This window comes from Athene noctua, chromosome 16 (genome assembly GCF_965140245.1).
Source record: "Athene noctua chromosome 16, bAthNoc1.hap1.1, whole genome shotgun sequence".
NCBI classification, from domain to species: Eukaryota; Metazoa; Chordata; class Aves; order Strigiformes; family Strigidae; genus Athene; species Athene noctua.
Window position 1 is genome coordinate 6,991,740 of NC_134052.1, and position 288,358 is coordinate 7,280,097.

At 39.3% G+C, this 288,358-nt stretch overlaps 3 protein-coding genes across 13 annotated transcripts; 2 read left to right on the forward strand and 1 right to left on the reverse strand.

Moving 5' to 3' along the window:
• The first annotated feature begins 11,414 nt into the window (after positions 1–11,414).
• LOC141966842 (translocating chain-associated membrane protein 1-like 1) lies at positions 11,415–32,590 on the forward strand. 9 transcript variants are annotated; one of them, XM_074920010.1, is made up of 14 exons: positions 11,511–11,600; positions 13,947–15,050; positions 16,669–16,729; positions 17,366–17,398; positions 18,384–18,510; positions 19,088–19,206; positions 20,130–20,246; positions 20,332–20,390; positions 21,169–21,253; positions 21,556–21,626; positions 21,711–21,815; positions 23,893–24,036; positions 24,845–25,005; positions 27,973–32,590. In XM_074920010.1, the coding sequence occupies exons 5-14, from the start codon at positions 18,486–18,488 to the stop codon at positions 28,044–28,046; spliced, it is 960 nt and encodes a 319-aa protein (XP_074776111.1). In that variant the 5' UTR covers positions 11,511–11,600; positions 13,947–15,050; positions 16,669–16,729; positions 17,366–17,398; positions 18,384–18,485; the 3' UTR covers positions 28,047–32,590. The 9 variants fall into 9 exon arrangements, 8 of the variants coding, with proteins under 8 accessions (XP_074776107.1, XP_074776108.1, XP_074776115.1 ...); XM_074920014.1 differs by lacking the exons at positions 13,947–15,050; positions 17,366–17,398 and adding an exon at positions 15,372–16,500 and having other exon boundaries at positions 11,498–11,600; XM_074920011.1 differs by lacking the exon at positions 17,366–17,398 and having other exon boundaries at positions 11,504–11,600; positions 14,899–16,500.
• A 3,807-nt stretch (positions 32,591–36,397) lies between these two features.
• NCOA3 (nuclear receptor coactivator 3) lies at positions 36,398–126,067 on the forward strand. Of its 3 annotated transcripts, none has more exons than XM_074920404.1 (24): positions 36,398–36,516; positions 55,652–55,693; positions 89,482–89,557; positions 97,542–97,649; positions 98,203–98,375; positions 99,872–99,972; positions 100,958–101,132; positions 101,666–101,854; positions 102,106–102,207; positions 103,037–103,177; positions 104,429–104,576; positions 105,481–105,869; positions 106,113–106,993; positions 108,501–108,636; positions 109,762–109,953; positions 110,477–110,716; positions 114,828–114,954; positions 115,418–115,589; positions 116,355–116,651; positions 117,775–117,879; positions 118,352–118,577; positions 118,800–118,974; positions 119,540–119,681; positions 120,668–126,067. In XM_074920404.1, exons 4-24 carry the CDS (start codon positions 97,552–97,554, stop codon positions 120,677–120,679), a joined length of 4,221 nt encoding a protein of 1,406 aa, XP_074776505.1. In that variant the 5' UTR covers positions 36,398–36,516; positions 55,652–55,693; positions 89,482–89,557; positions 97,542–97,551; the 3' UTR covers positions 120,680–126,067. The 3 variants fall into 3 exon arrangements, with proteins under 3 accessions (XP_074776505.1, XP_074776507.1, XP_074776508.1); XM_074920406.1 differs by having other exon boundaries at positions 118,355–118,577; XM_074920407.1 differs by having other exon boundaries at positions 109,765–109,953; positions 118,355–118,577.
• An 84-nt stretch (positions 126,068–126,151) lies between these two features.
• Positions 126,152–195,006, reverse strand: SULF2 (sulfatase 2). The gene is made up of 21 exons (XM_074920408.1): positions 194,807–195,006; positions 188,404–188,651; positions 182,583–182,822; positions 169,435–169,586; positions 165,787–165,956; positions 160,380–160,530; positions 158,330–158,505; positions 155,148–155,276; positions 154,143–154,199; positions 153,325–153,454; positions 143,052–143,259; positions 136,489–136,732; positions 134,583–134,679; positions 132,778–132,872; positions 130,602–130,661; positions 130,005–130,174; positions 129,384–129,526; positions 129,068–129,191; positions 127,713–127,743; positions 127,364–127,420; positions 126,152–126,321 (listed from the first exon to the last, which is right to left on the reverse strand). Exons 1-21 carry the CDS (start codon positions 194,890–194,892, stop codon positions 126,291–126,293), a joined length of 2,799 nt encoding a protein of 932 aa, XP_074776509.1. The 5' UTR covers positions 194,893–195,006; the 3' UTR covers positions 126,152–126,290.
• Positions 195,007–288,358: the final 93,352 nt, after the last annotated feature.

The following is a 288,358-nucleotide window of genomic DNA, read 5'->3' on the forward strand; positions in this document are numbered from 1 at the left end:
TTTGCCATAAGATTCAATATTCATTTTCACGTCAAGATTTTAGCAGAGAGACTTCATTGTTCTGCCTGATAACCATAACAAGGCCTGAGGGTGAAGTTTTCCTCAAGGGACACATCTCCCTACTCTAACAGCATGAACAGAGGCAATCAAAGAGCATATTTAAACCCATATACTGGTTACCGTCAACACCAAGACTATGGACAAGCCGTCCTATACCGAGCTCTGTGGCTCTTATATGAGCAGTCACCATTCTGGGCCTGCACAAGAACCCTAGCCACCAGTGTTCGATGCTTTCTTAGTAAGGCAACCATGGCCCAATCTGTCCTACCTTTGATGGAAAAGAAGAGCTCACACACCTCTCTTTACGCTAGGGCATAATCTTCCTCTAGCCACATCAAATGCCTCATGTGTAAATTTAATTCTAGGAAGGAAAACCAAGGAAATGGAAAGCATTTGAAATGATTGCTAAATCTCAGTCCAGACATATTTTTGCCATATAAATTACAGTTAGATATCTACTACTATGCAAACAAATCTTAGTAAAGATGGATATAAAAACAAAGGCTAGAAGCAAATCAGTTCTTGTATGGTGCAGCAGCAAACAGAAAATTCTGAGGCATAAGGCAACTACCACAGGGGACACTCATATAAAATATAAAAATTATACATTCAAAAGAGCTAAAAATACCCATGACAACCCTTTGTAGAGGAAAGAAAGGCATACTGGCCCTCAAAACACACCTCTAATTTCACCACAAATTATGACCAGATTTCTTTAAAGTTCTGTCAACAGTGGATGACATTCAGAATTCATAGTTTTGCACAAAGCACATGTGATTTTTTTGAGCTTTGATATGTCAGATTTAAATTCAGGTTTTCTCTAAAGCTAAAAAAAAGCAAAAAACAGGCAGATGCATCTCAGGTTTTGGATCTACAATTTTATTTACATTAAAAGTGAGCAATTCCAACCAGAATGTCATTTATTCTGAACTGAATATATTCCCATATATCTTAGAAAACAGAAAAAAATGTATTTCTTTCAAAGGGTACGACAATCACACTATTATAGTTTTACAAGTTAATCAGGAAAGAACACAATGGCTTAGTTGAGAATATCTCTGTTCTCTGTAGTAACCCAATAGACTTAGAGATCTAATTTACCTAAAAATGCCAAGCACAGTGTGGCTTGAACTTAGAGAAGGAATAATTTTCAGTCACAAACATATCTTTCTGTAACTCTGGCTGGTTTTCTTGACATCTTTTAAAGCATTATTTTCCTGATGATGGGAGGAAGCCACCTCACCTTGATAACATCGAGCATATAAACAAAATAGAAAATGAATCCTCCTCAGGATGGCAAGATGAGACTGTTTCCAGTTAAACAGGTAGAAATTAGCTGCACTATACAAACAGTTCTAATCAACCTTTCTAAATAGAAAGATGTAGTGCTTTAGAAATAAACCTCTTCACCTGTCAGCAGCATAAGAGAACTGCTCAGTTTTGAAATTAAAAAGCCAAAGGACTTCATTTAGCCTCATTTCCCACAAATCTTCCTATGTCAACAGCAGAATTCAGATAAGAGAGACATCTAGCAATATTATAGAGGTTCTAGGATACCTCATGTGGCCTCTAGCTTCTACTCTCCGAGGCCAAGAGTCTCTTATAAATCCCATGTCATATGTGTCAGACCTATGAAGACATTTTAGCTCCCAGAGAGCACTTACACTATTAGATGCCTCTATTTAGGAAGCTAAATCCCACCTTTTGAAAAATTCTTGGACCATATGATGTAGTTGGGGTGCTGGTTAATAGCTACCTGGAACATTGAGGAATCAAGGCTTTCACTCACTCTGGAGAGATGCTATGTTTTTATCACATAGGCTATACAGAACAGTCAGAATAAATATATCCAGGCAGACGGACAAAAATTTATGGAATCCATTACTATCTTACCTGGCTTAAACTACTACAGCTGGTTTGTGAAGTTCTATACAATGCTACTTCTTACAGAGAGATGTCTTTACTGATGCCTCATTGATCTCATTAGCAAAATAGTTTTATGTGGTTACCATGTAACTGGAAAGAATATTTTTCAGAACAGATTAATCTTGTCATAAGTAAATGAAGAGAGATAAAGCAGATGCAGAGCATTTCTTCAAGACTAAAACACTTATAAAATTCCTCAGAAAATTCTAACATATACACAGTGGAAGACATGATGAAGACACCTTGTACCATACTCCACTAACTAATACATCTGAAATACAAAAAAATTAAAATCTACACATCCTTAAATGTACATATCCCTCAGCAAGTTTGCCAGCAACACTGAGCTGTGTGGTGCAGTTAGCATGCTGGAGGGAAGGGATGTGCCGTTCAGAGGGACCTGCACAGGCTCAAGAGTTGGGCCCGTGCAAACCTCATCAAGGTCCTGCCCATGGGTCGGGGCAATCCCAAGCACAGAGGCAGGCTGGGCAAAGAGTGGATTGAGAGCAGCCCTGCGGAGAAGGACTTGGGGGTGTTAGTGGATGGAAAACTGCCTGTGAGGTGGCAATGTGCACTTGCAGCCCAGAAAGCCACAGTGTCCTGGGCTGCATCAAGAGCAGTGTGGGCAGCAGGTCAAGGGAGGGGATTCTCCCCCTCTAGTCCGCTGTTGTGAAACCCCCCTGCAGTGCTGTGTCCAGCTCTGGGGCCCCCAGCATAAGGACCACATGGACCTGCTTGAGTGGGTCTGGAGAAGGCCATGAAGATGATCAAGGGCCTGGAGCACCTCCCCTGTGAGGACAGGCTGAGAGAGTTGGGGCTGTTCAGCTGGAGAAGAGAAGGCTCCGGGGAGACCTCATAACAGGCTTTCCGTGCTTAAAGGGGGCACAGGAAAGATGGGGAGAGACATTGCGGGGGGTGTAGGGATAGGATGACGGATAACTGTTTTAAACTGAAAGAGGGTAGATTTAGATGAGATATAAGGAAGAAATTCTTTACTGTGGGGGTGGTGAGACACTGGCACAGTTTTCCCAGAGAAGCTGTGGCTGCCCCCTCCCTGGCAGTGTTCAAGGCTGGGTTGGATGGGGCTTTGGGCAACCTGGGCTAGTGGAAGGTGTCCCTGCCCAGGGCAGAGGGGTTGGAACTGGGTGATCTTTAAGGTCCCTTCCAACACAAACCATTCTATGATACCATAGACACATAAAGTCACTTAGCAGTACATACAGTAATTTTGCGTCTTACTATCCCAAGCATGCACCTTACATTATTCCAGCCACTAAAATAGTAAAGGCTACACCTTTCACTGTTTTGTATGTGCACATGATCAGGAAACATTTCTTCCCAGCATTAATATCTCACTGGCTGTTTGACAGTGTAAGCGATTAAGCTGGGAGAAGCTAATTTGCTAATAGCTTTTGTGGGGGAAAAAAAAAGGCAACAGAAAAAATAAGACTAAGTTTACACTGTTCAGTCTTGCTCTCTGATACTGTTACAGTGGCAGGAGATCTGGTTTTGGACAGAAATGTGAAGAACATTGATGCTTCAGTATTTTTTCAATATTTGCTTTTGTGGGTTTAGGTTATACAAGTTTTGTTTATAACAACATTAATTCTCTATAGTTTCCACTTACTAATTCTCAATTTTTCTTTCATGCTTAATTGGTATAACCATTGCACAGAAGAGAGACGATGCTATCATGGCAAATAACAGATTCTTATAGAAAATATATTATTGGTAAACAGTGATGGAATATTCCCTGTTATAAAATAAAAACTCACAAGAAAAAAAAAAAAAAAAGGCTCCTGAAAGAAGGATTTCAGGGTTTCTGTGCATCTGCACTTAGCTATTACTATCTGCACTGCCCAGGCTTGAATGGCAAATTGCATTTGTGTAATCTCAGCCTCATACTTCGCAACAGCCTCACATAAACTTTCAATTTGTAATACGAATAGTAGTAAATCAAGACAATAAATGCAGGATTAAGAAAGCTCCTCTCAATTCCTTTCTAGAGTTTGTGTTTTATTGCACTTTTAGGAGTGATAAAGGTTAACAATGGATTAAATATTTTTTTTATTGTTTTATCCCATTTTAAGAGACTTACTGCTAGGTGATTCCACATCTAAGCAATACCAGTGTAATATGTTGACACACTACTACAGAGACACCAGCTCAGCAAATTTCCAAGAAAGCATAATATATATCTATAAATACTGAGTTAGGTAGAACAACTCTTAGAATGCTAAAAAAAATAAGAGAGTTTATTGACCCAGATAAAAGATAAAGAAACATCAGATTTTAAAAAAAAGGTTTATTTTCAGTTTCAGTTATTTCCAGTCATTAGTTTTTCCTTGGCAGACTACTTAACGTATTAATGCATGAATGAAATATTAGTCTTTGCATTGCAGGGTCATCTATTTAAATGTCATTTTAATAGCTTATTACATAAAACCCTAGGGTGAAATCTAGGCCCTATTATCTCCAGTGAGTCCAGAGTTTCACCCAGGACATTCATCTATTTTTTCAATGCATGGGAATAATAGTCTTTCAAGGACAATAAAATCTTTTCTAGCCAAATTAAAAATTATTAATGTATCTAAGCCCTTCTTGTGTGTATTAAGTTGTGAACAATAACAGTTAATAGAAATGTTAAATTGACAGAAAAATTGACAGGAACTGGAAGAGTTTTTCCAACTGCAATCTCTCATTTTATTTTTCATTAGTCTGTTTTCTTCTATTATTGTTACTACTTTGCAACTATCAATACTTCAGGTTTTTTTGCAAAACACTTTATAAAAAGTGTTACTCTGCCCATTTAATAAATGGTAAAAACACAGAAGGGAGAATAAATTACTTTCCCCCCCTGTAAATTACAAGGGGAATATAACAGAAGGGATCACTGGTTTGAAGAAAAGGGTGTGTGTCTTCTGTTCCTTTTGAGTACAAATGTCTGAAAGCCTCTGGAAACTGTCCAGTATTTCTTCAGCTGATTATTGTTTTCATAATTCCTTGGTGAACCATAAGATGAAGGAAAAAGAGTCTTAAAACCCAAGCCTTTTCACTCCTTAGTTAAACTACATGCTACCTTCAAGCCAAAAAAAAAAAAAAAAAAGTTAGACAATATCAATTAATGGGCTTGAGAGAGTCTGGGATAGAACTAGGACTTCAGTTTCAAGGTCCATTCTGTAACAAGTAACGTATGTGGCTTCTGCATAGTGCTATTATCACCGGAGCATACAGGCAAGCACTCTGTAGGCACAAAAATAACACTGCACCAAGATGGGACAAGGCCTTCTTTGAAAATATGACTAACAGTATGGAGTTGAGCAGTCTAAAATCATTCTGGAAGCCCTGCCTATCTGCTTGGCTGGGGGTTGTAACAACACAGTTTCACAAACCAGGCTGGATGACACTTATTTGTGATACTCAGATTTTGCTGCCAAAGTTTCAGTTTAGTCTTAATACAAAGTAACACATGTTTTTTTGTTCTGTTAAAAGCCCCACAGGCTTTCATAGCTTCCAGTCTGGCAAAGGTAGACAGAGATGTCTACTAATAAATGGTCACGGCTCATTGTTCTCATTATAGGAGTTTTATAAAGGCCTAGCCAAACATCATTGCTGGCTTACCTTCTTTTTTTTTGTATAAATAGGATTGGATTGGAGTTTTTCAAAGACTAGACTGGATAAAGTAATGAGCAACCTGGTCTAACCTCATAACTTGATCATGCTTTGAGTAAGAGGTTGGGGTTTTTGTTTGATGTATATTAAAGTAGATTCTATTCAGACAAGAATTTGACAGTATGTGGAGAATCTACTTACTACATTAAACAGCAAAATCCTTTTAATCTCTTAATTTTGTTCAGCTATGTGGACCTCTAAAATACCTCAGAACAGCCCAACTAATACCAACAAACAGAGGCTTTCAGCATAAATATGAAAAAAATTAAGCATTTAGACATCAAAATCATCTTCATGCCATGCTACAATAGTAAGATAACATTTTACAGTTTTTATAAATAGCAATTAACTCAAAGCTTTTACTGAAACATCAATAAGAATAGTGTTTTTCTTGTGATCTGAAGGCTTATTCCAACACCACTTTTTAACTGTACAGTCAATACAGTACTAGAAAATAAACCAGAAAACAATTTTATATTAAAACCATAATATATCTCTTCTAAATAACTATTCACCAAACCAGTTATTCTACTTCTAATTCACTACCCCTCCTTCCCTTCTAGAAAACATTTCATGCCATGACAAAAAAAAAAATCTACATATGATTTTCTAAATATAGTCTTACAAACTAGTTTTTAATCACTTCATTACCAAATAGACATCCTTCAAAACAAAGAAGTGATACTAGACTACAACCAGATTTTCAGCCTGGAAGGAGGAACCAGTCTCAGAATGAAACAAATGGGTTTCATAAAACCAAAGGTTTTTTTCATAAAAACAAAATGTTTCATAAAACCAAAGAGATGTAGGAGCTTGTATTCAGCATATGATCTCTTCAGAATGGACTGCTGCTTTAATGTATGCAGCAGTTGTTCCACCTGCTCTGCAAGTGGAATATTTATTTGCTTAATAGATTCTAAATAAAAACTGCAATCAGCCACCACAGAAATTGCACATCATTACATAACAGCCAGTAATTGATTAGCAGATGCAGACATTGAGCTGGATTTCTACTTTTGTTTTTCACAGAACAGCAAGATAGCTTTTCACTCTTACATTCTACCTAAAAATCTAATAGCTGTTCCTTTCCCGCCTTTCTTAAGGCTCTACAATTATCATTCAGTTACATATTATAGTAAAATTACTTTAACTGCTGTTTAATTGTAAAAGGTTTTTTGAGGTATGGTTCCCATTGAGAATTTTAATTATAGGGCAGAGGCAGAAATCCATACTAGCTTCACTTCCCCTGTCCCAATTATATGACCTACCCTGTATGTTCTTAACACACTTTTTTTCAGAGACAGTAGTGTGTCAAGAAATAGGAAGATTGTTCTCAAACTGTAGTACAGAATCTTCAGAATTCACTTTTGTACATATGATGCTACAAATGTTATCCCTTTTTGCACAGTTCCATTTTTGTAAAACTAGGAACACTTTTATGCAAAGACTAAATCACAAGTTTGAATTCTTACAGAATAGAGGTCTGCTTTGTAGTGGTTTATGAAGAGGAAAGAGAAGCAAGAAATAGCATACAGAAACATATCAATCATTCACCTAGAGTCCCATCTGCGAAAACGACTGGACCATATACTTTAGAGGAAAGATGAAAACTATTTCTTGGTATAAAATATTATAGTGTGACAGAAAACATCCCCTCTTAGCTCACCTGATAATTCTTTTATTCCCAACTGGACAATGATTAATAGGCTTTTGTAATTTTAATCTCTGTTACTACTGTTTAATTAAATATTGTTGGGAGGTGGTGGTGGCCTTTTTTAATATATATTTTGTTGCTACTGGATCTTATTTTGCTTGCAATTAAATGCCAGTTGTTTAACCTGTTGTGTTTAAGTTTTGCTTTTAAGTAAAGAATAAGTGAAAACATCTGAGATACATATCTTGCACTTTGTTTTACTTAATATCTGTTATTATCCTCCTCAAATTAAGGTAGAATCCTTTACACCCCATAAACGGGAATTCAATTAGTTTTAGGAAGATTCTTCCCAGGTAAAATGCTTAGCATAAAGAGAATATTTTACAAACTTACACACTGGAAATCCTGAACTATTTGTACGTTGCCTTGTAAAACCCGTATCCTAAGAACAGACAGACAGCAAAACAGGCTCAAACACCTCAGTCCCTCACCCTCAAGTATTCCTGGGCCCAGAACAAATCAAGGAAGATCATCCTCACTTTGGTCATACCCAGAGAATCCTACTTTTACTGTTGCCATGTGACTGTAGGTGAAGACTGCAGGGAGAAATCACCTATAGATTCTAACCTGTAAGTCAAGAAGAATGCACAGCAAGAACTTCTGGCAGTTCAAAATGTGCCTACGCTCCATCATTCCGGTGGCTGTTTGCCCTAGTCTGACTTTTATAATGCTTTACTGTACACATGTCCTGCTTCTCTTGTTTTTCCCAGTTAATCCTTTCCTAAGTAATCTCTCCTCCCTCATCCCAAAGTCCCAGAACACAATGAATGTGTTTTGCTGCCACTGCACTGCTTAGGTGGTATCATTCGTCCCAACAAGGAATCTACCTTGTCTACTTGATCCTATATTGTTAGATAGAGTCTCTATGCTATTCTGTGTTTATACAACGCCCAGTAAAATAATAATAAATAAATTTAAAAATCCCAATCTTGCATGCCCTTTTAACACACAAAGGGAAATCGTATAGCCAATTTGAATGTATTTGCCTTGTGATTTTTAAACTGGATTTACTTACCCCATGACAATGACTGGATCTTTTTTCTTCTCCGAATTTACTCAAATTCTGAATTAGGTCATCTTGTTTAATTGAAGCATAAAATAAAGGAGTCATTCTTAGCTACCTCCGTATGGTCAAGCAGATCTCTGGTTGATTTCTACAACTCTGCAAAATACAGGAATTTCATTTTCCTTTCTATATAGAACAATCAACAAAACTTAATAGCAGACTAAGTAATAAATCTAATGCAGTTGTTTTTAACCTAGGTGGCTGGTGGGATATAACTTTCTAATTTTCTCTTTAATTCCTTGACTAAATACATAAAATGAAAAACCAACAGAAAATTGGAAATATTTTCTTAACTGGAGGTTATGTTTTTTGGTTTTGTTTACTTTTTTACTAGAAAAGCAGCTATGAAAGTAAGAATAGCTATGTTTGCCAAGTTTGCTTGCTTAAAGGATAGGAATGGAAACTACACAGGGCCCATATATAACACAGAAACTGTGGAATCAGATAAAAAAACCCCTTTGGGCCTTTAAACTTGGGACTTAGAGCTTAAATAACAAAGACAGAATTATAGATGAGGAAGGAAAGTAGGTGGCCAGAAAAGTAAGTGGGTTGGCCTTATGTAGGTCCATCCAGTTATCTGTTTCCAAATATTAGATATTCTAAATTCTGAAGAGATACATGAGAAAAATAAGTCTAAGTAATAGAAGCATGGGGTTTCACATGCCCACTGCTTTAAGAAATAGAGTTTACTTTCCAGAGACAGAGTACAGCACACTAGAGGCTTATCAAAAAATTGTACTGTACAAATGGTAAGTAAAAGGGGACACTTCACTACCTTAATGTGATGCTGTCATCAACTGCCAGAGGAAGAAAAACAGAACCTGACCACAGGTTTCTAAAGAGTAAAACTATAACATCACACTTTTTTTTTTTTTTTTCTCTTGCCTCCTACACACATTTTACTGTAAAAACAGGTTCAAGCCTTTTGTTAATTGAAACAATCGATTTGAACACCTTTGATCTACTCTTGAGCATACAGGCTATGTCTATATTAAAAATTTAAGCTAGTATACATAGAAGAGCATAAGTCACCGGATATCTCTTGAAGTATCACTTGAACACTAGCTTAATATTACTATAAATTATCATACTTGGTTGTCTTGTATCTCGTGGTCTCAATCTTCAAGTCTTACAGCTAACAAATCTGCCTCAAGATTCATTTTTCTAAGATAGAGTAATTACTAGATTAATTATGAATCTTAAATTTGAGTAACGTATTAAATGTTAACTTGTCCTCAAGAAAGCAGACATTTATGTAAGCAAATAAATCACAGACCTTATCTGCTACTAAAGTGCTTTAATTTTGTTTAAAAACAAAACCCCAATGTTCCTTGTTTGGAACTTTATCAAGTATAAGAGTTGAAATTTATACTGAAAGTAAAATTATATACAAAGCTACAAATGTAGAAGGTATACAAATACAGAAAAATTATTAAAGACCTACACTAGGGACCTTCTAGACAAACATATTCCCAGCCAATAAAAATCTAAACTAGCTTGCTCACTCTGATGTGGTACAATAAGAACGGCGTAAATTGTATCAGATTAATATATTCTGGGTTACAAAATGATGTTCCAAGTTCCTGTTTCTTGTTTCCCATCACCATTTAGCATTATTTGCCCCTTTCTCTAATGCGTTCCAGGAAGAGACAAAACTGGTTTGAATCACAATTAATCCTCAGTCACTATTATTTTCATAGCTTAAAAAAAAAAAAGAAAAGAAAAGCAGAAATTATGCTGAACAATTTTGAAATTATATCAATTTTATTGTTTCTTTTTCATGTAAAAAAAGTCAGCTATGATTTATAAACAAATTAATAGTTTAATTCCTCTTTTCAGCTGAGAAAAAGAACGTGCATGGCAGTTGCTTCTCAAATAAATGCACCAAATAGTACCTGTGCTCTGTAGCAATTCCCAGTTTCAAATGTTAAATCCAGTTTCTGAATATATTAGCCTGAAACTCAAAATAGGGGTGTGAAAAGACGTACGAATATAGCCAACTTCAACAACTAAGCAGAACATTTAACAGAAAGCAATTTCAGGCATACTGAAAAATAGTTGCAGTGAGCATTAAATATTTAATGATCAACAGGTAGCAAAACTACTTTACAGCTGAATTTAATTTTAGATCCTATTTGGCAACTGGATCCAGGGGGATGCTCTCCTCACTGGAGTCAGCCGAGGCCACCCTCAGTACAGCAGGATGACGCTCGGTTGCCAGATGGGACCCAATTTTTATTTTCTTCTTCAAGCCTGTTCTCGGGGATGTCATGCCGCCCTTTGGTCTTGGCCCTTCACTGACCTTTTTTGATAAATTGGTATCGTTTCCTCCCTGAATTCCAGCTAATTAGCCAAATGCCCCCATTCTTAAGACTTTAAAGCACTCTGAATCCCCCTTCTCTCCGTTTTTCTCAACAACTTCTCCCCTTTTGTCCAGCCGCAGGTGAGGGAGCACGGCTCAGCTCGGGAGGGGAATGGTGAGGAGCCGCTTCCCGCCACTTAGGCGGGTCGCAACCCTGGGACTCGTGAGGAGAACGGACCGGCAAAGGTGCTTCGCAGGCTTTAAGGGAACGGAGCTACCTGGCCGCCGCTGGAGCTGCAGCGAGCGCAGCCTCCGCAGAGCGCAAACGGCATCGACCCGATCCAAGGGCCCCGCTCCGCGGGCCCTCCGCCGGCGGGAGCGCCCCCAGCGCCCGGCACGTACCAGGCCCCGCCCCCTCGCAGCTCCGCGGCGGCCTTCCGAGCAGGCCCCACCCACCTGCTTATGGGGTTGGCCGGGGTCCGTGTCATTCATATGGGACCCCGTCTCCCGCCGTAAGTGCCCAACCACCTCTTTAGAAACCGCTCTTCCAGACCGCCTAACGATTAGTTGTCAGGACTGCCAATCGCAGGCACTCTTAAGTTTGATTGGCCGGAATTCGGAAGGGGAGGGGCCCTTTGGGCCGGCGGTGTTTACCGTGCGTGAGGTGACGGCTGCCGGGCAGTGGGGAGCGGTGCCGCTCCTCCCGGCGGGCCTGCCCGGCTCTGGGAGCCGTCACCGGCATGGGGCTCCGCAGGAAAAACAAGAGGCTGGTGGTGCTCAGCCATGAGTTCGTCATTCAGAACCATGCGGATACCGCATCCTGCCTGGTGATGGGCTTCCTGCTGGGGCTCATGTTTGAGGTACTGGGCGGGGTGAGGGGGCCGCTGGCTGCTGAGCAGCGCCTGGCCCTGCTGTGGGGCAGCCGCGGCGCCCTTGGCTTCCCGCTCTGGAGCTTCCCCAGTACATCCCCCCGGTCGCTTCAGCCTGGCTGTCAAGCGGCTCTGCCCCACCCCTCTGTCTGCCTTTTCCCTTCTTCCCTGCAGGGTTGTGTCCCTGTTTCTGTTCAACCCCGAGGTCTGGCTCTGTGACACCCTGCTCGGGCGCCCTCCTCTCCGTGTCTTGGCTGTTTTCCGAGTGCAGCAAGTGTCACTTGTCTCTCTGTTCTGCCCCAGCTCACATACTCCCTAGTGCCTTCTCTTACTAACCTGTCTGCCAGTTCCCGCTCTCACTATGCAATCCCCTCTTACCCTCCTCAGTCAGATTGTTTCCCTTTTCTCGTCCCTTTTCCTTCATTTCTGCGTATGTTTCATACCTAGTAGTCTTTTACTCAGTTCCAGTATCCTGAGTTATGAAGCTCCTTAAGCCCCTTTACTTAAAGCAGAGTCGTTTTATGTCTTTGTGTTGTGTCTACTTTTTTCTTTCCCCCCCCTCCTCGCCCAGTTCAGGAGTCCACGTGGTAAAGCATTAGGAACACTGTTACAAAGATGGTTTCAAACGGTCTCTGTTGTTTTGAGCACGCTTAACCAGATGGTAGCTAAAAGCTGCTCGTCACCCTTTTGCACCACTGCTCAGTCTGTTGCTGCTCGTTGGTTCAGCTCCCTAGCGATGGATAATCTGAAGAAAAATGTGGAATTAAGCAGTCTCAGTCTAACTTCTGAATTCCTCTTTGACTTTGTAGTTGAAGATTATTATAAAGTTCATTTCCATGTGCAAGCTGCTTATTAGTTTCTGGGGTGATGGATTAGGCATCTCTCTTCGGCATCTTTTTCCACACTTTTGGAAAAAAAACACGTGTATGTGTTGCTACAGGAATATTTTATGTTGGTGTAGAGTATGAGATAAGCTTGTTAAATAGAGTTTAAATTCTGGATACAAATATTAAATACTTCATTGAAATGTTATTGTTATTACGACTTAAATATTCTACTGAAATATTTCAACATTTCCCATCAATTGGCTGGGTTAAAAATCAGATCATTTAAAATTAAAAGTACTGTTAAATTCTGAGAAAATACTTACATGTAGATGTTGTGCCTTTTTTTTCTTTAATGTATCTTAACCCACTTCTGAAAACATTAAGGATACTGGACAGAAATAGAGAAAGCAGTTGTGATGGTCAGATAATTTATTTCTAAACTGAGGTATAATAAGTTGTGTCATCTATGGAGGAGTATGTCAAAAGTTAATATATTAAATGCAGAACTCAGTTTTGGGTTTTAAAAAAAAAAAAGAAAGCGAAGTTTGACAGCTCAGGTGATAAAAGCTTTAAGAAAGAAAGTAAATGTCTCCACCTGGGATAAAATACATCCCATTTGAGTTCCCAAATGGAAATTTTTATCTATCTTTATAAGTGGTACTTTTAAAAGGATACTGCTCTGTATCTTTTTGCTGTTAAAAACAAGTATGTTTTCAGGAGTTCCATCTCTGAATTCTATTTGTCTTAACTCAGGCTTTGTATGTGCCATGGAAATTACATTTCTGTAACTCTACAGATATTGGAAGGGACTGTGCAGGTCCCCCGGGATGAGCATTATTGTTTTGATGAAGGTGATTTCTTTCAGAGGAAAAAGAATGAATCAATATTATTTACACTCAAGATAACTAGCAAATAATGTCATTTCTAGTCAGCAGAATTCTAAAAGTTCAAAAGCAGACTTAGACTAGTGTTGCTTGTGATATGTTTTTATTGTGCTCATTTGAATATATACTATTATACTTCTTATTGTGGAATTTAAACATCTGCATTTCCTTTTTGATGCAAAAATTACTTTTTTGTTTGAGACACCTTTCACTTATGCTGAGGAACAGTGGTGCCATGTAACAGGTTAGACTTCTGTATTACTCCTCTGCCTCATTCACCACAGAAAGACATACCGAAGTTATTTGAATGAAATCTATATTTCTGTTGCTCACTAAGTTTCATACCATCTTTATAATGGGTAATCCAGTCTGCCAAACAAACAAAACTACTGATGTTTTTCCAGTAAATTTTGGTGACATTTATCATGATTCTATATTGAGTGCTTCATAAGTGGTACTGAACTTGCCTACACAGCTGTTATATCTGTTTTCTTTCAGTCTTGATTTTCTCTCCATATTAAAGTGGAATTATTTTTAGGTTTTAAATTTGAAGCACTGAAGGGCAATTTTTTTTTTTTTTTTATATCTGTTCTTTTCACAGCATTTTATGCTTCCTGTGATTTCAGATGCAACTGTCAATGACAGATTTCCAAATCTAGCCCATGGTACCATAGGTTATACACTAGTGAGCTAAACAATGTGTAAGTGAAACTTTTCACAGTTGACTACCTATTGAATGATTTGCTCGAGCTTACATAATACTATAGAAAATACTGGGGTTTCTTTTCTAGGTGATGTTCAGTTGCCCATATCCAAGAGACCATCCAAAACCCTATACATATGTTAAAATTAGAAATCAACATTGGAATGTCACAAATTCAGTTCTAAGAATTTCAAGGGGAATTATTACATGTAAGGTTGTTTATCCACCTTAATGGTACTTTCCTGTGCCTTAACTGTGCCAATTATTATGAGGTGTGCAGGGAGATTCACTCTGATTATAACATAATGAAAAGTGGAGGTTAAATTTTAGTACTTAACTGTTGTTTTCTTTCTTGTGCTTTTCCAATAATATTTATAGTCCTTTGTGTGCACAAGCCTACTCATTTTCTTGACAACAGAGTGGCCCATGTCATCTAAAGAAACCTTTCTTTTAGTATTTAAGGTTCTTTTCAAGCTTCTAGTGTAATCTCAGAGTTTCATATGATTTCTTTCCTCCTAGAACAATTTATACCATCTTTGTGGCTATCTTACCACAGAATACCGCTTAATGGGCTCCCATACTTCCAGCAGAGTGAAAAGCTTGTAGAATTATGTTGTATGCTTCATGGACAAACAGAAAAGCTAACTTGCTTACCACCCTCTTCTCCCAAAGAGGATAAAAAAAAAAAAAGCTTACTCTACTCTCAGGGAAGTTCCCTAATGAAGGGGTCTGCTTGAAGTTACATGGTGTTGCCTGAAAGCCCTTCGACAAGGGAGAATGTTGCTGTGGGCTCTGAGCGATGACTTACTGAAAGCAAGCATGTTTTCGTTAGGTGCTGACGACATCAACGCCTATGTAACTATCTATATTTTCAGTGTCTTTCCAGGAGCAATGGATTTTTCACACTCATTCTATGAACATTGTAAGTTGGTATTGATGCTCTGGCTGTTTATTCTCCCCATCAAGCACACAAAAGAACTTCTGTAGCTGAGCAGTGAAACGTATTAGGAAATTCATCTGTGTTAAGGTTAATAGAGTTTTCTCCTCCTTTCTGTTTTGCCGGTCAGTTTTAACTTGCATAATTTCTCTGTCCAGTTCACCACACCAGTACTTTTGGTGTCACAAGTGTGGGACAGAGACAAGCAGCAACTGATAGTAAAGAGAAAGGCAGGATTGCTCCTTTTGATGGTAGTGCTGCCTTGCAAAAAGTTAAATTGTTCAGAGAACTGCAGTGTCTGAAAGTCAATTTTATATGCCAGAAAAATTGGTACTTTTGTTTTCCTTAATGAGACATCCTCTTAAAAGCACTCTTCAGTATTATGACTGACTCTACTTCTTAATTTCACAGGTGCGCTCCCAGTGTTCTGAAGCGATTTGCTGCCTTTTTTTTTTTTTTTTTTTTTCTGCTGAGGATCTTTGCGTTGCTGTGCCTCTTGCTTACTTTGTAGCTGGATAAAAATACCTGTTTTATGTAGTTCTGAACGTTCTTAATTACAGTTTCAGAAATTAGATGGTGGAACATCTGAGGAAAACAGCTTTTTTAGTTTTTATTTCTTTGGTTTAAGTCATATCGATGACGATCAGCTTAAAAGGAAGCATAAAAGATACAAGAATGTATTTCTTTTACATCAATTTTCAGATTGTGCCTGTTTCACCTCTCTGATTTATGAACTAGATAGCTGAGTGCTTGCGAACATAATAAATGTATTTGCTATTAGCAGCGTAGGATGTAATTCCATATTGCTTTTTTTTTTTAGCAGAGGAAACAGTGATTTATGTTTATTTTTTTTTCTTTTTCTTCCCTTCCACTTATATCCTGTGTTACAACTTAACCACTTTTTCAGTTATATCACCACAACTGTTTGTGTTTGAAGGTGTGCAAGCCCGATAATGAAGTTTTTTCAAGTAAACTAAGCAAACATTTACCTCTTATCACTTGGTTGGAGGGTCATACAGTAATCCACATTATAAATAGTTCCATTGTGACAGCTAAGGGCTAAATATACTGCAGCATGGGAATGGGAAGATATTTTGTAGAGGTAGGGATAGCTGAAAGTGTTGTTTTGTTTAGGGTTTTTAAATTTTTTTTAAAAAGCAAACCTATTTTTTCCACCTGAGGAAAAAAAGTAATGTAAAAGTATACCATTGGTTACTTTGATTGTACTGTAGTTTTTAGAAAATGCTTGATTTATCACACAAGAAATTGATGAATCTTATAATCTTACTATGATGTTTTGAATACTCTATTTGCTTATATGGACACTTAGCCATAACATCGCTTTTTTTAATATCTTTCAAAGTTAGGTGAAACTTTAATTTAGTGAGTCTTTTAACTTTTGAAATAAATGAAAGCCATTTATTCTTCTAAACACTTTAAAATATTATTTAGTAGAACAGTGACTAATCTGATCCTTAGCTAAAAGGATATAATTCAAGTCCTGACCCTATGCAGCAAATGTTAAAGGATTTGCAACAAGGTGAGCTTCCACATTTGTGGGAGATTAATAACACTTTTGGGACCTCTTTGATTTAAATCATGTGTGGGAGAACGTTTGTTGATGGTGTAATCTTCTAGTTTTGGGTGTTTATTGTCTAGCTTGTTTGAAAAATCGGATACTTTTTCCTTGTTTCTTTTTGAATTCCAGGTCTCAGCCAAGTACGCCATCATCTTTATTGCTGTGCAGTACAATGTCACCTATACCACTGGTGAGATTAAATCTAATCTATTTTTTTTCTTGTAATGCAAGAGCTCAACTATTAAAAATTACTCTTCTTCCCCCTGCCCCCCCCACCCCCCAAGCCTTCGATTCACTTCACTTTTATCATATCATATGTGTCTGTCTGTTTCTGGGTTTACTAATACTATATTCGCTGAAACATTCTAGTGTTTTCTCTGTTGATTGTGAATAATATGGCACTATTTTTCCCGTAGTTAACTCTGCTACAAACTTGCATTTTAATATGAAAAGCATGTATTCTTTTCAGTTTTTGATACAATCAACAGGAGTTATCAAGTAACAGAATATTTTGGTAATCTTCTACATACCTCTTGCTTATTCATGATTTCTGATGTCATTAGTAATGGATTTTGTGGTGTTTATTTCAAAAATATCACATTATCATTCTCAATTAACGGATGTTACTGATTCAATCATGCTTTTAAATAACAAGGGGAGAAAGTACTGTTTTGTGGTTTTTTTCTCACAAAATATTTCCTTTTTTAAATCTTTTGTACCTGCTGTACTACTTACAAGAGACAAGAGTGGTAAGCAGCTAGTGGAACTTCCTTATTTGATAACTTAATTTTTCTTAATAGTATTGATAACTTTCGTTTCTTTTCAGGAATTAATCTGCACAATGTCTTGGAAAAAATAGGTACTGTGGTAGAAGTATTCCAGATGGGGAACTAAGGTCCAGAGAAATTAGCTAAATCTGTGACTTCTGTTCTAATCTTAACTTCCAAACTTGAGACCTCTGTGCTGTGACCGTACCAAATAACGTAACACTCTGACTGCATTGAATATGTTCAAAATAGTGCATTGATCAACTTTTGCTTGCAGTAATGAATATATATAAATTTTTGCAAATGTTTCCTGAGATGTTTAATGTTGGACTTCTGGTGTATTGATATTTGAGCAGCATCAAGTAAAAATCTCCTACAGCAGAGACAAATTAAAATCCACGCTGGTTACGAAGAGGCCTGTGATGTTGCTTCTTCATATTGTTTGGTGTATGTGTGTGTATATATACATGCATACAATGGAATGAACAACATATAGCTTCCTTGAGTTTTAGTAGGAAGTGTGTGTGACTCCTGCACAAGCAATTTTGAGGTGTTAACTCTGGCCTTCTGAAAATATCACATGAATATATTACTAGTGAAGGTCCATTTTAAAAACAGCGCTAGGGACCAGGCAGAAATAGAATTTGCTATGCAGTTACTTGTTCGATGATCATATCACAAGCTGTTTTCAAACACAGAAATAGGACATCTGACAGAGTTATATGGATGTCCTATGCATTAGGGCCTTAATGTACCATTCATCTTACAGGAAGCAGTAATTGCTTCCTTGACACCTAGCCTAGCTTCCTTTAGGGGGGTGGGGAAAGTTGTTTGATGTCAGTATTTCTGCTGTTTTGCATTTGGACAACATAAACAGAGTTTGACAAAGGGTAGAAGTCTTAAAGAGAACAAAATTCCTTGATGTTTATGAAAAGTGGTGGCTGTATAGATAAGAGACATCCAAATTAATGCCCTCTCTTAAGTGAAGAGAGAAGAAGAATGTGTTAGACATGTTAGCCTGTAAATCAGGATGAGCGTGGCTCTTGATTAGTACAAGTTCTTTCTTTTCCATTGCAGTGTCTCAGATGCATAAAGAAAAGTGAGGTTGTTATAGTGGGTGTGGGCCAAAGGAGACACCCCTACAAAATAAGGCTTCCTCAGGTCTACTGCTCCTGATACATGCTTTTTAAATTGAATTTCATTTGTAAGTTCTCCCATACTTAAACATGGTAAATACAAACATTTGAAGTATTTCTGTAACAGTGTGAATATTCTTTTTTTTGGCAATTTTGGTTTTGATTTATAAGAACATATTACTAATTCTGGGGAAGTTGTTACTTACCAATGTGTTGAACTACTAGGGTTTCCAGTATATGGTTTCTTTTTTGCTACATATAGTCATGCTTCTTAAGATGCAGTCTCATTTGATCTCTAACAAACTATAGAGGATAGGGTCTTGGTGTGTGGTTCTTTTCTCTTTTTTTTTTAGGTTTTTTTTTTCCTTTTTTGATGGCTGAGATGACAGAAATGGATTGAAGATACAGCTCAGTGTATAATGCTCTCAATAGTTGGTTCTAGGCTTATAACTATATCATTGTATTGAAGGAAAAGAAGTTCCAAGTTTTCTAATCGGGCATAAAAAGTAATTTTCAACAATGTAAGACTTATAAGTAGTATTCTGTATCAACATAATTTCCAAGAACAATGGTCCCTGCATCCCTTCTTCAGTTGCACAGAGTGCTCCTTCATAAGAATGTAAAAATACACACTTTTTTTTTTAGGTGACAACGGTGAGCAATTTCATTTTTATGACTATGGTCCAAAAGACATTGCCACAGTCGTCTTCTACATGCTTGTAGCTATTAATCTGCATGCTGTAATCCAGGAGTACATATTAGATGTAAGTTTATTACTGGGATTTAATTTACTTTTGTAAATATGTTACTTTTACACATCAGTTGCTAAGAGTTTTTCTTCAGGTGAAGTATAAGCTGTGGTACAAGGAATGGTTTAGCATTTAGAAGCCCTGTTATGATCGATCCTTTTGTTCTTTGACAAAAATGCAAATAGACCTTGGTTTAGTGGTGGACTCAGTAGTGTTAGCTTAAGGGTTGGACTCAATGATCTTAAGGGTCTTTTCCAACCTAAATGATTCTATGATATTTTTATAGTGATATTTCCTCAATTTATTAATGGTATAAACCACTGAATCTTTCTTTCAATTAATATAATTTATATTTTTCTATAAAAACAGACATTAAATATTTATGCCCTACTCAAAATATCTGTAAATGAGGTCCGTTACATTAGATTCATAAGATGATTCAGAAGATCAGAAATGAAAGTTACTCCAGTGGTGGATTTCTGTATGTCAGCTGAGCTTCGCCTCAGAGTGAGCTCAAATTTTACACCAATTCAGGTGCAAAGTAAAATGAATTTGTTAAAGACATTGTGAAGACCATCTATTACTGAATGGTCTTAGAATGCCTTCACAAATAGGTCATCTGAGCCACAGAAGCTCAAATGGTTTCAAGTGTGTAAAGAGATTTGAAAAATTTAGCAATATGACTCTGTTTACAGGGGGGGGGGGGAAATTTGTCTGAATGCATTATCTGAATATTGTCCATGTGAACTTTACCATAGTGGCAAGTCTTGTTGAAGCTAATGGTCATGCAAAGTGCTGATCAAGGTCTTAAATGGTGGGAGTTATGTATTTTGTCTGAGGAATGGGAGATTTGGGAAGAAAAGAGAATTCAACAGCCAACTCCCAAATAGATTTCTTGTTTTAGAAACTACATTTATTAATCTGTTTTTTGTTTCTAGAAAATTAATAGACGTCTGCATTTGTCAAAAACAAAGCACAGCAAATTCAATGAATCGGGACAGCTAGCATTTTTCTACTTGTTTTCATTTATATGGGGAGCAAGTATTTTGAATGCAGTAAGTCACTCTATTTACTGTTTTTATTTAAAAAATAGTCTTAAAGTATTAAGAAGGTCCTTAAATCAATCGCCTTTTTCTTTAGGAAGAATTTGTGATGAACCCAATCTCACTCTGGAAAGACTATCCCCATTCTCGTATGCTGTAAGTGTTCTATTCTCAATGTGAAAAAAATCTGGTACTTCTAATCACTGAATATTTAACCACCCAAATTTTAGGGAACCACTAATAAGGTAGTGACATTGATACCTTACAAGAATGACAACTAGATGAAAATACTTTCTTCTGTTTGAAAACTGTCAGCTGTTTTAGCCAAAGCTAGGTTTTGATTAATTGAATATCTATCCAAAAGATACTTAATGTGTTCTTACCTTCCTTTAATTTAACCATGGTAGCTGGGTTAAAGTGGAAGTGTTTGCAAGGTGGGATATGTAATAGGACTGCTGAACTGTTTCACGCCAAAGAAGCATGTTTGTCAGAGACTGAATTTTCAAATTAGAGGGGATTTATAGCTTGATTTGTTCGTTTGTTTTAAATGAAGATGACTTACAAAGTTGTATTGTTTGTCTGGTCCCCCACCATTTTTTCTCAGGTGCCTGTGATAGAGGGAACAGGGATAATATACAATTTTTAGAAATGGAGTTCTGCTGCTCACAGGATAAAATGTTTCTTTGTTAGTTTTTTTGGTGTTTTTTCTTTCCTGCTGTCTTTAAAGGTGATTCAGAACTTCCTATCAAGAAGGTTATGGATGCTAATTCAAAAAACTGTCACCACAGAGTTGTTTTGTATTTGTGATTTAGGAATCATGAACGGTAATAAATCAGAATGAATTAATTTAAGATAATGAAATAAAAGCTTGTATCTCATGTTGAAAACTTGAAAACGCATCATCCTGTGTTTTCTTAACTGAATTATTGTTTAGTTTTCAGGTAAAATTCTTCTATATTTGCCAGATAGCCTATTGGCTTCATGCACTGCCAGAACTATACTTCCAAAAGATCCGAAAGGTACGGGGAGTAGTTGTCAGTACAGTTAAATATCTGTGCTTTCCAATTATTTGTATTAAAATTTTTGTTTATACTAACTATACAAATATTTACATATTAATATTTTATATTAAGTTATTAATATTTTTAATTGCTTGCATTTCTTATCTAATTTAGTCTAGGTGGTCTGTAGTTTTTTATTCAGATAGTATTTCCAGAAATTTATAAAGTAGTGTGAAAAATAATTAAACCTAATGAATGATATGTTTTGGTTTTTTTATAGTTAAACTGTAACAGCATTATTATAATTTCTCTAATTTTAGGAAGATATTCCAAGGCAGCTATGTTATATTTGCCTTTACATTGCTCATATCTCTGGTGCCTATATATTAAAGTAAGTATTTGCATATTCATTTTGAATAGATAGATCTGTTTTCTTTATAATGTCATTAAAATTTCTAACTTTTCTGTTACACAGTTTGCAGCATTTGGGGCTAATTCTGATGGTACCTCACTATTTAGTGGAACTCATTTTTCATGCCTCACGTCTTTTCTACTTCAGTGATGAAAACAAGCAAAAAGGGTAAATCTTGCATGCATTAATTTAAATTCAGAACTTTGCTTAATAATTGCCTATAAATGGATTTGCATGTATGTAAAGGTACTCAGGTAGCAAACACTATTTGTTCAATGTCCACTATTGCCCGCTTTGAATTCACAAGCAAGTCATTGTCATTACATAGGGTCGAGGCAGCAAATACACTACTTCATGATCATCATCATAAGGTTTTGCTAAAGTCCCGTCTCGGGTATCTGTGTATTGGCTTCAGATTCTGTAAGTTGCCTAGTTGCCTGTTTGCTTGAATGTTCATAAATGTTTGTAATGTAGGAACACTTGCTTTTAAAAACAGTTAATAGAAGAAGTAGTAACAGCAGCATTCCCTGTAAGTTCTTGCAGGTATCTCTCCTTTTGGTAAGGTGAGAAGGGGAAGTCTCTATGCAACAGAGAATGCAGTGTCTCAAAATGTGTAGTTGATGAGATGTCTTTAATGATACATCTCTTAAGTAAGATTCTCAACTGTTCTGAGAATTAATGGTATAAAAGTAATGCATTTCAGAATGGAAGGAGATTGAGGAACTGCGATATTTAACTGTGTGGCATGCTAGGAATCATTTCACCATTTGAATGCAAAGTCTTTTGGAGGTTCTAGTTTAAATAAAGCAGCCTTGTCCCATTTATGTGTTCTTGTCTCTTATTCTTTCTTCCTTTTCTGAGTGACTGCCCAGCTGGAAGAGATTATCACGAACGCCTTGCTTTCTTTCATGCAGTCCCTTTATATAGGCAGCCTCCCTTGAGGCACTGTAATGCCGCTGCTCTTTCTGGTCTTTTCTGAAGATTCATTTGTGTTGCTCCTTAAAGCTAACATTTTAAATAGGTATGCTGAATGTCCTTTGCAAAAAAATCTATGTTTACTGATGCAAACAAGGAAAGCGGGAAAAAGTTAGCTCATCTTTCACTTGTGTGTCATATTTAATTGTGAGAATTTTGGAGCTATGAGTTTATCTGCTTTTCATTATATCCGTCCAAAAGCATGAAGGCTAAATACACTGATCAGAAGAACGTATTTTCCTGTCTTATGAAGACTCTGATGGTCAGATAAATAGCTGTCTGTCTTTGGTTGGAAATCAGTTATCTCATGTGCAATATTACCACAGTTTAAATAACTGGAATGGAAATTGGTTTTCATAGCTGATGAATTGTAGAAGTATTTGGGGCATGTTATTTGTATTACAACATGTAACACTTATAATGTAGACTGTAGAAACAACACAATGACAAATACTAGGTATTTTTCCTAGCTCAGAATTTGTTTCTTCTTACAGTTCTACATCCAGATGTTGTAGCTTTTCTCAAAATCTTTTTTTGGTGGAGGATGTAAAGAGTGCTTTTTAAGCAGTCTTGCTTATACTGTGAGAGATTTGAAGTATGTTTTCTTTAAGTTTGATATTAGTTGAACAAGCTGATTTTTTTTTTCTTTTTCTAATGGAAATTTTTGAGATACTTCTTTCACATCGGTAGTGTCTTTTTTTAATCCATTCATCAGTCACACAATACGAAGTCTTTTTCCTATAGAAATCTTTATGGAATAACAGAAATAATACCAATTTTCTAAATTAATTATTGTCAGCTTATTAAAACTGTTCTTTGGGTTTTTTCCGTAATCTGCAGATTTTCAGCATCTTTCTCTGTTAGCTGTATTGTGAAATAATTGTAATTTCTTACTTTATTAGCTATCTGATTACCTTCTCATCCTATAAACATCTGGCTGTTAAAAATTACATACATCATCCAGCTGTTTAATAAATGTATATTATACCTTTAGCATCAGCTCTCTGGCTTTATAGTATCACCATTATTTATAAATGGCTTACAGCATGAATGCCAACTTGAGATGCATCTTTTTACTTTGTTGTACTTTCTAGTCAAAAGACTGTAATGAGGCAGGACTGGATGTTTGCAGATCACCAGATTTTTTCTGTAATTATTGATCTCCTCCATGGACATTTCCCTATTGTTGCAGTTCTTTGTATGTTTGACTTTATTGCAAAGAAATGGACTAAAAGGAGAAAGCACATTAATTTCATTATTTTGTTTTCAGATTTACCATTTGGGCTTTACTTTTCGTAATGGTGCGTCTTTTGACCTTAACATTATCTGTCCTCACATTTGGATTTGGTCTGGCAAGAGTAGAGAATCCAGGTTTTTCCATAGCAGACGGCAACTTCAATGTACTCCCTGTGAGGTATAACAAGGCTAGTAGACATTCATGTTTGTATAATGTGGCATTTCAAAATATTTTTTAATAAAGCAACCCAGGATGATAATGTATTTTGAAGACTTTCCCTGGGTGATGTTTTCCTCTTGAGTATTTAAGGGAAGGGAAATTTTGTTCTCTTTCCTATTGTCTTTTCACAACAGTGGTAGAACAAAATTTATGGGAAGTAGAAAAGAAGAAAGAAAAAAGAAACTTTAAAAAATTGATTGTTGATAATAATCTAATTAACACCCCCCACCCCCCACCCCCCCCCGTGTCTATAGTATCATTTGGTGATAAATACCCCTAATTTTTTAATTAATCTTCTGTTTGATACTTTCTTAAAATATTTTTTGTCTTTTGTTCATGCTTGTTAAAGTTGTTACTACTTTTTCAGCATAAGCTCATCACTTTAGCATTCACCCTTATAACTTAATGCCCGTAATTAAGCGTGTGGGAGGGATTTTGAATCTACATGATTTCTCATTCATAGATTGCTCGTCAGAAGGGGCCTCAATGACACAATTCCCTGTCAGCCATTGAAAGCTATGGTCATGACTTCTTGATAAACCTGATTGCTTCTAGCAATATTCTTACATACGATTTCCATTCACTTGTGTGACACACCTTGTCTTGGGTAAAGCCTTCTGATACATCTGGTTTGCCATGGTATGAAGATTTTAATTGTTTCAATAGTAGACTTTTGGAGAAAAAAAAAAAATAGGTACAGATTTGCAGTCTATTAATGGTTAACTGAAACTTATCTAACTGTCTCCAAAATCTCAAATCTTATTAGGATTGGCTGCCTGGGTGCTGTTTGTCTAACACAGGCCTGGATGATGTGGAAATTTATAAATTTTCAGCTGAAGAAATGGAGAGAGCATGTTAAGAACCAGATTCCAAAGAAAAAAATAACTAACACAAAGAACAAACGAACAAAAAAGGAACTAAACAGAGGTCAGTGGCAAAATTTTTAAAGTTGTTTCTAGGCCAAATGTTTTTATACCAGATGTATCATCTTATATCTTTCTGTAAAAGAGCAAAAACATCTGTCTTTTGACATGCAGAAAATATAGATAATATAGCTGCTTCAAACATTTGGGCTTGTTCTTCTTTAATTCCATATTGGTAACAGGATAGCACGCAGTGTGCTAACTGTATTAAGTGCTAGTCCTGGGTAGTCTTAAGGATTATTCACTGAACTCTATGTTAACCTAAACACAAGGAATATGTCATGAAACTGGTCTTAATTCCAGGGGTTTCTTAAAATTTTAAATAGGATTTTTACAATGCTGCTAAATTTTTTTTAGATTTAACATCAGAAAAAGAACTATCATATGAAATCCCTCATGTTTTTTATAAATTCTGCTTCTATAACATTTCAGACCATTAAAATTAAGTTTCTTTGTTCTTCTATATAAAGACACATCATGTAAACAACATCAGACCCACTGGAAAAGAACTCAAAAAGGAACATCATAGTAGCTGGAAAAGGACAACTAATGGAGAAATGCTCTTAATTATATGAAACTGTATAATTTTCAAATTCCAATGTTATATCAAATTAGTTAAATGGGAGTTACGAAGATTTGGTATAGCGAAATCTTGTATTCTTGTTAGCCTAGAAACAACTATATATATATGAAACACTGGATAGACTTCTGTATGAAAGATGGGAATCGCTTCTGAGATTTGTGTAGAGTCTTGAAAAATGCGGTTTCTTGGGCCTTTTACCGCAGGCTGGCTCTCTTTCTGAAGTTGATCTTCATGTATTTGTTTCTACTAAGATGGGTTGAAGCTCTTTGCATTCAGAGTTTACTACCTGAGTCAGCATTAGCTGAAACCAATTGGAAGATTCTATACCATAATGGGGTCATAACATTGTTTTTCTTTATCATTCTGGAGCAGCCTTTATGCTCTGAATGTTATCTGTAGATGCTTTTTTCTTTTTTTCTTTCTCCAGTCTTGCAGATACTTCTCTCATTTCCAGATGAGTAACTTCATTGCTTTTTCTGTGTTTTATAAAATTAGTGCAATTCTTAAGTTCCCAAGTTGACTACACTTTGGAATAGCAGAAGTGATGCTATAGTTTGATTTCATGTTTGCTTCAATTTAGTAAAAGAAAGAATAGCACAGGCATTACAGCTCTCTGACTGAATATGTGGAAGGATGTTGTGTGCTGTTCATCTTATTTCTAATGGCAAAAGTATTCGTACTTGTAGAAATTCTCTGAGAGCTTGAGTTCCACTGAAGCTAGTATAGTTGCAGGCATGAGCCATAAGTCCTTAAATAGACTCCTCTTGTCCGCTAGCTCTTAAGATAAGAATTCAGACTCATTTGCAATTAACATGTCTCTACAGTGGTTAGGCATGATTTTCACAGGATCCCAATAGAATAGGAAAAGAATATGTATTTGAGGTTGTTAGTGTGGAGAGTGACATAGCCAAAATAATCAAGTTCAGATTTAATTGGCAAAAGAAGGACTAGAAGTGTACCATAAATCCTTCATGTACTGCTTTGTTCCATCTGTCCTGTTGCAGCTGCTCTTCATGCTGTGGCCTGAGCTGCTTATGCTCATGACAGACAAAGCTAGAAGTGCGAAATGTCAGACTGTCTGGGACAGTGCATGCCTTATGGGAGTAATACTAAGAATGGTGTATAATAGGAAAAAAAATACTAAGGAATCAGTAAAAATTATTTAAAGAATAACGGAGAACAACTAAACTAAGATCACAGTTAAACTAAGATGTCACAGAAGAAGAGACATTGATTAATAATTAGTAATTATTCAGAATATAATCATGGTCAACTGGCACTCAGAAGAAAGTTTACCAATGGGGCCCAACAAGTTTCTGTGCTGACATATTCATTAATAAACTGTTGAGATAACAAAGTCTATGAACATAAGTATTCTGAATTTCTTACAGTAGAGAGTTGCAGAAAGATCTTGCAAACATGCAATAAGTAAAAAATGGCAAATTTCTAAATTTCTATGCTACTCAAAGTAACACATATTATGGAGGGAGGGAAAAGAAAACATTTTATACATATACAACAATGGATTTCAAACTAGCATTTGTCTCATGAAAGATTTTAAATCACTGGGTTTTTTTTCCTGCAAACATCACATCAATTCCTTGTTGCAATAAAAAAACCTAAACCAAAATCCTCAGCTAGAATGTACTATCCATTGTATAAATCTCTGTGTGTATCTACACCCCAAAAATTATGTCATGTTGATGAGCCCATCTGAAAAGACTCAGACCACTGCCAGAAAGAGAGAAAAAGGTGACAGTAAGGGGAGAGACTAATTACCACCTAGCTCAAAAAAATGTCTGATAGGAGACACCATAGAGTTCTAAAACCTTAAGTGATTTTGAGCAGGTAAATAGCAAATTACTGTTTGGTATTTCTCATAACATAAGGATAGACAATTTTAATGTAGTAACATGCTTAAAATGAACACAAGAAGGATATAAAATACAGAGAATTTGAGGAAGTAATTTCTGCAAAAGTATGGATTGAGATTGAATTCCTAGGGTTCAGTCTGTCAGTGGCTAATAAAACAATGGTCTAAATGCAAGTTAGGCCTCAGGAAGTCACCGAGGTTCCCCTGGAACCTGAAAGAACTTTTGTTGGTAGGACCACTCTGTATTTGCCCTGTTTTTAATACTGCTCATGAAGTATCTGTCACTCCTGGAGTTAGGAGACTAGACTTAGAATCAACTTTTGTCTGATTCCTGTTCATATCAATTTTGTATAGTCAAAGTTCTTAAACATTTTACGTACCTAACTCTAAGTTAATTTCCACTGCAGCAAATACTTAATGCTTCTTTTTTTTTTTTAAAAAAAAATCCTGTTCAGTTTGATTTTCACGTGAAGGAAAATTGTGTTTGTTTACTGTATTTTAATTTAAAATTACAGCTAACTTTGTCAATGGAGCAGCAAAAGTTGAAGGTGGAGTATCACCAAGAATAAGAAAATCAAAACCAGTATGAGAATACAAGCAAGTATCAGAAGACAACATTTGATAGAAGACTGTGGCTTAAAAAACTGACACTGCAGAGCTATTACTTGGATGTCTTATTATTTCAACGGACGCTACAGGGTTATATTTTAAAAATATTTTTGTTAATTACCCTACATTATGACAGGGTCATCTTTGATCTATCTTAACCAAGTAGTCATCTCCAAATTTCACTTAGCTTTAACAATGAAAACAGATGAATCAGTTTGAACTCCTGGTTCTGTGATCAGAAGTTACTACGTTGCTCTAATAGTTGCATTGCAGACACTTCAGAAGGCTGCCTAAATCGGTTATCTGTCTATTCATTTGTTTTTATAAAATCAAAATTCTGTACCAAAAAGATCTTACCATGTCTGTTCCTCCTCCCTCTTCCCTCAAGATTTTTTTCTTTATTCATCTTACATGGAGTAAGAAGTTATATCTGAAGTAGCCTGGTAAAAAAGCAGAAATTGTTCTATACCTGACTTCTCTTTAAAAATTACAGATACAGAGAGAGGGCAAATTCTGACAAGACATCACTAATCTTCCAGTATAAAGGGTGAGACCAGTGTTTAGTAAAGATGCAACTTGTATGCCTTGGGAAAAATGCTAGACTGCCTGTTGGATTATTCTGCAGTGGATTGTACTGTCTTGTATGGGGCAGGGATGGGAGGGAGGAAAGTAGCTAATTAATCTGTAGGATAATCTTATCCCTTTTGAAATAAAAGACAAAACTTCTAAATATTTGTGAAGAGCCAGTATTTCATGCTTGCAATCATATATGCCTTGTTTTTTCTCCTCAATTGTGTCATTTGCCTTTAATTTATGACTGATGTGTCTTAAACTTCCAAGTCTACTCAGATGTTCAAGAGGTGCTAAAACAATATTACAATGCATGTTTCACCAAGCATAACCTTTTTTTCTTTCTTAACCTATAGATAATAATTTATTTTAGTCTGACTCAAGGGTTTTATGTCTATGAAGATATTAATTTGCTCCTTATGTGAACACTTTATCTGGATATGATTTTAATATTAATATGATTATAAAAAGATTAATGGTATTTTTGTAAGTAGCCTTCATAGATCTGAGGCTAGTATCTCAATGTTGGATAAGTTTAGTGAACTCACTTTCTTATTTGCCGTAACTTTCTCTCTGTGCAAATAGTTTCAGGAATACTATATTGATTCACATAAGCCTGTACATTTCTACTGAAGAGGTTTACCATGGAACTAGATTACATTTGATAGTATTTTTAATAAACTTGTGTAATAATGAATGCCTCATTCATTAAAAGTATCATCTTTTAAGCAGTTGGGTGAGATTTGCTTAGATTTCAAGTATTAGCATGCTGCTCCTAAGACAATATTTTCTTTGATGTATCCTGCAACTGTAAGTTTACAGTCCCTGTAGATATCAATTTATACACACCTAAGTTACCAGGTTTTCAAAAGTGAATCCAAACAGTGGTTTAGGTGCCAGTATCCAATTCCAGGCACGTAAAACTAGACAATTTCACATTCATTTTTTTGTGCGGATTGCACAGTGTAATTACGTTACAGACACGAATATAGTTTCACTGAATTTACAAATAAAAAAGTGAGCAGGTTGGTGCAACAACTAGTTCATTAACAAAAAAAAAAAAAGCAAGTGTATGTGCTTTTAGAAGTAAACTGAATTAAGGCAGTGATTCTTATGATTTTTGTTTTTCATTGTCTTGCTAATAGCCTGTGAAAGCTGAAAGGCAAAGTGGTTGTTAAATCAGATGAAGATGGTTTGTTTTTCTTTAAATGTCATATTTTTTGCTTCTGGCTGAGTGGGACTGAGGAGTCAGAAAAGTAGAACTCAAGTGAAAACAATGAATTCACAGGAGTACTTGCTTTAGGTGTATTTTAAGCAACTTATTTCTTTTTTAAATTTACAAGACTAATGATTCTGAGTTTATCTCTGCAATTAGTTTTAAAAATCCTTTTACACTTTAAAATTTGTTGGTTAGAAAAAACTGCCACATTCAGGGATTGTTCCATGTGTTTAAGCACAATTTTATTATAGGGAAGGTGTGAGACATGGGAATTCATAGTTGATAACCTAAGTGCTTGACAATTTCTTTTGAACTGCAGTTTTCAGAAACATTGCCAAAAATGTCTAATGTCTTTGAAAATACTTTAACCAAATACTTAAACCAATTCCAAACCTCTCATGTGACAGTAAGATCTGAGGTCAATCCAGGCATCATCTTACAAAGTCAATGAAACAAAATGCACAGTAGAATTTTTGGCTAAGCACTTCTGTATGAAGGAGATCTAATTAAAGCTAAATCTAAGCCAAGGGTAATGAGTACTGCAAAGTCATGTTTATGTTGCAGAGGATCTTCAAATGTCTTAGAAACACATGTCCTAAGTGCCATGAAACAGGGAAGATGGAAAGCCTATGGCTTGAGGTCTAGGGTAAAGACTGCAGTGTTAGGGTTGTGTTTGGGTGGGGTTTGTTTTATGGATTTCTTTTGTTGTTGTTTGGTGCTTTTTTTTTTTTGTTACTTAAATACAGATTTGTCAGTTTTCTTGAGAACTAAGCTGATAGTTTTTCACTTTCTTCATTATTATGAATGCCACATAGAGTAACAATTGAATTAGACACTGATTTATTTTTTCCTGTTTGAAGCATGTAGCCTTTGCTGAAGTTGCATAAAATCTGTCAGCCAATTCACTGTTCCCTAGTGATGTAATATTATAATGAAAGATCCTATTAAGCTCTTTCTACATTTATTTTAAAATTTTAATTTAAGTAAATCAACACTTTCAGAGCAACTGTATATTTTATCTTGTCACTATCTAATTGCAAACTTAATTTGTATGTCAGAGGTACTTAGCAAGTAGTCACATGCCCCTCAAAATATAAAATATTACCGTACATCTGCTTTGTTGGGAAACTGAAATTAGGTCCTCTTATTTCTAACTTTCCTTTCCTCCTAGTGGGTATGTAAGAGTCGTTTTATCTCCTGAATATTGTTTTAAAGATAAAAGGAAGGGCATCTTTTAGGCAGTGCAGAAAAGCTTATGTTACAAATCTGTATCTCTGGTTTTGAACTATATAATAGGAACGAACAGATTGTCTTGGTTTTAAAAGCAGAGTAATAAACTTTCTTTAGCTGATACATTTTACATTCTTGCTGAGGTTTTGAGTTGGCTACATGAAGTGGAACAGAGTGGAGGTTGTATGGTGGCATAGCAGTGTGGACAATAGTGTTGCTCTTGCCTGCACCTGTTCGAGTCCACTAAAAACTAAATAGTTCAGAGTAGGTTTTAAAAATGCAGGATGCTTTCTGGGAGCTGGAGTTTTAAGCAAGTTTGGAAAAATGCTAGTATTTCTATATGCTCAGTCTTGTTGAATGCTATGTAACTGTAAATAATTAGTTGGATGGAGAAGACAAGGTTTTATCTATATTTGCTTCTTAATGTTAAAATGAGCTGTTACATCTACTTAAATTGAAAGCACGTACGTACTGCCTTTCTTAAGCCATCTGAATGTTGACTTTTACCACAAAAAAATTCTAGTAGTTAAAGAAATGGGTAAAACCACACCAGGATTGTAAACCATGAAATTTTAGATACTTAGCTTTAAGACTCAGTAGCTGGAACTGAGCCTACAAATTTACTGACCATGAGCAAGAGAGAAATGTTTACAAACTAATATTGTTGTAACAGCGAAAGCAGCAATGTATTCCAGATTACACTGAGTAATGCATGACTGTCTGACTGCAACAAATATAGTAGTTTGTTTTTAATTCCCCTTAGGATGTATTTTCTTCTTAGTTGACTTGTCTGTCCTTTTTCTGGTTAAACAATTATTGTTGAAATGTGTTGGTTTTAAAAAAAATGCATTACGAAAAATGAATTTGCATAAATCATTGTATAAGGTAAAATTATGGTTTAGTGAAAGGTTGCTGAGAATATGAATTATTTTACTGAAACACTCGTTTGTTTTACGTGTTTTGTTTTACACTATGTTTTACCTCAGGATTTGTTGATTGTTTAATATATAATCAATAATCCATAGCACAAGAGCCAAGTTTTGAGCATATGTAAGATTCCCATTATTCACTTGATAAGATATTGCTAAAGAAAACTTCCTCCATTTAAAAATTAGTTCTCTAAGGATGTATTTCTGATGCATCTAGTTTTACTCTGTAATTTTGTTTATTTGTTGCCATTAAATAATCTGGGTTTTTTATTAAACTAAACCAGTTACTCTTGATAGTCTGGTCAATTAGGCGGATTAGCCACACAAACGGGATTGCTAGTCTAGGAAGAAGTTATGTATGTACTTTGGATTTATTAAAAAAAACAAAAAATTAAAATATACTCCAGTTCTTTGACACTTTCACCCGTTTCCTATAAGTGCTTGTTTTCTTTGCTTCTTATTCCATGCCGAAACAACTTTCTTCTTCAGTCCCTGTGATGTCTATATGGTAATTTCAGGGTCCTTTGTACACCAGATGTTCTCTACTCCAGTCAAGCAGTCTGTAATCAATCTGCTGCAAACTATTAGTGTACAGAAGAAAAAAATCAAAACAATAATAAAGCAAGTTAAAATTTTGCAGTCATCAAAAAGTGCTAGTTTGCAGAAAACATGGTGGTAATGTGACAAACCTTGGTTCTGTTTAACCTAGTTAGGTAGGGAACCCAGAAATAAAGTTTCTTTATAAATATAAAAAAAAAATCTAAACCCAAATATTTGGGGGGGTGGGATTTTAGGTTTGGGGGACCAGAGTGAGTTGTTTTATTTTGTGTTGTCTGTTTCTAATTTGGGAAGGGAAGAAGGGATGGAATGTAACTTCTGTGCCAAAGTATTGGAAAATGTTACAGCCTAGAACTGTTGGTTTGGTTTTTTTGGTTGTTGGGGTGTTTTTTTTGAGGGGGGGGGGGGGGGGAAGAGGTGTGTTAATGTAAATGTTAATACTTCCTTGCAAAACATTTTTTTAAATCTTTTTTTTTTAAAAAAAAAAGTCCTGTTAATAGATGGAATGGAAAGAAATCTAAGCTCATGTAAAACTTGTTTATAATGAGTGATTGTTGATCATTAGTGGGGGTTTTTTTCTGTCTATGAGCAGAGAACAATTAAATGGGCTGAAGAAATGGGATGTTTCTCTTGCACTAATTGTCCAAACAGAAACTGATCTTGGAAAAATCAGGAGGCAAATCAGTCATATAGAGAGATGCCCATGTAGAATAGAAAACATTTTTTGGAGAAGAATAATAGATGATGGAAAATGATGTCTGCCTGGGTTACTGTCACAATAAAAATTAATGGTAGTGACCAAGAAGTGAGCATTGGGTTATGTTTCACTAAGTCTGTGCTTCCATTAGCCTTTTTTTGACTGAGAAAATGTGGGACCAGATTTGATTTGATGAGTCTGTTACCTGACTTTAAGCTCAATTTATGTATGTTCTTGTGTACATCTTTGTCCAAATTTGTAATGTATTTAGGCTTCTAAAGTCTGCTTTTAAAGGAATATGCACCAGCAGGTGGAGCAAATAGATAAAAAAGTTAAATGTTACAATTCTACAGCTACAGTTACTATCAACAGCTTCTAAGACAAGTACAAAAATTTGGGGGATGTCGTCTTAATTTTTGTAGAACATCACATATCAATGAAAAATGAAAGCACTTTATCACTGTATCCCGCACTATATGAAGTCAGAACAAACTTTGAAGTTACCTGTTTATAATTGCTATAACAGAAACCAAAGCTTAAAAGGGGGAAAAAAAATACAGTATTTGTACTCTGACACTTGAAGTTCTCTCAGTCTTGAGTCTAAGGTGTCATAGATGCAATGTAAGTATAATGTGAAGACCTTATGGTAGAAGAAATATGAGCAATGTGCAGTTTGCCCAAATAAAAAACACCACAATACTAAACTCCAGTGTTACCACTGCCTCTCATTATTAACCTGTTCCTCCTTGCAGACTTCCTTTGATTTTTGCACTGATAAATGCTCTGTTATAATTCATAGTGGAAGACGAGAACAACCTGCAGTAACAGAGTACCTGAAATGGAGGAAGTGGAATTGTTAAAACAGCAGACCTCACACTTTCAGGAAATGCATCAGGACCTCATTCCTCTTAAGGTCACCTAACAAGGTGAACTCTTTTCTGTTGTGATAGAATCTGTCTCTACCAGTTAGTTAAATCTGAGTTTGTAAGTAGAAACAGACATTTAGAATTGGTAAGTTCTTGTGTAGTATAACTGCAAGGTAAAACCTAAGGTGGAGCTTGTTATTCTAGAACTTGACATATTCTAATTTCTTTTATCTCTGGATTTTTTTGGTTTTTAATGCTTATTTTGGAGCTAGCTGGAGGCTCATTTTGTACCAGTAACTTGCTCATAGGTGCTCAACACTAGTTTCATGTATTTTTTTTATTTATTTGGAATTACTGGATATGGTTTTGCCTGTCTCATACTAATTGTGGCTATGGTCCAGTAATGAGCTCTGTACGAATAGCTTGGCATGACTTAAGTCCATGCATATTCGGTATTTCACACTCTATAAATTTTCATAATAAAAAGAGCATTTTTATATGGCTGCTTTACGAGTACCTAAAACTGAGGTACACAATGGGTTCTCCACGCACTTAGTTTTAGTCGGCAAAGTTTTAAATAACTGTTCTCAAAAAGTCTATGGAAGTAGTATTTATGGAAGCAAACGGTGGCATAGGAAGGTTATGTTCTAGAAGTCCCCTGTCCTTCACATCCTTGCTTTTTTACAGATGACAAGTCGCGGATGAAAGTATTGACATGGTAATGATCTAGTAAGAAAATCTAGTTTTATTAATAACTAACAACTATTTGTCAATACAAAACAACTCAGAGAAAAACCACTTATTCAGGTTCTAAAATGACAATATTCACTCTAACTTACTTAACAGTACCTTAATTTATACACATCTATACATGTGCATACACAAACCAGACATATACATACAGAAACAAAGGTATTTGGATTCGGTAAAATGAATACGAAAGGGACAAACACACAGGAACAAGGGCAAGGGTACGTACCCCCCCCCCACACACCAATAAACAGGTGAAATAGAAGCTAGCTCAAAGAAAATTTCCCTCTCGAGTTTAGAGCAAATACTCACAATGCCTTGGCATTCCTCAACGGGCGATAATTGAGACTCGAGCGGGGGGACTTCGCCCTGGCCTTCCGTCTGGAGCAGACGACACCTGAGAGGCGTCCCAGCTCAGGGGAGATGCTGGTCACAGGCCGCTGCGATCCAGGAGAGCTCAAAGGGTCTCCCTTGTGGTCGCAGTTTATAAGATCCAAGATAATTGACTTTTGTCAAATACTATCTGGTGCCTTCCGGCAGTTGCACAAGAATTTGAATAACATGCAACCCTGTTATTGTTCCATCTGATCACATCCCAGGCACAGGTGTGTCAGGCCATCAGGAGATGATGGGCCATTATAACCCTTTCCAAGCAATTGGGGGGGCAGGGGCCAGGCTCGTCAAGGTTATCAGTCCTTATCTCCACAGATCGGTGTACGGCTTGGGGGAATATGGATGGAATCACACCTGGCACCAAGCAGCCCAACAAGGAGGGCAGGGAGGGGTAAGGATTGCACCACCACACAAGTGAACTGCTATTATTAGTTTGAAAACATCTTCTACATGTACCTGGAGAATAACTAAAGCTATTTATGTTTTTAGCGTTTAACCCAACCTGTTTGCATCTTATTAAACATTAATTTCAACACTTTTTTTTTTTTTTTTTTTTTTTAATGAAATGGAAAAAATAGCGCTTGGTGTAACAAGCGCTCCACAAAGATGATTCAGCCGTAACTTTCACCTCAGCGTTGTGGTGGAGTGCTGTGTGCAGGGCTGATACCGTGTTGTATCTTAATCATTCGTGCGTATAAACCGCTCTTCATTAAACACGGCCTTGCTGTGACTCCGGGGCGCGCTCGCAGCTTCAAGTCCTCGACCCCAGGCGCGGCGAGTGCCAGCCGCGCGTTTAACCGACGGGCCGCTACGAGCGGCGGGGGCGGGGCCTGCCTGCGGGTGGCAGTCCGCTTGGGACTGCCCCTCCGGGACAGCCCCGGAACGCAGCGGCGCTACCGAGGAGCGGGCGCCGGGCCGAGCCCCGGCCGAGCGCACCCCGGCACCGGCACAGGGGCGGGGCCCCGGCGCGGGCGGCGGCCGCTGGGAGCGCTGGGAGCCGCGGCGCCCGAGCGGGTACTACAAGTACCGTGATGCCCCGCGCGGAGAGGGGGCGGGTCCCGCGGGCGCTCGCGTGGGGCCGTACTACAGGTCCCACAATGCCTCGCGCCGCCTGGTGGCTCCTCTCGCGGAGGCTGGTTCCTATTTAAATCTAGGCAGCGAGGAAAATGGCGGCGAGAGGCTGAGTGTGGGGGAGACGGGGAGAAGGAGACGTAGCTGAGCTTTGGCTCCTTTCCCAGGTGAGTGGGGTTTGGAGGGAGGGAGTAACGAGTGGAGGGAGGAGAGTTCTGGTTCTTGTTCCCCTGCTTCTAGCGCTGGGGTGGGACTGGGATGGGGGAGGGAGGGCTGCCCCTCGCCGGGGAAGGGAGCAGCTTGGGGCTGGCCCTGAGGGGCGGCTCTCTTCTCTCCCTCTCGCCCCCCTCCCCAATATGGATGTGTCTCCCTGAGGGGAGGAGGAAGGGGAGCGTAGACGGGTTGCGTGTGAGGAGTAATCCCAGGGATGGGGATGAGGGGATTCCCGGGGCAGTGTGTAAATGCCTTTACCTCTTTCAAACCATTGTAACTTTAGCGCGGAGTGTAGTTAGAAGGGGGCATTCCTGAGGCAGTGCTGGGAGACTAGTGTGGTGAGCTGATGGCTTCCCGTATCGCGCTGTGATGCATATCTAAGTAGGGTGAGTTTGGGTGGAGGTTCCTCGTGTAACAGTAAGAGACTTGGGGTCGCTATGGATTTGTGTTTAAAATCATCTGACCCTTAGTTTCTCAGCCTGAGTAGAGGGTGTGTGTGTGAAATACCTGGGCTAGAATGGCCCCATCTGCCATTCATCTGGGTGGTTTATCTGATACTGAGGCGGTTCCAAAGACCTTGTTATCTGCATTCTCCTGATCATCCTGTAGCCTCGGTAAGTTTCAGAGGTGACTTTTCTTGTTTCTGGTAATAAGGAAAAGGATGAGAAATACTGCAAATAAAAGGTTGATTTCCATGCCTTTTATCAGTTTCTGCCTCGTAGCTGCAACGAATTTTTTCGTGCTGTTGAGGGATGGAAATTAGATTTTTTTTTTTTTTTTTTTTCCTGAGATCACGTATCACGGTAGATGTTTAGCGATTCTGGGGTATAAAGGGGGTGAATATGGGTGGGGATGTTGTCTGAGGTTGACATAATTCCCAGAGTCCTCTTTGTTTGGTTCTAAAGTTGGTTCTGTTTGTGGTTTCTGCTCCTACTCCTAATCACAGTGAGGTTTTCCTTTAAAAAGAAGCTTCCCACTTTGTCAGCGCATCCTGTGACTATAGTTTTAAATCAGCCTCTTTTATTCAGGTGGTATCTCCTTCCTCTTTAACCTGTTAAGAAGAAAAAAAATCTGATTCTGCCTTTAAATGTTTTATTTAAAAGTTAACAGATTATGTTGGATTCTATCTGGAATAACAAGACAAAACTGAAGCAAATCTTGAAGTGTGAGATCCATATAGTATCTATAATACAGTTAAAACGGACACTTAAGCTTAAAATTCTGTTATTGCTAATATAAAAATAAATATTTTCTCGTGGAAGATTTCTCACTTATAATGAGCTGCTACATTAAATATAAATACAAGATAGTTTCATAGCAACAAATAGTATCTGAGTGAAAGCTCCAGTGTAAGACCTTAGGTTTAGAGGAAACAGACAAAACTGGATTGGGGGTGGTTTTTTGGGTGTTTTTTGTTTTTTAAACTAGGCTGTACATAGTAGTGTACAGTTGTTGTGATGGGCTGTTTAGCAGACTGTTGTTCAGAATTCCATTCAACTCTGTTACTACTACTTTTGTTTTTTATTAATACCAATGGATTTGCTGCTGTGATATGAAGATAGAGTTTGGGGGATAGTGGAAGTGATAGCAGACAGAATGAATCCAGTATTCAGTCTTGCTTTAAGTACCTTTCCTGATGATAGCATGCTGTTTCCATTCTGCTTATATTTGGTATATGAGTTGTGTGGGTTTGTGGGGGGTTTTTTGTTTGTTTTAATTCGTCATTTGAAACCCCTGTTCATCCTGGCTTTGGATTTATTAACTTGGAAGTTTGCATTGTCTGCTTAATAATTTTTTGCATTAGTATCACTGAGGCTCACGTATAGTTGAGACAAAATGCAGTGTAGGAAGGAGAAGGAAATCTGTTTCACAATAGAACATTATCCTTGATCATGGGCTTTTTTCTTTTCATTAATAATGGACGAGAAATCGTAGTCAAAACCTTAAAAATTAATTTATATGTTACAGTTGCATAGAAAAGGGTGGTGTGTGGTTTTTTTTTTTTTTTTTAATTAAAGAACCCTGAGAAGGAAAGGGTGTCTTGGTTATATTTGTCTGCAAAATCAAGCCACTGGTAGCATGTAAAATGATATTGGACACTACAGTCTGACACTGGAGGTTGCTTCAACTCCTGCATTTAAATGAGCCTCCCTCGAAGAGGTGATCTTGAATGACTGTATGATACAAGACATTCTGCATTATGTTCATGGAAGCTTTTTGATTATGAGTATTTAGAAATATCTTAAGTATTCTTCTGACTTGTTTTTATTCTAAAAAAATGGTGGTGAGGGGGAGGGGAGGAATAGTATTCTTTATGCCAAGGATAGGAGAGGGTGGTGAAGAATATCTTAACCTGAATGCTGGGGCAGCATGCCTGTGTGCTTTTTTTCTCTGTCTAGATCTATTGATGTTTCTAAATGTAGCGTATCAGGGAAGAGGCAATTGTGAAATAATTTAACTGCTACTGATTTAAATCTGCTATGGAATATATTTCCACTCGGATTTTTATATGCTGCATTTGATTAAGAGAAAAGGTACATAAAATCTTTTTTTTACCCCTTGTAAATGGGAGGTATACCTCAGATGGACTCTGTTACTTTAATAATACTTTTAATTGGTGACTTTTATTTCTAGTTGACATCAATAAGCTGATTTTCTTTGAAGTGAAACAACATTACCTTGCCTCCAAACTCGACCTCATGAGGGATTTTTAGTCTTTCGTGTGCAGTGTGTGGAATTATTGTTGAAGAGGTTTTATGCTTTTAGATGTAGACACACATTTTTCTTTTATGTTGTCTAGAGCCAGCCCTATGTCTGACATTGTACAGAGGTAAGAAAAAGGCAGTTGTTTAAGACAGCATGCTATTTAAATGAGAGGGACAAGAGGGCAAGGGGGCCACCATTGGTTTTACTGCTCATTTTGCTTATACCCTAGGAATCTAGGCTTGTTACTGCTGCTGCTGATAAGGTTAGGATATGGTGTAAGTCACTTTTGAGGTTGTGACTGCTTTTGCAATATACTAGAAGAGTGGAGGTGATAAGGTCAGCTCTACAGGTATCTTATCTACCTTTAAGTATTCCCTGACTTTGTTTGCTCTGTGTGTGTGTTGGGTTTTTTTGCTTTGGTTTTGGTCATGTGTGTTGTGTGTTTCCCCCCCCGCTTCATCACCTTAATGTTAAATGTGAGCCTGTTCAGGTCAGGTTTAGTTAAACTGTTTGTCAAACATTCTTTGTTAGGTTATGGATCATTGCCCCATTGGAAATTGTATTTTAAAGGCTTTCTTACCACCAAGTTAGGTTATCTTTTTGAAGACTACAAACATGGATAGTGACATGACTTGAAGACTAAAACCATCATAACTGTGTTTTATGGACAAGATTGTTCTAGAAATCTGAAAACACTGTAAAAGTTCTCCAGAAAATGTAATTGTTAGGTCAGGGAGAGCAATTTTTCATCAAAGGTGTTACGCATGTGGCTAAACTATATAGCACTTTTGCTCTGATTTATCAGGTGCACCTGAAAATGGGGGAGGAGGGGGAAGAGGAAGGCTGTGGAACACTATAACTGTTATACTGCTAGCCATAATGACTAGCACCTGCATTAGCCTTGGCTTAGTGTAACATTTTGTCACAAAACCTGAACCCTTTACGGTCTCCACACTTCCATGCATGTCAGGATGTGTCACGGCCATGGAATGAGATAATCTGGTATCATAGGTATACCCAGAAGGCCTTTTAGAGGGAATGTTTTCAAGGTAGGTTTGATATGTAGTAGTATGGAACATTATGTGACTTCTAAGTTACAAAGATTTTTTTCTTCCTTCTCTGCTGCACGGATGCAAGATAATTAGTTGTCTGCTTTTCCAGAGGCAACACCGAAACAGGTTGTGTGGCTAAAAATGTTACCAACATAAAGTGTTTCTCTGGAGTAGTTGTCACCTAACAGTTTTGTTTTTTTTCTTCTCCTTTGGCACTGGTGGGAGAGGGGCTGAGTGGAATAGGGCAGAAAGAAAAGGCAGAAGTACCTTTTATCTCCCTGGTCTCAGAGACTACAAGGCTATTTAATGTATGGATGCAACTTGCTCCTTGGGATTTGCTTTGTTTGCCTAGAATCTCCACAGGGCTACATGTGTGCTTTTTCTCATGAACTTTTAGGTGAGGTGGAATAGAATGAGATACCCTGTCTTTTGTGATTCCAGTAGTGTGCGCTCAGCAAACACAAATGAAATTTTCTGGAGTATTTTATTATTAGGGTGTACAAACATGTTTTTAAACAACACTACAAATATCAAAGAATAAAGAATGGACTGTGTTGCCTTCAACAAATATAACTAGTTCTCAAATTGTTTCTAATGGAAATCCTTTCTGAGGTCCACTTCAGTCTGGGTTTTACTATAGTTAGAAATGCATGCCGAAGAGCAGTTAGTGAATGTGGGAAAGGGAAGAAAAAAATATTCTTGGGGAAACCACCCAGACTAGGAAAAAGCAAGCCAAAATCAGTTGCCTAAAGACTATTTGCCAGTTGTCTTTGAAGCAACAACTGGTAGATTAGGTGTTTGCCTGCCACTTTCAGTGTACCAGTGTAGAATAAAGCAGATAAGCATGTGTGTTCCAAACAGTTGTCAAAGACTTTCCTGAAACCTTACGCAGTTTGCTTAATGTTAAGCATTTCTTTTCAATGCCAGCGTTTGGGTCATGTGTGCAACAAAACTGTAATGTAGTACCTTTTCTTTCCTAAGGCAACTGTGGCAAAACTGTTAATTTGTATATTGTACTCCTAAGTGTCTTAGAACACCCATTTATCTTTGTAGTTGGTCACAAGCTAGACAAGACTTAAGTGTCACTATGCTGTATCCAGGGAAGCATTTCTATTCCTGTGGCTGAACCAAGTCAGGTATAATTGTGATGATACCATGTGATGCTGTATTAAATTAATGTTTTCTTGAAGGTAAGAGAAGATCACCTTTATATGACCATAGGTGTGCTAAATGTTCTTCCTTTTCTATATTCATTAACAGGTAATATTGAACTTTAAAGGAAAAATATCTCTTTATTCCAGATCATATAGTATGCTTTTATAAACAGCTTAAACAGTACAAATGCTTGTTGTCTTTACCTAATGAAGAGGAAGGATAAGAGCTTTAAGTCAAAGGGTCTGTCATAATGCTTAATGGAGAACTTCTTTTAAAAGTGATTATTAGTGGCTTTTCTTCACAATGAAAGCTTTATGTTAAATATGTTGTCTGTATCATAACTTTAATTCAATGGTTTCAGGTAGTGCATTAAAATACAAACTATGCTGTCCATTCTAGGCTTTTGTAATATGAAATTATGAGACATCAAGCCTCTGAGGAGGAATTAGTGGAGATTTAAAAAAAAAACCACCATCCCCTCCCCAATTCTCGATTCTTTTAAAACCAATATGGAGATTTTAAACTCTTGTTTTTCTAGAAACCTGAACTTTCGTAACTGTTGTGACAAACTTGAGAATCTGTGTGTGTGTGTGTGGTTTTTTAAAGCTATAACTTGTTGATAATGTTCCCAGTCTGCCAGATGGTGCAATATTGAAATCTGTTAGCGATGGGCTGCATGGTAAAATCAAGCAGACTGTTTCTTATCCCATGCTTTTCTGAACTGCACAAAGTGAGTAGGTAAATATATACACTTGTTCCGCAAGGACAATGCAAAGCTGGTTCACTAGCACCAGCCACTACAAAACTACTGTTGTAGTTCTCTTATGGTCTGTTTTGAAGACTAGTCTTTTTATTAAAGACTGAAAAGAACAAGAGCCTATTTTTGGGAAGAAATGGGAAAAATAGTTGAAGTGTTTCTTATGTTTCAGTATGCCAAAGAATGACTAAGCAGTGGAAGCTTACAGTAGTGATGTAGGGTTTTGGGTGTTTTTTTTCCATTTTGCTCATCTGAAAGCCTCTGAATTTTTGGTTTTTTTCTAAGTCTTAATCAGGTCTGCTATTGCTCTGAGCTCTAGCTAAAGCATAAGATATGAAGTGTTATAGCATAATAAGATTATGCAGCTACTTACATTGGTAAATGAGTAGTAAGCTCGAAGGGTGCTATTTTACTATTTACTGTGTAAATGGGTGAAATGTAACTTTAAAAATCTTGTGGGAACAAAATCTCTGGTATACAGATGAGCTGCTTTCTTGACTTGCATAAGCAATAGTTCACTTTTTCTTTTAGACCTCATATTGTTCTTTTAAAAGACTTCAATTACTGCTTGTAGGTCTAGAAAGGAACATTTCTAGACTGCATGGGTTTAATGTTCTGTTGTTAGTTCCCATGGCCAAATATTGATGAGCTGAGTCATACATATAATGGTGTGAAGGCAAATCCAACTTGCAGTGATGATTCAGCATGAAAAGCTTGGTTATAAAATCACTTATGAACCGACTTGCTCACAGAACATCAGTCAGCTTCTGGTTAACTCTTATATGAATGATCCTGGAAATCATAAATGTCTTTGAAATGCCTTCTTAATTAGCATGAATCTGAGGAGACTGTTCTTCTGGGAAGTCTGATAAAATGCAGTTAGAAGTTGTTATAGGTGCACACATAGGAAAATATAACTACTTGGTTATGTTGCTCTATATACTTTATTTTCTCTATGGTTACCTTATCTTGAATAACGGAATGCCTCACTGAAACATCTCAAAGTGATAGAACAGGTAATTGGAGCGGGGAGTGGCTTGGGTTGGGTGGCCTTTGTTGCTGTATCTATTAGTGGAAGGGTTAAGCGGAAGGCAGAAGTAAGCAATTTACTTTAAAAAAAAAAGTGAAATGCATGTTCTCTACTCTGGTGTTTTGAGGAAACTTTATTGTTCAGAACAGTCAATGAAGAGGGTGGTTTTGTGTTCTTTCTACTCCAGTCTGAAGAACTAAAACCTAAAGGAAAGGTAGTATTCCCCTGTTTATGCCTTGTGCAATCAAATTGTAATTCTAACACCTCACTGATCACCCTGTGGAGCGTGTTAAGTCTTAATGTTGCTGGTTTTGTCAAATACCCAAGTTGTGTTTTCATCTCATTCTCTGGAGGCTAATGAGTCCCAGGAAAAGGGAAACTGTCCTACATGCCTTATTGCTGCTATATGTGTGTGAGTGGATAGCAGCTAATGTAATCTACTTGGATAAACTTTTTCTAAAACTTTTTAGGCAACTGTTGAGTGTCCAATTATGTGCACCTGTGCACACACAGAGTCAGTATGTGTGGAAGCACTGTATTGTTTCTTGGAAGCTTGTAGAAGAAGTCGTAAAGGTTCAAAAAAGTAACTTCCTCTTATTCACAATGATGACTTTAAAATGGTTATCCATCCTTACCAGCTCGCATCTTGAGATGATTTAAACCAAAAATTTGCAACTTCTTTTTTGCCAGTGACTTGGATAGACTTTTCAGACCTCTTCCCCTATAATAACTTTTCCCCCCCCATAACAGTTGAGCTAAAGAGGTTAGAAATAGGGAATTATGGGTTATGTTGCATTTCCGTTTGTGCTATGTCCATCTTTGCTGCTGCAATGAATTAAAGCAGACATAGCAGCATCTTTTGTTGCAGTACTCTCTCGGTTTTACCTTCTGTGGAAGCCTTCTTGACCTTTAGAGTGGGGATTTCTGGCTCAATGGACAGACCTCAGCATATGGCCTACTAGAGGGCTACACTTGAGGTGTGCATGGATTTTTAAATCCTTTTAATCAGTACTTATAAAATACCATTTGCTTGGCTCACTTCTAACTATTAAGTGCTATAAGAGAAACCTTATGTCTTAACTACTTAAGAAGGAAGTTTAAAAATATTTGCTCAAAGTCCTACTCCACTGTACTTATTTAAGCATGCTTTTGTAGTAGCCTTTCAAACAAGAAAATCTAAAACCAAATGGATTCAAGACCTTTTAAAGGTATCTTTGGTTGTGTACCAGTTCGATGACATGTACTGGTATGTGCATTGTTCTTGCTTTGTAAATAACTTATGCTTCCTTATTTGAAGGTTTTAGTTTCCCATTAAAAACTCTGAAAGGGAAATAACGTTTTTAGGCAGTAATTGATAGAATCCCTTCTTAATCAGTATTTAAATTATTTATCTAGCCATAGACAGCTCTGAATGCAACAAAAGCAAGGGTACTTTATCTGCAAATTGTTCTCTTGATTAAAATGAAACAAAACTAGTACCTCTTAACCTAGAATGTCCATTTGATCCCCCTTTGAGAGGAAGGCAGTTCTACTGAGATCAGTGTACAGAAAACTGAAAAAAACCTTAAAACATCTGTGCTGGGTGGAGTAGCTTTTGAAGACCTCTGTATTGCAGCTGTGGGTTTTCTGTTGAAGGCCCTAATCTTTTGGTGATGTGAATTTGTAGCTCTTAAACAAGACCTGTAGAGGTGAGGTGTAGAACCAGTGCTAGCAAACTTGCCAGATTTGTATTGGTTGTGTTAGAGATCACAAGAAGGTAGTAGGGATGACAAGTAGAATCTGGTGAGATGTAAAATGGGTGGAGATTTGAGGAAGTTCAAGGAGAGCTATCACTTTAATAGGGACAGAATAGTGTGTGTGTTGTCATCCACTGTGTTTTCTCTTCAAATGACAACTACAAGGTAGTGTTATCCTGAACTGCTTCATCTTCTCTTACCCATCTGCCTGTAGCTGGACCTCAGATGACCTCTATCAAGATATTAATATGTCGTACTATAATATTTCAGACTGGTCAAGCAATGCTTTTGGTATATGAGCAGGTTTTTTTTACCTCTCCCATGTTAGAACTGCTTTATATTGATGAAACTTTTGCTTAAACTGAAGATGCAATCTAGTCAAAAGTGTAAGGTTGTTTGAGCTGTGCACTTGAGAAAGCTTTTTAAAAATCTTTTAAAGCAGTGGAAATTTCCAGGCTTCACAAAAAAAAAGAAAAAAAAAAAAAAGAAAAAAAAGATTTGAAGTTCTGGTCTAATAACTGCTTTGCAAGAAGAGAGAAATATGAAAAGGAACCGCAGACATTCTGGATGTCAGCCTGTGAAATTTTCCACTATTTCCTTTAATAACATGCAGGCATGTTTAAAGTGCTGGAATTTCAGTTAGGAGTCTCATTCTGACTGAAACTTCAAGCTACTTGGTGAGCAAATGAGTTGTCAAGAAAAAACTTTGCATAACCCACTCCCATGCTGCATATCAACTATTGATTACATTAATCTTGCCTTCAATTTCTTGTTTTACAGTTTGTGTTAACTGCTACTATTACTAGATGATCACTGCCAGGTGACAGTTAATCTTTTCTTGCTTCCAATAGGTGTTCTGGACTAACATTTCCAGTAAGGACTGTAAGTCGATAAACTAGAAATCTTAATTTTTGTATCTTTGATATACTAAAGGAAGAAATACATTAGGAAACATATCCTGTTCTAATAATATTCTTTTGTGAAACAGTTAACTTTAAAACCTATTTAATAGCTATTTATAAAATTATTATAGCTTCAGATACACTGGTGAAAATCAAACTGAAGGGATCTACAGGTTCAACCTCATTTGTCTACCTTGAAGCTCTTTTCGCTTTAAGTTCTTCTTGTTTACCAAAAGGCTCCCTGACCTTTCTCCAAGATCTAGAGGACTCTGTACTTTGAATGTGCCTTGTCTTTCTGTCACTACAGATATTTATTGTTGACTTATGCTCTTTTGGGTTAGGGCGTAAAGAATCCTTTATATAATGAGTTGAGATTTTTTTACTTAAATGCTGGAGTGGAAGCTAAGCCTGTATATTGTGCAAAAGACAAGCAACATCATAACAATCTGACTTCCTTCCAGTATTAATTGAAAATATAAAACCAGAACCCTTCGAATGCATTCCCATAGCATGCTGTCTTCCCAAGGCAGCGTGGTACACAGCTGTCAAGCCAAGTCAGAGCTATTGTGCTTCCTTTCTGTTACATCTCCTCCCCTTGCTCTGAGACTGAGGCCCTTGCAGTCAGCAAACAGATTTAACTCAAAATTGTCTATTCCCTCCCTCCTGCCAATAAAAAACCCTGAACCCCCAAACCAAACCACCCAGACAACATCTGGTTCTCAATTTGTGGCCAGTTGCACAAACACCGGTACTAGTGCAAGGGAATGGGTGGGGTGGGACTAGAGCAGCCACAGTCCTGTTGAAACGTAGACTGAAGTTGCTGTTAAGACTTTCTCTTCCACAACACATTCGTTTCAGGAACAGACTCAAGTGGTACCTGGGTGTAGGGAGAAATTCAGCACCCTTTATCTACCCTGGGGCTGTAATTAGAAAGAGTTGGGGTTACTGATTATGTGTTATTGCTGGTAGTGCCTTACCTGTTGTATCTGCATTGGAAAACTTAATTTCACTCCAGTCAATAAGGATTAAGTAGATGTATTGAATGCTGTTCTGAAAACTGATGTTGAGAAACCTGCAGACATTTAATATGTGTTTGTTACTAGTATAGCACATATACATACTGCTGATGAGACTAACCTACTGAGAGGGATAAGCACTGCAGTAATTCTGTTTTGGGGTAGAATTAATCTATTGAACGAATAACTTCTGTAGAGACTCAGAAGATCAGCAACCCTGTGCTACTGAATCTAAGGCTGAAGGACTTTTAGCAGGACTGTAGGATTAGAATATATTAGTTTTTATTATGAAAAACTTATTGTTTGTTTCTCCTATGCTGTTGTAATTAGTGGTCATTAATAGGTGGTTAGGGACTTCATGGTCTCTAGGTTGAGGTTAAGGACTAAGAACAGTAGAGATCTTTAAAAGCTGGTGATACATGTTTATAAATGAACTTGCAGAGTAGATTGACATACTTGCAGCATTTTTAGAATCAGTTCTTAATAATCAGTAGTGTCACTTAAATTCCAGCTTTCACTTCCACAAAATCAAGGTTAAATTTCTTTTGTCTGAAAATAAATCTATCTATAATATGGAGATAAAAAAGGGGAGGACAGAACAGAACAAGTTTTGTGTACAGCTATGTCTTGTTTTATACCAAGAGTGCCTTTCATGTCTAAGTGTAGATAGTTTCCAAAGTTAACCTGTACAGCTAGGCCAAAGTAAACAACTCTGCAAAGCTGAAGACAAATTATTGCAGTCTGATAAAAGTATGTTTACTGTAGGAAGCTATTGCTAAATAGAAAAATATTCGATGTTTATATGAACACTTGTTCAAAAGGAGTCTGTCAGTGCCTTACACAGATTGATAGGACACAGGTCAATTTACAATATAGACCTCTTACCTGCAACTTCACAGAAGTGATGAAAGTGGGACGAGTGGCACATAGCACTAAGTGACAGGATCATCAGTCTCAAACTTTTTTGAGCCAAGGTGGCAGGGTTTCCAGACCTCCCAAAGCAACACAGCTGAAACACAGTTGCTAAATAATTGATGGGGGTTTTTTGGATTTAGGGCCATGTTTGCACGTCTCCTTGATATTGTTTGGGAACTCTTTTCCTGTTTTCTGTCTACCTTTAGGTTACAGTTATGGATGCAGGAGCTTCTTAGCCAGGTTCGGGGCAGGTACTCAACTCACTGAATTAACTATGGACCAGACTCTTTAGATGAAGTGTCCAAAAGCCTGTTTTAAAGTGTATGACTTGACTTCTAAGGGAATTGACATAACTAACACTCAGATTCTGCTGGTATGCAGGTTCAGCAAATGTTTTCCTTTATGATAAGGGTAAACCCGTGAAGTGAGCTGCCTTTATCAGAGACAGAGCAGTCTTAGGTCTTGTTTCTCATTAGAATAAACGTTTTACCTATAATAGAATCTTTTGAACATCAGCAAACTATGAAACTTATGTGATTGGCCTTTTCTGCTGGTTTAAGAAAAAGATGGGTCTTGAAACTGCAGTTTAGTTTTAAAGTAAACTTTAATGTATGAGTGCTAGGTTGTTATAATTAACTGGTCGAACCTGTTCATTAATCCTTTGTCTTTAAACAGAAATAGTTCTACTGAACATTCCTGTTAACTAGCACTCTTCAATTCTAGAAGAAAATTTCATTTTTACTGACATATCAATAATGATTTATCTTTCTCTTCCTCTTTCAGAGTTCACAAGAACGAGTAGCATGCTTTGTAGAGAAAAACTCTTTGGGGCAACCCTATTCCCTAGTGGCAAGTTGGTTTGAAAGTTTTGCACAGGTGAGACAGACCATTCTGGCATGCAAAAAATAATATATTGTGTTCACATTTTGCATTAAGTTTGACACAGCAGGCCTCCATGAAGTTTATTTGTATTAGAGAATCTGAGAAAAGAAAACAAACTTTCTTAGTTATGTGCTATTGCAGGCTTTCTTCAGTAGACTCATTTCCTGGACCAAGGACTGCTCTCTGGATTAGCACACTGAGTGGTTTTAATTTCCAGTGGTGCATTATTTTAGGGTACTTTTAACTCTTGCACTGTGTGAACTTGTATAGCCTTAGTCACTCATATTCATACAAAGTATCCAGTGGCAATCGCAGCACGAGGTTTTTGAAATTCTAAAAAAAAAAATTCAACAAAAAACTAGTAACTTTCTCCTTAAATATTGAGACACTAATACAGGGTAGATGTACTTATTATGGATCTGTTGCACCAGATTGGTGGTGTCAGCTGAGGATGTACCACATTTGTGGTGGTGTTACTATGGCAACTGCTTTCTAAGAGCTGTCTCAAGGTCACTCATCAGTTGTAGCCTGGAGTGCTTGCTGCTTAAGCAAAATATCTACACCAAACAATTCAGGAAATGATCATTCTGCTTTGAGACAGCAGCAGTAGGGATGCAAAGCAGTATTTTCTTTTGGGGTTGAGGGAAAGAAGATTCTCTGTATATTTGTCTGTCAGATATTTGAAGAGTATTAGAATTACTGAAGGGCAGATTTTAGTTGAAATGTAAATCATAAGTAATCTAGTATCAATGACATGAAAATTGTCTTATTTAAAAGCAAAGAAAAAAAAAAACCACAAACAAAAAACCTGTAGAAGCTGAAGAACTTGCATAGAAATTGGTGACCAAGCCTGAAGTTTATGGTGCAAAAACGACTGCCTATACTGGCAAAAATTTAGACACGATGGTGAAAACTCATGCTGAGTTGAGAATTCAGAGCTGCTTGTATTGAAGGGCTTCTTTTGAGATGTCCAGATGAATTCTCTTTTATCTAAATCCTTGTGGAAGTAGTTAGCAAATGTCTAATACACCTAGCAGCATTTTCAGTCTAATGCACAGTGATTCAAAGCTAGACTAGAGAAGGGGTTGTTCATGAAGTTGATCTTATGTCAGAGTTTGCAAGAGATGCTATTGTACTACATGTATAAAATTCAATAGACTAAAACTTAGAATGATAAAGTGCTGTTTCCTTGCTTTGGATAGTTACCTGACTAGGAAAAGCTCCATGTTTTATGTGGCTTTTTGTTTGGTTTTCCTTTTTTTGGATTTAGACTTGTTTTTCCTCTTTCCTCTTGCATCATTTCATGGACTAAAATAGTAGTATGATAGCAACAGAAGCAGCCATTAGATTCAGTAGTTGATCTCTCAAACCTCTTTCACAAAGTAGTAACCTTTTGTTTTGAGAACTTAATGTATTCAGGCAGCAGTTTAATCCCTCCTTTTGCTTTTTAGGCTGAACAGACCAAGTTCTTTAGCTTCCTCTCAAAATTATGTATTAACTGGTCTCCCACACACACCTGGTGTTTTTAACTTCTGATTAGTTTTTAGTGTTGGGGAATATTGTTATTTTCCAAGTGCATGATTTGTGTATCGTGTACTAAGAAATGCTTCACAGAGTTGTTGCCAGAATAATTTCTGTTAACATCTCTGGAGCTGTGGACCAGAAGTCACTTCTTACAGTGTGATTTAGACTTGGTGCAATTCTCTAGAACTGGATTTGGAGATGTCTGGTTTAAAATAAACATAACCAAGACTTGAGGCTTGTCTTCGAGAGCTTTAAGAGTTGGGATTGGTTGGAATTTTTATAAAGTAGGTTGAATAGTGGTTGTCCACAGAACCCAAGGAGCTTGGAGTACTACACAGAAATGATAGGTGAGCTGGTACTTGTATTTCTAGATTAACAGGATATACATATATTTAAGGAGGGAATGAAAACACAAGCAGTAAGGATATCAGGTTAGTAATCTAGTCTCCTTCCATCCTCAGTAAAACAAGCCTAGACCATAGAGGTTGGAAAAAAGTTTTACATTCAAACTGCTGGTAAGAGTTAAGAAAAATCTCTACCTTATTAAGCTTGGTCTTTAAGAGGTATTCATATTAAGAGTCTATATCTTTTTCCCCAAAGTAAACAGTCTGTTCAAATTTTACACATTTTAGCATGAAAATCCTAGTGTATCCATTGCCATAGTGTGAAGCCATAGCAAGAGAAGAACAATTTTCACCTGTGCTACAGAACAGAGGTTTCCAGGGCATGATACAGAAGTGATGTGAACTAGTGGCATATACAAGCACTTCCTTGTCTACAAAATAAACAGTCCTATACAGGCAACTAAGAAATTGCATATAGGGAAGTATTTACTGAGAGATAACTTGAGCCACAGGGCTGGTATCTGCATCACTAATTACTAGGAAGATTCTTGCAGTCTGAGGTACAGGCTTATCACCCCAAAGCTGTCAGTGCAGTCCCCTAGCTGTGCGACCACAGGATGGCTATCTTGTTGCACTAGTTCGTGAGCCTGTGTGGTTAAGTTTATCTGGATTGTAAACTAAATTCTTGGTGAATACGTCTTGACTACACTGCTGGGAAAAGGTAACTTTAAAGCTACCTAAGGCATATTCATGCAAATTTCATTGAAAGAAACCATTGTAGAGTAGATATAATAATTATCTGCTTAAGAGAAAAATCAGATTTGTATTTCACTTTATGTGCACTCAGGAGGGTTTTCTGAAAGTGAGAACGCTAGACTTGTGAGTCAGCCTTACACCTGTGTTTTTATGGTATTTTACAGCATATTATTCCTATTTAAGAACTGTCCAAGAGTTCATGAGAGAAACTGTCTGATCTTCCCCAGCTGTTGCAGATTTCTTGGGGATGCAGCTAGTTGATATCTTTTGACAAAAGCAGGTAAGCGAAGATCCTAGATAGTGCCAATATTTTATTCCAAGTATATGTACTGGCTATAGCCAAAACAGACTCAAGTTTAGCTATGCTAATTGCCTCAGCCACTTTAGAAGTCTTTTCTTTGCAGTAGCAAAGCTGTTTAGACTTTCTAATGTAATATTTTGAACAAAAGGTTGGATACTTTCCTATAGTCATACTCACTCCCCTGAAAATTTCTTCTATTACGGAGCCTTGCTATTTAGTAATTTCAATCCAGTCTAGACTTGTTTTTTCTGGAATAATAAGAAACTTGCGAATCTTCCAGGCTGTTCTTCCTCACCAAATAAAGTTAGCAAGGCGCTTCACCACAGATTGATTCATTTAGAAAAGATTTTAATGTGCTGTTATTGTTAAAAACAACAAAAAACCACCCTGCCAACAAAAAAAACCTGTGCATGAAATGGAATGTTTGTCTTCTAGAGTTACACTGGCTCCATAGTATCAACAGTGGAAAAAAATGTGTAACTAACAGCCCTGGAGAGACTCTAGCTCCATCAGTTGAAACAAGGATACAGCTAGAGCTATTGGTTGAACTAAAACAAAAACAAAACCCCACCCACAAAACCCCACAAAAGACTACAGCTGAAAAGTAGCTTGTTCTATCTTGCCTCCTATATAAGGTAGCATTTTTAGCATATTCCTGTGAAATTAAAGGCCTCACCTCCAAACTGGGGATTTCAGAAACTGCTCTGGCTTTTTCTCTGTACACTTGCTTAAGTTCTTAATACAAGATTGGCCACTATCAGTTAGGTCATAGCTGTTGTTTCATAGATGAAGGAATAATAGTAAAATTTGTTACATAAACCAATATTGTAAACATGTAAACATGTTTTGCAGAACAGATGAAGTAGCTTTTAATATTACAACATTATTAACACTTGAGAGGACGTAGTAAGTAGACAGCCAAAATGGCTAGTTTTTCACTGGCACTTTTTTTGAAGCAGGTCTGGAACAAGTCTAAAGTGTAAAGCTCTTTACCTGCATTTCTAATCAAAACAAATTTCTTAATTAGCAGCTACCTTAACAGTTCTTTCTTCATTCTAAGTGCAAGAAGAATTTCTTGACAGAATCTGCTAGAATGTGGCATTATCTTGAATCTGCTTCACTCTGTGCGCTCAACCTTTGCAGTCCTAGATGGTATCTCTGTTGAGAAGTTAGAGAAACAGAAGGACAAAGCACAGATCAAGAATCAGATAAAACAAAGAATACTTAAGTGCTTTAATAACTTTTAGATAAGCAGAAAATACAGCTTCTAGAATGAAGTAGTTTTGGTTGTTTTCTATTTGGGATAATTTGTTTATCTTGGTTTTGTTGCCATGTATACAGATGTGACTAGATTGTCTCCAGGCAAGACTTTACCACAACACTTTTCTATTGCTCTACAGAGATACTGCTGTCATCTTGGAAATGTTAAGTTCCATATTAGTTACTTTTTACTATGACAGAGCAGAAGTTACTGATGTCAGAATTGGCAGAAGTTAGTTTAATCCCCTGAGAGAAAGTAAATTATTGCTCGCGTGCCGTAAAATAATATGGAGATGGCCACTAATTCACTGTTTTGCTAGCAGTCCTCTGAAAGATTTCATTATCTGCCATATGCATATAAATGTGTTGTGGTCTGCTACTGCTAACATTATCTCTAGGAAAAACAGGTAGTTTTTATGCCCTAGACTTGTTGAAAGAGTTTGGCCTCCAAACAAGGCTATCTATCATGTGATATGGGTGCTCACACATCCTGGAGTGCTCAAAATCAGTTTGTTATCACTTAAAGACAAGCAGATGCTCCTGCCTTTTCCCTATTCATAAGCATCCTTGAAATGCAGAAGTACTGGGCATGTTTTTGAAGGCATTGTCTTTCGTTCAGTTCACTATTATGTAAACTCTCAGCTTTTTCCTAGTAAGTCAGTCATGAGGTTGTCCGGGTTGGTTAGATCTTGTGAAATGCTTTAAAAGCTATTTTCAGCAGATCTTACAGCAGCATTTTAAATTTTACTAATAAAAAGATAGGTGAAATAAATTGTTCCTTTAATATTAAACTGTGGATATGAAGCTACATTTCTGTGAGGTAGAGCAATGGGGGAGTCCAGAGTTTGTATGGTATGTTTTTAAAATTTTGGAATGAAATTTATGCTTATGAAGCACACAATGATTATGAAAAAATAATAGCAAGGAATTAATTACTGCTTTCTAAAGCAGTCTGTAAGCCTTGATTTGATATTCTGTGACAATGGGCGATCACATTATTTGGTTAGGTTCAACTAACTTTAACTGAACTATTTGTTGGACTAAACATTTTTTTTTTAATACATAAACAAATTTCTGTATCAAACTACCTAGCTGCTTCTAATCCTTTCTCAAATATTGTTACTACTAATGAGAAGGGACTTGACTAAGGTTAAAAATAGAGCACATTGAACTTAACATGAACCTTAATATCTTTTCCAGCTTTTACAAGGATTGTATTGTGAATTGTGTATTGTTTAATTGGTTTCTCACTGATTAAAAGTATCGAAATAAACTGTCTATTGTGAAATAAAGCTGCTTGTCATTGCAATGTTTACATTTCAGGTATTGTATCTAAATGTTACTTTACAAATTTGATGCAGAGTTCAAGCTTGGAAATGGGATTTTTGAGTCTTACTAAGACTTTTTTTCTAAAAGCAAAATATATTGCTGAATAGATAAGACAACTGAAATGTGTGTGTTGTCAAAGCCTAAACCAAACTTGTTCTGTTTACTTGGGCTTTGGATAAAGCCTGTGTGGCAGATCAGATATTTCACTGTATGGAGTTTGTTACTACAGCCTTACAGAAGTTTCCAGTGTTCTCTGATTTGATTTTACATAGGCCTTCTTTTTTTCTGCTTATTGTAAATTAATTTATTGACTTAACTGATAGGTTTGTGAATTGGTTTATAGACATAAGACTGATCTTGACTAAAACAATTCTTCAATGCTTATTGCATGAAGATTTGGTGACCTCTTAAAGAAAAGACCTTTCTAATACTTCTTGTTCTGGGAGTAGGTCCTAATAGTGGCTTGGTTAACTCTTTTATTCTTCCAAGAATGTAGATTTGGTAACTACAGGTAATAATTACAGTCACTGTCAGGGTAGTCACTGAAGAAGAAACAATGATGATCTAAGGGAGCTTTTCTGAGTGAGTGTTATGTATCCCTAGCACTTGATTTAGGAGACTTGTCCTTACTCCGGGTGATGCTTTTGTCTTTATGCCTAGTGATTGTACATAAGGGAGAAGCAGGTCTGATACAAGTAATAGATTTTTGCCCAATTTTCTTTCACTCAAAAAAAAAAAAAAAAAGAAGAAAAAAATCTAAACTACTGTCAAAATAACAGACCAGTACTAAATAGTGTTCAAGAAGTTGAGTGTTATGAATTGCCAGTGAAGAAAAAGAATACAAAATTGAAAATGTCATATCATTCATTATACGGTTATGTTATGCCTTCCTCTTGAATATAAGTAGTTGTGGTCTGTGCCTTATCAAAAAGAGTATAGTGGACTTTCTTTTCTCTGTTGGTTGTTTTTTTTTTTTTTGTTAAAGATCAAAGCTAACATTTTTTAATGAGAAACAGAATTTGCCATCACTTCTCTCACTTGTGTGGTGTTTTGTTTTGTTTTTTTTTTTTTGGCTTGGGAGTACAAGGCGGATCTATACAAAATAACCACAAGTGTCATGGAAAATCAACAGGAAGAAAGTGTTTTCCTCTTCAGTCATTTCATTTATTCTCCTCCTCCTTATTATCAGATGGCAGAGTTAAAAATAAAAAACCTGATACTTTCACATAGCGTAGAGCTCAACTACAGAACTGACTGCTTAGAATATTTAGCTGCATTAATTTTCATGGGTTCAAAAAGAAATTTATAGAAGAGAAATCCAGCTGCTGGGAAACTCGGTCCTTTTGAACCAGGAAATTCCTGAGCTGTAGATTGTGAGGTTTGAGAGTATGCTGAAACATGTTCATATGCCTTTTTCTTTCTAGGCATTCCTACTGGCTTCTGTTGGAGAGAGAACACTGTGCTAGGTAAGTTTTCTGTTTGACTTAATTGTCCAGGATTGTTTTGATTTATGAGAATTGATCCAGAGAAACCATTGATATTTAGGGGCCTAGGAAAAGGGAGAAAATAATTTAAATTCCCTTAGAAAAATAAAGGTATTTTCTTAGGTTCTGTTGTAATCAATTTGCTCTCCTCCACCTCCCCAAAGTTTGAGGAAATGCATGGTATGACCTGGCCTCAGTATGTATGATAGCATCTAATGCTAATAGGTTTTTAGGGGATGCTTGAGCCATTAAAGTTGTGGGATGTAGCGGTAGCATCCTCCTGTATATAGTTGCCTTTAGATTTTAATTCTCTATCACTAATACTAGAGTCGTCTTCTTTCTGATGTAACTGATGATGTAAATACTGTGCTCAAAACAGTTCTGAAACAATGGTGCTGAAATGGGATTTCTTAGCTGGGGCTGTTTTGGGCCCAGAGTGGGTATGTTGCTTATCACTGGTGCTTTTTGTTTATTTGGGGTTTTTTGTCATAACTTCTGGGGTAACCAATGTAGCCTTCAATACTAAAATAAATAAATGTGTCAAGCTCTATACCTGTTGCTGGAGAGTAGTGAAACTGGTAACTTGTCTGGACATTCCATTCAGTGGGATTTTAGTCTCAAGAAAGGAAGAACCTTCTTCAGAATAATCTCTTGTGATAAGATCAAGCTCTTTGCTCTGTAGTTTAGCAGCTGCCCTGAAATAAAATTCAAGTGAGCTGGCTTGGTTAGAATAAGCAAAATGAAAAAAATTAAATGAGACAGTGGAAGGAAAAACTTTGGAGAATGATTTCTTCAGAGCACAGAAAAGATTGTGTTTTCTTTGATAGCTGTGCTCATTAAAATGTTACAGTTCCTAGGCAGTGATTTGCAGACAGATGACACACAGAGGTAAATAATATACATGGTGGAGAGAAGGGATAAATAACTTCTGCTTTTGACTGGATGGTGACACTTGTCTAAGCATATTGTCTGTTATAGATCATCTTGCAGTGAAAAAAACCTAAATTGCAGCATTTCTGTTCTGTAAGACAGAATTAATGACATCAGACTCAAATTTTGTATGTTCTTGTGTTCCCTCCACGGTATTCAGTGTTTATCCTATTATGTACACATTTACAGGCCTCATCTATATGAGGATCTAAGAAAGTAAGCCTCCTACTGGTGAAAGCTCAAGTAAGGTAGTGTTCTGAACTTTTAATGGACTGTTAAGTACTGAAAATGCTTAGTAGGCCTTAAAAAGAAAATGCTAAAGCTATGCCATGCCTAGAGACAATATTAGTAACTTTTCTCCTAATAATTTTGACAGGGCACAAGAATATAAGATTCTGGCTGCATTGTACCTAAACTTCCCTTTCTTTTAAGAGTTCTGTGTAAGTGTTACGTATTGTAATAGAAGGTCACTTAACTGGACAAATGCAGTGTGGTGTTTAGTGACAAGAAAACACATTGCCTCAACTATGCTGTGTAGCTGATACAGTCCAGTTGTATGACATAAATGCATGACTGGTGCTAATCAGTTAGTTAACATGTTTGATATGCTTACCAGATGCTAATATAAAAACCTCCCAGCACAGAGGTGTAGCTGTATACTAACTTTAAAACTTAGCATTGTTAAACTTTGAATTGAATCGCAGAATGATCTGAAAGTCTGGTAAAAGAGAACACGAGTTTAAATCGTGGTGGATGCATCTTGAATATCTCATTGGCAGACAAATGTTCAAACGATGGTTCCCTAGCTCCAGGTTTTATTGAATGTAAGATACAATTCAGTCAGTCTACCTGTATGGATCTAAAGAAACAATGCATGGAAGAAGCAGTAATAATAAAAAAAATTCAAGAGCTCTATCCTGGTGTTTCCTCCCATGCACTATATAAAAATACATAAAATTTCTTCCTAAAGTTGTGGAACTACACAACTCCTTAGCCATTTATCTACAAACAAGGAAGAGACCGGATCTGAAACAAAACATTACAGACGTTTTGGCACTTGAAGGGGAAGGATGTGGTCCCTTCTTCTGTTTTTGGCAGTCACTGACCTCTTGTACTAACTTCCAGAATGGCTACAAATCTTCCTAAAATTACTTGGAATTCCTATGCTAATTATGGTAATGTCATTTTGGAGAGTTCTGCAGATAAACATCAGTGTTTGAGGAGTATCTTTTGTTATAAAAATGTCTATGAGCAAAACCGATTTTCTGCCTTCAGGAATGTTAGGGAGCTTAGTGTTAGATTTGTTGAAAAATGTCTTTTTAATGAAAGTGAAGGTATTGATTCTTTACTTGAATATTAGGAAAACTAGAAGCATAAGGGGATTATGCAATGGGAATTCTTTGTAAAGAGTAGAAAAATTTGGTCAAAAAAAAAATTCCAGAGGGCATTGAGAGCTTTATTCAGAGGCATGCTGCTTTTTTTCATAAATAGAAAAAAACCCCAGCAACTTTGGTAGGAATTAATGAGTGGTCACGAATACATAGTTTGTGTCCAGTAGAGGTGGGAGTATTGATGGATGCATGAAAAGTGTAAAAGTACATGAGATTACTAAAATACATCTGCTTAAATCAGTACCAAAAAGAATGTGGTAATACATCTTAAATTTAAGGCAAAGTAGGATCAATTGTAAAGTGACTCTCTTGTCTTAGTAGCCCGTTGTTATAATGGTACCAGTTTATCATTGGGCTGCAGTACGTAATTTTCTGACAACAATGTTTCACAGAAAATCATAGTGAAATGATAGCATCAATCCAAACACTGTGAACAAAGTTAGAGCTGGTTGGTTGGGATTTTGTTCAGTCAAATTTTGAAGGTCTCATGATAGAGATTCCATAGGCTGTCTGGAACTGGTTCCTGTGTTCAAACACTATTTGAAAGCTGACATTTAACTTTTCTTTTAGGTAGTATAGCTGGCCTATTGTCCATCTGTTGTAGGCCTGTTGCGATGCTGCAGTCCATAATATCTTTCTAGGTGCTATTTTTCTGTTTTGTATAGCATTGAACAAAGACACCAACCTTTGGGGTTTAACTCCATTTTAGCTTAATTTTTAAATAAATGACCCTTGAAATCTAAGATTTGAGTCTACCAGTGATGTGCAAAATAATGTTACAGCTCTGTTTCATGCAGTAAATTTTAGCAGATGCTCTGTATTATAACCATTGGTACACAGCGGGTGGGCAACACTTGAAATATAACAACATAACCTGACTGTACTGTGGAGAGACAAATTAACCTAATTTGGGAGTGATTCTATTCTGCCTTTTTTTTTCAGTTTAGCTGAAGATGTTGTACTAAGCTCTCATCACTATGAATATGAAATATAGAAAGGTATATGAAAAAAGAGGAAATGGAATTTTTAACTAATGAAATGCTCAGATTTATTGGTATACTATAGGCAGACAACTGTCACTTGAGATTTTGCATGTGAAACATTTGTGTTGAACTAAATGAACACCTCTTGCAGCCATACTAAGTGTACCTGTGTACATTCCAACTTAATCAAATTGTAATTACAGTATTGAGCTAGGAACATTTCCATGTTTCAAGGTCAAATTGTTTTTTAGAAATGTCACCTTTGTATTAAGTAGCTGTACTTAGTCCTTACAATTAAGTAAATTATATATAAGCACTGATACTAGTATGGAAAATGAATTCTTTTGATTTTCTTTCTTCAGTAACTTCCTTTGTTGTTTGTTTCTGATTTTGTGCTCTCAAATTTGAGAGTCTAGTTATGCCAAAACTCAGGAAACTTCATTAACAGGCCTTTTATTAGATCAGAGGATAACAAGATCTAATTTTAAAAGCAAAGGGGATGTGTGTGTTTCAATAAATTAAAAAAAAAATAAATTAGTAGCCTGATGAAAAGAGATAGTAAGTAAAATTCTGAAAAGCACTCTTAACACGCCAGGCGTTTAACTCCCATTGAAATCTGTCTGTGTGTATATAATATGGAAACCCCAATGGATAGCTGCCTTCTTCCTGCCCTCTCCCAATAGCACTCAAATGCTTTTTCAGAATATGAATTCACGTTTTTAAAATGGTAATGTATCCAAAGCTTTGATAAAAATTAGTTCGTGTACAGTGTAAAATAATAAATTTACTGATATTAATTCCATAGCTTAGTTCTTGTGCAAACACATGAGTAAGTGTCCGTAAGTACTGCATCTGCTGACTAGCAAAATGTGCCCGAGGCAAGTCAAGTTATAGACTGTATTTCTTTCTGGCTCATGTGCCCCTCCTTATTGTTGGGTGTGAATATTTCCAACGATTAAATTGGTGATTTAAATGTCAGTTTAAAGTCTGCTCTGAAGGATATTCTTAATCTGAAGTTGCAATGGGTCATAATCAAGACAGTGTTGTTTACTATTCATAGGAAAACACCACTGTGTCCTAATTTGAATGTCCCTGAAACTCCCAGCGTACCCAGGGTAGGATACAGGTCCTTGAGAGACTTCAGGTCTCCATTTATGAGACCATTATCCATCGCTGTATAGTAAAGCAAACTGATGGGTGCCAGTCCCACATACAGTAAGCAGCTGCACAGCGATGTGCTCAATTAAGTATGCAAGGGTTAAAGGAGGAAGTGTTGAGAGTTGAAGCTGACAATATTATTTTAAGTTTTTTGAATGACCTCATAACCTTATTATTTTCAGTGTAACTTTTTGTATGCTTAAAAAAAACATATGGAAAAAAATAGTATAATTTGCCATGAGGAAATTTCTGCTCAGTTTGCCAGCAAGGTTGTCATTCGGGAATCGCACAAAGCAAATCGACGCTACTTTGGTCACTAGCCTGAGCGTGCTTTCTGCATGGACTAGCCACTAGAGGGGCAGGGGCGTAGTTCTTTTAGCACCACTGGCAGAGACCTCCATCTGTGGTTTCAACTGGGATCTTGAATTGGGGGGGGAGGGAAGGGTGGCCTTTGCTAAGCCCTTGATCCAACTGCTGCCTCGTGTTTTGTGGATGCTGTGTAGGGGTGCACTAGCATACCCTAGAAAAAACGCCCCTGTTCACTAGCTACTGTGCTGCCAGGCACTTTAACTGCTTCATAGCTGGCGGGTTTATAGAGAAGCTCCTCTTGGTCTTTATAATGCAGTGATAAAGCATGTTCTGTCCTGTCAGCATGGAGGAGCTGTGCAGTGACGAAGCGAACTTGGTTAGATAAAATACTTGAGGGTCTTGGCAAATGGTTTAAAACAAAACTGAGCATGTTCAGAGACTGTAAAGGCACTTACCATCTGTACAGATTATCTTCATTGGAGCAGCAAGATGATGTTGAGCTTATTCAAAGATTTGATCAGTTTCTCTTCTAGAGCTTTAACCTCTCGGTCTGAATAAAAGGTTGTATTTTGTTGAACTGAATGCTCCACTCTGTTTTTAGATGTCTGAACCAATTTTATACAAGTTGTCCACAAAAAGTAGTTCTGAGGGGTATGTGAGAGACAGTCATTAAAAAATTAGAACTTCTGTCACGGAAAATGTTAGGCATCCTTAACCACAGATGTAGATGTGCCTGCAAAGGTAATGATGTGCTTTGGTGTATTTTTCTATTTCAGGCAAAGATGCCCACCCAAAACCAGTAATGTTCTTTTCTTCTTAGTACACCAGTTTGTCAAAATTAACTTTCATTCACTAGATCCTCCTAACTTTAGCATAGTATGAAAACTTAGTTGCAATGCTGCGTGTTTCAAGACTGTTTTAAAGATGAAGTATATTAAATTGAAGGTGTGTTCATAAATAAGGTCACTGGGGCTCCTTTCCTAGACTGGCAGATGCCCTTGTGGAAATGTCTGTTGGTGTGTGATTTTAAATGTTTTTCAGCAATCCGTGTGTGTTTTTCCCTCCCACATCCCCTGGTTTGGTACTCCAAATTGTAGAATCTTTATTTGTATGCACAAAAAGCAAAAAATAATACTCTTTTGTTTTGTTGTGGGTCTTGCTTTTATGTCCTGTAAGCTTTAACTGTGTCTGGTAATGGAAGAAACTACATCTGTTTGGTCTCATGCATAATGCAAATGTGGCATGTTTTTGAAAAAACTTTAAAAACACCTTTTAAATTACAGGTGAACACAGCTAATTCCTCATTGGTTTTGTAAACAATAGGTATAGTCTTCAGAAACTGAAAAAATGTGTGATCTTGACTTCTGGAAAGAGCTTGCCTGCTTTCCTGAAATATGTTTTTCCTAAATGGCTTCAGAATGGTACACAGTGTAGATTGGGTGGAGCCTCACAGTCTCAGTACGACTGAGACATGCTGTTAATTCAAGGGCAGTCTCTTACTAGCTTCATGAGCTGCATAATAAAACATACATACTTTAAAAAAAAGGACATTTTCAAGGGAATTGCATAAAGTTTAGTAAAGGGTCCTCAGAATTATTCATTTTTTGCAGACATGCTGGTGCACCATTGAATATATTTTACTTGAAAACGTGATTATACAGACTCAGACTTTTAATTAATAGGTTACTTATGTGGTGATCTAGTAAACATTTTAAAATATTACTCAAGTTTTATAATTAGAGTATTTTTGGAGATAGTGTTAGAAATTGCTAGTGTTGTCTTCCCATCCCCCAGCTTTTGAGCTCAGAGGAGTCTAGTTTGCTTGCAGCTGCAGTGGTAGGCATCTTTCAGGAAGTGACCTTGGCTTGTATTAATCAAATTCAGAACACACAGAAAAGCTTCTTGGTAACATGCTGACTTGATGTAAAATTTTATAGCATCCATTTTCTTTTAAAATGAGGCCATCTTATATAAAGGGAATTTATTTATGATATCTCCATTTAAAAGATTTTCTCTAAAATGACATGGTATTTAGAGAAGGTAAAACAGCAAAACCAAACTGCTCTTTTTACTGAGAGGAAAATAGCTTTTCATGTATGTAATTAAGTCTTAAATTACTATTGGCAAAACTGTATTTTAGCCTAGCTAAACTATGAAAATACAGTGTTATTTGATAGCACTTTCATTGGTGTCTTACCATTTTTGAACTAGAGTAGAAAAGCTTGGTAGTAGGGCATGATCTCAATCAGCTAAGATTCTCGTGATGTCTTTAATTTTCTAACTTGATATTTTTTAATCACTTACTGCATCTTTTGTTAGCAGCTCTCAAGGCACTAAACCTCATAGTAGCTGTATTGAGCTGCTCTGCCTATTTGCATAGGTTGAGAAAGGAATCTACCTGTGTCTGTTCAAGAAATCACTGTTTGACCTTCCCACCAGCTGGAAATTGTTTCATTGGCTGCTCTTAAATTGAGTTGTTGACTATTCCTGAAGCAGGTTTTAAGAGTTTTGCATGATTATCTGCTTGCCTAAAACTATTTTGTGAGCTGAGTTACAAAAAAGAAGATTGTTGGCAGTATTTTCAGCTGACATAGCTCTTTGTAAGAGTATCTGTCCTTATCCTTTCCTGGGACCTATACAGAGGGCTGAGTTCAGAATATCTTTCATCATTACAACGTGCTGTGAAAGCCTTTAAGGTTCTGCGGTAAGATAATTTACCAGTTTTCAAACTGCATCTTTCTGGAGAATTATTAGTAGCTGCTGTCTGACTCCCCCCCCCCCCCCCCCCCCCCTTAGATTGCCATGTGCATTACCTTGAACAATCTACTACCTGGTTGGTTTCAGGGTTTGGAAAACAGTTCTGCTTTAACTGGCATCTTCAGCATAAGCCTCTTCTGCATGGCGATGGAATATTTACTCATTTTACCTTGTCACAATTATATTCAGATTCTTTCTGTAGTGTTTTGGAGATCCATGTTCTCAAATGTTTCCTGACTTAGCTGCTGCCTGCTTTAGAATGGTTTATTCCATGTTGTTTACCCTGCAAATGTATGCAATGATTTGCTGTGCTACTTGGTATGAAGTCAGAGTTGGTAATCTTTCACTTCAAGATCTGTATAACCTTACCCCTTTCTACTGTGTTAAACATACCCTTAGGTTACTTGCCTTAACTATGTGCATTATACACTTCATGCTGCCTCATATTATATTGTCTCTTATTGCTCCAAACTGAAAACTCTTCATCCACATCTTCCCTTAGTGCTTTAGTCCTCTTTTCTTGTAGCCTGTAAGGCTAATGGAGTGATAAATGTGTTGCTCTCCATGCTTAAGTGTAGTTGACACTGACTTTCTGAGATCAAGCGAATGTCAAATCACAGTCGTAGGTTGTAACATTCAGTATGTGCAGTTGTCAGCATTTTCTTTCGTCTCCCAGAGAATAAAACTGGTCCTAGCACAGATTTTGGGATACCCCACCATGGATTGATTCACTGAGTCAGTAGTCACCGAGATGAATCTACATTCCTGGTGATGATAGTTTGACTCTGGAAAGCTTGTGTAATAATTCCATTAAACTTTTAAAGCTGAACTACTGATTAGGAGGCAACAAAATCTGGAACCATTGATAGAGGCCAGAAGCATATGTTCTGTTCTTCCACTAGTTCTGTAACCTTAAAATGAGTGGAGACTAAGATGCATCTTTTCTCTCTCTGTGCCAAAGCAAGACAGTTGTCTTGTGTCCAGACCATTTTCTACTCTGTGGCTAGCTATTATTACTTGGTTTTCCAGTGCAAGAGTGTTAAGAGCTGATAATTTTTATACCAAAGAGCCACAAACTCAATGTCCATCCTTCCAAGAGTAGATAGATGATGACTTGAAGTCAGCATCCTGAGGTATTTAGTGATGGTACCGTGGGGACTGGACACTGGGCAGCAGTACTGCTTGGGCTGCCCAGCCTTATGCCAGGCCAAGGCCTATTTCTCGTTTAACAAGAAACAGAGTAAATCCCTGGAGCTCCGCCTGCGCCTTCAGGACTTTTTTTCGGGACAGTGCTGTGCTGGGGTTCTCCTTCCATCCCTTCCTCCCCTTTTGCAAGGTCAGGCTTTCCTGTTTGCCAGCACAACCTCGCCGCTGCCAGCTCCACAGTTCAGTGCTGCTTTGATACTGCCTCGTATCAGCCCTACCCCTTGGATTACTGACCTGCTTTTCAACTAAAATGAGGGTGAGAGGACCCGCTTCTGCGGCTCTTCACTTCTGACTCACTGGCACGCTGCTTCTGCACAGATCCTCTTCCCTCTTACTTCCTTGCTAAAGAAACGCTCCCCTCGCAGGAGGCTGCTGGGCGCTCAGCTCCCCCTACGTTGCTCGAAGGGAAGGGGAGGGAGGACCTGGCCTCGTCAGCCCCGGCCTGCTCCCTGCGCTGGTACCGGGGGGAGCCGCAGCGGCCGCCCCCGCGGCGGGCCCGGCCCGGGCCGCAAGGGGTTAAAGGGCCGCGCTGCCGCCCGCGGTTCTGGCTGGAGCCGCCGCGCGCTCATTGGCTGCGAAAAGGTGAAATTGAAACCAGGGTAAACTTTTGACCCTGTAGCAGGGCTTGTGGAACGCCTTCCCCTTGCCAAGAGCAGAGGGCTTTTTTCCCCCCTTTTCCTGTATTTATTCCCTGTGATCGTGCCGTGCCGCATGCAGCCTCTCCAGGGGAGGGGGAGGACAGGCACAAGCAAGTAGTTTGCGTGTCCAGCTAACGGTGAAGCTGGAATAGGTCTTAACTGCTAGTACCAGCTATCTTCCAAAACTCGGATCAGTAAACATGTAGAAGTCCATTTTTCAACTTCCCAGATGTTTTTTATGTGGTTTAAAAAAAACCCCAAACATACTAAACCCAACAACATACAACTGCCAAATTGATGCTGACTGTCAGGGCTAATTAGAAAGTGGGGAAGGGAGGGTGAGTCACCGGGCGTGCTGGCTGCAGTGAGCGCTGCTGCTCCGTCAACGCTGGGGGGTTTTTAAAGATTGAAGTGGTTTCTCTGTACTGAAATCTGAAGTAGAATGTCTCATTATTACTATTCAGTTACTAAGTTGATGTATAAATAGATATTTACCTAACTCTGTCTATTCTTCTGTATGTTCCTTAAATGAAGGAATATATTGTTCAGTCTGGGAGACAAGCAGGGCGGGCTGAACTTCACTGCCGTCTTGCAAAGTCTAAGAGGCCCTAGGTACCCGATGTTACGAATTTTTATTTGGGTAGAGTGACTAACAAATTCTGGACCTAATTAGAGTGTGTGTCACTTTCATGCTATGCAGAGTTTGTCACCAAAAAATCAAAAATATCTGTGGTCAAGAAAATGCACCTTCCCTCTGTAGCATTGCCAAACCAGACAAATTAAAGCAGCATTACGTTTTCAATTAAGTATGAATAAGAGATTTAGTTAATCCACGTTTCTTTCTCCTTAAACATGTCTGTCTTTTCACTGACAAAAGAATAGCTGACTTGCTTACTTTACTGCATCAGCTGCCATGTTCTCCCTCCCCCACTGTCAGGCACAGGTATCGGCCTGCTGTTCTTGCTGGAACATTAAACTTAGTGAATGTTAAGTGCCACTTAATCAAGGAGTCACTCAGCACCTTACTTAGAGATAACATTCAAAACTCTTCCTCAACAAAGAAACTTGATTCCCGACTACTTCAGGCTGATGTTTTCACCTCTCTCGTGGCTTGTTCTTGCAAATAGTTTCATCAGATTTATACAGTGTGTTCATTTTCCTAATGGGAGATTAGAATGAGGAGGAACCCTCAACTGCTGTGATGGGGATTTTTTTTTTAATAGCAATTCAGTTCAATAAGCAGTTCAGTGGTTAATAAGTGTTTAGTTTACGGCATTGTTAGCATAGTAGGACAAGATTGTGAAGGTTCGGTGTGGGCTGTTCTCGCTGCAGTTTTATCTGGGAATTGAGGGAGTCTCCTGAAGCACTGCCAGCAGCATCAAGGGAACAATGAATATAATATGATTAATAGCAGATCCCCTGCCCCCTCTTGTGTGCAATTCTCCTTGCAACTGCAAAAGAAACATACGCTTGTAATGATAGTTGGTGGCCTCCCTGTTTGTTCCAGCTAGTGTTCCCAAGCAGCAGCTATTATATAGTTTATTTTTCCCCTCTCCCTGTGATCCTTTGTTCTGTCCTCCCCGCGCCTGTGTGCGTCCTGTCTGTTTCGCATTGTCCGTTTCATGGCAGTTCGTCTGTCTTCACAGTGGAGCTGCAGTGAAGCTGCAAATCATCTTGCCTATCACAGTGAAATGGAATAAATGCTCTTCTAAAGGAGAGTGAGTAACAACTGCTCACTTGTGAACTCTATTTCTGAAGCGTCATTTAAATGTCTCTATCTGAAAGGCTTCTCTTGAGCGGTTGCATGATTGCATTGTGGTAACATTGGGTGCACATGCCTTTTAGCGTTAGAAATCGGTGATCTCTAAAAACATTACTGCGTATGCAGTGGTAGGATGGGAAACTGGCAAAAAAATGAACACTGATTCTCCAGCTAAAGGAACACAAACAAACTTCACCAGATTTGTAAATCTTGTAACTTCAAAGTACACTGCTTTGGGGGGGAGAGTTATTGAAGACTATTATTCAGAACTGACTGTTGGTCATGAGAGTGACTAGTGTAACGTTTATTTCTAATGAAAATGACTGGGGAGAGGGGTATCGGCTATACTGTCAATGCATTTTGTAAAAAAGCATTAAATGAACAGTCACAAACTGAAAATAAACTACAGACTTCTATACTGGTTTATTCTTTGTGTTTATTCAGAGTAGGTTTTGAGGTTGGCTGCATCTCTGAAGTTTCCTCGGGGGAGAATTGCCAGCTGCTTTGGAGCTGTCCTTTTAGAATTTTCACCCCCTACCAAGATTTCCAAACTGTGAATGAGAAATTGAAAAGAAGTTCACGCCAAGGTGTTGTAATCTATTCTTTGTTATCTAGAGTAAGCAGTTTCTATTGTCATCTTTTGCTGAAGGATGGAAAGATGATTTAGAGGAAATTCTAGAGCACAACCTCTCAATTTTGAAAATAATCTTATATTCCAAAACTTGTCAGTACTTCTAATTTCTGCTGTCTTATTTTAACCTATCAGTCTCCTGGCTTTGATCACGGAGTTGTACAGTGAGCTGGACTCTAGTATCTAGTATTAAAGCTTGCCACTTCCCACTGCATCTGTCATGCTGGCAAAAATGATGCTGAAAAAGAGTAGACCTGTAGTAGTTGGAACTTAGATTTTTTTGTTTGTTTGTTTTTAAAACATTACCATTGTACCTCTGTCTTCTCTGCTTTTATTTCTATTTCAGTTGTTGATGAAATTTACTGTCTGTAGTCCAAGTGTTTCATCATGGGATGCAATAAGGGGCTTTTTCTTTGCTTCTTCCTCAGTAGGTTCATCCCAAAGCTGTCCTGTATGCATCCTTGTTGCAGATCTCCAGTGACAGTGAACTGTCTTCTGCAACAATAATGGGTTGAGTTTCTGGAATGTAAATCCCCTTTGAAAAACTGTTAGATATGGAGGCATACCTTTACTAAGAAATGTGTTGATCAGATCTAGAGGTCCTCAAAACCCTTTCAACCAACCTTCAGATCTAGTTTTGCTCTAGCTTTGGAGCAGCTTTATAGCAGCAATTTCTTAAAAAACACAGTAAAAAAATAAAATCAACGTATTCATTCTTTCACCTTCTCTTCCAGCATAATAATTTTTGTAGTTTCTCTTGCATGCCATTGGGATGTAGCAAGATGAATAGATGCAAAAAAATTTAAGCTGCAGACATGTTGATTCCTTTAAGCATATGTGTACATACACACAGTCTTGCTTCTCTGGCACTAGAGTTCAGGAATCAGAGTCTAAGAAATCTTTTTTTTTTTTTTTTTTAATATACCAAACAGCGTGTAGAAAGCATAGTGTTTTTCAGATAGAACAAAATGGTGTGATCTCAGTGAAGCAGACCTCCTGCTGCGAGTTGTGTTTTGCCTCCCACACTTTCTTGAAAAATGTGGTAAATACAGAGATTGGCTGCTATAGATGAAAGGACTTTATGCATTTATAATCTCTGTAGGTTGCATTATCTATACAGCTGTCACTCATAAATGTTTTTGGTTTGATGTGCCCTTATAGCCAGGTTGTTCCTAGCTTCTGTTGTAGGCTGAAGTCTTTTCAGGCCACAGGGACAGTAAACAGTAGCTTTCCTTACTGATTTCTACTCAAGTAGCAGACTAGCATATTTGCTCTGCAGTCTTTTTAGAAGAGTCTGCTTTATTTCCAGCACAGTTTAAAACTAGTTTTAAGTTGTTTGTTTGGGGGGGTGGGGTGGGTGTAGGACAGGACAGGATTACTCAAAAAAATTCCACATGCTAATGTAGAACCCTCTCTGCTATTCACATTTAGCTTTTCTTTGGGTGTGTTCTGGAAAGCTCTTATCTCTTCTATTTCATCCTTTAGCTCTGATTTCTCTAAACTATCTTTCTGATGTTTATTGAGCATGTAGTATTTGTCCATTAGGATGATAATCAGTATAACCTATCTGGCTATTTCTCAAAGCAGTATGTGAATTTTTAATAGAGACGCCACATTCCTGAACAGATGGGGGAAGAAAAATGGAAGATTGGCTGAAGTGCTCCCTAACTGTTTCATTCCCTCGTTTGTGGTCCGTGGTGGCCCTTACAGTAGTCTGCTGAAGTCTAGATCTGGAAGGCTAAGACAACAGAAGGGATCACCTTCACAGATTGTGGTGTCAAAAATTCTTCATGATGTATTACTACACCATGCCCATTGTTCAATCCCTCCAATCAGATGGCAGTTAGAAATGCACAGTTTTCCTTAAGTAAATTAAAACTACAGTACAATAATCCTTATGATAATACTGTAATCTTAACAGTAGACAGTTTTAGTTCTCAAGGTACAAATAGGGAATGTCCTGATAAATCAAGGATCTGACAAATACAAATAGATTCAGGGGAAAAATGATATGCAAGCAAAACCGGTATGTCTTTTGTCTCGCTGGCTCCACATGCTGTTGTCATCTTCTGGTAATGATGCTGTGAAAATAGAGGATGAGTATTTTTCATTTTGGATGTTACTACTTAAACATATTCCCATTGCCACTACTAGTACAGACAACTGTAAACATTCTTTCATAATAAAACTCAGGGCTGTGATGTGATAGACAATTGGAAAATCAGAGATGCCTATTTGAATTTTTTCTAGTGTTAAGCTTTGTCTGTCCTAGGGAGGAAAAGGGTCATGTCTACTGAACATGAATAATTATAGAAAGTTTATTTTATTTGAAGGAAGAATTTGTAGTGTCTTACAGGGGGAGAAATAATGTTACTTTTTATTCAATGCCTATTTAATGTAATTATAAATTGAGGGAGCAAAACTGAATTATCCTGGCTATGCAAATGGAGGAGGAGGAAGGGGAATTGCAAGCTCTTTAATGGTCACAGTATCCTTTTTGATTGATCTATGAATGTCATTCGTAAGAAAAATACCCATGTAGATAGTGATGTTTCCAATTAATACTAATTTCAGAAATTTTGAATTAAAACATTTAAATGATACATATTGGATATGTTGATAACTTTAATTAGGCTTCTCTTTCTCTTTTCCAGCTTCTCATATAGAATATTCATTAGGTGATTTGTTATTTCAAAAGCTGTCATTCCCCTTCTTTTCTCTACAGTACTGTTTAAGTAGGAAAAGCAGTTCTGTCTCTCTTTGTTTCAGATTTCTGGATTTCTTTTGTTTTTCACCTTGATTTTCTACCACTTATGTAATGTTGTCCTCCTGGATCCTGTGGCAACATTTTTGGTGTGTTGTTGTGACAGCAATAGAATTCATTATTTCAGTCAGAGGAGCCTTATTTTGAAATATCCTAAAACTGAAAATAAAGAAAATTAAGGTAAATATGAAGCTTGCTATAAGAGGCAGAAGAGAACATTTGTAGAGAGAATAAATGTTTGAGCTTTTCAGAAGCTGAATAATAGAGCATGACGCATAAAACCAGACTGGAGTCTTGTGTGTTTTATGGGGGGATACAATGGGGGCATCCTATTAAATTAAAAGCAAAACCATTTAAAAATAACAAAGGAAAAAAAATTGACACACTTAGCAGGCATGTGATATCAGACAAGTTATTAGTATTCTGAAAAGCATTTTGTATGTTTCATTAGAATATTTATAGTTAGTAGAGTTTATATTTGTAAGGGTATTCGGTGGTATATATTAGTTTCCTCCTGATTCCTGGAAGCTAAGCCTCCCTTTGATGGATTCACCCTTTTGCAGTACTGAATAAGGTGAGGCTCTGATACAATACAGCGTGGTGAATTGTAGGTTTCTGTGGGAAACAGGTATTGGTAATGAATATATCAGTGCTAGAAATGCTGTCTTTATTTGAAGGAAATAATCTCTTTTGCCTTCTTGTTATTTTATGGGTACATAATATAAACGTTAATTGTGTCTTTTCAGGTATACAGAAGACATTTCTGATCTTTCTAGGAGTAAAGCGTTCTAAGTTGTAATTCTCTTTGCTTGCTTTTACAGTCTGTCAGAACAAGATCAATATTGTTTAATGGCACTGTTTTATGAAGTATGCTATTTATGCTGGTTTCATAGTGTTCTTCAGTTAATGGTTTCATAAAGTTTCAGGGTAGCATCTGAGAAACTTTGAAGGCTGCTAGTCTTTCGTTGGCTCAAATGTTAGGATGTTTACTTGTTTGGTTGTAAAAGCAAAATTAGTCTTTTCTTTTAGGAAACTTAATTCAGTTGACTTTGAAGTACAATCATTAAAACCCCAGCTTTTTAAATAGGTATTTTAAAGATTTCTTTTTCAGTCCTACAAACTAGCAGATCTAAGACAATTTTCTACTAGTGTCTTAGGATCTCTGATGAGAAACTGAAGAACTTTACCCCTGCTTGTACTGTGTGACAGTTATTTGTCAATCCTGAACTACTGCAGTTTGCAGAATGAGGTTTTAAGATACCAGTTTCATTTTACTTAAAATGCTCCATTGTGATCTGTGACATCTTAGTGGCTAATAATGAGCAATTTGTCACTGAGAGGCTGGCCAGTAATGGCAAGGCAGTAAGTGGTAACTGCTTCACTTGCCCCAAAATTGTAAGAAGTCCCCACTCATCGTCCAGGGTTCTGCAAAGTTCCTGGAATTTTAAAGGACATCTAGAGGTAGGAAAGATGTATAAAGCGGTGAGAATAACTGTTTGGTGTTTACTGCAAAATTGCAGGATTTGTGGCTCTTCTGCAGTCCAAGGCGGTTATCATTCATGGGTAGTGGCATTTAACTCTTCCATGACAGATGGATGAAGTTTACCTCTCATCCAAGCTAAACTTCACAAGTGACAAATTTCACTTCAGAATGAATGAAATCATCTAGCAGTCTTCCTTTGTGAGAGTGGAAGGAAATATATCATTTAAAGACTAAGAAAAAAATTTAAAATTTCTCAACAAAGTACTATATGTCTTCTGTAATGCTTTAAAATCTAGTTATGACTAACTTGACTGAACTGTTTTTCATTTCACAGGATGTTTTCCCTGGTCAGTAGTGGCTACACTGTGTTCCTTAATCTGACACTTTTTGTCATTCTTAGTACCTCTCCTTCCCTTTTTTTATGTGTCTGTCATGCTAATACGGGATATAGTTACTAATCTATGTCTTTGAAGGTACCCATTTTGAAATGTTGATATGAGGATTATAGCATTATGAAATATGCAATGTTAGATATATATTTTGAAACAGAACATAAAAATGCTACTTTTCAGAACTATGCATCTTCTTGATGGTATTAATAGGCAACTTATTTTAGGTTACAGCCTTTTCATTAGATTTTCTGCCTTGATTGTTCAGCTCTAATTTCATATCACTGTTGTTGGTTTCAGAGCAGATACAATGAATACTGTAAATTAAATGTGCAAGAGGGCTGTTTCATACTTCATATTCTTTCTTAGGCCATAAAAGATATGAAGAGTTTTTGTATTCTGCTGAAACTTGATAGTTTGCTCTGATTAGTGCTTATAATCACTTTTGCAGTTAAAGGGATGTTATTTTGATGTTTACATTGCTACAAATAATGCAATTTTGTGGTAAGTCTAGCAGTTAAGTTGCCGTTGCTTTCCACAGTTCTGCTTTTGCAACACTGGTATTCAGTGTGGTTGATGAAAGATCATTTAAATTGCTTATCATAAGTAGTGGACAGTTGGTGTGTAAAAAGTGTCTCTTTAAAAAAAAAAGAAAAGTGAATGTTGTAGGTTATTATTGTCATTCTTAGAAAACATCACGTAGACTGGAGTAATAACTTAAAATAGGAGTTGCTCCAATTCAGACACCAGTTTTAACACAGATCATAGTACCGGAACATTCCTAAAAGGTGTCTGTTGAACAAACAGAGATGCTTTATTTTCCTTGGCTCCATGTACACTTATGTTTCTGAATAACTTGGGAAATAGTTCTAAATAAAATTTGGGTCTTCTGATAGAAAGATACAGTAGAAGTATTTTTTCCTATTTGCAGTTAATAGAAATATTCAGGGAAAAGGTGTTTGGTTTTGTTTGGTCGTGGTTTTTCGGTTTTATTTTTTTCCTTGCTGAAGATAACATTTTAAAAGAAATATTCCTTTCAGCCTTAGTATTTCTACTGGTAATTGAATTCTCACTGAATTAACAGAAACAGACTTAGACCAATGCTAAGTGCTTCTGAAAATCCCAGTAGTAGTATATAAAATTTCAGTGGATCAAAATACTTATTACTTAAACACAGAAAGGAAATGGCATTGATATGACGTGTGTTTCATGATTTTTCAACACACTGAGCATTTAACCTGCTCAGGAAAACTAACTAATACTTTTAATAAAAATTCACGAAAGAGTATTGGAGTACTTCAGACTTAACATGCAGGTGATTTCTTTTGCAGCTAACATGATAATCACAGTGAAATTTTTAAAGTACATTTCACTGTTTGACATGATAACGGTAGCATAGTAATAATTTTTCATATACACAGAATGATAAATTATACATGGTTTCAAATGGAGGTGCAGGGAAATGACGAGCTTTTACGTGGACTACATTGTAGATAGGGTTGACTGATGTATTTATAACAGATTAAAAAGTAACATGCCAATCGGATCCCTACCCCACCCTTTTATTGTAAAGCTAGTGTTCCAAGACTTTGCTCGCTTTCTTGGGCTAATTCCGCAAGGTACAATCAGAATTTTATAAAGAGTGATTTACTACAGCAGAAAGTGTTCAAGTAAAATTGCGACTGTAAAAATACAGAATTGGTAGTGGATATAAGAACAAGTGTTTCTTCTCTTTGGATTTGGTTTGAAGTTGAATGTGTCTGTTTCGGTAGAATGTGTATGTTACAGTGTTATAAGTAACTATATCAGAGATTTTTTGAAATACTTCCATTAATTTCAGTGTGATGATATTGTCTGTGTGATAATACCCTGCTTTGGAAGTTAAAATTTGAAAACACTGAACTTTTGACCTTGGGTAGATGCTGCCATGTATAATGCATTATATTCAGCCGGTGAACTAAAAATTGCATTTTTCTGGACTCTAGTTTGTGGAAAAAATAGTGTGTATTGGGCTGCAATGCCTGACAGCTGACATTTATCAAGGGTAACATGAGCTTTACTCATTCTCACATTTTTAAGCAGCTTTCAAAGCTTTACATGTATACACATGTTCAGCATATGTCTTGCAGCTCTGAACATTTTGTTCCAAAGATGTTAACTCTCATTAAAATGAGAATCCAAACTATAAACCCATAATGATTTTCGTTTATCAAATTTAGTCACAACGTTAACATTTTGTAAACTGGCACTATAATGTAAAACAGTTAAGAGTAATGTTTAAAGCTTAAAAACACTTTTTCCCTATTAAATGTTTTAGTGAGCTCTAGACCAGACAGTGCACAGGATTGTTTTGAATGTCTGATATACTCTGTCAGAAGCATGCATTTTCTAGAAATCATGAAATTAAATACAGTAAAAATAGTATTTCTTGTTAGAACAAAATGCTAAAGCTTTTCTTTGAAAAAGGAAAAAACAGAAGATGCATTTTCTTTTCAGTGATGAACAAATTGTCTGGTAGCCATTTTGATACCTTTGTAAACAGTTTGTGTGCATTGGCTAAATAATGAGAAACTTGTTATACTTGCTTTAAATGTCATAAAGAATTATGTGATTGTCTTGAAATGTTAAAAACTCTGTAATTATTCTTGCTTAATAATCATCTCAAAGAGAATTGTATGGAGGAAATTATTATTTTCAGATTTGATAAATTTTCTGCTAGTCTATATAATTTGCTTGTCTATTTTTAGACTCAGTTTCCTGTTACTTCAGTAACTCCATGGAGTGCTAAACAGATAACACTGGTCTGATGCCAGGTAACTTGAAACTGTAGGTGACTCCTAAAGATAAAATGGATGGGTATGATTGTGATCGTCATCATTTTAATTGCTGATCAATGGTGTAAGGTACCTACCTTTCTCCTTACTAATGTTCTTACTAAATACTTCATACTAACATTCATACCAAGTACTTTTAGTTTGTCACTTCTGCATGGAAGTAATTTCAGATGAACTAAGAAATAATTTTCTTTCTTCTTTAAATAATACTGCCAAAGTAAAAAGATAAATTAAGGTCTGAAGCCAGTCTGAAATTCAGACTTTGCTGGACCAGTTTGTTATAAATAGGAGATTTGAGATGGGATTTTTTTGCTCCAGGTTGGAAGCAGTAGGGTTTTAAACAAACATTAATTGATAACAAACATTCCTAAGAGGCAGAGGATTCGTTGTATTTAAAGTGTGGAGTTACTTTTGTTAGATCATTTCAAGATATTGTGAGTGCGTAACCAGGTATTGAAAGTCATACAGGCAACAAACAAGTCAAAGATAGGTAACAATAGAAAACATGTGTGTCTCTTAATTTTGTTAGTTTTGAAATAGCTCATAGATTTTAACTACTGTCCTTAAAAGCTTTGCACATTCATTTAGAGAAATAAGTGCACTGATTTATGACATTTTACAATTTCAAAAGAAATGTAACAAGAAAAAAATGTTTAGTATTTTGTTTCAACTCATGAGAACCCTTAACTGATGTCTAGTAAAATTTGGTCTTCCAGACAAAATAAGCTGTATGAATAGCATGAAATATCCTTTTAGAAGCAGGGATAAAAAGTTAGTGTAGTTGTGCTAGGACAGTTGGTTTTAATTACTTGTGAACATTTGTATATTACAGGTAATTCTGAAGATCCGTTTTTCTCTTTAGCAGTATCCCTCATACTTTGTCTGCTGTTAATGAAGTACTGTTAGAATGATGAACAAATGGAACTTCTGTAAATGTTTTTTTCCTCTGTCAGACCGTGTTTATATACTTTTATCCTGTAAAGTCTGTCTTCCCTGCATCCCCCTATGTGCATGTGCTCAAGAAAATGATTATTTTGTATATAGAGGCACCTCTTTTACTGAGGAAACTTGCTCTTATGTGAGTTTTCTTGAGATATTTTTGGTTACTTAGTTGGAAACCCATGTGATTTCTCTTTGCAATGACACACTGATCGTAGTGGTGGTGATGCTTTGGGGCTTTTCTTGTGGTGGTTGGTGTGGTTTTTTCTTTTTTGTTTTTTAAGGTAGCAAATAAGATATTTTGTTGTAATGCCTTGAAGCTTGTCAGTCCTTTCTTAGCCCCAGTTGTAGAATTACAGTCTTTATTTCACAGTTGTAACACATACTGCCGAAGTGGGACTGATGGAGGGGCAAACACATAAAGGTCTTAAGAGTGAGAAGCTTTCTGAGTTAGATTTTGGCATGCTTTCTTAATTTTATAGAAGCTTAAGTATATGGTAAAGTATATGTTGGAGGGGAGTATATTTCTGCTTGTGAAATTTTTGTTGCTTTATTTGTTCTTTTCCTTGAGAAGAAGCTGTAGGCATCATTCTTAGCAGCTATGGTTTTACATAGTGATTAAGGATAATAAATCCTTTGTTTTAAAAAGCATTTTGTAATAATAAAATCCATGAATAGCTTTATTTTTATCAGTGCTGGTCACTGATATTGAACAGCAAATTATAAGAGGGAGTATGGTGAATTTAGCATGCAGTAATGAAATCCATTTTTGTGCTGTACTGTTGCTACAGTGATTGTGGGCAAAACTCATTTTACTATTGTGAGTGAAAGTCTTAAAAGTGTACTGCAGTATAGGTACAGTATTTTTAGTGTATTATTTCAGGGTTTGCTTGATTAAACTTAGCTTTTCTGCTTTCAGATATTTCACAGATATACATTCATTCACTTAGTCAGTCTAGGACAGGAAGCGGATGATTAGCATATACGTAATTTCTCAATATATTGGCCAGACTGTATTACTGTGCCCTAGGTAAGAAACTTTTACTCCTATTGCACAAATGTTTGTGTTTACCTACATGGTAAAATGTATCAGTGTTACTATGCCACTAATTTTAGACTTTTCCATTATAGTGGCTGATCATTTCCAGCTGAACATTTGCTCTTAAGTAGTTTATCTAATATTAGGGTGTTAAGTCCTATTTGTTCTGAGGTAGGTATAATGTAGATATGATGTTTTATTGGTATAAAGATGCTAGTAAGTCTTCCCATGGAGAAGAGCCTTTAGCTTTGAGTTTTATAGAACCTTTCTGTGCATAGTTTCTCACAATGCACTGATGGTCAAGTGCTTCACTCATTTCTTTAAAATACATTTTTCCCCTAAGCTCATCTGCTTATTTTAGTTTATTCATGACTTAATTATAATATGTTTTCTCTTGAAGCAATTTTGACAATTAGAAGTCATGGGTAATGTTGTAGTTTTTAATATTTTTCTTATTAAAATACTTCCTAGTTAATATAGGAAGGAAAACACAATTGCTTTTTCTTCACATTTGTACGTGTCTGTTGCAGGCTGCAGTATTGCCAGGGTTTTTTTAAAATCTCATTATATTTGCTCTTTCTTTTCAAACCCCAACTGTGACAGTGACACGACTAGCAAAGCATCTCATTTTTCATTTAAACAGAAAAACGGATTCCATTCCCCCAGCACTATAAAAGAAAATTTGAAAATATCGACATTGTATCTTGAATTCTGACTGAAGAAAATGGAGAAGGAGCTTAAATCTATAAGCCACCTTTTAAAAAAAAAAAAAAAATTAAAATAAGGAAACATGTATTTTAAGTATAGAGAGCTGTAAAGGGGAAGTAAAAATACAACACCAAAAACCTGAGTTGCAGAATTCAAGGTTTCACTGAACTCTTCACTCCTCTTTCATTAACCTCTAGCTCATAAGTGGTTGAAGCTTTGACTTTTAAAAAATATTATATGTTCAGAGTGGTATTGCCATGCTTATCCCACTAATTTTTCTTTGATATCGCCATGTTTATCCCACTAGTTTTTCTTAGACTCAATCTATTACTAGGGAAGCTTCCTGGTAAAGCTCTGTCAACAAACCTTAGTAAAAATCACATTTCCTACTGGCAAAGAAGTCTCTATACAAGTTCCTGGAATAAAATAGGTTATATGGGACAATATATTTTTGCCACTGCACTAAAGCAACTCATATATTAAAAAAAAAAAAGTTTTAACAAATGTAAAATGACATGAAATACTAGATCACTCTGAGGATCATACAGATTATACAGAGATTCTGTGCAACTTGCTTTTTTTCCTCTAATAAGCTTTCCTTCTTCAGAAGTCATGCCACGTTGGCTGTTTTTCTGCAGACTTTGTTATTCATGCACTCAGTGATATTACTCTCTAGCATAGCTTCTACCATCTTACTATGAATAGAATTTGGTCAAGGCATGAACGTTGGATTCACTGGTCTGTAGTTCCTGAGAGTCCCTCCAGATTCCTCCATGTCAGTAGGTGCTTCCCTGGGCTCCCGCCAGTCCTCTGATACAGTAGCCACTCGTAATGACACATGGTGCAGTTCTGAAGATACACATCTGAATCTCTTCTTGGGTGAAAGTGACTGATCAACACCTCATGTGTCTGGTTTAATTCTTCCTATATAATTCCTTAAAATAATTTTTGCCTCTCCAGCCAGTTTGCTACTAGGAAATGCTGGAAGTGGGAATCTCTCCAGTATGATCAGTGGTGAAGGCCAACATGAAGAGATTTTCAGAGCTATGGCTTTAATCTCTCTGAGTGCCCATTTTATGCCTTTGCCATGAAGAAGTCCACTGTCTCCCTAGCCAGCTTCCTGCTTCTGATATTATTTAAACATTTTTTTTATTATCAGTTGGAGTTTGTTGCAAGACACTCTCCTCATTCTTTTTTTAGTCCTGTATTTCCTGTTTACATTCAATTTACCGTGTTCTATGGGTGTTACAGTTCTTCCTATGTAGACAAGCTTTCTGTTTTTTAAATGCTAACCTTTTTCCTGTGGTATCTCCCTCAACTTTCTTATAGAGCCATATAGGTATTTTTTTAATGTTTTTGTTCTCTGCTCCAAAAGCTGTGTAGGTGTAGCAGCTATTATCCAGAATTCACTTGAGAGCCCGCATCTTTTTTGTCTCTCTCCTTCTCTCAGTATTGTCATCACAGTACAGTCATACAGTGACAGTGTAATCACTTTTCCATCTTGAGGGCTGGGGGTGTGTGTGGTGATGCCCTCACATATCACTAGAGGTGTGTAAATTAATATTCCACACAGGTCCTAAGCTGCATATTGTTTTTTAAACACAACTAACTTTATAGGAGAATAATACCATCTTTGAGAATTTCTTTGATTTGTGTGCACAAGCATTAACTGATTAATGTGCTGACTTCCGTCCCTGCCCCCCCCCTATTTAAGATATTTGCTTTTAATACTTTGAACTGGAACTACAAACGATGTGCTATAATGAAGAAATAAATACAATATTGTAGTGTGCTAGAAAATCTAGAATATGTGTGTCATGGAGCTGTATGTCTTTGTTTAATGTGGAAAGTGTTTTGGCAGAATTCTAAGTAGTTTTGGAAGTGAAATCTTCACTCGATTCATATAGTGTAACTGAAGATTTCTAAGTTTTAAATTTAAATCTTTATTTTAAATTTAGGTTTTAAAGAGCTGGGAATTTGTGGCTATTGTAATAGTCTTTTTAGTGTGCCAAAGTGTGTTCCTAGTAAAAAAAGTCATATTAAAAATTAAGATTTAAAAGGCCTTTTTGAATTTAGAGTAGATATGTTCAAAGCTGATTAATTTTATGTAGTACTGCTGTTGGTCTTCTAAGGATCCCCTAAATACTATGTCAAATTTGGAATGAAATTTAGAAAGGCTTCTATGTTTTAATCTATGAGCATCTGGTGAGTTCTAGTAAGAATTTAATCTTTGTTTCCTACTGTCTTTACTTCAGCATTTCTCTTAAGGTTCTGATGTACTTTCTCTGATGGCCAGGCAGTAATGTTTTTTGAGGTCCATAGAAATGCTATTTGTTCCATGGATTTGCCTTTTCGTTTGATCACTTTTATAAAATGTGTCCATCATACCTAGCTGATTACTTTTTCTTCTTCTGCAAAGACTGGTGTTTTCTTTTCCTGTTTATGCGTGTTTGAGTCTGCTGCTTCTTAAAACTAAATTCAGCTAAGAAATCCAGAAAGAAATAGGCTAGTTATGGCACATAATGCTGCGTAACTGCATTTTACAGAATTATTCACATCTTCATGTTACAAACAAAAAAGGCTTGCTGGCCTTCCTCCCCCACACCCTCCATTATAGCTGTATAAGGCATCTATTGTCTCCATTCATATTGAGATGTCACAGATGTGTACACTCTTCTGGGTTCTTTTCTCTCTTGCAGCTCTAATGACCGCTACTCCTTTGATTCCTTTCTCAAGCAAATTGGCATAGGCTATCAAAAAACAAATTTAGGTCACAAATAACCTTTAAATTATTCTACTTGAGTGAGAGGAAGAATTAGCTGACTGTGTGTTTGTATATACTGGAAATTTATGGTAAAATATGGCAAAATTAGTTCCCTCCAACAAATACTATTTTGTCCTCTCAGAGATGGTTGACTTAGAAATGTCACCAAGGGAGTGTGCAGGTTTAGTGTGAAATATGTGTGCAATTGAAAGAGATCTAAAGGTATATTTATACCTTTTTTTAAAATTCAGGTGTGTTCACCTGTACTGTTAAAACAACTAGGAGAATTAGGGATGACTAATTTTAAGCAAATACTTCTATTTTCATGCATTTCCATTTCAAAAATAATACAGAAATTTTTGTTCTATTTTGAGGTTAGCTACCCTCAATATCATGTTCCCTATCTGTCAGGACAGTGAATTTAGGGTTTAGCTCTAAGCATGGATGTAGCTTTCTTTGAAGTACCCAGAACCCCATGTGTGTTACGACTCTTGGCTCTGTACACTGAGGTGTCATGGTTGGCAATTTGTATTTGCTCATGGACCATATTAGTTGCAATCTGTGCAGATGTTTGAGTTGAGCAGGCAGTAGCAGTGATCTTCTATTCATTAACAGTGATTTTTTTCCCTAAGCAAACAAAATTCCTTTTTTACATGCTCTTCAGGTATGGTAGTTGTGTGTAGAAAAAGCAAGTGCTTACAGAAATAGGAAACTATTTTGTGCTTTGAATTACATCTGAACTGGCTTGTACTAACATCCTTTTATGGTTGCCTACTTTATTTTCCTGTACTAACTTGTTTGAAGTGTACTAGCAGGTCACACTCTTAATCACTTCTGTAGGTTGTTTTGCCTGTTGTTGCTTGTTTTAGGTTAAGAGCACTCAAAAGGTAAAAATCCATAGATACAGCATCGTTTCTAGTTATTTCACAGGATGCTGTGATTAAACATGTCAGCCAAGTTATTTAAGCTGCTTCTCATTATTGTTTGACTTTGTTGTTTTGTAAGAACAGGATACTATTCCCTCAAATATTTGTGCCCTTCAAAGTGTCGTGTAGTTCAGCTGGCTGCAAATTCATGACAGCAGGCCACACCATTTATGACATGCTTTTTTTTAAGAGGGGAACCAGTGCTTCTGTCAAGTACTAGAGACTTGGTAGTGTGGAATAGTATGTTTTGTAGAACTGGACTTGAGTATTCAAGAAGAGGGACGGAAATTACTGTGAGCATGTGGCTTGTATCCCAGCTCATCTTCTGTGGACCCAAAGCACCACTGGCAAGGCTTATTTCTCTCAATTTGTTTGTGTGCAACTCTGCTACTAATGCCAAAATCTGTCTTTGAAGCATTATAAAGACCGGAACCGAAATATTTCATTAAGCATTATATTGTGTTTTCTTGGTATTTGTGCTATGGAAGTCCTGAGAGATTGGAGTTTTTCCAAGGTTAATATCAGAAACTAATTTGTTAATTGTGTAACAAATTGTGTTCTTACAAATGCAGAACAAAAGACTGTTGTTTAGACACATAAAAGATTCTTGAAACTGCAGCACTGCAGCATGCTTTGTAGACCTAATTTTGTGTCGTTCTTAAAAGTGAAAGGTTTGCTTTTTGGTAGTCAGAATCAAAGAGGCTCTTTCTTTTGGTGGCCAGGACATTCCAGTAAATTTTGAAGTTGATCTGATGTATTTAAGAGTTTTCACTTCAGATGTCTTTGAGTGTAAGAACTTGTCTCACTTAGTCAGTTCAGCAGAAAATGGTCTTTTTTGTAGCGTCCACCCAATAAAAGGTTAGCTTTGATAGAATTTTGCAGTAGTTGGCAGGAAACTCTACAAGTACAGAAACAACTATATTTTACTGTTCCCTAGTACTATCACAAAGGCAAGATATGACCAAGTCATGTAGAAATACAAGCATCAGGACTGTTCTTTTCTTGCGGTTTCTAGCTGTTGATAAACTTTTGTGCATCTTAATAACTTGTGATTATTCAAAGTGCTAGGAAATGGCAGATGAAGTGAACGGGCTGATAGGCTAAATATATGGTGGGATGATTAATGACCGTGCTGTTTAAGACACATGAGCATCAGCTAGATCACATCTGATCTCCCAAGATGAACAGTTGCCCAAAGTAGAATGGGGGAAACAAAACTATGATTAGAGCATTGCAAAAATTCTAGATTGCTTATAGTGTTTAGTTGAGAGACTTGCTTTTTAATTGAGAGGCTTGCTTTTTAAAGATGCAAATATAAAAAGAATAGAACATTTTTCTAGCTGTGCAATTCTAATTAAGAAGTATTTTTGCTTTGCTACTTGCCACTTGAAAGTGTTTACTACTTCAAATAAGCTGTTTTCTTAAAAGCCAATCTCCATACCTACTCAGTTGATGAATACTTTCAATTCACATACAAGATTCAAAGACTAAATTGGAAATACTGGGGATGAACATCCATTGCTAATAATAGCTGTAGAAAATGCAACAAATTCATTTCTTTTGAATGCTTTTTCTGAGCATTACTTGTAGAAGTTCAAAAGCTGGCATTAAGCTTGGAATCTACTTGATAGAGATCACGTGTCAGAAACTGATAGTGTGTACAGTACATGTTTCATTCTGTCAAAATCAAGTCAGTTTTTCCCCTTTGTCTGAAGACATTTTGGTATTGTTAGAGATTTTTATCTAAATGTAAAATGACTTCTGTCTCTAAATTTAAGCTTGCAATGGACAGGCTTTTACAACAAAATTGCTGAATCTGTGCCTGGTTTTTAACTGCTGTTTTGGAAAACTGATTTTGAACTGTTCTTATTCTAAACATGTTTTATATAAAATTGTGATGTCTGCAAAATGAGTAAGATTTTGGCATGGTAGTAGAATTTGCTTCAATTATAACAGTGCCATAGCACTAAATGAGTTAATGCTAATTGTAATACTATAGTTGTGTTTAAGTTGTCTCTCTCAAAATCCAGCAAGCAGTCTCTGCTTGCATAAGAAGCTGGTAGGGTAGAATGGCAGAACAAAAAAATTGCATGCATACAATATATAAAAATGCATATGAACCTGTTCAGAGTCTCAGGAAGGAGAATAGACTTGCTGATGGCACATTCCTAGCTTCCGGAAAGGGAATGGACTTGTTGGTGACTTGGAGAGGGATCACGTGTATTTAGTGGAACAAACTCAGTTCAGTGGATTACATTTCCTGTTTTCACCAAGAACTTGGTAAGTACTCTCTGTTCTTGAAGTGTCAGATAGTGTATAGCTACCTCAGAGAAAATGAGAGTTGTTGCTACTGTGAACTTGCAGATTGAATTCTTACTATACTGAAACGATGTTTGGGAAGTTGCTTCCTCTTTTTTAAGGGAAAAGTAATTCCATAGTCATTGTTCAATTAAGGAGAGAGCTCTTGTATCTTTATCACATCATGTAGGAAAAAGTCTCTGTCACTCTGCTATCTTACAGGATTTTCTGTAAGAAAAAAACCCACCCATATTTATGTGTGATTTTGTTCTGTAAAATACAGTTCTCCCATTATTGTAAGTTGTGCCATGAATCCTTGCTAATATCTGATAGTAGTTACCACATTGTATTTGCATTTGATATGATTGTTACTTGGTTTCTGGCAATCATGCCTTTGCATTGGTCTTTTTCTTTACAATGGCAGTCGTTAAAGTTTGTACTAAAAGGTAATTGCATTATTGTAAAGTGTAGTGGTCAAAATTGTGTAAGAACTAAAGTAATAATATCGATAAGGCATGAAAACAAGCTTTCATCAGGTAAGTTAATATATCCACTTAAAAGCAAAACAAAAAGAGTGATTAAAAATAAGTAATGTTTTCAGATTTATATGGTCAAACTGATAATTTCATGTTCTAAGGCTCTTAGTTGATGTCCTTTTCTAATTTAGAGAGATTTTCTACTTTGGACCAATCTTTAAATAATTTAGGATTATGACATCTATTTTAACAAATTATACAAATTATTTCAAATTTAATTCCTAATTAAGATGACATTGTAATATGTAGAGATGCACTGTATAGCTTGCATTCTTCTTATTAACCTGCGGATTATGTTGTGTCAAATGGTATGGAGTCACTTATGAATTAGGTGTGTATATATAGCGAGAAAGTCACTCCGCAATACTGTTATGTTGGTATTCTCTTGTGAGCTCTGGCAAGGGTGTTTTGTCTTGTAAATAGAACACTTTTTGTATAGATTTCCCATTTTTTTAGAACTTTATTGCTGTTACTAATAGAGAGAGGTTTGTTTACTGGTCACAGTAAAATCTCTAAATCTCTTTCCATAGTACCTGCTGTTTTTGGCAAGTATGATGTGAATGTTTTCCACTTTTAGAACTTCATTAAATATTAATATAAACCCGAAGTAGACCATATGTATTTCAGTCAGCTACTAACTTGCCAGAGTTTCTTCTGCTGTTCAAGTGCCTGGATGTACAGAAAATAATGGTGGTGTTCTGTGGTTTCTTACCAGTTAAGTAGTTACTAAGTCCCATTATAGTAATCCAGGCATCACATACTGTTTCTTTCTTTGTGGTATTTGAGCTAGGGATTTTTTCTTTCTCTCTATTAATTTTTTAATTGTTTATTAAATACCTATTTACTAACCCAGACATGTTTGTAAGGACTTACCTATGTTAAAAACATTCTAAATATATTCTAAAAGCACTTGACTGATGCCATCAGCTGTATTGAAAGCCCAAATTACATCTTCCAGTACAGTGGCTTGAAAATAAGTCAAGTTTACAGGCGACCTTCAATATTTTTTAGCCTGCTGTGTTTGAGCATACCAGTTTTGTTGCCAGTGTCATGCAAGTGGGTGGTGTGGCTGCATCACGCCACAACTACGTTTTATGTACAGGGGCTATGTCCTGACAAAGACATTCAGCCAAGTAAGTTCAGTATCTTTTCACAGCTGGGTTATGAGGGCAGCGGTTGTTCAGAGTCTAGAATGTGGCTCACGTGTCTTTGGACCCATGATGAGATGCAGTAACTGCTTTACCACAGTACTTTGTGCAGAACCTGACAGGTGAGAAAGTTTTACAAGTGTTTGGCAGTGTATGGTGAAGACATAAGGATAAAGAGTAGTCTTTTTTTATAACTGAGCTCACTGGAGCTCCCTTTTTTTCTACATTTTGTTGTTGTAACAGGGTTCTGTATCTATTGCTGTGACTAGCAAACAGGGACATATAGGAAGCAAATTAACAAGTAATGACATACCAAAAATAGAGCACACACATTATCTCAGGAACAGGAGATGTTCTCCGAGTGTGCTCCACCTCTGACCATCCTTTAACTGAAAGTGTCCTGTCATTTTAATATATGCAAAGTGAACAAGGCTCAAGTTAATTGTCATGTCTGAAAAATAGCCGAGGAGTGCACAGTGCTTACTAAACACTGCAGGGGAATTGGTAAATGAAACCTGACAAGACCTGAAAAATTATAGTCTCCCTATAATATTAAAAGGATGTGTGCTGAGTTAAGATTATTTAACATGTTGAAGCAAGGTGTGCTTCACTGGCTACCAGATTATAAATGGCTTTTTTTTTTTTTTTTTTTTTTAAAAAAATTGACAGCCCTGATTCAGTGAAGTCTCTTGTCCGAGTCAGTTATTTATTATCTAGTAAATGACCTTTTTGGCTGAGGGGGTGGGGAAAAAAAGAGTGAGAATGATCCAAATGCTTATGTTTTGGAAGAGTATTTTATTCGTTATTGTATTGATGGAAATGCTAGATTAGGATAATGATATATCAGTACAATTAACAATATAATTTGCCGTTTGCTTCATAATGTTATGTATAGCTGCTTTAATCTTAAAAGATAAATTATGACTTTTTAGCAAAAATACAGTACACCAAAACCTCTTTATTAACTCAATGTACTTGAGTCTCATTATCTGTTTCAGTAGTTTGTTACATTGTACTTTCAGGTTCACAAAGCTGAGTGGCATTTTTTATCTGCTGCATTTTTTTTCCTCCCCCAGAACTTAAAAATATGGGGTTTTTTATCTAGTTTAAAAAAGAAATCAAATGCAATATGCTGCCCTTCAAACAGGCACGTTAATTATCTCTAAAACGTTTAAGGAGGATTGCAGGTAGAATCCTTTTTATGTCTTCTTTCAAAAAGCAACCATTGCCTTTACCATATCTGACACATTTGACTGCATATATATGTATATTTTTAGCCTTAAAAATAGTGTAACTTTAGCTCTCTGTCATATTGTTGTTGTCTGTGCCACAGGCAACAATATGGCTTGTCACTTAGCTGTCCCATCCAAACAGTAATGACTTCTATGCGTTTTAAAAATTGGATCGAAAACTGAACTGTGTGTATGCTTAAAGTTGGTAGTCAGGCTGTATTGGATGCCTAGTTTCTATATGGTGTAAACTGAGTATCTCTGTAGCTCATCCTGAAAGTGGAGAAATCAAAGGTCACTATGTTGAGCTCATTGAGATCAAAACATGCCAAATGATGTTTTTGTGCGAGCACTCTTGTTTTTTGGTTGAGCAGTTTTTAGACAGGAAATAGCGTGTTCACGTGTTAAAAGTGGTACTGGTGTGGGAGAGCTGATGGAGAAGCTGACAGTGCAGCCTCAAATGCCAAGCTGCTTAGAGTACTGGCTCTGAGACTGGCAGTTGCTTAGTGCATGACTGTGCCTTGATACAGGCACTCTAATAATCTAAACTAATTCATGTGAAGCAGAACAGAAAACAATGTTGAAATAATATATTTTTTGTATTTAAAAAGTGAGAAGCTGGCTATTATCTCTGTACTCAGAAGAGGAAGCGTGTCGGTTTAGGGCAGGAATAATGGAGTTGAATGGTCAACTTTCAACATGTTAGAGTTAGGGCTTTCATTAGCAGGAAAAGACCAAGTATTATTAAGAGGGATGTATTTTATTTTTTCATTTAAATGTCTAGATGATAATGTAATGACAGATTACAGAATTGTAATATTCTGATTTATTTATAGGAGTAGTAACTTGAGGTCTAATTTATTTTTGATATATGGCAAAATTTTACTGTAGCATATTTGCTGTTAACTTTTTGCTTAACCGGGTGGGGTTTTCATCTCTACGTCAGGTTGGTTTAATTTCATCACAGTCGTAGAACAGAATTTTAGAATATTTGTCTAGGTTGGCCTGCCAGTTGACAGTTCTCATAGGATGGTCCTCTTTGGCCGGACCAAATTATGGCAATTGCTGCTCTTAATGCTTTTTTAACCCTTCAAGAACCTTCATATTATTCAGAAGGTTATGTTTTAGTTACCTCACTGCGGTATACTTTGAGAAGTTGTATTCCATCTTCTGTTTAAACAGTTCAGATATTGACATCCATGTAATGTTATTTACTTGAGAGGAATATAAAGGGAATATTATAAAACTAATTTAAATAGTGTTAAGATTTTTATGTGGTCTTCAATTTATTACATTTTCAAGATTCTTCTCTTTTCCCTTGACTTTTCAGTCATACACAATCCTTTTAATACTTGTGGGTATTGAATCTCCCACTTTTAATTGATTTTGTGCTGTTAATTTCTCCTACATAGGTCAGCTTTTCAGTGAGACTCTTGTTTGTGATTCTGTTTAACTGCTTCTGTTCTTGTACAGGTGTTTTCATCAGTTTACCAAGCTGTTGTAGAAATTTGAGGAAAAAAACCCTGCACCTCAGAGTAGTGAATATAATTATGCTACCTTAATATATATATATATTATATATAATATATCCTACCTATACTAGGCCACGCAAGGTATAGTATGCATAGTATTCATAAATTCTGTCTGAATTTCAGGAGACATCAGAAACAAGCCTTTCTTGGGTGTAAGACCATCCCAGGGAATCTAGATCGCAAGCTATCATTGAGTGTAGTAGGTCAGGTTTAGCATTTTTACGGAAATGAACAGCTGAAGGTTTAATTTTCCATGATGTCCAAATGTTTCTGATAACGCATCTTAAGAATTCTTAGATTTTTTCTATTTTTTGTGTGCTTTTGTTCTCGTTTCTGTGATTAGCAGAGGTTGATTTAGCATAAAATGGTGTTATAAAAGTCTTTAATTAGGAGACAATTTACTCTTGATGCTTACTCTTACGTGACCACATTGTCAATCAACCTTCTAATTGGTAATTCCAGTTCGTATAAATAAAGCTACAATCAGTATTGTCAAAGGGATGGTTAAAACAGCAGATGAATGCATATGCAACCAGTTGATATGAAAAGCTTCAGTTTAATTTCTTAAGAAATGAGCTACTTGAATAAAACTTTACCTGCCTACTAGTGATTACCTATTAAGTAATCTGGGTAGAAGTATCAATTATGAAACTCTTGATTTTGGATAGGACTATGGTGTGTGCTTACATGTGAATGTCTCATAAGTATTTCCCAAGAGCAATTTATTTTTCTAATTAGCTTGAACAGCCTCTGCTTTACGTAGTGCTTTAAGCAGTTTTCAGTAAATCAAGTCAATCACACAGCTGTTGTTTAAAACTTTTCCTAAGTTACTGTAATTCTCTATAGAGACCCAGAATCTCACTAATTAGTGCACTTAATCATACCCTGTATAAAATGCATGATAATATGGATTAATCATTCCTAGAATTTCATAGAAAAAGAGTAACACAAACCTGAGTGTTGATATCTCTGAAAACAGTTTGCTGTAGTAGTTATACCAAGCAGTATGTACAGACTGACAAGAGTGGCTACACAATTTTTACTTGACAGTCCTAACTTTACAAAATAATTAATTTGGGGCTGCAGCTTTTGATATTGATTTAACAGTTACTAAGCACAAACATCTACAACAGTTTCATTATTTCTTTCAAAGTAAAACAAATTTCATTTAAACTAAATGTTTAGTTCTTATGTGAGAGGAAATCTAGCTTACTGGTGGTATTTGTGGTGTTAAGATTCAGACTTTTGGGCTGTTTAGCATATAGCAGAAATGACACAGTTATTTGTGAGTTTTGAACTCATTTAACATTAAAATAGCTCAATGTTGAGTGTTTATTTTTTGGTAAGATTATTAATATTAGATGGAACAGTTGAAAAGCAAGCACTTTTAAAAGTACAGCCTTTTCTGTTTTTCAGGATGTGACTTAAAATGACTTCTGATTCTGAAGGTTTTCTGAAAAATATGCTGTGCTTGAATGTTTGCTAAGGACAAGTAAGTGACTGATTTCATATTTGGATGGTATGTACCTGAATAGTTATTCCCTTACAATTTTTAAAGCTACAATTTACAAATTGTACATGTAAATATATTAAAAAGAAGACAACGGGGGAAGGGAACGAAGAGGAAGGGGTGGAGGGGGGAAGAGGAAAAAACCTTACTTTACTACTGCCGGAAAGTGAGTTTTCTGTTTGTTTTCTTGTGGATTCCTATCTATGTAAATGAGAAAATCAGTTGTTTCTGTGGTCAGTTAAAAAGAATCTTTGCATAGTTTCAAGAATATTTTGAATCAGAAGTTTCACTGGAGAGCTATTATACTTTTTATATCTGTGTGAGGGAACTGTAAGTTTGAAATAACAAATTTTCCCTAGGAATACAGAATTGCTGAATAGAATGTCCTCTAGTTTTATTTATATCAAAATTTAAATATTTGGGTCTTCTCTTAGCATGAACCAGTTAGTTTATTACAATTTGCATCTTAAAAACCAGTGTGACATCCTCCTTTCTAAAAACCAAGACCTTATATTTAATATTCTAGCATTATATACAACTAAAAAAATTCCAGACCATCTTCATGATCCATTGAAAAGGACTGGTTTGATTTAAGCCTTCGTAATTGGCTTATTCTGGGGAATGCAAAGAGCCAATTTATGCTTTTTCCCTAGTGAATTTTTTGAACAAGAAATCAGCTCAGAGAGAAGAGCTTCCTAGTGTTAAAGATACCACGAGTATGTAGATTTAGTATAGGAAAAAGTTGATGGTTTCATGGGACCAAAGAAGTGTTAAAAATGTTTTTACATAAATAAGATTTTTTTTTTTAATAGTGTGCATATGTTTTAATTGGTATTGTATCATTTTGCTTTGTGGGTTTTGTTGGGATTTTGTGAGTGTGATCAACTGTTTTAGCTAAGCAAATACAAAAACTGAATCTGAGGCATCTAATAGATTATATTTTGGGGCCCTGTTCAGACAAAACCTTCCCAGTTGTCATGTCCTATTTGGTGAATAGGTCTTTCATCTACAACTACTGAGAACATGACCATGAGGGAATAATGCTTGAGTTTGAGAAGGAAACCAGTGCACCGAAAGACAAACTAGCAGAAAGTAATCTAATGGAAGTTAGTAGCTTTCCTCTTTGTGTGAGGGTGAGGTAAGACAGACCAGGGAAGTTGAAAACTTTCTGCTTACCGTGCTTAGTACTTCTTGATGTCCTTTTGGTTTGAATGCTCTCTAGAAATGGCTTTAGGAACTTTCCTGATTTCAAACATATTGTATTGTCGACATGTACATCCTTTTGTTGGTAGGCCAGGACAGAATTTTAGAAGTTTTTTTTTGTTTTTTTTTTAGCCTGTCAAATTATTGAAACCCTGGCAGGTTGAAAAATGCCAGTCCTAAATGCTGATGGTTTCTTTAATATAGGGTTTTTTGGAAGGCTGTACATATATAGCAATGGATGGATTAATAATTACTAGAACTTGTTTTATGTCAACGTGCAAACACCGGTGGCTTTTTAACAATCTAACTGTGGTTTTCACTGAAAAATCAAGGGATATGACATGTGAAAAGTATGTATTACACATGCGCCTTATTAATAAGGAAAAATGTTTTTTCAGCGTGCTTACTGATGAGCAAGAAGGTATTTGTGTTTTGACAAAGAACCCTTTCTGATAAGTGAGACAAATTTTGGAAAATTTAGGATGATATCTGAAAAGATAAATCAAATTTAGGATTTGCAAGTAATCATGAAATTTTGGAACTTCTCCAAATATTGCTGGCTTTGGTTCCACTCAACTGGTGGAGTTAGGAACATCAATATATAGTGGTTCGTTACTGCTGCAACCATTGGAGTTAAACAATGTCTTGCTTAGAAGACTTTGAACCATCTCTTACTTCATCTTGTTTTTTCTCAAGTTTGCTTTAACTATCAGCTTTGGAGGCCTCTGGACATACTTGCTTCTATTCAACTTAAACATTCTCTATTTCTTACAAATGCATAACTTTCTACATTATTTGGCAAGAGCTAGCGATTTGTTTTTCCAAATAATTTTCAGAAAATCACATTGGACAGAACAAAGTGTGGCTTTGTGTCATTTGTTTTCAGTAGCTAAATGGACTGTAGCATAAAATGCTTCTATTTTAGAAAATGTTTGATGAAAATGATAAAGTGTGCCAATACAGTGGTGTAACATGGGTAGTTCAATTTAGAAATTAAAAGCAATTGCTGGTGCTGATGACATCAGACTAGCAAACATTTAAATATTATTATATGCATGGGAATTATTGTTCATTAAGTACCTGACTTTAAAATCTGGCAATCCCAAGAAATTCTCTCTATAAATTATATAAACTAGGAACAGATACATTTTAGAAAAATCTAGGTTTTTATCATTGGATAGAATTTACATTCAGCGTTTCTTCATCCTTATATGTAGGATATTACATCTGCTGTAGCTTCTTGCATTTTAAGCAAATACATGCATGCAAATTTCATTAAAAAGTACATAATCGTATGTACTGATAGCTGAAGTTCATAATACAGTCCAACTGTTAGTTATTGTTCTGTGCAGTAGGTTTGCCATCCACGTTTTAGCAGTAAAAATGCTTAGAAGTTTTAACTTTTGGAAGCTATGTTTTGGACCTCTCTTTTGAAATTAATAACTTGCAAAAACTCCCCAAGCCACCCAAAGATTTCTTTTTGGAAAAACTTTTTAGCCCATTAGAAATTACAGGTTCATATTCAGTGAATAACACGATGCTTTTTAACTGGTGATTTCTGTCATTATTAACTCACTGAATAATAGCTGCTTTTATGAATATTTCGTGTAGCAGGGAAATTAGTTTGAGTGTTAACAATTTGTACTGTAAATCCATCTGTATTGGGAAGTAGCTTCTGTGATTTCCTTAGCTAACCAGTTACAAAGTTGGTTTAGGCATTACATGCCTTCCCAGCTTGTAATGATACTCTTAGTGAAAGGAAAATACATGTGCAGGAGTTCTGCAGCTTCAGGCCTGTACTTTGGTGAATAGTAGGGAAACAGGCTATACGAATTAGGAATCTTCCTTCTCAGGGCTTCTATATTTAGACACTGAAAGGTTTTTTTAAATAGAAGATTGATTTATTTATGTATTCTCTGATATGTATCATGTTTCTGAGACAAAATGTAATAATTTTGTTTTTCTGTTTGATCTTATTGCAAGTTACCTGTCAGTACAGGTAGATGTTAAACCAGAAATGACACTGCCATTCTAAATTACTTAATGCAACCCTGTTACGTACAAAATTAAGTTCTGGTGAAATGTCTGTCCTAGCTCCAGTTCAACTATTTAATGTATTTTAAATCTTTCCTTCTCTTAAATAGAATTTATTCTCGGCTTCTGACATACTTGCTGTGCCCACACCCTTCCTGAGCTATCCTTAAGTCTTGTATTTTAAGCTCTTCCTTTCTCTTTCCACAGTAACTCTTAACACTGCAGCTTTATACTCTGCCTGTGAATGCAGTTACAGGGGGTGAAGTGCAAATCCTGGAGTGTGTGCGTGTGTCACCTACAGAATGACTCTCAGGACTCAGCCTTAGCTGTGAGGTCTGTAGGCATAAGACCTTATGAGTCATATGTTCTGCTGAGTGTCAGCCTCAGATAATCAGCTGCTTTTTCATGATCATACCCTTTTTCTATAATATCTTTTTGAAACTGCTTACTTGTTCAGATGTATAGTTTTTTATTCAGCTGCTTAATTGAAAAAATCCCTACAGTTGTTCAGTGCTATACTGTCATCTAGTGGCATAACAGTATATTTTTCTTGAATCATGTAAGGTGGGCCACCATACATGTACTAGAGAGGTTTTTGCCCTGGAGGAATATATGATTGAATGAGTCTTCAGGCTCGATCTTCCATCTCTCTGTATATTGGGTTTTCTCTTGTTCATCCTGTTTTTTTAATCAAATATTTAGATGTAAAAACGACTTCTCTGTGCAGTCCAAGACCATAATTATGGAGTTAAGGCATCTTTTGTAATTGTTTATTTCAAATGCCGGATTATGTTTTACTGTTGTTTTTAATTTTATTGTGATGTACGAAGTGTATTATCCTTCTTCTCCTAATCCCTACCAAATGGGATGAGAATTGGTTATAAATACAATTTTATGTTAAGCATTGTAACATAAAGGAAGACTAGAGAAAATGTGAGCCCTCTCCAGAAGGCAGTGGGAGACCTGGTTACCCGGGATATGGAGAAAGCTGAGGTACTCAATGACTTTTTTGCCTCAGTCTCCACTGGCAAGGGCTCCAGCCACACCACCCAAGATGCGGGAGGCAAAGGCAGGTACTGGAAGAATGAAAAACCATGCACTGTAGGAGAAGATCAAGTTTGAGGCCATCTAAGGAACCTGAAGGTGTACAAGTACATGGGACCTGATGAGATGCATCTCATCAGGTGTGTGTCCTGAGGGAACAGGTTTATGAAGCAGCTTAGCCACTATCCTTCATATTTGAGAAGTCATGGCAGTCTAGTGAAGTTTCCACTGACTGGAAAAGGCGTTACGATGCATCTGTGTGTCCTGAGGGAACAGGTTGATGAAGCGGCTTAGCCACTATCCCTATTTGAGAAGTCATGGCAATCTAGTGAAGATTCCGCTGACTGGAAAAGGGGTTACATAACACCCATTTTTAAAAAGGGGGAAAAAAAGGAAGACTTGGAACTAGAGGCGAGTCAGTCTCACCTCTGTGCCTGGCAAGATCATGGAGCAGATCCTCCTGGAAACTGTTAAGGCACATGGAAAATGAGGTGGTTGGTGACAGCCAGCATGACTTCACTAAGGGCAAATAGTGTCTGACAAATTTGGTGGCCTTCCACGATGGGGTTATAGTGTTGGTGGATAAGGGAAGAGCAACTGATGACATCTACCTGGACTTGTGCAAAGCATCTGGCACTGTCACACACAACATCCTTGTCTCTAAATTGGAGAGACACGGATTTGACAGATGGACCACTCGGTGGATAAGGAATTGGCTGGATGGTCGCACTCAGCGTTGTGGTCAACAGCGTCATGTCTAAGTGGAGAGCAGTGAGGAGTGGCGTTCCTCAGGGGTTAGTGTTGGGACTGGTGCTGTTTGATATCTTTGCTGGTGACAAGGACAGAGGGATTGAGTTGCACCCCCAGCAAGTTCGTTCCAGAGGGACCTGTACAGACTTGAGCCATGAGCCCATGCAAACCTCATCAAGTTCAACAAGGCTAAGTGCAAAGTCCTGCCCATGGGTCGGGGCAATCCACAGAGGCAGGCTGGGCAAAGAGTGGATTGAGAGCAGCCCTGAAGAGAAGGACTTGGGGGTGTTAGTGGATGGAAAACTGCCTGTGAGCTGGCAATGTGCACTCGCAGCCCAGAAAGCCACAGTGTCCTGGGCTGCATCAAGAGCAGTGTGGGCAGCAGGTTGAAGGAGGGGATTCTTCCCTCTGCTCTCATGAGACACTTCCCCCCCCCCCCCCCGCAGTGCTGTCTCCAGCTCTGGGGCCCCCAGCATAAGGAGGATATGGACCTGCTCGAGTGGGTCTGGAGGAGGCTGTGAAGATGATCACAGGCCTGGAGCACCTCCCCTGTGAGGACAGGCTGAGAGAGCTGGGGTGTTTAGCTTGGAGTATAGAAGGCTCCAGGGAGACCTTATAGTAGCCTTAAAGGGGCTACAGGAAAGGTGGGGAGGGACTGCTGGGATAGGATGAGGGGTAATAGTTTTAAACTGAAAGAGGGCAGATTTAGATTAGATATAAGGAAGTTGTTCTTCACTGTGGGGGTGGTGAGGCACTGGCACAGGTTGCCCAGAGAAGCTGTGGCTGCCCCCTCCCTGGCAGTGTTCAAGGCTGGGTTGGACGGGGCTTTGGGCAACCTGGGCTAGTGGAAGGTGTCCCTGCCCAGGGCAGAGGGGTTGGAACTAGATGATCTTTAAGGTCCCTTCCAACTCAAACCATTCTATGGTTCTATGATTTGCTTAGCTGCAAAGAGAACTTGTGCTTTAAAGAGATGCCGTTTTACTTCTGAGCTTTGTACACATGCCAGAGTAATCCAGTGTCTGCTCTTCAGTACAACCAGCAGTCCTCTGTCCTGTCTAGCTTTCAGAGGTTTGTACTGCTGTAAGAAGAATGTCCTTTTAAATTCTCCACCCGTAGCTAATATTCTGCAATAACAATATCAGCTATTAGAAGCAATCCCCATGCTGCTTCATGCAAATGTGATCTTGTGCATCTTTGCCCTTGCAGTTTAGACTTCAGAAAGAAGTATAGCAGTATTATTTTTTTATTAAAACAGAAAGTCACAAAGCAAAAACCCCAATCAGTCAAGGTTGCTATATCAGAAGTAATACACACACTTCTTTTCTTTAGATGTCTTGTGCAGGAAGCACTTCACTGGCTAGGTGCCTTTCTAAGGGGTTGGCTTACTGCAAGGATGCACTGCTGACTTGTGTTTAACTCGCTTTCTGTTTACTAGGGTGTTCAGATCTTGTTCTGCAGAGTTGCTTTGAGTCAGTTGGCTACCATCTTCTCCTATGTTAACATAAACTTAATTTAGATGAAAGTGTGTCTATCAGTTCCTTGTCCTTGTGATATGTGATCACTGACTCCCAGGGATTTGGTAATCCTAAACCAGTTTTTTTAAATAACTGTAGTAGTGGTCGCTTTGCTTGTGGAGATCCTTAAAGAACTTATTTTTCCTGAAAGATGTATTAGTTTCTTGGTTATATGTTATGGAAAAGTTTCTCTCCAACTAACAAGTATAAATGTTTTAGAAGTTTAAAGACCATTTGCTATATGGGGTAGAGAACTGCAGTCTGCACTAGACTGCAGAAAATTAAGTTTACATTTAATTTGGAAGTTTATTTAAAATGGATAAAATAATTATAAACTTCTAACTGCCCAGATGTGTCTTGTCATTGTGGTACAAAAACCCAAATACAAATTATCAGGTTATATTAGAGTTCTAATGATGATCTAAAATAGCCTGGCTGAATAAATGGCATAGATCCATTAAATAGCTTTTTTTTCCTCCCTCAGAATGTCCATTGATTGTAGCATCTGGTATAGGTATCTTCTCTCTTTGGTCACTGTGTTCCATTTTCCTCTTGAGAGTGAGGGGAGAATGAGTGTCATGGATACATAATGTGCAAGGCTTATTTAACATAACTAGATTTTAACAAAAGCAAATTACTATTTTATTAAGTTATGGCCCAATCTTTGCTGTAGAAGAAATAGAGTTGAAAGAGTTCTGAAGTCTTTGCCTCAAAGTTTTAGAAAAGTGTTCATTTTAGAACATTTAGCAGGAGATATGAAACTATATGAATTACTACTACATCTCTTAACAAGTTACTAGAGCCAGGTGGGAAACTCTCATTTAAACCCACTGCTTTACTCCTAAGGATGACAATTATTTGTGGCTGCAGTGGTTAGATTACATGAAGAAAAGAAAGGAGCATACAGAAAAGGAAAATTTATTCAACATTTCTGTATTTTCAGTGCTCTGGTCACCCATCATTCATTGCCTTAGAGTATCACTTGCCTTTAATGGTACCTAACTTTATCCTTAGTATTTAACTACATGTTGGCATAACATATTAGTTTACCACTTTCTTTTGAAGTTATCTGAACTTATTAAAATACTGAAAAGTTTTTATTTTCAGACAAACTGGAGCTATACAGTGGTCCCAGTACTATGGTGCAGAATTTGAAACATCTCTGAATCAAATTAAATGCATTTTTTACATTTATTTTTGCTAACATTAATGTAAAGTTTTAAACCTATGTTTTCCCAAAATACAAAATAAATTTTAAAAAAATGGTAACCAGGAACTGTTTTTTAATAGCAAAAATGTATATGGATTTCCAGTAAAAATACTCATCTGATAAAAATAAAAAACTTGGCTGAATAAGGTCTCTGTATTTTGAATTATTACTTTGAGAGATTCATTCACAATTCTTATTTTATTGCTTTTAGTTACTGATGCATGGTCAAGATGAGTGGATTAGGAGAAAACTCCTTGGATAGCTTGACCAGTGAGTCAAGGAAGCGCAAGCCATTACCCTGTGATACAGCAGGTGCAAGGTAGGTTTATACAGACCACCTTCTTTTTAAAAATGAGTTTTTAAAAAATATTTTTCAAGTTTTCATTGCAATTTAAAGTAATTTCTAACTAATCATTTTGTTCAGCTGGAAAATTATCTAGGCTTCTGTTGTGAAGACACACAACTTTCCTATTATGTGTAGGTATGCCAAAGCTGATGAAATGTGCTCTATAATTGGACTCCTGTGGAAATCTTAATAGAGTTTAAGTTTAAAATATATTTTCTGTATGAGTGTTACAATTTTATACCACGTTATTTTAATTAAATTTGATGATGGAGTAATCACAGGAGGATTTTTATGGATGAATAGCTTTCTCATATCATCTTAAGGTTAAATTTGTACTTAAAATTCTGAAGAAAAACCACGAAACCAGACAACAATGTAACAATAAACATTATGTTTGTTGGAAGAATAACTACTACTTAAGTTTAATAGGTAGGTGTTACATGAAGTACGTTGAAATTCACAGAATGAGCACAGGTTTTGTATATGATGGTATATAAGTATATGGATTTATGTTTTTGGTTCCTAGTCTGACCTGCAGTGGTGAGAAGCGTCGGCGTGAGCAGGAAAGCAAATATATTGAAGAACTGGCTGAACTGATATCTGCTAATCTGAGCGACATTGACAATTTCAATGTCAAACCAGATAAATGCGCTATTTTAAAAGAAACCGTGAGACAGATTCGACAGATAAAAGAGCAAGGTACAGTTCCCTGCTAAGCCAAAATGAATAATTTAATTTTCTTGTGATGCCTTTTCCAAAGTAGTAGCTACTTAGGAAATTTAGTAGTGTTTTTTACAGTAACATGTAACTAGGAAAGTCTTCAGACTTTGACTTGAACCAAACCTTGAATATGCCTTAAATATTTTTCTGTTTAAAAGTAAGCAAGCATTTGCCATCACTTTCTATTAGGAATCAGGAATTAAAAAGTTTGTATGGCCTTTTGTATCAGTTTCCTGAAAATACTAGGAAAGCTTAAGCTAGTTTCCAGACAAGCTAAAAGCAAATGGTACTTGTACCATCTGCTGGTGCAATATACCAAATACCTACTGGTATGAAGAATACAGATGGTTGTCTTTCACTTCAAGGGACTTAATGCTTAAAGGGAGTTGAATGCTTTGAAATCAATTTTGTAAAAAACACCTCCTTATGGGGCACACCTCCAATCAGATATATTTGGTTTCATTGCTGTTTTTTCCTGTTATGGTTTTATGGACTTTGCTTTGTGTTCTTGTGCTGATTAAGACCTGCTTCCTAGATGGTGAGGTATTGGACTCCAGTATATTTAAAATACGTTTAGCTTGAGATCAAATAATTAAATAGCACATTGTCTATACTGAGAATATAGTCAGGTCAACAAAGGAGAAAACAGTGCATCAAATCAAGTGTGCTATGGTGTATGTTTTACCTGTCATGGTAAATTGCCACATGTTTTGAAGACATGTTAAAACAATTCTGAAAATTAATCTTAATGTCTGTTTCAAGGTTTTCTGGTGTGATCTAGTGTATTCTAATGTAATAATTCTGTTTCATTATAGAGTTGAGTATGTGATAATCCCCATGGATGTTGTACTCACTCACCTTGTGGTCTGCTTAACAAGTACCGCAGAACAAAGTTTATAGGTTTTTTTCTGTAATTCCGCTGCCTGGTCTGGATTGCCATTCCAGCTTCCCCTGCAATCAACTTATTTAGGATATTTTGATTTTTAAATTACTGTTTTATTATAGACACACACACATGTATACATACATAAACAGTTTGACCTGAGTCAAAGCCTTTTTATAGAACAATGGTGATGGTGTCTGAAGACTGTGACCAATGATGATGTTCAAAATAAGACCACAAGGAAGAGATATGTATAACCAGTGTGTTTAATGGCAGTTGAAAGGTTCAGCAGGCATTCATCAGACAGATGATCCCAAAAGCAACAGTAAAAATATCGTTCACAAAAGAAGTTGATCTTGTCAACTTTAACTGTCAAGTCAGTTTATGTGAGCAAAGAGTTTGGCATTATGTAGCTGTGACATTTTTTCTAGTCTTAAGCAACTAATGATATGAGACCTTCTCTCTTTCTCATTCGTGCCTTTTTTTTTTTTTTTCCCCTTTATTCACACGCTTCCTAGAATCTGGCTTGTAGTATTTAAATGTGGTCTTCATGTAAAATGTTGCTTTACTGAAATGTATCTTTGGATTTCAGGAAAAGCCGTTTCTAATGATGATGATGTTCAGAAAGCTGATGTGTCTTCTACGGGTCAAGGAGTTATTGATAAAGATTCATTGGGACCTCTTTTATTACAGGCAAGTACAAATCAGGTCCTAGTAAATACCTATGGAAACAAATACTTAAGGCAGGTGAAAATAATAAAGCTAAGCCTGCAATCCTATAGTAATAAATGGTATGCAGGGACTATACAGAAGTATGTTTTAAAGGGTCAGGAATAAACTCTATGATGTCTTCTTAATTTTGCTGAAATCCTCTGTAGAATGAAAGAGAAGAATAGCATTTTGCTTTTTCTCTTATTCTTGTGCTTTACTTTCTCCAGCAGTCATTAGCAAATTACTACTAAAGCAGTGCTTAGTAGTGCAAGGAATCGTTTGCCTTTTTTGGGGGACAGGCATTAAAATAAATGGACAAGGTTTTGCAAAGACTAGAGGTTTGTGATGTATATTAAGGTTTGTGTTTATGAATTGTGAAGTAAAATAACCTAAAAATAATTGGGGAAAAAAAAAAAAGGTAAATAGAAGATACCTTTTCTTTATGCCTAGAAAACCAATCCCCTATTTACAAGTCCATTAAAAACCACTTTGGAATCTTAATTGTTTTACATAGCTATTGATTTTTTTTTTTCTTTCACTTCAGAAAATACAGTATATTAAGATGTGGATAGACCCTCTTTTCACTTGCTGGTGGAAAGGACTTCATGTTCATGTCTTACTACTTGTTTCTAGTGAATGTTGATTTGTTTCAATTTGACAGCTTTGAAATAATGTTACAAATTCATTATCTTGTGTTCAAATAAAGCAAGAATGAAACAAGAAGGCTGGTTATCACTGTGAAAGAGCTCAGATGCAATAACAAATGAACAGATGAATTTTTAATATTGAAATCATTCCTTATGAGACAGAATTTTCCTCAGAGAAAAATTTAAAAATTCAGCTCTACCCTTGAAAATAAATGCATGTATTGTAACTTGACATTTATCACCTTCATACTTTTTAAGCTAAATTACTTTCAGAATTAGGCAGCCTGTCTTATATGATATGTTGTCATGTTAATACTTAGGCATTGGACGGTTTCCTGTTTGTTGTAAATCGAGATGGGAACATAGTATTTGTGTCAGAAAATGTCACACAATATCTGCAATACAAACAAGAAGATTTGGTTAATACGAGTGTCTATGGTATCTTGCATGAAGAGGACCGGAAGGACTTCCTTAAAAACTTACCTAAGTCTTCAGGTAATAAAAGTTGACTTACTACACAGTTACTAGGCTATTTGAAAGCAATCACAAAAGAAAAAAAAACAACCCATAATGGATAATCTTTCAAAACAAATTACTTATAAAAAGAGTTCTTAACTGTAAAAATACATTAATCTAGAAAAATATGACCAGGTTCTTACTAAAGCATACTAGCAGATGTAAATGTGCTGGAAGTACACACTCTGCTTTAGCTTTTGCAATTTGCTGAACTATAACTTAAAACAAGGATGCTAAAGGAACATGTTTCCTAATGCCACAAGACTAGCTTCAGAATAGCTTTGTTTTTAGGTGCGTGAATGATTTCTCAGCTCTCTGTCAAGTGACTGAAAGTGTCAAGTAAGGGAAAGAGCTTTTTATACTTGGTTGTCAATACTACTATTTATACAAACATACAAAACTAATGGTATATTGAGAATCTCTCTAACCTAGGAACAAGGTATCTAAATTAAGAAAAATCAGGGATTTATTTTATGTGAAAATCTTTATAATTCTTGCTGTATTCTTTTAAGTTAATGGAGTGGCTTGGACCAATGAAACACCTAGACAGAAGAGTCATACATTTAATTGCCGGATGATGGTGAAAACCTCTCATGATCTTTTGGAAGATGTAGGCAGCCATCAGGATATACGTCAAAGATATGAAACAATGCAGTGCTTTGCTTTATCTCAACCAAGAGCTATGATGGAAGAGGGGGAAGGTAGGAAATTTTGTGCAGTTTACTGGGCACAAAATAAATCACTGAGTAAAGCTTTTTGATATTTGGTATGTGTTATGAAATCTGTAGTTTCTGCAATCTGTTTTTAAGTAGAAACAGAATGCAAAAACTTCAATTCTTACTATCTGTACTTCCATTTTAATAATGAAAGACACTTAAGCTATTTTATTATATGCTTTAAGTGAATAAAACAGGAGAGAAATGAAAGAAGAAACATTCTTTTTTAAATACAGATTTGCAGTCCTGTATGATTTGTGTGGCACGTCGTATCACAACTGCAGAAAGGGTATTTCCAACAAATCCAGAGAGCTTTATTACAAGACATGATCTTTCAGGTGAGAAATGTACCCAAAATGAAGGTATGAAGGGGTTTTTTTTGTCCATATGTTCTTGTTTTAAATAAATCAAATTTGTAAATAAATTCTATACCTGTAGTGACTACCAGAATTCATACTGAGAATTCCAAGCTGTTTTTTGCAATATACCGTTGTTGGCAGTGGGGTATAAGAACAACTGTGGGATGTATTTTCTGTCTCTGTTAGTATGCTGTTGTTTGGCAGCTTGGTATGGTATAAAGCATTACTTGTGTTTTAACTTGGCAGCATTTCAAATGGTTGTCATTGTGCTTTCCTTTACACATAAGAAGTATTTTAAATCATAACTGAAGCTAATGACAGTTCTTTGGAATACTTGTATTTTTATACAGTATGTAAGGTAATATTTAAGTGTTTTATGCTGTTTAAATTGACATACTTACATAACCTATGTGGGGCTTTTTCAGATGCCAGTTAGTGTTTATGATGATGATTTGTGAACTGCATTGGTCAGTATTTTTGAAAATTTTACTGTGTATGCATCCTTTGGGAGCCTGTAATCAGAGACTAAAGTTAGTTTTCTACAGCTCTGGCATTAACCTGTGTGTGCTTAACTTCCTCTTATTCATTTATCTAAATCCCTTTGAACACTGATGTTTTAACAAGCAGCATCATATTCTCATATGTCAGATAATTCATAAATGTAACTTCTGCATACTCAAAATTTGGTGTTAGGTTGATGAACAATTAAAATGGTGATACTGGAGTCTTCTGGAATGTACCATATTTATACAAAAGGATTGGCATAGTCATAAGGAGTTTAACTTGTGTATTTTCTTTCCTGTTACAGGCAAACTTGTCAACATTGATACAAACTCATTACGGTCTTCCATGAGACCTGGCTTTGAAGATATAATTCGTCGGTGTATTCAGAGGTTCTTATGCCATAATGATGGACAGTCATGGTCAAACAAACGCCACTATCACGAAGGTAAAAATCTGTTTGTAATTTTTGGTTGTACTGCTTCTCCTAGTAGCTGCATTTTTCCTGAAAAACACAAATACTTAATTCTGCTTGTGTTATTTTTTTCATATTTTTTTTGTTAGTGTTGATTGCTGTGACTCATATTTACAAGCTGAAGGAGGATGACCTCTTGAGAAATAGGAATTCTTATGGAAGTTATTTTGTTTTTCTGTGTCTGTTTTGATATTTCTCATGGAAATACCTTGATTTACATGGAAATACCTTTGATCTACATGATCTGGGAGCCTGAAGTAAGCTGTCTTTCCACAGATGGATATAGCCATGACAGTGACAGCTATATTTCTGTAATAACATGTAATCCTTAATTATCATTAGCTTGTTACTTCTGTTTAACATGAGTTTGACTTTCTTTTAATTCATCCTTTCGTTTGTTAAAGGATAGCTCACAAAGAGTGGTAACACAGTTGTTTTGATGCCTTTTTTCTTATTCAAGACACAAGGGTTCAGAATATTTCCAGTGTTCCGGTGTTATGTATTTTGTAATGCAAATTTGATAACCTTGATAAAGTGAAGTACAGCCACTATCTTCAGTAAGAAAGATTACATTTTCTAAGTTTTCTGTGCTCTAGTCTTTTTGAAGGATTCACAAAGTAACTCCAGTAGAGGGGTTATTCAATAAAGAGAAACTCATGCTAGCAGAAAATGTTTCCATTCCATTGGAAGTTCTTCAGCTTAACTGATTAAATAAATCCTAAGTTAACAAGAAATTTAGAGCTCAGAATAAAAGTGATGGTTTCCACATTTTTTTGACTGAAATATACCTTATAAACTTAAAAATACTTCATCTGAAGGCTTCTAAGTTTCATTTCTATTCCATGTTAATTACCTATATATTTTAGTGCAATTAATATTTAAGTGTTGATTAGTCCTTCTCCCCAGAGAGGAGCCATGGAAACCTACTGACTTAGCCTTGGAATTCTGTTAGCAAATATAGAACATTGCCAGCTCGGCATGATGAGCAAAAATACTGCAGCATCAAAATATTCTTGTTTGCTTTTATCTTCATTCTACTGATTTAGGAGAAAATGTGGAATACTTTCTTTTTCTGAATATGTCTTGGATGTGTGTTTGGTTTTTGTTAAATCTTTTTTCTTTGTAAATCTTCAGCGAATGGTATTGTGTTAAAAATATTTAGAGTGCATATTAAGAATTCTTGGGGTTTTAAATATGAACTATATGTGTCTATTTCTTTTACAGCTTATACACAAGGTCATGCTGAAACACCGTTGTATCGGTTTTCTTTAGCGGATGGCACTATAGTGACAGCACAAACAAAGAGTAAACTATTTCGAAATCCTGTAACTAATGACCGCCATGGATTTGTGTCTACCCACTTTCTTCAAAGGTGAAATCAGTGGTATCTGTTTGGCATTTAAGTGTCATAGCTTTTTAAAGTGTATCTGACCTTGTAGATACCTAAAAAAATAGTATACCAAAATACTTTATCTGATTAAAACTCAGAGGGGAATAACTCGGGAAGCAGACGTGAGTAGCATACAAATAAATGTGTCAACCTAACACTGACAATCTCAACTGTGTGGCAGAAAGACAGTCACAAATAGAGGTTTTTCCTCAGTACCTGCATGGAACCTGTATTATGTATTCATTATTCTTTTGGGTTAGTGTTTATAATGATGAAACGCTGAAAATAGAAATGCTGAGTTACATGCTTTATTGTACTCTTCTTAATTGCAGACCAATTAAAAAGACAACAAAACCCACTCAGATGCATCACTGATGACTCAAAGTTAAATGTATCTTAAATAGCATTTCCTGTGACCTGTTCTTGGAGATTGCAAGAATAATTGAAATGCCACTCTTGAGGGAATCTGTCTGCTGCTGGCATTAAAGTGCCTCCAGATGCTGGAAAATGAGTAGCTGAGATTGTTAAGGGAATCATTAGTGGGCACAGTAGAATGGTGTCATGCATTGACTCAGGAAAGGACTAAAAGAAGGAAGACATTTAAACTGATAAAACTGACTAATGACTGTTGATGACAGCATTTTGAAGGGGTGATACTGTATGTACTTACAACTCAAATCACCTAAAGGACCAAGCACTTCTGTAATGAATAAATGAGTGGCATGGCTTAGTTCTACTCTTGTGGAAGCTTGAATTCTCACTGCTCTTTTTGAAAACATATTTGGAAAATTATTTAATAATGTTATTCTGTCTTTGTAGCACTTGATTCCAAATAAGGTTTTAATTTGTTTTCTTGGGATTTCTGGGGATGTTGTTGAACTTACAGAGAACAAAATGGATATCGGCCAAATCCAAATTCAGTTGGACAAAACATCAGAACACCTGTGGCTGGAAACACAAATTCTGTTGGTGGTCTTATGAACATGTCACCTGGTCAAGGCATGGCAATGCAGAACAGGAACTATGGTATGGGAGATCCCAGTGCAGTGGGTCAGCTCAGCAGCACTCGATATGGAGGCCCTGGTAATATGGGGCCAGTGAACTCTGGACCCGGAATGCAGTCCTCTGCTTATCAGAACAACAGTTATGGGTTAAATATAAGTAGCCCACCACATGGTAGTCCTGGTTTAACTTCCAACCAGCAGAATCTAATGATATCTCCTAGGAATCGAGGGAGTCCAAAAATGAGTTCACACCAGTTTTCTCCAGTTACAGGTATTTTATTTTTGCTATAAGCTTTTTTTAAAGCTATCTTTTATCACTTTTATCTGAATTCCATCTTATATCCCTTTTAACAGTTCTATGTGAGCTTGTATGTGTTACTTAAATGTAGTATACCTAATTTCATGGTAAAAAATTATTTTAAATAACTCAGTGTGGCATTTGTACATAATCCAATGGAAAAGTAGGTACAGACAGTACTGTAGTCTAATAAGTTTGATCTCTTGTGTGATACAGGTATGCACTCTCCAATGGGATCTGCCAGCAACACCGGCAACAGCACTTTCTCTAGCAGTTCTCTTAGTGCTCTTCAAGCCATTAGTGAGGGTGTTGGAACTTCCCTTTTATCAACACTTTCTTCACCAGGTCCAAAACTGGATAATTCCCCAAACATGAGTATAGCTCAGCAAAGTAAAACTAGTACCCAGGACTCCAAAAGCCCTTCTGGCTTGTATTGTGAACAAAACCAAGTGGAAAGTTCCATCTGCCAGTCAAACAGCAGGGATCTCCTTAGTGAAAAAGATAATAAAGAGGGAAATCTGGAGTCATCTGAAAGTCAGAGAGGACCATCTGAAAGCAAAGGACATAAAAAACTGCTTCAGCTACTCACATGCTCCTCGGATGAAAGAGGACATTCTACAACATCAAACTCACCTTTGGACTCAAATTGTAAAGAATCTTCTACCAACGTTACCAGTCCTTCAGGAGTTTCCTCATCAACATCTGGAGGGGTATCTTCCTCCTCAAACATGCATGGGTCACTCCTGCAAGAGAAGCACAGGATTTTACATAAATTGTTGCAGAATGGTAATTCTCCTGCAGAGGTAGCCAAGATCACAGCTGAAGCTACTGGTAAAGACACGTATCATGATGCTAGTAATACAGCCCCCTGTGGAGAAGGCACTGTCAAACAGGAACAACTGAGCCCAAAGAAGAAGGAAAACAATGCTTTACTAAGATACCTGTTAGATAAAGATGATGTTAAGGACCCGCTTTCCAAAGAGTTGAAGCCTAAGGTAGAAAGTGTGGATAATAAAATGGGACAATGCAGTAGTTCTACAATTCCTACTTCTAGTCAAGAAAAAGAGATGAAAATAAAAACAGAACCATCAGAGGAGGTACAGTATAATGTAAAGTGATGGTGGTTAACAAATCAGTATTTTCTTATTACAGTGAATGGCTAAATATAGTACACTCCTTTTAGTATCCGTGTGTAAACATATCTAAAAGTTCTGTGCAAATAGTGTGAAACTATATGCTCAGGTTTTATTGTAACTGAAAAAGCACAAGTAAAGAGAACTACAGGATATGCATATAACCAAATGTGCTGTACTGAAGTCCTGGACTGATGTTATCTTTAAGTTATGGTACAATTAAGGTAGTGTATATTTACAAATGATTGCTTAAAATCAAATCTTTAATGTGCTATTTCACATAGCACATATTTATTTTTATAACTTATTAGGAAATGGAACTGTAACTGTCTCTAGTTGCCAATACAATAGCAAAAGGTAAAACATGATTTTGTTTTGAAAATATGAACGATACACAAATATATGTAATATGTAATATAGCTGTAGATTGGTTTTAGTTTGTTTATTGGTTTTAGCACTTTTTTCTTTTTTTTTTCTAAATGAGGGAAAATGTTGTTCCAAATATGTATATATTCAGCATTCAGTGTTTCTGGAGTTGAAATTCCAAGAAAGATCATGATATAGCAAACTATATCACCATGAACAACTCTTCTGACAGCAGCTTGTTAAAGAAAGCTGTTCTTAAAATTATGAAGTGTAGGTAATTATATTTAGTTCCGAAGTCACATTTGGAACCTCTTCAAAGTAAATAATGGTCAGTATGGCAGAGTTTACAGAAAACATGTTGGTGCCTTGGAACTTGGATTTCCCAAGTCAGTAATAACTATGTAAATAAAAAATTACTGCATAATTTTTATATAGGCTAATGGCTGACTATAAATGAAATGCCTTATAACATTTTTTTGAGTACCACTTATGGAAAAGTCAGCGTGTTATAGTACCCAACGTGTAGTGTCAGTACTTGCTTCTGAGATCTAATTAACATATTCAGAGAAGCTTGTTTTGTGAAGATATGAATCCCTTATATATGCAGTTCTTTTTCTGTTAAAACTGCATCTCATTTAAAGACAAATTTTTGAAGAAGGTTAGGGCTCTAATTGTCCAGAAAAATCTGTGAGTACTTATCATGTGTCATGTTTATCAGTGATAAAATTACATTTTTTGTGTATGACAAATTCATTATTTATCACTGAATAGTCCACATTTTTGATGTTTGCTCTCATTAGTGTTTTTATCTTTGTAATTTGTGGTGACTGAAATGTTTATATTGAAGGTGCTTTTTATTTTACTTGTGTGTACCTCCATTTTCTCCTAATTCTCAAACTTAGCAAAGCAGAATACTCTTTAAGAAAATATAGCTAAATGATATCTGAAGTTCTTTGGAAATTTGAGAGATGGCCCAAGGTACTGGCAGTGAACTAAAACTTTTATTTCCCAGTTGTATCTTTTAAGATTAGTGAGGGGCTAAATAAAAGCTGAAAGATAGCCATATGATAGTAAATAACCTTGGTATTTACTGCATCATTTTCAGATGACTGGAGACTTGGATAATTTGGATGCAATTCTAGGTGATCTGACCAGTTCAGAGTTTTACAGTAATGCCATGTCTGCAAATGGAAATAACCTTTCAACAAAGCAAGCATTGTTTCAAGGAAATGCCATATTGGGTAAGGAATTTCATGTAATATCTCTTTGGTTTTAAAATTAGAGTTTTCTTCTTACCTGATGTAAATACAATGCATCCTTAAATCCTTAGAGAGTACGTTCTTGATCTCTCATATCTTCAAGGACAAATGTAATGCAAAATGGCTAATTATGCTTTCACAGGCTATTATGTACACTATTAGCTGTCTTGACAGTGCTCACCTGCTAAATATGCAATGAAAAATGTTAACTTCTGTTCCTTGTTTTATCGTTTCTTCTGGGTTTGTCTAACATAGATTTCTCAGAGACAAGACATCAGAAAAAATATTTTGTGAGTTGTAAATTAAAAGTGAGAATTCTTAATGACTAGGGAAATAACATGGAATTGGTGGCAAGCTTTTGATTTCCCACTTAATCTGTGTGAAAAAATCATATGGCCTGCAAATTCTAATCAGTACTCCTCTTCCACATTCAAAGAAATGCCCTTCCTTAGTAAGAAGCTGAGTAGAAGGGAAGGGTAACCTTGCTAATAGACCAGCATCATTGCAGTTGTCACTTCCTTTTATAATGTTGTCATCTCTTGATTGTAGAGGGCAATAGATTGCTGAGGTAACCTAAGGAGGTGAAACATGGATAATGAGAAATACAAAAACGAGTGCAAGAACATGTAAGGCCACTGTCACTATTGGCTGTGGAGCACAGTGATTTCTGGGTTACTTACTCCACATAGTACACAGTGCTCAGGAAACACACTGTCTGGATTCAACCTGTTCCAGAAGAACCATTTTGACTTGTTTTTATCTCCATGTCAGAGTAATCCAGAGGCTGGGCATTCCACTCTGATATATCAAGGAGTTTGTAATACTAGTGTGTTTTAAAATGTTAAAAACATTGTTCTTTACACAACTCAAATGAAAATGAACCTTGATATGCCTAGGGCCAAAGGGAGCTGCATTTGACTTTTCCTGTGAAAGGTCCTAACTGTGTACTAAAAATGTGATTTGTGTAGTGAGAACATAAGGAAAACAACTATTCCTGGCTTGTTTAAGGTTAAATATATGTATCTGTAAATAAAACAGATTTACTTAAGTCATTAATGATACTTTCTATTTAAAATGTACAATTGTGATTATCTTCTAATTCTTTAGCAGGTATGAGGAGTCCCCAGTCTGTGCAGACTACCCGCCCACCTTTCAGCAGAGCCATGTCTTTAGACAGCCCTGTGGGCTCCAGTGCTCCAGCGAGGAATGTCAATGCGTTCTCCATGTTACAAAAGCAAAACTTGATGGGTGGAAGTCCAAGAATGATTGAAAACCAGGAAAATTTTGGATCAAATCTCGGTTTGTTGAGTCCCTACAAATAGATCTTATTGTAAAAGAAGAGGCTTTTATGTAAAAAATGTTGCAAAATTATAACATGAATTTTGCTTAGAAGAAACCATTAACCTTAAAGAATTTTACCATCAGCATATAAATACTTTAGAATTATTATCCTTAGCTAAACTTATAAGCATGTAACTGTTTACTATTTGTCTATTATTAGTAGTACCTTACTTTGGTTTAGTACTTAAGATATTTTTTATTACTTCAAGTTTTGAATTTAACATGGTTTTGATATATAGAAGCAAGAACAGGTTGTGATGGCAGTTATTAATATTATTAAATATATTTAAATTAATGTAGTTGTTTGCTTTAGACCTTGGCATGGTAAGCTTTAGATCCTTTTGTAGTTCAGAGAATTGCTCTGACATTGGCAGGTGTCCTTGTTGTTAAGAAAACCAAACCCCATCAAAATAATTCTAAAACCGTAATATGTGATGTATTCTAGATGAAAAATTATTGTGTTTTCTTCTCTTCATTATAGCAAGTGCTCCCAACAGAAATGTAGCGATGAATCAGCATCAGTCAGGAGACTGGGGTTTGCCAAACTCAAAGGTGAACAGATTGGAATCTACAAGTTCTGCTTCAATGTTGAGACCAGGACCCGAGTTTAGTGCGTCCCTCCCCAGACCCACGGTTGGAGGCTCTATGGCTGGGCTGCCTGTTCGCTCTAATAGCATACCTGGTGCAAGACCAATGCTACAACAGCAGATGATTCACATGAGTAAGTTCTTTACATTTTATTGTCCTGTTTAGCACAATCTCACTAGTTTCTTAGTAAGCATTCATCATCAGAATCTTTGGTTTTGGTAGTATACTAGCTCTTCATCCAAAAGCTTTTTGAGGTAAAAACTGTTACTGTTCCCTGACTGGGACATTTGATGACTCTTAGGTGTTCATTTTGTTTTCTTCTGGTGATATCTGTGTGTTTCACACACAGCTAATTCATGTTGAGTCTCCAGATTTTTGGGGGGATAATTGCAGTATATTTAGTGCAGTACTCTTCTAAATTCCAGGAACTAAATACCATCTATGATAATATCTGAAGATACTAGTACTCTGATTAATTAATTGTATTTGACATAGATTATTTTTTTGGCTGTTAACTTCTTGGCAGTTAGGGTTTTTTAAAGCTTTTTCTCAAATATTTCAAAACTCTTCTCACATGGAGTATCCAAATTTCATATAAAAACCATTGCAAATACAGGTTCTCTTTTAAGTATTTGTGTTTGCATGGGGTGAACCCCTGCGAGACCCCGCGCCCAGCGCGCACCGACGGCTGCCGAGGGAAGGACACGGTGTGCTGCCGTCAGCACGCGGCCAGCACGGCCTGGCTGAAGCGTGAGCTAAAAAAGCTCGGGGAGGGTTGAACTCAGACATCCCCCTGTGCGGGTGCGGGTGCGCTCACTGCACACAGCAGCATCCCTCCCTCCCCGATGGCATTTTCCTACTGGACACCACCCACTCTGCACCGGAACGGGGAGCAGATGCCTCCATGCAACCCTCCTGCCTCCAACAGCCCTTTAGACACCACTTTCTATCTCAGCCTGCTTCATAGCCGAGGTAGTCAAGGGGAAGCAAGCAAGAGATCGGAGGACTTCAGTAACCTTCTCCTATCCCACCCAGACTTGGCTCCTGACATTTTTGTACTTCCTGGCAGGACTGCTTTGGAGGAGGCAAGTGGCAGCCCATGAACCCGGGGCTGTTTCTGCTTCTCATCCCCAAGGGAAACCCCACTCCCTCGCAGGGAGTCCTGCTCTTTCTGGCACCCTGCTGCCAGCCAGCTCTCGTGCTTTGAGCCCAGAGGGCAACTGAGCGCCACGCAGCCCTTCGCTCCCCTCTTCCCCGCAGGGCTGGGAAGGAGAAAATGAATGAAAAAGCTCAAGAATGGAGAGAAGGACACAGAGGGGTGGCTCTCCCATTACGGTCACAGACAAAAGACAGACCCGTTAGGGTAAGAAAAAACCATCACTTTAATTCAAACACGAACAAAACCCACACATAACAGACAGAGTGGGACAGTGAGGAGCCTTTCCACAGCTCCCAAACAGAATCACAGAATCGTCTAGGTTGGAAAAGACATTGAAGATCATCTAGTCCAACCACTAACCTAACACAACATATTTACAGAAGAACACAACAACAACATATTTACAGAAGAACAAGAAAAAACCCAACAAAACTACAAAACTTATATACAGGTTCCCTTCAGCCCCTCCAACGGGTCCAAGTGCCCTGCAAGAAAAGAAAGCGGCACGGTCATTTCAGGCAGACTGCTGATGGTCATGGTATTTGCCACAGCCCTGGGACACGCTGGGGAGAGCGGGACTCTGCCACCAGCGCTCAGCCCCGGCTGGGCTTAGGGTTAGACTTGGGTTGCCCGGCCCTAAGGAATCGCTCGCTTCCCAAAGCGGACGGGTGCTCAGGGCAGCGCGGCGGTAGCGGTTGTGCCACCAGAACGAGGGGACCGAGCGCCGTGTCCCTGCAGCGGGGCCCACCCGCCCCAGCCCCAGCCCGGCAGCAGGCAGCCCCCCCCCACTGCGGGCAGGGAATGGGGAGCACGTGCCTGGGCTGCTGCTGGAGGGTCGATCTCCATTCCTTGCTCCCTGTCTTCTAGTCCACCTCCATCTCCTCCTCCGCTTCCCCGCTGCTGGCTGGTGTTCCCACAGCCTCCAGCACAAGGTTCCAGACCCTAAGTCGAAAGCCAAGCAGAAAAGTCCATTGGTGGTGCCCCGGCCAGCCGAGCGGAGCTGTGGGACAGGGGGCTCAGCACTCCTGCCCCCTCTCGCCGCCCGGGGAGAGCCGTGGGGCGATGGGGCACAGGGCACAGCCCCAGAGGAGCTGGCTGGAGGCTGGGCGGCTCCTTGGCCACCAGCACTCACATGTCTAGATGAATGAGTGCCTGCAGCCGGCGGAACTTGTGCTGCTGGTGCTTCAGCAGCTTGGGAAGCGGCAGTGGCTTGAGGATCTGCAGGAAGAGAGAGGGCAGGAGTGAGCGGTCCTGCTCCCTGCCCCGTGGGGCACCAGGCACAGACCCCGTCCCTGTGCCTCTCAGCACCCAGAAGCTCCTTACTCTGTGTATGCATGTCTCGCTCTCTGTGCTGCTCTCTGGGCAGGACACAGCTCTCATGGTGTAGCCTGGAAAGGGGCAGAGGAGACAGCGGCTCAGGCTCCAGGCAGAGCCCAGCTGCGCCTGGCGAGCATCCCTCCGGCACAAGCCCCGGGCGGGCGCCCTGGACTGCACCGAGGATGTGTCCCCCCAGGCAGGGAGGCTCAATTTCTGCAGGGGATGAGCAGCCCAGAAGGGCTTCTCCCAGCCCAGGGCCTTGCAGGGTTGGCTGCAGAGTGCGAGCCAAGCTTCCGGCCCCCCGAGCTCCCCAGAGCGGGGTCCCCACCCCGCACCATCCCCGCACTGCCCGGGCAGTGGCAAGGTGCCCACCTCTGTGGAGCGCGCCCGCAGCTCCGGCAGCACAGGTTCCTTCTCTTCTTCGGGTGCCACCAAGATGGCAGCACCCGGGCGGGGATGAGGCTCTGGGAGCAGGGGAGAAGGTCTGGGTTGTGCTTGGAGGTGTTGGGATCAGGGCACAAGGTCTGGGCTGGGAGCAGGGCAGAGGGGCTGCTGGCAGGGCAGAGGGCTGCTTGGGTTGTGCCCGTTGCCAGGCACTGGAACCCGCAGCTGGAACACGGGCCGTGACATCCCACGGCTCTGACATCAGAGCTGCAGGGCCAGCTGTGCAGGGGGGTGAGAACACCTTAAGGGGCTGCAGCTTCACGGGCAATGTGGGGGGATTTTTACGGGAGCCCTCGAGACGAATTAGACACACTTCTGTTCTGAAATATAGAAGCGAATGGCTGAACTATAGGACTGACTGAAGAGGGCGTTGGGCGCAGCCCTGCCGCCATCACGGGTTCTTCAAGGAGTCTGCAGAGCTGCGTCACGAGCAGATCCCTTGTGCCCCCTTGCCCCAGCGCCCATCCCTGAGCGGTTGCGTGGCGGGGCCTCTGGGAATAAATGAACTGCATGTCTAAAATGTGAAAAGAATCTTAAAGCCTTTGGGTTTTTTTCCTGTTCTGTATCTCTAACAAAGTTTTAGCATAGAGCTGACATTGTCCTGTCTAATGTGCCAATCCTGGCATGCCCAAAAAGGGCCAAAATGGCCAGTGTCATTGCCCTTCCTTTTTTATCATGAATGGCTACCAAGGCTGTTACCAGTTCTCTTAAACGCACTTACTGTTCCAGTGTGACATGTGGGTATAAGGCTAAATGAGGAAGAAATTTCTGCTGAGTCAGAGCTCCTCAGTTGAGCTTTCTAGAAACTGTTATTGCTAGGTGATTCCTACAAATATGGGGAAATAATGGGATGACACAAACTCTCCTGTGTAGTGCTGCATGACTCCAAATAGGTAGAAGGAAGGCCGTACTCCCAAAGAGCAAAATGTTGTTGGGTACGTTCTGTTTATTTTGCGTTTCACCTTGTTCTGGAAATTAAAATATATTTGCTAGTACCCAGATTTCATTGGCCAGAAAACTTTTTTGTATGTAAAGTTGCTCTATCTGTCAAGTTCTTATTTTAGGGGTTTAAGGATTAGAAATGGCAATTCTGCTCTAACCAGATAACAGCTTTATATCACTGTCATATTTGCGTCTGTAGTCTGTTATATTTCTGAAATTATTTTGAGTCTAAGTTTATGTATACACTTTAAAACATGCTGATAGAAAGCTGCTGAAGTTGCTTGACAATTTGTGTGATCATACACAATGCTTTATGTAAACACTGGGAAAATAAGATGACACCTTTTGTTTTTAAAAACCACACAAATGTTTTGCCTCACAGGGCCAAATGAGATAAACATTGGCATGGGAGGGAATCCATATGGACAGCCAGGACCATCTAACCAACCGGGATCGTGGCCTGACAACATGCTGTCCATGGAGCAAGCCTCACGGGGTTCACAAAACAGGTAGAACTGGGGAAGATCTTCTGTTTGTCAGAAGAATTTAAGACATGGAGAAAAATTAATGAGACATATACAGCGGGGATAACAGTTTGGAGTCAGAATCTGTTTCCATTGCTGCTGCTGGTACGACACTGGATATCTTTTAACCCAGCTCCACAAAAGGCGTTGCTAACAAAACCAATCAATCCTTGAGTTGGGAGGCATGGAGAAGAGAAGTGGGAAAATGTGAAATCATGTCTCTGTGGCACATGCAGAAGCCAGGAGAAAACAGAATGTATTTATGTGCAGGGATACACAGTAGTTGACTGGACATTTTAGGACCTAAATTTGAGAATTAAGTTCTTAAGTCTTACTTCAGTCTTCTGAGTGATCATAGTACTTGGTCATCTCCAGGTCAATATATTATGTAAAATCTATGTATATGCCTTTATAGTCCATAATGGTTGTAATGTTTTTATATTTATAGACAATTAGTTAGAAACTCTTTAGATGACCTCTTATGTCCGGCACCAAATATGGAAGGCCAGAATGATGAAAGGGCACTTTTGGATCAGCTGCACACGTTGCTGAGTAATACAGATGTCACAGGGCTGGAAGAAATTGACAGAGCATTAGGAATTCCCGATCTTGTAAACCAAGTAAGTAAACAGAGATTTTGGGCATTTATTTTCAAAAAACCTCTATTTTGTTTGAAAAGAAAGTGAAGAGGGCCTCCACACTCACTCTGTCTCCCCACTTCCTTGTTTTGATTTTCCTAAATCTGCCTTTAGAAGCATCTACACTGAGTAGTGATTTTCACTGGAGAGGCTCAGTATTAAGTTTTCTTGTGCATTACAAAAACATAAAATGTTAATATCTAAATTTTTTGTAATATGTCTTGGTATATAGAGAGGTTTTTCGGGTGTAAGTCTTTATAATTCTATAAACAGGGAATTGTGTTGGGTTTCTTTAGTAAATTATTTCAGCTGAGCTTGGGTTGTGAAATATTTGACTGGCAGTGATGTGTTAGTGAGTAGGACACTTCCATCACCTCCAGTTCTGGCTTGAATTTGCTTGGCTAGGAAACAGGAAAAAGAAATTCTATGAATAATGTGAAACTTGCTAAAAAACACAAAATCACACTGTCATTTGTACAAATAGCAGTTTAAAAGTTTGGAAGGGTTTGAATAATGGTACTGGTCTGCCTGTGTGAGCAGTGTGCAGCAGAACTTTTAAAAAAAATTATTACTAATAATAACTTTTGATATTTCATTTGACTGGAGACAAAACTAATAGTAATCTGGCCGTGCTATCTTCTACCCAAGAAACTTGGTTGTTGCATGTTGTGTTAACTTTATTGTTTCTTCAGGAATTCCTGCTTAAAGTATATATTGCTAGTGAAAACACTTTTGTGTCTGTTGAAGGGACAAGCTTTGGAACCCAAACAAGATTCATTTCAAGGTCAGGAATCTTCAGTTATGATTGACCAGAAGCCTTCATTATATGGTCAGCCTTATCAAGGGCAAGGGGCAGCAATGCCAGGAGGTTTTACTAACATTCAGGGACAACAGCCATCCTTTAATTCAGTGATGAATCAGATGAGCCAGCAGAGCAATTTTCCACTTCAAAGTATGCATCCTAGAGCAAGTGTGATGAGACCTCGAACCAACACACCAAAGCAGCTCCGCATGCAGCTCCAGCAGAGGCTTCAGGGGCAGCAGGTAATCTTTTGATCCTGCATTTACACTTTCTTCTTGTTTTGGAATGGAATAAGGTGCACACTGAATTGTGTTGCTTCACAAATATGAAAACTGACATTACAGATGATTGAAAGGATGCATCTTTCATTTTGACAGTGCTGTTCACACTGAGTGCCTAATTGCTGCAGGAGTGAAGGAACATTTATTAGGACAAGTGTTTCTCCATCAACCTCCTTAGCTACAGATTGGATTGGTTCCTGCAGCACACAACATTATTGCTACTTAAAACAGTACTCTTGTATGATGTAGCTCTGGATGATCTCTTCAGACATGTTAAGATTTAGTATTTTTTCTGAATCTTGCTGGTATCATTAAATGGGCAGCCGCATTTCTCCCGTAAATCAAATGTTACTTCTTTTTCACTGTGTTTTCTAACTGATCATTTGGGCTTATTGAAATACAGGTTTGCTTTCGATTTATTGATTTTATGTCATTTTAGGTATTCTGTTAGGATGAAAGGTGAGAGAGTAGATACAGCCATGTAGACCTTAACACTGAGTTGAAAGCACTGCTTAAAAAACTGCTGCATGATTTCAACATTGAAATGCATGTGAAAATGCAGTCCTGATACCAAATACAATGTACAAATAAAGTTTGGAAAACTGAGATAGTGCTGTGTGACATGGAACGGCAATGTTTAATCCTTGGGAAATACTGTGTTCTCTCTTGGTTGTTCTGTGACACTAATTCAATTTCTATGCTTTTGGGGTTTTGTGATGGAGAGGGAATGAGACAGAATTGTATTGTTTTGAGCAAAGCTACTGGTTATACCCTTCTGCCCAAAACATGATTTGGAACAAATAGTCTGCTATATATTTATTGTTAAAAAGTGCTAATTTCAAGGGAGGAAAAAAAATAAAGCCAGTCAGTGCTGCACTGTTTGGAAGGTTTTTCTTTTTGTATGTGTTTGAGCTGCATAACCAAATAGCTTTGTACTTCAGGTACATCAAACAGGTTAAAAATTAACCATTGCACTTGATTAATTTCAAGAGGTCTGTAAAGAGTGTTTTTTGGAGGAGTTGCCGTTATGTTGTTCAGATACCGGTATTCTCAAGCTAATAGTGCTAAAATGTCTTTTTCCAAGTTTATGAATCAGACCCGTCAAGCGCTTGAAATGAAAATGGAAAATCCAGTCAGTGGTAATACCTCAGTGATGAGACCAGTTATGCAGCCACAGGTGGGATCACAGGTAAGTAATTATTACACTAGCCATCTGAAACAGTCATTTTTCAATAGACACATCTTTGACATGTCTGCTTAGAATTTGAACCTTCTTTTGTGGATCCCACAGCATTCCTTTTTTTTTTTTTTTCCCCTTTTCCCCCTGTACAATTAAAAAAAAACAAAGGTGGGTTTTTTACCTCTCTTATTCATGAAATTTCAGAGATTTGTTCATTAGGTCATGCTATCAACAGTGTGCCAATAGTCTTTTTCATGTAGGATGTAACAGCTAATCTACTTTATCATTGTTTAATGACAACTTAATGGTCTGGTATTTTGATGATTTTTGTACTGGCTGTGGGTTTTCTTAACTTTCTGTTTTGGTAATGGATGTGCTGGGTCTTAGAGTCAGAAAGCGTGTAGGTGGTTTGATTGACTCTGACATGATTTCAATTGTAAAAGTGTTTTCTAATATGATTTTTCTTTTCTTTGGGGGATAGCAGCAAGGTTTTCTTAATGCTCAAATGGTGGCTCAGCGTAACAGGGAGCTAATAAGTCATCATTTTAGACAACAGAGGATGGCAATGATGATGCAGCAGCAACAGCAACCTCAGGCCTTCAGTCCACCACCAAATGTGACTGCCTCAGGAAGCATGGATAGTGCTTTGACAGGCCCTCCAATGGCTCAAGTTCCTCCACAGCAATTCCCCTATCCACCTAATTATGGTACTAGTACTAACACGAGGTTTTTTTTGTCTGTCTGGTTTTCTTTTCCCTTTCTTCCTTTACTATTAATCCAAACTACCTAAATACTGATCATTCTGAAAAAATGGAAAATACTTCTACAAAAAAGGATGACTTTTTCCTTTCCTGTCATTGCAAGAAGATAAACTAAAAGGTACTAGGTGATGATAACTGAAGTATATTGTCTGTCCTTTGTCTCTTAAGGATTAAGCCAACAACCTGATCCTGCATTTAGCAGAGTATCAAGCCCTCCCAACCCAATGATGTCATCAAGAATTGGACCCTCCCAGAATCCTATGATGCAGCATCCTCAGACAGCAACAATGTACCAGTCCCCTGAGATGAAGGGCTGGCCGTCGGGAAGCATGGCCAGGAGCAGGTGAACTTCACAGTTATAACTTGTGGCTCAAAAAAATGTCTTCCAATTTGCTGAAATTAGAACCTATGTTAAACAGCTTGTAGTGGGAAAAGGATTTAGAAGAGGTAAAACCAGTTATATCTCCAGTGTCTGTATTAGCCTTGATCCTGCTCTGGTTTAGGAAATAGACTGATTTAATGTATCTTATGCTTAGCTCCACTTATTAGTATTGGATCTCTGCAGTCTTTCTAACTGGAAGCAACGTTCAGTCTTTGAATACTGAAAAAATGACTTGAAGGAAATACAGAAGTTCAGAATAGGATTACAATGGATGGCACAGCCCTAACAGAAGCCCCCAAAAAGGTTACAATAGGAAATGCATATACATACTTCTGTGTGTACCTAGAAATTCAAAATTCCTTTTGGGAGGGAAACGTCTGTTTCAATGTTAAACAGATACTGGGTAGAAAAAAGTAAATGCAAAAATAGTTTTATCTTACACGAGTTGACAGCTGGTTCAGGGAAGGCAATATATCAATGTGTAAACTTCTTGGAAGGTAATTTTAGTTGTCCTTTTGTACTTCAGTTCTTTCCCACAGCAGCAGTTCAGCCATCAAGGGAATCCAGCAGCATACAGTATGATGCACATGAATGGCAGCAGTGGCCATATTGGACAGATGAATATCAATACCATGCCTATGTCAGGGATGCCTATGGGTCCAGACCAGGTAAATTGTACATGAAGATTGATGAAAAGATCTGTTGACTCTTTTTCCCATTGAGTGCAATTTGCTTCAAGCCATTCCTCTGGCACAGTCCTGTTCTCAGTTATCCTGCTTGTATTTACCTCTGTGGACCCACCACTTCTGTGTCCCAAGAGAGACCTTATATTTTTATGCTATTTAAATCAAATCCATGATGAACCCAAGCCTGTATGCTGTGATTAGCTGTTGACTTTGAAGAATCGTAGGTAGGATCAAGGCTTAAACTGCACAAAGGATGCTTAAATACTTCAAAGCCTGGAGAAACCCCCCGAGAGTAAAACACAGATTGTGAAAAGCATCTTCAGCAGATGTAAAAGATTATATATGTGGCTCCCATGAGCCAGACCAAGAATCCTGGTAGTACAGTATCCTGGCAGAAGCTGATGATGATAACTTACCCTTGTACCACCTTAGAATTAACTTGTGTTTGCCTAGCAAGAAACTATGGAAAATTTAGGCCCAGTATTTAAAGCCAAAATGAGCTAATAACGGCAGAGAAGGCTGAAATATTAAATATACTTTTGCTGTAATCTTTTCACAAAATACAAGGGATGAGCAACATACATAATATTGAGATAAGGTAAATTTATTCAAGTAGAAAGTACCTCATGAAATTTTGTCTGAGGTACCTAAGGAAGCAACCAAAATAATCTGAGGACTTCCGGGGAATAAAAGGTATTAGAGGACCTGGATATAACAAGTACCTTTTATAAAGAGAGGAAAATGAAGGTGAAATGTCAGATTTTCCAAACCCATGTGTCATACATATCCAAGTAATGTGTTTAAGAAATTCTGGTACAGCATTTCTTTTCTACAAATTTATCTTCAAAGCAGAGCACTAAAATGCTGTTGTTCTGCTTAGAAATTGGCAGTCAGTACTTTCCTCTTCAAAATGCAGTATGTTAACTAGTTTTTTCAGCAAAGATGTCTTTTATTTTTCTCTTTAACAGAAATACTGCTGACACCTAGATCTGTATCTTCAAACAAGAATACGCTGTATTAATGATGCACTAGTGTTATAAAGGAAAGCTACACATTCTTCACGGCAACTAGTACTGGCCTTACAGAAAGAAGTGATTTTTCCTGTTAATCACCATGATGTCCCAAGTTACTTCATTCAGAGGAGAAAAAAACCAATCAAAAAAAACCCCAACCCAAGAACATTTTAGTAGAAGCAGTCTCTGTATTACTGTATATTGTGGTGTACAAAAAAGGTCATAAATATTTTTAGCACTCTGCCTCTAGAAATGTGAATTTGGCAATGGCATTTTAGTAGATACATGATGGGTAGACTCCTGGCATACCTTATCTATTTACTGTAGCTATCCAAAGCCCTTTAACTACAGGCAGACAAAAGTGCCTGGAGAAGTCATGGTGGTAAGAATTTTCTTATTTCTCTAGTAACAATATCTGACAGAGAATGTAGTTCCTAGCCTTGACTCTTTTATATTAATTCCTGAATATAAATGCTGCTTTTAATCTCTTATCCCCAGGAGTCAGGATTTCCCAAGCAAAGTAGCAGTGCAAAATGAATTGGCACATACTAGTCCAAAATCCTGTCCGTTGAAGCCAAGGGGTAAAAAGAGAGGTTAATAAATTTAAATTATTTAAACACAATTGTGACTAATATTTACATATTGATGTGCAGCTGAGTGCACTTTATAAAAGACTATATAATGGATTAATGCAATATCTTTGATAAGGACTTAATATGAAGGTAGGGTGTACTCATGTTCCTTCTCAAACACAATCGTAAGAATTATTGGAAAAGACTGCATAATGTAATGTTTTCTGTGTATGGAAATTAGAGCAATAATCTTTCATCTTTTAGAAAATAACTTCAGAAAACTCAAGGCAAGGCACTGCAGTCTGAATCAGAATTTTGCAGTCTTTTTGTGAATAAATTTTGTAAATATGATCTTTAAGATAATGTATTATATATATGACTTTTGTAGGTCACTAACTCATTTTTGCAGAGTTTGTGAAGCTAAATATTTAACAAAATTGATTTCTGTAAACTCAGTGTAGTTGAGGTCCAAATAGAATTTTTTTTTTTTTTTTAATTAAATTTAATGACTTTGAAGCTGGGTGACTTTGGCCCACATCTTTCTCTTCTTTGGTCTTCAACACTTCATTTATTTTTACATCTTTAACATATAGCTTTTTATAAAAAAACAGTTGTTAAATGCTTTCTCCACCTGTGAGCACTTTGTTATGTTTCTTTTTACGTAAGACAATTTGATAAAAAGGCTCTGCATTGTAAGATGTTATGACTTGTCATGACGGTCGTGTATTTCTATAATATGTTGCCTTTTCAGTTGATGAATCTGGATTGTGTCTTTTTTGGTCAATTTTAATGAACTCTAAATGTTCTTCAAAAAAGTTTGTCTGTTGCAAAATATTTGTTGTTACATGACATCCAGAAATCTTTAAGGATATTAAGCCACACTTTAACCAAATGTCTGCACCTCATTGGATTGTTCTAATAGTAATGAATGTATTTTCTAAGCAGGTTTCTTTTATATCAGTATTTAAGTCTGGTTACAAATTTATTCCTATTATTTGCTAATAGTTGTTGTTTCCCCTCACCCCCCTTTTCATTCCTTGAAATGAAGATCCCTTTGCAGTTTTTTCAGTTTCAGGCAGTTACGAGTCAAACCTCTAAACTTCCATAAGGGACGACCCAGAAATGTTTAAGACGAGTGGTGCTTTTGTTTGGTTGTTCACTGTGTAATGGAAAACTGACTTCTCCCAAGTGAGTAAACAAAAAAATAATCTGTGTTTTGGATTGCTTCTTCTTGGTACAATAAGCAAGAGGTGGTTTTATTGTTCAGAATATTCAGTGATCTTCCATTTTAATAGAACTAACTTTAGAAATATTCTGAAAGTTCGTTGTTAGTATACAGCCAACTGTGTTCCAAAGGGAATGTAGATTCACTTGATCTACTTTATGCAACCCTGCCTCTGCAATTAGTACTGAGTATATAGATTAGGGGCTAGTATTTATTTGAAACCTTCAGTCCAATTCATGTGTGTTTTTAAATGTAAAACTTTCAAAAGCCTAAAGAACTTTTATCTTTTTTCTTAGAACATATCTGTTGAGTAAGTGCTGCCTACTGAAATTGGCAACAATCCCTTGCTTTTTATCAAATCAGAGTAGAACAATCTTTATATTTTGTAGTTGTTCATTATATTGATGGAAACTACAAACCCTGATTGCTTTCATTAGATGAGCTCTTAGTATATACTCTACTTTATATATCATGGTCTCTTTAATTTTTTAAAAAGGAGTGATTCTCTTAATACATCTATGTTTAACTGATACATGACTGATGTTCTAAAGGATCATCATTTTCTCATCTGTGTTTAGAACATTGGAGCTTTCCAGTACCTACTTTTTGGCTGAATCCAAAGATTTTTAGTTTAAACTTGATTAAGGGGGGGAGGGGGGCATTTTAAAAATGCTTTGATGACATCTTTCATGGCAGCACTGATCCTAAATACTACATCTAGTTTGAAATCTTACTGCAGTAAATAAAACTGACCTTGTAATCTGTTGACATTTAGTATCTCCACCAATTCTGTTCTGGTTCTACAGCAGCAGATTTTTCTGAATGTTTTTAGAAAACCACCTCTGTAAGAGAACAGTTAGCTAGTACAACCACCTCTGATCACTGCTGCGTGAGTGTAGTTTTACTACATGTCTCTGTTTCTCTCTTGATCACAGAAACCATGTTTTTATAAAATTGATATGTAGTATTTTTTTCCAATCTTGGCCTAAAATACTGCTTTTAAAGTTAGAAAATCAGGACCATTTTTCAGTCATAAGGCAAAAACTATTTGAATGTTGTACCAATTAGCACACATTTTATTTTAGAATTTATGTGCAGGCTACCCGATGACAGAATGATACAGCGAATATGAAACCATGTAATTCTGAGAGCAATATTTAAAAAAATTCTCAGGAGAAGGCATACAGTATTGAGAATTGCATTTAAGTTTAGTTTACATTATAAGTATTGCTTGAAATATTTGTATCTTTATTTTGCAAAACAGAAGAATCATGGGACTGATTTATAAAAGAGTTGGTTGTAAGGTATTACTGCTCTTCTGATTTTTGTGTTTGGATGTTAATAATAATGTAAATAAAGGTTTCTATTTAAAAATAGAATGTGGCGACAAGTGTATTAGCTGTCTGATGCTTTAAGGCTGATAACTCTATCCTGGAAAGGTCAGAGAAAATTCAGTGCTATTAGCGAGGAAAGCTAGGTATAGAAAAAGATTTAAATTTTTTCCTAGTCAGCACTAAAAGCTAAGGGAGTCTACCTATGAGACCCATTTAGCAACTAAAGCTGCACTGACACTGAGTGGAATTTATGTCTGTTTCAACTTCAGTATCCCTCTTTAGCAGAGCTGAAAGGAGAAGAGGTGGTAGCTTTCCCCAGAGCATGGCAACCATGTACCTGTCATAAAATAACAGCTGCTGCTTGTGTCACATACAAGTCCCAGAGCCCAGTATTTTATATAAAGGGACATGGTAACTTTTCAAGCTTCTGACTGCTAACAGGAGCAGTACTGCTGGCCACTCAGGATTTTGGTAGTCATGCCCTCATCTTGGCTGAACACACACAAAAAAGGTAAGTGCGTGCCAGCTTTTTTAATCTAATCTAGTATTCTTTCTGCATACTCACTGGGAAGGGTAGATAGCGAACACTTTTCTCAGAAAAGCAGCAAAAATGTTTCTATTGGTGAGTTTAAATTTAGTATTTTTTACCTATTTGTATTGATCCAGATCTCATCTAGCAGACGCTTCTGATTATCCATGAAATCTATGGCTAGATTAAGACAGACAATCATAGATTATTTCTGTAATTAAAAAAACCTTGCAAGAAAATTTTGGGAAGTGTATTTGACTTACTCGTGTGATACAAATACAAGCTCAAGCCTAGTTTTACTATATAGCACATATATGAAAGACCCCTCTGCCACTTTCTGAGCAGGCTATTTTTTTTTTCCTCAGTTCCTAAAATTCAGGTATAGATTTTGAGTATGGCGGTGTGGTACAGGAGAGCTATGGCCCTTGTGAAGTAATTTCTTAATTGCATTTCCTAATGTGTAAAACCAGGAAGGGTATCAAAAGAATTTCTGTAATGTATTTTTACATGGTTTCTAGAAGTACAAATTAAGTTTGCGTTTTGAAAAAAAAGTACCTCTTTGTTAAGAGTGAAGGCCACAGTTGGTCGAGTCTGTCACATAAACTCCCTCCTGCATGTGCCTTTAAAACAGGTAGAAGATTAACATGAAAAAAGATAAATACAAATATCACTGCTAGTGCCTGTACTACAATGTATTTAATAATATCTTTATGAAAATACTCAATAGACTCTGTACACTGTGCTTCCTTAGTAAAATGATGGGGTTTTTTTCCCTTTAAAAGCCTTTAAACAGTAACTGTCATTCAGAACATCTACTTTTTCGTAGACTAAAGGATAACTAGATTATTCTTTATTGGCTACAAGTATTGTACTTCTTGGAGCTGCCTTTTTTAAAAATAAATGTAGAAGTTACACTACTAAGCAAATGCCGATTTCTCAAAGGAATTGTTTTGGTTTTGAACATACAATATAATATTACCACATAAAAAAACTTCATACAAATCTGATTTCATTAAAATTTAAGATGTACATTTACTGAAATTTTTCAGTACTCTAAAAATGGATAAATTCTGAAATGTACTATGCAACATTAAGTAACATTTTGAGAAGTGGTGTGTGGGCATTCCACTCTTTTTTATTAATAAAATTCTTCACAACCTGAAGGAATTTATTTTCAAACAGTATGTTGATCAATATTTACACAACCCCTCCAAAAACCTGGCATCCTGTTAGTCAAGATATTCTCTAATCTTTGTAGAGGTGTCAATAGGATGGACAAGTAGACATGGAACTAAAACACATCCTCAGAGGGAATTTGAGAAACGTGATGGTGTTGAAAATGTTCAATGCTGCTTCACTTCAATTCCTGAATTTCTTAGAAGTTTTTTCCACCGTTGCCTTTACCCCAGTTAGAAGCAAAAGTGTCCATGTTTCCTAAATCTTGCTCTATACTTGGCTTTGAAGTTTTCCTCATGACAACTGCAGAAAGAGTTGCACTGAAAAAGGTTTTAAGTTTACTTCCACTGTATTTGTGTGCACTTTGCCTCCCTGGGATGGCAATCCTCTTTGGGATGTGGCTGTATTTCCTCTTCTGGCATTTCCTGGAGCAGTGTTAGTGGTGGTGTCTTGAAGTAGAACGCCTTGTGAAGCAGGTGAGGTATAATCCAAAGCAAAAAGCAGGTACAATAGTGGATTTCAGAGACCTGTGTTTCTGACAGCATTTCCCATAATTTCACTGCATCTATTTAATTCACTCACCAGTGCAAACATTCTATCTATTTCAGCCTCAAAGTTTATCCAGTCCTCCAGGCTAACATTATAATTCTTTCTGAAGTCATACACATTTTCATTTAGTCTGTACATGGATTCAAGTTCTGGCCACTTTGTATCCTCACGGAGGTGCAGTGGTTGGGGGAGGTTAGCCCTCCCATCCTTCCCACAGTTGTCCTCTTTAAAATAAAACAGAGATGAGTTAGTGTTTAACATTCTAGTAGAAAGTAGTTTGAAATAAATTTTTAATGCTTCCATGCAGGAAAAAACAACTGAAACACTGTGGACTGCCTATAAAAACAGAGTAAGTGGTACATGACAGAAACAATCCGTGTTTGAAACTTTATCCTGTATGAAACGTGTAACTCGTTAATTCTAGCTTTGTTTTGGTTCTATAGCCAGTCAAATATTACCACTCAATGAGCAAATCCTCTTGGGCAAATTCCTTGAGAATGCTAGACCGTGCCTATCCAGGTACTTGCACAATTTGAGAGCACCTTATGATTTTTAATGATCTAAAGCCTCGACCTTTTTAAGGGGAGATTCAGAGAAAGGAACTGGCATGGCAAAGGTAATGATTTTTCATGTCTTTAAGTTTGTATTTCACCTCTGGGCTCTGACAAGTTGAGAACTGAGTATCATCTTCAAGTTTTAAAGGGCAGTTAAGTAAGCAAAAAGCAATCTTAGATTTTAGTATAATGTCAGAGAATAAAACAAAACGTACAGAGCTGTCTTGTATTCTTTCTGTTCTAACCTGCTTTTTTAGCTCACAACACAAGGCTGTGGTTGGATAAATAGCAAGAAAATACATGATACTCTATACTCTTGAGAAATTACAGTCTGCTTTGTTATTTCTGGATGGTGTGTGACACCACTAGGTAGCTGCCACAAGTTTAAATTTAGACAAACCCAATATAATGGTCTCTAATTTTTAGTGGCAGTTGGCCATAACTGTTCTGTTCAACTAAGCATCCACACTTTTGCTCAAGTTTAAAACTCTCTTGACCTTAATGCTCCTAGATTCCCAGAAAACATGCACAGCAGTAGTTGTCTGTAATGATGGCAGTATCATATTTCTTGCATAATTTAGAGAACTTCCCACTTAAGTATTGCATGAGAATAGATGATGATGTTGGAAAAGGTGCTGCATGCACATAGAGAAGTGAAGGAAAGAAAGGTGAGTAAAAGCTAAATGCTTTCTGTGAACTGCTCCCAACTCACAGTGACTTGGCAGATGATGGTCTCTTCACATCTGGCCACTTTCGACGCTGAAACTGCCTAATTTTCAAGCAGCAAAAGGAGAAAAAAGTTAACCATCACCAAGAAAACCACCAGCACTACAGTCTGAAAACGAAGAGGGAGAAGCCTGAATTTTGACTACAAAGATTAGAGCATGCTGTAACATTGAAACAGAAATAGCTCCAGTGTTTCGAAGTAACTGGGATGGAAAGAGCTTGGAAATGCCATTCCAGGCAGTGTCTGTCCGTGTGCTTCCCACTCCCACACTCCTAACTCCTTGAGCATGAAGGTAGTACTTAAGAATAATAATTTAACTTCTTAAAAAATGTACCTGTACTGCTCGTAGCTTCCATCCTTAAGTCCTAGATGAGAAAAAATGAACAATGTTACTAACCATTGCCTGCACCAGAATAAGGTATAAGGTATCAGGTAAGGCACAATGTTAGTATTAACAGATAAACATGTATTGCCATGACAAATATTTTCATATGTGTTAACTAGAGCTTTTATTTTTGTATTTAATTCCTTATTCTGGGTAGAATAGGGTGTAAATTGGGATAGATATCTTTTACAGAAAAGTTTCAGTGTACTTTAGTAGTGTATTTAAATGCCAAAACCTGTTGATTTCAACATGTACAGCTCTGTGTGATGCATGTACTGAATAAGACCTGAGGTAATATTTCAGGCTTTGGAGGGCTCAGGTAGATAACAGTATTTTTGGGGTGGGGGTCTTCAAGCTCTAAAGACTATGATTTTTTTCAAAATACCATTTCTTTTGTCAACTTAATAGTCCTAAGGGGTATAGAAATGCAATTTAAAAAGAAATACAAGTATCTGTGCCTTTTGGTTTGCCACCATCATTAACCATAAAAAAAAAAAAAGTCACAAGCAGTATAAAAACCAGATCTATTGAGTAGACCCAGAGAAAATTTAAGGGATAGAAAAAGATGAAACGCAGAACAAGAGTAAAAGCTGATTTTTGCTTCTTGGAATTTAATCTTTTGGTAGCATAATGCAACCCTTCTTAGACTTGTTATTTCACAGCTACCTTGCAGTAACACAGGTAGGGGAAAACTGATCAGCTTAAGCACCAGTGTCCTTTAACTGAAAAAGTTATTTTTAAGCCAGTTTCCCACAAGGCTGCATGCACTGCATTGTCTTTAGAAACACTTCGAAAAACGGAGCCTTCAGTTGGAATGCTGAAATTCAAGTGCCAAACCAGTTGCCCAGAGGGGTTGTGCAGTCTCCGTCCTTGGAGATTTTAAGATGGGACTGGGTGAAGCCCCCAGTAACCTGGTGTGACCTCAGAGCTGCCCTGGCATTAGGCTGCAGTTTGGACTGATGAAGTCCAGCAGTCCCTTCCAACTTGAGTTGTCCTACGGGTCTGTGAACCTGGAAGTGGCTATTGGGGTATTCTTTCCCTCTTTCATCAGTTTTGTTTCTTCCTCGCCTCCTTCCCCTGCATCTCAGCAATACCCCTCACTATACTATTTAAGCACCATTCTTCATTTAAGAAACACAACATAACTCAAATTGAACAAATACAAAACTGCGGCCATCTGCTGCAGCAGGACATAACTCATGAACAAACACTAGAATTCTTTTGACTGATAGAAGTTTCATAATGGTAAGAAAGAGCCCCATTTCCTTTGGGGAGTGTTTGAGTGTAACAGGGGAAGCACTTACCCAGATCCATGTTCCTGGTTCTTGGGTTGCACTGTTTATACCCTTTGCAGCTTCTCAGTTCCATGAGCTGGACATGCAGTTGATTGAGAACGTCTCTGTCTAACGTATTCACTGCATTAATTAGCTGCAATAAACAGGGATTCTTGTTAGTAACTATTGATCTGTAGTTTGGTAACTTTCACATATGGAATCCATGTGGTTTATTTGTAACAGATGCCAAACCATACTGCACTTCCTGCACCAATGGTGTGCTACTTCAAATTATCATCAATAAGGAATGATGGTGTATTTCTAGAGCTGTTCTATGATCAGGTACCTGATATGGATCAGTATTAAGATCAAAATACTCCAAAAATCCAGTAGCAAATTCACAAAAGAGGAAGTTGTGAGTCTCGTTGATTGTCCTCAAACACCAGTATGTGTTGTTGTTGGCACTGGTACAGGCACAGAAAGGGCCCACTGCAAATTGAAAAGTGATAAAGACATAAGCTACATGCTGCTGGCTTTAGGCACCGTTAATTACTTTTTGTTTATGGTATTGCTTTATTCATAGACAGTTACTCTCTCACGCCTGGGCTCTAAAGCAGAGAATGCCTTCCAGCATCAGCTGCTTGTTCTACACATGACGTGGCTAACTTAAACAACATCTTGGCTAGTTGCTTTCCCCATCTCTGGTTGGGAAACATTCCAGACAGTGAGATACCACACATAATTGTACAGTATCTGTAGGTTTTTTATGTGCAGTTGTTGTTGGGTTTAACTCCTTTGCCTTTTGTGCAAGGATAATGCCAACACTGAAACACAGATTACTTGGTCTGAGGAAGGCTGCGTAGCTTTGGCTACATAACTGATGCTATTGATAACCTGTAGTAACCCAGCATCCTGCCCAGCCTAGCCAGTGCACGCCTACCTCTTACTTAGTTTAAAGTGTCCTTACGTGTCCACAGGGGAGCAGTTTGCCAGTGCTGGTTGTCATGGGTGAAGCAGGTCAGACCAGGCATGCTGCATGTGTCATTATTTTTTATTCTCTTAAGCAGTTTGCGCAGTTTCTTCTTTCGTCTTTGCTCCCGAAGCAGCCAGAGCCTGTCTTTCTCCTGTAGGGCTTTCCTGCACACACGAAACATTAGGGTCATGCAGACTCTGTTATACTTGAGCACACCTAAAAAAAATGAAGCAGCTAATAAAATAAGCTGCTTTGAGGGAAAGAAAGAACCGGTATTTTTGAATTAAATGGCTTCTCTTCCAGATAGCTCTGGATGACTCTGCAATTCAATGGCACTAAAAAAAAAGCCAAAGGAGCTTTTGGCTTGCCTGAAGTTTGTGATGTGACATTTCCCCGACCAGGAACCTTATCTCAGAATTTACAAGCATTTCAACATGGGCTTAGTGCCTTGCCCAGGTGTGTCTGTGTGTTTATTCTTTTTAATACAGGACAAATGAAATACTCCTTCTGCTTAGCTTGTCACTGGTGTGCATGGACCAAATATTAGTGTCTTTTGCACTTCCTCTTTCAAAGGAACAGGCCTTCACTTACTTGAAAGGATGAAGACTAGATCCCTTGTGCCTCAGTTTGCTTTTGTGTTTTGAATGGTAACTGGAAAATAAAAACAGCATTGTTGATGAACAACAGAAAGACAATTGCACCATTCATACCACACTATCACATTGGATTTGAAGCAGATTTAACGCAGTGTTGCTTCCTCTTTCAATTTATTCATGTATGTGATGAATACAAAGCAGCCTTGCTCAGCTGCGTCAGGCACTGAGCCTTGTGCCTCTTTCTTTCCTTAGCTCATCCGAGCACCGTGACACTGGGTGCTCTAACACTGTATTGCAGTATGTAGCCATGCATTCCAGCTACAATTTTCAATTCTAGTTGTCACCTGGTTCTTGTTTCCCTACACAGGACAGATAAAATCGATAGACTTTATTCAATTACAACATTTCTTCAACTCAATACTCACTAATTTATTCAGGTGATGACAAGCTCATACCACCTTTCTGTCATTTTCCTTCTGAATTAAAAAATTTAAATGCCAATTGTATGTTGTAGGGTTGTTCTTTTTCCTCCTGTTGTTACCAGCTAGAGTTTCAGGAAAACTTTAACACGATGCAGGGAACTGCCCCAGCAACAGCAGTGTCTAATATAGTCTGAGATAGGGAGGGTGTAAGCAGTCATACACATCCTAGCAGGGTGGCTGCTGGTCTGGCTCTGTGTCCAGAAATTCTTACAAGTAAGATTTTGCAGAAATTTCCTTTCAGTGTAGTTTGCAAAATTAAAAAAAGACAAAACAGCATTAGTCAGTAGCAGTATTTTCTGTCTTCAGCAAAGACAAACTTAAGTTCAGTACATGTTACATCGGAATTCAGTTGTCAGACTAAAATTCCCTTTAAAACAAAACAACTATTTTAAATTATTAATCCTACTTGGAGCTTTATTAAACATGATCCTTACAGCAAATTAACAAAAGAAGATTTTCAACACTTTCTGCCATGGGTTCCATGGATGGGTTAGCATAACCCAAGCCCTGGTGTTCTCCATGTTTCAGGGATCTGTTGCAGAATCCACATAGGCCACAAGGACTATGTACCTCATGTCTGTAAAGCAGGGTATGTTGCACCCCCAAGGCTCAAAAACTCATTGTGTGATACCAGTGAGACAGAGAAGTATCCATGCCCCTCTTGCAGAGGCTATGTAGTTAAAGCTGCTTTAGCCAGAGGTGACAAAACAGCTGCTTTGTGGTTTTCAGTCCATTCAAGGACAGCTCTTTCTGTGACACCCACACCACCACTGCTGCCACTGTGGCTGCTCTACTGCTGCCACCTGGCTCACAGCAGCCTCAGAGATTGCTCTGTGATCAATATGATGAGGAGCAGCTGCTCCTGGTTTCTTTCTCAACAGCTTTCTCAGGGGCAAATTCTATTTAGGTTAACATTTGTTTTGGAAAGATTTTCTGCTTATTTGCAGAGCAAAAGCTTGCCTGCTCCCCCTTCTTGCTTGAACCATGGGCTGATCCTACAGCCATTTGGCAAATATTCAGCTCTATGAGAAACCAACTATGCAGAGACTTTCATGCATAATCATTATTTAATATTGCCTGGTGCACTTAAAGTTCACTAATTATCTGCACTGGGGATGAAAATATCTTGTGCACTAAGTCAGTGGTGGTTACACAGATACAGTAACTCTGCACCAACTGTTAAATTCCTGCTTCTGCCATAGCTGCTGAATATTGCAGTGATTGTGTTCGATGAGATAATGCATCCAGCCTTGAAAAAATTCAGCCGGAAGAAACTGTGTCATCTCCCCACCCTATTATTCCATACGCTTTACACACTATTTTTTTAAAAACAGATTTGTGTAACACCGCACCATATTGACAGTTTGCCCTTGTGGAAAGTTTTCAGAAAAAGCATGCTGCTTAAAATATTAATCTCTGGTATCTAACAGCAGCATCTTCAGCACAAGAGCGTAACTAACTGGTTTACAAGACATGTTACGCATCCTGTTACATCATCACTTGACAAAGAGGTAATTAAACCCCCCGCCTGGCAGGTGGGCCTTGTACCTCTGCAGTGGTCCAACTCCCCCAGAAGGTGTTACACAGGGGTGAGTAGGCAACCACTTAACAAAATAGATCCTGATCTCTGCTGAAGACACGCATCAGCTACACGCTACAAATAATTACTCTGAAATACACAAGAAATACCTTATCTTGTTACAATCACACTCTTCAGGTCGTTTCTTCTTCAGATGACCTCTCACCTCCCTCAGGTTTTTTATTTTATTTTGCAAAGTTTCAATCTAAAGAAACATAAAGATACAGGTTAAAAGAAATACGGCAGGATTTAGTCTTATTCTAACCTTCTCAAACCCATTCTATTGTCACCACCAAATGCGTCCTTTTCACCACCTCCCATGACTCCCACCACTAATGGGCATTTTCAGATTCTCCACCCTTCCAAAAGGAAACTCGAGCAGGAGGAAGCCTCGCTGGTACAGTTCACCTGCTCTGATTACTGATGTGAAAGCAGTTCATGGTGCTGGGGGAAGGCAGACAATCACTGGTTGCACTGGGGATTTTCCTCTTGTGCTCTACAGCACATTTGCAAGGGGAGCAAGGTTACACGAAGGAAAATGAAGCCCTTAAATTTCAACCTGTTATGAACCTGAGAAGGGGATGGGGAGGGAGTGCTCTCAAGTCCCCTCTTCAGGGCTTCTGAAAATGAAAAGCAGCAAGGCTCTGTCATTCTGCATGGCAGTCTTTAGCAACATCTGGCCACACTGGATATGGATTAGCAGTTAATTGTGCCACCCACACAGTTTATCTGCTTTTTTTTTTCCACCACCCCCCCCCCAGTAAATGAAACTCATGCTTTAGTTCAGCCTAAGCTCACACACAGCATGGCCCAGTTCCACTCTGATGGGTCTTGCAAGGCTTCTACCTTGGTTCTTCACACAGCAGAAAATCCAAAATAATCCAGTGTGGACAAAAATGTCACTGCAAAACTACCATTAGACATCAGTGACTGTAAGTTTAGTGGAAGCACATGGCTGCTGAAGCATAGACAGGACAATGTTCAAGAAAAATACAAAAAATCCAGCCCTGTGAGCCTAAATCAGGAACACAACAGAAGTAAGCTCTCATCTTCTTTGGCACTCCATACAGTTTTCTGAAGAAAAAAGAATCGGAAGAGTATGGTGATCTTGAAATTGCCCTTTTTTTAAACCCAGTCAGTTTTTCAGTATCTAGCTCTGCTATCTGCCTTGCTACGTGTCAATCTGTACCATAAAAGGGAGCCAACATGTTCTCACATCGGACTCTGCTGTGAATTCCTGTCATTTGGTAAGAGATTACAGGACATCCTTTATGCTTCCCTTCGGCATTTGATCCACCATTATCTGTCCTTAGAAGACTGCCTCTTTCATATACAACATGTGTGAAGGGTATGAACTTATATTCTTCAATATTAGTGACAAAATATCAGATTAAGTTTTATAGGCAAATTATCTCCGGATTCTTCAGATACACAAGCCTAAGGAAAATTAATTCAATTCCATAGTGCAAGGGTTAAACACAAGTAAGCAAAATAAATAATTCTAGAAGCACAGAAACTAGTGAAGCTCAATTTTCCTTGGGATTATGTTTGAGAGTTGAAAGCCTGGTTTTGAGAGGTACATTGGGGTGCGGGGCCAGTAAAATGTGAAAATGGTCCAGATGATGAATTTTTTCCCAGGATGAGGACACTTTAAAGTTTCTCATTTATCTCATAACATTTCTCAGCTGTCCCTTCAGTTGGCAGTTCTTTCCTCCAGTCAGCATCTTGTCTTCACAAACTTGTAATAACTTAATTATCTTTGAAATCAGCCAGCAAGTTCAAAGTGTTCCAGGGAGCGACAAATATACCCAGAGGCAGGCAGACAGACACAAACACAGTCAGCATGATCCCATCAGCCACAGAAAACCATGTGAAAAACACACACTGAAAATGTGTGACTGGTAACATCACTGACCTCGTGGTCAATATGAAGTTTATGGTCCTTCCAAGCTTGCAGTGACCTGTACAGATCTGTGTCACACTGAACAGTATCATTCTCCAGGATATAGCACCTTGGCATGGAAAAGCAAACAACACTTATTTTAGTGGATACATATATACAGAGCAACACAAACAGCTGGTTTTAATAACACAGCTCCAGGACAGATGAGAAGCCAGATTGGAAATGACATGCAGAATTCAAAAAAACAATGTTAATTCAAGAGAGTATGAGTGTGCTATGAGCCAGGAAAGAAGTTTGAGTTGTTGCCATGGAAATTTTTCAGCAGAGAAATTAAAGGAGAATATTCCTATCAAGCAGAACCTGTTGACTCCTTAATTTCTGTATGTAAGTTGTGCTGCACAGATTTCTTGCTTATTCATTAGGCTGGCTACATAAATAATCTCTACTAACTAGCAAGCACTGAAAATGTTACTCAGAAGCAATTTCCCAATGCATAATTAAGTAATACAGGGGTAGGGGCAAAGATAAAGCACTTCTTTATAAGATGTATTATGACACCATGAAGAAGCAGGGGGGGGGGGGGGGGGGGGAGCAAATTTTGCTGCTTTCCACAAAATGGTAAATTTTTTTCCAAGATATCACCCTGACTTCAAAAGCAAGATACCCTCTGACATGTTTCTGTTTCATTAACTTCTAATGCAATCCAGGTTTTAAAATTATTTCAAAAACAAACAAACAAATGAACAAAAGCTTGACAAATTTACCTGAGAAGTTTATTGGGGGGTCAGCAAATACCATATAGTAATTTTTGATTGTTTGCTTCAATTAAAGCTGAGTATTTTCTATACTCCTTTATTTTCTGTAAACTATCTCATGCATGTTGTCCCACTGTTTTTTTTTTTCTCCAAGTGTTCTTGGGGACTCCTCATGCATTATGCACAACCTTCTGACAGTTCCTTATATGAATTTGGGATTCACCCAGTAAGGCAGCAAAAAACAATTTAACTTGTTCCAGAAGAAAAGTACAAATAGTGATTTATGGGTCATTTATGGGAACATTGATGAAGCTGGGGTGAGAGGGCACAATTCTCTGATGCCAACCTAGCTATGTCTCCTCGTGTTAGGCAATTCCCTAACCCTGTAAACAGCAGTCAAATGGAAAACCTCGGATTTCAGCAGCAGCTAACTGGCTCACACATGTTTACATGAGCTAGTCATTAAACAATTTAAAGCATGTAATCAATAATGATTGCTGGATTTCCTGATAATTCACAAGCGGAAATGGTGACTAAGCTAATTAAGTACAGTCGAAGATACATCATCAGTCCCTAGACTTGCACGCTGAGGAAAAGATCTTTAGCTATTAGAGTGCCCAGACAATTCCCTCACCTCTCTCTCAATATGTTCCATTTCCCAATGCTCCTGGTCCATCCAACTTCATCCATAATATAGATTTTCCTTTGAGAGGCTGCTTCCTCCCTTAGGACTGATTTGGTGTTTGAGATGCGAATCAACCAATGACATGAAACTAGGTCATACTCCAATTAGAGCCTTTGGCCTTCCGCCAGGCCAGGTTACCCACTGCACACTGACATTTCCATGGGTAGAGCCTTTCCCGGTTTCACAGCCATTGTGGTTCTCCTCACTGGAAGCATACACTCATCAGTGATTGCTGTCTCCCAAGTGCAGAACACAGAAAAGCACTGCTGTACTTCTCCAGCAACTTCATGCCCCACCACACATGACAAAACAAAAACAAACCCAAAAGCTGTTGTACAGATGAGAGTAAGAATTTTAGTGAAGCTAGACTGAGTATCCAGAAGGGACACAATATGCTTATCACAAGTTAACATGCTCATTTAGGTAAAGCAGCCACTTAAGCAGCAAAAGCCTTTAGAAATATACCCCGTGCACTCACCTGTGAGTCACTTTTATTAGGTTAGGGGCTGTGTACTCTGCAAGGCCCCCAGTGCCACTGTATTCCCCCATGTCTTTATCTTCCTCCTCACGAAGAACAGCCCTCTGCACCTTGTGCCGCTTGGTGATGTTCCTTGGTAAGACAGGTTGGTAGCCATCCTCTAAACCCAAGGTATAAACGGCTCCATCCAGCTCAACAGATACAGAACGGATCGAGCGATTCCGGACATAGCTTGGTTTGTATTCTGCAGGGAAGAGGAAGCAAAAGGATTAAGAGGGGAAGAAACGGCATGTTACAATTTGGTCCTTTTTGTGGTTCTTGGGAGGAAAAAGACCAGCCCCTACTGTGACATTTGGAATTAACTGGATGACAAATGGTGTTTGCTGCAGCTGTCCTCTGAGCTGCTGCTTCATTGCCTTTTGCATGGATAGATGGATACCTCAGGGCATGAGAGAGGGGGCAGATATAATGCAGATGCACAAGGATGGCAGGGGAGAAAGAAAATACATTTGTCCAGTATCACTTTGAGAGCAAACACTCTGTGCTCTTCCCTAGAAGAGTCACTAGATGGCAGTAAGACCTTACAAACTAACCGCGGCAGTTCGCGACAGTCTTCGGTCACCCTCACAGAGTTCTCTGTTTTCTACTGTCACCGCACCATGCTCCACTGCCAGGATTCCTGCAGCACTTCCCTGAAGTTGTCCCAAGTATTCCCTGTGTTCAACCTGAGACTTTCCTCAATTCTATGCTCATTCTTCAAGTAAGAGGCTTGAATTTTGGGGGAGGGATTAACATCTGAAACTTTACATTTATCCACATCTAATTATTTTCTTTACAATTACTTTCCTCATGCACAGACCGTTCAGTGAGTTTCTACACAAAGCACCACCCCCCAGTACTATGCACTCCCTTAGACTTTGCTTCTGCATTTGCAGCCAAAAGGCAAAATGAGACATTTGCTACAAATTGTCACTATGCAGTAAGATTCTCATTGATCTTTTCACCATTATAGCTTTCCAAAGTTCTGTCCCAGCTCAAAACCCCAGAGCTCCTTTTCTGTTTGGTCTGGGAGGGCACAAATATATCTTAGTTATAGAGTCTAAATCCATATCTAAACATCCCTACTGTATGATGGGGTCCATCTCTGACCGTATTTCCTGCTCACTGCCAATGGCTGCTGAGTATCATTACATGAAGCAATAATCATCTCATTCCTTGAGAAAAAAGTACAGCCTAAGTCCCATAGTCTCTCATCTCCTCCCTGCCCAGGGCCTGAGTCTTTGCTCTGTATGTGAGGGTTGGAGTCATCCAAGACATTACTGGAAACAATCAAGTCCCCAGCTCCTCTGGTCACCTCTCCCTCACACAGCACTGGAACACCCAGCACATCTCATGAGATGGGACTTCCTTCTGCTATCTGGTAAGGGGAAAACTCAACCAACATACTAAATGAGAAGTCTGATCTTGCAATCCCAAACTCCACAGAAAAGCCAACTTCCTCTATGGGAAAAATCTCCCCAGCAAAAGAAGCAGGAAAAAAAAAAAAAAAAAAAGGAATGGGACATAGAACAACCAAAATTGACAAAAGAAATATTCCTGTCAATTGGCATGCTTTGGCATTAACGCAGAGTGACTTTTTTCAAAAAGCCTTACATTAATTCCAAATGGATTGCAAGGTCTCAAAAGCCATTTTGCAGACTGTGGGAAGAGAAATAAACATCTCCTCCCACCTGAAACTGGTCCAAGCACTATATTCTTGTCAGCGCCACACACAGAAGTAGAATACCAGCTGGATTGTCTGGCTTTGCACATTTTCCACCTGTGGCTCAAAGTTTATTGCTGATATTAAGCCAGGTGAGTCACTGCTGAAGGAAAAAAAAAAAAAAAAACCAACAAAAAAACTCCACCACTGAAAGACCAACCCTATTTCAGGCACCCATTCAGGAAATGTTTGACTAAATGAGAAGGAAACTCCCACCTTTTCAGAAGCAGGAGGAAGTTCCAGAAAGCTACACCCTAACAATTATATTCAAAGTATAAACTCCCATTTCTTTAATTGTTCCCTCATTTCATCTTGTTAAGCTCAGCCAACTAACAATTTACCTTCCTTCCAAGTCTAATACACCAATCCAGCATGTTGGACCTCTGCAGATAGCTGCAGGGAACTGTCGTCTACACACGTCCCTGAAGAAGTAGAAGCCAGGACTTATTCCTCCTTTGCAGCCAAACTAACCCAGCCTTACAGTGAACAAATTGGTCTGGCCTGAGACGGCTCATAAGGGACTACTTGTATCATTTTATCACAATGTGCTGACTCAGCACTGTGATTAGTAACCAAACTCCACTATTTTTGGAGGAAGTGGTTAAAATATTTCGTAAGATCAATATCCATCTGTGCTGTGCTCTCCCACCTGAAAAGTGCACTGCAGGCATAAATACCAATGTCTAATTACTTATTAGCTGATCCTCCCCCAGGTTTAAGCTTTTCTCTCCAATTCATTTACCTGTGTACACAACCCACAAACAAAGTAGATTTAGTGCTGTTAAATATTGGGCCCAAAACACCTATACTCTTTTTCAAGTTAGTAAAGTTTGGCTTTGGGAAGCAATATGAGTCCCAATGCCTCCTCTTCTCCGGTCTTACAGAAGCCAGCTGTCTTATAGATGGTACAGCTCAAAAACTGCGTCAGAACTGGGTCTGGAAATGGAGTCTGAAGAAATTTAAGCCTAAGAAAGGCAGCTGCGTTTCAGAGGCCCACTCATCCAGAGTTGTCTTCCTGGACCACCTGACAAGCATCCTTGTCTTCGTTGGAGCCTGAAAAGAACTAACTACACTGCTCTGGCCCAGATTTCCCCAGGCAGTCTAGAGACTCAAACACACCTGATTTTTTACAACTATCTTTTTGTAGTTTCTTGTAGTTTGTTGTAGAAATCTCAGGTTTCAACACTGCCTAGGAAAGCATGACCTACAGTATCCAGAAATATTACTCAGTTGCATAAAGCAAGGCAATGTTGTATTACAGAACCATAAACTTCATATCTGACATAAACATGCCCAGCCTTTGGGTTTATATTTAACTGTCCCACCCTCAAGCATTATTACTTATTTTGCGGCCACAAAATGCATGATTTAACACTGAGATCATTTGAAAATGATAGTTCTCTCAGGGATAACTGAGAAGACTGTAACCAACTATAACTACACTGTCTGGCATTTCCCCCAAAGCAGGAGCATGACTGCTCAGTGGGAACACTGCAGAAGACAGAGAACTCTTGGTCTCCCCTGGTGACACTCTGTGTAGGTATTTTGGTTCTGATGTACTTTCCAGTATCATAATGACAACAGAATAAAGCAGTACGCAAGGATTCTGCTTCTACACATGCAGTGAGGAAAATACCCACCACTAGCCTCAGGAATTCCTGCCTGACATTTCCCAGTAGCATCTATATATTTTCCAGAATTTTATAGAGAAGAAGCATTTTTTTCTGTAACACCAAAGTAAAATTAGATACTTTGAAGTTAAATTTTTGAAAATATCTGAAGTGTCTAGAAATATGGATAAAGGTTTGGAGGTGCTTTTTCTTGGGTATTATGTACCTAGGGATTTCTAGAAATCTTATTTTGAATCTGAGACCTTAGATACTTCAAAGAGGAAAAACAACCCAACCTGAAAAACTTTCTTATATCCAGCTCCTCAGAACTGCCATTAAAAATTATACTTCAAAACCACTATCTTTAAAGTAACCGATGTTCAAATTTGTTTTGAATTTTGTTGGGTTTTGTTTTCTAATAACCAAAAAGGTCATTTTGCTCCAGTATTGGGACTATCTCAAAAGAAAAATGAATGACAAGAAAATTGGAATAAAAATGCACTAGTCCCTTTGTACACATTTGTTTGCTGTTTACAAATCTGTGGCCTATCATAATTTCTCTACATGCAGCTTAATAACTCCTTTAATCACATGCACTTGGTCATCACAGGAGGAGATCAAATCCACAGCAAGAAAAACATAATAGTCCACAACACAGACAAAGACTGTAAGAGCTCACTATTACTCTAAACTTTTTTTCTACTGCAAAGCTTTGTTTTGTTTTTATTTTTCTAAGAAAGGCATAGTAAAGAAAAAAAAGAGGACACAGAAATGCAAGCATTCCTAACCCAGATACACCAAATAGTAATGCGATGTGTTTCTAGTATGTAAAAGCTTTGCAGGCAAGTTGTGTATTTGTTAAGTGGACCAAATGGCATGTACATGACACGACCCTGTTTCACAACTGAATTTACTCAGTTTAGGAAACTGTTGCCTACTAATTGCTCTGGTACACCTGACAGTGGGTCTAGACCATGTCTACAATAGAAACTAATTATTCTATCAAAACATTTGGTGCTCCAGCCCCTTTGTCAGCAATTTAGACAGGTCTTTTAGACCACATGTTCTTACTACATATTATTGGTTTTAATCTTTCTGAAAAACCAATTCTCATACCCCCATCGGGGTTTGCAGCACACTTGATGCACCCTGGAAGCAGGGCATCTAATTTAGTTTTCTGTAAATGACTGTGGATTAGAATCCATCAAATTTGCTCTCTGCAAATCCATCTCTATTGTGCATGATAGGAGAGAATGATCAGGGTGTTTTCTTCAGAGCTACACTACTGCTGTGAACTAAAGCATTAATGTGGATGTGACTCCAGTCCAGTTTGAAACTTCTGTTTTCTATTTAGCTACTGTTCAGTCTGATGAAGAGCATTTACTGGCACTCAAGTAGATCTACAGTATGATCCCATGCACTCATCAAATTGTGCATAGCACACCCCAAAGATGCTCTCAGAACTATGCAAACCCAAGACAGACTGCACTTTATCCCAAGTCTCACAGGTCATAAAAATCCAAATATGCGAGCATCCAGGTCACGTCCTTACCATTCACAATCCCGTGAGCCAGCTTTCTAGGTAAGCTGTTTAGAGAAACCTTGGGATGTTACCATGACTTGTATTGCTTTGTGCTCATTTGTGTTCAGCATGGGATTTATTAGGTAAGTGCATGTAAAAGAACAGCCAACACAAAATCAAAGAGTCTATGTCAATAAGTCCAAGCTAACCTCTTCCACTGTATGTCACACCCTGGATGTGGGCAGAAGGAAAAACAAAGCATTTGTGGAGTCAATTATTTTACTCAAGACATAAGCAATGGGAACATGATTGACAAGATCATATCTTACACTGCTGAAGTTTACGTCTTATGGTTCAACAAGGCAAGTGAGCTGAAGAATAAAGTATAAACTCTGCCTCTTCTGAGCAGAACATAGGGCAAAACCCATTACTTTGATTCCTCTGCTAGAGAGAAACCTCCACTTTTTTGACTCAACGTCCTCCATACATAAACTAAAGGTAATTATACACTTAACCACCTTCTCTGGATGTTGTGAAAATTAGTTAATGCTTTGGAAGCATGACACTGATGAAAAGTACTTAAGTAAGTGTTAAGTATCATCAGATAGCATTATGTTACCCTCACTTAAATTGTTTTCCTCTTATATAAATGCCTTCAATCTACTCCTGTTATTTAACCCCCCATGACTGAACCTTCTTCTCCGTGACTTCAAGAAAAAAGAAAAAAACAAAGAAAGAGAAGTTAATTGAACTGCAAGTTCTAGTGTTATTTAAAGATTATCTGCTGTGCCACATATTTAAACAGCAAGTATAGTTGAGTAATTTCATCCTGGAACCAATAATTTTTTTCAACTAAAAATTAGCTTAGTAGGTACTAATCAGCTTGCAAGGCAAATATAATGGGAGAAAATCAATTTAAACTCTCTGTTTGAAGCTTGTGCCAGGTCATTATACAGAAAGACTAATCTGCTAAATAATTAAGGCTCTGTATTTGTGGAGTGAGACGAAAGAAACATTACAAGTGAATAATAATTCTGTACTGCCGTTTCCCTCTTTAATCTATAATTAGACTATATACTTCAAATATAGATGTTAGTCTGACTAAGGTTTAACAAAGAGCCAGTGAAATAGGCTTTCTGAAAAAGCACCTCATCTATGCCAAGGAAACTAGAAACAGAGTCATCCCCTTCGGATGTGATCTCTGGTTAAAAGTCAGCCTTGTCTCTGCTGACTGAGCACAAGGAAAGGATGTTAGAAGCAAACAGCTTCTGTAACAAAGCACATGCATCCTTATTAAAAATAAATTACTGCAGTAACGGCTCCAAGCATTCCAGTACCTACTGAAAAATGGAGTATTTGCTGTAAAATACTGTTCATGTTTCATGGCCTATGTAACACGTGCTACTTGCCACTTCAGGGTGTGTACTGCATTTCCCAGTTTTGAAAGACAGAAATATAGGACCCCGTTTTGGATTAAAACACTCCTCTTCCTACAGAGATATTTTCAAATCTGATTGTGCAATATGAGGCATGCCGTTTCACAGTTAGATACACAGTAAAATATGCTGACAGAATTCAATGTCCATAAAAATCAGACAATTATGTGTGTTACTGAACAAACTCATAACGGTTTTCTACAGCAGACAGAAGATACAGTGCATTCGCTTACTTTTCTTGGAGAAAAGTTTCTTTCTTCGTCCAACATGGCTCAGCTTATATTCATTCTCCTCACAATTACAGTCTTCACTATTCCTGTTGTAATACTTGGGCAAAATATTGGAGGTGCCTTTGCTGTTACGTGCAGCTGCCAAGTTCGCCATTCCCTTGCACTTGTGTAGCTTGAGCTTTCCACTGGCATCTTCCACACACTGCCATTTCTGGAAGAAAAATTTAGTCGTTAAAACTCTGCCCCAACTGTGCTTTGTCTAATGGTCAGCTCCAGTGATCTATCAGAGATCCCTTGTTGTAGTAAGCTAGGGCTCATCTATCACCTACTACCAAAACAGATTTTTCGTAATACTCCGTTTCCAGACAAAAAAGGAACTCTTCGGAAAAATCTCTCTTTTTTGTTTTGGTTTTGTTTCCTGGAGGCAGAACAATGGGAATTTCTTAACAAAATCAACACTACGGCTAAAAACATGGAGGCCACAAGTGACAACTTTCAGAAGCATAACTGTGGCATCAACTAAGGATGTTCAAGCCTTATCCACAGGTTTGAAAGCAATCCTTGCCTACCATCAAGTGTGTTTGTCAGGCTGGCAGGAGTACATGCCACTAGTACGCCATTAAGACACCACCAAGCTCCAGGCCTGCATATAATCTCAGCCCCATCCCATACTCTCCAAGAAGGGAACAAACCTTTTCAATCTCCTTCTCTTTCCTAGTTCAAACCCCTGATGGTGGGATGTTTTTATCCAAGTTGTGGACTCTTTTACTGCAAAGATCTGGTCTGAGCTGGTTATCTAGACTCATTCTACAGTTGAAGAGGAACAGTCATTTCCAGGGTATAATTCACTTCATCCTAAAAGAGCCATATAAAAGAGATAAGAAAAAGCATTGCCCTGCAGAAGTGCCTGTTTCGCTTCCCTGACCTTTAAAAGGTCTGGGAACTGGATCAGCCATGGAAGCCGAGTTAGACGAGTTTATCTCCATCTTGAGTGTTTCTCTTAATAGCTTTCCCATTCAACACCCTTGGGCTTGACTAGCAATGGTGAGCTGCACTGGATGCCTGTGAAGTGAGAAGCTCCTCCCTCTTCCATTCAAACTAGGGAAAATCTCATCTCTAATCTCCAATTCCTTCTGTTACTGAAAACCTGAAGTAACTTGTTTATAGCTCCCTTTGTGCTGCTGTCACTGCTGTGCTAAGGGCAAGGGAGTTTAGCCGTCCTCAGTCTGGCATAGAAGTTTTACCCATTTCCCAGATACATCACAAAATAATTTCATCTACTCCTTTATTTACCAACACACCACTAGCTACAGAGCTAGGCTTTGAGATATGTAAAAAACCCCTCACAGTAGCAGTTGCTAACTGCTTTAAACAGAATCTCTCGGAAACACTTCAGCTTTTTGCTGAGTCTTGAGAGGCGTTCCTCTTTTTCCCTCTTACAAAATCCTAAGTCTGTGCCTCCAGGACTCACTGGAATATTGAGAATTTTCCAAATAAAAGAACAGAAGGAAAAACAGCAACAGCTCCCAAGTGAGATGACATTTTATAGCAGCCTGCAGCTCTACAAGGGAGATTCAGTCACTTCAGCTCCCACAGAGAGGTATGCCCAGGCTAGGACAACAAAACCTATATTTTCCATTGAAATTCACTCCATTGTTTGCATGACAGCATAGTAAGAAAACAGTATCACTGTGTTTTATGATACAGAATTTAACAGGAGTCAGAAGTGAACGGGCCAGTTACAGTGGGTTTATCTACATTCACAGGAGATCCTCTGATTTAAAACAATCAGAGTTTTATGGTGTGTCCACTTATTTCCTCAGACAACTGGATGCCAAGTCTCCTGAGCTATAATTACTTCTTAGGTGCAGATACTGCGCCCAGCCTCCTGTACAACCCAAGCCTTGCACTGATGCAGATAAACCTGGCTTAACTTTCAGCACAAGGAATCACAGGAATCAGTGAAAGATACTGACAATAAGACATCTGAAACAGACATCTTTGTATGACTGTCTTGATCTGTAAAGCAGGATGCATTTACCCAGACAAGGTGTAGAACAAAAATAACCTCTGTAGAATAAATTGCTGAGTCTTAATTTTATTCTTATTTTTTATAAATGCCTAACACTAACTGATACACAGACTGAGGTGGAATCAGCAATGGTTTCTTTTCACAATGAAAGAAAAGATGTAAAAATATTTGTTGCTGTCTCCCATTTCAAGTCATCTGAATCTTATTTTTCAAAAATATATGAACAAACTGCATTTTCTGCTCAGTAGAGCTCTGCGCTGTAGGTGTCTGATACAAGAAAAATGAAGATTCAACAGAGGGCAAGTTAAATGCCATGGTGAGAACTACTGTAAATAAGTGCTCTCATGTGTGGCCCAAAAATATTTTTTCTCTATTTCTTTCATCTCCTGTCAAGAAAGTGATGCTCATTTTTCCCCTCCAGGTGAACTGGAAAAAATCCTTTAATTTTTGGTGCCGTTTAAATCCTTCCAAGGCAGTATATATGCTACAGTGAAAACATCTTAAAGGCTTTGCTGGAAGGGCACATTGTATGCATTAACAGGCCCACTGCTGAATGACTGCAGTGCAGAACTACATAAATGACTTCAGAAGCAAACATTGAACATGGAGGGGGGGTGGTGGGGTGTGTGTGGAAAAAAAAGTTTCAACCTTTTTCTTTTTTCCCAAAACAGATATTGGAATGTGTGTGAATGTGTCTGGGATTCAGCAACGTATCCTTGGGTCTGCCTGTAGGTACAAATGTAAATTCCCTAGGTCAGTATCACGGCTATTATCAGTCACAGTCACTTCTACAGGATGCTCTCAAACTTAAGAGAAAAAGGGCAGTAATTGCAAGGAAACTGAAAACGCTTGCTTGACAGTCAAGAAGCTTTAAACACTGTGAATTCTGGCATTTTAAATTGGTTTTTAGTGCACAGCATACCATCATGCAGAAACCTGTGTCAAACCCTGGAAGCAACTAAATTATTTTATAAGAGGTAATCAGCTAAATAATTAAATCCCTCTATGAAGAACTCTAGAGTGCCCCAGAGATACTTTGGCTCACAGGTACAAATGATAACCATCCAGCAGCAAAACATAATTACATATAAATAGTAGATTAACTCAACCAGTCAAGAAAACAAAGTGCCCTTAGTTCATCACCTGCCCCAGAGTTTTCAGATCTTTTCTCCATTAGGCCAAAAGATGTGTTCCTAATTCAAGTTCTATAGCTCATAACATCTCATAAGAGCTAAGTTCTGACATGGAGGGCCGTTTAACACAAGCTACATGTCAGTGAAAAACCCAGACTCCCCCACAACCTTCACCCTAGCTCATATCAAAACTCCAAAGGAAGACCATTTCTTTCCTCCTGGTAAGCCTTGCAGAACAGCTACTGAAGCCATCAGATAAATGGCTTTTGCAATATGTCCTGAAGTCCATCAAGCTCACATTGTGCAAAACTTTCCAGACACCTCATTTAATCATTAAAGCTGTTCCAGCTGGAGACTTCCCACCATCTTGAGGCAGGCCAAGCTAGCTGCTGTGCTTGTGCTTTCTGCCACCTACCGTGCTGGGCTTGTTCTAACACTTCTACTCCAGCCTCTACCCTACCTCCCGCTGCACAACACATGCTGCTGGTTTTGTGCGCAGAGCAGAAGAGTCTGGCCTTTAGTTAACAGCAAAATTAGTGCTACTGAACAGCAATCTTGTTCAAATGTACACTGCAAAGGCAAAAAAAAGGACAAGTTTGTAGCATATATTCTCCCCTCCAGCCCAAACTACCTGCTATACGTATCAACAAGAGTAAATGAGGACTCGAGTATCTATGAAACATGAATCCTAACAGCAGCAGTTGCAGACTGAACAGATGCCCTGTCTCCCTCCAGTAACACCATTCACCTTGAACATGCAAATGACCCTTTGGCAGAAAAAGACATGTATTTTTCTGTGTGTCAAAAACCCATTATTTCCTTCACAACCCCCATCACCATGAAGTGGTTTTTGCATTATTGTGCATCAATGTCTTCTTACCGCTACAGCAATCACAGATGTTAATTCAAAGTCATTATTTGAGGCCCCAATCAGAAATAAATAGCCATGACCTTCCCTGTAGGATTTTTTCCTACAATTCACTAATTTCTCTCAGTGAATCTCTCTCAATGGACATTGTTTTCTTTGGGGGAAAAGGACTGATCACACAAGCCTTGCTAAGAAAAGATTCCAGTTGAAACATTCAGCTTTCAGAGCTGAGCCCTAAATCATCATGCTGTGTCTCATCAGCTCCTCTTTTTGTTAAGCGAAAGAGATTCCATTCCCTTTTACAGAGAAGTGAAAAGTGAAACTGCCTGATCAGTTAGCTGCCAGCAAGGCTCCCTCCCTAACAGTTTTAGGAATATAGGCTCTAGGAATCAAAGTTTTTGCAGGATAATAAAGTCCTCTGTCCCTGCCAGCAACCTGACAAAACCAGCAATATCTGTCATCTTCAGTTTATGCAGATGTTTTCTGAACCCCATCCTTGCTGTCACATTGGATGGCAAGCTAGAAGCAAACTGCTTTAAAGGCTAGAAGTACTGTAAATTCCAGTCTAAACTGATTTATGAGTAGTCTGGATACATTTTTTTGGTATGAAACAGTACAGTTACAGTTTAGCTAGTACGTATGAAACAGTTGAAATCACAGTTTAGTTAGCTCTTCCCCTTCGCTGCAGTTTGCTCCTGGTGTTATCTTTTTATTGGGCTAATGAGGACAAACCAGCAAAATCCAGAGACACACAAGCCCCTTCTCTACAAGAGGCAGTTCTGCTGCTTTTGCTGGCAGCTTGTCCTACTGCTCAGATGTTACAGGTTTTAGGAAATAGTCAACTTGAATTTCCCATTGTCTCATACACATTACTACTTCTCTGTTCTTGTTGACTGAAAATAATTGGCTCATGTCTTCTGTATAACATCTCTTCAATTCATGCAGACTCCTCTCTCCTCAGCTATTTTTTTGACCGAATATGCCCCGTTCCTTAGCTCTTGCCAACAGGCATTATGTTCCTAATGTTTTACTATTTTTGTTGGTTTTTTTCCCCTGCCTCTCTACCTTCTTGCAACTCATCCAGAGGCAATGGATGAGTCTCTTCTATTTCATGTCATCGGTACACAAATAGCAGTGCCCAGTCTTCATTCCAACTGGACATTATTTCATTACACTGACTCATGATTTTTGGAGATTTGGACCTCTGGGCTCTCAGCTCCACTTCAGTTGTCACACACTACATCACTCAAACCTTACAGTTTTAAGATGGATGAACAATTTACTGACAGAAAATTTGGAGGATTTTTTAATGCCACACACTGTAGCTGAAGTGAGGTAGGTGGGACAATTAACTAGCATGCAAATGAAAAATTAGGTATTCAGCTAAATTTAAGATTAAAATTATATAATTCATTTATTATTAATATAATTGGATTGTGGTATCAAATGGTCCCAGCTGCTGTGTAAGGTACTGCAGAAGCTAAGGAGTGCAGCATAAGCAGAAATTACATTAGTGGTGGAAGAAAAAATCAGCAATAGCAAAAGGAGAATTGATTTGTCTGAGGTCCTACATCGAGTACATAAAAGTTCTGAGACTGAAGCCAGTCTTCTGACCTCCATCTTGTTGTCTTTTGAACTCCACTGCTAGTCATATCAGGATATTTAAAAAATTGGGGTTTTTTTATTAAATGTTGGTATTGATTTTGGCAAGCTATTTGCAACAACCACTACTGTAATGACAAAGAGTTTAAAAATCTCAGTTAACGAGAAATGCAAATTTCTTGGTTTTGTGAAGCAACAAGCAAAAAAACCCAAAGTAAAATAGCCTCTGGTAGTCATTATAGGCTATTTCTGGCTAAAGGAGGAAAACAGTTTTGTTAATTGTAATTCCTGATAAGGAATACAATCGTTGAATAACAACCTTAATAAATCATCATGATTTTAATTTTCATGGTTTGCTGCCTCCTAATTTTATCAGTTTGAGGGCTGATAACATTTTTAATGTATGAAGTTATCAGCAAGTCAGTTCTTGTTGCAATCAGAGATTAAGAACCGGATCCCTAAAGTTGCTGAGCACGTGCAACTTGCACTGGAATTCAGGAACTCCAAAGATCTGCCTAAAGAGCTATGAACATTATCTGGACTCTAGCTGGCTTGATATGCTTCACTTATCAACAGAACCTAAATTCTTTAGTAACCTCAGGGTATCTCTGCTAGGTACAAAAGAACCGGACAACCACATGAGACAGACAGACTAAAAACTTTCTTCCCATTTTTAAAAGAAATTCATTACAAAACCTGACTTAGTTTCCTAGGTCAGGAAAAGGAGAAAATGTAAGTAATGTTTTCTACTGCTCCACCCGTGGCACTAAGCAATAGTCAATGATGATTATGGTGGCAGGAACATGATCTAGAGGTACTGCTTGTGACCTGGTGTAGGGAAGCACACATGGATCAGAACAGTTTTTCATCAGTGCTATGCCATGCTGTGTCAGAGAACTGGGGAGACCAACTGAGTAAGTGACATGCTTTTACTTATGGTATCTTCATGCTGGTTACAAAGGAGAATATTCCTTCATGATCCCAGTACAGCACAAAGCAATCAGAGGAAAGACTGCGCATCAAACCTTTCATTTGCAGAACATCTTAAGGAAACAAAGTGCAAATTATTGTATTTTTAATGTTCTCCTACAAAAAACTGTCCTATAAAATGATATTTTTAATGCTATTTAAAGGCAAATTCTATTTGTATCAGATTTGCACATAAATATAGCTTTGAAAATAAAAAAGGATTTGAAAAAGAAATAACAAATTCAGACAACTATTTTTCTTCGTGAGTTAGCAATATTATTGTACTGTGCCAGGTTCTGCTAAAGACAAACTTTAATTTTTTTTTTTTTTCCCACATGTACAGCATAGCTCCCTATAGCAATCAGCAGTGCTGCAGGTATTGCATGTTTAACAAACGTGCACAAAGTTGGCAAATGACTTGAAGGGAGATTTTGTGCAGCTGTTGTTATGATACCGTGGAGTTGCTGGGAATACTCTACAGAGCAATGCTGATATCATAATTGGTTCCACAAAAGCACATTAATGCAGGCCGCCAGATAAAAGTGGGTCAGCTTCCACTTACCAGCCAGTTTAGAATGAAAGGCCAAACTGCACTGAAGAGAAAAAATTTATGTGGAAGCCATTAGGTACTAGGATAAATGTTTTTTATTTCATGTGGGAAGAAAGAGCTCATCTCTTTTAAATCCTTGAATATAAATGCTGAGCTGCTCTTTCATCTGAGCCTACAGTCACCCTTTGTTGGATGCAAATAACTAACACAGACCAAACCCCACTAACTGAAAAAGAAAACATGGCAACACACAGATTCACACTGCACTCAGAAGAATTTACATATATTAGTGTTGCCAAAAATATCCCACATAATGGACTCTGAAACAAGGCTTTAAACAGCATGAATAGCCTCATCTCCATGATCCTGGTGCTCTCTTATCAAAACGATTATAGGTCAAGGAGGGTGACAGAGATTTGCAAAGGAAGAACATTTTGTGGCGACAGAACTGTATTCACAAACTTGCGTGCTCACAAAGCAGGATTTCAAATTCTCCATCTCACATTCAAAGCTTTCTTTACCTCTCCTTTACTCTAAGGTCTGTCCTTGTCTCATTCACTCCCCTTCTGAGTCTTTGTCCTCCATTTGCACTTCTCATCTCCTGCTCACACTTCAGATTCCCTGGCACTGCTCAGACTCCTCTGTGCATGGAATAACAGGTCGCCAAAACTTAAGTCAAAAGAAAAGCGTCCAAATGACTTCAGCCAGCTTTCACCTAATTCTGACCCAGACATCTCTTCATCTTTGCCTTAGCATGTGAAAATGCACCTTTTGCGCTGAACACTCCAGATATGTTAAATGCACAATAACAGAGTGTCCTGCAGGATCAGGAGAGATCTGCTAAATAACCACTCCATCTGTATACCATAAACTCCCCCAAGGCAGCGGTATGTTATTCATTTGGGCTTCATTCTACTTACTATGCAGAGCTGTGAACATCACCAGCAAACAGACAACCCCATTTGTCATTTGAGAAGTTAGTCTTGCTTCACTCTGAAAAGACATTTGGGTGCACCCATATTTAGAGACAATTTATCCTCAAATAAGCACATTCATCTCCCACTATTCCTGCTGTCTAGACAGACTACTAAGACATATTCTCTAGAGCAGGGGTTAGATGGATTGAGATTCCCTTGAGAGCCCTTCCCAGACTCTAATTGACTTGATTGTTAGGCAATTTTTCCTGATGTCCAACTTAAATTTCTTTTTTGCTCAATTTCATCCTATCACTTCCAATTACGTCTGACTGAACTGCTCAAAACAATTCTCCTCCTCTCTGTCTCCTGACAATGAGGACGCAGCACACACATCTCTTATTAGCACACCTTCACTTTGGAATTTATTGGCAATTCTGAGTATGGAGTTGACGTTTTATGCCCACTTGTTTCAGATGTCAAAGATATTTTATTATCCATGGAAGAAAACATTAAGTCTGTGTATGTGTGTAGACAACACAGGGCCTTCCCCCTTTCTTCCATAACTGAGACCTGGTAATTAGAGTAAGAAAGTCTGAATGTAGCGAAGTTACCCTATGCAAAGAGACAGCTTCAATGACAACATGGACTTGGAAAGTCTCTCTTCCCCTCTGTTCTTACAATAATGTTGAAAATAATTGGGAAGATGAAGACAAAAGGAAGAAGTTGAAACATCTCTCAAAGGAAAAATACTGATGAAAAAAGAAAAGCTGTATTTCCCCAAACTATTTACTGGATGATGTTGTAGCAGAAACAATGACTTCTCCCCCAGTTTCTCAAAGAACATTGCAAATTCAAAAAACAATGGCTTGCTCCCACCCATCTAAATTTCAGCTGTAGATATCTGATGACAATAAACTTACTACACAAAATACTTCAAGTTCAGTATTTTTAGGAAGAACAAGACGTTATAATCTCTCTGTATACTAAATCTGACAAAAGTCACAGGAGGAATAGAGCATCTGGAAAATGCTTACACGTATAAATTGGATCCAAACACCTAAGGAACAATAGAATTATTTCACAGGTGCACTGAGCTACATGATCAGTAGAGCCAGAAGCAGGGAGTCTGGCCTTTGGCAGTAGAAAATGAACTACTGCAGCCCCAAGTAGCCCACTGCTGATTATAGCCGTAGTTTGTCTGCAAGCACAGTTATATTCACAGAGTGACTTACCCCGACAGCCTCTGAGCTGCCAGGATATGAGGCAATGCCAGTCTAATAACAGACACGTTATCATGTGGACCCAGATACCACACACACACACACACCCCCCCTCCTTGGTCCCCACGTCCACAGGCAGAATGTGCTAGTCCTTGGAAGGGGGCACTCTGACCAGTACCTGGATGAGAAAGCAGTAGCACAGAGTCAGTTTTGCCATGTTTCCAGAGGATGAAAATTCCCTCAAGATTGGAGGAAATTTTGCCAGGAGCGGAGCTGCTGGAGGTATCTTTGCTCTGTCTTTGCACTGCTCTGGTAAATTTGCAAAACCTCCTCTGCCAAGAACATGTATTGATACTACTGTATTTTTTTTCCCCTGAATTTCTTCTACATAACTTGGATCTAAAGCGAACATATTTTCAGATGTGCCCAGAACAGTTATGTAACAGCAAGAAAAATGGCACACAAAGAGCTTTGTGCCCATATACACACAGACTGCCTGCAGTCATAACTGCATGTGTATTTTCACAGTATATTTTTGTTAAGGAGGGATATATTGAGTTCACAGAATGTTAGTTTTCCATTATTATATGTAATTCCAAATAATAACAAAAGTAGTTAAATTAAGAATTCAAAGCAAAGCAAGCTATATGTATTTGGAGGAGGCCAATCTGTTAGGTTCACTATAGCTTCTCCATCACTCATGAATCCCAAACCACATTCTATTTGGGCAATAAATGTTAAAACAGCCTAAGCAGTTCTCTTAACAGTAGTCAGGAATCAATACAGAGGCACTCGAATCAGCGATTTCCTGACTGACAGTCAATCTCATAAATGCTGTAATATGGTTTTGAACAAAGGCCACAGAATGAGCGATTTGATTTATAAGCTGGCATTGACGACAAGGTGAAGGACACTGTCACGGTTATGGTGTTAAGCTTAGCCCAACTACAACTACTTACTTTCAGTCAGGGGTACAATGCCCTACCTGGCCAAGCTGTTCACAAGCTGTTTGATACTCAGCTCGCTGACAGAGGTCTTTCACACGCTGGTATTTGGGTAGAAAGTTTTCTTCTTGGGCATCTACCTTCTCATTCTCTCTCTTATGCAGCAGTTTACTGGAAACAAAATAAAATTGTTTTTGCATTATTATATATATACACATACAGTTTGCAGACAAGTCTCAGGAGTAGGTTATCTGCCAAGTCCACAGCATCACATGGTGTCCAAAATTTAATAATCCACTAGAAACTAGCACTTATCATCTCTGATAACATACAAATTACTCATATCATGCTCTCAGGGATGTACAAAACCATGAACCACACTGTCTTGTTTTTGCATGTCTGATTGACAGGCAGTTACAACAGTTGATATAAAGAGACCATATCCTCCTCACTCTACAGTGCTGCACTCAAAAACCCTTCAGGCACCGTGTTATGTATTAAGGCAGAGGCACAGAGGGAATGGCCAGCAGATGAACACCCAGAGAGGAAATGTTCATGCTCCCATGATACAAGCAGAAGGGTCAGGGGGCAGCAGCTGAAAGAAAAACGGAATGCCTTTCCACCTCTCAATCCAAGTAAAACTCCCCTTCCCCCACCCAACAGCACATTTATGCAGGCTGCAGGCAAGGCCATACATTCCCTCCTATCACACAACCACTGCCATTAGGCATACTGCAGCCCTGTCCCTGCTGGCACAGCTAAATGGCTTTAGGTCGGAGGCAGAGCTGCTGCTTTGCCTTTAGCTATTCAGTATCTTCTACTTAAAAAGACTGGGCTTTGTGATTAACACTTTCCTTACCCTCTTTCCACTAGGAATGAGTCTCTCCACACCTTCATCTTTTTCTTTAAATGGAACCTAGGAGGAAACAAGGAGAGGAAGAAGCAATTCCCACAAAACCAGTAATCAACTCATGTCCCAGTTTTCTCTCCCACATCTCAATTCAGATAAGAAACACTACACAGAACTGCACAAGGGAACATCCAGCTTTATGAAACAGGCCCATATGCCTCCTCAGTGCAAATCATGAACAAACATAGGACAGATTTGTTCTCACAGGGACAAAATCCACAACAGATTCACACAGTACAACTATTCCAATGTGAGCATGTTTAAGACACAGGGGATTAACTGAATTGTTCTTGATCACAAAGGATCACAAATTAAATCAGGATGTCCTGATTCCAGTTTGGGCTCTTAACCTGCATACTACCCATAACTGTCCTATTCTAAGGCAGCTGCTCCTTTCCCCCTCTCCTCCACCCAACTACTTATAAAGCAAAACTCCCCTTTTTCTGATGATTTTCTCTAGCAAGCATCCAGCCTAATTCTCTTCCTCAGTTGTTTTCCAATGACAGTATTGATGGAAGGTGTCAAATAATAACTGTGTAATTCTAGTGCTAGCCTGTATATATTATCAGACTATATTATAGTCTGATACACAACCAACCCTTTCAACTCAATTATTCTCCAATTTATTCAATATGAAATGCTTTATTACAAATGATGACGCAGAGACATTTAATATCATATAGCCAAGCCCTCTCACTGCTACACAGATTACATTTAGTATATCCAGATGACATATGTGCCATACAGCTAGTATATGAACGTGACAAAATGAAGCTAAGTAATGGAAGTCAGTCACACATTGCCAAATAGGTTTTTAGATTTTCTAGTGAATTATGTACTCATATAGTGGTAATTTTATTATATTTTCTTTTAAATTTTCTGCATGTTGCTGAATAATTGCTCAGTCTTCTGTACAAATACATGCACGTTTCCACACACATTTCCATTTCTTACCTATTCACTGGTCTCTCAGAATCCAGAAGCTTTAGAATGGATTTACCATCCATATCAGACGGAATATCCAGTCCAGCAATATCTAGAATTGTAGGTGCGAGATCAATATTCAACACAATGTGAGGATTCCTGAAAAAATATACGATAACCTGGTTTAACGTCTATGCAGTGTTACCAAACAACTCCAGCTCTTCCACAGAGACCAGGCATCTAAAAAGGCTTATATTGTGACATCTGTGAAGAAGGCAAGAGGACACCATCCAATTCCCTTCCATGGAAGGAATTAAAATGTAAAATATAGGTAAGTTGCATAATCTCAGGAAGGACTAATATGAAGATTTAAAGTTTAGCACAGAGCACTTTTGAGAAAGTGAAGTAGTTCATAAGGCAAAGTTAGTTAATTATTGCAAAAAAGAGTTCAAAATTCTTTCAAAACATGAGAAATCACTGGAAAAACTCCTTGGGTGTCTTACAGAATCAGTGTCTGCCAAATATGCTGATGACTTTATTAAAAAGTAGATTTGGCAGGTAGCACAAGCTTTATCTGTTTCAAAATATGGTATAGAAATAAGTACCTCAGCTCATATCATAGCAAGCATGTTCTGAAGAGAACATGAGAAGTATACTGCTAGACACTACAGTAAAGAACTAAAAGTTGCTGTTAATATAGAGTGTGAGACAGAAAAAAAAAAAAAAGGGATCAGGAAAGAAAAATTAGAGAGGAAATAGTTATGGAGAGAAAAAAAAAAAAAAAGAGAGAAAATAAAAGCACATCGCACATCTTTAATTGAAATAGTATCAGTCTTCCCAAGTGCATGGTTATCCACTCTGCAAACACTTAGCCAAGCCCTGTTGTGTAGCAGTGTATGGCATACGTTCCTCAGCCACCACAGTGAACGTGACAATATCTGAACCCACACTGGCCTCAAATTTGGTTAAAACACTGGCATCAACTCCTGAGTAGTACAGACAACTCCTATCCCCAAATCCCTTGAACTGCCACCGCTAAATATGAGCTAGTTCATGGATCAGAGCATCCCGTTGCACAGCCCAGCAGACAGTAGCTAACAGAATGCCCAAATTTCTAACTGTGTGACTTGGTTTTACTACAGGTCTGGTTTTGCAGAAGTGTCTTCAGTTTATGTTGAACCTTACAAACTCAATTCAAATATGTTGTGTAATTACAATATTACATACATACATACTGTTTATCAGCCGTGTACTATTTCTTTTCCTTATTTAAAAATAAAAAAAAAGAAGGTAGGCACTCAATTTCTTTAAAGTGGGGAAAAAAAAAGAAAGTGAGCATACGGGTATACAGTCTTCTACACTGCACTGAAGATAAAGAAACACCGTGCTATGATTTGCAGGCACAAAGGAAGGATGGGACCAGATGGGCTGCTATGCATGTCAGTGCAGAATTCTAGTTCAAAATACAGGACAGAAGAAAGCTGCTAAATTCACACTAATTAATGAGACACCATTTAAAAATTACTACATTTTTGAGTGAGCGAGCAAACAGGCACTGACAAGAGCATGGATGATGAATTAAATTGATGTACCTAATTTGATTTTAATTACTAATAATTGTGGTGTAGCATATTTGGTAATAGAAATGAAGGCTTAGTAACGACTTGCTACAGTGACTGCTATTAAATCTTCGTTGGTATCAAAAGGGAGTCATGACAATTACTCTGCAGGAAAAACATAAGGTTCACGCAAAACACAGATGATTGATATTTAAAGAAAATTAGGCTGAAAGGGAGGATTAATTTATTATCTGGTATATTCCCCCTCCAAGGTATTTTATCCTGTTCTTCCCATTTGTTGTACTGTGATGGGCTCTGTTCTGTCAGACTCTGTCAGGCTGACTCCCCTAATTCTAACAGAAATATTTTTTCATCTTCAGAAGCCACTGAAAAATAAAATTCACTGGGAAGGTTTCACAAGGTTTTATTATGTCTGGGTGTAAAGATCCTTGAACTAGAGCAGACATGAGGTGGCTGGTCTCTATCATTCCATGTTGTAGAAAAACTAGCTCTGTCCACTTGGGGCATATTAGCATTGCCTCACCAGTAAGACCAAAACCAGCAGTTGAAGAGAAAGAGCATGTTCTTAGAAGACTATCCCAGCTCACTTGAAACTGTCTGCTGCTGCAGACAAACTTCTTTCAGTGCTGAGGTAATATGTTTAATTTCACCTGAGAATCCCTCCTCTGCTCTTTAGAGAAGTAATATTGTTTATTTCACATGTGTAACTGCTGTAAAAATTAGACACACAGTGCAGTATCTACAGAAGTTAACATTTTTGTGCCTACTGATAATGTGCATCAGTGAATTTAACCTGCAAATGGAATGAGATTTTTTTATAATTATTTGCCACTGTATGACATACTAGATCTAATCCTCTGCGGTAAGGAAAAAATTGTGTGGAAGACTCTGTGTGTGTTAATTATGCTAAAACATGCACACTGATATAAATAAAAGGCAGCAAATTATGGCACTCTGTCCAAAATCATTACTTAAGTGCAAATATTTGCTATTGAAATAATTGCTTAGAAAGTGTATTTACATAATTTCTTAGCTGATCAAAGCTACCATTTTAATTAACAGTCATATTCTGCATGCTTGCGTGCATCTGACAAACAGCCCTAACCATGTAATCTCAAAGGATGAACCAAAAAGAATCTTTTGTGGATGATAATATATGAACTATTATGTACATTCTTCTTCATAAACTGAAACAAGTGACTCTGCTTTAATGTTCAGCAATAATGTGGCAGTGAACATTACACAATATATATATTTTTTTACCTTGAAAATGTCAGTTACGTGTATTATTTGCACCCCTCAAAAGGAGGCAAATTAGCATTTCCTAGATTAGACATATTTCAAAGTGGCTTTTTCAACTACATCCACAAAATATAGCGGCTTGTGCTGCACACCTACACAAGCAAAAAAGCAATGGCATAAAACTTTGATTGTTATACCAGCACATGTTATCAGTTCTGCATTTTGAGTAGACACATTTTTCTGCCAAAGATGAGCAGGATGTCAGTCAGGATGGGCAGAACTTTGTGTCTCCCTTTGGATGTCAAGTCAATACAACTAGAGATGTGAACATAAAGGATATTTCTCATCACTAGATACACATACACACACACACACTAGCCAAGAACTTACAAGGACCCAGCCTCCACATTTGGCCCTCGGACATAGAAAGGAACTCTGATATCAAACTCATACGGCATGGACTTCCCTTTCACCAGCCCAAACTGACCAATATGATAACCATGGTCCGCTGTGTATATTATATATGTATTGTCCAGTTCACCTGTTTCAACCAACGTATTGTATATCTGAAAAGAAAGCAAAACAAAATAAGAAACTCATTTCACTGAGTAGTACTATATGTAGAATACTGGTTACAGTTTCTGTCGATGTGTAGTACACTAATAAATAACAACAGTTCAGAATGGCACCAAGTTATCACAATGAACCATTCTGAATAATCCATAACCACGCAGTAGTTTTACCGACTGAATATTGTGGCTATTCCAAGACAAAATTCTGCTTCCTGTTTTAAGGTAAACACATTAGCAGGCCACATTTTCAAAAGTGTTTGAGTTCAGTATTTTACATGAGAGCTGTCAAGATAGTACTAAACACATACAGTAATAGAGATAAAAGTTTAAAGATTATATGCTTTTAAAATTTTCTCTACCTTTATCTTTTTCCTGCAGCAAACAATTTTATTAAAATGACAGCATTTTGAATCTCACACTTATTTAAGCAACACTCAACGAACTTGCCTTCAGACAAACAAGTCCCCACTAGGCAGAGTAATATTTGCAAAATCTTCTCCAGATAAGTATCACTCAGTCATACTCTCTCACTAGCTGGAGAACTAATATGGAGAATTAAGAGGAGTTTTAACTTTGTTCGTGGTTGCTTCTATGGATCTAAATGAGAATCTTTATGTGAAATGTACCAACGAGCACTAGAGATCAATTTTTATGTGACATTTTCACTTGCAAAGGTACGAACACGGTGGGGCACCACCAAAGCAGTGCCTTACACACATCCAGAACACATCAGCACAGAAGAAAACAAACTCAGTTCTTGTTTTACTGTTGTTTTAGTTTGCGGGGTTTTTTTGTTCTTTTTTGGGTTGATTTTTTTTTTGTCTGCTTGCTTTAAATTTTGAAAGACCATTAGATGCATATAATTTAGTAAAAAAATCATGTTAACTTGGCGATTACAACTAAAAAAACCACCCAAATGATTTTGCCTGCAGTCAATCACCCAAAATGAAACCACTTTACTAAATAGAAAATCAAAACAGTGTAGTAAAATAGCTGATCTCCCTAATGCTGGTATCTGATCCATCTAAACAGGTTCATTAATATGAAGTAGAGATCATATTTGCCTGAATCAGTAATTATAAGACATTACTAACAAGTTGATGCAATGCCATCCAGATAATCTCATCTTTGCCTTACAGTACTCCTCTTATTTTTAATGTTCTACCTTTTCTGAATAAGAATGTCAAAAGATAAGCAGTACATTGCAACACCCTTAAATCTGCCTTCCTACAACTAGAAACCCATTATTTTTTAGAATAACTTTTAACTAACTCAGATGCCTCTGTTCAAGACACCCCACTAAGAGATTTCATTGTTACATAATGCAGACTTAGTTTAAAAAAAAAATCAGATCTACCTATATATTTATTTACTTCTAACATTTAACATCCTGGGCCTTGTTTACCATGGGATTATTTCAGTTAGGACTCCTGTAGCATCACTTTTTGCTGCTGCTGTTTCTCTTCTCTCAGAAACTCACAGGATCAGAATAGGCCCACAGTTACGTAGTTATTTCCAACCGGTTATAGGATGACATTTCACTATCAGATGATACATTTTTAGAATTTACGATGTACATTTTTTAGGTGATCCCTCCCTCTTCCCCTTAACCAGTAGTGGCTCTATGGAAACAAATCACATCGCTTACACCACCCAATTCATGGTACCTGTCTTTAGGAGATAAGGATCCTTACACATTGAATAGAGAAACAAAATCCTCAGAAGTGAAAGGATTACACACTATCAAAAAACCTGATACAGTCCTCATCCTCATTCTTTCCCCTTTACTTTCATATACAGCACAAATTGGAGCTTAACTCAAGAAACAAGCATCTGTTTAGCCAAAAAAAAGTGACAGCTAATCTTACCATCTCCATAGACTCGTCCACAGACATGAGTGTTTGAAGGCGCTTTCTCTGCAGCATGTTGGTGAATTCCATGTGTATAGGTTTCATGGGACCTGTATACCTCATTATCCAGTGCTTGTCTGGGTTTGGAGCATAGTTATAACTGGGAGTGCTAAGGAACAGAGAGAATGCCAGAATGTTTTAGCAGTGTAGAAAAAAGCCACAGTAATGTATACCAATGATTTCTATTTGATCAACACTACAGGACTTACTCTCTGAGGTACGTAAGAAAGTATTAAATTTACTTTGGAAAAGTCTTATACTTTCATGTTCTATATGAACAATGGGAGAATGAAAACAACTCTGTGGGGAATAAAAGCTATTAAAAGAGCAAATATACACTGGTTTTGCAGTGTCTTCAGATTAACATGAATACATTTCAAGGCCAAGAAACTAGCCTCAGAAGTCTAACTCTGCAGTATGACCTGGATGAAGCATGTAACTCTAGAGTTCCTATTCATGTAATCGCTCCGCTTTCATTCTGCCCGCATTAGCACCAAGTAATATGGCTTGTGCAAGCTGTTTAACAGTAACTATAGAACTTGCTGAAATGGTACTACTGTGTTCTTTAACACTTTTTGTGTCAACATGACTGGCTACTTGAATACTTTCACGCCTATGTACCCAGAGGAGCACAGGCACACTACCTAGTGGTATCAAATCGCATGTGAGTTTATGGCAAGCAGAAGCAGATACACAGCCCAATTTTCAAGACCTGCCAAGAAAAGCAGGGGTGAGGGGAAATAGGATTGTATTTTGCTGACACCTTCCAGCCACCAACTCCTTTGTGATCATCAGAAACTTCAACTGAAGTCCCTGCAAAATCCCAAGTGTTGGATTCAATGTCCTCCTGGAATCTCACTGCCCCTCCAAGTTCTCATGATCTTGGGACACCATTAAAGTGATGAGGAGAGATACCACTGATTGACCATAATTTCATGTTGTTGGCAGTTTCAGAGATTGCTTTTCTGTGGATAATCACGTTGCTCTAGGTTAGCTGGTTCTAAAGATTTATTTTGATATATCATTACCATGATGTTGACTCTCTGAATGATCAACTCACTAGAAAGCTATATTATAGCTTACATTTGCAAGAAATATTACTTTTACCTACTACATCTATTCCTAAAAAGTTTATTATTTAAAATTGAGAACTACCTTTGTCAATTTCTTCATACCCCTCATACAGATCACTCGCAGAGTTTAAAATATTAAAAATTACTTAAGAGATTTGTTAAGGCTTCCTTTTTTCATTCAAAGCAATACAGTCTACACAAACGCACAAGCTGAGAGGGTAAGGCAGTAACACAGGAAAAAGTAGCAGGTATTCAGTTATATTCTTCTTCCCAACACACAATTTCCTGATAAATTCAGCTCCTATTTGGCACATATCTACTGTTGGTTTTGTGTATGCCACAGCAGGGTAAGTTATTAAGATAAACAATAGTAATATAAGTTGAAACTTCTCCTCAAAATATTGTGTATCTAATACATCTTCGAATATGACAGGTAGTCTTCAGAGTTTTAATATAAATATGAAATTAATAATCTGACAGTGGAATGTTTTATGCCGAAAGCCTCTGTTAGATGCTATCTGAAAAATGTGCGTAGGTGGCAAATGGAGGCTTCTTCATATAGGGAGGAAAGGGCTGGTGTTTATTCTCTCTGTATTGTTAATAGCCTCTTGAATTTCAGAACGTTATTGTGGCTGAAATAATGACATTGCTCCTTTGAAAATGCTGACAGTTATGGAAACTGTTGCTATGTGATGCCCAGAATGAATCAAAAATGCTTGGCAAACTCCTTTTCAGCTTACTTTGTGATTTCCTGGCTGATTTGAAACCTCCCACTGTTTAATCCAACCAAAGCCCATGATTTTCTTTGATTACTACAAATGTAACCCTCTTACACTTAACAGATTTGTCTGTCTTATGGGGAAAATACACAAATATAACATTCCTAGAAGCTGGTTAAGATAACCTCTTCAAATGTACCGAGAAGGTAAGTCCTAGTCTGATTGCATTTGACCTTGGAAAAGATGGGTGGTAAAATGTACCCTCTACAGAAATAACATTTCTGATCACTGTTAAAACTGCCTAGCTGCTGCATTCTCTGCAGCTATCAGTATAGCAGTACAAAAAGAAAACTAGTCATGTAGCCTAGGGATTTGCTATGTGAATGCTGGTTGATGTGAATAATTTTCAAACACGGAAAGACTGCAGATTCACAGGAAAAGGAGCTCCACAGAATGAGGTGGAGAGAGACTGCAGTACAGGGTGGAGTGGTCATACCAGCTAGTACATGTAATAATAGAAGCAAGAGAACAGCAGCATAAATTATCAACAGAAATACATACCAGAGTTCCTGAGCAAAGAAGTACTCTGTCAGTCTATGTTAAAATCCACACCACTAACTTTTAGCTATTATTAGCAACGCTACACAATGCAGTATGTATGTCAACCAGTGTAAGCATTACAGCCGCACCTTCACTTTGCTTTGTGGATACAGCTCAAGAATCTGGTTGCAGACTGGTCAGCGCTGCCGCAAGAGGTACAGACACACACCGCATGTGCTGCCTTCTGATTCTGAGACTAGGCAAGCGCTTTGTTCAGGGTACTGCTTACCGCTCTAGGGCAATTCCTAAGTGTTCTACCGGTGTTCTGATCCTTCCCTACCGTACCCACATGACAAACAAAACAGCAAGCACTGCCTACACCCCTTTATCATTGACAGATTTATCTGACACTGAATGATTTCCTGGAATGTGAGAACAAGGGAAAAAATGGAAAGTAGAACCAGTTTGCATATACAGTGAGGGAATGATGCATGTTCTGCATTTTTACATTTAATCTTAAAACCAGGCCAATTAAAACCCTTACAGATTATTATTACGTAGTGTTGGGAAAATTGTTTACAATAAGATTGGCAGTTTCTTTGCACAAGATATACACAAAATCCTATTTTATGTTCATATCCAAAAAAACCCCACAGTTCCTTAATCACAGAATGGTTTGGGTTGGAAGGGACCTTAAGGATCTTCTGGTTCCAATGACCCTGCCCTGGGCAGGGACACCTTCCACTAGCCCAGGTTGCCCAAAGCCCCGTCCAACCCAGCCTTGAACCCTTCCAGGGAGGGGGCAGCCACAGCTTCTCTGGGCAACCTGTGCCAGTGTCTCACCACACTCACAGTAAAGAATTTTGCTCCCGGATAAAGAGTCCCTCCCAAGCTTTCATGTAGTGCCCTTTAAGTACTGGAAGGCCACTCTAAGGTCTCCCTGGACCCTTCTCTTCTCCAGCTGAACACCCCCAACTCTCTCAGCCTGTCCTCACAGGGGAGGTGCTCCAGGCCCTTGATCATTTTTGTGGCCTTCTCTGGACCTGCTCGAGCAGGTCAGTGTCCTTCTTACGTTGGTGCCCCCAGAGCTGGACACAGCACTGGAGGGGGGGGGTCTAACGAGAGCAGAGGGGGAAGATCCCCTCCCTCAACCTGCTGCCCACACTGCTCTTGATGCAGCCCAGGACATGGTTGCTGGCTCACAGTCAGTTTTCCATCCACTAACACCCCCAAGTATTTCTCCGCAGGGCTGCTCTCAATCCACTCTCTGCCCAGCCTGTATCCGTGCTTGGGATTGCCCCGACCCATGGGCAGGACCTTGCCCTTAGCCTTGTTGAAATTGATGAGGTTTGCATGGGCCCAGCTCTTGAGCCCGTGCAGGTCCCTCTGGATGGCACAGCCCTTCCCTCCAGCTGTCACCACACCACACAGCTCAGCATCATCAGTGAACTTGCAGAGGGTGCACTCAATCCCTCTGGCCATGTCGCCAACAAAGATGTTAAATCTATTAGACACCTACAACATGTTAATCTACTAAAATAATTTGTTTCTTTACAAACAAAACTTGCTTCCACAAAGTGACACTTCCTGTATAATTGTTATAATTTTAAGAAGTCATCTACAATTAAAAATAGTTTTGTGTAACTACTTTATAATCAGGAAGATAAATTTAGTTTGTGTGAAAAATAAAACTATGAGCAAAAGAAAGACAGATGTAGTTTGTATTTTTCATTGGTGGCCTTACTCAAATCCTTCTACTATTTTTTATTCAACTAACATAATTGTTACAGAATGTTGCTTGATAAATGATTATCATCTCTGAGATACAAATGCCTTCCAAAGGAACTTCTAATAAGACTGAGGTCAATACTGGGTATAAGCTATGAGAAGCTGATCATTTGGCATTTCTGTAATTTTCATTTAAAAGAAAATAAATGAGCATAAGACAGCAAACAAACACAAAATACTGCATTGCTGTAGATCTAGGACACAGATTCTCTTTGGTAGCACAGCACAAAATAATGAAATATTTAACTCTAAGTTATGCAATACCTAGACAATAGAACAAAGGAAGTTTTTTCTCTCAGACTTTCTGAAATAAAGTGAAAAAGCTCAAACAGATTTCACTGGACTTTGGACTAGCCCTGAGCAACTTCAGCTACCAATTGCTTGTTACTTCCATCAGTTGTCAGTTGCTTCATAAATCCAAAATAAAACAGAATTCCCCTAAAAAAAGCACATAAGAAGAAATTCACAAATGCCGCATGTCAGTGAAGGCGTGAAGCCAGCAATTAGAAAAATATTGGAATGTTTTTCAGTTGTGCCAAAAGGTGATTTGGAAGAATGTTCATTTTATCAGCCTGTGAGGAGATGCTTGTAATGGAACATTAGAGCGCTGTACCTGTAAAATGCCTCTGTGCTATAAACAAGAACCATCTCTTCACCGAGCTTATGAACATGTTAACTCAGGAACTGGGTGATACTGCTTCTGGGACCCACTCAAGACATTATATTAGGTCATGTACTGACATACCAGCTCATTCAGAAATAGCTTGTCTAATGTGGTGCTGCGGGCCTGTATTTCCTTTCTTTCCATAAACGCAACAGGAATAGTAAGTATTGCATACTATGTGATATTTGGTAATACCCATAATACAATTTATACATGAGGACAGGGAGATAGTTTCTTACCCTGAAGAGATTACAGCCCAAGAACCAGATTTTGATCCCCCTGCTCAAAATAAAACAGTGCTTTACTTCCCAAATAGGTTGTAACAGAGTCCAATGAATTCAACATAAATCTTTTCATTTATCTCCGTGAGCTACAATTCTGAGTTCAAGATGCAATAGCCATTCTCAAGATACTTGTACAAGTCTGAAGAAGCAAACCTCCCAACAATCTCAAAACTCCTCTTATACATTTGTGACAAACTTATGCCAGGTGTATTATAAAGCAAACATTGTTCCCCCAGAGGTACCCAGGACTTCTACACTCCTGAACCTGGAAATGAAAGGGTTTTACTTTTTTCTTACATGTGTTGCGAGGCATTAGGAAAAAGATGTGAGTACTGAGGGGCTGAATCTTCAGGGCCGTGAGGAGCAGCATGGCTTATAACCATCAGTACAGGCCTGTGAGGATACATCTTCTTTGAGATTCTGAAGAAGGTAATACTGTCATTGGTAATCAGATCAGTTAGATAATCCTGCAAGTAGAAGTAAAAGTATAATGAGATACTTGAAAAATAATTTCAAGTTGGGGGGTGAGATAGGAAGGGGAGGTCTGAGGTATTATATGAAATAGAAAAAAAGAAGCTACTTCACTCAGAATGAGAAGAGGAGAAGGAGGGAGTTACAGATGCTGAAACTTCAAAAACTGAAATAAAATAATTCTTTCTTCACTACCTAGAAATATGAAAAGCAAGAGCTTCCTCTCAGAAATGAATGACATTAAAGAAGATCAAAAAGGACTCTCCCCAGTGTGTGTAATTACATTATTAAGATCACAATACTAAATACAGTGACCAGGTATTAATAAAAAAAAAAAAAAAAAAGAAAGAAAATTACAAGTCAATTTCTTTGCTTTTTAGTGTCAATACCCTCAAGGTGTATAGTCCGAGTCTGACCTTTACATCATAAAAGTGCTTTGAAAATCCAAATGGCTTGATGCTAATTTTTCTTAACCTCCCTGTGAACCAGAAGTCACTAAAGCTAGAAGATGCTGGGCTCTTTGAACCAAGAATTTCATTCAATATTACAGACACAATGACAATCTGATAGAGATTATAGCTCTATCAAATAAATTGCTGACAATTTAGAAAACTTCCTTTGGAAGATATGGACTATCTTTCCATTTTCTAAAAATTATCATTATCATTATTCTGATATCTACCAGACCTATATGGATTGAAGACAGTATTTTTAATGACAAGCCATGTTCTCAGGCTGCATCACAGGGAATGCTGCAAATATAAAACACCCCTCAAAAATGAGTAACATATGAAATTGCACCTTTAAAAAACAAAATAACTGTCATGTCACAGCTGAATGTAAAATCAGACATGACATACTCCTCTGGTCAAGTGAACAAGCTGTGGTACATATTGGATTGCATCTCCTTTTGAGTACAGCTTACTGCCTGTGGTTCATATGCTTGCTCCTCTTCACCACTGCCGATGTCCTTGATCCAAGGAGCCAGTTTATCATTCATCAAAGGAAGCCTTTTTCATTGACCGTATTTACTTTCCCCAAGTTATTTCCCGTGCATCCCAGAACAAGGCTGGCAAAATTTCCATTTGTAATTTTACACATTGGTCCCAACATGAGACATGTCTGTTATGAAACTTCCATGGTTATAACTATTACTGATACAATATTTTGACTCATTAAAGCAGGTGGAAATATGCATAATTCCATCACAGTTAACCGAAGGACTTCCATTCATAAGCATATGCAGGGGAAGGGTGAATGTACAATAAGTCAGACCAAAGCAAAACTGACTTCTGAACATACTTTCAATACCCGAGACCATACTCATAGCTGAGAGAATACTGGAGTGCTCTCAAAAATGCACTGACATTTATCTAGAATGTGCCTGTTTTTTAAGTTGGTTGGTCACTTAAGTAAGTGTGTAACTCATCTTTGATTCAGCCATTACAAGAGCATAGTTTTCAAACTTCATTTTGAAGATGAAGGTTTTTACCTGGTCACTGTGAAAATCATTGAAATTTAATGCTGCAAAACCAGTGTTTACCGAGCCAAAAGACAAAACAGATAGATTTCCCTTAACTGATTTCTTTTTTTAAAGCTCCATATTGTAAAGGTTGTAATAGACTCTGCGAGTGTGCATGAAACTAAATTCATCTAAAAAAAGTTGACACAAACTGAAAAAAAGTAGAATATATCCTGTTAGAAAATCTGAAAGAATTTGCAAAGATTTGATTCTGTGAGGATAAATGCTTAGCAGTTGCTTTGGAGGACTGAATCAGTAAGGGTTTTTTTCTAGTCTTCCAGTGGCACATAGTTACCATTAACTACATTTAGACAGGGCTAAAAAAATAATCTGATTATATTGCCCATTGCTGGAAAGTTAATTTTCCAACAAAAATGGCAGGAAAGAAAGAGAAGCAGTCTTGTATTTCAGCTTCTCTTTGTTCATTTGAACTCCCGTGTTAACGTCAAGGGCTGTTGCTGTGCGCACTATCATCTGTTTACTACCATAGCTGTGTTTATGCAAGAATATGCAGATTATTAATACATTTATATTTTCATCAGACTTTTTTTTTTTTAAATTCATTACCAAACTCAGTAAGAAAAACTAAACCAAATGAAAACCTAAACATCTGTAAGTATAGCATACACAAAACAGCTGAGGATACTGGAACATAAAGTTCCATGCTGGCTCCTTGGTACAACAGGGAACAATGCCCAGTGAAATCACTTCCCTGACATTGTACCATGTAAGATATATTTCCATCATAACATTTTTGGTACATGGCTGTAAAGATTAGCGCTCTCATTTTTCATAGATCAGAAACGGAATAAAAGACGAATAATTCTGTACATCAGTTGCCCCTTCGTCTTAGCAGATGGTAATTGAAAAGGAAATCTGAGAAGCCTGTTTTTACCTTTTAACACAAAGTACATTCAATTAAAAATGGCAAATAGGGGAGGGGAATGGCAAAAATCACGCAGACATCAACCTTTTAAAGGAAAAACTGACTGTGAACACACCGGTGATGAAACACAAATATGGAGGCAGGATTTGTGCTCAATAAGAGAAAGAGAACAGAGTCCCTGTTAAGCAAATACACCTTACAGATTAGTATCCTCCAGACTGAGACAACTCATACACTAGTTAAAATACAGCAGTTTATGGATAGATTTATTATCATACTTCAGAGACCATTCAGGCCCTTCCAGGGATTCACAAAAGCTTGTTCCTTTGGAAGGTAACATGTTTGACTCAAATAAACATACTCATGACTGCAAACAGGTAACTTTGAGCTATACCATGTGCTAGATGAGGAAAAAAAATATACTGCATTTGACAATTATTATCAAGCATTTTAGTAAGTTTGGCCAGGGTATAACATCCTTGCAAGGGTATTAGGAAACATATGCACCTGTAACAATGCACAGAGATGTAAATTTAATAGTTAAATTCTCCACTCATTCAGAATTATCAGAAGATATACCATATTACGAATTCTCTATCATATTATGGCTGTGAAACAAGTTCCTTTAACATAAAAAAAGATGGGTCTAGCTGGAAGGAACTGGATTCTTATCTCATTTACGCTTATGTAACTCCAACTGGAGTCAGTTCTATACCAGGGGAATAGATGACAATCAGACTCAGCACACAATAATTACAAAGCGCAGAAATAGTTACCATGCAGCATTTAAATGCATTTTCACATCTTCAGCTCATAATACGTAATACAGTCTCAGGACATTTTGTTTGCTTCCATTGCTGCTAACAATGTTTTCAGTAACATGACCCTTCAGGAATGGGAGATAACGAAAAGTCTAAACACAAGCCTACTGGGTTGTAGCTAATGTTACATGTACCAGCTTTCCAGTATGTAAAGAATTCTTTTGTTAAAGTGAAACCATAAAGCACAGCTTTCTTGCAGTCATGTCCAAATGTTAAAAAAATGAAAATAAATCAGTAGGACCTACCCTGGCATAGTCAGATCCATGCTTCTCCTTCACTCCATTTCTACAGAGTGTGTAGTTGTAAAATCGAGAATTTTTAAGTAATCCAACCCATTCTTTCCAACCAGGAGGTACATAGGAGCCATTGTATTCATTAAGGTACTTTCCAAAGAAAGCTAGGGGTAGAGAAACCAGAAGCATAGTAAGAAGGCGTAACAGAAACACCTCAAAGACACCATATTTAACCATATTCTTTCCTTTCTGTTTCTCCTGAGAGGAGCTTTGTTTTCTTCAGTCTGATACATTTAAGATGAGATAAATTGTGAATTATAGGTTTGACCATGTTTCATTATTTCAGAGCTCCATAAAGCAAATCTTTTGATTTACAACCTGACTACATATGAAACTAGACCAATTACCATTATATTTTCTTTAGTGCCTGATACATTCAGAGTCAGATGAACAAAACAGAGAATGCTTAAAATAGTGCCAGTTGCCACATTATCTCATCCTACTCTGAATCACCTGATTTAGCTACATTTTTCATTTTGGTTACACCCATTTAAGCCATTTCCACCTAAGGAACTGGCAGAAGCAATGAGGTCACTAATAGGAGGCTGGCTTGGGAGAAATAATGACAAATGATGACCATAAATATGATGAGATTTTAAACTTGCTGCACAGAAGAAACGAAGCAGAAGCCTGTTCGGCAGAACAAGTGCAGAATGAATTCAAGCATTCTTACTGAACACAGGGCAGGCATTTGAGCCATCCTCCCAGAAGATCTATGTATATGCTAGCCTTGCTCTGTAAGCCACAAGTATAGACACGAACTATTTTCCAGAAAGTGGTTAAGGAAAATGAAAAGCATCAGATTTCTATGAGAAGAACACAAATTCTCTGAAGTACATGATGTACCCACTGATGCTTTCACACTATTCCAGTAAAAAATAAATAATTTAAATGAACATATTTTTCAGTATTAGTTTGTATGTTTTATCAGCACTGTGCAATTATAGGATACTGGAAGACTCCACTCAGCTATCCAGTTTTTTAAAAGCTTAAAAGCAAAATTCTGCCCTTGGGTCTGCAGACTGCACTGCGATTCAGCATCTGAATTTTCGTGATCAGAGCTCAGATCTCAATTTTTGAATGGTCTGGCAATACAAATTAAGATTACCATAGTTACTAGCACAGAGATCTTTACACTTGTTCCAATTGCCATTACAAATATTTTTAATCCAGAGGCACATAGTGTCTGCAGCATCTCATGCTGGTCATCTATCAGTGAACATCTGTGCTTCTGTAAAGACAACAGAATATCTAAGATTTAGATTAAACCCCACCTCATAATCTATGTGATTTGAGCACAGAATTTACAGTTCCTAGGTTCTTAAAAGAATTTTTGTGTGACTGATTTTAAGTGACTGATGCTACAGAAAAGGATTGGTTTCACTGTCCTTAACTACCTCATGACATCTTTAACCAAGCAAAGTAAACTAGCAGCAAAATCTACCCCACTGTAGATTAAAACTATCACATTACTCAGGGACTGCATTTATATAGTATATATAGTTTTTCAAATGGTTTTGCTTTCTGAACAACTTCTAATTTTTAAAGAATGAAAGGCAACTCAGAGTAGTTAAGGGTAATAACACAATACAGATGCGTCTGTTTTCTTGTCCGAGTAACAATGAACACAGGATTCAAACACCGACCAAGTAGCAGGTATGCACAAGGCAGTCCAAAGCCTTTTGTCCCCCATTCAACAGATTATATCCAAACAGAGATATATTTGGCATTTCTGCTCACGGGAACCAATCCATTCCTAAAACCTTTGGCTGAGCCAGCTGAAGAATTCAGGAAAGAGGTATTCTGTAAAGAATTACTTCATTGTTATTCTGCAGAGGCACTGAAGGAAAGGCTAGCGGAAGTTCCTTCCCACACCTTCTGCATACCCTCCATTGTACATTCAGGATGTCTTTATAATATTTCATGGATGTCAAAGTGCTTTAAATAATTTTCTCTGCTGCTTCCAATCTTCCATTTCACATCTTTTTCTTTTCTTCCTCCTTCTCAGCTGTTTAAAGGCTTGTTATTAAAAAAATTTTAAACGTCACTCCTCTGTAGTATAAAATATTGGGTTACAATAAAGCTCTCTTGACACTGGTGGAAGATTTTGATTTTGAATTGTAAAGATTCTCTCTAACACAATTTTTCCCCTCATCAGATTAGTTCACCACCAGAGACAGCTGCTCACTAGAGTACACACGCCTTTGTACATCCAATTTCAAACTGCTCCAAGATTTCATTAATAAACATTCACAGAGGCTGCTGTTTGATATGCTCAGCCGTGTTCCTATACCCACTCTATGAAACAATCATTAAAAAACATTCAAGTGGTTGCTTTTAATAAGTGCATTAAGAATGTGATTCTCCTTTGCTTTAAATACTATACAATATAGTTTCTCCTAAGACTACATAAAACAGGATATGCAAGAATTGAGTCCCTTGTACACTGTAACTACTTCCGCAGAGGTTCATATCCTTCTAAGGTTCTTTTCTCAGTCTTGTGCCCTTCAATGATAAGCACCTGGAAAATTCTTTGGATAGAGTGGAATTTTTACAAGAGGTTTTGTTTTTTAAACTCTTCCTGTTAAGGAAAAAAAATTGCACACAAGAGAATTTTCCCTGTGCTATCAGTTAATACAAAGGTCTGCTCTGAATGTAACTCAACCACAGATACATCAAGGCCACAGCTCACTGTTTAAAAAGCAGCTCTAGCACATTGTCAAATGTAGTGTAAAAGCACAATCGAATGAATAGTCATCAAGGCATCATTTACCACCATTGGATACGTTCAAGCTAGGTCTGTCATCTATATAAATGTACCAAACTCTACATGTTTGTTGGGGTTTTTTTCCCCCTTTCTTAAAAAACTATTTCTAATACCTACCTAAAAATACTTAACTGAAATTCATCTACAAAGGATATTCAAAAAATGTCACATTAAATTGAAAACAAAGATAATTCAGGATGCATCAATAAAACGATGCAGGGGATCTTTCATCCCTTTTTATTCCATACATACTGTCCAACACTGGGAGTTGGATATAACAGACCTTCTTCAGTTCTCAAACTAGATACAGGAATGCAGTGGAAGTCAACAGTGTAAAACTGCTAGATCAGATTTAGATACAGAATTTCAGTCTTCCATTTAGTTTCTTTGATTTGGCAGCTCTAATTCTGACCATAGTTAGTCATCTGTTTAGACACAGTTTTGTTAACTTCTGGCCAAGATCACTTATCCATTCCTCTAATAACCTGTTTAACAGTATGATCATAGCGTTTATGTAAATTTTAAATAAAGTCAGAAGGAAATCGAGAAAGGAATGTATGAGAGGAGCACTGGTAATAACTTCCTGACATTGGTACGTTACATTCTGTTGAGAAGCAGTGAAAGATAAAGCTCTTGCTATACATAAAGTCAAGTCAGGCTATGCACTAAAAAGAGATACCCCATGCATGCAGCAACCTTAGCCTGGCTTCAGGGGGACCTGATAACCTTTCACCTGCATGGAGAACATAGGATGACAAAGCCAGGCTCTTCATGGCAGTACATGGTGGGAGGACAAGAAAGAACCAGAACAGATTGAAAGAAGTAAGGTTCAGCCTGGATGTAAAGAAAAGCTTTTCACAAGAAGAGTCAAAGAGTGAAACAGGTTGCTCAGAAACACGGTGTGACTCCAATCCTTGGTGTTTTCCAAGATGAGACTGGATAAAGCCCTCAGCAACATGGCCTGGGGCAGGCTTTGAGCAGGTGATGGAAGAGACCACCTGAGGTCCCTTCCAACCTGCATTAGTCTGTGATCCTATGATGGACTAGGTGACTTATGAGGCCCATCTTCAGTTAAATATACACGATTCCAGGATTTTAGAATTTAGGAATATATTCGTAAATATTTATGCTCTCATAATACATCCTGAAGCTGAGAAAAAAATAGAATTCAGCTTTTTGTTACTCCTGGACAGCAAGCTCAGTATTTACACCACACCCTGGAGTCTTCTCTTCACATACCCTTCATGCTACTTTGCTGTATCCACCCATTAGCACCCCATTAAACTGCACTTAGCACCATCACTATGAAGTTAAACTCAAGTTTTAAGCTGTTAAACCTCTACATTTAAACATGAATGTTGTACATTAAATACTTTGAAGATGTATTTAAAGCACTGGTTTTTTGACATTTCCGAAGTCAGCTTTCCAGGTATTAAGTTTTGGGCTGTGAGTCGTAGTTACTCATAGGAATTTGTTTACCCCTTTAAAATATTTTACCTCTATATCTCAAACCAGTTTTCCCCAGCTCAGAGTTGAACAATTAGCTACATTTGAGCAATCCCTTAGTTTTGGACTGGGGGAAGGGATGGCATTTCTGGTCTTATTTCTGCCGTATATCTAGCAAAAATTACCTTCTGTACTTTTTGTCCTCTAAGAGACAATCAGAGGAAAGGAGATGAGAAAGCACTCTCAGCATGGCTAAGTAGGCATGTAACAAGCAGTAAGCCCAAAGGTCAAGTCAGCTTTGCATTCACATCATGGCCAAATACGCTCTTAAACTGACAATGTGCAATGGAATAAACCCAGTGAATTAATGGATTTACAGCAGGGGGTGGGGGTGTGTGTCTTAGATAAAGTCCTGTAATTTAGTATTAAATTTGCTTCCATGGGAAAGATTTTTCAAGAGACATCAGTTCTCATTAGGTATCAAAATAACAGATGAGATTTTCTAAAAATCATAACTCCTGAGTGCTGAAGTCAGCTGAACAGAACAGTCCCAGTTGGCACCTTTAGTAACAACAGGAACTATGACACTACTGCGAAGATCAGAAGATAAGGCATTGTACTATAATACCTCAGTAACTGCAGTAAATCTAATGTGTTGCATTAAACATACTGTAAGGTCCTAAATGTTAGAGTATTTTTAAGGAGGAAAAGAGGGGCTTAAGACCACATTTTGTTCTCAGATCCCTTTAATTCCATCAGTTTCAGGATGCTAAGGAAGACTGGGCTCCAAGTACTTTCTTGCTATTTCTTTTCTTTTTTTATGTCTGCAATGGTCCTTGAAATGATGAATTCATTGAAGTACTTAACCACTTAGACTAAGGGGAGAAGCACAAGTGTATACACACACACACACACATTTTATTTTAGTCTGCTGCACATGATGGCCCAATTTTTCTCTAACCTTCAGTACACTGACAGCACAAAATTTTCTTAAAGATCACATACTTCATCCACCATCACAGGGACATAAAAAGAATAGTACTAAAGGCAAGAGCCTTTACATGCACAGCTTTTTTCTGTAATGGGAATAAAAGTTATCATTACAATTCATGAAACATATTAGTTGTAAAAACCATGTTGTACAGTGACTGGTAACCACTGCAATTAAAATAGCCTACAGGCTTCCTTGTTATGCCAGGGGACTAGTCTGATCTCTAGCAGGACAAAGGCAATGCACAGTAATCTTTATGACACCTTTGTTCCTCTTCCTAAATTTGCATTGCACATTCCTCAGTTGTGGCCAAGGATCAGTGCCAAGCTGTATTTAATGAATCAGGGGAATTGGCTGAAGGGGAACAGATGAAGCCAAATAAAACAAAAGGACTCAAACCAAATATTTTGAAATGGTCAACAAGGAATCAAACTGAGGAATGCTGATGGTGAGCCAAGTCTTGCTTGCCCTTCTCAGGTGAGCAAACTCCCAATGGAACTGGTGGCAAAACTCCCTTTCCCTAATGCCTGTGGCACAGCTTACAAAAGTTTAACACACAGCTAGAACTGTAAGGCATAAATATCTTTCTGAACATCCTTCTCACACACACACTCTGAAAGTTAAAGGAAAAAAAAAAGGAAATCTTCCTATCATTAATCTTTATTATAATTCAGGACAAGATGATTTGGTGTATCACAGCAGCATCGTCTCCTGTACCAGACAGCACAAGAGGAAGCAGGAGTGCTGGCTGGCTCCGTGGTTTAGAACTACTCTAGAACCCAGTTCACTATCACTAGTCAGTCTGCTCATATTCCTTGGTGGCCAATCATGACCATTCAGATTTTCCGCAAAATGTTTCTTAACAAAGCCATCACAAGAAGACATTTTATTAAAACTCTGACATAGGTATCACTCCTCCCTTTTTATGTATCATGGTCACAGAAGAATCTTAACCTTTCTAATCTTCTCTTATCACATGCAATATTTCCTCCTTCACACATAAAAACCAAAAACCTCCCCAACAGTGGATTGTCAGATCCTTTTTTAATAACAAACAGTCCAAGCAAAAGCTTATCTAGCTTAACACTGAATCTTTACTAAAATACCACAGTCTGCACAATGCTATTTGGGCCAACTCCAAAAAAATTTAATTTAGAGCCATTTTGTCTATATGATTTGAAGAAAATCCAATTGCCAAGTTTCCGGGAGCTACTGAGATATGCTGTGCAAGAAGAAATATTTGCTTTATTTTAACCAAGTTGTTTTTTTCCACCTAGCAATAAACTTGGAAGAACAGTACTAAAAGCATTAGTTCATAAATAAAAACAACAAAGTCTTACTCAATCCAATTAAGAGAAAAGTCCAGTCCTGGTTCAATATAACCACAGAATTGCTTTCACAAAATATTTACTGAAAAAGAAGAAATCTAGGTTTTACAGTGGTTTATTGTACCTTTTGCTTTTGACAAAAAAAAAAAAAAATTGACACTTTTTTTTCCCCCCAAATACCCAGTCACCTCTTACAGTCCTGAAATGCATCCATCTCAAATACAGATGGTTCTCCCATGCATAACATATACACAAGGATGGAAAGTGCCATTACCTCTAACTTGGATGACAAGACAAAGGTCTCAGGGCAGTACTCAAGTCAGAGAAATTGGAATTCAACTTCCAGAAACTGGAATTAGAATTTAGTTGCAAAGTTTATACTGTAGGCACTGGCAAGTCTTTGAAATCATCACTGTTATCCTATGCAATTTATTAGATGGCAGCATACAGCCTATTCTTCTATCTTAAACTTCCAGATCACTAACCTTTTCTAGTGCCCACTAAATCGTGTATCACTGCTGTTCAGGGGGTAAGTATATAACTACATGGACCACCCAGAACACTCACACCTTCGGGCACACAGGAAAGACAACTTAGGAAATCTGTATTCAGTAAATTACATTACTAAATTAAATTATATGATTTTGAAAGACTTCTGAAAAAAACGCCAGCATTCTAAAAAAGCAATGAAAAAAAGAATGCAAGAATATATCAGAAGGACTTAAATTTCTAGCTTGATAAAACAAACTATCTCATATTGGAGTGAGGAGGAGGAAGCCTCTTCTCATTTTTGTCTGATAAGCTACTTAGTATTGAACACAAATGGCACTGGAAGATGAAAAACTTAATAAGCCAATATGTTCTTTTACTTTGTAGGTACTGCCATCCCAGAAGATCTAAACTAACAAAGATTTAAAAAATATTTTCACGACATGCAAATACTGTTTAGCTTTTAGCTGGTTTTAATGCTAGGAAATGATAATCCTATTTCTGAAGAAGTACCAAGCTATGAATTACTTATTGCTTGAAAAAATAAATCAGTATGACAAAGCCATTACACCTTAAACGCTAGAATTGGCATCCTATCAGAAGAGTACATCATAGTAGGGGGAAAGAAAAGTTTGAGGTGTTTCTCACAATCTACATTTTATGTTGAAAACAGACAGATTTAGGAGAAGAAATAAGAGTAAGAAGAAAACAAAATATGACTGGAAATAAGGGAGCCACAGACATTGGCTTACTTCTGTAGTCGTGGATGCCTTCATCTCAGACTCCTGGGAAAGCTTTATTGGATTGCAAACTATCTTGTGGATTTTACTCAGTGAGTTATTCACAGAAGTGTTTAAATTCCTCTTGTCAGGATAGTTAAAATGTGCATTAAATAACGTAAAGCTACATGCAGAAGACAGGTGATGAAACAGTAGCTGTATAGATAAGTTTCACTTCTACATCCTCTTCATAATCCTCAGGAGACCACAGCTCTACTTAATGTGTTCTCAAGTTACCACACATTATGATGTTTAAAGTGAAGATAGTGATGCTCATAGAAACAAAGGCAAAGGATGCATGCATGTTTGACTTGAAACCAACGTACAGAAGTGAAGTTAAAGCTGAGAGAAGAAAAAAAGAAAACAGTCTTTAATGCACAAGACAGGATATCCAGAACTGTCTTTTGTGTGAAAGTGTAATTTATCAGAATATTTGGAGGATATTCTGGGCTATATATCAGGACTCTTCTTACATCCTTGCCAGCACAGATCCTGCATTTCCTTTTGCAGAAACAGCTATCATGATATAACCACTATGCTGAATCTCTCTTTCACACCGTTTTCAAATCTAAAGGTCTCAAACCATCTAACAGATAAAATTTGACAGACCTTGCTAAAATAGTATTTCTACATAGAGAGCAAGAGATCTAAAGAAACTAATTTACCTTAATGATAAATCACTCAGAAACCTGATATCCAGAGTTTTGAAAGTCACCTAGATGTCTTGGAGGCGATTATCATAACACTTCAGTTCCTAAATGTGCAAATCACTTCTAAAAATCAAGTCTGACTCTTAAATCACTCGGTTATTGTTTTTAGAAACAGTTCAGTTCTTAATCAGTCACAAGAGCTATCTGTCCTGGACATAGGATGTTACTCTGAGTTGGGACAATCTGTTTTCTTTCTATGCACATAACACGACAGAGAAGAACTGCTCCATGGTATAGTGGCTGGGGCACTGGAGTGTGAATCAAAACTTGCATCTCTTCTTAATATTGCTCTTCACCTGCATGTGACTTTGTAGAAAGTACTTCACAATTCTCTCTCTACTTTTGTCTACCCTTTGACTCTTCAGGTCACCAATTATTCCCTACCAAGCAATTACAGGCAGAGATCAACTTCAGTTAAGCTTTTAAGTATTTCTGTAATAAGAAAGCAACCAACAACTATTGCTGATGGCAAATTCTACAGCAGGGAACTGATAATGTAAGAATTTTTCTCCTGACATGTATCTAGATATTAAAATCTGGTCACATATTTTTCAGGTTCATTCCTCCTTTAATAAACATTTACCAATAGCCTTTCTCCTCGTTCTTACAATTTAATGTTAAAATCACTTTAAAATGTCAAAGGCTCAGACAGTGAAGTGGAAAAATAATTATTTGAATGCAGTCAGCCACTGTATCTTCTTAGTCTAATATTAATGGGAAGAAATGAAAGACTGTCACTGAATTTTAATGAATTCATTAGTTAATTATTGTAAAGCCCCGTGAAAGTGCTAAGAATGATTATTACTTTTATTCCCAAGGAATTTTTTACAATGGCAGAGCTGGACCTCCCACAATGACTTTTCGCTAGGCTCAAAATGCACAACTGGTGCAAAATGGTATTTATTAATTCTTTGCATAATTCAAGTATGGACTTGCCATCAGAGTGAGATACCGACATATTACCATACAAGTGGCAGCTTTTTCCTTTGTTAATAGGTTCATTTAACTGAATAGGGTTAGTTGTACTATAGGGTACTGCTCAACAGGAACAAGGATGACAAGTCAGCCAAAATGTGTACTGCATTTTCTGCATACTGAGCCACATTAAGCCCTCATATAAATTAACAGAACCCTCTCAGAAGATTCACTGAAGCAAAAGTGTCCTTCTGCCAGGCTGAATTTGGCCTACCATCCCTAATTCGGTTGAATTTAGTAAGATAAACATGTCTTTTCATTTCCTAACTGCAGATAAGGCTGAAAAAATATTCTGGAATCAGTCACCAATTTTAAGACCTAATCATTCACCCTGCCAGGCAAATGGAAAAGAGAAGCTTTTCTCATTAAGTAATGTCTAAGGGAAAGTTTAAATTTGTATTCCAATAAAACATCTTGGTATTTGCTGCTGCAGGACCCAAGCATGCAACAATGCATTGTGCATTTAAAAAGCTGTCTCACAGAAAGAGACACATATGTTCACAGAAAACAGAACCATTTCTCTGTAAATGTTTACACAGGAACCTTTGGCAGAGAAACTCCCTGACATTCAGAAATGTTTGTCATAGGATCTCTTTGTTTCTTTTCCATTCTAATCATCTCCTGCTCCAAGCTGAAGTACTAGTGTCCACTATTTTAAGTTAGTGATGATTCAGAAGTTGCTTACACTGACTTTTCTAAAGATTAATTCATCAACTGACTTGGTTTGTTTACATAAATTGTCCTTGCCTGACTTCCCACAATATGTAACAGGACAATGATGTGAGAAGCTCTTCAAAACTGGAACAGTTGCTTAATATACACTGAGATTTGGAACTTGTCTATGTGTAGTGGTAATGCAACAAGAATACAGCCTTTCAGTCGCTGTTCATGACACTGGCATTTTTTAGATTGTGAGACATGTTAATGCAGAAGACAACATACCTGTAACACCTGCTGCCTCAATGGCTTCCACTGCAGAAGGAAAATCCATCCTTTGCATTGTCATATTTATTTCAACTGATCCATAGAAAGTAACTGTGAGCCCTATGCATGATGGTCAAAATTCTGACTTGTTAAAGCCAAAGACAGAAGTTCCCTTGAGCTCAGCCTTCTCCTTTAATCTCTGTTCTGCCAAGTCCAGTGTCTTAAAGTTTGTCAAACTTTTTCAAATTGCCAAGTTGAAAAACATAAAAATGCCAAACAAGGCTGAAACTGAGAAACAATTATAGGAAAGTCATAGCTTTTCCATCTCCCCTCTTTTACTTGCAACTTGTGCAAGAGAAATCTGCACCACACTGCTCCCTCCTGCCTGCATATCACCAGCACGTTTCCCAAAGGTGTCAGCAACAGCACAAGCCTGTATAGATCCAAACCACAAATGCCACCACCACAGGGAAAATACTACAACACAGAAAGAATGGTCCCCAGCAGAATCATCTTTTGCAAAAGAATAAAACACAGAATGATCACAATGAATAGAGAAGAGGGCAAGGAGATGTGAAACGAGCGGCAGGAAAGAAAAACAGAGGGAAGGTTAAGTGGAGTAGGAGAGTACAATTTCTTCCTTCACATTTAAACAAAAGAGAAAAGAGAACAGAAAAACACAGGGAGGCGGCCTGGCTTATGAATGAAGAAAAAAAAAAAAAATCAAACTCCCTTTCAAAATAATAGCTTTCTCAACTCCAAGGTTGTGAACTTAAATATAAAAGCAAGCCTCCAAAGGCTTTATTCCTCATGGCCTCTTCTCCTTCAGAAAAAAAAAAGGATCAAGAAGCTAAACCGTATGTTTGCACAGCAAACCAGTACTACCAGGGACCTCAACAAATAATAAGAAAAAAGCTACAAATGAACTCCTGTGCTTTCCACATCTTCTTTTGTTCACAACAGTCATGTTCAAGGAGGATTCCCCACTTCAGAGAAACTGTATTAATCTCCGAAATACTCTCCTTAGCAGGCTACTTTTGAAACTTGAGAAACTGAGTGAACGTGGTTCTAAAGCACAATTTCCTGCTGTTTCTGAAGCAGGTAAATCTGATCAGATCTTGGGGGGGGTGGAGGGGTGGAGGGAAAGTAGAAAAAATGCCTTCTACTGCTGACATCCTTCATAGTGGATAACTCAAGACTTGAACTGGAGATCAGAAAACAAACTCCAGCCTCCAGTGATGTCAATTTCCATCTAAATTTGTGTAACAATATATCAAATTTAACTACATGAATGAGGATCTCATTTACACCTGAAGATTGCTTTGTACTTGTAAAAGTACTGTTTCTGTATGTTCTAATAAATTTAGTCTGCAAAGAGAGGTAGATCGAAAATGTAATACATATTCACTAAGATCTTGGGTCTAAATTTAAACATTAAGTTAATGTAAAAATATAAGACATATGAATACCAGGACACTTGCAATAGCTCTGCAAGTCGGTAGAAATTGGAGTTACTTGAAATACAGTAATTTAAAAATTGTTGCAACAGACAGACATCAGTAAACACAAAACAAATAATCTATGAAGAATAGAACATTAACCTTGGTGTGGTATTCATATGATCATTGGTACTGGTGCCAGGAGTGGTAAATGGAGGGAAACAGCAACTAATTAATAAGGTACGTTCACTTCCACTAATTTATTTCTTTCTGGATTAATTCAGGTCTTTATTTTAGAAAAACAAACCAAGGAAATTACCTATTTAAGACCAAGACTTTGCAGAAATAACATGTAAAACTCACGTGAATAGTTAGAAAATAATGATCCTGTTATAGTTATTATTCAAGATTTATACTCGTTTCTGGAAGCCTGAAATACTATAAATTCAAAGAAAAAATGTATACTATCAATAACAACTATACTACAATAGTATATATAGTATAAATAACACAAATAGAATCAGGTTTATGCTTGTTTCTCATCCTGACAGAAGACATTAGCAAGAAAGGTGGCAAAACCACCCTTAACAGGCAAGGACCTAAATCTCATGTCTGGAGAATGCAAGAAGGAAACAGGTGTGAAACACATGCTACATATTTTCTGAAATCCTTTCTACAGGATATTTGTTCCTAAGGAGCACTGCATGTGAAGATGATCAGTTGTTTCTCAAGACTACATCTGATCTTGTAGATTATTCCTCAGTCACTATCTGCCCTGAACAGTTTTCTGGGAATGGATTGTCTAGAGAAACCAATCCAGCTGATAGTTCTGCCCCAAAGCACAGAAGGAGCAGTTCCTTCTCTTGTATTCTAGTTTTATGTATGTTATATATTATATATATATATATATATATCTGTTTTATGAAAAATTCAAATCACTAATTCCTTTCCACAGCATTTTTCTTGTTGGTTCTGTGCACCTCAGGTAACTGCAGGGCATATTCTACATGTGCTAGACCTTCAGTTCAAGCATACACATTATTTCATTCTTCCTAGCTTCTGAAAAAAAGTTTTGTTCTATTTTTTTCTGTAACATTTCCTCAAGTAAACGTAGAAGGAAGTTAAACCTACATGCAAGACTGAAGCTCTGGCATTCCGCACTGCTGCAGTCCATTATGAAAACAAATTAAAATATTATATACATTAGTAACTGCACTAAGTCAGCTTCCAGATGGAGCCAGCCTTAACCTACCTGTCCTGTATCCTGTGTTGTTGAGGTACACTGCAAATGTACGTATTTCATGCTGAGCCTGCCAGGACGGAGAAGAACAGTTCTCATTGTTAGTGTAAGTGTTGTGGTTGTGGACGTACTTCCCCGTAAGAATAGAGGAGCGAGACGGGCAGCACATGGGTGTTGTCACAAAGGCATTGATGAAATGAGCACCACCGTGTTCCATGATCCGCCTTGTTTTATTCATCACTTGCATAGAACCTGGAAGAAAATAATCTCAGAATTATTTTCTTGTTTTAGTCACAACAGCTAAGAGCTCACATGTTACATCAGCAACCAGAATGAAGCACTGGTAGTAAGGGCACTGTAATCTCATTGTGAACCTAAATCCAAACAAATTATTCTCCCCCCCTCTATTAAAGTTCTCTCATTGTTTTAAGAAGGTCCAAATACTGAAGTCCCAAGTTGAGATCTGACTCAAACCTGTTGACATAGATCACAGTGCATTTTTAATTTCTCCCTCTCTCTAATCATAGTGCGTTTTTAAATTCTCCCTCTCTCTAAGCTCAATATTTACCACTGTAACTATCTGTACCATCTTTGCAGCCTTTTTGGAAGCATAAGTACTGTTCCAGTAGCTGAAGGCAAGAACCAGCATGAATTAGGCTAAGACAACATGGCCTAAGAGTGAAATTCACTTTGTGCAGCAACCTTGACCAAAGTTTGCATTTAAGCATTATTTAATCCTTGGTTTCAGAAGATACCTGATGCACCACTTTTTGTGCCAACCTTCTGCAAAAGGCCAAGGGTTGTAATCACAGAATAAGAGAACCATTGAGGTTGGAAGGGATGCCTAGCAATTACTTAGTCCAACCCCCTGCTCAAGCAGGTGCTAGAGTTACTATCTAGACAGAATGTTCTTTTCCCTAATGTGAGGTGTTAGCAGGTATGCATTTCTGTAACTTTCACTAACCCAAAGTAAAGCCCTCATAATAATACCCATACCAGTCCACTGAGTTCTGTCTATTCACTTGATCTGTTCTGATAACAGTGATACCTAGAACTCTCTAAATTTTCTTAGGCTTGGTTCTGCAAAATCATATTTTTAGATGACTACTTGGGACAGATAACACCATGTAGTTTATAACCAGTATCTAAAAAACAAGCAAGCAAGTTTAACTGGCAGGGACTTCGATAAATTTGGGTAATGGGAGTAAAAGTCTTTTTGCCAATTATTACTAAAAGCCACACCAATGCCAAATGGTTGTTGTTTTGTATTTAAGACAAGGCTTTGGACAGACTGGATCTTTGCCCTAGATATCCACCTGGCTAAATCTGGATCCATCTCATACTTATTTCTACATGCAGATACTCCAGGGATCAGAAAAAAAGATATTTAGTTTCCCTCATTTTTGGCTGACTGGATAGTTAAAACTGCATCAGAGTGAGTTATACTTGATCTAGGAAGAATTTCGATTTTCCAGAGAACTTGTGATGGTACCTGTCATCAGCATGGCCTTGCAAAGGAGAGTAAACCTTTCTATCACCAACCCTCCCTTCTTGTTATGAGCTGGGAAAGCCAACAGACAACATGGGAGATGAAGGTATGGGTTCATGTTGGAGTAGGTTTGGGGCTAACTTACCCAAGGCTAAGTTGGATTAATAGTTCAGCTTTTAATCAATATTTAATCAATACATCCTGCAACCATCTGGCACAAACTGTATGTTGTTTCTGGCAATAATGGGTTTAGGTTTCTTCTAAGCTCTTTAGGCAGGCATTTCATTATGAAATTGCAACAGTAAGTCGATTTGATACAGGGCACACTGATATAACCAGGAGTCAAAACCTAGACAGAAAATGGTCATAAGCCACATACAAAATCTGACTCTCTCTGGCACCATGAAAGAAGGTTAATTGCTCTTTTCACCTAAAAATTGCCATGGTATTAGTTTTCTTGGGATAATTTTGTTGGAATGAATACCAAAAAAACATTAAAAAAAATCTGCTTGTGCATTCCTCAGGTCAGAGCACATCTCTGCCACATCACTGTGTGACAAGAACCAAGGTGGGTTATTACACTCCCCCTTTAGAACTTGCTAAACTTCACATATCAAAAAGAAGTTTCTGAAGAAAGCAAGATTCTTGGTTTCCATAACTGTGGGATAAGTGCTAGTGCTCAAAGGCACTAACACCACAGTTAACAATTATAAGTCAATTATACTTATGTGAGCCTGAAAACTATGGATGTTTCCTCTGTTGTCTTATGAAGGTAGCCCAAGCATAAATAGGCAGACTGAAAAAATGTTTTGTCATCCCAATATTAAAATACAATTTAACAACCCCTTTAAATGACAGAGGCATCTGTGCATAAATAACAGTACATGTTAAGACTCCCCTTGGGGACAGTAACCTCCTTTAATAAAACTGCTGTAATGACAAGGCCTTATATATCAACAGTCTTTAATACAAAAACATATGATCTAATCTGCTTCCCCAGCCTGAGAACTAATACAGAGTGACAGATCAGTGGAAGGTAAAAATCTAGTATACTCGTCTATACAATCTTAAATAGGCCAGCTTTAAATATTTTAAACAGCATTAAACCAGCCAACCAAAACTTATTTTCTTCAGCTTGCCTCCAATACAAACACAGAATTGTGAGAAAAAGCAGAAATTGGCCTTTCTGTGGCAGAAGGTAAGTTATGTGTTAATCAGCAACTGGAACCTCACCAAATCACCTTTGGAGTTGGAAAACCTTCTGGGGTTTCATTAGTGGATGTACCAAGGGAAGTCATGCTTTGAAGTGGCAATATTTCATTCAGAAAAATCTTCTGTTACATGTCTAAAACCACTGATAATAAATAAAATTATTTAGTAGTTAAATGTGAAATTTCTAAGCTATTTAAAAAAAATAAATCCATTGGACTACTGTGAAAACATGCATTTAAGCTGCTCACTGAACAAAGTGAAACAAAACGTAGGTTGAAATTCCAATTGAAATTTGTGTGGTATCTATAACTTTGCTTAGTGAGTCTTCTCAGTTCACTTTAGGGATAAGGCTGATATTTTGACTAATATTAATGGAGAAAACATACCATTTGTTTATGAAATAATATTGACTTTCCCATTAGTTGTGTTTTGTTGTCAGAGGTCATAATTTACATGAATCTTAGGGAGCTCTAGCTGTTGAAGAACTTGTATTCCAAGTCCCAAGTTACTTAGTGTACTCTAAAGCACAATTTAAGAAGTGGTATCCATACACAGATTAGTTAATTGAACCCCAGAATGTTAATTAACAGTCCCCTGAAGTCTTCTATTTTTATCAGATTCGAACCTCATTAAGCACCCTTTTCACACCTTCATTTCCCTTTTCCCCCCTTATATTTAATTTTAATGAAGCTCTAAGGCCCTAATCTCCATGTATGATAACTAAGAAAAATAATCTTCCATGCCACTTTCATAGTTTTTTAGAGGAAGATGTAGGACATACAAATCACCTCTCATTCAGATTTCTCTAACATGGCTGAAATATCTTCTAAATAATCAGATCTTTCTCCAACTATGAGATAATGAAATAAGCTGGTTTGTTAAACTACATCAATATGGTAGGCAAACCTAATTAAACTGGAGATGCTGAGTCCATCACACAGGGGACATCAGCATTATACTAACTTGGACTTAAATGACTCTAATGGGGAAAAAAAGTCTTAGTTTCTAATTAATTCTTTTTTTCTCATCAGTTTATGCTTCTTCTTTATATTCTGCTTGTCAGTACAACTCTTTTGATTAGACAGCCAACTGAGTGCATATTTCAGTAGTTGTTGCTGCTCTCATTTGTCTTCTCCCATTTGTATCCATTACAGTTTACACCCATCCTCCTCTGACCTGGAGATTCTGCATCCCTTTCATCAGCCCCTCAGTCTTCTTTCTTCGATACAAGGCTGAGGTTTGGTTTTCCAAGTAAAACTCATGATTACCAGTAGTGTAAATAAAAAAAAAAAAAAAAATTGTACTCCTTTCCTGAAAGGATGATGTTCTCTAACCAGTACACTCCACCTGCTACATTGTTTAATCTGTCTTAAATGAAATAAAGGAAAGGCTGTTAAGAGCACTTGAGATTGAGGCAAAAGGGAAGTCAACACAAAAGTAGCCACAAAAGAATGGCGAAAGCTACAACACCCATCATCAATTACTGAATATTCTTAAAACTGATGAAATCTTAGTAACACACAGCTTTCTCTGCTACACTTTCATAGCTTCCAAGTTTTCCTTAGCTTTTATTTGTAATTCACATCTTGTTTTCATCTTTCTTAAATGCATTAACTACAATCCCCACAAATGGCAATTTTGATTAACTTGGACAGCTCACTAGACAATAGACAAGAATAAAAATTAATTCAAACAAATATTTGGTCTCACAAAGCCATTAGTGGCAAATGACAAATATCAAATCTCAGCTTCATCAAATGGATTTTCCTTAGTTAGATCCTAATTTGTGTGGACACATGCCCATTATGCTTGAAATTGGAAAGCATCAGATTATCAGAGAAGAGAAATATACCGCCCAAAGGACTTGGACAATTGCATCAGAAACAAGCAGGCTAGCATAAAATAGAAGATGATAAATTTTTTAGGACCACCTTCTGAGCCTGCAAGATAATGTACTTAGGTTCTTTTGGACATACATTATTGAAACTCCTTTCATTGTGATCCAAATAACCATAAAAAAAAGTAAAAAAATTATTTTCAGATCCTACCAATTTGAATTACATTTGTATTTGGTGAGGTTACTGCCATAACAGGCTTTCTCACCATCTTTGACAAGGAATGTGACATCTGTGATACTGCTGACATGCACTGATAAAAAGGAAGCATCTGTAAAAGAGTTGCCACATTGCTCTAACTTCTCAACTAGATGAGTAAGTGTACAAGTAACACAAGTTAATTAACTTTACTATTGTGTTCCATTTCTTCTGTGAGGGATTTTCCAATTTTTCCCATCCATACTAGAAATGTGATGCAGTAACTGTCAAAAAACCCACTAGACCACGCATATCCAAGCTCTTGTCTTTCAGATGATCCAGGCTTTATACTCACTTAAAAGCATATTTCTAATGCAAAATTATTAATATAAACTGGTTTGCATTAATCACTTCTCCTAACTACAGACATCATTTGGTAAATATAAGCTTGTTCAGGTAACAGAACAAAACCCAAATTCTTGTCAGTTGATTCATTATTCCAAATCATTAGGCAAAGTGTGTGTTTAATCTTCATCTTCTTTCTTCAACAATTAACACAGTGTTGAATAACACAGTAGAACCTTTTCATGCTAAGTGATTTTGGTCAGTAATTAACTACACATCTAAATGGACAATACCAGAAATAGTATGACTATGCTAGGTAGCATTTAAGTAATTAAAATTGTACATGTAATGAATGTCTGAAATTACACAAAAAAAATTTGGGTAATTATATGGTGCAATAATCAGTTATGAATTTAAACCTACTGCTTTGGCATGTAGCTTCCCAGGCTATACTTGCCATTTCCAGAAGCATTAGTTTATGTATCTAGATGAGGACGGATAGGCAGGAATCTCCTACTTCCCCAGAAACAGGAAGTCTGACATTTTAAGTTGAGACTAACTTTTTTTGTCCTTGAATTGCATGCAGCTAGAAAGTATTTTCTACATAAAGGTAGGTTTAAATTTTTGCTATTTGTTCTTCCAATCATTTTTCACACTGAAAGAAAAGATAATTATTTTGGACGGAAGAATCTAGCTTCAAGGAAAAGCAGTGCCATACTCATTAGCTAAAATTCTCTTTATGTTAGGCTCTTACCAAGTTCTACATCCTGATCATCAGTAAGAACAAGGATGATGTTTGGGCGGATGTTTCTACGGTCTCTTTGAAATCTTCCTTTCAGCCGCTGATTTAACAGGAAAGCTGAGCTTCCATCCAACAGTGATAAAACAGCCATCATGAATAATCCAAGGACAATACTATGCTGTGCCATGTTGTGCCGATTTAGTGTTCTCTCTGAACAGGGTAGGTTAACGGCTTCTATTTCTTTTTTGTTTGCAGGTCTCCTATAAGGGAGAGGAAAACAAGTATTTATTTATACCTTGACCCGTCTGCCCCGCCCAAGGAACATCAAGGTTCTCTTCAAAGAAGTAAAAAGCAATATACTTGAAATAATCTTATTCCTAAGGAAAAAAACACAACCAAACAACAACAAAGCAACTGAATGTTCGTTCAGTACCAACAAGAAACAGAAACTTGAAAAATTTACAGTTCATAAGCTGTGACCAACATAGACAATGAAGTTTTATTCTATGCTTAAATTTAGCAACAAGTTCAAGGATTCAGCAGGGTATCAAACTCTTACTTTGACACATATAAAAAGCAATCTTCTTCCTCAAGGTTCTGGGATGTTTTGAGATGACATTTTTGTTTACTGCATCAAAAATGCAAATGTTGAAAAAAAAAAAATCCATGTCTATCTGTATTTTAAACACAACTGGTCAAATTTACTGAGTTAACAACACATTTGCAACTTCACAGAGAATCCTCAGATAGAATACTTGTTATACACTGATTTATCTCACAGATTTCATTACAGCAGAGCTGCCCAGATCTTGGAACTATGGTATGATACTGTTTGAGGTCTACTACAACTTTAGTGTTAGTGTGATATCCCTTTGGTATTTCTGTTGGTTTCCAAGATTATTTAAAAAAAATATCATTATTATTAATGAACACATTTGAAGGCCAATTACTGCACATGTTTGGGAATGAATGCACCAAAATGATGCCTATGACTTCCCTCCATCATAAATACCATGTCCCAAAACTGACTTGTTTGCGAAACCGAGCACTGGTATTCCTGTTAATGAGTCAATGAAAAATTCTTAGTAATTCCTGCAAGGAGATTCCAAAAAATTAATAAGTATGATGAAGAATTTTTGAAGTAATATTTTTTGCCTGGTGATCATCTGGTATAAAGGGATTTTCTCTTGCTTTTGGAAGTCAAAATAACAGCATGAAACTGTACTGAAAATATCAAGCACTAATTATTTCATCAGATCCAGTGATCAATGAGTCAGTTTTTGATGAATTCTCTACTTGCTGCCTGCCTTTTCCTGGACTGGTGCCAGTGATCTCTTGTAATGCACTGAAAAAAATCAATTAAAAATGACACAAGGGAGACTATCTGCTTTTTGTAAAGACCAGAAATGTCTGAGTAGAAAGAACCTAGCACAGTGTGTTTTACCCAAAGAAATGCATTGGCTATTCTGTCCCTAAAGCCACTTGGGAAAACAGTTTTTCCTCCAGCAGATTATTTCATAGCCACATTATTACTTCATCTCTGTCAGCGTCTGTTCTTTGAGATAAACTTTGATTAAGAAAGTTCTCATGCAATAGCAAAACCACTGGTCTGAAAAATTATACTCGGCTTCTATGCTTATTTAAGAAATGTATATTGAATTTTCATCTAAGTCAACAGATACGTAGCTATAGTATGATGCAATATTTATTAAGGCTGCTTTCCAAAAAATGTACACTAATAGGGTTTTGAAGAAATGAAAAATCCTTCTTTCTTACTAGTCTCTCCAGTGAATTTCACTGGCAGGTGAAACTAACTTTTTTCATAGAAACTAAAAATTGATTTTAAATATCCTAGCACTTGTTCCAATGGATAGGGGAAGAGAAAAGTCCAACTTCCTAAGTTTACAGATACAGCTTCAGTACCTCTGCTGCTGCTCAGAGATTTGCCAGGCTATAGCAGAAGGAACACCAACAAGTCCTATCAATTTTCATTCCTTGTACTCAGAATTCCATCTGCAGCAGTACAACTGGGAAGAATCATGCCAGATTCAATGTGTTGCTACTGTCCAGAGTAGTCAAAAGCAGCTTGAGAGGCAAACCTGGATTTGTTTCAAAAGGGGAGAGAAAAAAAAAAAGTTAGTTTAGCAGGCACATATTCCTGGACACTGACTTTCTGGGTAGGGGGTAGAGAAATGGCTTCTGCTTTTCAGGAGTGACTCCATATGTACTTCCGTTTAAAAAAATCCCAAAAAACTGATAACATAGATATTTTAATAACACAAACATTTTTCTGAAGGTCTAAAAATTAATGTGGCTTTTTTTCTGCTCCATCCTAGCCAAGAGTGTCTCAGAATAATAGCATTTGCTGACTTTTCTTGCAGCATTTAGAATGCTGTCCATTCTTGTTTTATCTGCTCATAACTACACTCACTGTAGAACACTGTGCATGTAACAGTCTTCCTTGCATTTTTCTCACGTCTTCTAAACGAATGCATGGAAAGTAACCTCATGACCTCATTGCCACTCTCCCCTCAGCCTGTCTTTTCCTCACAGTTTATTGCCCCTCACTCACTCCATTGTATCTAAAAATAGAAGTTGTTCCTTGCTCGGAGAGTTGCTTATCTATCTGTAAAATACTTAAAGCATTTGGGGATGTACATAAACTGCTATTCCACAGCTATTTTATCCAAACTCGTGTATTTGTGGTTAAAAGAATTAGCTATCTCTGAGAGGAGAGAACTCTGAGAGGTGAAGGAGAGAATTTCATGTCAAGCACAAGAAGCATCTTCTACCAAACCTGCTATCTCTTTCTCAAACCCCTCCTCAATGAAGAATTTTCAACTATTCTGATGTGTTATGTTCCTATTATTATCAGAGTAAGTACTGCTGGGAACCAACTCAAAGTATGTAATTACGTGCAAAACTCATACCAATAACTAGGTAAGAAAATTAAAGCAATTTTAGAAAATAACCTATTTCTTGAAGTATGTATTCATGAAAGACAGACATGCCACAACTAACAGCATTTATGCAGTAAAATCTAAAAGCCAGCTTTAAATAGTTCTCAGAATAGCAACAGAAGAGTCTCTCGCATGGATTGCCACTGGTCAAATACAGATAGATTTTCTTTAACCCTAGTCTTCAGTGAACTTCAGGAAAGAAATATGACAAAGTCTCCATTAACAGTTCTTTCTCCGCTTCTGTCAACAAGTTTAATTTGCAACTCATAGATAAAGCCAGAAGAGTTCCACAGCAGTGCCCCAATCTGCCTTCACTTTTAATATAGCACCCTCTCCAGTGATGCATTTTGATCTGAGTGGTACAGATGGCCCACTGCTTTATGCGCCTCTGCAGGCCATCCTCCAATATTAAAGATGCTTAATCTGTAGTGGCTCTCATGAGAATTAGGTATGCCTCTTATTTTCTCCCAGATTACACATATGAACTTGACGAGTCTGGTCACTCCTGTTTTATATTTAGGAAAGTGCTGTTGGAAATTCATGCAATGTTCTTCAGCTGGGGCATCTAGCTGAGCTTTATTAAACCCACGAAACCTAGCAGGCTGCTTTAGAGAAAGTCAGGTCCTCTTACTTTCTGTGGTTTACGGTTGAGTTTAACAAGTCCCTGACTCCCTTCATAGCCTGAATTAGATACAGCTGCCTCTTTTTGTTCTTAACTCCTGCTAGTATGGGGAATGAGAACAGAGCCAAACTTAATTCTCCTGTGTGCCAACACAGAACATTATACTACGTTACATTATAAATGTTGAAGAGATAAAGCCAGACTTCAATACATTTATTCTATTTATAAAAGAACAGAGCCAAGTTCTGTTCTCAAGTACCATTTGAACCAAGGAAAGACTCCTTCTCAGCACTGCCCTCAGTAATTAATGTCAGTTGTACAGCAGCACAGGGCAGGACACACAGGGATGACCGGTGTCAGTTCTACCCCCAGATGGTATTTTTAACATGCTATTGATTAGTATTGCTTGGCACAGATGTAACAGGCACTGCGTGCAAAACTAGTACTGACAGCAGCTTGCACACAGTGGCGCTCCCAACCTTGCTAATGCAAGTCCGAGCACAACTGTCCCATGCACGAGCCCAGTGCAACTTCACTGAAGTCAAATAATTCAGTCCAATAAAACCAAGAGTAGTATCTGACCCTTCCTGTACAAGAAAAGGTACAAACATGTAACAAATTAATTCTTATATCAAATATGTAAGTTAATCCTGCTTTGAGCCTACTTCTAGAAAACTGTTTCTAGTTATGTTTACATTAACTGATTTTTTTTTTTTTTTTTTTTTTTTTAAGGTAAGCATACTGCAAAACATTAAGTACAGAATTTGTACAGCAAGTTCAACTCGCCCAGCAGCCACCACAGAACAGGTTAGCAGCACGTAACCCGCGCTGTGGAACTGCACAACAAGGGAAAACTAGTTACCAAGAAGCAATGCACACCTGCTCTAGGTTCAGCTGGAGCCCACACCAGGTGTATCATTTAAGGAGACTTAGGTGTGCCATTTGTCCAGTGTTTAAATTCACTGAAATACATGGTGCTGGAGCCATTCCCTAGCAACCAACCCAATTAAAACCACTTCACCAGTTAAATGGATTCAGTGGTGCTGGCGTTCTTTAACTCTTGAGTCTCTCCTATACACCCAAGCTTGGTTATGATAATTCCTTTTTCACTGAAGCTGCCAACCACCCTTTGAAACCATTATATTTTGTTTGTAAGAGATAAACACATTTTTATACATGGATTGGGAAGAATCTTGTTTGCAATCAAACAAGGTACTCAGGGGAAGGCTGGTATCAACATTACTGATGTAATCTAACAACTTGCTAGGCTTTCTTCTAGTTTTATACTTTCTGATTTTTTTTTTTCCCAGGCAGTCAAAAATTTAAGAGAAAGTACAAAATCAAACCTCTAGTGCTAAACTTGCCTCTCAAAGATTACAGCTATGCTGATTTACCTACACAAACTATCACTGAAGTATTTTTACTTGCAAGTATCTACAATTTCTTCAGAAGAAGTCAGGAACAGAAATTCCATACTTTATTAGAGCACTGAATTACTATTCAGATGTGTTCTTCTGACTCGCTTTCCTTATGCTGGTGAACTCTATACCAAAGCTAAATATTTATCACAGGGAAGCTTAGTTGTATTACAGAATGTCTTCCCTATTCTGTAACTTTATTTTAAATAAAGTTGCATTATAGATCAGTTATAAGTTTCCCCAGGACTTGATATTTTAAAAAGTGTTTTAAACAGCACAATATACTTTCCATGAAACTATATGATTCCGTTTTCTGCTTGCACGTTATTATTAGAGCGTCCTAGTAACACACACAAAACTAGTTAGTCCTCAGATAGGTTAAATTGCTGTTTGGATCCCCCAAATCCACAATAATAAACACGGTTTTCTGCACCACATACCACAATAACCCAGTAACAACTTGAAAGAGATTAAGAATTATTCGCCTATTATACTTGTTATCTTCACATATTTATAAATAATAAACGCACACAGTCTCTGACTTTAAAGATAGTTATATTAACTTGTATGAAGTACAGTAATAACTACAGCCCTCTGCTTCTGAAAATACCAGGGGGGAATGAATGCAAGTGCTTTAAGAGCGAAAAACTGGAAGCAGGCAAGCCCAGTGACCACTACACTAATACATTCTACCAAGTAAACAGAATTTTTTGTAGCCACGTACAGAAAAGGCCCCGCTGTGTCTCCGGGTAGGCGACCCCATCCAGCCGTCCGGCCGCACACACTGCCCGGCCCGGGGATGTGCTGAACGAGAAGCCAAGTGCCATGGCATCACTTGTCTTCCCAAACTCTTTTCCGCACAGCCCCCACCCGGCGCGGCCGCCTCTCCCCGACCACGGGGATGCCCCCAGCGGGAGCGGCCCCCCCGCACCCCCCTACCCCCGCAACGGGGGCGCGGCCCGATCCCCCCCTCCAGCAGCGTTAATCGTGAAGCCAGGCCGGGAGGGCCGGAGGGCGGTAGCGCTCGGAGGAGGAGGGGGGGTCCCGGCGGTGCTGGCCGGGGGCAGCGGGGCGCAGCTCCCCCGGCGGCGGACCCGCCCCGCCTCGCCCCCAGCCTCGGCCGGCGCCCCTCACCCGCCCCTGCCGCCCTCGCAGCGCCGAGCCCCCCCGCGCACCACCGCGCTCAACTTCCAGCCCCGCCCGCTACCTCTGCCGCAGGAGCGCGGCCAGCCCCGCCGGCTGCCTGCTGCATTGGACCCTCCCCGCTATGGCAGCCGGGCTCGGCCTCCGGGAGCCCCCGATGCGCGGGCACCACCGCCGCCCGGCCGCTCCCCGGCTCCGCGCCGCCCGCGGCCGGGCTCCAGCCGCCGCCTGAGCCGCCCCCTGCGCGGGCAGCGCAGCCGCCGCGCACTCACCCGCGGAGCCGGCGCCGAGCCGTGCCGTGCGAGGGCCGGTGCTCGCTCAGCCCGCCCGCGGAGCCCGGCGGGGCGGGGAAGCGCATCCTCCGGCCGCGGCGCCGGGCAGCGGCCGAAGCCCGTTTCCCGAACGAGCGTTTAGAGGAAGCGCTCGGGCGGGTGCTGCCCCCGCCTCCTCTTCCTCCTCTCCCTTCTTCTCCTTTCCCCGTTTAAAAAGTTCATTTACCTCGAGGATCCTCCTCCCAGCATTGACGCAACGCCCCGGCGGCGCGCAGAGAGGAAACCTGTTCCTCCAGCCGCCGGCTCGTTCAAAGTCCGGCGGCGGCTCCCGGCGGGACCCCGGCGAGCACCGGTGGGGCCCCCAGAGACACCCCAAATCGCCCTGCCCTCGCGGGGCAGGAGCTACCGCTGAGCTGCCGCCGGGCGCGCCGAGCCCCTCTAACCGAAGGGAGAGTCCCCGCGGGGTGGGGAGAGGCAGCTGCTGCCCCTCACGTTTCCCGCTCCTCCCGGCCCCCGCCTGTGCCCGCTCAGCCCGGCCCGACCCCCCCAGCGCGGCGCGGGGGGCTGGCGCCCCGCACCCAGCCACCTGCGGGGGGCGAGCCGCGGGGCTTCGCAACGGGCGGGTGATACAGCTCCCCTTCCACTGCCGCGGTTGAAATTAAAGGATCCAAGAGTCATTAGTAATCAAGAAAAGCTGACCCAGGCTCTTCGAGGTGGGGAGCGAGTTTCGGGAGGGGCCGTCTGTGCTCTTGGGAACCAGCTACACTCCACTCCTTAACAGTGGCTGGATAAACGGGTATGTAATATCTTCATTGGCTTCTTTAAGGACCTCTTACATACGTATCTGTCAAAGATACTGGCACATGAATATGTTAAATCATATAACATTTTCTTCTAGTATTCCCACACTGATAGTGTCACACATGCAACACAGGGTTACCTCAGAACTTCCTGACACTTAGGACATCTAATACTGAATTATCCATCGAGAAGGCCATAGATCACAAATTCTGGTGTATCCGTAAATCATTATTTTGAATTTTATCTTTAAAATACGCATTAAAAAGCATGCCTCTGAAAACAAAAAGAACTTTAAGCCACCATCATTAAAATGCTATATATCATAAAATGATGCTACAGTGAAAATGGTTTCTGTGGTTGAAAATGGACAGGATATAGTTCTCCAGTGCAAGAACAACAATCAATGAAGAGAAGGAGTAAGAAACAGGTTAGAAACAGAAGATTCTATCATTTTCCTACTCAAACCAAAATACATGCACAGCTGCAGGACCAGCAAGGAAATATGATGGTTCCTGAAACTGCTATATGAAAATACTAGCTGTAGTTTTAAGGAAAAAAAGCCAGAGTTCTAGAAGTAAATATTTTGAAAAGCAATGATATATACAAACTTATGTTCCATCTATGATTTATTTGGACTTTTGCTTAAAACAAGCATTGCCTCCAATGACCTAATTCAGATTTTGCTGGAGAAGGCTAATCGTCTTGAAGATTTTTCATTGTTTGCTACATCCTTGGCTACACAGACTGACCCTAAATTAGCAAAATATGAAATGGCACGACTCCTCCAAATACAGGTATGTCGCTACTAAGGTACCAAGTGTGCTCCTGCACAGACAGGAATAAACGATACAAGTGAAGCACTTTATGTCAGTACAACTGCGTCCACACTAGGGGCTGCAACAGTCTAACTGTATTGATATAAATAAATGGCTCTCTAACAGGGAGTTACACCAATATAAAAGCTGTGTGTAAACCAGGAGCCACATCTTGCTAACATTTTGATAAAATTGTTATATTGCTTTCTGGGATAACATTTGACCTTTTGCTAGAGACTTTCATCTCACAATAAAACAATTTACAGACAATTAATTTTTACAACACACCTGTGAGCTACTACATTCTGATTTTGTACATTTTAGACATCCATTAGTGTCAGCTGAGTCACCCAGAGCCAAACAGACTTTCAGCAACAAGGCCAGCAACAGAACCAGGAACCCAGCACTCCTCTGTCCTAACCACAGGCCAACAGTTTGCCATCTGCAATACACAACCTCTACAAACTATTTCTAAAGGAACTGCAAACACTAACTACCAAGCCAAAAGGAAATATAAAGTTTGTTACACAGTGATCTACATTTTATATTGGAGAAAAAAATGGACAAGCTACCTGTTTAAAATGTAATTTTTCTAGAGCACTGTAAATGGGATTTTCCATTATAAGAAACACGTGACCTAATATAAAGCTACACTGTGGATTTTCATTAATATAAACTACAAGCAACAAAGATACTAAAACTAGTATTAGTGAAATTAGTATAGCAATCTAAATTTGATTTAACATCACTGGAAAATCTGTCGAAACAGATCGCTCATTTCAACAAAAGGGTATATTCACCTCACAGTGAGCACATGTAATTTCCATCAATGTTAATGGGAGTTATGCAAGTGCATTAAGAGGATAATATACCCCCTGGTCTGAGACAACCCTGCAAAGTGAAAGGTGCTTCCTCTTGAAGAGAATGGGGTTTCCATCTCATGCATTTCAAAAGAACTTGTTCTGGCACTGTTACAAAACAGGATGGATAACAACTATTATGTATACTTGGTGAATAGTTTCCAAAGTTAAAGCGGTTTAGCTATTTCAGCTAGTTTTCCTATAGCCAAAAATTCGAGGGATACAGATGTATTTAAAACACTGTGGTTTATTTGAAGTCTAGGGCAACAAAATCATGTGAAATTACTGGGAAAACAAGGTCTGAAGGCCTACCGGTGCAGTGGGGAAGGAACTTTTTAGGTATCCACTTTTTAAATAAAACAAACTCTTTTCATTCACTAACTGGATAGGATTCCATTGGTGTATATGGATCATCACAACTGATCAGGAGTTCAAAAGATAAAAAGAAGCAGCAAGGTCACTCCCTTGCGCTCCCACACCAGAGCTTTTTCACTGTGCATCAACTAAATTTCAGATCTCTCTCATAGTATGCCATTGAACAACTTGGAATTATTTTACTGTACCTCAAATAACAAATGAGGCCTATTATCTAAATAATTTGTCTAAAACATCATTTCTTTAAATGGCATCACATATCTATCTGCATTGTTAGGCGCATAAATCCCTCCAAAAATTTAATCTACAGTTTCTTTGTCCACCTTACTTTCAAGTAGCGTGTCACAGAAAAATATATCGAAAAATGCATGGATTTGCACGTAAAGGGGAACCACTTTGATCCAGTCGACAGGTAGTGGGGATCCACACCGTTATCTCTGAATCAGTTCTGAGACAAAAAGCTGGCACTCAAGGGTGTAACAGGACTCATGGGGAACTGTCGTGTGCCCCCCCCCCCCGCAATGGAGCTCAATAGGAAGAGCAGCATGTCAGCGACAGAGAAACAGCTTCTGGGAAATGAGAAGACAGTCAGAGAGAGTCCAAAGTCATTAAAATAACACCCCTAAAATAGAAGATAGGCAACATGCTGCGCAAGGCATGTCTTTTTCACTGTCACCAACTATATTGTGCTTCCAGAGCTCAAATATTGTTCTTTTCTCATGTTACATGAAATAGAAAAGAAGGGCTGGCTTTCACATTTTTACATGCTTCAGTCAATGCCTTACAACTCTTCTTCAGACTCACTAATCTTTATAGTAACTCATCATATATAAAGCTCTCAAACCATTAGTCATTTTGATTTTTCCTGTTTTCCTATTTTTTAATGTATACACACATGCTCTGAGCCATCTTTAAAGATCTAGAAATAAAGCCTGAAACAGAACATGAGTCTGATCTCCTTTGCTTTTCCTCAGTGTGATTTATTACAGTAATCTGTCCAGAATTATACTAATTACAGTGGTCAGAGCCCTTATGGCAGTACAGAGTTTAATTTTTTACTTCCTTAAACAACTGCATTTCAGCTACATAAATTGTGTAAATACTGCTTCAACAACAAATCAGAACACTATTAGGAAGGCATAAACAGCACAATATGCTCCGGTCATTGATCCCTCACATTGCATGCGTTTTATGTCGCAGACTCCAGCTCAATATGATTTTGTGGGCAATTACGCCACTTTTATCTTTTAAAGTCAAGTTGCACTTTCTATAAATATGCAATCACATTATGGGGGAAAATGGTTTATGTGTTTTGAGGAACTACTAAAATGGAAAAGGGAACACAGCCAAGAAAAGCAAAGGAGAACAGAAAAATTCACCTTGCTTGCTTGATCCAAATGATAAGCAAAGAAACGCATTATACTCTTCCATGTGAACAGAAAGATTAAATATAGTATACTGTATGAATTTAGTTACAACTATGAGTTTACAATCTGTCAAGTCTTAATATAATTCTAATTTAAGATTAATCAAATTAATTTTGATCATAACTCACAACAGTGGATGCAAGTTACTTAGGGAAATACGGAAGTAGCAAAGATGATGGGGAAGTTGTAACAGTACCAAAAGTAGCACCCCAGTACACTGATAAAAGTGATTGCTTATCTAGTTGGACAAGAAACTCAAACCACATCTTTCCTGGAAAGCCAGAGATTCATAAGACAACACTATTAGAATGATTCTGAAGTTCACATACAAAATTAATTTATGTGTTCTGAGCATTAATATTATTATTGATAAGGCTCAAAGATGCATCTGAAGATCTATCCAGAGGATGTAAATTCAATGAACTATCATTGGTCACACAGCCTCTATAAAGAAAAGAGAACAGTAGTGAAAAAAGCAGGCCTCCTTTTTCCCCATTTATAAATTACCCTTAGAATAGCTGCTTGTAAGCCAGCAATGATTTAATAATTTATTTTAATAAAGAATTTTTCTTTTCATAAAGAATTCAGATTTTATTTTTTTTTTTTTTTTTTTTTTACATCGTGATCTGATTTTCGTTAGTAGACTTTCAACACATTTTAGTATGATGCTCAGGCTACCTCCTGGATCCATACCTGGATGTTGAAAATGTATGGATATGGAGCAATGGGACAATAATCAACTGAACACATTGTTTAACCAATCATTAGCTGCAATCTCAGCACAAGTCAGTATGTGATGCAAAATGTGAAAGACTATTATATTTACTTTTACTAAAACTTCTCTTAGAGAAGTCAACAGCCATTGCCCTTATTTAAAGAACATTTCCTAAAAAAATAGTAACGATAAATTACTTTGTGCTTATCTAAAACCAACTATGCTCTGATTTGAAAGTATTAGAGCAGAAAAATGTATAATCAACTGACACAGGATGGGTAGAACAGCAGGCCTCACCTTAATGTAACACTACAATGTCCAGTCTTTTCTGTGGCCCACTGTGCATTTAATATTAGATCGATCCACATAACCACACTATCTCCATCTATCTCTAGTAGAGCACTACTGGCACCCTCAACCGTCACCTTCATGTCCTGCCTCTGAATAGCTCCCCAAGTGGAGCAGGTATCCAGTGTACATTAGGTACTCATCACCACATAAAGGTTTTGGGGTTCAGGTAACTTTGCTGCACCCACAGCAGTACTTTTGCTTACAAAGACCTTTTCCATAGGCACAAATTCCAAAGGGATGCAACTGGACTTCACCTCCATTAGGAAAGCTACAGCTCACTGTTCACTTTTCATCGTGCCTTCTAATTATTACTGTTCAGCAGTTCTCCCTCTCTACCTCAGATACTTTTAATAATATTATAGATACCTGGATCTGACCGAATGTTTATATATGCTAAGCTGGACTTCAAATGCACAATTTTAAGAACTATTAGGAGAACAAATTACACAATTGCCAGGATTTCACACACACAAAGCAAACTAAGTCATTTTCTTGTTCGGTTGCCTCAGTAGCACAAGTGAGGCGAAGCTTATGGTGGGATGTGATACCTGTTATTAGATCGACTGCTACACGTGGGAAGGAACAGACACACCCTCAGGCATATCAAGCACTTCCTCAGGTCTGAAATAGAAGCAGCAATCTTCAAAGCTAAACTGCTCTGAATTTAACTAATGTGTTAATCAAGCCATCTGAAAAAAGAGTAGTTCGTATCTCTGATACAGGAAGGCTTCCTAACGAAGAAAGAGGAGACACAGCTTGATCTGTTAAAACAAAGAAGTAACTCATCTGCTGAAAAATGTAGACTTATTACTGAGGTGGGGATATAGGAGAAGTCAGAAGACAGGTTAAGAAAATTATACCACCTATAAACTCAGGATCTCTAATAAGTCTATCATTTTTACCATTTAACAGAGTCATGAATTTTAATATTGAGGCTTATCTTTTGAAGGTGCTTTGTAGATGTCCCTTGAGGGTCAAGACTGATTCATCAGAGATAGAGTGGTTACTTTATGAGAAACACTCACCTACCAGTCACTGGCATCTCTCATTTATTGATCATCTGCAAGGACCTCGGGGGTTTCTTGACTCACTTTCTGTAAGGTCATTTGGTGCATTTGGTTATGCAGGTTATTTCCTTTGGGGACTACAGAAATATATCAGCAAGTAGATAGGCAGTTTTGATAGTGTTATGGTAGCTTCATTACTCTCAGTACAGGTAATGTGAAGTCATCTGAAAGATTTAATGCATACATTATGTGTTCTTAAAATATAAATTACTATAAATTACTGTATTTTGGAAAAGTTGCTTTTTAATTACCAATCAACAATTTTGTTTTTTCCCTAGGTCACAAGGGCAGAGATTATTTATATAATGTCTAAAGGAGACTAAAGCCAGTCAAATGCTTTCTACTTCATTCAAGGCAACAAGAAAAAGACTGAAACAGAAACATGTCCTATCCCTGCTAAAGAATGCCTTACTTTCATTTCCAGAAAGTTAAAAATAGACTTGAATCTACATGTCAGATTTAGCATCACTCCCCTACCTTTAAAGTTTACAATCTCCTATAAGGAAGTGACAATTAAGATTCCTGTGTGCAAGAAAACCTAGATCATGACTACAATTAACAGCCACTGTACTATTAACAGCCACTGACTCAGTGATGTCTGAAATGTGCCTTGCAACTGTTTCTTCCTCTTCTCATCTTTTGTGTTAAAATTTCTTTAATACATTTGTATAAATAGACCTGATTTTTGTTCATCTTTCAGAAAATTCAGGTTGATTATAGTGTTGTCTAAAGTGCTAAAAATACGTCTTCAGCTACTGTCTGCATACAGAATCCTGTACAATTAAGATTCTTCTTTCATACTTTATATAACAAGATAAAAGAATCCAATTTTGTAATCTGACTACCATCCTGATCTTCTACCTAATTATCTTGGTTTCAACCTTTTATTTTCTTTCCAGCACATAAGTACTCATTTCAGGTGATTTGTACCTGTTTTCTTCATGTGCACAGCATATTACAAGACCCAACTGAGCCCCTTTGCTATTCAATACCATCACTTTGAGTTATTATTTATAATCATGATTTCTCTTTTCCTTTGAGAAAAACACTTAGCTCTATGTCATTTTCTCTAGATTCACAAGCAGCATCCTCTCTATTTGCCATTTAAACCCCTCCCTAACTCATCATCATTGTAGGAACATCACTGGCTACAGCTATATTTGGCAAAGAACGAATTGAGCCTGATTGGTCCCTCTAAACATAGTTTGATTTTTTTTTTTTTTATTTTTAAACATCACAGCTGCCCTTTCTGGCTTAGAATACGTATTATTTCTGATTTCAATCATTCCTTGAAAATTATGTCTGGTCCTGAATTCACAGAGAATTTATTACTAACTTTAGTATAAGCACAGTCTGTATTTCTGTCACTGCAAAGCTTCTGCATTACCAGTGAGCAACAAATTACAGGTCATATATCTTAATAGTAAGTCTCATTTACACACCTAAAATAGAGTGAATTGATTTTTCAGAATTGGTTAGCACCCACAGTAAACCGTTCTGAAAATTTATGTAGCTTTCCTTATGTCCTGAAATTGTAGCTGAACATTCTTGACATATGGCAATGCAACCTTTTTATTTGTACTTTAGTTAGCTTTACTTTATTTGTAGGCCTCATCTCTATCATGGTTGATTACAGCAGTAATTCTTGACAAATTTGCTAGTCCCAAAGTATAACAGAGATCAACTACCTCCCCTGCCAAACAGGAATGTCTGACATGAGAGTATCTAAGTGTATTTCTTCATATTTCTTCATGAATCGAAGAGACTATTTCTAAAGACAAGACTGGATGCTCTTAGTTGGAAAAAGTTGATAAGTAAACTGTAGATACAGAGCAATTTGTTAAAATAAGATTTTAAACTCAAAATCTGTTTTTTCAGATTTGGCTCTTAGGTTTTTCTGAGCAAAAAGCTCCTCAGATTACCTATCAAGTCATCACAAGATTTTTGGTAATAATACTGGTAAAGCAAAAAAATTAAACTACTATCCTTCAGGTATGAAGGATGGTAAAGCACCAATCAATATTTATAGCTCAGTATAAAAATATTTTGAATTTTGTTTACTAGCAAAGAAACAGGTCAAGACCAACTTCAGGCTTAATAATTTCCAGCTGAATGGATTTTAAAAAGGCCAAAATGTTTTATCTGAAGAGCTCTGGATATAGCAGTATGTAATTCCAAGGTGGATTTCCTACTCACCAGCAGATTTTTGGCCTGCATATTTCTAAATGCACACAAGATCACACACCAAATTTTGTTCTGACTTGCATCAGTTTAATGCAAAGTAACTGAAATAACCTAGTATATTTTACCAAGAAGAAAGTATTTTAAGTGAACAAAAAAACATTTCACCAAAAGCACCATGATACACTTGCTAAATGAGAATCTATTCAACACGCCCAGTTTTATGATTAAAACCTCTAAAATGCCTAGGGCAATTTTCATTTTTAAAAAACTATCTTGGGCATAAAATTCTTGCAAAACATGATGGTTCTAATATCCAAGATACGGAAAAAGGAGAAATATATGCAAATAATATCCCAGTCTCAGGCTCATCAAGTCAAAATCAAAATGAGTTATATCAGGTAGCACCTGTTTAGAATGCTTGCTTTTAAATGCTGCATGAATTAGTAGATATTTGAAACTTAAAGCAGTGTGTCATCTGCCAGAATGAAGCTGATAACACTTCAAATGCTAACAACAGTGGAAAACATGTTAATTCTTTATGTACAGCAGTATCTCTTAAAATAGTTTTTAAAAATCTCTTAAAAAACATCTTTATTTGAACCATATTAAAACTGAATGATAAGTTAGAAGTAATATTTCATTTCCTTGTCCAGATCTTTCAACGTATTGTTTATGCCCGCTAAAGAGACTGTGAAAGACTTCTCACTAACAATTAGGACAAAGTATCATCTCAAAAAATAACATGCTAATTTTTACTTTTTTAAAATGTAGAAAAAGCTCTCACCTATTAAAATTCAAAACAGTCAAAAGCAAAAGCACTCAAATATCTTTCAAAATATGGAAACACTTCTGTTTAAAAATAATATAAACAAAGAAAAAAAGGTAGCCTTCTGAAAGTGTTCTTAGATTTCAGTCAGCCATTTGTCAAAACCAGCCTGAAGAGCATAGAGATGAATGATACATATTTGTTTGATATATTCAGCTGTGATTTTTAAAGACAAAAATGTTAAGGTTGGAACCTTCTCCTCCTCCTGTACCTCCCTCCACCTAACAATTCCCCTTTCTTATCCCACTGCTAGAGATATGCCTAAAATAAACTCTTGGATCTGAACTCCAAATAGGCAAGGGCCAGAATTTGTTGCTTGCAGCTTTTCCAAAAAATCAACCAGTTCCATACACCTCAGAAAAAAAAAGTTCCCATTTAGAATTCAAATCACTAAGGTTTGTATTGTTCTAGAGCTGTTTTGGTTTGGTGGTGGTGGGGTTTTTTGTTTGGGGTTTTTCTGCTGTGGAAGGAGAGCTTTTTGATCACAAATAATTAGTTTAGAACAAGATTTTTGGGCTGAGTCTCTTCCTTTGCAGCTCAGTGTAAATTTAACCTGTATCACTATATGAACTGTGCATACCAATCATCCAGAACAAGACCATGAAGAATTGCCTGGATAAATCCAGGTACTTCAAAAGAAATTCTGCAGAGAGAAACAACAGGAAAGCTATTCCAGAGTTACTATTATAGACTGTCAGACCTGAGCATAAGGCATGAACAGCCAGCCATGTCCCATTGTATTTGATCTTTCGCAATCCAAACCCCAAGCCTGCTCTTTGGCTGACACTGCAGAGCAGCAAGATGACATCGGCATCAGGACACTACATTATCAGGGGGCAGTGTAGTTCACATCGGAGGTCATGTTGCAGTTAAATTAAACTTGATTATCTTTGCCTTTTTCTAGATGAAAATATAAAACTTAGAATTCTGTTAGATTTTTAGCTTAACTGGTTTGGCGTATCTTACATTCTCTAATGGTAACTTAAACTGAAAACCTACTGCTTTTCATAATTAGGAGTCACATGGAAAAGACAAGGGGTAATGGGTACAAGTTACTCCTGAGGAGTTTCTGATTGGACACAAGAAGAAAACTTTTCACAAGGAGAAGAGTCAGCCACTGAAATAATCTCCTCAGGGAAGTGGTGGATTCCCCAACACTGGACATTTTTAAGATTCAGCTGAACAAGGTGCTGGGCCATCTTGCCTAGACCATGCTTTTGCCAAGAGTGGTTGGACCAGATGGTCCTTGAGATCCCTTCCAACCTGGTATTCGATGATGACATGTAATCATTGCTTTGTTTACCATAGTTTCTACACAAGCATGAGCACATATTAACTATCCTGTGCTAACAGCTCTCTCCTTGATACTGTAGCACGTGAAAGATCTTTCACATTGCTGTTGCCAACCAAGGTCTCAGAAAATGATGCTCTGAACTGTCACCCACTTACATAACTAGAGCAATAACGTAAGGCTACAGCCAATACACACTCAAGTAATGCTACTGAGGAGCAGCAAGCGTGCAAGAACTGCCCTGTACTCTGGAGGAGCCTAGAGGGCAAACAAGGTACCTACGTGTGTGCACATGCATCTGCTGAGTGTCAGCTAATGTAGACTCCAGCACTTACTGCAGTGGGCAATATGCACATATGATTCTGGGGGGCAGGATTAGGCAGAGGAAGGGGGAGAGGGAGAAGAACAAGTGGAATGGTACGGTATAATGTCCAAGGAGGTAACAACCTTCCCATGCAACACACAGACCTATACACCAACTGGTGTTAAAACAGAAACACTTCTTAATGCAACCTTAGTAAAGCAGTTTATACTTTCCTTGTCTGGTATTCTGGGCTGTCTGAAGACCCAAGTAGACACATCCATATTGATGAAACAATGCCTAAAAGCTCAGCTGCTCAAGAACCATGAAGTAAACAGAACAGGAAGTCTCAAAGAATAAATAAATAAATAGGATTCTGATATAATCACATAACTTCAGGTACTTACAACTTATCCAAGCCCTGTCCAGTTTGTGAGGGAAAAAAGGGAGGTAGGACCAATGTATCTATGATGGAAGTCATGATTCAGCATCTTGCTAAAACAGTCAATAGGCAGTCTGTTCACTGTGATCCCCTAAGGCTCTGTACTGGTTTTGGCTGGGACAGTGCTAATTTTCGTCATAGTAGCTGACACAATGCTATGTTTTAGATGTGTGATGAAAACAAGTGTTGACAACACACTGAAATGTTAGTTATTGCTGTACAGTGCTTACACAGCATCAAGGCCTTTTCTGCTCTCACACTGCCCCACCAGCAAGCAGGCTTGGGGTGCACAAGAAGATGGGAGTAGGGGGACACACAGCGAGTACAGCTGACCCCAACTGACCAAAGGGATATTTCATATGATATGATGTCATGCTCAGCAGTAAAAAACTGTGGGAAGAAGGAGGAAGGGAGGCCATTTCGAATTATGGAGTTTGTCTTCCCAAGTAACAGGTGTGGTGGAGCCCTGCTTTCCTGGAAGTGGCCAAACACCTGCCTGCCAATGGGAAGTACTGAATTAAATCCTTATTTTGCTTTGGTGGTGCACACAGTTTTTGCTTTACCTACTAAATTGTCTTTATCTCAACCCATGAGTTTTTGCTTTTTTACCCTTCCCATTCTCTCCCCCATCCCACTGTGGGGGAGTGAGCAAGAAGCTGTGTGGGGCTTAACTGCCTGCTGGGGATAACCCACAACAGGATCACAGGCACTGAGCCCAAGAACAAAAAAGGCAGAAAAAAATTTGCAGCTGAGTGCTCAAGATCCAGAAGAAAATATCATGTTCCAACTGAGTTCCTTTCATCAGTCCTTAACTGATGTTTCTGCTGTAAGAGATCTTAAGAGACTAAAATGTTTACTAAAACTTAAGCATAATGCAGAGTTGATAACAGGCAATGGTGATAACTCACAAAATTTGCATAGCTATACTAGTTTGTACCTAACTAAAACTGGCTTGAGGATGCTGACGCATATGTGTTGTGCACACTCTCTTCAAATCAAGAAACTCCACTGCTGCTAACAGCATCTGAAGTTAGAAAGCACTGCTCATCAGTTTTTACTCTTGTGATCAGATTTGAACATCAGAGAAACCTCAAGGGCTTGTTTTGACTTTTGAAAACACATCTTTCTTAGACTAGACCCTTTTTCTTCAAGTAGCACATCCTTTCTTTCCTTCCCTTCCCCAGCAATCTCTGCAGGTTCTAGTTTTCCACACACTTTCCTAGTTGTGAGCGTGTGGCTGACAAATCTAGAAGTACAAATCACAAGTTGAGTGATAGAAAACTCCTTGCTGCTGGAACTATGATTAAAAAAAAAATTCCACTGAGTTTTAGGATGGCCTGCATGGATCAAACCAGTAAAAAAAGGGCTGACTTTAAGCCATTCTCTGCTAGTTCTGACATGTTCAAAAATGTTGTTGGGGTAACTTCATCTCAAGAGACTTTGTGCTAGATCAGGTATCACTTATCGTCCCATAGTTCACCAGAATAAATCATGAGCTTGGTTCGATTTGGCAAAAAGACAGACCTAAATCTAGTTTATACTTCCAGATAATCCAGTAGTGCACAGATCTAATCTTAAATGATCACAAATGCAATCTGCAAATGTTATTCTCCTTGCTTTAAAACAGAGCTAGGGAGTGGGAGTGTTAATATTTGCTTATCAGACCTAAACACAGAGCAAAGACTGAAACTCAACTTACAACAGTACTCTCATAGCAAAATTCTCAAAAAGTTTATAGTAGGTGTTTCTCTTGCTTGAGTTTGCAATGTGTTGATCTCCTTATCCTCTCACTATTAAGTCTGACAAAAATTAATTCAGAAGAAAGTTCATTAGGCCTGTCCCAGTGACTGTAACCGTGAACAACTAAGTTAGAAGCTTAAGTTTCTTAGTAGCTTGATCAGTTTAATGGAAAGGAACAATTAAATACTGTGGTGAATAGTTATACCATGGATATAGATATATTAACTGAAGGGAGTCAGTCCCTGACTGTCCCCTTTCCATGTCAGCCTTGTAACATAATCAATCTATTATCGCTGTGCTTCTCCCCACACCACTTTCACTGAAATAAGACAACATGATATAAACGGTCCAACTACACCGCTCTGAGGCAGTTTGTAGTTTGTGTTTAGCAGCACTATTATGTAAGATCAGAATAACCAGTCTCTTATTTTTTACAACAAAGTGTACTGCATTTAAAAATGGTCTTACAGGTCATTCCACATCTGTGTTTATATGATGATGAATCCTTCTGTAATTTAAGCATTGAAATATTTTGTCCCCATTCTGACACATTATCATAAAGTGTAAGGATTACAGTAAGGATGGCTATTCCTAGGGGCATAATATTAGCTGCACAAGATTGATGTTGGTAGCTACAGTGAAGCATAATACCACTATCTCTGCTATAACAGAGCATTAGAAGTTCTCTTGCTGACCCACAGCTCTAAAAATAAATGCTGAGTGACTTGAATAGCTTTGCAGCAGAGTTTCTAAGTTTAAAAGACTGAACTACAATAGACAAATTAAATACAGCATTGCGAATCCTTCAAGTACAATTAAAACGTGTATAATCTGAAGCTTGCATTTTCACATACTTTTGTACATACCAATACTCAGACAATGCTGCAATTCAGTATTAAATGCACATATGAAGCCATGTGACAAACATAGGTAACATTCAGGTCTCATATTATCTTGATCTCAATGAAGAAATGGTTTTCAAAAATTTGGACAATGCTCCCATGCATTTAGCAACTATTAAATTTTAATAGCTCTATAAATCAACAGTGATGCTTCCTCAAAAGCTTGTAAATACTCTCCAGTACCTTCGATACTTAAAACTATTAATATTTCTTTTTATCCTTTCTAACTTAATAATACACATGGGAACAGTCTTACCATGACTTAACACAAAGGTCAAGCAGATTATTTAGTAACTCATTCTGGGGAACTGGATGAAGTCTGAGTGGGTGCCTCAGCGAGCATCTTCAAGCAGGAAGATACGTGTTTGTTTATTACGATTTTAAATTATTGCTTCAGATGTTTATGACCACAAAAGGCACCTTGTTCTTCCAGTACTCATTTAGAATACAGTCAAAAGTAACACAAAGCAACCATCAAATTGAAAAACATAACAATAACATAAAGCAATTTTCAAAGTAGTAATACATAGAATGGATAAAAGTTAAGCTGTTTTCATCTCCCTCTCAGAAAGCTTCCTTTAAAAAATTAGACTTGCAGATGTAAGATATTTTATACCGCTATAATGTGCACTGCCATTCAGCTCACACTTTACCTCCCTGTCACATCTACTTTCCCATAATTCAGACACTCTTTGCAATGCAGTCTGACTATCTGGTACTGGAGACATGCCCTCAGTTGGTCTACAGGCAGTGGGAAAACAGCATGTTCTAACACTGAAGACAAGCAATTGCAACAGGAAAACCAGGCTGTAAAAAGAAATAAATATTCCTAGACAGAGAAGTCAACTAGACCTAGATAAGTAAATACCACTAGGAAGAAGAGACAACTAGATCTAGATAGGTAGGTAGAGGAGGAAGTAGTTAATAGCCTGAGTTTCCTCCCTCCAGTTAGCCATTTTCCTTAATTCAGTCAACTGAAGTAATACATATGATTAAAGATCTTCTGTGCAAAGAAGAGGTTAGGAAATTAGATAGTATCAAATATATACTTGATGTTTTTAGACTACATAGAATACAATTAAAAGAGAATGAATGGAATACTAAAGTGTCATCTCAGTTTACATCTGCCTATATTGCTGCCAGCATTTCCTCACACACAGCAGAAAACACTCAAAATCTTCTCTGCTCACCTGATGTGATCTTGCCAACACAACAGTATTACAGAGTGGCATCTAGAGACTTACACGTTCTTCTGTCAGCAAAGCTTTTAAAGAAGCATTACTATAGATTAGAAGTTCCTAAGTAAGATTCAGTGTCTTTATCAACAGTTTCAGGGGCAAACAGGAAAAAAATAATACGGCAAAAATTCAGAATCTCAAAATTCTGAAGCTCTGATCCCCAAAAAAACAGTTTAAACACAGGGAGTGGAGAGTAACCTGAGGGCTTTCAAGTTTGACAGTTTTTCAAACTCTTTCTCAGAAATTACACAGTTCTGCTCATTTACCTCATTTAGCTAAGAAACCTAGTTGTCAGTCCCAGAATTCTTGTGATTGACCACTGTTACCCTCATTTTTTTCAGTGGGACCCAGCATAAGAAGGTGGTCATCTGTTCAAAATCGGTGTGATTCATTAGAAAGCAACAGTACCCGACCTCTACTTTGAGGAGCTAAGTAATAGGGTGCAAGACATTTGCATATAATGCATCTAATTTTACATACATACCAACATAAATAGCCATAAACATGTAGAGCAACAGGAAAAATGGTTCAAGAATTCCTGATTCCTCTGGTTTTGACAGAACCTTTCTCTGATGAAAAAAATTCAAACCTTACCTCCATTAAGAACAGAGTGCATACAATGTTTCTTTAAACAAAAAACGCCGAATCTACTGAAACCAGCCCGTGCATTGCACATCCACTTCTCTACCTAAACTGAGGATGCACAACAGAATTAAGCTAAAGAACAACTGCTCCTTGTGTGACAGCATACTGCAAGATGCTAAAACATCCTGATCTGAATGGTGTAAGAATCAAAGAGGAACAGAATGGTTTCAACACTGCAAAAAGCCATTCCAAAAGTTGAGACACCTAAGGTCAGCAAACCCAATGGCTACCAGGCTTCCTGTATTCTGGGATAAGACAAATGATCTCATCTTTCCAATGCACTTGCTCCAGATTTCTAGACAAGTCATAAATTTACAGTATACCCAAAATTGGTGCACTGCCTGTTTGCAGCACAAAGCTCATTTAAACTCTACTTCCCCTGATGTTCTCTCATCTTTATCTGTCAAAGTGAAGGCCTTATCAAAATTCCTTGACAAGCATTTATCTGTAGTTAGGTACTTTCACATTCTCCCCTATATTCTTATTCTTCAGTTCTGTTCTCCTTTTATTGTTCTCCAGCCTATGTAGTACACTGGAAATACTCAGAGTATGCTGAACTTTCACCTTAAAAAGATGAATTTAAAAAAAGTATTCTACAGAGCCCACATTGTGTAAGCTCATATTCTTTCAGTCAGACCTTAATTCAGATTACAGCATTTTAGGGAACACTAGCTTACAGTTTCTGAGTAGTAGATTGTTACTCATGTAATACAAACAACTCTGTGCCATCCTGAGTACCTTTGCCCTTTATAAAACGACTTTTCTTTACAGCTATGCATTAATGTAAGCACTTTTAAAATTAACTACATACCTAATTCCTAGAATACAAGATTTCTTCCTCACTCATATGCACTGTACTTCAAAACTAAGCAAATTTCAAGCCTTTGATACTGCTTGCACTTTGCTTGAAAAAAAGCCCAACCACTTAATTTCCAAAAGAAGCGGCACCTGAAAAGGAAAAAACCCCATAATAGAAGGTACTTTTAACATATAACAAAATTCAAGCAGTAAAACTGTAATTAGTATTTTATTCTGAGCTCTGTAGAGCTTAGCACACAAAGTTTGATTGCATGCAGGAATCTGCTCACCTAAATATCTGCCATCCTAACACGACAGCAGCATTTATTCATCACAGCAACAAACTCTCCTTAGCATGACTTTAGAAAGACCAAGTAATGGCTATTGTAATTTCTAACAATGGAAATTTTGAAGTTCTATTTCTGTTTATATATTTTCCACTTATGCACTAAATACAGTAGGGTTTACCCATGCAAGCTCCTTGGACAAACCTAACCAAACAGCATGACCAAGCATATAGGGTTATACTATTATTTTAAATGGTAAGAAAAAACTGGGTTGTATTTGGTAAGCAGTATGCTGCTGTGTCCACTAATGATGCTCAACAGGAGAAGATGCCAGGCATAGTTTTCTGCTATAATGCTAAGAAGCATATTCACTAACATCTGTAGAATTTTTCTTCTGTTTCATATACTACTACTGTTCATTTAGGTCACAAGGTACAACATTGTGTTTTTAGAGCTGAAGGTTATTTCCTGAGGTAGGTGGATAGCTAGATACAAACTCAGGTTGCAAATGCACTTTCTACTTTAGAAGCAACTTAATGTGAGTATATAAGAGTTCATGTGTCTGAACTGATGCAAAACTGGGAATTATACTCTTGAAATCCTGTGCATTTCTTGTGACATTTCAAAAAAAAAAAAAAAAAAAAGTGAATTGTAGCTTGTCCTGTGAACCTTTCCAGTAACAAATATCAGATACTGCACTGTCTGAAGGAAAAATACAGCATCTACAAGACTGTTTTGAGCTTTCAAAGGAAATATGCCCTGACAAGCTCAATAAATGAGCCAAAGTTTATATGCAAGATATTCTGTGAAACTCTAGCTTGGAAAATTCCAGCACAGAAGAAATGAACCCCTTAGAAAAACTGTTCATTTCTAAAACAAATAAATAGAAAAAAAAAAAGACAAGAGGGACAAATCACAAACCAGCCAAGTTTATGTATTTTAAGAAACAGATACTTTTTTTAAAAAAGGATTTTTTTGAGGGTTATCTTTTTCTTAAAGAGTTTAAGGAGGAAAAGCTTATTTCAAAGAAGTGCAGATTAAGTGCCAATGTTTCTTTAAAGAAATGAGCCTGATATTGCATATTTATCAGGCACTCTAGGGATCTGTATGGCAAGTACATGCCAGATATTTTAGAGAAAAGATACTAATCTGTTTATATTTCTATAAACCACGCTGCTGTGAGCCAGCATAAAAGCAGGCATAGTGCATATACTGGCCTTATGAGGCAACTATGAAGCCCTACACTGTAGACTATTGTCCATACTCTGACTTAGATAGCAAAGTAATTTTATATATTGACTGTTTTCTTGTATTTGTGTTATATCTATAATTAGGAGTCTTGTTATCTTAAAAGAAAAAAGAAAAACACACTGGAAGCCTTGTTAAGGGACTGGTTTATGTAGAAAGCCACACAAAGCTGAAAATTCAAACTATATTGTTTGTTCTCCAGCCTCACACTTGTTGTTTGTAATCAAATTAGATGAGAGCAGAGGTTGAATCTTTTTATGCATTTCTGTGGGACTTAGCATCCCCAAGCCTTGATTAAAATATGGTCTCTTTTGATATATAAATTCATCATTTAGAAGTTAAAATACTATGGAAAAACCCTAACAGCTGTAAGGTGTAATGCACCTGCAAACAAAGAAACTCATTCCAAATGCCCTTTGAAATGCACTGGTACTTGTTAGAGTGGAGTCTGATATGCCAGGCTTGCATTTTTGCACGTACCTGTCACTTCCAACAGTATTCGCTGCGGCCCTAACTGAATCAACTCCTTCATTCCTCATCAATGCACACTTTTGTCTGTGAAGTATCAGGCTGTTTTCATTATTTATTTATTTCAAGTCATTTGGTAGTAGCTAGAAAGTCAATAGGTGCATGTTAAAATGATTTTTCTTAATTATTTAAGGCTTCAGAAGATTAAAAAAAAAATCTTAACATGAATTGAGCATTCACTAAATAATGCTCAAAGAATAAGAACTCCTACAGTCTTTTTAAAAATAAATAAGGGACTTGACAAGCTAACTTTGAGAATAACCATCAGCATAACTAAGATTCCTAGGAACAGTCTGCCCCTCCTGATACAGGTTCCTACTGTTGCATATTGAGTAAAAATCATTGATAATGGTGCACTGACACTGACAGATAAGCAACAATGAAGATGTATGGCCACCCTCTTCGAGCCTTTGGCGTTGAAATAACGTCCATTGTGTGATTAATGGACGTTGCATTTGTGAAAAGGTGCTGTTACCATTAAGCATTTCTGAAACAATGTCTGTTTCAACATGTTTTTAATGCAGCTGAGGTCAGCACTGAGAGATACCAGCTGAACACCAGAAACTCCTGAAGCAGCTCCTGAGAGACAAACAGTAGCGAAGAATGCAGTTGACATTCAACAGCAAAAGTAACTCGTTTCCTGGTTTTTGAAGGCGTGTGCAAATCAGTAAAAAATATAATGAACTGAAATGAAGCTGGCTGATAAAGAATACACAGTGTGAGACTCTTCCAGTAAGATGAGATAAATAAATTGGGTTTGAGTGAATGTTATTGCCTAGGAGGGCAGAACAGCATAAAATGATCAAATTTTCATTTGGCTCTACAGAAAAGTATTAAAACAAACCCTTGTCAATCAGAAGTTCCAGGAGTTTTATTCCACATGAGCTGATCAACAATGTTTAAAGAAAGAGAAATTTCTTAGGCAGAAATTTTGTGTTAGAACATTCTCTTGAGTATAGCAATACCTTTCATATTGAACAGAAGTTCAGCCTGCTTAGAATGATGCCAGAACTGATCCAGTAGCAACTTCCCACACAAACAATGCCAGCACAGGCAAATTTTAACTTGTTTTCTACATCATCATGCATCTCATGTTTTTTCCAGGAATGTCAGTAGGGGACTTTGAGGAAGGAAATTTGTTTCATACTTTGTAAGAAATTTCCATGATGTCCTGTATGCCAACTGCTGAGTGATTTTTAATATCTTGCTTGCAGCAGTTTTGAGACCATGAGTCATTTTGAGAGGAGCAAGATGAACAGGGTAGGATTGGCATAGTTACCACGTTGTTTGAGATTTCGTGAAGCCAAGCCTTCCAAATAAGCAGTAAGGGTTCTAACATGATTTAGAAATTATTTCCCAGTATGGACAGAAAATACTTGCTTTGAGGAGACGTGCAGACAACACATAATATAATTTATGTGCACAGGGGAAAGAATCAAGTTCAGCTTTCACAGGTAATGATAACCACAAAGTTTGGTATAGTTTATCTAACATTAAGTCAGTTGACTTACCAACACCTGAGAAATAATTGTGTGTTTGCCCAAGTAACACAAGGAAAATCTATGCCCATGTTTCTAAGATGGTTAACAGTAATCTGCAATTATTAATGACAGGTAAGGTTAGTAGGACCCAATTGTTACTGTTACTATTTACCATAGCTGCTAGATATCAAGACTGACCTCCCTCTAAAATGGTAGTTTCATCACAGTGCTCCTCAGCGTGAGCACAGATAAGGATGTTATCACACGATGCTGCCTTTTATAGCGAAGGCTGAGCTCTGCCTGCATTTTTAGCTAATACTTCCCCGAATTCTCTGTGTCCCTCTGAATTTAGATGCATAAAAAGGGGTAGAAGCAGCCTCAAGATAAAGGTGAAAAAGGTATTTTTCCCTCACAATGCATCATATAATGTAACAAACAGATGCTCCCACAACATGGAGCTGTTGGCAGAGGTGAGCATACTGTCCTTTGTGGAGCATCACAGGCTCTCTCCAGCTCTCCACGCCTGACATTCAGAGTCAGAGGGCTAAAACCAACCTGTGGTACTGTACTAAAACCACAGAAATACCAGCACCACAGAGCAGGAATTAAGAGTTAGAGGATTACAGTCCTCTAACACACTCTCTTTCTCTCCATCTCAACTCTGTAAACTGGTGACTTTTATTCAGTGTCTGTGTGAGAGTTTATACAGAATCAGTATGTGATCTCAGGAAAAGAAAACGCATGTTTTTCCCATTTCTCATGCTTGGAAAGTAAAATATAATGAAGGTTTTTTTATAAAACACTTTTTAAACTATGAATTTTCATTTACCTATTGTAAAAATCATCAAAGGGAGTTTGAATAAGAAACCTTTTCTTTTATAATGCTTGAGGAAAAAGATTCTACATTTTAAGGAGTTCCTTGCAAGGCACTGACAGCCTTTTGAGAAGGAACTGGGCAGGGGTGTAGCCCCTCGTGGCAGTGTGCAGGATTCTTCCTGACTACTTTCAGACAGGAGGTAGAATGCCATCCACCTGAGCCCTGATAAAGCAATCACTTTAAAACATTTTCCTATTTATATGTCTAATCCCTTGATGAATCAAGTTGCACGGGGAATGAAGAGTTCGTATGCATTTCATTTGGTCACAGATTGCCTAAAGCATGGTTTATACTTTCATACAGAGCAAGCCCAATTGAGAGGAAAGACATACTCCCTTTGCCTGGTCAGACCCTAAGCCCTCAAAGTGAGGGTCTGAGGTGTGCAAGTCAGACTGTTCTGTTAGATCCTAGTACTGGGTTTCAGAAGTGGTCCAAGCATTTATGCAAAGTGAGATTTTGTGGCAGAGCCTAATGCAGAACATTGAAAGAGCTGCTGTGGGAAGAAAAGACACAAAAAAACATTCCTCACAACAGGAAGTCAGGATCTGCTGTCCAATTTTCATGTCACTTGCTTGGCAGCATTGGTCTGTCTTTGCAGGGCCCAGTATCACAAGACTTCGCTTTAGGGAAGTCTTCTTTCTGTGAGAATCTTCACATCCAGGTTGCCTCACAGAATGGACCTGCAGCTCTCAGAAAACCTGAGGAATTCCACCTGTGTCCAACTTCAAAGTCCCTAACAGTGCCCACAGGCCTCTGACTTAGCTCCGTGCTTTCCCATCTCCTCTGCTGCTGCAGTGACGCATAGAGGTGATGTACCAAATGGAATGGAGAGCAAGAGTTCTCTAGCCACTATTCACCTCAGAAGAAAAACGTGGTGGAAGCTCATATAAGAAGTCTACTCACTAAAAGACAAAACAGCTGAGAGAAGTTCAGCTGGCAATTCATTCCACTGCTGAAGGTAGAAAATTTGATGGTCGGAGCCGCAGCATGGGCCACAGTCCCAGGGCCTCTAGCAAAGAACACTGGTCCACCTCCAAATTCCACACCTATGAGGAAAGAACAATGAGATACAGTACAGCAAGATACGTATGTTTTGTTTTCTGCAGTTAGAAATCTAAATTTGGTTTTATTTATTTATTTATTTATTTATTTTAGGAAGAACAATGAGATACACTAGAGAAGGACACGCATCTTTTGTTTTCTGAAATTAGAAATCTAAATTTGGTTGCTGTTTTTTTTTTAAATAATCTTACATCAAAAGTATTGCTGGTGTTAGTTCACTGACTGAGAAAAGGTCAACCCAAGAATGTGTCTGCCAGAACATATTTGTCCCAGCTACGCTCAAAACTGGCAGAAAGACAGGAATAATTAAGATGGATCAAATAAATCTAAACTGTCTATATAGACAGTAAATAAATCCATGTGTTTAGATCCCTTCCCCTAAAATAACTCCAAAAGGCAGCAAAAGCCAGAAGAGATGAGAAAGAGAGAATCAGACACAGAATGAAAGCCAACAAGAAACAACAGACTGCATGAAAAAGAATACAGTGCAGTTCCCATTCAAATGGACCTAGGAGTTTAATGATGCAGCCTGACTGATCATATCAAACATAAATGAACTGTCCAAGAACATAGATAACACCCTACTCAGCAGCATTAGGAAGCAAATCAGTCACAGCCTTTGTTTGTGCTGTCTTCCTTCCCTTTTTGGTAGAATACAGTTTCTAACAGTGCTTTTACACGCTCTTCAAGAAAGCTTCTTTTTATTTCTTGCATCATAGTTCAGTCAAGAATGTTAAAGGAACAGGGGTGGATTAACTGCTTGACAGTAATTGGGAAACACCTCAGGATACATGTTCTGTTCTTCCAAGGAAAAAGGGTTAAAATTAAAATAGCTGATTTTAATGGGACTGAAAGATCAATATCAGACCCCATGGCAAATTAATAGTATGTGTAATAAATGAAAAGAGACTGCTGCCAGAATGCTGAGAAGTGTCACTGGGCAAGGGATCTAGGGATCCAAGATGGCTGCAGGCCATTCTGTACCAGCTTCCTGACCTCACTGTGGAAGTGAATTAAATATCAGAACCACTAGATGAAATTAAATGTACAGCATCTCTCAAGTTCCATAGAGAAGACATGAATCCTCCAGAAGAGATGTGCCTAAGATAAGTGGATTCCATATACATACTTGGGGGTGAGGAGAGTACAAAAGAGTAACAGATCAGAGTAGGACTTTCTCTGAAGAACTAATAGGTCATGGGAAACATAAGGAGTAAAGAGATCTCCAATTTAAATTATTTTTTATAAGGAAGAAGCAAGGAAGCATACCCAAGAGACATGATGGTGATAATGAAACCCAGAACAGTGATGATGCATCCCATTAAAAACCACAGGATGAACTTAAGCAGTTGATACTGAAAACTAAGATAATGATGAGTTCCTGAATTCAAAATAGTTGAAGTTACCCAACACTTCTCATACTAATGACAGAACAAGTCCTAACACCAAGTTTTAGTTTATTCAAGGGTAGAAAGAAAAAACAGAGGCTTCACAACTGCTCTATTCTTCCTACTTTAAAAGCCTTCAGTTTGCCAGCGGAGATTTCTTCACAGAAAGAGATGGCTGCAGCCCCACATCTAAGGAGATGCTGCACCACACAGTCCTTAGGGACTTCCTGCTATTATATCTGCCTCAGGAAGATTTCTACACTTCTCTGAGCTTGTTCAGATCCGCATGCTTTTAGCAATGCAGACGTACTTCAGTATGAAGACACCTTAAACATTACTCTTTGCCAGGCTGCAAATATAAAACTCTTAAAATATAACACTTCAACCAAAATCCATAGCACTGTTTCCTGCAGAAGCTGGGCTGTTCTGGAAGGTTTTCTTCTCTGATACGGACTACTAACTCTGTGAGGCTACAGCTACAAACAGCAAGCAAACCTTTTCTAATTATGAAATACTGACACACTCTCCATTTCTGGGTATTTTCCCCTTCCTTGGTGAAGAAGTTAATGAAAACTGCTCTGTCTCTAGCTGTCATCTTTATCAAGAGACAAGCAAAGAATTAACTTAGAGACACTAGGCATTGTTGAATATCTATGATTAAATTATTCCCACTATCCCATAGAAGCTCTAACTTTTACATTATCTTCTTTGCCTTATATCCTCAAAAAGTTTCTTTTTTCACTCTTTAAGCAATATCCCTTTTTTCCTGTTAAGTATAATTACCATCTCAGTCCCATCTTACAAAACTAATCTATGTCCATCATTTGGTACCATTTAAACATCTGAATATTGGCATCCTTGTATACACACTCAGAGTAATTGATACTGGCTGGTTTTTCTTCTCTGCCCAACAGTCTTAACAACTTTAAACTGTACAAGAAGCACCCAATTTTAATCACAAAGTTTACATACCAATTTCCTTATGCAACATGTATTCAATATTACAGAATAACTGGACCACAACAGGCAACGATGAGGAGGTAAGATTTCTGTCACTGCATTTTAAACCGGTTGCAGCAGATGCCTTTTTTAGTCCTTGGAAGATTGATGATTCCATTATTTGTAGTACTCAGCAATAAATCTCTGAGTTTAGGCTAAAGTGAGCACTTTTCCCTACTTTGCGTCTTCCATTACACTGTTATTCATCATGTTTAATCATTCATTTACCTCTGACTGCTACTGCACTTGGGGAGGACTGGCACATTATTGATTTTTGACTTTTACCCTTTAGAAGCTGGGTAAAGGGCTTTGCGACTGCTTAATCAAAAGTGACATGACCAGGGCAGGGAAGCTGCAGACCTTGGGAAATAGCAGCTGAACAACGTGCCAAGTTATGATGAAATGAAATTAAGAGTCAACAAAGAAAACAAATTATAATAAACTGAAAATTAAAGTGGATGCCCCCAGGAGACCACAGAGTACAAAGACTTCTCCACCTCACAAAACACATTTCTGGGAAAGAGGAGACACTAAGATTAAACAGGAAGATTTACAACTTCAAATTCTCACAAAAAGATAAATGCAAAGCCATGTTCTGTTACAGAAGTATTAGATAATGTAATATGGCTGAAGTATATTCTCAGTTGCTATAAACCTTTTTCCTCAGAGCATCACTTCAGCACCCCACTAACAAGCATGCAACAAGAATAGTACACAATGTAATACTTTGATAGCTGGCTTGTTTTCTACTTACCAGAAAACTGAGATTTTTGAGAAAGTCAAAAGAACTCCATTCATACATTTTAAAAAAAGTGCAGATAAACCTTAACGTCTGCTACAATATCTAGCAAATCATGCAATAAACAATAGATGTAAGTACAGTTACTGACTCCGCATCAACAGCATGGTAATGCTGGTTTCACATTTTAGAAGAGAGGTGAAAAAGTAAAAATGCATAAGATAGTGGTTAAAATTGTCCACCATAACCCAATTTTATGTATGTTCTCTCTTTAGAGAGGAAGAACCTAAAGTGAGAGGACTTGGGGACTGACAAATGAAAGAGCTGAAGCTCCTATTGGTCTTTCCTGGAATCCTCAGTAACCTTTTTTTGTTTTGGTTTGGTTTTTTTTGTGGTCTTTGATATCATCATCATCTATTTGTCCTAAATTATGCCACCCCAATTCCACTAATTTCAGTGTAGAGTATTATATCTTATCAAACCAGTGTGCCCTTTTTCAAATATATATCAATTACCATTTTGCCCACCCGTTACATACTCAGAAGAAAAACCATAAATCAAATAAAAATTTCAAGTAGTGGGTATCTCTGGAACTAGTTATCTCAAACATTTTACCCTCTCCTGCTCTGGATTTTACAAATCATCTCAGCAAAGGTATGAAAAGAAGCCTCTGCTTGTTCCACACAGGTCTGTTCCTAATAATGGTCCAGTAGTGCAAGCCATGCTGGCCTCTCTTCTTAATGTTAAAGCCACCCGTTCACATTGTTTCTCTTGAAAGATGTTATCCAGCACATACTAATTCCCATGTAAATGTATGTCACATGTATTAACTCCACATTTTACAATAAGATCCCAACTGATTATCCTGTGTTTCAGATATCCACAGCCATGTAAATGCAATCACATTCTGTAACCTTCACCACAGACAGTTCAGAACTGCTGTGAAAAAGCTGCCATCACAAACAAGCCTGAGTCAATTTCTTATTTTACAGATCTTGGCTCAAATGAGGTACCTGAATGGAATTAAGCCAACTTCTTGAACACAGTTACTCATACTCATATCTATTCTCTGAGCTGTAGCACACACACATTACCTAGGACAAGTTAGCTAACCCTTACTGCACACAGTGGTATCCATGCTCTTACTCTGACATTTCCAAATCACTTCCAATCATTTCCAAATGACTTCAACTCAAAACAATGGATTTAGGTATTTAAGTATTTTCCTTCCTGTTGTAAGCTTTTGAATCTTTGACAACATGAGCTGATCCCATGAGGTACCATTGCCCATACAAAACATAACAGCAAGATGACCACCATAATGAATGAGAAAAATTAAGTATTTGTGAAGTTGAATAATTGTGTTAATAATTGTGGAACTTTTTGTTAAAAGATCTTTGCTTGGAAGCACCATTCAAAATTAATTTTCCACTAACATCAACTTCCTCCTGTTGGTTTGGGGTATTAACACACCAAATTTCAGAAATGCTGAGCACTCCAGTGAACATAACTGTAACCATATATACTGAGCACTTCTGAAAGGCTAGTGTCTTTCACTTATTCCTCTCGGAAAAAGAGAGGGAACTACTATTTAACAATGATTTTTTGGCACTGTACAACATATACAAGATGCTGCCTTAAAACTAAACATTACAACAATAACAGAATGCTATGCCCCACGTCTCTGTCACATGTAGCAACATTACCAAAAGTTAAGGAAGAACAGAGATGTGTGGATGGGAGAAAGAGAGAAAGAAACAGCTAACACCATCCCAAATGGCTGGAATGAACTGTCATTGTTTCAGTGATGTGATTTAAACAAAGTTGTGATGGCCAGAAACACCTGAAGGACTTTAAACATGCACCTGCTCTTTTACAGTAAAGTGCTGCCCCATCTCATTTGTCTTTTGAGATATGATGCTATTTTTCAATTTTTTATCTTTTATATCTATCTTATTTTGTCTTCTCTCAGTTTTGCTTCTGCTCCCTGCTTGCTAAAACAGAGCATAAACACTGAGACTCATTCTTCACTAGGTTATGCCAGTGTGAAAACTAATGAATACAGGAGTTAGAACACACTATAGTTAGTGTGTTCGTAATACACAGGTAAGTATGATATATTGGAAGGCAGTCCATATGCATGTTGTAAGCCAGAAGTTACTGACCCACAAGTTTCTTAAAACCATTTGAAAGAGTCAGGGAACATAGTGATTAAGATGATCTGATTAACAAAGCATATTTGTTTCCCAAAAAGCTCTTGACAAAATTCCTTCAACTATAGGTTTTTAAAGTAACTAAGCTATCATGGGATGAACATAGGAGTCCTAGCATGTGACTTAAGTGGTTAGAACAGGAAAGAAAAGGTCAAAACAGACTGTTAGTTTACATGGTGGAGAAGACTTTTAGAAGGGACTTGTGGGAATGTGTATTGAGACCCACACCATAAAATGCATTAATAGATGTCCAAGAAACAGATGAAAAAGCAGGATGAGAATGTTCTTTCACACAATTATTCAGGGTATGTTAAATTTAACAGAAAATTGCAAAAGAATTTCACAATATTGAGTAATTGGCAATAAAAAAACAGGTGAAATTCAGAGTCAATAATGTAATGTATATGGAGATAAACAAGATTAACTATCCACATATTAATGAAATCTAAAGTAGATACTGATTTTCAAGACAGACTTTCAGTTGTGACAGACAATGTTGTAAAGAAGTAATCTCAGTGCCCAGCAATGATGAACAGGGAAGGCAACAGAAAATACTAACAGGAATGGACTGCAGTACAAAACAAAAAGCATAACTATGTCACCACATTAATCCTTAATTTGCCCACATCCTGAATACTTTATGCCGTTCTGTTCTCCTCCTATCTCAAAACATTGTACTACTAGAAAGAGGATAGAGAAGAACAAAAAAAAGATAACCAAAGATAAGGAATACCTTCTGTATGAGGACATAAACCAGGATTTTGTGAAGATGGGGTAGCAGATAGGAAATATAATGGGATATATGATAAAAATCCATAAAAAGCTTGGAGAAGGTGAAGAGGGAATGATTTTTCACCACTTACAAGAGTCAGAGGAAATTGAATGAAATTATCAAGCAATATGTTTAAGACAAAGTAATTTTTTCCACATATTGCACTATTAAAATGTGTAACACACTGGCAAAAGATATTCTTGAGACCCAAATATGCGGTCAAGTAAAACTCCCCCCTTTGTTGAGGGCCTCACTAGTTCAGATCTCAGATCTTTTATACCTAATTGCCAGAAATGGTGGGGCAGGGAGGAGAAGGGAATGGGACAGTAACCACTACTAGTATATAAAAATACCTATTCTTAAGGCTAAAAAGAAATACTTGTTACGAGCAAGAAGTGAAAATCCTTGCTTTGCACCCATAAAGTGCATGTACCCTACAGCCACACCACTTACCTGTCAATAACTGTTTAAGCTATGGTTAGTCACGTACCAGTGACTCCTCCAACATCTCCAACTGGTGATTAAAATAAAACATTTTGTCAAAGGCCACTGCAAACTTTCTAGTATAACTTATTTTGTCATGTAAAATGGGAATATGCAAGGTGTATCATCCACAGCATGACTATAATATGGCTCAAATAATTCAGGAAAAGTAGTTCTGGTATGGAAGGTGGCACTATTGCAGGGGAACTACTGTTCCCTGGCAATGTTAACTGAAAGAAGATCATAAACCGTTTATGTAAGTGAAGCTGATCTTTTAAAATGTGACAAATGACAAAAAGCTCAAGAAAGAAAAATCAGTAATGACGAATCTTTAAACATAGTAAACATAAGCCTACAATATGTATAAACAGCGTGGGGTAACTTGCCTGGCCAAATCTTCATGTTTGGCAAAATCTTCATGTCTGGCAAAATATGGTCTCAAGAAGCATCTTTTGGAAGAAATCTTCCTTTGGAAGAAATCTGAAATTGAGTCTTTCAAGACTATACTATATACGCATGTTACTAGTGGAATTTCAAAGCCTTACCCAGTTATACGTACAAGTTCTCTGCCAGTTTCTCACAATCTGCTGCATTCACATCACAAGTAACTTTGTAACATAGGAAAATAAAATTACAGTTTTGCTAATACGTGAACAATAAGATTTACAAACTCTTATACCAAAACCCTTTCAAAAGGGGAAGTAAAGATACAAGGTGAAAGCAATCAAATTTAGGAAATATTGTTCATACACTGTAATGTATGTATAGTATGTTCACTGTAATTGTATGATTAAAAAAATATTTTCATGTATGCTTCAGCATAGGGAGTGCAATAACAAAGTACAAGGTATGTATTTTTGAGGGTGTTTGGTGTCTTGGAAAAGAACAACAACTGGTGGAAAGACCTGAACCCTGCTTTGCTGGGATAAATCATGTCCAGTCACTCTAAAGAAAAGCACATGCAAAAACTAATTGGTCAGAAGGTAAAGAAAAGAGAAAATGAAGTTATAAAAGTGATGGGGTTTTTTTGGTTTTGTTTTTGTTTTTTTTTTTTCTCCCAAGAGAGCTGCTAGACATGCAAATGAAACTGCTGATCACATAATCAAAGTTTTTCTTAGTTTTCATGATTGAGAAAGATTATTAAAACAGTAAGGCTTTTCCCACAACCTCCTTAAGCCAAACGGAGTCCCTGGTTCATATGAAAACAGTTTGTAGCACGCTGAAAAAAAAAAAAAAGACAATTTTTTCTTGACTGTGGTTTCTTTTTTTTTTCCTCAGAAAGCAATTGTGTAGTCTTCCCCCAAAATTCAACAATGTCAAACTGCCAGAAAGTCCAAAGTGACCTTAACATATTACAAAGCTCTGACAAGCTCAGGCAGAGTGAGCAATGTAATTATAGGAGATATTACCTGTTCCTTCTGTGACAAGAATGTGTGTTCTATTCCCTGTGGTCTGTCATCAAGAGAACTGTAAGACAGCATCCTATAATTGTTATCAGAATTGTGCTTTCAAAGAACTTTAGAAAGATACATTTAATTTGTAGTACAGACTTTATTTGATATCTCTTTCTTCTAAGTATTATCATTATTTACAGCAATTCTAAGCAGTAGAGCTTCCTGCGATAAACAACTACTCTGATGGGCATAACAGAAGTTCAGCATCACCTTCCAACCTTACTTCAATCAAGTCATTTCATGAGCTCTCTTAATTTGTCTGGATAGTCAGACTAGCTCGTAGTAATGCTGTGACCAGTGCAGGAGTTTTGAGCAAATGGCAGGGAAGTAACAATTGGCTCCACAGCTGTATGCAACCTGATCAAAAGGACTGTTCACCAAATACTCTCAGAAAAGACAAAGTTCTATATGATTTTTTTCATTATTTCTCTCCCGCCCCCCAGTTAAAAAAAAGTTTCTCACTAATCACTATAGCACATTAGTAACATTTATATATTTCATTTTTAAAATAAAAATTTCTTCCTCTTAATAATCCTATCAATTTATGTTCTGCATGATTTTCAGTTCCCCACTAACAGAAGAAACAGCTCTGGAAGCAGACTGAGCCAATGCTTATAATAACTACTTTTCTGATACTATGTGGAAAATACTGCCATTTTATTGCAGTTGCTGTGGAGTACACTATGCTGCCATAACAGAACACAATTATTTCCCTATATTTAATAATTTGAGTAAGTTGAAGCAAAATGTTCAGTGCTCACATGGATCAGAAGCAGTAAGTATCAGTAAAACCAGTTTAATCTGGACTATTTTGTATAAAAATGTTATTTTAAAATCTGTAAATAGTAAAGCCTTTTGGTTAGTTTGGGTTTTCACAAGCGATTTAATTTTATGTTGCACTGTAGAAAATCTAAGCCGAAGGAGCAGGATAAAACATAGCTGAGATTGTGGGCACGAATTTCCTTTTTGAATAGGTGTCTGTTTATTTTTGCAGTAAGACTAGAGCAGTGCTATCCCAGTGACATATAGGTTGGATACATGTGACTCATCCAATGCCAATCAGGAACCTCACGCATGCAAAGCTGTCAATAACCTCCTGAGCACAGCCAAGGTTTCTGGCAATTGCTTTGTGATTACACTTTCAGAACTTGGCTCAGACGACTCAGCACTGATACTGCTGAAACCACTAGCAAGTTACCACTTATGCGTAGCACTGGTTGTCTTCATGAGCCCAAGGTTTCCCCAGATTGGCTCACTACTGCCTACTGGAGGGAAAGGCGGCAAACTCACACACAGGACCAGCAATATGCTGCTATAGGCAAACAAAAGCAGTTAGGTTTACGGTCTGCTCCTTGCTGTCCTTGGGCAAATACCTGTCACCACCACTTTTTCACATCATTATCCTACATTGCTAATCTCTGCACAGTGTCTGAACACACAAGTAGTGCTTCACTGAGTTTCTGGAACTGCTATACTCCAGAAAAACTTTATTCAGAATTGTCTGACTTCATTCTTTGTTTCCCTGTTGCATATCTCCTTAACTTTTCATTCAACATCAAACAGTTTGAACACAAGAGCCAAACCTATTTGCCTATGTGACTTAAAATGAGTATTCACCATGCTGGTTCAATTCTAATGACTGACATGATTATAGCTCCCAGCAATGAGTTCCCCACACAGCCTAAAAGTCTGAAAAGAGCAGCAGCAAAATTAATGGAAGCCAGGAATGGAATAATGGAAGCTTGTTAGTTACTTAGACCCCAGAGACCTTGAATTCCACAGTTCCTGGTTGGCATCGTGCATTGAATCATAGAAGCATCCAGAGAGAACAAAACCAATGATGAAGTACACTGCATCATACGCTACCTGCTCTGACTACTAAGCAGTTAATTCAAACCAGTGCAGAGTTTTGAGAACATAACACATAAGCAAAGTATCTCAAGCCAAAATAATAAAGTGCTGGATATAATAAAGCAGACACATTTCAGTGTGATAGTGCTAAATCATTATACCTGGAACAAGTAAACTCTTCTACCACGCTGAACACAGAGGTAACCTCAGAGACAGCAAGCGAAAGGCTGTCTTACATGATAGTTTTTAACCACTGCTCAAAGACTATATAGCAAGAGTCATGGCAGATCTGGTTCTTGGTGCCCAGAGGATACTACCTGGTCAAAAACATTTATTTAAGCAAAACTGGGCCATATCTAATATAGGCAAAAAGAGACACACACACATACACACCCCCAACTTACTAATGGCACAACTAATGTGTGGGTGGCTGCTCTTAGAGAAGATGTAGCTGTACATTTTTATTGCTTTTTCAGTGGCTATACATACATGCTTTTCTTAAGTCCAGTTGCATGCTGATGCAGACTCTGGCATGCAGCATGGAAAAAGAAAAAAGAAAGCTCATTTTGGCAACAGGAGGCCTTCCTGAAAGCATAGTAACTGAACTCTGACACTACTCAGCTTCTCTGAATCAACAGAGGCCATTCAATTTGGCATCTGCACAGCAAAGCTAATCACATTCAGTGTTTAAACTTTGGGGTAGACAGTGAGATGAATTAGAAATCTGAATTCTTAGCAAGTTGAATAGGAAAGCATTATTAAGTTTTTAAAAGCCAAAACTTTCCAAGGAGCCCTTAGATGAGAAAAAATTGAGATGTTTGTCTTGAAGTTTTAACACTCCACCCAGCAGACATACATTCTTCCATTAGCTGTCAAAACAAATATATTGCTGTTTTAACACCTCCAATATTTAAAGTTTACTTTGCTTTGCGAATCAATTATTAAAACTTCTCTCAGGAAAGACACTTGGTTTTCAGCATTAATTCCTCATTTACAGCACTACAAATGAACTATTTTATAAAACAAGCAGTATTTTGAATAAGGCAAATTATCTGAATAGGTAAATCACTGAACCTCACTGACAAGAAGGTTTATGAATAATTAAGTAGCTGATATACAGCTGCATTACCATGAGCCTCTTATTCAGATTGCCATATTTCTCAGCATGACACAGGCAAGACTTTGTTTCTGTAGTATAAAGAGACTCTTAATTAAATCTTCATTCTTCAGTGTACCAAGATTTATCCTTCTTTGTATGAGCTCAGATTATTATATTTAATGCTGAAAAATGTTCATTTTCTGCTTAAATTCACCAGATTGCTGATAAGATTTCCTTACAATGTTTTGTTGTTTCCAACTTCCTTAAAATAGAGTGCTACACATTCTTTAGGTAAAAATTAATTGCACTACTCCAGTATTCAGAGTAGTCATCTGAATATTATAATTCTTGAAAAATTTCCATTTTAACATATTGTTACTATGTTGGAGTGATCTTAACCTGCAGTCATAAAATTCCACGTAATTGCCTGTGTCTTAATGACCTCAGGCTTTGAATACAATCATTGGTCTTTGCATACTGCCTGTCACTTTTAGTGCTTGAGTATTGACATTGTATCTTTTTTAGGTTCTTTGCAGCCCTTTAATGACTATGCCAATTAATAATGCATCATTCTTTCTCCTCTAGCTAATTTTAATTGCTGTAATTTATGTCCCTAGACAATTCTTGCACTACAGATGTAATCTATACCACTGTGACTGAGTTAGAACACACTCTCAAGGTCCCTAGCAGATAAACAACACAATTTCAAGTTCATAGGCATCGTTTACAATTGACATCAATTACTGTTCAAGGAAACAAGTCATGACATTACAGGTAACAAACAGATCATTTTTATGTTCTGGAGCAGAGTGGACTTCACCAGCAGGGTTTTGATAATTAATTACAGCTTCACAGACAGTGCTTTATGGAGATACTCAGATACTTTGAAAGGGAAAAATCCACCTAAAATTAGCAAAGATAGAGGTTCTGCACTTCTTTGGCATGGGGAGGCCTATACTGCTACACAGCTATGCTCAGAAATATATTAATAGCACTTTTGAGGTGGTATTAGATTGTGTCCTGAAACAATGCATAAGATAGACTTCAGTTCTTTATTAAAACATATTTGCAAAGCTCATGGGCACAAACAAAATCAACCAGGAAAAAAAGATGTTTATAACTAATCCCTATTCAACTTTACAAACAGCCCAAAATAAAGGGTATAACGGTGAATTGTGTTTGTGCCATATTAGATTATTATTCAGTTCATTCCCTTGCCAGTATTAGGGATGCTTCACAAATCATATTCCAGTGTTTCACTTAGTATAGCTTACTTTGATCCACAGCCCTGTAAAGTTCAGTCCCCCTGTTTTTACTGTCATCTCTTATCACCTTCAATCCACCTCAAAGTCATAAAGCTCCTTGCATCAGTTGCTTCCACTTCTCTTCCAAAGCCAAGTATCTTTGTGATCCAGCACATCACACCTCTTCAAGTACATTAGCCTGTTCATGTCTCTCCAAAGGACACAGAAGCATTAAGGCAGCCTGTATCTAGATGCATGTAACTATGCACAGTATAATCTGCTGAATTTACCTGGGAGCATCTCACACTTACTTCTCAGTGAGTCAAAACCCATTAAAGACATAAGAACAAATGTCACTTTTGGACAAAATCCTATTTCCCCTTTTCAAAGATGAAAGGTTCAACATCAACAAGGTTAGAAATCCATGGAAAGAATGTCAAATGTCAGACTTGCCTGCTATCTCAGTAGCAAACTTTATACACTGCATATAATGTATTCAGAGTTCACCAAAACATAATGCTATTATGGATTACTTGAAAACTACTCAACCCTGCCTGGGTTCAGTGTTGTAATCAAATGCGACTAAAGATCCAGAACGTAACTTGGTATTTGTGTTATTGATATAAGTACTATATTTCATAGGCTAGAAAACCATTAAAATGATTGCCCTCGAGCACAGCAATAACCGTAATTCTTACCAACAAATATGCACCCTGTTAAACAATCAAATAAATTTACTTGTACAAGTGTCACAGACGGTGTAATTTGTCCCAGTCATCTTTAATTGATCCTTTCTCTTTAAACACAGTGCTGTTTTTTAATATATGGGATCACTAAATGAAAGGTAGAATGAAAACCAAAACTTATTGTGGCTTGCAATGCATCTATCATCATTCAGCTTCCAAGTGTCTACTAATTAATCTTTGAAATGGTACACATCTTTAACTAGTCTCTAGTGAACTATATTCTTATATTCTATCCTCAGAACTCATCTAAAATGCTCCATAAATTTACTGGCACAAAGCCAATATGTCACATTTCTTTAACCTGTTTCCTCTCTTCTATTAGGGCTGAGGCACCCATTTGCTGTTAATTACTTCCAATACCCAGAAAGGTGAAAGGATGATAGACAGGTAGGGTGGAACAGAATTCGGGGTCCTTTAACTACACCTGCATACCTCCCTCCGGAACTTGAAACCCTGGAAAAACCTAGAAGCCCTCAGCTGCTGAAGTCCCCTTTCTGTTGGCAAAGAGCTATTCAGGCTGTTGGCAAGATGCACCTTTCAGTGCAGCTGGCTCACATGCAGAGGATGACAAGCTGATACTACAGCACTTAACTACATTCATCAAGTAGTACACAACGGCATGAAGCTGAAGGTTCCCATCACTCCTCACAGACCGGCCTGCAGTAGTCTTCAACATCGCAGCAAAAGCAAAGAAAGCAAACCCAAAAAATCCCCATCAGTAACAAAACAACCCTCCACCACAAAAAGGATGTTTGACCATAAATGATTACAATAATATTTAACTATTAATGACTTCTGTTGAATGTCTGAGAAATTACATAAAGCAAGGCTTTTCCACACTTGATAGCTTAGATTACAATGGCCACCATTTCCACAGTGCTTAGCTGGGTGTCTCAGAAACACTGTACATGCTAAACTGCAAATGAAGCCAAAGATAGTTTAAGTATTTAACTACAGCAGATCGTCAGCTGTTAAAACAGTTATGTTCATTCACATTCACACACACACATCAGTGATGCTCATTCACAAGCAGTTCAAATTCAAAACCGCAACTCTCACATAAAGACTTAGCTCTTCCATCAGTCTCTCTTCAGTGACAATCAGTTTTCACTCCCTCACCTCTTTGAGCTTAATCTTCCAGTGAGCAGGGACAGAGTTGAAGGTTTTGAGGACCATACACTGTGCTGTAGCACAGTCAAGGAGCATACACAAGTATAATGAAATCGAACATGTGCATGCAAGAGCAGCACATCTCTCCAGCAGTAACACTTTCTAAGCAACATTACTGGCTGCAGAAAAGTCAAGGATGGGAGCCAAATGCACCACTGCTTTCCATTAAGGCTCCCCATTAAAAAGGGAGACAAAGCCAGATTCCTAGGACACTGGAGGAAATAATCATAATAAAGATGTAATTCTACTGAAAGCCACACACAATAGCAAGGTCAGCAGAGTGGTGTCTCTGCATGATTTAGAATTAAGCTTATAATAGGTTTCTCTAGTAGCTCACAGGTGAACTGCTAAGCAATTTTTTCTACCTCGCTTGCTGTATCATAGTAGGAACACTAGTATGTCAACCAAAGAAAATGCCTAACACTGCTTTTCATAAGAAAAAAAAAATAAATCTAAAAGCCCTTAAATCTACTTTGCTGTATTTCTTTCACTTCTGAAGGACTGAGCATAGCCTCCACATTACTGCCAAAAGCCTGAACTGTAGCGAAGTTAAATCCTACATGCTCCAAATTCCTAAGATTAGAACAGTGCTGAAGTTTGCAGCCACTATAACTAGCAGCTGCTAGTGCTGTAAATAATTTTGATTAGAGAGATTTTGCAGTGTTTCTCATTATCCATATACTTAAGTACAATCAGCTCAACGGCTGTGCAATTACTTCGTCAGGATGAGGCGGTGGGGAGTGGGGGGCGGGCTGGCAGGTCCCCTCTGCCCACCCCGGTGTCCGGGGCTGTCCCCTGACCCCTTCCCTGGGCCCGGCCAGGCACAGGGGGGTGCCCGAAGCTGCCCCCCCGGGACTGCAGGGCTGGGTGCGGGGCTCACGAGGGGGAAGCCCCCTCCCAGCCGAGCCTGGGGCTGTGTCACCCTCCCAGGCTGATCCCTGAAGGGGAAATGCAGACGGGAACTGCTCAGCAGCGGGAATCTGTGACCCAGCAGTGACCAGGCACGGAGGGCAAGAGGGCAGGGCCGCCCGCTGCCACCCGGGGGGCACCGCAGGAGCAGAGATCCGTCTGCGGCCTGTGGGGGAGCCCCGGGACTCTGCGGGAAGAAGCAGCCCCCGCCCTCGCGGCTCGGCGCTGGCAGGACGGCAGCACCAGGGGGGACCCACGCCGCAGCATCTCGAGAAGAATGTGTCCCGTGGGGAGGACTCCCGGCGCGGAGAGTCCGTGGAGGACTGGCTGCCGAGAGAGGGACGCCTCGTGGAGCAGGGCAGTGCTCCCCGCCCCGGGAGGAAAGAGCGGCGCCCCGGCCGAAACCCCCCGTTCCCTGCCCCCCGCAGGCCGCTGGGGAGAGGAGTGTTGCAGAGGCTCTCCGATAAACAAATCACAGCCAAAAGTTACCAGTGTGTTACCAGCACAATTAACTAGCACCCCGCAAGCATTCATCAGCTTGTTGATTCCAGTGTCCGTGAGAGGAGAACAAAACCATCACCGCTCCCTCGGGTTTGACGACAGCCCAAACCGCCCTGTCACTCCCTAACAGATGAGGGCTCCCAACCTCGAGGACCTTCTTAGGGCAGCGTCCCGACCCATGGGAACCCCAAGGAGCTTCCCTGGGCGGCGTCCCGACCCAAGGGGAGAGTCCTTGACCGCAGCGTGCTGCTCCGGGGACCCTTGCTCAAAATGGCTGCCCCGGGGACTCCATTTACGCCCAGGCCGGGTCCGATCTCTGGTCAATACCGGCTCCTGTGGGCCCAGGGCCCCCGGTACCATAAAGCCCTGAGAACAAGGGTGCAGGGAAAGGAAATCAAGAGCCGTCACATGTCAGCAGCCAAGGAGCCCGATTTGCATTGGGCAGGGGCACCTGCCACGAGGAGGTGGAGATATCAGGAACAAAACTGAGCCTGGGAAGAAGGGAGGGCAGGGGGGAGGTGGTTTTGGAGCTGTGGTAAGGCTCCTCACTGTCCCACTCTGTTATGTGTTGGGTTTTTTAGTGTTTGAAATAAAGTGATGGTTTTACTTCCCCTATTGGGTCTGTCTTTTGTTCATGACCATAGCAGGCAAGACACCCCTCTCTGTCCTTCTCTCCATTCTTGAGCTTTTTCATTCATTTTCTCCTTCCCAGCCCTGCGGGGAAGAGGGGAGCGAAGGGCTGCGTGGCGCTCAGTTGCCCTCTGGGCTCAAAGCACGAGAGCTGGCTGGCAGCAGGGTGCCAGAAAGAGCAGGACTCCCTGCGAGGGAGTGGGGTTTCCCTTGGGGGTGAGAAGCAGAAACAGCCCCAGCTTAGTCCTGCAGCCGCCCTGGGCTGGGAGCGCTCAGGGACAACCTTCGGGCAGCAGAGCTGGGCTGGGGGATGGACCCACGGCCGGGCTGAGGCCCCGCCACCCAACCGCTCAGGGATGGGCGCTGGGGCAAGGGGGCACAAGGGATCTGCTCGTGACGCAGCTCTGAGACTCCTTGAAGAACCCGTGATGGCGGCAGGACTGCGCCCAACGCCCTCTTCAGTCAGTCCTATAGTTCAGCCATTCGCTTCTATATTTCAGAACAGAAGCGTGTCTAATTCTTCTCAAGGGCTCACGTAAAAATCCCCCCACATTGCCCGTGAAGCTGCAGCCCCTTAAGGTGTTCTCACCCCCCTGCACAGCTGGCCCTGCAGCTCTGATGTCAGAGCCGTGGGATGTCACGGCCCGTGTTCCAGCTGCGGGTTCCAGTGCCTGGCAACGGGCACAACCCAAGCAGCCCTCTGCCCTGCCAGCAGCCCCTCTGCCCTGCTCCCAGCCCAGACCTTGTGCCCTGATCCCAACACCTCCAAGCACAACCCAGACCTTCTCCCCTGCTCCCAGAGCCTCATCCCCGCCCGGGTGCTGCCATCTTGGTGGCACCCGAAGAAGAGAAGGAACCTGTGCTGCCGGAGCTGCGGGCACGCTCCACAGAGGTGGGCACCTTGCCACTGCCCGGGCAGTGCGGGGATGGTGCGGGGTGGGGACCCCGCTCTGGGGAGCTCAGGGGGCCGGGAGCTTGGCTCGCACTCTGCAGCCAACCCTGCAAAGACCCGGGATGGTAGAAGCCCTTCAGGGCTGCTCATCCCCTGTGGAAATCGAGCCTCCCTGCCTGGGGGGACACATCCTCGGCGCAGTCCAGGGCGCCCGCCCGGGGCTTGTGCCGGAGGGATGCTTGCCAGGCGCAGCTGGGCTCTGCCTGGAGCCTGAGCCGCTGTCTCCTCTGCCCCTTTCCAGGCTACACCATGAGAGCTGTGCCCTGCCCAGAGAGCAGCACAGAGAGCGAGACATGCATACACAGAGTAAGGAGCTTCTGGGTGCTGAGAGGAGTGTGGGGCCAGGGTCTGCACGTGGTGGGGCTGGGGTCTGTGCAGGACCGCTCACTCCTACCCTCTCTCTTCCTGCAGATCCTCAAGCCACTGCCGCTTCCCAAGCTGCTGAAGCATCAGCAGCACAAGTTCCGCCGGCTGCAGGCACTTGTTCGTATGGACATGTGAGTGCTGGTGGCCAAGGAGCCGCCCAGACTCCAGCCAGCTCCTCTGGGGCTGTGCCCTGTGCCCCATCGCCCCACGGCTCTCCCCGGGCGGCGAGAGGGGGCAGGAGTGCTGAGCCCCCTGTCCCACAGCTCCGCTGGGCTGGCCGGGGCACCACCAATGGACTTTTCTGCTTGGCTTTCGACTTAGGGTCTGGAACCTTGTGCTGGAGGCTGTGGGAACACCAGCCAGCAGCGGGGAAGCGGAGGAGGAGATGGAGGTGGACTAGAAGACAGGGAGCAAGGAATGGAGATCGACCCTCCAGCAGCAGCCCAGGCACGTGCTCCCCATTCCCTGCCCGCAGTGGGGGGGGGCTGCCTGCTGCCGGGCTGGGGCGGGTGGGCCCCGCTGCAGGGACACGGCGCTCGGTCCCCTCGTTCTAGTGGCACAACCGCTACCGCCGCGCTGCCCTGAGCACCCGTCCGCTTTGGGAAGCGAGCGATTCCTTAGGGCCGGGCAACCCAAGTCTAACCCTAAGCCCAGCCGGGGCTTAGCGCTGGTGGCAGAGTCCCGCTCTCCCCAGCGTGTCCCAGGGCTGTGGCAAATACCATGACCATCAGCAGTCTGCCTGAAATGACCGTGCCGCTTTCTTTTCTTGCAGGGCACTTGGACCTGTTGGAGGGGCTGATGAGAACCTGTATATAAGTTTTGTAGTTTTGTTGGGTTTTTTCTTGTTCTTCTGTAAATATGTTGTTGTTGTGTTCTTCTGTAAATATGTTGTGTTAGGTTAGTGGTTGGACTAGATGATCTTCAATGTCTTTTCCAACCTAGACGATTCTGTGATTCTGTTTTGGAGCTGTGGAAAGGCTCCTCACTGTCCCACTCTGTCTGTTATGTGTGGGTTTTGTTCGTGTTTGAATTAAAGTGATGGTTTTTTCTTACCCTAACAGGTCTGTCTTTTGTCTGTGACCGTAATGGGAGAGCCACCCCTCTGTGTCCTTCTCTCCATTCTTGAGCTTTTTCATTCATTTTCTCCTTCCCAGCCCTGCGGGGAAGAGGGGAGCGAAGGGCTGCGTGGCGCTCAGTTGCCCTCTGGGCTCAAAGCACGAGAGCTGGCTGGCAGCAGGGTGCCAGAAAGAGCAGGACTCCCAGCGAGGCAGTGGGGTTTCCCTTGGGGGTGAGAAGCAGAAACAGCCCCGGATTCACGGGCTGCCACTTGCCTCCTCCAAAGCAGTCCTGCCAGGAAGTACAAAAATGTCAGGAGCCAAGTCTGGGTGGGATAGGAGAAGGTTACTGAAGTCCTCCGATCTCTTGCTTGCTTCCTCTTGACTACCTCGGCTATGAAGCAGGCTGAGATAGAAAGGGGTTTCTAAAGGGCTGTTGGAGGCAGGAGGGTTGCATGGAGGCATCTGCTCCCCGTTCCGGTGCAGAGTGGGTGGTGTCCAGTAGGAAAATGCCATCGGGGAGGGAGGGATGCTGCTGTGTGCAGTGAGCGCACCCGCACCCGCACAGGGGGATGTCTGAGTTCAACCCTCCCCGAGCTTTTTTAGCTCACGCTTCAGCCAGGCCGTGCTGGCCGCGTGCTGACGGCAGCACACCGTGTCCTTCCCTCGGCAGCCGTCGGTGCGCGCTGGGCGCGGGGTCTCGCAGGGGCTCACCCCGTGGCGTGACGTGCCCAGCTGGAGCACGTGGCAGCGCAGCCATGTCCGACCGCCTCCGGCATCCAGAGGCCAGGCAGGGCTGAATTCCGCCCCCATGGCCGTATCCACGCTGGAGGACACGGGCAGTGCTCGGGTCGGCTCGCCGGCTGCTCGTGGGCCCACGCCAGAGCGCAGGAGATGGTCCTCGACGCCCGGAGCTGGCCCTATGCCCCGGCCCTTGTGCAGCTGGGAGCCGCTCGGAGCATCCGCACGGCCGTCAGGATGAGGCGGTGGGGAGTGGGGGGCGGGCTGGCGGGTCCCCTCTGCCCACCCCGGTGTCCGGGGCTGTCCCCTGACCCCTTCCCTGGGCCCGGCCAGGCACAGGGGGGTGCCCGAAGCTGCCCCCCCGGGACTGCAGGGCTGGGTGCGGGGCTCACGAGGGGGAAGCCCCCTCCCAGCCGAGCCTGAGGCTGTGTCACCCTCCCAGGCTGATCCCTGAAGGGGAAATGCAGACGGGAACTGCTCAGCAGCGGGAATCTGTGACCCAGCAGTGACCAGGCACGGAGGGCAAGAGGGCAGGGCCGCCCGCTGCCACCCGGGGGGCACCGCAGGAGCAGAGATCCGTCTGCGGCCTGTGGGGGAGCCCCGGGACTCTGCGGGAAGAAGCAGCCCCCGCCCTCGCGGCTCGGCGCTGGCAGGACGGCAGCACCAGGGGGGACCCACGCCGCAGCATCTCGAGAAGAATGTGTCCCGTGGGGAGGACTCCCGGCGCGGAGAGTCCGTGGAGGACTGGCTGCCGAGAGAGGGACGCCTCGTGGAGCAGGGCAGTGCTCCCCGCCCCGGGAGGAAAGAGCGGCGCCCCGGCCGAAACCCCCCGTTCCCTGCCCCCCGCAGGCCGCTGGGGAGAGGAGTGTTGCAGAGGCTCTCTGATAAACAAACCACAGCCAAAAGTTACCAGTGTGTTACCAGCACAATTAACTAGCACCCCGCAAGCATTCATCAGCTTGTTGATTCCAGTGTCCGTGAGAGGAGAACAAAACCATCACCGCTCCCTCGGGTTTGACGACAGCCCAAACCGCCCTGTCACTCCCTAACAGATGAGGGCTCCCAACCTCGAGGACCTTCTTAGGGCAGCGTCCCGACCCATGGGAACCCCAAGGAGCTTCCCTGGGCGGCGTCCCGACCCAAGGGGAGAGTCCTTGACCGCAGCGTGCTGCTCCGGGGACCCTTGCTCAAAATGGCTGCCCCGGGGACTCCATTTACGCCCAGGCCGGGTCCGATCTCTGGTCAATACCGGCTCCTGTGGGCCCAGGGCCCCCGGTACCATAAAGCCCTGAGAACAAGGGTGCAGGGAAAGGAAATCAAGAGCCGCCACATGTCAGCAGCCAAGGAGCCCGATTTGCATTGGGCAGGGGCACCTGCCACGAGGAGGTGGAGATATCAGGAACAAAACTGAGCCTGGGAAGAAGGGAGGGCAGGGGGGAGGTGGTTTTGGAGCTGTGGTAAGGCTCCTCACTGTCCCACTCTGTTATGTGTTGGGTTTTTTAGTGTTTGAAATAAAGTGATGGTTTTACTTCCCCTATCGGGTCTGTCTTTTGTTCATGACCATAGCAGGCAAGACACCCCTCTCTGTCCTTCTCTCCATTCTTGAGCTTTTTCATTCATTTTCTCCTTCCCAGCCCTGCGGGGAAGAGGGGAGCGAAGGGCTGCGTGGCGCTCAGTTGCCCTCTGGGCTCAAAGCACGAGAGCTGGCTGGCAGCAGGGTGCCAGAAAGAGCAGGACTCCCTGCGAGGGAGTGCGGTTTCCCTTGGGGGTGAGAAGCAGAAACAGCCCCAGCTTAGTCCTGCAGCCGCCCTGGGCTGGGAGCGCTCAGGGACAACCTTCGGGCAGCAGAGCTGGGCTGGGGGATGGACCCACGGCCGGGCTGAGGCCCCGCCACCCAACCGCTCAGGGATGGGCGCTGGGGCAAGGGGGCACAAGGGATCTGCTCGTGACGCAGCTCTGAGACTCCTTGAAGAACCCGTGATGGCGGCAGGACTGCGCCCAACGCCCTCTTCAGTCAGTCCTATAGTTCAGCCATTCGCTTCTATATTTCAGAACAGAAGCGTGTCTAATTCTTCTCAAGGGCTCATGTAAAAATCCCCCCACATTGCCCGTGAAGCTGCAGCCCCTTAAGGTGTTCTCACCCCCCTGCACAGCTGGCCCTGCAGCTCTGATGTCAGAGCCGTGGGATGTCACGGCCCGTGTTCCAGCTGCGGGTTCCAGTGCCTGGCAACGGGCACAACCCAAGCAGCCCTCTGCCCTGCCAGCAGCCCCTCTGCCCTGCTCCCAGCCCAGACCTTGTGCCCTGATCCCAACACCTCCAAGCACAACCCAGACCTTCTCCCCTGCTCCCAGAGCCTCATCCCCGCCCGGGTGCTGCCATCTTGGTGGCACCCGAAGAAGAGAAGGAACCTGTGCTGCCGGAGCTGCGGGCACGCTCCACAGAGGTGGGCACCTTGCCACTGCCCGGGCAGTGCGGGGATGGTGCGGGGTGGGGACCCCGCTCTGGGGAGCTCAGGGGGCCGGGAGCTTGGCTCGCACTCTGCAGCCAACCCTGCAAAGACCCGGGATGGTAGAAGCCCTTCAGGGCTGCTCATCCCCTGTGGAAATCGAGCCTCCCTGCCTGGGGGGACACATCCTCGGCGCAGTCCAGGGCGCCCGCCCGGGGCTTGTGCCGGAGGGATGCTTGCCAGGCGCAGCTGGGCTCTGCCTGGAGCCTGAGCCGCTGTCTCCTCTGCCCCTTTCCAGGCTACACCATGAGAGCTGTGCCCTGCCCAGAGAGCAGCACAGAGAGCGAGACATGCATACACAGAGTAAGGAGCTTCTGGGTGCTGAGAGGAGTGTGGGGCCAGGGTCTGCACGTGGTGGGGCTGGGGTCTGTGCAGGACCGCTCACTCCTACCCTCTCTCTTCCTGCAGATCCTCAAGCCACTGCCGCTTCCCAAGCTGCTGAAGCATCAGCAGCACAAGTTCCGCCGGCTGCAGGCACTTGTTCGTATGGACATGTGAGTGCTGGTGGCCAAGGAGCCGCCCAGACTCCAGCCAGCTCCTCTGGGGCTGTGCCCTGTGCCCCATCGCCCCACGGCTCTCCCCGGGCGGCGAGAGGGGGCAGGAGTGCTGAGCCCCCTGTCCCACAGCTCCGCTGGGCTGGCCGGGGCACCACCAATGGACTTTTCTGCTTGGCTTTCGACTTAGGGTCTGGAACCTTGTGCTGGAGGCTGTGGGAACACCAGCCAGCAGCGGGGAAGCGGAGGAGGAGATGGAGGTGGACTAGAAGACAGGGAGCAAGGAATGGAGATCGACCCTCCAGCAGCAGCCCAGGCACGTGCTCCCCATTCCCTGCCCGCAGTGGGGGGGGGCTGCCTGCTGCCGGGCTGGGGCGGGTGGGCCCCGCTGCAGGGACACGGCGCTCGGTCCCCTCGTTCTAGTGGCACAACCGCTACCGCCGCGCTGCCCTGAGCACCCGTCCGCTTTGGGAAGCGAGCGATTCCTTAGGGCCGGGCAACCCAAGTCTAACCCTAAGCCCAGCCGGGGCTTAGCGCTGGTGGCAGAGTCCCGCTCTCCCCAGCGTGTCCCAGGGCTGTGGCAAATACCATGACCATCAGCAGTCTGCCTGAAATGACCGTGCCGCTTTCTTTTCTTGCAGGGCACTTGGACCTGTTGGAGGGGCTGATGAGAACCTGTATATAAGTTTTGTAGTTTTGTTGGGTTTTTTCTTGTTCTTCTGTAAATATGTTGTTGTTGTGTTCTTCTGTAAATATGTTGTGTTAGGTTAGTGGTTGGACTAGATGATCTTCAATGTCTTTTCCAACCTAGACGATTCTGTGATTCTGTTTTGGAGCTGTGGAAAGGCTCCTCACTGTCCCACTCTGTCTGTTATGTGTGGGTTTTGTTCGTGTTTGAATTAAAGTGATGGTTTTTTCTTACCCTAACAGGTCTGTCTTTTGTCTGTGACCGTAATGGGAGAGCCACCCCTCTGTGTCCTTCTCTCCATTCTTGAGCTTTTTCATTCATTTTCTCCTTCCCAGCCCTGCGGGGAAGAGGGGAGCGAAGGGCTGCGTGGCGCTCAGTTGCCCTCTGGGCTCAAAGCACGAGAGCTGGCTGGCAGCAGGGTGCCAGAAAGAGCAGGACTCCCAGCGAGGCAGTGGGGTTTCCCTTGGGGGTGAGAAGCAGAAACAGCCCCGGATTCACGGGCTGCCACTTGCCTCCTCCAAAGCAGTCCTGCCAGGAAGTACAAAAATGTCAGGAGCCAAGTCTGGGTGGGATAGGAGAAGGTTACTGAAGTCCTCCGATCTCTTGCTTGCTTCCTCTTGACTACCTCGGCTATGAAGCAGGCTGAGATAGAAAGGGGTTTCTAAAGGGCTGTTGGAGGCAGGAGGGTTGCATGGAGGCATCTGCTCCCCGTTCCGGTGCAGAGTGGGTGGTGTCCAGTAGGAAAATGCCATCGGGGAGGGAGGGATGCTGCTGTGTGCAGTGAGCGCACCCGCACCCGCACAGGGGGATGTCTGAGTTCAACCCTCCCCGAGCTTTTTTAGCTCACGCTTCAGCCAGGCCGTGCTGGCCGCGTGCTGACGGCAGCACACCGTGTCCTTCCCTCGGCAGCCGTCGGTGCGCGCTGGGCGCGGGGTCTCGCAGGGGCTCACCCCGTGGCGTGACGTGCCCAGCTGGAGCACGTGGCAGCGCAGCCATGTCCGACCGCCTCCGGCATCCAGAGGCCAGGCAGGGCTGAATTCCGCCCCCATGGCCGTATCCACGCTGGAGGACACGGGCAGTGCTCGGGTCGGCTCGCCGGCTGCTCGTGGGCCCACGCCAGAGCGCAGGAGATGGTCCTCGACGCCCGGAGCTGGCCCTATGCCCCGGCCCTTGTGCAGCTGGGAGCCGCTCGGAGCATCCGCACGGCCGTCAGGATGAGGCGGTGGGGAGTGGGGGGCGGGCTGGCGGGTCCCCTCTGCCCACCCCGGTGTCCGGGGCTGTCCCCTGACCCCTTCCCTGGGCCCGGCCAGGCACAGGGGGGTGCCCGAAGCTGCCCCCCCGGGACTGCAGGGCTGGGTGCGGGGCTCACGAGGGGGAAGCCCCCTCCCAGCCGAGCCTGGGGCTGTGTCACCCTCCCAGGCTGATCCCTGAAGGGGAAATGCAGACGGGAACTGCTCAGCAGCGGGAATCTGTGACCCAGCAGTGACCAGGCACGGAGGGCAAGAGGGCAGGGCCGCCCGCTGCCACCCGGGGGGCACCGCAGGAGCAGAGATCCGTCTGCGGCCTGTGGGGGAGCCCCGGGACTCTGCGGGAAGAAGCAGCCCCCGCCCTCGCGGCTCGGCGCTGGCAGGACGGCAGCACCAGGGGGGACCCACGCCGCAGCATCTCGAGAAGAATGTGTCCCGTGGGGAGGACTCCCGGCGCGGAGAGTCCGTGGAGGACTGGCTGCCGAGAGAGGGACGCCTCGTGGAGCAGGGCAGTGCTCCCCGCCCCGGGAGGAAAGAGCGGCGCCCCGGCCGAAACCCCCCGTTCCCTGCCCCCCGCAGGCCGCTGGGGAGAGGAGTGTTGCAGAGGCTCTCTGATAAACAAACCACAGCCAAAAGTTACCAGTGTGTTACCAGCACAATTAACTAGCACCCCGCAAGCATTCATCAGCTTGTTGATTCCAGTGTCCGTGAGAGGAGAACAAAACCATCACCGCTCCCTCGGGTTTGACGACAGCCCAAACCGCCCTGTCACTCCCTAACAGATGAGGGCTCCCAACCTCGAGGACCTTCTTAGGGCAGCGTCCCGACCCATGGGAACCCCAAGGAGCTTCCCTGGGCGGCGTCCCGACCCAAGGGGAGAGTCCTTGACCGCAGCGTGCTGCTCCGGGGACCCTTGCTCAAAATGGCTGCCCCGGGGACTCCATTTACGCCCAGGCCGGGTCCGATCTCTGGTCAATACCGGCTCCTGTGGGCCCAGGGCCCCCGGTACCATAAAGCCCTGAGAACAAGGGTGCAGGGAAAGGAAATCAAGAGCCGCCACATGTCAGCAGCCAAGGAGCCCGATTTGCATTGGGCAGGGGCACCTGCCACGAGGAGGTGGAGATATCAGGAACAAAACTGAGCCTGGGAAGAAGGGAGGGCAGGGGGGAGGTGGTTTTGGAGCTGTGGTAAGGCTCCTCACTGTCCCACTCTGTTATGTGTTGGGTTTTTTAGTGTTTGAAATAAAGTGATGGTTTTACTTCCCCTATCGGGTCTGTCTTTTGTTCATGACCATAGCAGGCAAGACACACCTCTCTGTCCTTCTCTCCATTCTTGAGCTTTTTCATTCATTTTCTCCTTCCCAGCGCTTTGGGGAAGAGGGGAGCGAAGGGCTGCGTGGCGCTCAGTTGCCCTCTGGGCTCAAAGCACAAGAGCTGGCTGGCAGCAGGGTGCCAGAAAGAGCAGGACTCCCTGCGAGGGAGTGGGGTTTCCCTTGGGGGTGAGACGCAGAAACAGCCCCAGCTTAGTCCTGCAGCCGCCCTGGGCTGGGAGCGCTCAGGGACAACCTTCGGGCAGCAGAGCTGGGCTGGGGATGGACCCACGGCCGGGCTGAGGCCCCGCCACCCAACCGCTCAGGGATGGGCGCTGGGGCAAGGGGGCACAAGGGATCTGCTCGTGACGCAGCTCTGAGACTCCTTGAAGAACCCGTGATGGCGGCAGGGCTGCGCCCAACGCCCTCTTCAGTCAGTCCTATAGTTCAGCCATTCGCTTCTATATTTCAGAACAGAAGCGTGTCTAATTCTTCTCACGGGCTCACGTAAAAATCCCCCCACATTGCCCGTGAAGCTGCAGCCCCTTAAGGTGTTCTCACCCCCCTGCACAGCTGGCCCTGCAGCTCTGATGTCAGAGCCGTGGGATGTCACGGCCCGTGTTCCAGCTGCGGGTTCCAGTGCCTGGCAACGGGCACAACCCAAGCAGCCCTCTGCCCTGCCAGCAGCCCCTCTGCCCTGCTCCTTGTCCCCTCATCCCAACGCCTCACAGGAACACCCAGCCCTTTTCCACTGTTCCAGAGCCTCATCCCCGCCCAGGTGCTGCCATCTTGGTGGCACCCGAAGAAGAGAAGGAACCTGTGCTGCCGGAGCTGCGGGCGCGCTCCACAGAGGTGGGCACCTTGCCACTGCCCGGGCAGTGCGGGGATGGTGCAGGGTGGGGACCCCGCTCTGGGGAGCTCGGGGGGCCGGGAGCTTGGCTCGCGCTCTGCAGCCAACCCTGCAAAGACCCGGGATGGTAGAAGCCCTTCAGGGCTGCTCATCCCCTGTGGAAATCGAGCCTCCCTGCCTGGGGGGACACATCCTCGGCGCAGTCCAGGGCGCCCGCCCGGGGCTTGTGCTGGAGGGATGCTCGCCAGGCGCAGCTGGGCTCTGCCTGGAGCCTGAGCCGGTGCCTCCTCTGCCCCTTTCCAGGCTACACCATGAGAGCTGTGCCCTGCCCAGAGAGCAGCACAGAGAGCGAGACATGCATACACAGAGTAAGGAGCTTCTGGGTGCTGAGAGGCACAGGGACGGGGTCTGTGCCTGGTGCCCCACGGGGCAGGGAGCAGGACCGCTCACTCCTACCCTCTCTCTTCCTGCAGATCCTCAAGCCACTGCCGCTTCCCAAGCTGCTGAAGCACCAGCAGCACAAGTTCCGCCGGCTGCAGGCGCTCATTCATCTAGACATGTGAGTGCTGGTGGCCAAGGAGCCGCCCAGACTCCAGCCAGCTCCTCTGGGGCTGTGCCCTGTGCCCCATCGCCCCACGGCTCTCCCCGGGCGGCGAGAGGGGGCAGGAGTGCTGAGCCCCCTGTCCCACAGCTCCGCTCGGCTGGCCGGGGCACCACCAATGGACTTTTCTGCTTGGCTTTCGACTTAGGGTCTGGAACCTTGTGCTGGAGGCTGTGGGAACACCAGCCAGCAGCGGGGAAGCGGAGGAGGAGATGGAGGTGGACTAGAAGACAGGGAGCAAGGAATGGAGATCGACCCTCCAGCAGCAGCCCAGGCACGTGCTCCCCATTCCCTGCCCGCAGTGGGGGGGGGCTGCCTGCTGCCGGGCTGGGGCGGGTGGGCCCCGCTGCAGGGACACGGCACTCGGTCCCCTCGTTCTGGTGGCACAACCGCTACCGCCGCGCTGCCCTGAGCACCCGTCCGCTTTGGGAAGCGAGCGATTCCTTAGGGCCGGGCAACCCAAGTCTAACCCTAAGCCCAGCCGGGGCTTAGCGCTGGTGGCAGAGTCCCGCTCTCCCCAGCGTGTCCCAGGGCTGTGGCAAATACTATGACCATCAGCAGTCTGCCTGAAATGACCGTGCCGCTTTCTTTTCTTGCAGGGCACTTGGACCTGTTGGAGGGGCTGATGAGAACCTGTATATAAGTTTTGTAGTTTTGTTGGGTTTTTTCTTGTTCTTCTGTAAATATGTTGTTGTTGTGTTCTTCTGCAAATATGTTGCGTTAGGTTAGTGGTTGGACTAGATGATCTTCAATGTCTTTTCCAACCTAGACGATTCTGTGATTCTGTTTTGGAGCTGTGGAAAGGCTCCTCACTGTCCCACTCTGTCTGTTATGTGTGGGTTTTGTTCGTGTTTGAATTAAAGTGATGGTTTTTTCTTACCCTAACAGGTCTGTCTTTTGTCTGTGACCGTAATGGGAGAGCCACCCCTCTGTGTCCTTCTCTCCATTCTTGAGCTTTTTCATTCATTTTCTCCTTCCCAGCCCTGCGGGGAAGAGGGGAGCGAAGGGCTGCGTGGCGCTCAGTTGCCCTCTGGGCTCAAAGCACGAGAGCTGGCTGGCAGCAGGGTGCCAGAAAGAGCAGGACTCCCAGCGAGGCAGTGGGGTTTCCCTTGGGGGTGAGAAGCAGAAACAGCCCCGGGTTCATGGGCTGCCACTTGCCTCCTCCAAAGCAGTCCTGCCAGGAAGTACAAAAATGTCAGGAGCCAAGTCTGGGTGGGATAGGAGAAGGTTACTGAAGTCCTCCGATCTCTTGCTTGCTTCCCCTTGACTACCTCGGCTATGAAGCAGGCTGAGATAGAAAGTGGTGTCTAAAGGGCTGTTGGAGGCAGGAGGGTTGCATGGAGGCATCTGCTCCCCGTTCCGGTGCAGAGTGGGTGGTGTCCAGTAGGAAAATGCCATCGGGGAGGGAGGGATGCTGCTGTGTGCAGTGAGCGCACCCGCACCCGCACAGGGGGATGTCTGAGTTCAACCCTCCCCGAGCTTTTTTAGCTCACGCTTCAGCCAGGCCGTGCTGGCCGCGTGCTGACGGCAGCACACCGTGTCCTTCCCTCGGCAGCCGTCGGTGCGCGCTGGGCGCGGGGTCTCGCAGGGGCTCACCCCGTGGCGTGACGTGCCCAGCTGGAGCACGTGGCAGCGCAGCCATGTCCGACCGCCTCCGGCATCCAGAGGCCAGGCAGGGCTGAATTCCGCCCCCATGGCCGTATCCACGCTGGAGGACACGGGCAGTGCTCGGGTCGGCTCGCCGGCTGCTCGTGGGCCCACGCCAGAGCGCAGGAGATGGTCCTCGACGCCCGGAGCTGGCCCTATGCCCCGGCCCTTGTGCAGCTGGGAGCCGCTCGGAGCATCCGCACGGCCGTCAGGATGAGGCGGTGGGGAGTGGGGGGCGGGCTGGCAGGTCCCCTCTGCCCACCCCGGTGTCCGGGGCTGTCCCCTGACCCCTTCCCTGGGCCCGGCCAGGCACAGGGGGGTGCCCGAAGCTGCCCCCCCGGGACTGCAGGGCTGGGTGCGGGGCTCACGAGGGGGAAGCCCCCTCCCAGCCGAGCCTGGGGCTGTGTCACCCTCCCAGGCTGATCCCTGAAGGGGAAATGCAGACGGGAACTGCTCAGCAGCGGGAATCTGTGACCCAGCAGTGACCAGGCACGGAGGGCAAGAGGGCAGGGCCGCCCGCTGCCACCCGGGGGGCACCGCAGGAGCAGAGATCCGTCTGCGGCCTGTGGGGGAGCCCCGGGACTCTGCGGGAAGAAGCAGCCCCCGCCCTCGCGGCTCGGCGCTGGCAGGACGGCAGCACCAGGGGGGACCCACGCCGCAGCATCTCGAGAAGAATGTGTCCCGTGGGGAGGACTCCCGGCGCGGAGAGTCCGTGGAGGACTGGCTGCCGAGAGAGGGACGCCTCGTGGAGCAGGGCAGTGCTCCCCGCCCCGGGAGGAAAGAGCGGCGCCCCGGCCGAAACCCCCCGTTCCCTGCCCCCCGCAGGCCGCTGGGGAGAGGAGTGTTGCAGAGGCTCTCCGATAAACAAACCACAGCCAAAAGTTACCAGTGTGTTACCAGCACAATTAACTAGCACCCCGCAAGCATTCATCAGCTTGTTGATTCCAGTGTCCGTGAGAGGAGAACAAAACCATCACCGCTCCCTCGGGTTTGACGACAGCCCAAACCGCCCTGTCACTCCCTAACAGATGAGGGCTCCCAACCTCGAGGACCTTCTTAGGGCAGCGTCCCGACCCATGGGAACCCCAAGGAGCTTCCCTGGGCGGCGTCCCGACCCAAGGGGAGAGTCCTTGACCGCAGCGTGCTGCTCCGGGGACCCTTGCTCAAAATGGCTGCCCCGGGGACTCCATTTACGCCCAGGCCGGGTCCGATCTCTGGTCAATACCGGCTCCTGTGGGCCCAGGGCCCCCGGTACCATAAAGCCCTGAGAACAAGGGTGCAGGGAAAGGAAATCAAGAGCCGCCACATGTCAGCAGCCAAGGAGCCCGATTTGCATTGGGCAGGGGCACCTGCCACGAGGAGGTGGAGATATCAGGAACAAAACTGAGCCTGGGAAGAAGGGAGGGCAGGGGGGAGGTGGTTTTGGAGCTGTGGTAAGGCTCCTCACTGTCCCACTCTGTTATGTGTTGGGTTTTTTAGTGTTTGAAATAAAGTGATGGTTTTACTTCCCCTATCGGGTCTGTCTTTTGTTCATGACCATAGCAGGCAAGACACACCTCTCTGTCCTTCTCTCCATTCTTGAGCTTTTTCATTCATTTTCTCCTTCCCAGCGCTTTGGGGAAGAGGGGAGCGAAGGGCTGCGTGGCGCTCAGTTGCCCTCTGGGCTCAAAGCACAAGAGCTGGCTGGCAGCAGGGTGCCAGAAAGAGCAGGACTCCCTGCGAGGGAGTGGGGTTTCCCTTGGGGGTGAGACGCAGAAACAGCCCCAGCTTAGTCCTGCAGCCGCCCTGGGCTGGGAGCGCTCAGGGACAACCTTCGGGCAGCAGAGCTGGGCTGGGGGATGGACCCACGGCCGGGCTGAGGCCCCGCCACCCAACCGCTCAGGGATGGGCGCTGGGGCAAGGGGGCACAAGGGATCTGCTCGTGACGCAGCTCTGAGACTCCTTGAAGAACCCGTGATGGCGGCAGGGCTGCGCCCAACGCCCTCTTCAGTCAGTCCTATAGTTCAGCCATTCGCTTCTATATTTCAGAACAGAAGCGTGTCTAATTCTTCTCACGGGCTCACGTAAAAATCCCCCCACATTGCCCGTGAAGCTGCAGCCCCTTAAGGTGTTCTCACCCCCCTGCACAGCTGGCCCTGCAGCTCTGATGTCAGAGCCGTGGGATGTCACGGCCCGTGTTCCAGCTGCGGGTTCCAGTGCCTGGCAACGGGCACAACCCAAGCAGCCCTCTGCCCTGCCAGCAGCCCCTCTGCCCTGCTCCTTGTCCCCTCATCCCAACGCCTCACAGGAACACCCAGCCCTTTTCCACTGTTCCAGAGCCTCATCCCCGCCCAGGTGCTGCCATCTTGGTGGCACCCGAAGAAGAGAAGGAACCTGTGCTGCCGGAGCTGCGGGCGCGCTCCACAGAGGTGGGCACCTTGCCACTGCCCGGGCAGTGCGGGGATGGTGCAGGGTGGGGACCCCGCTCTGGGGAGCTCGGGGGGCCGGGAGCTTGGCTCGCGCTCTGCAGCCAACCCTGCAAAGACCCGGGATGGTAGAAGCCCTTCAGGGCTGCTCATCCCCTGTGGAAATCGAGCCTCCCTGCCTGGGGGGACACATCCTCGGCGCAGTCCAGGGCGCCCGCCCGGGGCTTGTGCTGGAGGGATGCTCGCCAGGCGCAGCTGGGCTCTGCCTGGAGCCTGAGCCGGTGCCTCCTCTGCCCCTTTCCAGGCTACACCATGAGAGCTGTGCCCTGCCCAGAGAGCAGCACAGAGAGCGAGACATGCATACACAGAGTAAGGAGCTTCTGGGTGCTGAGAGGCACAGGGACGGGGTCTGTGCCTGGTGCCCCACGGGGCAGGGAGCAGGACCGCTCACTCCTACCCTCTCTCTTCCTGCAGATCCTCAAGCCACTGCCGCTTCCCAAGCTGCTGAAGCACCAGCAGCACAAGTTCCGCCGGCTGCAGGCGCTCATTCATCTAGACATGTGAGTGCTGGTGGCCAAGGAGCCGCCCAGACTCCAGCCAGCTCCTCTGGGGCTGTGCCCTGTGCCCCATCGCCCCACGGCTCTCCCCGGGCGGCGAGAGGGGGCAGGAGTGCTGAGCCCCCTGTCCCACAGCTCCGCTCGGCTGGCCGGGGCACCACCAATGGACTTTTCTGCTTGGCTTTCGACTTAGGGTCTGGAACCTTGTGCTGGAGGCTGTGGGAACACCAGCCAGCAGCGGGGAAGCGGAGGAGGAGATGGAGGTGGACTAGAAGACAGGGAGCAAGGAATGGAGATCGACCCTCCAGCAGCAGCCCAGGCACGTGCTCCCCATTCCCTGCCCGCAGTGGGGGGGGGCTGCCTGCTGCCGGGCTGGGGCGGGTGGGCCCCGCTGCAGGGACACGGCACTCGGTCCCCTCGTTCTGGTGGCACAACCGCTACCGCCGCGCTGCCCTGAGCACCCGTCCGCTTTGGGAAGCGAGCGATTCCTTAGGGCCGGGCAACCCAAGTCTAACCCTAAGCCCAGCCGGGGCTTAGCGCTGGTGGCAGAGTCCCGCTCTCCCCAGCGTGTCCCAGGGCTGTGGCAAATACTATGACCATCAGCAGTCTGCCTGAAATGACCGTGCCGCTTTCTTTTCTTGCAGGGCACTTGGACCTGTTGGAGGGGCTGATGAGAACCTGTATATAAGTTTTGTAGTTTTGTTGGGTTTTTTCTTGTTCTTCTGTAAATATGTTGTTGTTGTGTTCTTCTGCAAATATGTTGCGTTAGGTTAGTGGTTGGACTAGATGATCTTCAATGTCTTTTCCAACCTAGACGATTCTGTGATTCTGTTTGGGAGCTGTGGAAAGGCTCCTCACTGTCCCACTCTGTCTGTTATGTGTGGGTTTTGTTCGTGTTTGAATTAAAGTGATGGTTTTTTCTTACCCTAACAGGTCTGTCTTTTGTCTGTGACCGTAATGGGAGAGCCACCCCTCTGTGTCCTTCTCTCCATTCTTGAGCTTTTTCATTCATTTTCTCCTTCCCAGCCCTGCGGGGAAGAGGGGAGCGAAGGGCTGCGTGGCGCTCAGTTGCCCTCTGGGCTCAAAGCACGAGAGCTGGCTGGCAGCAGGGTGCCAGAAAGAGCAGGACTCCCAGCGAGGCAGTGGGGTTTCCCTTGGGGGTGAGAAGCAGAAACAGCCCCGGATTCACGGGCTGCCACTTGCCTCCTCCAAAGCAGTCCTGCCAGGAAGTACAAAAATGTCAGGAGCCAAGTCTGGGTGGGATAGGAGAAGGTTACTGAAGTCCTCCGATCTCTTGCTTGCTTCCCCTTGACTACCTCGGCTATGAAGCAGGCTGAGATAGAAAGTGGTGTCTAAAGGGCTGTTGGAGGCAGGAGGGTTGCATGGAGGCATCTGCTCCCCGTTCCGGTGCAGAGTGGGTGGTGTCCAGTAGGAAAATGCCATCGGGGAGGGAGGGATGCTGCTGTGTGCAGTGAGCGCACCCGCACCCGCACAGGGGGATGTCTGAGTTCAACCCTCCCCGAGCTTTTTTAGCTCACGCTTCAGCCAGGCCGTGCTGGCCACGTGCTGACGGCAGCACACCGTGTCCTTCCCTCGGCAGCCGTCGGTGCGCGCTGGGCGCGGGGTCTCGCAGGGGCTCACCCCGTGGCGTGACGTGCCCAGCTGGAGCACGTGGCAGCGCAGCCATGTCCGACCGCCTCCGGCATCCAGAGGCCAGGCAGGGCTGAATTCCGCCCCCATGGCCGTATCCACGCTGGAGGACACGGGCAGTGCTCGGGTCGGCTCGCCGGCTGCTCGTGGGCCCACGCCAGAGCGCAGGAGATGGTCCTCGACGCCCGGAGCTGGCCCTATGCCCCGGCCCTTGTGCAGCTGGGAGCCGCTCGGAGCATCCGCACGGCCGTCAGGATGAGGCGGTGGGGAGTGGGGGGCGGGCTGGCGGGTCCCCTCTGCCCACCCCGGTGTCCGGGGCTGTCCCCTGACCCCTTCCCTGGGCCCGGCCAGGCACAGGGGGGTGCCCGAAGCTGCCCCCCCGGGACTGCAGGGCTGGGTGCGGGGCTCACGAGGGGGAAGCCCCCTCCCAGCCGAGCCTAGGGCTGTGTCACCCTCCCAGGCTGATCCCTGAAGGGGAAATGCAGACGGGAACTGCTCAGCAGCGGGAATCTGTGACCCAGCAGTGACCAGGCACGGAGGGCAAGAGGGCAGGGCCGCCCGCTGCCACCCGGGGGGCACCGCAGGAGCAGAGATCCGTCTGCGGCCTGTGGGGGAGCCCCGGGACTCTGCGGGAAGAAGCAGCCCCCGCCCTCGCGGCTCGGCGCTGGCAGGACGGCAGCACCAGGTCCACATCATTAGGCATTTATCATATCTACCTTGGTGTACAACATAACAACTCAGGCTGCGTAGAATCATCTCAGTGAAACCTTAGAGGTTTGAATGGTAGAGTTTATATCTTTATAACACTTCTAGTAGTGGAGAATTAGGGGTTTTTTTAATAGTAGTGGGAGTTGCTAATTTTTTATGACCACATCACTGGGTTTATAAAAAAATATTAATGAAACAAAAAACATGCACACAAACCACCAACACACTCCACAGCTGTTTATAATGAATACTAGGTAAGAGATTTGTTCTTTATAAAATTACATAAAAGACACTCTTCAGAAGATTAGTAAGGATGCTTTGCTTACACCACACATTCAGTTTAAACAAAATTACAGAATCCTGAAACTGACAATAAATCCAAATCAATCATTATGTTAACTAATTTCTCAGTCATTCCCCAAACAGAAGCATAATATGAAACTTTATATTCTAAAAGTCCTTTGTACAAGGGGTAAAGTCACATATAATGGCAACAATGGAAGAATAGAAAAACCTCCTTTCATAACCAATAAAATCAAATTATTAATGACTGGCTGCATTTCATTTGGGGCATATTTTGTCCTTTACAGCTATATGTGACTATGAAGTGAAATCTATATTAAGAGAGCTTTCTCTCCTCCACCTGTGAGGACTATCAATCACAGAACACTTCCAGACATGAAAAAATGGGTGGCCAAATCTTCAGACTGGCAGTGGCACAACCCACCAAGATAGTTACTTCCACCCCCTGGTGGTTACTCCCCTCTACCTCCTTATATGCAGTTCCCCTGCACCGTGTTCTCTTACGTTAGCACTGCAGGAAAATAGTTGGCCCTTGCTTAAAACTGTAATTGTAAAATACCAGGGTGAAAGGTGGAAAGAGTGTGCAAAGGGCAGAAAGACAAAACATACCAAACTGAATTTTAGAGTATTCTGAAAGCAATGGGAAGGGAGTGACAAAGACAAAAGAGATCTCTCAATATGCAAGAGAGAAATTGAGCAGTACAGAAGAGAGGGAATATGAACAGCTTGTCTAAACAGAAACATCAGAGGTAATTAGCAAAAAAGCAGCACAGATGTTTGCTTCCTTGCTCCAATAAAAGGTAAATGAACTGATTTTTAAATAGGATATGCTTTAAAGATTCCAACCTAGTCAAGAGCTCAGCTATAGTATTAATTACATCAATCTGTCATCTAAATTTATTGTGAAGACCAGCATCTAGGACCAATGTACTGCAACCATGTTACGCATAACAGTCATTCTTGTAACATCTTTACATGAGTCAACATTTAACAAGACTAACTCCCAGGGTGAGGTATGTAATAAGAAAAGCATCTAGTGCAAATAATGAAGATCAGAGAAGAGAAAGATGGACTGTATTTCCATTAGATTGTGCTGGTATGTACTACCAGATTCTCACAGCTGTGGTTTCAGATTTGGACCACAGGTCTTAAACTGGTGAGGGATAGGTAATTGTCTGAAAGTCATGAAAAAAGATTCAGTATTCTATGTAGAATACTGGACACAGGACAGGCTTTCTTCAATATAAGGCAAATGTGACATGGTAAAAAAAAATATCAGATTATTTTAGCGACTTAGAACACTGGAACCACAAACCTGATAGTTTCACAGAGTCCAGTGTATATTTTAGTTCTACTTGATTGAGAAGTCACAGTGAACTATGTTCAGAATTTTAAATCCCTCCTGCCCACACTAGATCATCAATTGTCAGAAATCAATACATCTATTAAGCTTAATACAGCTACACTGATTTATAATAATGCTTTTTTTTTTTCCAAGTTTTTTCAGAAAAGCAGCAATTTCTGTAAAGATCAACAACCACCAGAAAAATACCTGACAATTTTTCGACTGTCAGAAAAATACTTGTTTTCCATTATTTGACAAAGACATTTCCTGGAAAGCGAAAATAAAATTATTTTTTGCATACAAAAAGGATTCTTTGAGCTCTATTCCTCAGGCAAAACTACTCATCAGTAAATAAACTTTGAACATGTCCACAAATCTCCTCATGGAATATATAAGTGAATTTTAAGTGCCACAGAGACTAGGCAATTAACATAGTACAAGAGGGTTTTACACTCACAAGGTCAGCAATTGGTCTTCTATAAAGGAACACTGAGGCCAGTCATCAAGCTTTCCAGTATTAGCAGCTGTAAAATATTATAATGAACAAATTGGTGATTCACTAGTGTGCACAGTTTTGCACATATTTACACATACGACTAAAGCAGTCCACTCATTAAAAAATAGACTTTAGGAACACATGGCAAATACCTTAATTTGAGGTTTCCTTCAAAGAAACAGCGTAACAACATTGCTATATTCCCTTTTCTAAGGTACCAATTTATTTGGGACGTGAAAAACTGTACCCATTAAGCTACTAACAGCTCTCTGTACAACAGCTGCATGTGTTGAAGAACTTCCATGGAACAATTAACTAGCATTATGTAAATACCGATCGATTTCTTTGGATGAAGCATCAAGCAAAGATGAGAACACCACCACCACCACTGAAACCACACCATTTTACAAAACTAGCCAGAAGCAGTCTTTTATTTTCCTGTTGTAGAATTAGTTTTAGAAAATGCTGCTCCTAACTTTGGCCTCTCAGGCATTTTCTCCTCCTTCAAAACACCAAAGTGTTTTTTGTTTCCTGCCACGCTTTCCACATAGTTTGTCCTACTAGCAGTGAACAATGGCTGATATGCTACTCCACTCACTTCAATCACTGATGCTGAGGGGGCAATAAATTTAGTAGTGATGGTACTTAGAGATTCAAAAAAACAAGCCCAACCTTCATATCTTGCTGATCTTGTTATTACTAATACAAGTTGAGAAACAAAGATTCTTTGCCAGGACAGCCCGCAGTCTCTGTTGGGCATGTGCAGTCTTGCAGGCTGCCACTGTGACACACGACAGCTGCACAATTTCTCAAGTCAAGAAGTCTGCTCCTAAAACATTTTCTATTTCCTGGGACTCTTTTTCATAGTAGGATAGCCTCCAGAACTGGTATGTAGGTAAAGTTTTCAGTCTCTACTGTTATAAACAAAAATAAAGGGAATTTTATTTCTGATGATACTAGTTCTAGTGCTGCATGCATAAACCTGAGGAAAGCAGAAATAGGCCCCACTAGGGCACTACAGCATCACTACTGCCAGTGGAGCAAGTATACCTGTGTACACAGACACTGCCATTTTAGCAAATTCTCAGAAGTGCTGAAATCTCAAACCTGCAGATAGGGGAAGTAGAGCTATAAATAGTCAGCACAATAGAAAAGCCAGGATCATTAAAAACCTGATCAAAGAAACAACTGTGATTTGTATTATTCACCTGCTGTGGTTTAGCTTTTAAGTCTAAATTAAATTTAAGTCTAAATAAAAGAATACATTACTTATCTGGAGAGGAAGGTTTAAAATTTAGTAACAAATACTAAGAAAAGTTTAAAAAGTTACCTTTCAGCCAATATAATTAATTTGCACACAAGAAACAACAGTTTAATATGAGACAAAACATGCTGCTTGAAGGGAAAGAAGGCTTAAAAATTGGCACCACGTTAAGAAATCAATGCATTACAAAAATAGTTTATTACGATACAAATCCCAGCTTTCAGGCATCTTGAAGCTTGTATCATAAACTTTGGACTTTTAACCAAAAGTTACTTTGTATAAATACATTTTTAAACAAAGTTGACTACATATAAATCTCTTAATTGTAGTCACTCTAGCGTCGATTACAGAAAACATGAAACGTGAGAATCGTTTTTTTCTGAAAAAGAGGGGCAACTACAAGCAGCACACAGTTATTTAACTACTTTCTACTAAAAAGTGATACCTTGTAGTTGAGTACATTATGTAATTGTCAGGGAGCATCAAGATCACTTTCAGGAAGAGTATTGAAAGCTTTTGCCATGAAAAACAGACATATTTTCTGATACATATTGCATTATTTCATAGAAGATTGTAAATTCTCCTTTAAGCTCCTGGCTAGTGCAAATCTTTCAATATCTTATAAATAATATTGGAACCAAGCCATAGTAACCTCTTCACACTTCAGGCTGTTCACGGATCCTATTTCACGGCTCATTCAAAAGGGAGATTAGAAGGACTTTTTCCATTTCACATATTAAATGGTTTAATTCACATGGGATTCATGTCAAAGTAAGTATCCAAAAATAGCGTGCTTCCTGGATAAATCACATTTTTTCATCCCGATTAAGCCATGTTGCACCTGCACAGCCACCCACTATCACTGCTGCTCTGTGTTTCAAAGAATAAACCCTACAAATAGGAAGCTACTCGGCCTGGATTTTAAAACTCAACTTCTGTTTTATAATAAAATAAGAAATACATGATTAACTTATTTTATGTCAATAATAATTTGACTGAGAAAGAAGAAAAACCTCAGAAAAAAATACAAATTTACAAAGAACCTGGATCTTAACCCAAACAATTTGCAGTTGTGTTCTTTCAGTAAGGACTGAAACTAGCATCTACCATTATCATCTGCAGAAAGTAAAACTAAATATTTTAGTAAAGACTAACAAAAATTTCAGTGTGTGTGGGGGTGTATTATATAAAATTTTATTGCGATTTGATGCAATCTGTCCTAGTGACAAATACTAGAGGACCTTAAGTAAGACAAACTTCTGACATACACTTTGTCTCCCAAAAGCAGATCTTCCTGGAGCGCATGACCTCAGCACTATACTGATAAATGTTAGCTCTTGTGTCGTAACAAGATGACAAGCTGAACCAGCATAACTGAAAACCATAAATAATTAAATAGCATGCTAAGTAACTTTCCTCAACAATCCAGGCAAGATGTACACAGTTTAAAGCCAAATTCCAGTTTCCATACTACCTACACTCTTGGGTTTATTATATGTATTTACAGCTTTTTATGAGCAATATGTTAAACGGTACCCAGCTATTCTCTTGCACTATTACAAAATATATCATATATTGATTAGCTCATAAATTCTATTTACAGTTTTTGTCCAGCAGTAATGTATTTCACTATTTACACAGCTGTTGCTACAGTAAATCATTGTAGGAAGGAAACACAAGATACTATACTAGTAGTCTCATACTGAATTGTCCCAAGAGAACAAACCTTCCTGAGACTCACCATCCCCTTGTCAGCAAACATGTGACAGGCTTCATAGCAATATGTGCATTTCACCTTCCTATACTGCTGGTTCTAATAGAGGATGACAACAGTTCTGGCAGCTGGGGTGTTTTTTTTTGTTCAACAGCAAAAATGTCTTAGGAGCTAAGCGACACGTCTACTTCATTGATACAATATGCTACGTCTGATTGGGTTGATGTGTTTAGACAGCAATGCAGCACAGTAATACGCTACCTCCAGAAATGCGAGCAAAATGAGTATGCTAACTCATTGCTTAACACAACGAACCCTGAATCTGAGCAGGGATAATTAATCCAACTGTAAACTTTTCACGACTGGTGACTGTGTGCCCCTAATTTTCTCTACAGAAGCAAAGGGAAGGAGAGGATTGAGCTGGGACTTCTGAAAAGTTGCTGTGAACTTAGAACTGTGGTTGGTGTCAGTGTCTGCAGTGCAGAAAAGGCTGCATGAGAGTAAACTTAACTCCAGCTGAGTGGCCTTCCACCAAAGAAGCAGCAAACAAAATGCATGAAAGATATTGTTGACTTCTATCTTTGTCTCAAATCTTCACTTGTGAAGTGCAACTATAACCTTTTCCATTCAAAAGGTGCACTAGGAATATTATTAATTTTTGTAAAGTGTTACGGGGTTATTTGATGGAAATGATTAAAAATTTCTACAAAGAAATCTGTATTAAGTAATCTGCTCAGACTGAAAGCAGGAATTTTTATTCTGGTACTTTCAACTCTTCAGTGCTGGATTCTGCAACACTGCAAGGGAACTGTTCTAACACGTTAGTGGCAAAGCTCACTAAAGTAAAACTTTAAGCACTTTGGTATAAAGTGTACTAAAAGTTCTAAGAATAAAGTAAGAATCTCATTCTTAGTAGTGATGCTGGCAAACAGAACTCATACTGCTTGAAAACATATTCTGTGCCGACTCTCATATCATGTTTGCTTTTTGGAGCATTGAAAACCCACCAGTTTTAGAAATACAGCCCCTTAAAAAATTACCAGGCATAATGTAGGTCACAGTATTTTAAGCATAAACAGTCTGATAAACTAATTTTCCATTGTCTTGCCCTGTGACACCTACACCTTTAAACTTGGAGCAGAGAGTAGCTCATGATGAGGGTTTGTTTACACGGAAGAATATGGTGCCCAAGAAAAAAAGGGGTGAAAGTTTTACACCTTGACAGTGAAATGACTTATTCATTAATCTGATAATAAAACCACAGTTGCATTAATGTCAGAATAGAATTTAAGTCCAATGGTAAGCACTTACTACATGACAGTGAGGTAAACACCCTGAGTAAATTATGATCTCTTCATCATCCTGAGAGAGAACTGGGCTTGTTACAGGAAGTGAATTCTTTTTCAGTCATAAGCAATTATAAAATCTACAGGGCTTCAGAAATCTGAGTAGCTTTTGCATAGATCCATGTAGCATTCTGAATTTCTGCACACCTGGCAAATAGGGTTAACACGAAGTAAATCATATTGCTGTAACTCTGGATTCCAAATTTCAAATCCAAAAGAGATTTAAAAGGTAACATGCAAAACTGTTCAGCAAAAAAGAATCAGGTAGCAGAGGTCAGCCTTCATCTCTCTGAAGATGACGTTTTGGAAGTAAAGAACAGAAGATAGGTAGGGAAAAAACCCTCCTTTCTCAGAAATATGATAAAACCAAATTAATTTGTTTACAGTTACTCATAGACTCTCACAGACTTGTTAAGTTGCATTTTTATGGGGCAATTATAAATGTTTCATCTTCCTTTCTCCCAGGACATTCTCAAGGCTATCATTAGTCCCTCAGCATTAGAAGAAAAGCTAAGACACCTCAGAGAATCAAGAATCTGACTCAGAGTTAGAATGACACAATGTTTGTAGCTGTCTCCATGCACAGCTGTGGTATCATTTCAGCATCAGGAGGGATGGCTTCATAAACTGGTAAGATTATATCAATGTCCCGCTTCTTACAGATTTGACAGCTCTATTTGCAAATCCAATACTCCCAAAAGTTTTCCTTGAATTACTTTTAGAATGGAATATGACATAGCTCATTTGAGTGCTCCATTTATTAGTGAAGACAGTACATGATCTTTGCCACTGTTTTCTCAGGTTCTATCTGTAGACTCCAGCTCAGGGGTCAAAAGGCTTATTACTCTTTTTATGGAGCTCTGGAATAGCACCATTACCACCACAATGCAGTATCTGAAAGGGTAATGGCAAACAAAACCAGGTGGCTATGCATATTTTCTTTTTTTCCTCATGATGCATATCCTTAACTTATGCACATAATTCATATCTCAATTCAGGGATAAGCATGGCTTTCCAAGTAGATCTTTCTCCCACAACAGATATTATTTCCAAACCTTTCAGTACAGAAACCTAAGGATTTGGACATGGTATCTGAGTTACGACATTTAGAAGACTTTGTATGGAGTATATTTAGTCTTAAGTCTTGAAATTCTAGATTTCCTATAACCATACATATAATGAGAGGGTGTTAGAAAACAAAGAAAGAGGTATACAAACTTCACATCAGGAGAAACACTCAAGTAAGGAATGAAGAGTAAGTATTTTGTGTGGAATTTCAAAATTACTATGAATTACCAAATCCATGTCCAAAACACCCTAAGGAATATAGTACGAAACATGTATATACCCTTTGACTTGGCAGTCTATGTTGAAGAAAATAATTCAGAAGTAAAAACCTAAAAAGAATAGCCATATCTCCTTTCTGATGTTTTATTTCCAAGTAAGACTATGTGGTCATCCCTGCATCTGAGACATCTCTGATAAAAGCAAATATTGCATATGATCCATGAGAGCTAAGATTTTTTTGTACTGCGCATCACTGGTCTTATATACAGAAGCTGCAGCTAGTCTGGGACAAGATGAAAAAACGACACTCTTTGCAGACTAATAACTGTTTTGGGGAAAGGAAAAAACATAGCTGGGAAAACTGCATACAAGATAATGTATAGAAGCCAAGAAGGGTAAATCATTCCAGCAGAAAACAAGAACTCTTCCTCATGATAATTTAGAATTAGATACAAACAAGAATTTTAGTTTATATTGTTTAAGATACAGAAACTAAACAGTTAAAATCTTCAAAAATTAAACAGTTCATAATAAAAATGAGACTTCCTGTGATCTTTATTCTCCAACAGTATTCTTCATCACCGGATAAGGTGAGATTTGAAGATGGCAACTATTAACATTCAAAGAGTGTTAAAGTAATTAAGTTCTAAACCTCTTGTTTCATGGGTCTTTAGAGAGCTGCTTTCTCTTGCATCTTTGAAGATGCATAAAAAGGTGCTTTTGTGTTAAAGTGAAATTTTCCATCTAAGGTTTTAGGCTGTACTTCCAAAAGTTACAGAAGTCACAGCACAGACCTGTGATCAAAACTCAAGCCTGTCATACATAAAATTGATCACAACTAGTATCAATTCATAAACTGAAAAAAGAATTTTGATAAGAAAGCTGAATAACAATGCATCTAATAATAAAGACTAGAGAAACTATTACATAAAAGCTGTATTATTTAAAATATTTAAATGCAAAAGAAGGTCAAATGCATATGAAATGTACTGAGTGGGTATTTCAACACTTTGCTTAGCCAAAATGCAAATTATTTCTTGTCATTCTTTTCCTATCAGCCTTTGAGTAGCAATCTTCAGGCATGTGGTGGCAGAGAAAACACTAGGTCTGTCATTAGCTTCTTTCTGAGGCATCACTGCCAGACTGTTGCTACAGGGGATTTTATACACTAAAACTTCAAAAAGTTATGGGGAATTCGTTGTTACAATATGATCAACTGGAGTTAAACACGCAAACTTCCATATTCAAACCTGTTGTGCGCCTCTTTCACAGTGATTACATGTACCAGAAAATTATATTCTTCGGTGATCTGTCCTTCTTGACTTTGAGGCAAACATTGCACTTTTCACACCTTCACTTGTGCGGAAGCTATGCACTGTAGCACAAGCATTGTAAGTATTTCACTTTTTCTAACTTCAGGGATAGTTACTATAGAATTCCAAAATAAACGTCACTAAATCATTAAATTATTAGTCACTTTTAATGTTCTTTCATGGGTATTTGTCTGTTCTTCCATCCGAGAAAGTTTTTACCTATAAACAGCCATTAAGAACATCACATCTTTAAAAGCAGAAAGCCTAGTTACATTAAACTTCTGGCATGAGAACAGCTATCATGAAATACTTTCCCAGTGCCACATTTACTATTCACATTTACATAAACAATGCAAAGGCACCTTAAGTCTTCAACATCACAGCTCAACCATACAGTATGTTTACAATTAATAAAACTAATTTACTCCTACTAGAGAGAAATATCTCTGTTATCAAGGTGTTATAATGCCAATCTATCTACCATTTGACTAGGAAAGTGTTTTAAATTAAATCTTTACCAAGTCAGTCCATTAAAATATGAACCCTGAGGTAAGGGATCTGCAGCTACATATTTAGCAGAATAGTTGCATAAACGGGAGGAAACTTCTATGACCTTTTTTTTTTAGCATTCAGTTCATTATTTCATTCTGAATGCTATCCCCAGTTCCACTTAACAAGGCAAAGAGATAAAACAATGACAAAATTGAGGATGTGTACTAGAGCATTCAGATTTGTTTACTATACTTCATGAATATCTTGTCTACAAGCAGAGTAAACTCAGCATTTAGTCTCTTCAATTTCAGATTGTGGCATCACCAACATCAGAAATATTTAAAGTATTTCTGCAAGCTATGAAATAACATCAACAGCTGCATGAGAGCATAAAACTTAAGACATATCACCTGTTCAAGATGATGTTACTCAGAATTTGACCATATTGCATCTCAGCTACCAGTACTGCAGATATTCTTGCTCATGAACAGCATATGGTCCCCTCTTAAGTGAAGGTAACTATAGGTGTAAGCATTTTCCCTTTTCATCCAAGGTTCTTGTCTGTGTTGTTTCTAGGGGTAACTTTTTATCATGTTCTTCATGATTTCATAAAATTTCTCCTCTGTTTCCTCTAGGAAAAGACAAATGTGAGTTGAAGGTGTATGTGCATGCAAACAATACACAGTCACTCTGAAATAAAATTTTGATTGCATACGCATGGTACCAGAAAAGTATCAGAAGCTTAAGTTCCTGCTGATGTAGAATAACCGCTGATTTCTAGCACAACTGTAGCAAGAGGGCTGAGAAAGCTAACCAGTTGTATTACTAAGAGACAGAAAGCTTAAAAATTACTAAACGCTTCATCAAGTATTAGAAAGCATTAGAAGGCAGAAATTTGGAACTTAAGTTATTCGGACAAGTCCTGGCTCAGCAAGATAAAGAATAGTATAGGCAATCGAACTCCAGGGCTGGACTCCTAACGACCATCCTTCTGCATAGCATCTTGATGGTAGAGGTTCTTTAAGGCTTGTAGCTAGTTTTTGAGCACTGGAGTATAGTGTATTAAAATGTATACATATATATGTGCATACATTTATATACCTATACATAGATGTATACATTTGTGTGTGTGTGTGTGCAGATATATAGGTATATAATAATAATAACCACACACGCACGTCTTCATCCTTGGAGATTTTCAAGGCCAGACTGGAGGAGCCCTGAGTAAACTTGTCTGACCTCACAGCTGATGCTGCTTTGAGCAGTGAACTCAACGAGATGATGTCCTGAGGTTCTTTCTAACCAGGATTTTCTATGATTGAATACAAATAATATCCTGCTTAAAGACATTTTTAAGTTCAAAATTTATTTAGAATAACCAGAGCTGTAGCAGCTGCAAAATGCACAGACTATCGTTAGTATCTGATGATGATACTATTTGATGACAGTATTGACTATGATCAAATAATCAAATCTGAAGATTATATTCATTACAAACAAGTACATTTCTCCTCATTTTCTCAGAAGTTAAACTAGTCAAAACAGCACAAAACTCAACACATGATATACCACACTTGCTAAAAAAACCCCACCCTCATTATATCACACAACACAGACTAAGTTTTTCAAAACGGGAAGAATAAAAGAAATGGAATGCCTATGTATTATGTGATCAGAATAACATTTTTTGTAATTTACATAGCTACTGACTAAGTTTTTTGGTGGGTTTGGTTCGTGGTTTTTTTTTTGTTTTGTTTTTTTGTTTTTTCTCTCGTGTAAAAGAGGAGTGATAAAAGTACTGTTATTGTTACTGGTATTACCTATTCCAGACAATGAACTTCTCAAATCTTTCTGCCAAAATAAGGATAATTTGGACAAAAAAGCTTTAGGAATCCAATATCAAGAAATCTGAGAACTTACTTGTTATACTACATTAGCCCTCTTTAGATGTCCAAACTATGGTACTGCATTCAGTGTACAGGAAATTAAATAAAGTTGGGTTTCTCCAGAAAGTAATTTAAGACCACTAATTTAGAAACCAAATTGAAATAGAGGAAAAAGCATCATTCCAGCCTGGATATCTAATTTACCTGATGCAACTTTTACCACAAGGATATTCCTTGTGAAGTAATCATGCAGTCTGTGATTTCATTACCTAATAAATTGCTTAGATACCATTGTTAACTCTGTGACTCTGTGTCATTTTTGTTTCTTCAGTGCTAGTCTTTCACACCCTTACATTTTATCATAATTGTTTGTTCCCATAGTCATTGATAAAGTTACCAAGCTGTCACCTTTAAAATCAGGGTTGTTTGACAGTGTAAGTATCTTGATATTTGCATCTGTTTATTTCTGACAGCTTTCTAAAATGCTAAAGAAGAATATTGTTTCACAATTCTCCCTCACCAATGGATTTATCAATATCTGGCAGGAACATTTTAATGACTTTCCAGAACTCCGCTAAGTGGTAGAGTGACTAACTCCCTTTTGAAATTACCTGTATGCCATTTGCTAAGGTTTAAGTTCACCATATGCTTTATTTTTTTAGTCAAGCTTTACAAAAGACAAGTATATTCCGGTTTTGGTAGAGATGATTAAATTAGGCAAGAAATTACCCGAAATGATTACTGGTGAACTGAACCATGGACTCTTCACACACACTGATGGGCACTTTGGACACATGGATAGTTTCATTAAGGATAAACTGCAACAAGTCTTCTGCCTAACGTGATCATACCATAAATGCCAGTTGAATTATGTAACAAGAAGAGTTATCTAAAAAGAGGAAACTTCCCTTGCAATGGTAATTACAAGCAAAATAATGAACTTAATTGCTTAACCAACACAGTCAAGCAAACCAATAAAGTTATGTTAAACAGAGGAAAAAGCATAATTCCAGCCTGGGTATCTAATTTACCTGATGCAACTTTTAGCACAAGAATATTCCTTGTGAAGTAACCATGCAGTCTCTTTACTGTCAGCTTCTTTAAGAAAACAGCTTTCTGGTCAGGGGTGTCTGCCTGCTGTACTTTCTTGTAATCTGTACTTCTCATCTGCCACATATATATTCTTATTAACAACCATGACAAAAGCCATGGATAATTTTAGAGGAAAGTAATTCCAGCCTTGACCTCTGAAGTCCACAACAAGCACACTGAGAAACAGGAACTGTAGGTTAATGGTCCACAAAGTTTAGAAATCATGGGTCAAAATACACACCTTCAGAGTGCTGACAAGGGTAAGAAACATCGCTGAGGAAACGTACCGAGGTTAGAGACTGATTAGACACTGAGAAAGGTGCTGCAGTAGTTATACGTTAACTACAAGTTTTCAGTCTACATCGCAGCCTCGCCTTCCTGGATTACTGTGGTAGTTGAGGATTACACCACCAATTCAGTCAAGAAGCAGCACGGTAACTCAGAATACCAGAAAGCTCGAGTTTACCAAGAGCTAGGAATGAAACTTTTCAGACAGACAGTAAGTGCTTGGATTCTCATCTATTTTGTGGTGGCAGTAGAAAGCAAAAAAGAGCAAGAGAACTCACAGTTCTTACGCTTCAGCTATTAAAAGAGGATGATTTTACTCCGTGCTCCTCGTACACCAAAGAAATGGAGTCCAAGCGCAATACGTGAGGACTGCCCTCTCATTCACAAGGCTGCTTTCTGTCAGCTACTGTTTAGTCATCTTGCATACCTCAACAATACTAAAGAACTTGCTGCTGATTCATCACTCAGGGAGTATGCCAAAACGGCTTGGCTGACATATAGGCAGGCAGAGACATGGATCTTAACTTCCATCCCCAGACTGACAGAGTGCACAGCAGTCCCTGAAAGCATTAACAGAAGAGACCTCTTCTACTAAAGCATGAGAGGATAGGCAAAAATAAATATTTTTAAAAAAATATTTCAACCTATCAATGTGTATGTACATATACATGCACATATGTACACACCCCCCCTGAACACACATTTATCTTATATGTTTATATTGACACGTTTGTGTGTCTATACATATACAGACACACACAATAAAACAAGGCTTACATCCTTTGCATACTTTCTATTTTCCCTGAGTTCAGAAAACTGGTTTCTATTGTGGATTAAGATTCTTGTACATTTTACTGACCACAGCATAGAACCGTTGTAATCTTCGTGAAACAGATTTACCATGCCCTTGAGTAATCACAGGAAATTCAAATTCAAGCATGCTGCTAGAACTCTGTATTCATTCAGCAATATTTTTTTTTTTTATCAGTTTGACAGCCCACACTGACATCAATCTCAAAAAATGTTGCTTTGAGTTATAAATACACAGATCTCCACTTCTGTAGATCTGATAGCACTGAACCATTCTCCTTCCTACCAACCTTCAGATGAGTCTGAGATTAGGCAAACTTAATTAGAATTTACTAACTTTTCTTGACACCTTAGTCTTAAATAGTCATATTAAATATGACACACACACAAAAATAAGCCTAAACAATAAAAAATAAGCCATCTCCTAAGCAATCTGCCAGCATTTCTTTACCTGCCTGCCCTCTGTGATCCCCATGGACCTGGTGAGGAGGAAGGGGAAGCATTACAAATTGGAAGTTCCAAAGAATTGTTTCTTAAATGGCCCTTCATGACATGAAATATGCTGTTGCTAAGGATCATTAATTTAGAGCACTCCTGTCAAAATTACAACATTTATTCAAAACTTCATTGCTGTAGCAGATTGGTGACAAATAGCCCAAATTCAAAACTACCCTATCGGAGTTTCCTTGTGACCTAGAATCAGCATAGCTTTTTGATACTGTATATTAAATAACCAAGATATTTGTCACAAGATTTCTGCCTTCTAGCTGGTTTAAAGAGCACCCCTTTTTTCTGTATGGAAGAAAAGTAGTTTCTACATTCTGCCACACGATCTGAAGTTTGCCAGCCAGGCATCTCAGGAATCCTACTTCTTCCCATCTATGACAACACAGCTAAAAGCTCTGTCTAGTAAAAATACTGTAGCCCAGATTAAGCAGCATATTTTTTTTCTTTAAAAAAACATTTGTACTGGAAATTTATATAACACTGGAAAATCAGGATTCATCTAGCACTGAGAAATACTCACTGTCCTTCACCTTTTTACAATTATGCTGAAAGTAAAAACTTGATGAATCTGAAGGTTATGTGACAACTAAATAGACAAAACCCAAGCTCTACTGAAATACCATGAAGTCTGTGGAATGGTTACTATTTCCACAGCCAAGTCCAACATTGTTCTAAAAACAAGGAAGATGATTAAAGCCTTTCAGATAAAATACCAGTGTCCACTTTTTCCCTTAAGGGAACAGAGTTTTACTGTATTTGTTAGCAAGTTGTTTGGGTTTTTTTAAACAAGGCATCTTTAATTCACATAAAACTGTATATGATTCTGCACACCTACAGTTAAATGTCTTATCTATGGAATTTGAGAAATAAAGTTTACATATATGGCTAAGATTTGAGAAAATATGCAAAATTCAAAAACCAGTAACTGAACTGCTGTAGTTGATTGCCCCAGAGCGACGTTGTATGGCATACTGATTCCAAAGATAGATTCTATATGGCACGCTAGAAATTGTTTATGCAGATCACACTTATGATCAAGAGGAAATATGCTACTAACTTCTATAACTTGGATGAGGTTTGGCTAAATCTCACCAGATTAATGGGTGCAGGACTAGGCAACTCAAATTTTGTTTTTGTGGTAGAACCCTTGATCGTTTTTATTGATTTGTATCAATCACGGATTCTCTGGCAAGTCAGCAAACACCTCCCAGGAACTGGCTGGTAATTCTGAGGTTACAAACTATCTTTAACAAAAGACTTGGCTGAAAAAAATAATTAAATGTGTACTTCCCTTCATATTAGTTTGCATGTAGCTAAAATAGAGATGTGACAAATACTTGTCATTCACATGGCCACAAATGAAAAAAATATTTTCAGATATGAAATCCGATTCTGAATCACCATCTCTACATATTCATCTCAAGATTAAATCTCAGGAGCTTTCACTTGTTACTTTATATAGTTAGTAAGTGTCATCACCCTAGAATTTCATCACAGAATGCTCAGAAGATAAAAGTCACAGCAGTATTATCTACATATTAGAAAAACCTCAGAGAGAAAAGGCATGCGAAAGTTTTTCTTTTTTACGAGACAGGATATACAGCAGCACAATGAAGCCAATTACAAAAATTGTTGTTACAATTATTGTATTCATAATTCATTCTACAATTAGATGTATGGTACACCTGAAGAACTGATAACATCTATGCCCACACTGCTATTTTCTGGTGCTACTGTAATGGATTATTATTTACCATATGATTGGAATGGATGCTCACTGCAATTATGAATGACTGGCTATATCTAGACCACTGCAATTACCAAATACCAGGTTTAGAGTGATTACTTCCTGATGTTTTTAACATTTTTTTTTCTCTGCAGAATGGTAGTTTGATGTATCTGTACATGACTCCACTTTTGCATTATGCCAGACACAGCAGAGGAAATTTGTTAATTCACACTAATGATGAGGGATTCCCTTACAAAGTTAGTCAAAAAATGTGTGATGTGACAGAATTTAACCACATATATTGAATCACGACGTTATATTTGCAAAGCCAGGTTTTGGTTTTAAGTAGTTCTCGTAAGTGCTGTGTACATGTCTAGCACTTAAGCAGCTGAGGTATTATTATATTTGAGAAAGTAGCAAATTTTCAAAAAGATGAGATTTCTCCATGCTATCTGCTGTTTAATCTAGTATGACATTAGAATGACAAAACTGTACCCTTACATTATGGGATTTACATTTTACAGTCTCAAAAGTTCTACTTTTGTAAACCATTAAATTAACTAACTTCATTTACATGTGGATTTGCCTACACATGCCTTACATCCAAACACTACCCCTTTATCTCCTTCCATTCAAAAATGGCCCTCTGCAACATGTCACTCTTCAGCCCCGGTGCCAGCTTCACCTAAGTTTCCTCCAGTTATAACTAGACCAAGAAGTATTACACCTGATTCCAAGCTGTGTTTGCACTAATTGACTAATATACAGAATGACAAAAAACGGCTAACAGAAAATTGTTCAGCTTAAGCTTTTACCTCAAGTCTTTCTTGGAAACAAACCACTTATAAGACCCAACCAACCACCAGTTTCCAAAAATATATATGCTTACAGCCAACACCTCTGTCCCTCTAAAATTATTCTTTTATTAGATAACAAATACTATGGAGAAGCTAGAATCTTGCCTTCATAACCTCCCCAAGGTTTGATACTGTACAGTAATACATTGCCAAAAAGGTACCAACCCTCTGCTTAGGGAAAGAAACACTTATTGGTGGGTTTCATGCATTCTAGCAAAGAAGAGAAACTTAAGATTCTTCAGTTTCTAGATATAAGAATAAAATTCCCTTTAATTTATCCTGATGCAATGTCAGAAGTACTTTTCTTGAAATCGAAACAGTTATACTAGTGAGAGTCAGATCTATATTGTATATAACAAACTTGAAACTATTTACGGAAATATATGTGTTTATATAAACATTATGTGAAATGCAAGACAACCATCATCTGGGAAACAACCCCGTCAACAGATTCCTTTGAAGATCCTTTTTTAAGGATGATCGAAGGGAAGAAAGAAGTTTCCTTTCCCTTCCTAACCTGTCAGTACTGCTGCAAATTTCAAGAACAGATGCAGTAATTAGGGACTTTGAAACCCTGCTACTCTTCCACTTTTCCCCTCTGCTTCTGTGAAGCAAAGGGTGTTGGTTAAGCAGTTCCCTGAAAGCAGAATCAGTCTGAGTATATCACATAGAGACAGATTGCACCTGTGAAGCTAGTCAGGAAAGAATAGCTACTGGGCATACAACCTGGCACTGAAAGGGAACAGGAAAATTAACAAGCATAAGCACTGGTCTTTACTTTTTGGAACAGGAGGGCTGAGAGGGGGAAGAGATGGAGGAATGAAGAGGAAATAAAATATACTTGGAACTGGAAAATAATGCAGAATCAAATATGTAAGCTTCTAATCAAAGAAGAAAAGATTAGTAGGACAGGAAAAAGAAAAGTGAACATTTAATTAGAACAAAAATACTTCATTAATCCAAGAACAGGAATACAGTAGGTTAACACACACTGTACTTAAACATAGAGCCAAGAGAACAATAGTCAGCACTTCCTTAACAAAGTCATTACTTCCACAGATGCAGGTGTGTTATACCACCACAGCACTGCAGAATTTAGTCCCAAGAGGTCGAGATCTCTGTGCACCGTTCAGAATGTGCACTCTGTAGCTCCACTAGAGACTTAAAGCAAGCACAATTCTTTATATACACAGAACCTAATACTCTCCATTGCTCCATACAGCCTGAATTTAGGTTTTAATAATTATTTATTAAAATGAAACACTAATCCCTTTTTATTTATACATATAAGTCCTGCTGGAAACAAAAGCCTTCCCTGCATTCTATTGAGAAAGGCTCACATCACATCTATGTACAGACAACACTTGATACTCATGCTATATTTTAATTTGAAAAATTCTTTCCTTTAGAAACAATAAAGCTACCGGGTATTTTTCACTTGATAAAAGAATATAACTTCTTTCTAGATTCTCCTTTTATTGAAAATGCTTTGAGCTGGAATCTACATTAAAATTAACTGAAACTTCCATGCAGGACTGGGCTTTCTTTTGTATCAATGCAACACTGAAGAAAGCTATTTATATCCATTGTATTTTGGCTACATCAAGAAATTTAGTTTAGCCAGACCAGTAAAAAATTGTTTCCAATCCAACAAATACTACTCATATCTGAGGACAGCTACATTTTCTTAAAAACCCCTGATATTAGAATATTTTTAAGAGATGAAACAGTATTTAATTGGTGATGTTTTCAGTTTATCTTTCTGCACACCAGTTTTTCCCCTTCCTTGTCCTTTCTGTATATTGTGATATGTGCCATCATTCATAAAAGTTGAGGGTTTTGTCTCATGAATTATCAGTTATGCAAGAAACTATGACCTTGTACAAAAACATAAAGAAAAGCAACTCATGAATGAAATACCATCCAGTTCTTAGGCAGCCAAGAAAGCCAATGTTCAGAGGTGTGTATGATGTACAAGTTTCTGATAGTGACTGATGGTATCTCTCACGTGCTACCTACAGGGAAAGGAAAACAGCCTTCTAAGCTTTCAGTCACTCTGGTGGAGTGCAATTGTATATATTACCATTGTAGTTAGCATATAACTGCAAGGAATATAATATTTGCTATAAATCTTTCAGTTACAAGCAAAAAATTAATTCTGGCCTAAAGGGTCCCTCTCAGTTTTCAAACTCTTTTGTACCCTGCAAGCATACAATGTACATGCTGGGCAGAGTCATGCAGAAGAAACATTAAACAGACTGAAAAAGAACAAAAGGCAGGTATCTAAAGAGAACAAAATACAATACATGGGCCACCAAAATGTTTACTCAAGCAAAGCAATCAAGAATACAGTTCTTGCACATCTGATACAGAATAATCTTGCTAGACTAATTTTAATGACTGGGTATTTGAAGTTCTCAAAAATTGTAAGACAAACCTAACCTCTATGTGTCTTAAATACAGATTTATTGACTTAAGTAGGCTATAAACAGAACACTATGCATATATCACTAATGCCAATCATTTTAAATACTATATATGAAGTTGCCAATGTCCATAAGAAACACCTATTGGTAGATAGAGATCAATGTACTATGAACACAGAAAGATAAACACATCTAAAGAAAAAAATTCCTGAAACTCCTGTTTTTTAATCTTTTACTACAGTAAATCAATCTATTAAAAAAAATACACATACAAAACAGGTATCTGACAGATTAGATCTATACCCATTCTAGATTCTCAGTATTATTTGCCTCTGTCAGTAATTGTACATGTACATAACATCCACAAAATATGTAACACAAATTTTGAGAGCTTTGGCTATAGTAAAAGTCCATGGGTAAAAAAAAAAAAAAAAAAAAAAAGTGAACCTTCTGGGATTGAGTTAGTTGTGGTTACAATCAACTCAAAGAATAACTGCAGAAATTTTAGCATCTCCCCAAAATGCAAGAGAAAACAGACAGTAAAATTCGGTTTCAGAATGTGTTTTTCCAAAATATGGCCTGCATTATTAGTGCTAAATTGGTTCTACATAAAACACACTTGTAAGTGCAAAAAAAGCAGACGTTTATGAAGATACTTAATTATATTACTGACCCAATCAAAAGTAACACTAGCATTATTAAATACATTCTTATACAAGTAGTAACTACAAGCATCTATTAATAGTATTGCTTAAGTCAAGTTCTACAAGTATGCCAACAATACTACTGTTATCCATTGGGACAAGCAACACCAACTTGAAATGTAACCACTTTCTGAATAGGCATTTTAAAAAGCATTACATTAATGCAATCATCATCTACTAATCCTGCTTTTGTTCTACTCCTTCCAAGTGCCAAGATGTGATATTTTAGAAAAAGGTGATGCCAATTTACACCGATGACATCCATCTCTTTTTTTTTTGTTTCTGGAAATTATCAATTTACATCTGAAGATGAAGCTTGCCTCAAATTACTTCAGCATTATTGTCAAACTAATTTTGAATTATTGTTGTTTGTAAAGCAACTGTGCCATACATCTCACAAACTTCCTACTGTCATGAATTTCCATAGCATATGTGTCAGGAGGTATATACTTCACAGTCATATCTTATTTAACATTCTGTGGTTATTTCTTTTTAAAGTCATACACTATCTTGTTCTCAAGCTAGGGGAAAACTCAGCTCCTTGTTCGTATCTACTCACAGTTCTAACAACTCCCTCTGGTTTTCCCTCTGAAGCATAAAACATGCACACATGTACATTCTCTCACATCTTTCAGAAGAAATATCCTATTCCAATCTCTGCTACCTTCCTTTAACCTCACACGCTCACCCCTTCTTCTCTTTTCAATCTCTAATCACAAATGCCCCACAGCCACCTTTCTTTCAGTGCTGCATCTGGGCACAGCCAACGTTCAGACCCACAAAATGAACTAATTCCTTTTTCTCTCTGACTACAAACAACTCCTCCTCTCTTGAACTGAAAAATTAGGATCTTTTCTTCACATGGTTACAGTCTGTGCAAAGTGCTGACAACTCAATGAGAGGCCAACTAAATAAATCATTCAAAACGAAAGAGCTGCTTAAGCTGTAAGTGACCTGAAACAGCTGGTAAATTTTTTAAATGCCCATACCCTCCCCTCAAAGCAATGAAATATTCTGTATAAATAAACAGTGACTCTCCAAACCTGCTGGGCTGTCAGAAAACAAGGTTGAGAAGGAAGCCTGGGAACTGGGAATCAGCAGGGATAATTAATTTTTCTTGAAGGACTGCAACACTATCATTAATTTCCTTGAAGTGTACAGAATGTAGGAAGAGCCTCAATTAAAACTGATGTTCAAATACCAGTTGTGCTTGTCTTTTAATCACATGCTTTGCATATTGATTTCGATATAAATATGTATTATGGAGTATGATATTTTTATTGTGAAAAATCCTTTATGAAAAAAGGTTCATTTGGGGGAAAAAAAAAAAATCAGCATTATTCTGCGGACATCAAAAATCTCTATCTTATTTTCCACAAGTTGTAACAACAAGCATTGTTGCTACAACTTAAGCAGACATTTATCTTCCAAAATGGAAGACCATTTAGAGATATTTTTCTATAGGACATTTGTCATCAATTTGTTATTGCAAAGTTTCAGTTTAAACTGGAATGTGATTATAATATGAGATCCCGTGTACAGCTCCCAAAAGCTTGACACTAACTTCTTTACATATCTATTTTATTCTATGGCCTAGATAATGTATCATTTGAAGAAAATAAGACAGAGAATTGTGTTGTCAATCATATTTTTGTAAACATTTTGAGGATCACTTGGAATACAATATTCTCTGTGCTAAGCTGTCAGTGAAAGGCAGCCACTTTCAAAACTAATGGTGGTAGCAAGAAACTGCAACAGAGAACACAGAAGTAAGAATTACCAAAAAAAAGGATTCTAACTTCAAACAGCCTACTACCAAGCAGAAGAGATCATTTGTAGTTTTTAATTTTCATTGTTACTATCAAAAAATTGCCATTTTATTTAAATAAGAACAGAGGTATAATCTAGGCCTATACATCAGAACCAGTAAGGATAATCTACAAAATACCCCATTTCACCTTCATTCCAATCATCACACCCCTTTTTATATGAATAACTGAACAGGACATTGTGCTGGTCTTCTTTAATCTCTTATCCTCTCCAACAATTTTCAGCTATAACTCCTTTTTTAGCCACAAGGATGAAATATATTTGATGGCTAAATTAGTAAGTACAAAATAAAGTTCCAATAAGAACAGGCTCTCACTGAACCTACGCTAGTGGAGGAGAACAGAAGCTATCAAGGAAACAGCACATAAATCCATAATTTCATAAATTCAAGCAAGGACAAAGCAGATAAAATAAACTATGGCCTTTCGTTTTGATTTGGATTAGATTTATTCTAATCATTACCACTGACTCAGAGAACCAAAACCACCTTAAGCATCCTCCTTCCAGTTACAGATGACAGGATGACTCAGTTTGACGCTCCCAACTAGTAAATAAGTACCATCCAGCCACAACAAACCAAAGAGCTCACAGTGCCGCTGTTTTGCATCTATACTGCATTTAGTCCAGCTTCCTCTCTCTTTTCAGGTTGGGTAATAACTTACAGAAACTGCCTCTGTCCTATGTTAGGCTATTACACAGGCCACCTCTGCTAGAGAAGCAACACCATAATCTTGTAAAAACATATTAGCTGTAATGGCACAGATCTCCACATAAGCTACACTGTCTTCTCATTCTCTTTGGCATATGCTTTGGTGAGTGGATGATATTTGTAGCATATTCTAGATTTGTCATGTGGAGATCTGTGTTGCACAAAAAGTCAGGAAGTACTCTAGAATTTCCCCAGTAACTTCTCCAACTTATGCATAACAAAGGCATCTCTCCATTGCAGTCAGATATCTCTAGTGCACTCTGCAGTTAGCAGAGGTATCAGAGACCTCAGGGATGCCCATCTTCATAACTGAGGCAGACTGGATGGAATTAATAGGTCAGACATAGTATCACTTCAGCTGCACCTCGCTTGGAAGGAGACAGTCCATATTTAAGCAAGAGACAGGACCAATAAATTACAATTTAATTTTGAAGTCATCTCCTGCTTGGAAGGAATTCAATTAAATGACCTCCACAGGCCCCTTCTAGCCTCAATTATTCTGTGACAATAGAGAAGTATAGCCAAGAAGTACCACATAAGATTTCTGTTTACCATATCATCACCAAAAGTTTTTTTTTGTTGTTGGTAGGTACAGCACAACACAACAAGCACAAAGTATTTTGTGCAGGTAAAGCTACACAAAGCAGAATCTACTGCATCTTATTTCCAAACAACACTATTAATTGTCACTGATTTTCAAGGAATTTCTATAACAATACAAGAATGCTCAGAAGGAATTCTGACAACATGTGGTGTAGGAGAAGGCTCTCTTACATTTTTATGCAGTAATTAAATGCACCTTAAATTTGAAGCATAGTTCATTCAGACTCTCATAATTCATCATACACGACATACATTAGGCAAGGTCTGGAGAAACACGAAGAATTAGCATTAAAAAGATCAGAGTTCTGGCACAGACATGTCACTGCAGCTTCCTTTACTATAAGGTGGCATCACAAATTTACAGATGGAATTAGCTTCAGGGTTTTACTAAGAAATACATACTGTTCTTCTTAAGAATTTGGTTGAAAATAGAAACCAGCATGTCATAGCTTCTTACAAAAGATGAAACTCTCTGTATTTCTATATAGCTAGATTATAGCACAAGCAAAAAGCAGAATCAAAACTGTCACAGACTGATCAGACGAAACAAGTGGAAATGAATCTCTAGTTGAAAGAGATATGTTAAAATTGAAACATTTTTGCCTTTTAGTTGGGGGCTACATTGGCAGCACAAACCTGAATCACAGCTACTGCTGAAGACTAACAACCTTCCAGCCATACTTCAACCAAGCACAACACCTGAACATTATGATCAACAGACTCACATATGAATAATTATCACAAATGCAGTTACAAATATGTTAAATTATATCTTGCAAAGTTACCATCAAGCGATCAAAATGTCTACTGCATTCTGAGATATAAAGAAGGTAACATCATCCACAGATTATGCAGATCAAATTTGCATTCATCTCTGCATAAAAATGTTGGTGCTTGGCCCATTTAAAGTAACAGATTTAAAAAGAATTGTCTTAAAAGTATATTTGTATTTTGGACACTTTAAGCTGCAGCACTATCATACATACACTGTGCATCTGTAATACTAATTTAAAGAGGGAGTTTAAGAACCACATGATACAAAATAGTAAGTAAATAAAAATCAAACACAGCTCATCTATGGCATCCCATGTATGATGAATAACCTAATTCACTGTACACAATCGTACCCTCTGCCAGGCATTTGCCTGGCAATATGTAAATACATGAAGTAACCTGAATATTTTTACCTATTTTATAATAAATTGTATTCCTTGCTGTCATTTCTCTGTTGATCTGTTTCATCTTTGTTTTTAACCAAATATATGTAGGTAGAGCCTATAGTAGGAGGCAAACAGCTGAAACACATTTCTAAATTTACCATGAAAATACCTTAGATTTCATAATTCTAATGAACATGAATGCTTGAAGAAAATGCAGTAAGGCAATCTTTATACAGTTAAGGTATTTTAATTCAAAGTAATAACCCAGCAATAAACATGTAATGAAAACCACACATCTGTTATATATTGGGGGGATGGGAAACATTTGGTGTTAAAAAACCCCACCCCACAACAAAAACCCCATAACCCCCCCACATGCTCCTAATATTATTAGCAAAGTAATAAACAGAAGTATGTTGCTGAAAGTCCTATATTTATTTCCTTAGATATCTCATCACTTCCTAACAATAAATGTTCACACTAATGAAAAAAAAATATTTTCCCCCTTTATTTAAAATCCAAGTAAACAGATAAAAGCAGACTGAGAAGGATTTGTTTCACAGACATTATGAGCACATCTACTTCAACAACTACTTCACTACAAGATCCTTCCCCATCTAACATCTGCTAACAGAAGTAACATTAAAATTTATCAGCCATGCACCACATCAGAAAAAGAGATCATGGTCCTGCAACCCACAGAATTGAGAGTTGAAGTCTATTGACAATTTTTCAGCTGATTTAGAGAGAACATTTTTCTAAAATAAATGTGTAGCACAAAAGTAAAAAATAAAAAGGCAAAAGAAAAGCTAAGAAAGCAGCCCATAAACACAGATTACGGGCTAAATTAAACATTGTTCAGAAACAGTAAATACAGACAGGCCAGTCAGTCTCACCTTGGTGCCCAGTAGGATCATGGGGCAGATCCTCCTGGAAACTCTCAGGGCACATGGAAAATAAGGAGGTGATCAGTGACAGCCAACATGGTTTCACTGAGGGCAAATTTTGTTTGACAGGTCTGGTGGCCTTCTATGACAGGGTTACAGTGTTGGTGGATAAGGGAAGAGCAACTGATGTCATCTACCAGGACTCTTGCAAAGCATCTGGCACTGTCACACACAACATCCTTGTCTCTAAATTGGAGTGACATGGCTTTGATGGATGGACCACTTGGTGGATAAGGAATTGACTGGGTGGTCACACTCAAAGAGTTGTGGTCAACAGCTCCATGTCTAAGTGGAGAGCAGTGACGAGTGGCGTTCCTCAGGGGTCAGGGTTGGGACCAGCACTGTAGATCATCTTTGTTGGTGACATGGACAGAGGGATTGAGTGCACCCTCAGCAAGTCTGATGATGACACCAAGCTGTGTGGGGCGGTGACACGCTGGAGGGAAGGGCTGTGCCATCCAGAGGGACTGGACAGGCTGGAGACGTGGGCCCGTGCAAACCTCATGGAGTTCAACGAGGCCAAGGGCAAGGTCCTGCCCATGGGTCGGGGCAATCCCAAGCACAGATGCAGGCTGGGCAAAGAGTGGATTGAGAGCAGCCCTGCGGAGAAATACTTGGGGGTATTAGTGGATGGAAAACTGCCTGTGAGCTGGCAATGTGCACTCGCAGCCCAGAAAGCCACAGTGTCCTGGGCTGCATCAAGAGCAGAGTGACCAGAAGGCTCCAGGGAGACCTTCTAGCGGCCTTCCAGCACTTAAAGGGGGCTACAGGAAAGGTGGGGAGGGATTCTTTATCAGGGAGTGTAGTGATATGGCAAGGGATAACAGTTTTAAACTGAAAGAGGGCAGATTTAGATTAGATATATGGAAGGAATTCTTTTCTGTGAAGATACCTCCCCTCCCTGGCAGTGTTCAGGGCCGGGTTGGACGAGGCTTTGACTAATCAGGGTAGTGGAAGGTGTCTCTGCCCATGGCAGAGGGGTTGGAACTGGGTGATCTTTAAGGTCCCTTCCAACCCAAACCATTCTGTGATTCTATTACAGCCCAGATCATTCAGTTCCATTATGCCACTTTTTCAACTCCTCAACCTGAATCTTGTAGGATTATCAGCCAGTTTGGTGTCTATAACCTCACCACTCTCTCCTGGTGACTACATACTACTAGAAGCTTTCTGGGTGCAGGAGCAGGTGTTCTATTTTACCACTGAGAACCTCATTTTCAAAAAAAAAGAATGCAGAAGCCTCATATGACAATTACATAAAAATACTATATATCAGAGATCAGTATTAGTTTTCAGAAACTGCTTCATTCATTTTACATTCTTTTCCTGTTGCACATAAAGTAATGTTGCAAAATCTAGTTTTATTTTCCAGATAAAGATAAAACAGATGTTAATAAGCTAATTTAAGTGTTATTCCCACTCATAGCCACGACAGCAAGTAGAATCCACACTGTTAGAATAATATGTTTTGAGCCTCACTCTCCTAACATTCTCTAAATTGTCATGGATGCTACAATTATAAAACAAAACCTCTAACAATCAACAATGTTTACTTCAAAGACATTATATACTATTTCCTTATCGAAAAGCAAAAATTCCTAAAAACATTTTAAAGCTCAAGGAAGCTGTTATTAAAACAAGATTTATATGGCATAAACTGTCCACGGTTCCATCCCTGGAGTGTGAAATCAGTGATGGAGGAAAAATTTCACAGGAACTTAATCTGAGTGCAGTGCTATTGCAAAGGATTTGCAATTTTGTTCTCTTTGCCAAATCCTATGTATTTGCAAGTTGCTGTAGTTATTCATGCAAAGCAACAGATAATCAGCAGCGTCTAAAGCTTTTTTACATTTATATTGAACGTGGAGCTCTTTTCTCTCTATCAGTGTGTATCTAATACCTTAGGCATGGCAAGGTCGTATCTGAAGTAAGCACTGGGTAAGTTCTTAATGCCACAAGTATAAAAATGTTTCTGATTTCATGTTTTAATAAAATTCTGGAAATCTCTTTAAGTTCTATTTGCAGCCCACATCAAAAAAAAGATGCAGGATAAAGAAGGTAGAGTTAAAACTTGAAGTTCAATGTGCAAGTGCATGATCATAATTTGCATTTTAATTGTTTATAGTCTTTGCGCATTCATTTAATAACGCTTCACAGTAAATTCAAAATAATGAATTTTAAATTTCTGCAACACACTTATCGTCACATTGAAACATATGAATCCCTTGGACAAATGACCACAGCTAGAGCAACACTGAAAGACTGTCAAAGCTATTCCCTCCACTAAGCATGCCTCAGTTAAATGCCAAAAAACACACGCATACATTCACTTGTGTCTCAGTCAAGCATCCTGACTCAGTGGCTAGAGAGCTAACAGCAAGGGCTTCCCAGCCCTCACATTTACAGTACAGCAGTGTCTCTTCTTTCCTCCGCTGTTCAGAAAATTCACCAGCTGCATCTGAAGCACAGCATCTGAGAACAAAAGAAACCACAGCACTGTGCAGCAGCAAGGGAGCCTTTAGAAGGCCTCATAGATCAACAGCAGAGGCCTTTTAGTGTAGCTCCTATATAACCCATGTGGGTGCACGCGTGGCATATTCACCCTGATCAGACGATTCAAGACTCATGATTTGAATTTTTTTTTTTTTTTTGTTAAAAAGAGGTTTTGTTCCCTTCATTACCTCTGGAGTTTTAATAAATCTGAAATAAACAAAACTCCAAAAGACCACACACAAACAGACAGAGGAAGAGACTTACTTGTGGTACAAGCATCAACAACAAATAGAGTATATCTGCCTAAACGCCAACTTTTTGCCTGAATGGTAAACATGACATCTTCAGAGAGAAACGGTCTAAAGAGATAACATAAATGTCTTTTTTCTTCCTATTAAAGTATCCTAGTGCAACTGCATCAAAGTTACTTCACTCCAAATTAATACCAGGGCAAGAATAGAATATGGCATAAGTCCATGAGTTTAATACCAAATTTAATCACTTATTTAATGGCTATCTCTCTCCCCACCTTCCAAAACAAGAATATTTTTTCATGTATCTTCTCTTTCATTTGCTGACTTTTACTCTGACAATCAGGTGTTATGGAACAGTGACATTTGCAGGCTTCAAGTCAGCTGGATGGAGAAAAATTCAAATTATTCTCTATATATATATTCAAGGACTGAAACTATGAAAACTATTTCAATAAAATTTAACACAGTCATGCTTTATTCTGTCTATAAACATTCTAAGTTATTGCTTTTGTATCGCTGTGGTTTCGGAAAACACTGTAGTTAGAGATACGTCTCCTTAATCAGTGTTATCTTGAGCATCTGCACTATCTGGAGAGGGCGCAGTGTCTTGTTAAATTCTGCCTTGAAGAAAAGTGGATTAACAGAAGTTACTTGAATTCTGCACTGTGTTGAAAACTACTTGGCAAATGAATTATTGTCCTGCTCACAATAATGAGGGAGCACCAAGAAGAGAAAAGAGGAAAAAAGGCAGAAAGTAATTAAAAGCTTAGTATTTTGTTTCCAAGTCTTTAGGTATATATTGTTTAAAAAGAAAACTGTAAAAGGATAGATTTCAATACACTAAATATGTATTTAAACCTTGGGAACAGTAGTGGAATCAGTATCCATAAACACCAGCGCCAATATCCTGTATTCCTCACCCCTAGAGCTATATGACAATTTACATTTTAACTTTTTGGAAGAGAGTTTTTGAAATTTTATCCATCAGGCTAAACAAGTAGATTCATGAATGTTATTAACAGACTATTTGCAGTCATGTTTGCAAGATCAAAACCCAGTTCTGGAGGGGTTTTTTTTGTTGGGTGTTTTTGGTTTGGGTGGTTTGTTTTGTGGGTTTTTTTTGGGGGGGGTTTTACACATTTAGCTTTAAATAAAAATTTAGTCCCAAACAAATGCAGTTTTTCCATTACAGTGTTTATACTTCAAAAAGAACAATTTTCAAACACAAGTGAGAGATAAGCTTCTTCATATCCTATCTATACTACAGAATACTTATGCAAAATATTTTCAGTCCTTTGAGACAAAGAGAGGTAGTATCTAAATCCTCCTTAGGTGTCCAGACTTAAGGACACACAGACCCCAGTTAAGTTTCCTGTAGATGTCAGTGTAAAAGTGCACTGAAGGAAATCAAACACAAGTAGAACCTCCAAAAGGTTCAGTTAAGTATTTGAAACAAATACTATTGGGATGGTAATTTCTTTTCTAGAAACAGAAGCAGTTCAGAGAGATTATTTATTATTATACTGATCAAGTATTATATTAAATCTCTTGTAATAATTCAAACTATTTAAAAAATATTTTTCCTTTTTTGCAAACAGACATGCAACGAAAGTCATATTCAGTGAACACCATTTCTAAATTTTCTTTCTTAAATCCTATTTCAGAAATGTTTTAGCTCTTTCCCTTCATCTTTCTTATGCTTCCATACCTCCATCTTCAAAAGCTGATCACAATTCATTGCACTGTAAGGTATTCAGAAATTACTTGTGATAGATGAAGACATGATGTTAGATTGCCCTTTCAACAAGAGGGCAAAACTCTTTTTAATCACAAAACTTAATCTGAACACATATCACGTGGGAACATTATCCAGAGCACAGTATAATATACTCAATGCATTTTTCTTACATGGTCTTGAAGGAACTAAGATTAGGCCTTCAATCTGAACAAGCTCTTCTTACACTGGCTCAATAGCACCGACGGCAGATTTGTACAAATTAACAGAAACATCACACACATCTACACAGAAATAACTTCTCTCATTGATTTCTTTTCAAACACAAGAGATGCCAATAAAGAGGTATTACTAAGCTTAGGTTTGAAATTTCTGAAAAATATATTCCCTCTTTTATAAAAGCTTGTGATTTGGTTCCTCTCAACCACTAACCAAAAGAAGCAATTCCCTTATAAATTTATGAATAAGGGAATTACACTGTGTGTAATTCCAATCTTCTCAGTCACAGTTGCTTTTTTCTTCTAGCAGTAGGAATACTCAGAGGTGAAATAGGGAAAGGACCCATGGAGACCACCAACAAGTCTGAAATCCTGTTAAACCACTAACAATACCAAAACTAACAGACCCTGACAGAATAAGCTCATAAACAGAAAAGACTAGGGACTAAGCTGTGGGGCACTGCAGCTCCCTTTGTACATAGAATTCCCTGTACTCTCTGATGACTGACAGAAAATTTTTCATTTTCAAGATACACCAGTCAGTAAAGAGGGAGGGATTTAATATCCTGTGAGTTAAAATTCCTTTTGTTGAGACTTAATTTTAAGAAAAACAAAACAACACAGAGATTGATATTTTGCTTCTTCCTCTGCCACAAGGAAAAAAAAAAACAAAACAAACCCCAATACAGGACACTTTTTCATCATTTAAGCTCAGGCACAAAGACACATTGTAACAACTCAACAAACCACAACTTCAGTGTTATTTCTACAGTCACATAATCTTCTTCCCCTGCTTACAACAAGGAGGAGAAGGGTTGCAGTGCCCAGTAGGATATGATGCAGTGGATCATTTAGACAGGCTCAAGAAGAGAGGAAGGAATTGGTACAGTATAGGCAAAGTCCTACTTGGATGGCAAGGGTTTCACAGCAAGTGATAAAGCTTGTACAGTCCCATCTCAGGAATATTTTTTCCATGTTTAATGTTTTGTTACAAGGAAATGAGGACAGATAAAAGAGAATGCCAGTTTTACCCAGCTGGTGGAGATAGCTGGTCTCTAGCAAAATTGCAGAACAGACCCAAGGCACACACACAACACAGACACTGCTTATTTTGTGTGGTGCCCTAAGTCACCTGGCTGAACAGAGAAAGTTCCCAAAAATCTGTTCATGGAAAATTCTCCTCTTCTTCTCAGTATTGCATATTTTTAACATATGATCATCAAGCAGTGATTCTTGGGTCATAAAAAGTCCCAAAATAAAACTAACAAGTGTCTGAACAAGTGTCCTATAGCTCAGCAAAGCAACCCAAGCTTCCCCACTCCCCCTCCAAACCCATCTGTTTACGTGGCCAAGACAGGACTTGGGATTGCTGTAGAACTGTTCCCATCTGCTCTTTGCAGAGCAGCTACGCTGCAACATAAGGCTGAGCACTCAGTGAGCTGTTTCTACCTGTTCTTGTTGCTGCCATGGGCAAAACAAAAAACAAGGAAGGATTTCATCTCCAAAGGAAATTTGTGGTAAAAACTTCAAGGAACAGACAGAGCAGAAAGGATTTGCTCTATAACAGCCATTTCTCAACCTGTAAGCGCTAGATGTTCTACCTGTCAGAAAAGGCTCAGGTTGGTTTGGACTATGCATTACTTAACAGATCTGTGACACAGACAATATGGACTCTCACTATGAATGGCTGGGGATAATCAGTTCGCCTTGCTCCTTGCTCGCTGCTTGTTCTATCACTATAACTTCTTTTCCTGGAAAAGAACGTATACTTCATCGATGAGCCCACCCACTTGCTAGAGAATCCTACTTGCATCAGTAAAGTGGTATTGAGATCTGCCCTTAGACAAGATCTACATTATTATTACTTTATGGTTATATTCAGATTTATTTGCATAACATAGCCATGCAATAATAAAACTGCATTAGTTGCAGACTTCCCCACAAATGTCTGTACTGGTTGTAGTTTAATTTAAAGCATGCATAAGAGGGGAGTCTCTGGGAGGCTGCCAACAACAATGTCCTCCTGCACGTTAAGCAAATAGTTTGTTTCCTCCACAGGAGACAGATCAATACTCAAGAAACAAAAACAAAACCAAGAAAAGCTAAAAGCTTAGTTATGTAAATCAGGGTGGAGGAAAAATGAAAGAAAACTCCTCATTGGCATTCTACAACTTCTGCAGACCCCCATGGCCCATTAGCTAATTTCTATTAAAACACACAGCTCTAGAATAATAAATGCCAGTGGCACATTTCTAAAGGTTTGTGGCAACTGAAGTAAACATGTCCCTGTTCCCAGGACACCAAGAGACAGAAAATTAACCAGAGGTTAACTGGGTCATTAGCTAGAGCACAATATAGGTCACTGCAGATTTAATTTAGTTTGTATTCAGCTAAAGAATCAAATACAGCAACCAGTTCTCACAGCAGGAAAACAAGTAACTTATCAGCATGTTAACGTATCTTAGATACCAAGGCACCAAGCCTGTCATTATGATTCATACCACTTTTAACCAATTTCACATTATTTTGATGAAACAAAGTACAGTGTACACACACACATGCATGCAGAACCCTTTAAATTGTATGCAAGTATGCAACACACAAATATAGAACATTTAACATCATATACAGTCTGCTTTTCTGCCTCCCCCCCTTTTTTTGTTTCACTGGATAATATTTAAGTAAGCTTTCCTTCCCAAAACAGGGCTGGCAAGGAAGTAATTAATACATGAGTCTAAAAAAAGTTATATAGGTTAAGAAAAAGCCCAAAACATTAAGTTTTCAATGAGAGTTTGATCAGGACCTAATTAACACATATACCAGTATTTTGCCTCAATCGGTCTTTTATGAACAAAATACCTCAACAGCTGTAACAGGAGGAGCCCAATAACCCAATCATCACAAGAATTGGCAATATTAAACAGATTAAACATTTAGGACTAGTTTGTATCCAATAGATTTGCATAATTTTAGGAAAGTCTGCACTACAGAAAGAGGGTTCAGAAAGGCTACATGAATTTTCAAGAAAGCTGTAGCTAAATCTGGTTTAAGAGACTACAAACTTGGTCTGTTAGGAGTACTAAAACTGCCTTAATGGCTGTTGTCATGTTTGTAGCTAGTCTCCTATTCTTAACACTTTCTCATCTTTTGTTGCTGTGTAAGGAAAAACCATCAGAAGTGGCTGCAGACAAGATACATCAGTAATTACACATCGAAGACAGACAAAACTATGAACGGTGGGAGTGTGTGGATCAAAATTTTATGTGTAACATATGGCACTGAAACTTCGAGGTAGAGATGAACTGATTGTTTTCCTTCAAAGAGGCCATCTTAATCTGAAATACTACCTTTTGAATAAAAGTAACAAGCAGGTATAAGGATCCAGTGTCAATAAACTCCTACTCAGTCTAAAATCAAAGTTAAAGTGAAGAATAAGTCAAAGTTAAATGAGCACTAGACTTGATAATAAGTTTAGCAACACAGGTACTGTATTTTGATGCGGGCCAGCATCTAATGTCCCCAGCACCCAGAAAATAACTTAAACTACATCAGCAAATCACAAGGCAAGTATTTCTTTACCAAGAATGACTTTGAGAATTAAACAATTCTGCTTGAATATTGTAGCTTCATCTAAATTGCATTTTAAAAAACTGCATATAATTAATCAAGACCTAAATTACAGAATGAGAAAGCAACAGTTCCATTTGTTCAAACAAGGCATTTTGGTACATAAACACAAAATCTTCTCTTGTTCAGGAAATGTCAGTTGAAGGGGGGGAGAGGAAAGTTCTCCATTACCTTTAATATCAAAGTTTCAAACACTTCCTGCTCAGCAGCCAAAGGAATGAATTCTGCATACCCCAGCCAAGCATTGGAACAGACCTATTTGGTGGCCTAGCCCTTCTATCTCCCTGTAGCTCTCTGAACAGACATTTTCATTTAGAGCAGCTACATTTTCTTCTTCAGCTGAGGACATTCTCCCAGCTCTTTCAGCTGAATATCCCAAATAGCATCTTACCCACACACACAAGATTTCCCCCCCGCCACCACACCTGGAAATCTCCCAGTGGCTCCCCTACATAAGAATCCGACACAAGCACACACAACTTACATGAGCATACTGATCTCTAATGTTACAAGTCCTTGAAGTCAGACTATAGTCTTGGCAGTAGGCAGGCACTGAAAGTCCTGGAATGGGATCAGCAGACAGCAGTGGTGTGTACTGAGAACAGTACAAACAGCAGAAAAGACCAAAAGCTTCAAACTTTGCTTTCTGTTCAAGTGCTTTAACCCCTCTCTCACTTTAACTTCTTGCAAAGATGATTTTAAAACATCTCTATTTTTACATCCAAAAGTTATTCTGTTTTGTAATAGCATGTGCTTAAGAATCTTAGAATTGTCACTCCAATAGTCTGCTTATAGCAACTACACCATTGGGATCAATGGTATCATCACTATCCCATATTCACCATATTCACTAGCATTACCATTCTCTAGCATCTACATTCTGGAATTATCAAGCATCCACTTGACTCTCTGTTTTTATTTTCTACTATTTTTCACTGATTCCTAAGTTATCATCATTAAATTTCACTAAATTATCAGTCTGCAGAATACAGGCATCGGCCTGAAAATTAATGGCATCTCAACTAATTCTTACTACAATTAGTAGCAACAACTCACAGAAGTAGTTTAGCACTATGCAAAATTTGGCTATGTTACCGCATTTGAATTTGAATTTACTTTCTTCCTATATATTTTCCACTGGCCGTAAATAGGGTTTCTCAGGCCACATAATAGCTTAAAAAAATAATTTCAAAAGCCTACCTTGTAAACATTGAGAAAACGGAAGACACTGAAACAAATTTAAATGGAATCAGAATCAAGCTGAACCCAGATCCAGTTTAGAGGAAGTCCAAATGGCCACACAGCTTCATAATGAAACTTGTTTCTCTAACTTATTATCTCATATGACTAAACTAAACTGAAGATCAGAGTTTGAAAGAATTTGGACAATGTCTTGGAAGTTTTGTAGACATTTTGTAGATTTTGGCATTTCTTTTCATATACCTTTGCTCTCAGCAAAAATCATGTTAAAGTCAGGGAACATAATTACAGTGCAGTAGACCATTACACGTTCTACTGAAGCTTCCAAAAATCTAAAATATCTTTCCTCCTTCTAGAGTTGGCATTGATTACAAGACACCTAGAGAAACAAAAGGTGCACTTCATGGTCTGAGTGCACGAGCTCTAACTGGCAGGTGATTCTCACAGGAAGAACAACGTTAAACAGAGCAGCTATGTACCCCATCTCCATCCCTAAAAATTATTTTTCCACCTGTGTCCCAGTATATAAGCTTTCATAAGTATAAACAGCAATTTGACTTTCATCAAAACCATAAGAAAAACAAGTGCAATAAATTATTTTGGAGGTTTTTTCCTGTCTAGGTAAAATAGGCTAAGATGCATGTTTTCAGTGACAACACTTGAATCCTCAGATTAAAGATTAATAACATATCACGCATGCTGATGAATGCATGATTCATGAGAGGCACAAACAGCAAGTTCTATTTAAAGCTTTGTATAGCCATGAATAGAACACTAAGATGCATAGACTGGAAGGTAAAAAGCAAAAGGTGCTATTTGCTAGAGAAAAAGCCTGCCTGCATATGGATGTGAGATCATGTTTTGCACAACAAAATGTCTGCCCAGCTAATATATTAACAAACCACTGCTCAAAAAAATAAAGCTGTCAAGCAGTAGTCCAGTATTAGACAGGAGCCATACTTAGTGTCAGAGAGGTTTGCATATCATTGCAGATGTAGCCTGGCCTGACATTTGGTGATTTTCTTAAAGCTCCACCTGCTAGAAATTAACCAAGACTTAAAAAACTGATCTCATTAATCATTTAATTGTATCTTGCACAACTGTAGAAAAGCTTAAAAATCTGTACCTAAACAGCTCAAAGAACAAAAACAAGACAACACTATCTGGTTTTGCACTTAAGTATGTTGATTGAATTTTTTCTTTTCTCTTCATACCACCTTACTGATCCCTACTCAGTGAAGGGCTCAGAAATACAAACTACCACCCAGAAGAAAGTTTTAGAAGTCTTTGTGAAAAGCATAATCCAAACAGAAATGCTCAAAAATTGTTAAAAAATGAATACAGGTTCAATTTAGTGAAATGATACATTTATAAGGAAAGAAAATCCACCAAGGATTATTAATCGCAACAGTATAGGCAGAGTACAACTTGTAGGAACTTGCTGAGCCAGTGAGACTTCTCAACAGCATACCTATCTAAAACTGTGGTGTTCTTACACACTTATGTGCCTATTATCAGCTGCAACCAGAGATAAAACACTGGGCTTAAACAGATTTTTGTGACTGCCTTGCTGTGAGGACGAAAATACTGGGTTAGACCAGTGTTATTTATCGTCAGTGTCCCCAGCACTATTTTTACTTTTGAGATTCCTAAACAGATATTTTTAAAGTAGACCAATAAAGTACATGACGTTATTTTCCAATTTACATTGAAATAAACTGAGGTACTCCATTGTTATCACCACCTTCAGTATATGCATGATAGTATTCCTTATAAAACTACCCCAAAATAGAAAGTCTTGAAACAGTTATGCAACATCATTGCCCTATTTAGTAAGGCAGAAATGGATAATGTTTCCCCCATCCCCAACTAGGTAAATATGAACACAGCATGCCACAGTAGCCACTTCCTTAGCTACCAGCATTCTTTTACTATCATTCCAAGAGACTAACCTTAGTAGTTGTCACACAACAAGTTATTCTAAAGAAGCAAATGTAAATGAAGTTACTCAAGTAGAAATCTAAACCTTGATATATGTGAAGAATTTTCAGTGAACTATACCGTATTGAAAGTGATTTTGATCTCAGCCTTATATTATCCACAACTTAGGTGCCAAGAATAGGATTACTGTAATCTAGTGATCAAATCCTCCTTTAGAAATAAAATGACAGGTTCGTATCTGCAGTAAATAGTTTCACCTTGGAACTTTATTTAAGGCTCCTACCACAATGAACAGCTGACATCATCTTCAGAGGTTTCCACTTAAAGGGCAGTAACTTTTGTCAGTGGTTTCTACAGACACATGCTTACAAAGGAAAGAGGAAAATACAGAACAAGTTCAACGTTTTTTTTCTTCAACGAGAGATAATATAATGGAACAAGTAAACTTGGACTATTTCCTTCAGAACACAATGCAACACTAAAGATGCATTTAAGCAAAAGACTCTTTACTCTTCCTAAGGCTACTCTAAGAGCAGCAACAGAATCTAGGATCAAAGGTTCAGAGGAAGTTACTTCCTTAGCTGCTGATCTTTCCCTCTGTGTCAGCCAAATACAGAAGGCAAATACAACAAAAAACTTACACACTGTTTTGCAATGTCACAAGCTATTCTAGGTTATAACCTTTCTAGTGGTAGCCGAAGTTCACTCAAGAGTAAATTATGTCTAATTCATAGAGGACA

Coding starts and splice junctions, on each gene's coding strand:
- SULF2 (XM_074920408.1), bottom strand. CDS start 194,892: ATGCGCTTCCCCGCCCCGCCGGGCTCCGCGGGCGGGCTGAGCGAGCAC. Junction 169,587..182,582: donor CAACACAGGATACAGGACAG/GTAGGTTAAGGC, acceptor CTCTACCCCTAG/CTTTCTTTGGAAAGTACCTT. Junction 154,200..155,147: donor TCTGAGAGACCAGTGAATAG/GTAAGAAATGGA, acceptor GTTTCCTCCTAG/GTTCCATTTAAAGAAAAAGA.
- LOC141966842 (XM_074920006.1), top strand. CDS start 11,481: ATGGGGCTCCGCAGGAAAAACAAGAGGCTGGTGGTGCTCAGCCATGAG. Junction 11,601..16,668: donor TGCTGGGGCTCATGTTTGAG/GTACTGGGCGGG, acceptor TTTGAATTCCAG/GTCTCAGCCAAGTACGCCAT. Junction 24,037..24,844: donor TTCAATGTACTCCCTGTGAG/GTATAACAAGGC, acceptor AAATCTTATTAG/GATTGGCTGCCTGGGTGCTG.
- NCOA3 (XM_074920404.1), top strand. CDS start 97,552: ATGGTCAAGATGAGTGGATTAGGAGAAAACTCCTTGGATAGCTTGACC. Junction 98,376..99,871: donor TCGACAGATAAAAGAGCAAG/GTACAGTTCCCT, acceptor TTTGGATTTCAG/GAAAAGCCGTTTCTAATGAT. Junction 106,994..108,500: donor AAACAGAACCATCAGAGGAG/GTACAGTATAAT, acceptor CATCATTTTCAG/ATGACTGGAGACTTGGATAA.